Below are 288,358 nucleotides of genomic sequence, written 5' to 3'. Positions count from 1 at the left end.
AAGATCTGGCGTCAATTGTTGTACACATTAGTATTTAAAGTATTGTCAGCAAAGTGACACTAATTCTCAAATTGGCATGCAAATCCATATTGCCAATCATGACAGAGTTTGTATGAAACAGTGAGCGGCTGCATGAAACAAGTAGGCTGCAGATATGCTGAATGTTTTGTGTTGATGGTGAGGTATGAAAGTCTGGTGATGGTGATTGTCATCCAAGAATAAAACACCCTTCAGGAGGATTTGAGGTTTCATTTTCAAGGATAAATATTCTCCTCTGCAGAAACACCGTTTTGCCATGGCAAAGCATCTACCTTCCAATAAGCGGATTTTCCAAATTATGTCTTTACTACATGCCTATTGCATTAGAACAGTCACCTTGTCATTCATATCCCTGTAATGATCACTTCTGAAACATTTACACCCTGTGTTTGGCTGGCTGGCTGCTGCTTACTCAGTGGCAAGATTATTGATTGCAGACGCTTATTAAGAAAGTACAAAGCAATAAGCTGTGAGAGCTGTTGATAATTCAAAAGGTGAAGCTGGCAATTATATAGGGATCAGGGGGATTATTATATATAGGGCCTAGAAAAATATGAGTGATTGCTGTGGCACTGCTGTGATGACTGCTTGAAATAAAATGTATCATTATTGATTTCTTTTGTTGGTCTTTTTTATTGCATTTTAAATCTACATTTTTTAATGCAAACAGCCTGTTCTACACTAGAGCTAGAATATGCTACTGTAACTTACTGATTTATGAATATATCCCTCTGCTAGAGGATTTTCATCTCTGAGTAGAGAATTTTTTCCTATTTTTCACTCCACTGTCACTATTTGAATGAGATACAAGTTATACATCTGATTTAGAATTTTGCCACTTTCACTATTGCTGCTGTTGCATTGTTTTTAAGGATTGTTTTCTACTTAAGACAGTTATGAGTAAAGGCATAAATTAAAAAAAAAAAGAAAAAAAGAAATGTACTTTTGTTCCTTTCTTGTTTGACTTTTAGATATCCTATTAACTGAACCTCATTTGAAATTTAAAAGTAAAACAAATATACAACAGTAAAACTCATCAAAGTTATCTAACATTGACTCAATTTCTTTCAAGTTGCTTTCTGATAGTTGTTTGACCTCTTTCAGAGCTTACCTGCAAATATTAGATGTATGGCCTTATTTTAGACCCTTTTTTTCTGCTGTGAATAATGGGGTTCTCTAGTGACAACAGAAAATTATTGCAGTTAATTAAAAGGTCCCAAATGGGACAGTTTCTTGCTCTTAATTAGGAAGGTCCACGAAGACTAGGATTCAGTTTTGAAACTAATATTTATTTTTCATTAATTTGGTCCTTTCAGATCAGTTGCTTAGCAATGGTGGCAGAAAGAAAGCATCTAATGTACAGATTACTTGATATTTGATGGTTGTGATGTACTGATCACTAAGACTTTCAGTGCTCATACAAGTGCACTCAAAGAGTAGAGAAATATTAATTTGAGTGGATAATTGGTACTTTTTAAACTGGTAACTGTATAAAGAGGTGAAAATCTTGAGAAGGAAATGAAATTCATCTGTGGAATAACATTGTAGTAATGATAAGCTTCTTACTTCCTAAAGCACCCCTGTATTGTAATATGATATATGGATAGCTTGCATAAAGGCTATCTTTGTAGTACACAGGTAATTCTTTTATTCAATCCCTGCCACTATGCTATTACTGGGACAAGGTAAGCCCCAATTTTGCATGAATGAGTTAACAGAGGGGATGGACATGCTTCTGTTAGTGCATGCAGAAGTCTGGTTTAATTCTGTGTATGCAGCATCTCATTCAAAATCATTGTTAAAGTGCTTACATCCCAATATAGCTACAGTAGTCCTTTGCAGTTCCTCTCCGCCTGTCAGAAAACCACTGGCCTGGCAGGCTGTTTGCCCAAGATTAAGAAATTTATAAAGCACCCCTTAGTGCTCTTTGGAATCTTCTGATTAAGAGAGAAATCACCATGCAGGGCTGTTTCTCTCACATATTCTCACTCGGCAGCTGCAGTTGTTCTTGCACAGCAAATTTTTCTTGTCTTAAACACTATCCCAGAGGTGTTGCCACTGTCAATGATGGGCTTAGTCTTGCCCAGTGGTGGATACATATCACATTAAGAGTAAGGATAATCTTTTGCATTAAGTGAAGGGAGATTTGTCAGAAAATGAATGACCTTGCCTTCCAGCTGGCCCTCTGGTATCAGGGGGTCTGGGTGTGTGTTATGGGTTTAACCAAGTAGGCCAAGAAGTTAGGCTTTAAAGTTCAAATTAGGCCTGAAATTGTCAGCTGACTTGAGCTGGGCTGAGCTAGCTAACAGCTGACTTCTTCTAGCCAATAATATTGTATTCCACACCATATTGCATCAAAAGGGGTAAGAGCTGGTGTGTGGGTGTGACTTGGTCTGTTGCTTGACAGCTGTGGTGCCAGCAAGAGACTCTGCCGTCCCAGGAGGGATGGGGAGGCCCAAGTCCAGAGCACCGGCTTACCATCATGTTATCTTAGGGAAGTAAAATGTTTGTTCTTAGCTTTTCTCTCTGCTAAGTCTGTCTCTGAAGAATTGACTTCTCTAGAATGATTTGTAGTTAAAATGGTAGAATTTGTGTTTACTGGGAAGTGGGAAGTTATTTCTTGTTATACATAACTTGTGTAAGTGTGTGTTATATTCTAGTTTTCCCTTAATTTTCTCTTTTCTGTATAAATACTTGTAGTTAGTTTCAGCATAAACCTGGTTTGAAGTGGTTTTCTCCCTCTCTCCCTCTTCTTTTTTCCCTTGGCTGGTTGGGGAGAGGAGGAACCCTTTTCACTCCGTCCTGGACGGTTGGCGTTTTGCCAGCTCAACCCAAGACAGTGTGGCAAGGGCTAGATTCTGAGTGATTTGCCAATTCAGCACTAAGCAACAGAAATACAGGGCAGGGCTAATGAGTCTCTGTAAGTTCAACCACGTTCAATGAACATGACCACAGTTAGGAATTTCCAAATGACTCGAGTCACTAAGAGTCCAGTCTCTCCCGATGAACTCTCAAAGGTAGAAGAGAATTCTGGTCACATTCAATAACTCTTGTGACCAGATGCAAAATAGCGTCATTTCTCAAACAACAGAAAAGCAGCTGGTGATGAATATAGAAAACAGGAATATCACAGCCAGTGACAAATACATGAAATTGCCAGGTGATTATAGAGCACTAAAATATGATCACAAATGCAAATCTGCTTTCTGAATTTCCCAAAAAGGCAGTTGATATAGGCAAGTGTTTGAGTCTTGCCCAATGGTGCTAATAACCCCAAGGTCACATGTCCAACCCCCTGTATGGGCCATTCACTTAAGAGCTGGACCAGATAATCCTTTTGGGTCTCTTCCAGCTCAGAATATTCTGTGATTCTTACCTTTTCAGGATACTAAGAGGCCTCTGACCTCCTTCCCCACTTTTGCTATATTTATATTGTTTTCTTCACGGGAGGGGAAAAGGTAAAGTTATAGTTGATGTCATTTCATGTTTAGGTGGAGTTGGAGTGACTTTAGACATACATGTAAAACATGTACAAGTTTTTATTCCTTAGAGTATGCAGGATGTGAAAAGTAGTATGTTTTTTGAGTTAGTGAAGCAAAGATCAGGTCACACCTTGGGTCATTCCTTTGGCTTATTTTCCATGAAATGCATATTTTAAAATGCGATTGCAACACCCCCTTGCTGCTCCATCCTTAGTTTTGTATGTCTCTTGGAGGAGTACACCAAGCTACCTCAGTGTTCCTGCTCCCAAGGTGTGCAGACAGTTTGTTTCTAGTGAATGGTTGCAAAAAGAGGCATAAACAACATGAAGCCTTTTTTTTTTAAAAAAAAAAGCAGCAGAATTATCAGATACTCAGGTGTTCTCTCTGTCTGGGAAAATGTCATATACCTTTTATTCAGTTACTTTTTCTAGTAGTTTTCATTTTTAACATTTGCTTAATGAACAAGGTTTTCACCTCCAACGTGGCTCATATTGATGGTAGAAAGAGGCAGGGATAATAGCTGCATGACTTATTATTCTTCATAAAACTAATACTCTGGGAGACTGAGCTACATAAAACATTACAGCCACCCCACTGACTGTGTCCTTTTTTTGTATGCAGGGTCTGGTCCTCTTATCACAGCAAAAAATCTATTTAGTCGTTATTTGGGTAAGGTTGACTTTTAGCCAGATCCAGACTGAGCCCCACAAGCCAGAGGCCTAATCAATACCACACTAACTGCTCCATTAATCCTCTTTGGCTGCTATTTCCCTCTCATCTTTCCAGCAGACTGTTGTTACCTCAGAGCAGATAATTGATTTTTTTCTAGGTAATAAATGCAGCAGATTTTCAATATTTCCCTCACACGCCTGTGCTGCAGGTTCCTATCATGATCTGACTGATCAGACCCGCTTTATGATTATTCCAGAGTAGTATATGTTAACCAAAATGTATGTTCCAGAAACTGTATATTCAGCCTAATGCAAAAAGCCACTGTTGGTGTAACTGTAAAATAAGCCTAACTGGCTTATACTTAGATCTTTCCACCTCAGATACTAAAATAAGACAGGCAAACTAGCATGTTTCCTTATACAAGGAATTTTGCACAAATCATCTCCTGTATAAAGGGTCTAATAAAATAAAAGAAATTTTGGGGCTGAAAGAGTTCTTGGACTTCAGGATTTTAATTCAGGATCTCGTTGTATTCATTATGATTTGCAAACTCAGGCAGATGACAGGAAGCCCAAAGCATCACCAGTCTTTCTTTCACTATGCTTGACTATCGAGGGGAAAACAGGAACGTATAGAATGCTGTTCCCTCACAGAAAATAAAACTGCCTGCACATTAGAAATGCTGATGACATTCCAAAGTAATTATCTATCAATAATTTCATCTACCCATTTGGAAATTTGCATAATTTATTCCTTAATCTTGCACCCATTCCAGAAGTTTCCCAAGGGCTATGATGGAGCTTAGATATTTCAGCACTGTAGGAGGAATCCGTGATGCTAAATGTTGTGTGGTCTTTCCCATGCAGATAGAGAAATGCATGCAGTTCCTTTGTCCATGTGTCCTGTGTGTTCTCCTTGTACCCAGTGCCCTAGGGTTGCTCTTTATAGGTCTTTATTGGGTTGGCTCTTCAGTTATGGGCTTATTGGCTTGGAGATTTCTGTTTCCCCAGTTAGGGTTTGTCTGGATGCTAGATATCCCATAAAATTCATAGCTGCTCAGTCTCAAACAGTTTAATGTGTTCTGTGCATGAATTTCTATGTGAAATGAAGAAGCTTGGCATCTTTTTGAAATGCCTGATGAAGGAAGAAGCCCACCAACTCCAAGGGTTTTGCAGTCCCATAAAACATGTTAAACGACACAGACAGTATTGAGAAAAATGACAGTTAACATTTTAAGTTGGTAAGTCAGTTCCTGAATATGAAGAGAAACTAGAACTCCAATAGAGGACTGTTTGGGCAAAATATTTGCCATGGACTTTCACATGCAATCTTAATACAGGATTCTATTTATCGCATGTGGGTTTTTTAGGTGTTTCAATATTATGAAATAGTGAATTAAAAAATATTGCTAGATGCTAGATTGATAGATTACCTTGGCAGGCAGGAGGACAAACTGTATTCTGAGACGCACCAGGCACAATGTCATCAGCCTGTCTAGAGAAGTTACTGTCACACTCTAGTCTACACTGATGTGGCCCTACCTTGAACACTGTGTGCAGTCTTGGGTGCCACTGTAAAAGAAAGATAAAAGTCTAGATACCAGATTCTGCTTCTGTACAAAGTTCTTATGAATTATGTTCTTGTCACTGAGATTCATTGCATTTAATACATATATTTTACATAGGTACTCATGTACTTGGGGAACAAAAAATAATGTGTGCTTCAGTCAGTCTCAACATGGGAAAGAAATTAAACAAAGTGGGGAAAGGAGAAATTGCTTGTTTCTTCTGATCTAGCTGAAACCAGGGCAATATCCAATCTAAATATATCCTCCTTCCAGTTAGAACTATTGCCCCTTGTTCTGTCACTAAATGTCTTGGGTAAAGCTCTCTCCATCTTTTTGCAATAAGTTCTCTGCAGAGCTTTTTCTTCCCTAAGCTGAAAAATTCCAACTCTCTCAGCCTTCCTTCACAAGAGAGATGTTTCATCCCTTTGACCCTTTCTGTGGTCTTCCTCTGGACCAGCTTTAACTGGTCCATGTCTCTCTTGCACTGTGTACCTCAGAGCTGTGTGCAGTACAGTAGACAGTACAAATGTGGACTTGTGAGAGTGAAGTAGAGAGAGGAAGAGACATTGGGAGCTTCAGGGAAGATGAATGAAGACTGTGGAAAAAGGTACAAAAATTTTAAGGTCAGATTTCCTTATTCCAAATAGTAATTACTTGTAGAGTCTTTGTTCCTCCCTCCCCTTTTGGCTTTCTGTGACTTTGGGAATGACCTGTTGCCTTAGGTCAGTCAAATCCAGCTTCAGACTTCTACCTGAAGGAGGCAGAGAGTTCTGTTGGTTGAAATGGACCTACTGATGAAAAAAAGAATAACAAAGTTTTATTTTTGTCTTAGTTACAGATTGGGACAAGTCCTTAGTTTATCAAAACAATCAGTGCTAGAATAAAGTGAAGATTTTTCCAAGTAAGAGATCATTGGTTTGCTGAATACAAAGGCATGAACTGTTTGACCTGAAAGGAAAGTCCTTGTATAACTACCAATGCTGAGTAGAAAAATTCAAAGCCAAATTCTGTCTTCAAAAAGACTATATTCCTAAAATAATAATGCCACAGTAAGCCATCCCACTGATACAGAAAGCATAAACACTACTGAGTACTGTTAACAATCGGTGTTAATTTACCTCAGTTTTGGACTTGGCTGAGCCTTTTCTAAACTTTTACTGCTTTAGTGTAAGTAGTTTCTCTTTGATTTAAAAAAGTCTGTTTCTCTCCTTTTTGTGTATTGTTTGGGTACTTTCACAGTGAGTGGCAATTCCAGGAGAAATAACATGATTTTTCTATTGCTGATATTCTAAATCCTCGCTAACCAGGCAAAAATTTAGTTTGTATTTATTTATATGTTTAGTCTCTTTCTTCAAAAGACTTGAGTACTACTGGCCATTAATATTAAGACCGGGAAACATTTTATATGGTTTTGCTTAGTCTAAATAATTATTGTGTAAAATTTGAGAAGGCTGAAATTGCTGGATTGGATGAGACCCAAGAGCCATCTTATTCACTGTCCTCAACATGTCAGTGGCCTGCTCCAGATGCCTGGGGGAATGGCAAAACCCCAGAGAGCCTTACTCGATGTTTTTACCAGAGTAGGTCTCTCCTGTCTCTAGTTATTAGCTCTGTTACCCCCAAGGTGCTGAGGTGTTATACCCTTCCTAAAAGTCATAACTATAATGGCAAAATCTGGATGGGTTTGCTATCCATAGAAATATCCCACTCTGCTAAACTGGAGGTTTCACACTTATCCTATGGTAAAATTTCATCTCCTATTAACATGCTGATGTCTGCAGTTGTAAGACTTGGCTTTCATACAAGTTCTTTTGGTCTTTTTTTGAGATGTTAAGAAGTGTTGTCTTTAGAATACCTGTATTTTCATTTTTATGATGTTCAGTCATACTCATCCCCATTTTAAGGTAAAATATGCCAGTGTTCTCTGCCTGTGTCTTCCAACCCATTTTGGGACAGTTTTCTGACATGTGACATTCTGTGGACAGTTTTCAGGCATATTTACACCAAAACCTGAATTCTCTCATCACTCACAATGATTTTCTTAGGCAATGTCTCTAAGGTAAACTACACTTTGGATGTTTTTGTGTACAAATGCCTAAAATTACAGCATATAGTGGTGGTTGCTCATAAGTCCCATGTTTAAAGCATTAATTTCAATTTTGGCAAGTGTCTGATATGTTGTGGATAGCATCTTTCACTGTGTACTGTGAAGAGCATTTAAGTGCTTTCCAAAAGACAGCCATTTTTTCCTGTGGGATTGAATCTGATGTGAGGTCAAAGATCAAAAGATTCATTCTGCAGACTGGAAACATCCTCTCCCTCCTCAGCTGTTCAGTGTGGCTTTCACAGCTTGGGCTGCCTCTTGCTTACAATAACAAGGATGATATAGCAGTGCCAATGACAACCAAACCACAAATAGTAATGATGCTGCATTTCATATAAAGGATTCTTATTAGAGCACTGGAAATGGGACACTTTGATGGAGATGGTGTGCTATTGACTTTAAAACAAACTTGTTGCCAATGGGAAATATTAAATCCTGACCTGATATAACTGAAACAAGCAAAAGCAGATGAAAACCACAAAGAGTATGTTTTAAAATCACTAAAAATATTCCCACACTGCCCCTTGGAGAACCCATAAAGTAACGCAATTTTTGAGAACATGACCATTCTAAGTTCAAAACAATTTCTTAAAAGTAATAATTCTTGTTTTAACAACCTGCTTACATTAAAAAAATTAAAAAACAAAAGTAATTAAATGAATTCATAAAACAAAACTTTGGGCACTGGATCAAATGACAGAGTTGTGCCAGTATTTATGCTTTCAGACAGTATCACTAAGCCACAGTTCTGTATAATGGCAAAAAAATAAATATATAACTAAATGAGACTAAAGTTCAGATCAAGTGCTAATCTGAGGTCAGTGCTATGCTTAGAAGATAGAAAAAAAGGCATAAATGAGCACTATGATTGATACCAGCCTTGGACATGTGCTATTTGTTTGCAGTTAATGCTTACATTGTGTATTTCTCCCCAGCGATTAAAACTAATTATCAAAATGACTGTAATTGGTTTTGCTTAAATCAAAACTCAAACAGATCTCTTGCTTGGAAGGGATATCCTGATAGAGCAGGTCCTTGCTATAACGACTCATCAAAATCTAAGCACTATGCAGACAGCTTCATGTTTTTCACCAGGGTTTGTCAGTGTTTTTGTGGATATAGAGGGGCTTGGGGAAGTTTGCAAGTGTGAAGGGTGCATGGGGTAGTGCTCTGAGTACTTTAACATGAATAACTTGATATCTCCTTTTTCCACCTGGATATTAATATCCCTCAAGGGAAAAAAGTGTTTAATGCCTCAACTAAAGAAATCCCAAATATTTATATCACCAAAGTATTCAGTGTGGTGCAAGTACTTTCCTTCATATAGAATAAGATGCAGTACTTGCTATTAACACTGTTTATTTGAGTCAGAGTCTTCACAATCAGTATTAAAAGCTCTTGTAGCTTTTATCAATAGATTTTGACCCTATCCACATTCCTACATTCTAAGACTCATAGTACTATAATAAAATTAAAAGAAGAAAATTTTAATAACTTATGTAGGCAAGTGTTTTCATCTGAAGTGCTATAGACTGTCAGGCCTGCATTTGGTTACTTTCTGTATTATTGCATGCTTTGTTCAAATGAAAGGACAATTTGCCAATGGAAGGATTTGATATACAGATCTATCTGACCTAATTAGCATATTATCTTTGAATCTCAAGGCAGATTACCATGTTAAAGTAATTTATTGTGAAGTGGCTTTCATAACAAAATTTTCCATTTAAATTGACACTTAAAACTACCATTAAATTTTTTAAAAAGTTTCACTTTAAAATTTAAATTCTGTAAAGACCTACTTGTTTAATTGTTTCTTGTAAAATCTTTGCTTCAGGATACAGGGAGAAAGAGGGCTAAACCTCATTTGTCAGCATTTTTAGCAAGTTTGAATTAGTCACACAATGTTCTTTTCAAACACTTGAGTTAAAATATTTTACTCCAAATCACTTGCTTTGAAGTATCTTGTTAAATTCTACCCACTCATTTTTAAATAGAGCTTTGAACAGGTATGTTATATTTTACTCATGCATTTCATTTCGGACAACAGCAGTAACTCAGTAACAACCAACTGAATTTAATCAAACATGGCTTATTTTGCAAAATTTGAGGAGGTTTCTAGACTACACTTCAGTTCAATAATTATTTTGTCTCTTTTCCAAACATTTTTTTTCTTTTTTTATCATGTCTGTCATGAGTGTTGAGGATGCACAAGTCTTATGTCTTCCAGATAGAATCCCACTTCAGCTCTTCCACCAATTCAAAATTGGTCTCACTTCAGTTTACAAAGGTCAGGCATTGCTGGAAAAATATACCCTTCTGTGAAAACTCAGAAATTGGTAGCAATTCCTTAGGGAGCAATACTGCAGGATTTCAGAATATTTAATTATTAAGGCTTTTTTAATGTTTTGAAGCAACAGCTGACCACCAGCCAGATTATTGCAAATATTTCACTGTAGATTTTAGGACTGGACTTTCAACCTGCTACTGGTTAAATCTACCTTTTTTTTCTTTTTTTTTAGTGGAAAGTAGAAATTGCAGTACAATCAGCTGCAAGAAGAACGAGGCCAGCATGAGCCCTTCTGTGCAGCTGATCCTCAGTCTCATGCTGTTTACACAGCAGGTGTGAGATGAGTAGCCTGCCATTTCTCACCCTCATTTCATCTTCTTGGTATTTTTTTCATGTTTACATGCAGTAGAACTGAGAACAGACACTTTTACAACATAGGAAGATAAAACTGGACCATATTAGAATTAAATACTACAGTGACTTCTTTCTCCACCCCACCCCACCCCCCCGTACACACACACACACACACCCACACCCAGACCCACACCCACACACACACACACACACACACACATACACACCAGTTTGGTTCATATTCAGATCTTGTCAGCAGCAGGACCAAAGGTGTCAATCTGTTCAGAGGCAAATATATATAGCCTGATTATAAATCATAGGGTAGAGCTCAAGGTAGCCAACATTGTAACCAGGCTTATGATATTATATTTTAGAAGCAATTTAATTGCTTCTAAAATAAAAAGTATTGAGAACTTTAAACCTTTGAAGTAGAATTCTGCTAAGCATAAATTTACTCATTTCATAAAACAATTCTTATCAATATAATAAATTTATTTTTCATATTAAATGCTTGTGATGGTCTTTATTCTGTTTTTTCTTCAGTATATGCATTTTATATCCTTACATTAGTCTGAGATTTGTTTTTATTTGAGTGTTTTCACTGTGGAAAAACAGCAAAGGAACCCAAAATACTACTACAAAAATTTAGATTTTGGTTCAATGGATTTACCAGAAGAAACAAGATTATGGTTTGCTTCCTATTATGCTAGCCAGCAGAAAGCTTTTCATCAGGAGAGAAGTCTGAGATTTAACTGTAGAGGATGAGAAAAATATTAATTTTGCCTCAGGAAATAAATTATTTGAGTTTCAATTTGTTTTAGGTGTATCTTTATTCTTTATCTCCCTGTCTGGCTGCAGAAATAAACTCCGCATATACTTTGTCATATGATTTACAGGTTGTTGGTTTGAGACATAAGGACAGTAAGTCAATACTCTCTCTCTCTGAAAATCCTACTGAGAGTTAGGATTGTCTAATATTAGATGTGCAATCAGAGTCAATCCACTCTTGAGGAGTTGTATTCTCTACTTTGTATGGAAGCACCAACTGGAATAATTTCCCCAAGAGTGTTCTGAAGGCTTGTCACTGAAAGGTGCAAGGAAATTTGTATGGAGTTCTGGAAAATTCTGGATGACTTCACCAGGGGCCTAAGAGTATTACCTGGGTAAATCTTTGAAGCAGAGTAAAACTGGGAACTAAAGGGTTTGTAGAAAATACCTAACATTCAAGGGAATATCCAAGGAGATAAGGCTCAAGGTCCATCCAAAATAGGGCAAAATATGCATACCTAAAGAAATCAAAGAACAAGCTAATCCAGAGAAAGAAGATAAGAAACTCAAAGTACCATGTTTGGCAAGAATCATTCCCAGAATCAGCAAAAACCAAGCCAAGTTGAAAAGTTCACCGAGGAAGAGGAGCATAAAACGACCCCTGCCAGATGAAGTAACAGGATCTCCCACCATAATATTCCTCAAAAAGAGCAACTCCACCTACTCTCCACCTACTATGAATATTATAATCAAGTGTTGCAATATTATAATTTAGTACTGGAATGTAATGAATACTTATGTTAAAATGTTGTAATCTCTCACAGAAACTGTATAAATACTGTAGCCCTGCACGACTGACTTTGGAGCTCTTTGTCCGATGCTAATCGGAGAGTTCCCTAACGTTGCACCAATAAATACCTTGCTGTTTATGGACTAAAACTCTGTCTCTAAAACAGTTTATTCTGCCTTTTGGCATCATCTTCATTTCTAGTTTCATTACAAAGGCTATTTGAGTTGATCTTAAAAAGAAAAGCATTTAAAAAACCACCAGTATATTGTTGCATGTTCAATGTTTATATGACAATATTTGCTGTAATTACTTCTTAAAAAAAATATGCTGTTTGAATTGAAAAGAGAATTTGAATACCGGCTTCATGATTAAGGTTTTGGTCTGCTTTTAGTAAGAAGAGATGCAGAATCTCTTGCTCTACGTTCACTTAGTTAAATATTTTGTAACCTATAGCAAATTCTTTTCTTCCAAGTAAAACCCTACTGAGCAGTAGCTGTGCTGTATCTTTTATTTCCTGCTAAAGAGCATGAATATTTTTCAAAAAGCTATTTTTCATTCCAGTAGGAAAGTATCAATAACAAAGCCTAACAATGCAAGTTGCTGATGTGAGAGAAGTCTTGTGTTTGTAAGATTACAAATGGATCTCGGTGCTCAGAGCAGGTTGTAAGACACAGGCAATGTAAGTCTTTACTTCCGAGGAATTTGTTGAATTAAAAATAATAGGCCTCAAAATCAGCATGCAAAATTTCTTTTCTGAGAAGACCTGAAGTTATTAGCCAAATGTTTGTTGGCTGTAATTTTACACATCAGGGAACCTCGAAGACAGAATCAGTTATGTATTACTGATGGCCTTAACTCTCTTCCCCACTTGAAAATCTCTGCATGAGATACCTGGTCTAAAATTTCATCTGTAAGCTCTTCAGCTAACTTATTTTGAGGAAGTGCACTGTTAATAAATAATTAATAGATGTGATCCCTCTGGTTAAAATGGATAATCCTTTGGAAATCCTGGTTAAACCTTTGTCATGATGCTGTAGTGAAGATTTGGAAAGTTACCTCAACATGACAGAGTATTACAAGAGGACAATCATCAGTTGTTTCTATTTATTTTGCTTTACAACACACTGTGTAATGCTATTTTCAAGTCATCCCAGTAGCCCTGTGCCTAATCTGTAATTACAGGCATGATCCAATTGTACTCCACTGATTGACTGCCTCTCATAACAACTGAATTAGGATAAATAAAGATTAAAAAGTACTTTGTATTCCCAAAAAGGATTAAAAAGTTTTATGGAATTAGTAAGATTCTTAGAGGGGTTTTAGTAAAACTACAGCAGACATAGCTGAGTCCAACCTATTCTGTGAGCCTCATCACTGGGATCTGCCAAAGGTAAATCTAACCTTCATAGATCAAAAGCAGTGATGGGTCCTGCAACAAGTTTTCTCTGGGTTGCAGCCCATGATTAATCTCCCTGCTTTGATATTAGAGAGCTAGCAAAGAGTTTGATCCCTCAGAATCGATGATTCTTTGGCAGCTATTGAAGTGAGTTGTGCTGGCTTCAGCTCCTGAGCCAAATGGGAGTTCATGCTGTCATTTATTTACTGTTTGCTGAAGGGAACATTTTAATCAATGACTTCATCATATTTTTGATATTTCATTGTCTCACAATAGCTGTTCTGTTAGTTTATGGAATTAAAACTATTTATTTGCTTTAACCACTGTGTAATTTAAATGAATAAATAAGGTTTGAGTAAATTAAATAGTATAAATTGAGGGAAACAAAAGAACAGAGACGTTTTGTCTCTAGATGTTCAACAAAAGAGCAGTCAAGGTTCAGAGTTGTTTAGATGGGAGGAAAAAGGCAATTCTGAGCATTGCATGCAGAGTTGGGACTGAGATTGATATGATTAAACTACCTCTGGAAAGGCAATATGGTTGAGACATTTATCCATGACTCTTGGCCTTTCCAGCCTTGTCAATGAAACCAGAATTGATGGCTACTGGCAAAGCTGAATCACAGAGAAAATCTTACCAAAACTCCTGATTCAGGTCAGCTTCAGAGAGTTAATCAACCTTCTCCAAGTTCAGTGTTTTAAGAGGACATACCTCCTCTCATTCCTACTCCTGACCTCTGAGCTGTGAGTGAAGCCCAAAGCAAAGAGCTGTGTAATAAAGTCAGTTTTTCCACATCTCTAGAGATGTTTCACCTAACAGAGTCAACTGCATTGTGATAAAGCAGTGGCAGCTTATAATGTGCTTCCAGATGAGAAGTCTTCCCTCTGTTTTGTGATGCTCTCTGATGCTATAGTTTCGCAGAATAAATCCTTAATTCGTGACTGCTTTGTAGCTTTGCCTTTTAAATTAATTGCTTTGTGGAATTGTCTACATATTAATGCTGAGTAGGGCTTCTTGTCTTATGAAATATCAGAGTACTGATTTGAAGAAAATGAATTTTATCAAGCATGGAACAGTATTCAACAAATTGTCTTTATGGCACATTGAAATCTTGCTTTGTGTGTTTCATTTCAATCTGTTCATTGGTTTGTAACCTTTAGCCCCCACTGGGAGAGGCACACATAACCTTCCTGTGCTGTTCCCTTTGCATTCAGAACTCAGTTTTGTTGAAAGATGTGTAAAATCCCAGTAGTCAGGTAATTCCCTGGTGAACACACAGCTGATAATACTGAAAAGCTGAAGCTATTCAAGCAAATGTTGGCATTTATATATATTTGCAGCTTTCCCCCTGAATGGAGCTCTTTGTGATGTGGTAATTCTTTTAGGTTTGTGCTCATTCAGACTTGACTTGCTTTTCTTGAAAACATACAATTTACATAAAGGGAATTTTTCAAGCAGATACAATGGAAGAAGAAAATAAAATGGTTTTTGGATAGAGGTAACTTTATTACCAAATTATATAATTCAGGAGAGAAACCAATCAGATCATGGGAGAAATTAATCAGAAGACATGGCTTTTATTCTGGACCTGTTTGAAAAAAAGCAACTGCATTATATATTTGGTTTTCGTTACCTTCCTTGCATTCCTCATCTCTTGTATTTGTTTGGGTGAATTCCATTTACTACTAGAGAATAGCCAGTGGCACCAGAAACAGTTAGCTTTTAGCTCATTCTCTCTTCCCATATCTGAACACCCTTTTCCATAGTAGGGATACTTCAATTTTCTATTTCCCTAATCTCCTCCAGCACCCCTTACATATTCCCAAACAAGGAACTAAAATGTTGATCATTTCAGGCTCAGGTGCATTTTTGGACTATCTGATTTAGTTTAAAATCGTTTTTGTTATCTTTGAAAGACCTGTTCTAAAAAGACCAACAGTGTCAATTTTATTTATAAACAAAAACTGCATACCTTCCACAAAAGTTTGCTTTCTGTGGTCTCTTGGAGAAAAATGTGCAGTATTTTTCAGCAGAGTATCATGTTCCAAACCAAGTAAAAACATTCCCAGCTTGGAACACAGACCATTTCCTCTTCTACCAAGATAATTTTTTTCTTCCTGAATTACGTTATCTGAATCCTGCTGATGGTTTGGTCAATTTTTCCAGTTAATTTGGCTTCATCTTAACAATAATTATGAGAATAAATTAAAATAATAGAAGGAGAGAATTTCATTAAAACTGCAATCAGACCATTCCAGAAACCTGAGACCTGTTTTCAGGTTTCTGAACATTCCCCCTCAACCCCAGAAAAAACCAAAACACCCCACCATCACGAATCCATTCAAAACTGGAGTGGAGGGAAATTAAGGGTCAAAAGAATATAACTTTTTAAATTCAATAATATATATTTCTCTGAAAGAAAATAAATCTGTAATATGTTTTCTTCAGTGTGAATGAAAATAAGGAATATTACCTATTGAATATACTGCTCTTTAGAAAACTTCCAACTTTGGAGAATTTTATAAGCAATATATGTGCTATAATAATAATAACAATGTTGTGCTTTACCTAAGCCTGTACTTGAGGGTTTGAGCAGTTTTATAGCTGTGATTCATATATTATTCTTGTGCTTCAGTACTTGGTGTGGGAGAGGATATCACATATACTCAAGAGATAACAGCTTGCTTTACTTACCTAGACCACACTCAGTGAAAACACCTGTTTCTCCAAGGCTGCTCCTGACAGATCATGGAACAGATTTCCTTTTGCTATCTAACAAAAGCAGCTGTACTTAGAGAATCTTAACTTTTCTTTCCATTTCTGAAAATTTCAGCATACTGAGTCCTTTCATCTGGCACACCTAAAACCATTTATTATATTGTCTATTTTATATTGTAAAAGAGATTTCCTTGTAAAAAGAAGGGGAAATGGTCTGTTTATATGACTCTTCCTTATAGAATCATATTGCATTTTAGAGCACCCAGAACACTCATGACACCTGTGTGAAGATGCAAATTCCATGTTTGTAGGAAGATAGAGAGGGCTATTTATATGCTGAAATGTAAGTAACTTTTTTTTTTTTTGGTCAAGGAATTTTCTGGATCTGATTTAACTTTGTGGAGTTGCTGAAGCAGTGCCATGGGAATGCAGCAGTAAGTGCTGAGTGGTATTTAAAAGTGTGAATATACTTTGGAGCCTTCCACTGCAGTCTGTTCTTTGATTTATAAAGGTGAAATAATGATTGTGTAGATCAAAAGTTGACTTATTTTCAATAAGGATCTACCTTAGTCAATCAATAGGCTACCACCCTTTAGACTGCAGTCCCAAAAGCCTTTCGAAAAGCTTTTTCCTATTGCCATCTCAAATACCTTTTTGAGGACAGTTCAAAAACACGTCATAGTTCTTCATTCTCTGTAACAAAATAAGAAATATTTAGAAGTATTTCTATTCTAGAACACCAGATAGGTTAGATCAAATATCCAAATATGAAGGATATTTATATTAACTGACTTTTTCAGAATTATCTAGAACATCCTACAACTTAAAGCATGACTTAATATTTGCAGAAGTACAAACCGTGATCATAAACGAGTCATTGAACGCTTCTTTCCTCTGAAGTCTTATTCTAAGTAGTTTTTTCAGCTTGGTAACCTCAAAGTGCTCTTGTCCTTTGTTCCTGGTTTTAAAATTAAACAAAATAATTATCCAGTCACTCAATGTTATCTTTCATTTATGTGTTTGGAACAAAGACATAGGACTTCAGAAAATTAATAATTTCCATGATAGTAAAATAATTTTTTATTGAAACTTCTAAGGTTGGGTAAGATTTGATTCTCCTGAATGAAGTTAAATATTCAGAGTAGGAAACTATAGGTAAGTAATAATTTTTTCTTCATCCACTCTGTTATTCAGGCAAATAAGCTTGCCCACTTTGCAGTGGCCAATACTGAGATTCAGTCAGTAAAATATGAATTAGTTTTTGTGTCTTTTTAGGTCATGAACACATCTTCCCAATCTTCTTACTTTTTTCCTTACCTATATAATAGATCTTATTGGTAAAATTTTCCAAATTTGGTCACAAGCTATATTAAATTCAGAAAATAATGCTTGATTATTAGGAAGATAGTATAAGAAATCCCAGAGGAGATTATTATTTCATTGTGTTTGGTGTGACATATATAAATAACAGACACAAAACCTTTATATATTAATTTCTTTTTTTCTTTTTCTTATTTTGGAGACCAAATAATTTGACCATAAGAACAAATACTAATTATTTGGTGGACCTAGAAGAAGTTTCACCTATGTGAAATAAATTCCAGATCCAGCACTTCAGGAAAGATGATCTTCAAATCACTAGTCTATGAACTAGTTATGGAAGGGGAGCCAGAAGGCTGCTTACTGCAGCATGCATCTATTCTTCTCATGTATAGGAAGTGTTTAGTATAACTCCTGTGTTCTAGAGTTTTCCTGAGATTCAGTGCCATTGAAAACTTGCAGCCACCTTGATATCTTGTACTGACAAAGCCAGCTTGGGTTTTAGATTCTGAGTCCCTAAAAGAGAATTTTTTGAGTACCTGCTCTGTTAAACACAGAGATACCTGAAATCCAAATTTTAGGGCTGAAGTTTCTGTAGATGTTGGAATAGATGCTTTAGTATATCATCAAATGCATCTTGCTTTTTGCAAGAGCTAGGTACGTTCGCAGCTCTCTCTTGTTCTGTGCTGTTGAGATTCAGAAATTAGATGTCTACTCAGCCTACCTGTTTTGTCTCAGAGACTTGATACTGTCATCTTTTCTAATGTACAGTTTTGGACTCTGTGACAGAGATTTCTATAGGTACTTCAAATTGCAGAGGACTTTCATATGGCAGGACAATGGAAGGTCACAATGCCTCTTTTTCTACATGCTAAGAACTTTGCCTGCTAGTGTAGTAAATACTGAAAAGCTGTCTACAGCTGTCACACAAAATTACTTAGTTCTGACACATGGAATAAATGAGGTAATATGCAGCATGTGGTGTAGATATACCAGTTCACTTGGGATCTCTGAGATCTGGAAGTCTGTGTAGACAGACTTTTCTTGTATCATTGGCAGAGGGTGACAGAGTTCAAGTAGGCACTTGCATCCTGAGTTTTGACTTTGTGGAAAAGCTATCAAGCCACGGCTGTAAGTGGGGTGTGGGAATGACAGACCAAACACCTTACTGTCAAATTCTGTGGACTGAAATGGAGTGTACATGGAGTGAGGCACTTTAAAGAGAACTGAGATCTGAGACCTTCAGTATGATTTTAAATTGTGTTTTTGTTGCAAAGCTTTTGAAATTTCAAACTCTGTGATGGACTTTACAAGTGATAAAATTCAGTCCTCTAAATCTTAGAGGTGCTCTTTCTTTGACCCAGGTTTGTAGGTTTGTAGACCCCTGGTTATGAGTGGCACACTTTAACAAACACTGCTCAGCAGAGTTACACAGAATGCTGATCTGATTGGTATGGTGCTGGGGAAACAAGGATTCATGTGTAGGAATGCCATATGCTACATGGGAAGATAGGAGACCTGATATTTTTTTATTTCCTCTTTGTTTTTTCCTAGGAAATCCTTGGCTGATCATGATTTCATTTGCTTCAACTTCCATCTGAAATGTTCTGTTTATTAGTTGATTTTGCACTGACATGCCTTTGAATATTGGCTGCCAAGTAGCCTATATAATACTTATGAGTTAGAATTAATTTTTAACTATTGCTTTAGAAAGTGCATTTATTTTTTAAAAAACATAATATGCTATGGGAAGCAGATGGATTTTTAAACTGAATGAGTCTAATACTCATGAATGCACTATTTAACTCAACATTTTGGAAATGTCTGTCTTCTTTTCAAAACAATCCCATTCCCATAAGTTACTTAAAAGGTCATGTTTAATGTCACATCAAAACTCTTACAGAGAGATTTATTTTTGTTCTGATGGTGGTAATGCTAAGTAAATACCCAAGGCTTTGGTCACTGTCTTCAGTTTATTCTCTGTTTAAACATTGCATTCCAGCATATTAAGATATTTCAAAGGTGTTTGACAGTTTTATGTTTTAGGGGACCATACCAGTTCTCTTATCACTGAATAAACCACTGTAATGACACAAAGGTGCTTCTGTCATATGTTTGAAGTGTGCATTGCTTAGTAGAACTGTAGGAGTAATAACAAAAATTGAGGACAGATGGCAAGATTTCCACAGATGTGTTGTTAAATCCATCATTCAGTTACTTCTGACCTTCAGTAGGAAATAACTATCATATCTTTGAGATTTCTCTCAAAATCCTAGATGTGAGTGGCTTTGCCTTACTACTCCTTCCCTAGAAACCAGAGCTAACTTTGTTTTCAAATCTTTTTGCTTTGACTTTTTCATGTAACACAGTTGCTCTTTTTACTATTCCATTGATTATAAAGATAAGTAATTGATATGTTGAAATCTCTAATAAGTGAATTCACAAAGAATGACATTTATTCTTTTTCTAGATGGAGGTAGGAAGTCTTGCATAAATGAATAACCAAAGGAAATGAAATCACAGAAGAAAAAGAAACATATTGTAATACTGGTCTTCTAAGAAGTGAAATTGGACTAACAAAGGAAGTTTTTAAATATAGAAAATGAAAAAAACCAACCAAACAAACAAAAAAACTAGGGCAAAGAAGATGAACATAAGACAACTTTCCCAATGATCTTCATTTTAAATAATTTGGAAAAGAGTATGAAGTTTTTCAAGTTAAATGTAAACGGATCCTAACAGGTAGCATAAGGTAGATTGGGTAGGAGTTCATGAAACATCAAAATTTCTGGCACATATGGGGTTTTAACATGTTCAGCCCAGGGAAAAAAATCATTACTCTGTAGATTGGGTAGGTGAGTGATGAACAAAAGGAGAACTAAAAAGACATACAGCCACATTACAGCAGAAAAGATTCCTGTCAGTGTTTGTTATGAAGGATTCTATGACATTCTTTTTATAGGAACCTGAGACATTGTCTTGAGAGAAGCCTGAGTCAGAGACATTGACTCGAATTGAAGGGTCCAAGTAAAAGAAATTTGAAAAATTTGCTGAATTTCAAATATTCACATGTGTCTTGGTTTGAGGGGAAAAACCAAAATGTTTACCCACAAGCGGGGGAGGGGGCCTCCTCCACAATAATCACCCCACTCTTTATCAGATTTAAGAAAAGGAATTTTAATACAAGAAGGATAACTGTTCTTAACTGCTATATATAAACAGTTGTGCAAACCGCTTCCCCAGCACCACAAGAGAAAGAAAAAAACAACAACAAAACCCAACAGGTTTTCCTCCGGGAGGAAAGTTATACTTAAGCAGTGTCAATGTCACAGCCCGGCTGGCTGCAGGGTGAGTTTTCCAGTCCCTCTCCAGCGAGACAGACGAGTGGTGAGCTCACAGAGGAACTCTGTCTCTTCCCCCTGCGTTCCTTGTCCAAGAAGCAGGAAACATGAACAGCCAGAAGCAGTCCCGGGGCAGGCAGCAGCAGCGACGACCAGAAACAGTCCCGGGGCAGGCAGGAGCAGCGAGCTGGCTAGAAGCAGTCCTGGGGCAGGCAGGAGCGGCGAGTTGGCTAGAAGCAGTCTCGGGGCAGGCAGGAGCGGCGAGCTGGCTAGAAGCAGTCCTGGGACAGGCAGGAGCGGCGAGCTGGCTAGAAGCAGTCCCGGGGCAGGCAGGAGCGGCGAGCTGGCTAGAAGCAGTCTCGGGGCAGGCAGGAGCGGCGAGCTGGCTAGAAGCAGTCCCGGGGCAGGCAGGAGCGGCGAGCTGGCTAGAAGCAGTCCCGGGGCAGGCAGGAGCGGCGAGCTGGCTAGAAGCAGTCCTGGGACAGGCAGGAGCAGCGAGCTGGTTAGAAGCAGTCCTGGGGCAGGCAGGAGCTGCGAGCTGGCTAGAAGCAGTCCTGGGGCAGGCAAGAGCGGCGAGCTGGCTAGAAGCAGTCCTGGGGCAGGCAGAAGCGGCGAGCTGGCTAGAAGCAGTCCTGGGACAGGCAGGAGCAGCGAGCTGGTTAGAAGCAGTCCTGGGACAGGCAGGAGCGGCGAGCTGGCTAGAAGCAGTCCTGGGACAGGCAGGAGCGGCGAGCTGGCTAGAAGCAGTCCTGGGGCAGGCAGGAGCGGCGAGCTGGCTAGAAGCAGTCCTGGGACAGGCAGGAGCGGCGAGCTGGCTAGAAGCAGTCCTGGGATAGGCAGGAGCAGCGAGCGGCCAAAAGCAGTTCGGGCCAGGCAGTGGCAGCTTCCACATTCTGCCAAGCTAAGAAAGGAAAGATGTCCCCAAAAACAAAAGAGACAAACCTGCCCCCATTCAAGTGATCAGCAGTTAACTACTTCTTTTGTTAACTGCTGGCATGGGCAGTTAGTGGCAGGGGAGAGAATTTACATAATAATCCCAAACTACAACAACATGCTAGCCAAGTACCAAGTTCAGGCGGTATTTACTGAAAACAGGAAGGAGTATTTGTCAGAGTATTACTGGTGTTATGAAACTTATTGCTCTTATCAGCTTATGACCAGGAAAATAGAAAGCAGAAAATACACTGAAGTTTATGAGTGATCCAAGGAGACTTAGAATGCTGTAGACCAAGACTGACTTCTATCACTGGTGGCAGATAGGATGAACCAATGATAAGGGAGTGAATAAAAAAGTCATGTATAATATATATAGCAGCTGAGGAATCAGTGTGCCTTTCCAGAGGGAATGATGTCCCTCAAATCTAAAAAGCTTTTCTGAAAAGGAACCAGTAAACACTGGGGCAGAGCCATTGATATTATGTACTTAGGTTTCCAAGAATCTGAAATTAATGTCCCTCACTAAGCAATTTTGAAGACCAAGTATTCTTAGAGAATAGGCATTTTTTCTGGATTAATAATTACAGAAAATATATGAATTAAGGAGTTGATTATATATCAGATAGATCACATATTCATAGAAAGGTTGGAAGGGGCCCTAAGATCTTCTAGTTCCAACTCCAAAATACACAGTTGTATCTGTAGAGATTTTGTTGTTCATCATATTCATTAGTGATATGCAAAGCAAGGTAAGCAGTGTGATGACAGAGCTAATTCATAATCAAAGAAAGGATTTTGTAAGAAAGGTACAACAGAGTACAAAGAGCAGGACTGGTGTTAGGTATGGAGCTAACATTTAGAGTCATAGAATGGCCTGGGTTGAAAGGAATCTTAAACATCATCTAGTTCCAAATATTCTGCCATGGGCAGGGACATCTTTCACTCGACTAGGTTGCTCAGAGAACTGATTAAACAGACCTGTTCTCATCTACACAGAAGAATGGAATCTGAAGAGGGATATTACAAGACATATATAAAAACATGTGGTGTTTGAAAGGTGAATAGGGATTATTTTTATTCTTGTTCCATAAAAGGCAGCAGATTTCCAATACAAATAGTCAGTCCCTTTCTTACAGAATGCAAAACTAAACAATGGAATTTTATGCTGCAGGGAGGTTTTTAATCATTTTATCCCAAATGTAATAAAAACATGATTTTATATAATAGTGGGAAAAATAATAATGAGCAGCATTTCATAGTATTTTGAAATTAACTAAAAAGCAACCTCTGGAAATGAATAGCATCCAGCTCTCTACTGAGAGGATGTATATAGGTGAAGCACTATTATATATTTCCTGTGTTCCTTATATGCCATTCCTAGCAATGAGGTGTCTGCTGGCAGAGACAGCTCTGCATCTGCCCCAACACAGTCCTGTTTTTATTCAAAAAGATTAATTAAATTCATAGTAATTATAAAAATTTTGTGCTTTGATTCTCATGTCATTGGAAATGTCATGTCATTTACACAGGAAGAGTACAAACTTTACAATTGCTGATGATTTGTAAGTAAAAGCAGTTCTGTAACACATTGCTTTGTCTCAGGACCACCATGCCTATCTCCTGATATAATTGAAAAACCTCAGCTTCTGGGCAGACTTCCAAGACCTGGCATGCCTTTTTATTCATGGGAGCTTTCTTTACAGTATGGGGGAATAGTTGCAATGAGGATATTAGCAAGCACATGGGCAAAATACATTTGGATTTGCTAAGTCTTTGACAAGTTTCTATGCCAAAGCTCATTGAAGGAATAACATTGCCATGGGGCTGGAGGAAAGGTTCGTTTATAGGATAGGAAACCCCTATAGGATAGGGGTTTCAAGGTCATCGGCCACTGTGATTTTTGAATGTAATTTTGAGGGATTGCAGTCCTAGATTCAGATCAGTACTGCTCCTTCCAGTCCCTCTGGGATCTATAGGGATGAGGAGGGTAAGAACAGTGCAATGATACTACTTCACTTTTAAAATAAGAAGTGTTTGTATAATTTCTTCTTCACACCCTGAGGGGGCAAACAGATGATCCAAATATTTAAATAGCCTCTGTTCGGTTACCAATTAATAGCCCCATTCCATCATCTTTTTCAGAGGGAATAGCAGCAGCAGCAGGACATGTTGTCATTGTTTCTATTGTATACAATAAAAGAGGGCTTTTTGTAATTTGAGCTGCAGTGCAACATAAAACTCGGGCTTTTGATTTATCTTTTCCTCTTGGTTCGGCTTTTTATGGATTTTTGGTTGGTTGGGGTTTTTTTGTTGTTTGGTTGGTTTTTTGGTTGGTGTTGGTTGTATTGTTTTTAACACTAAGTGATGGCAAAGAATTCTCAGAATATTAAGAATATCATTCTTCCCTAAGATTTTCCAGTTTGCCAAGAAATTCTGGTTTGTTATCTGTCTTAGGTTGAGCTGGCAAAATGCCAACTGCCCAACACAGAAAGAAAGGTTCCCCCTCCAACCAAGTGAAAAGGAGGGACAGAAAAAAAACTCCAAAACCTAAAGTAACAAGCTTCTTATATTATACAAAAGAAATAAAATTAAAAACAAAATATGATATAATACATATATATACAAATGTGAGAAAAATAAAACCAGACTAACAATAACTACTGAGACACCCAAATAACACAGATTCCAACCACTCAAACCCATCAAAATCTCCAAAAAACTCTTCCAGAGAAACCTCCCAGAAAGAGAGGAGAAAATTAACAAGAAAATATTCACCTCCCTGGATAACACAGCATGGAGGGTGGCAAGGCCTAATCTCGGCAGGGCCGGGCAGTGTGTCCTCACCAACCTGAGGCAAAACCCAAAAGAGACAGAAGCTCCTCCTCTGTCTCTTTTTATACCTCTTGACACTCCTTGATGTCAGATGATATGAAATACCTCTTTGGTTACTTAAGTCAGGTGATGCTTGTCCCTTCTGATCTATGTCACATCCTTTAGGTATGCTAAATTTTGGCCTAACTGAGGCCGAAAGCCAAAACTACCACATCATGTTTGCACTTTGGTATGAAATAACTGAAATATTTAGGTAGGTATCAATTTAAACTCTACTGATTTGGTTTCAAATAAGTAGAAAGAGTTAGAAAGCTCCTTGTTAGACCTTATTTACAGCAGCGTTTGCTGAACTTGCTTGACTTTTTGAGACTCAACTTTCACTCACTTAAACCTGGAAAAGGTTTAACTCTGTGGTCAGAAATCTCCTTTACTGAGTATCTTCCTAAATCTTGGTTGTTTTGATTACTGGGAATATGGTAGAGACAAAATTAATTATATTACTCATGTTAAAAAGCATGCAAGGAATTTTGCAGATTTTCAGTGTGAAAATGTAGTTATAAAACACCAGTTTGCAATATTGTTTTCATGGAATTATTACCATGATGCTTCCTCATATATTTATTGTGGTATAAAAGAGCAGACCAGAAAAATTATGTAATTAGAGATGTATGAGGCACCTCAAGCAAAATTGCCTGAACTACCTTTTTTTTTCCTTTTCCACTTGTGAAGTTACTTGGCCACAGTACCTTCAAAAAACAGGACTTTCAAAAGAACAAGGGCTCACAACAAGCCTCTTCTGAGCAAAGGTGAAAAAAAGCAGTCTGTCCTATGCTTTTTGTTCAAAATACAGGGCAGAAAGTCTGCAAGTGAAGTACTAAGACTCTGTAGGCAGCTAAATTGCTGTGATCTGACCCCAGAGTCATTGCATCATTAAATGTGATTGAATATTAATCTTTTAAAATTGTTCTTTCTTTTTATGTAAAGTCAGTGTGAAAGGACTGTAGAAGCAGCAGCTGTCTTCTTTTTTTTTTTTCCTTTTTTTTTTTAACTAGAGGAACTGCATATACAGGACTATATTGATCTGTTTTCATGCACTTTAACGTGTATTCATAGTTTAAGAGCTTAGGTATGATGCCCCAAGAAAGAATCAAGAGCAAGAAATCAGGTCCCCAAATAACATGGGCTTGGTAAACCAGGCTTTAGAAAGTACACCATCAACACTATCCCATCAGACATGTTAGAATATCTTTTTTTTTCAGTCAGGGTAGTAAAGTGTCCAGAGAAAGCACATGCCAGTCCAGGAAAGCAGACTTTCAACTGAGAGGTAGTAAATATTTGTAATTGTCTGCATGGCAGGATTCCTGAGGGCAAAATATCAGGGTTATTCTAACAGCAAGTTGATACTGTCTCAGGAAAATAAGTTATTTCAGGAGGTTATGTGGTATATTTGAAACAGACCTCTTTATTCCTAAATTCTTTGTCTTTTCTCATTCTCAACAAAAGCTCCATTCAGCTACATCGTGCCTGACAGTTAAGTTACATATAATTCCCATTTTATTCAAATGAGTGGCAGTAACCTTTATTCTGAACAAATAGCTTGGCCAGCTGGGAAAATGCTGCATTATCTCTGCAGTTTCTCTGTGTTAACTCCTCATCAGTTATGGATGAGCAATAATCATATTTTTCCCTTTTTCATTCTGCCAACTCCAGTTCCAGTCTCTGTAATTGATCACTGTATGGTTCATTAAGTTTTTGTACATATAAACTGGTATTTTGAGAGTTGTTATTAAGATCTACAAGCAATGGGATCTGGCCAAATTTTTGTACTGTTTTACTCAAAGTATGTTTTCCCATGATAACATTGTGTGAAATAGCACTATTGGATGATAATTCTACTTTTAGAAACTCAACTTCTTTTTCTCAATTCTTGCAGTTATGCTGAATTTTTGAAGGAAGCATTGGAAATTGGGAAGGGCAGGATTTTCCAGGTTGTTTCATGCTGATTTATGACTGCCATCCCCAAACTGCATGAGCGTTTTATCACGTGTATACCATAGCATATAGGAATAGAATGGGATGGGAATGGTTTTATATTTTCTGCATGTTTTACCATTTCCAGTTGAAATATAGCCAAAATTCAGCAACTTCATAGGTAGAAATATAGGGCAACAGGGAATTTGTAACCTTTAAACATTTATACACCTTTAAACATTTCCAGGATGTGCTTAAGTTGAAACATACAAATAGACTGTCTTGATGGGTGAATTTCTCGGAAAATATTTATAGGATAAAACCACAAAATTACTTTGTTGAAAAACATTATTTTCCACGAGCACAAGGAAGTAGGGCAGGGGAAGGGTTTATTTCTGCATCTGCCAGATATGCTCACCAGCCCAGCTGGGGAAGGGCTTGAACTCACAACTTCCTCAACTTTTCAACTCTATCTAGCCATGTACTTACAGTTCCTTTCAAGGGTACACATATACTCATTACTAATACTCATTGCTCAAGGGAATAGCATGAAGCTGTGTTTGCAGAGTTTAAGGTGGGTATTAGAAAAACCTTCTTTACCCGGAGCATGGTTGAGCACTAGAACAGGGTCCCCAGGGAAGTGGTCACGGCACCAAGCCTGACAGAGTTCAAGAAGCGTTTGAACAATGCTCTCAGGCACATGGCGTGATCTTGGGGTGGTTCTGTGCAAGAACAAGTAGGACTTTGATGATCCTTCTGAGTTGCTTCCAACTCAAGATATTCTGTGATTTCTAGAGAGAGAAGATCTGTCTGTGAAAATTTGTCCTATTATTTCCATGTATACTTTGTATGGCACTGTGTGGTCATCCATGAGCAAGTGTCTGAGTTGGCCTGCAACTCCACACTAAGACTCACCATGTGCTTAAGTGTCTTGAAGCACAGTGCTGCAGCCACAGCCAAATGAGCTGCTTAATTAAGGACTAAAAATGCCATTAACACTAAGACCACTTCTTTGAAAGCAAGAGCCAGAATCTACTAAATGTTCTTTCATTTGAGCTATTCAAAGTCTATATCATTACAGGAAGACAAAAAACAAAACAACTTAAAATACAATACTAATACTTTTAAAAATTGTAACTAGTCTGATGAAAACTTTCATTGATGGTAATCAAGGCCCTGCCTGTGTGTATTCAGTAAATACATAAGCTAATACTTTTCTTGTTTTTTAATGTATTGTCTATGAAATGTTAATTCCTTCTCTCACACATTAGTATTTCAGGGGGTTATGCTACTAAAAATGCATCATCTTAATAGTTACTTGAAGTCTTTTGTTCAGAGTATGGGAAATGGACAGAGACAGCTAACACTCAATTTGGCAGATGGAGTTCATGATGCTAATTAACTGATGGTATTGGATTGAAATAGAGATTCATTTAGGATGAAGCTTTGCGCAGAAGGAATAACCTGAATTTCCATGGTCTAAGACCATGGACCTTATAATTATGTTTCATTTTTGATCAAAATTCAGTTAACAGGTAAGTAGCCAAAGTACTGCTTTTATAACTAAAACATGATGATAAATGAGTGATCCTGAGGTGAAAATAGGAATAACAATAATAAAATTAAATAAAGGAAATTAATCTTGCACAGAACTGTGAGTTGTTCCCTGTGTTTGAAGTCCTAATTTCTGGCAATATGTTTTCCATAGTATATTTGATTTCTTCCAAAAGTGGAGAGTTTTTTGAGTCTGTAGCCACCTCAGAGAGCTCTAGTAATACACTTTAGAGATGTAATACTCTTCATACAGCTTCAGTAAATGCACGAAGTGCATCTTGTGTCATGCCCCATTAGTTGACATGAACTGAGTGATTCTCTTTTCAGTTAATATCTCCCAAATCTGAATCAGGATACTGATCTGTTTCTGAGATTCCTGGGTAGGGGTCTCTAGAGAATAAGACAGTTTTGAAATATATCTATCACCTTTGTCCTGAAATTTGCAATACAGTGGCACTGACACAGATGGCACAGAGCAACACTCAGGCTGCTTAACCTAATGCCACCTTGATGACTTAGTTCTCAGACTGTAGAAGACATGTCTGGTAGAGGACTTCTATGACTGGGAGGAGTTCTCTGGTAACTTCTGATGGTGATCTCTCCTGGTATGTTCCCTTAATTCTTCTCTTCACTTGTTCTCCTGAAGGAATTCAAGCTTAATAAAATTTTAATATCTTTCTCCCACTCTTTTGCCCCGGGCTGCTTGGTCCATGTGGGAAGAGGATGGATCAGATTCTGAGCACTGCAGCTTTTTAGGACGTGGTTTAATAAGCTGAGACAATGTTTTCCAGCAGAAGCTGACTCTGGTTTTGTGGTGACAGGGGAAGGAGGTGTAGTGAACCAGCAGAAAGATTAACTTATAACTGGAGATGCTGCAGCCTCGAGCAGGGAAGAACTGGGATGCAGTTACGGCAAGAGATTGCTCCACCATGGGTTGAGGGTTTCCACATGGTGTATGTGAGCTGGCAGATGCTGAATTTGCTGTTGCTATTGGTTACATTTCCTGTACCACTGGTGCTGTGTCTGTAAGCAAGTGTCTATTGCTGTGTCAAAGGAGATAACCTGCAGTCAGGTGTTATATAGGATGGCAAAACCTATGGGGACTTAGGCACCTGTTGGAACAACCTCATGTCTATGACAGTTTCTCCTCCAGAAGCAACATGCTCTGGCAAACAGTATCTTTAGGCTCAGGTGGGGAAAACTTTTTAGCATTTTGAGTACAATGACGTGGTCTGGCATATATGTGGTTTTGATTATGGAGCGTATTTCCCAACAGAAACCTAAGTATGGAAGATTTGGTAATTCTTCACCTCCTTTAAACCACAAAGGACAGATCAGATGTAAAGCAGTGATTAACTGATTTTCTGGATTGAGGATGAAATTATCTACCTGACTATACCATATTTTCTTTGTCACGTTTAGTTAGGTAGCCTGTTTGAAAAACTTACATAAATCCATTGCTGTTTTGGTTTTTTGTTTGGTTGGGTTTTTTACTCTTTCCTTTTTGCCCTTTATTTGCCTTAGTCCAAAAGTTGAATAAACAAAGTGTCTTCAGGTAAAGAGGTGGCAGAAGACAATTGTCTGTAAGGGAGATGATGAAATATACATTTTTGAGTATTCATGTCCTATGAGTAGCTTTACTTCCTAAAAACCTGTTATGCTTTTGTATTCCTCATCAGCACTGTAAATACAGAGCATTTCTCTGCAGCTTAACCTGGGTCTGGGACTGAATTACAGCAACAACCCCTCATAAGGAGTTAGTAATGATTAAATGTGAGTCAGCTTTGTTCATAAAATATAAAGATTTGTGGGTTTCTGTTGTAAATTTTTGCAATTTTTTTTCTCTCTTCTGAATTAGAGATCTGCCAATTGCCATTAAACCATTTGGATAGTCTGCAAACAGAGCTGTTTTCTGAAAAGTGTAGTGAAATTTCAAATAATTGAGAGTCCTTCTGTCTACAGAAATTTTTGTGTGTTTGTTTATTTTAATAACATGGAGGCAGGAGATAAGAGCACAAATTGTCATTAGAATTCTGCAGATACTGAAATGGCCTCTAGCTGTTTGAAGACCAGCATAAAAAAGTACTTCCATAATGATCACAAAAATATTATATTGCTCTTACCAAGGCACTTCTCAACTGCAAAAGATTACATAGCATTAAACAATTTTCTGTATTTCCAATCAGCAGTTAGTGTCTCAGAAGTTATCTCAGCTACATATATAGTTGAAAGCAGGGATTAATTGTGTAAGTCAGGAAGTCACCCCATTGCTTTTCTTTTTTTTTTTTTTTTTTAATAAATAAGTGTGTCATCCACTATTGGAGGCTGATAGAAGTAGAGGTAGCCCTAACAGAGCTTTTGCTGAGAATTTGGCTGTGATATGAAGGGCTATATGTAGCTGTGTATGGTGGAGGTAAAAAGGGAACTAGAAGTTGTTTAACCTTGTGTGAGGGGGAGAACATGATGACATGATGCAAGAGACTGCATCAAGGGGATACTGAAACCCTCGAGCCTTCTTCCTAACTTTCTTTTCATTTATGGCTTTGAGATACATCAGCTGTGCTTGACCTTTGTTAAGGGACGTGGACCTTTGTTTTAAACACTGCTCAGAGTGTAAAAAGAAGTTCATGACTTACATAAAGCAGTGCCTTCCACATTTCTGTAGATGTGCTGCATACATGCAACCAGGAGACAAAAGGACAAGATGAAAGCATCAGTTTGTCTGGAGCAGTGCACCAGTGCAAATTCAAAATACAGAGTTCTAGAATGGACACAGCACAAGAAGGAAGAGTGCTGGTACCTGGTAGGGATTGGTTGAATGGTTAAGACAGAGAGTTGTGGTCAATGGCTCTGTGTCCAGGTGGAGGCCAATGAGGGGTGACATCACTCACTCAGGGCTCTGTCTTGGGATCTGTTCTCTTTAGTATCTCCTTCAATGACATATACAGAGAGACCAAGAGCACCCTCAGCAAGTTTGCAGATGCTTGTGTGTTTGTGCGGCTGGCACAAGGGAAGGATGGGATGCCATTCAGGGGGACCTAAGGGAGCAATCTAAGAAATGGACTCACAAGAAACTAATGAGGTTCAACTAGTCCAAGTGCAAGATGCTGCACCTGGTTTGGGGTAATCTCAGACATGAGTACAGGCTGGGAGAATAAGTCATCGAGAGCAGCCATGTGGAGAAGGACTTGGGGATTTTCGTGGATGAAAATTTTCACAGAAGCTGGCAATTTGCACTTGTAGCCCAGAAAGCCAATTGTATCCTGGGCTACTTCAAAGAGGAAAGGCCAGCAGGTAAAGGGAGAGGATTCTCCCCCCCACCTCCACTCTAGTGTGGCCCCACCTGGAGCACCACATTGAGGTCTGGAGCACTCATCACAAGAAAGATGCAGACCTGTCAGAACAGGCCAATGTTCAACTCAATATCACTGCATCCATTAAAGTATATTAGGCCCCTTGAAATGAATCACTATGCTCCAAACAGCAATTCAGAACTGATCTGTCCTGCAATTCTGGTAAAGTAAGTATGACCCCACCCAGGGAAATTGTGTCTACTTGAATATTACAGGACTTAACCCTAAAACAGCTTGTCAGAATAATTTTACAGGTAAGTCCCAAACTTACTTCATTATAGAAGAGGAATATTGAAATACATGGCATTTCAAGGTGGTGTATGAAAACTATTTGTTCCTCCAAAAAGCCTAATAGAGACTTTGATTGGTTTTCCTTTTATTAATTGACTGAAGTAATGCCCACAAACAGGCCTTTAGAAACCTCTGTTTGACACCAGTTGCAACAAGATTCGTCACATAATCTCAAATGCCTACAAAGCAGATGTCTGTCCCTTAGGCTCTTATCAAGTCATGCTTAATATTTACTGAAATATTAACAGGCAATCTAAAGAGCAGTTCAGCTGGTCAATTTTGGATGTCTTTCTGGGAATGGAGGAATTGAGAACTATTTTCCTCCATTGACTAAGAAGGTAGATAGTGCAGTACCAGGTGTATGTATTGTACAGCTCTGCTCTAAGTCAGGCAAACACTGTATTTGCAGGACCTCATAAAATTTTTCAGTTTGTTCTTTAGCCTTCAGTAAAGCCAAGGCTTCCTGAGATTTTCATATAGATATCTTTAACTGTTTCTAAAAAGGCTAATTATTCAATGCATTCCCAACATTAGTGATATTGTTCAGGAGCAATGTGGCTCATTGGATGAAGTACTAGAAGAGGTTTTGTTCCCGAATCTATGCCTGGCTCACTGGGGACCTCTATCTTCCAATGTTTACACTTTGTAAAGAAAGACCTAAATAATCATACTCACCTTCATTGAGACTAACTGACTATATAAATTGTTATTAGATTTTTTTTGTCATATTTTGAATCAGACTTCTCCACATCACAGTGTGATTCTTGGGATGGTCCTGTACAAAACAGTGTTGGATTCAATGATCCTTGTGGGTCCCTTCCAACTCAGGATATTCTATGATTCTGAATTGATTAAATTAAATTTTTATTGCAGAATTCTCTTTCCACATTGCTGTGTTGTCACTGCATTAGTCGTATTGGATCCTTGTGAAAGTACATGTTATTCTCCTATGTCTGCCCAATATAGCAAAGCCAAAATCTGCCTCTGCTCAGTGAATGTTTTCCATTTTAATTGTTGTATTCAACATCCAGAATGAGCCATCCAGGGGAGGTCAAATTGTAGCATCAGGAATGTTATTTTCATATGCATCACTAACATTGTCCTACCACTGTTCCTATTGACTTCAGAACTAAAACAAGAGCAAATCACTTTTTAAATACTGCTAGCATGTTTTCAATAGTGTAATTCATGAGCATTTCATTCATCCTCCTTGAAAGTGCATCTGTGAGTTACTTTGCTGACCTGTTATTTTTAGCTACCCCTCAGTTACTTTCAAATCACACACTAAATATGCAGCAATGGGGTTTTTTTGCTTCAGTCATTTTGTCTTCTTAGATCTTGTTTAATTACTATTTGTTTCCCTAACTCATACATGGTAGAAAATACACAGAAATAAAATTTTCATCTAATGCGTGGCATGTCTACTCTCAGAAAAAAATTTAAATAGGACAGTGTGGCTGGAAAAGCAATTGAGCAGATATATGACAGAGGTACCTAAAATTATAAGCACATGAGGTATGGGAATTGGTAACAAATATTCACTGTGTTCTGCAGCCCAAGAGCTATGGGAAACAAATGAAATTTTCAGGGAAACTGTTTCATACAGCTTATACTTTGAGCATGAAACTCCCTGTGATGAGAAGTCATGGAGACTCTACAGAACTCACGAAAAACTAATGAAAAATTATGTGGTACTGAGGGCTAATAGAGCACACAGGCTGGGGAAAAAAAAAGAGAGAGAGAGAGAGAGAAGCTGCATGGGTTTTCTAAGCCACAGACTGGGGGAAGATGGAGGATATAAAGAGAGAAGCCTAACCCCATTCAATATGTTCTTAATTCTGTCAAAGTCAGGTAGTGAGATGGTTTGAGTCGTCATAGCCATTCTTTTTACAGGTATTTTAAAATTTGAAGTAGTTAAATTTCTGATTCTTTTCACTAATTCACTACAAATGACACCTTTCTATTTAGAATATAGTAAACATACAGCATTTCTGGTGTGCCAACAAAGCATTAATTACCATAGAGGTGTGTGTCACCTAATACATACTGTGCTTGTCACATACTATACTGGAAGGCAGGAAGGTAAGTGACAAATATGTTCGAAGATATGAGTAAATTATGCAATAAATTCGAATCAAAAGTTCTCACTTGGAACTTAAGAGCCTTGGTGCCTTGCAAGTACAGCAATGAATATGATAGCAAAAGATTGGGATTCTGAATGAAGAAACAAAACAGGATGAAGTTTTGTGACTCAAGTCAAATTAATGTTCTCAAGGTGAACGTTAAGGTGAACTTGAATTAAGTTCTATTCTTCATTAGCCATTTTGTATGAAGCCTTAAAAATGCAATAGTCCACTTGTGATACTATTTTCTTGTCTGTTGTACGGATACGCTCATCTGAGGTATGGAATAGTTAAAAAAAAAAAACATTGACAAACCATCAAGTTTTCCCATTCTATCCTAAAGTTGTTCTGAGAGGAAAAAGAACCTTGTTTGATTGTTCTGAATCTGATTTTCACCTGAGTAAATCATACCTATTTGAGGACAGTTTAGAACAAGTCAGATATTGCAGAGCACACAATTGGATGTGGTCAGGAGGTGACTTCAACAGGAAGCAGAAATGTAAAGGAAAGTTGAGGTTACAGCATATGAAAAGAAATCCAAACACTAAAATATGAAATGAGTAATTTTGATTTAATTATTTTATATAATGGAAAGGTAGCAAATTTCTTTTCCCTTGATGATCTTGTTCATGTAATAGTTTGGGACTCTAAACTCAGTTTCTGATTTTGCCACAGACTGATTATGGTCTTGATAACTCTTCTACTCCTTCAGTCTCAATGTAAAAGTAGTTCCTTGATCTGTGCCCTTTTTCTGCCAGTAATTCACTCAGAGAAGAATTTGCTGCCCTCCACAACAGTAAACATAGCCCTGAGATGTTCAGCACTGTTAAGATCTGTGACTGCTATGCACAAAACTGGGTTTAAACTATACCATCTCTATTTGTTTTGGAGCACAGGTTGAATTACAATACCTGGTTGATGATCTGACAAGGAAGGAAGACCCATGAGTTGCCTCAGAGTTTTTTTCTCTTAGATTACAGGGTTATATGTTAGTCTGACAGATAATTGCTACTTTTTAAGAGGTGCAACTGTATTGCTTTCATAATGCCTAAGGGTATTAGGAAGAAGCTCCCTAACCTTATTCTTTGCTCAAGATGCTGTTGAGTGGAAATTAATGTAACATGGGAAATCTTTTAGTACTCTTCAGTGATGCTCAAATTATCTCTTTGTATCAAGACAGCAGCTGCTGTACTAATTGCCATGCTACATTTGACTTGTCTGTGACACCACTGCCACCAGAACAGAATTGTTTAATTGATCAAGGTCCTGAGCAATACTGGAAGGAGAAAAGATGCTACTGGAACAGGGCAGAACTTTATTTCAATCACAAGAAAAACCTAAACAATTAAAAATAAACTGCAAAATAAAACCTGTGGTGTATTTCCAGTTGGGACTAGCAAAAATTTAGTTTACACAATGTTGACCTCATTTGTTTTTAAAGTGTCAATATATTTCACTTTATTTAGTTATTAGGTTTGATTTTTTGCCTTGGCTATCTTAGATTTGAACTCATATTCAAATATTAAACAGAATTCATGAAATATATTGTGAAAATGAATTTTAGCATTACAGAAATGAAATTATTTGGAATTATAACATTTAAGCACCTTAACTTATCAAAATGACTTATGCTTCTCTTAGAAAACCAGCTGCTTGAAATTAGTAAAATAAAATGGGAACATCAGAGCAATTTGTTTCAAATTTTTTCTCATCAGAACTCCATTTCTGTGAAGCATCTTGATTTGATGAAACTGCACTTTTTGGTGGAGGTTCATTCCATTAATTGTCCTCTAGAGGCTTCAGACATTGCACTTCATCCTTCTTCTCTAATCTAGACAAAAGAAAAAGAAATTTTGCAACCTTCTCTATTTTTTTTCTGACCTTCTGCTGACTGAGACAGTTGTGAATGGGCTTAATGATGCTCTGGGTTTCCCAATGTCCAGGAAAATTTCCCTAAGTCTCTGTAAAACAATTACACAGAGTCCAATGAACTTGTACAAGGCCACCATTTGCAGGTCTTACCTTCTCAAAAGTATTATAAAGCACACACGGAGAAAGATTGTCTCTCTACTCCCCTGCTTCTTGTGAACCCTGATGATAATGGGGAAGAGATAGAACTTTCTTTTTGCACAATAGATCACTATAGATTTAGATGATTGAGCTCATTGTGAGAGGTCTGTGCTGATAGAAATCAGCTATATTCACATCTACACACATTTTATGCCACTGTCCTCTGCTTATTCAGGTGTCTGGGGGATCCCAGAGGGGAATGGTGAAGATAATGCAAAACACAAACGCTACATCAGGGAGTGGAACAAACACAATCAACAAATTTACTTATCCATTACCAATGATTCTGCTATGCTGACAAGCGTAAAGACCCAAAGTAAATATAATAATAATTCAAAAAATTAAGCATAAAAATACTTACACTTAATACCATCAGTCAAAGAGGGTGTACCATGTGCTTACATAAAGATCTTCAGCTAGCTTAATTCATACACCCAACAGCTGAATCACCTCCCAGCAGCCCTTGAGATGTTTAGACATACAGAATTTGTCAGTAACAAAAAAAATGTTTATGTTGTGTTTAGAGAAAGGTTCTAAAACTACAGCTGACTTAACTAAAAATCTGGGGATTTTTCTGTGTATTTGGCCATACCTCTTTCTCTTTCATGAGACGTTTCTCCATTTTGTCTCTTCCCCTTTCTCGCTTACCAGTAATGAAGGGGAGTGAAGGACAAATGAGAGAAAAAGGGTATTTCTGCATATTGCAGAATTGAAGTTGTGACTATTATAGTATTTTTTTAATATTTTGCTAAAAAGCCCCTCCTATAAACACAAATGACATTAAAGTGACACTTTCCTCCCAACAGTTTAGATATAATAGAAACCCTGGTGACAAGTCCTAACTTTGAGTGTCTCACTTTGAGTGCACAAAAATTACCATGGGCCAGGAGAGGCTGACACAAAAAGGTTAAATAAGGAGAAGGTGGTAAGAAGTAAATGACAGCTGCAGATGAAAAGGGACATAAAACTGTCTTTGTGATGGCATGACAAGAAAAAAACTAGATGGAGGAAAGATGGCTTTGGTAATAACTGAGAAATGATGTAGCTGTGGAAATTTTAGAGGTCTGAAAGGATTTTGTGGATGTAACTGCAACAGTAGCCTATACAAACAAATATTTCCAAAATAGAAACATAAACAAGTCTAACCTAACTAGGAGACCTACAGCTGGGTTTCTGATGGCAAAACTTGGTATGCAATGCCAGCTGGTCCTCTCAAGATGGACAGTGGGTGGTACTTGCACTTTTTCCCAGATTTGCTCTCAATCTGCCACCGGTTTGTTCCATGCTCTGACATTTATCCTTGGTGTAGGGAAGGAAAGAGTAGTCCTCAGGATAAGCTCCCCTCAGATACTTCCTGGGCTGGTGCTTAACGCTAATTGTCATTCAGTGAAGTGTCACCACGGGGGATGTAATAACAGAAACTTCTAAAAGGCGTTGATTAACTTTAAACCTGAGACAATAATATAGAAAAAACTAGTTGGTTTCAGTGTGATGAATATTAGACTCCTGAAAGCCCTAGAAATGACACCATAAAAATATACTTCAGGAAAGAATTCTTGTACTTCCTGAGAGGCTAGAAGTCAGTTTCTTGACTTGGGATTTTAAATTGGCTTTTGTAATGTAAGTAGAGATGTTTGTAATGCAAATAATCTACAAAGGAAAGGGAATGATCCACTTTCCTCAAGCAATAAATCCTGTCATAATCTTGCTAACACCATAAAACCCAGTTTACTCAAACATTTGATGCATTTTTGTCCCCATGTGTTAAGCTGACAAAGCAGGATTTACAAAACATTCCCGTTGGGATGGGACAAAAAGCAAACAAAAATTGTAAAAGCCTGCAAGACTTTAATTAGGCCTTTGTGTAGCACTTAGTAAAGAGGTCATTGCCTCATTTTCTACTGTCTAGTGCTAAGGACTTGCTTTCAATCTTTTTCTACTGTCCCTTTAGCTGTGGCTGGAATTACTGGGTAAACAGTGCTCTTACACACAAAATCAGCAACTCCTTTCCATACCATGCAGTCTATGGAAAAACTTGCTTAGGAATCTGGTGACCATTTATTTCTCAGGAGCCATTCCTAAGAGGAGAGTCTCCTTGTCTCCCTTCATCTTTCCCACTGCAGCCCTGTTTTTCCTTCCCTTAGGCAGCCCATCACCTCTCTCTGTTTATCTTCTTGATCTTAGGTGGGCCTGCTATAACCTGCAAGTAGATGCTGGCAAGGAAAGTTTTTTTGAATTCTTTGAAAAAGTTTGGCATTAAAAATAAAATCACATTGCAAATACAGATAGAAGGCAGAAATCTTGTAAACTTCTGTGACTCAAGCTGTTAAAGGGGATAAATCAGTTGAAAGACCAATTTTGCCTTAGTAGTTATGATAACTTCTTGTCACCTTAGTATGCATTCATTTTAATTTCTAAACAAAATGTTTACAGCTGAAAAATATTACTTATTTTCAGAAATTAAAATGTGATTTTTTTGCATAATTTTTCAAAATTGAACATTCATGGAAATTTCATGGAAATTTCAAAGAATAAGCAGCATCCAATATAAATATAAATATAAATATAAATATAAATATAAATATAAATATAAATATAAATATAAATAAAGACATGGTAGTGATAAAGGCTTTTTTTTTAATTCCAATTGAATGTGTGTGTAGGTATTTGAGAAAAGTAGTTATCTCTTATGGTCCTTGGCTGATGAAGCTTCTGCACTAGAGTTTCAATGAAATAACGATACATCACGGTTCTTTCAAAAACAACCACCTTGTTACCTCAAACTCAAAATAGAGCATTCCACATATCTCTTACGAAAAAAAGAAACTTACAATAAACAGAATAGCTAACTAAGGAATAAATAAACAGTCAGAGTTCTAATGAAAGAGCAAGATTTTACCCATTTTACAGAGTATTGATTATTTTACCTGATCTGTAAAGCAAAAATAACTTGTTTGGAAACCAGCTGCATACTTAGAAAAGAAGGGTTTGTTTCTAGCATGGGTGTACTAGTAACAGAAGGGACATGTAGCATCTTCCTGAGTATGTGGCTAATAATTGCCTAAGAACAGAGGACATGCCTAAAGGCAACAGAAGGATGATTAATTAATACTGAAGAAAGTCCAAAAGGTATCTAGGAATAAAAATTGTCATTTGTCACAAGCTGTGACTGGAAAACAATAAAATCTGGAACAAAGAGGAATACTCTATGCAATGCAGTGGATATGTGACATGCATCCTTTTTTTAATACATATTGATCTAGGCATGTAAAGGCTAGCACAGAGAGGAAGACAAGTAAAGCTTTATTATTTTGAGATCCTGGTATAAAATTGATAATTTCTCCTATAGCATTCAAGAATTATTTAAAAACCCAAACACTATTTTTAATAGCTTTGCTCTGAGGATTTTTAACAGTAAGTATAATCAGAAAAAATAACCATTTTTAATGAGGTATCCTGAATATAATAAAAGTGCTCTTATTTTGTTGCTTTCCTGTATGTGTTAGGAAAGGCAAAAAGTTTCAAATGTCTCCCACTCCAGTCATATTCTGTCTAGAAAAAGTATTTATATGAGATTAATTTATGCATTATTTGAAGTCTTTCTCATAAAGGTCAGCTCCAAGGAGAATTGATAGTAACAGTTTGTTCAGAAGCATAAGTAGCTCTTTGCATCATTGTTTTTACTAGTTGTACAAATTCTTGGACTAAATTAGCCTGAAATAGAAGTGTTTGAGTTGATCTCTCTATTCAAAATATTTTCTTTTAGAAAGGACCAGTGGACAACTATACCCACATTGCTCCCTTGACCGATCTAGAAAGTTTTGTGTGTGTGTGAAAGGGCTTCCAGTTTTCACATGAACTAAGAATTTTGCTTTAGTAGTTCAAGTTAAAATGAGTATTTTTAAAAGAGCTTGTTAGTTAGACCCCTCTGGCAGCTGCCATCTTCTATGCCTAGTTGCAGTTACTTTCACATCTGACAGTCTCTGTCAGTATGTGTTGGCTTGTGATACCTTACTACTAATTAATCACTTGAATGAGGATCATAATGCTTCATAGAACCTTATAAAAATTTGTGCCTAGTCATTGCATCTAGTGTGATGTGAAAACTGCAAAAAATGAGACAGGTGAATAATTGACTTTTTGAATGCAAGGCTATTAATTCCCTGCTAGAACTGTGTGGTTTGATTATCATAGGCAGGACTAAATCCAAGGAGGAATGCCAAGAAGGTTCAGATGTCCCTTGCAGAACCTTAAATTTGATACAGTTTTGACGGTCTTGCTACAGTTTTGTCTGATATTATGGGCTAGATGCAATGTGTTCCAGGGTCAGCTGCTCCAGCCTTTGCTATGCAGACAGGATGATTTGAAATCTGTGGACCTTCATGAGGGAAGAATACCATTCCAGGTCCTGGGGGCAGGAATGGACTGAATATGCTGTTAATTCGTTGCTATATATCTCCTTTCCCTGCCTTGTCCCATCTTCTGTGTTTAAATAGCAATGGATGTCAGGCATTTCTAGCCTCCTAGTTCATGCTGAGGAGAACAGCTTGTTCTGAGTTGAAACTTTCCTCGGGTGCTTATCCTGTCCAAGGGATCAAATAATCCAAAATATCCTGAAGGCAAGACAAAACAGTCCAGGCTGGATGGGGCTCTGTGCATGCTGGACTGGTGGAAGGTTCTGCCCGTGGAACAAGATGATCTTTAAGGTCCCTTCCAGTTCAAACCATTTCATGTTTCTATGAAAACCATGGAACTGGACTAGCACATGATGAGCAGTTAGTATCCTCCTGATAGAAAGTTTCAAATACATGTATAATTAGTGACTGTGAAACTTGCATCCTTATCATTATAGTTATTGAGCTGGTACTCGTATTGATTGTATTCTGCTTTAATCAGAATGCAAGAAACAGGCTATAAAAAGGACTGCATTACTAGTCCATTTTAAAATGGCTGATTCACAGGCACAGGAGGTTTTACTCTTCTCAAATGTTCTTTTTCTTGGTGAAAAATTCTATTGTTATGAAGGAGGGCTATTTATAGTTGTGTTTTGAAAAAAAAAAGATCTGATTGAACAAGTTATTGAAAAGAGTGTTAGCTGTGAATTCAGTTCTATTTTCTCTTCAAAAATAAGTCATGAAATGATCTGATTCTTTTTGTGAATGAAGAATGTCAGTCTATGGGTTATTCTTTTCAGCTATTTGCATGATTCCCTCTGGTTGTGAGAAATTTTCCATCTGTACATAGTTTCCTCCTGCATTCCTTGTTTTCCAGGGGATTTAATTGGCTATCAAAATCAACTTTATTCCTTTTACTTCAGTGGAAAACTAAACTTCAAAAATCACAAATAAATTTCTGCTATAACAGTAGAACTCCTCTCTATACAAAGGCTTACCTCTCTATAGAAAGGTCAAGCTGAAGAATAACCCTTCCACTGTCGACAGTGGGAAAAAAAACCCTACTATTTTTTGTCAAAAGTAAGTGACAGTACTTAGCAGAAATATTGAAACTATAGTCCTGATTTATTTATATTCTTAATCAATGCACTGCATCCATTTTTTTCATCTATGTCTAGCAAAAAGTTATTTGTCCTATGCAGGTGACAATAAATGAGGAATTGTCAAATACTGTTACAAAGAGTCTAGTCATGTCACTTACACTCATCTAAGAGTTATGAAAAACTCCTCTGTATAGGAGTAAAGGTTCAAAGCAATGGGAAGGAAGATTGAAAGTGCCAATTTCATCTGGGCACCAAAATCTCATTACTAGATGTAACACAGAATCATAGAATCATAGAATTGATTGGGTTGGAAAAGACCTCCAAGATCATCAAGTCCAACCCTTGGTCCAACTCTAGTCCATTTACCAGATCATGGCACTCAGCGCCACGTCCAATCTGCGTTTAAAAATCTCCAGGGATGGTGAATCCACCACCTCTCTGGGCAGCCCATTCCAATGCCTGATTACTCTCTCTGGAAAGAATTTTTTTCTGATATCCAACCCCTGGCAGAGCTTAAGCCCGTGCCCCTTGTCCTATTGCTGAGTGCCTGGGAGAAGAGACCAGCCCCCACCTGGCTAGAACTTCCCTTCAGGTAGTTCTAGACAATGATGAGGTCACCTCTGAGCCTCCTCTTCTCCAGGCTAAACAACCCCAGCTCCCTCAGCCTCTCCCCACAGGGCTTGTGCTCCAGTCCCTTCACCAGCCTTGTTGCTCTTCTCTGGACTCGCTCCAGCACCTCAATATCCTTTCTGAACTGAGGGGCCCAGAACTGAACACAGTACTCAAGGTGTGGCCTCACCAACGCAGAGTACAGGGGAAGGATCACTTCCCTGGTCCTGCTGGCCACGCTATTTTTGATCCAGGCCAGGATCCCATTGGCCTTCTTGGCCACCTGGGCACACTGGTGGCTCATGTTGAGCTTCCTGTCAATTAGTACTCCAAGGTCCCTTTCTGCCTGGCTGCTCTCCAGCCACTCTGTGCCCAGCCTGTAGTGCTGCAGGGGGTTGTTGTGGTCAAAGTGCAGGACCCGGCACTTGGCCTTATTGAACTTCATCGCATTGGAATCAGCCCATCTCTCAAGTCTATCCAGATCCCTCTGCAGAGCCCTCCTGCCTTCCAGCAGATCGACACTCCCTCCCAGCTTGGTGTCATCAGCAAATTTGCTGATGATGGACTCAATCCCCTCATCTAAATCATCAATAAAGATGTTAAACAGGACTGGACCCAACACAGACCCCTGGGGAACACCACTGGTGACTGGCCGCCAGCTGGATGCAGGTCCATTCACCACACTTCTATTCTTAAAGTTATTTTGGTGCTGACTTCAGAAGTAAGTAAAGACATAATGCCTCTAAGGATCTGAGTCTTAGCTAATCTAAGTCTCTATAAAAACAAAACATAATCAGATTCCTAATTATGACACCTCAGATGGTGTTTTATATATTATTATGAATTAGCTGAGAACCCAAAACAAAGGAAAAATACATGGAGGAAGGAATGTTTCACCTCTTTAAAAGTTTTCATGTAGGAAAAGTAATCCAGAAATAATCCTGTTTGAAGTGCTGTCTTCTCTGAGGATTGAGTGGTGACAATAGAGCATAGGATTTCCTCGTTTTCTTAAAATCCATGAAAAATTACTTGGTTTAATGTTTTGTCTGTGTTAATGTTATTTCTTAGAATCTGTTTTTTTGCAGCAGTGTTAACAGCAGGTTCAGTCCTCTCCAAACTATGCTGAGATGATTAAAACTGAAAAGCAGTATAAATAGTTCTGAGGATAATCTTAATGCTACATTGTGGTTTACTTGGTGCTCTATGTTCCCAAGCTCTGATTAAGATATCTTCAGATATTCTGCCCTAAATCAACTATAAGGCAAATATTTTCCTACTGGTAATTACGTTCTTTTCCATGGACTTAACATGGGTCCCAGAACTTGTATTTGCCTCTCTGAAATTACTCGTTAGAAAACTGCTAATAAACCCATAATGCATGGTGAATCTCAGTACTGTGCAATTAACATTGCAGTTTAAACCTTAATTAGATTTTGGCTTTGAAGGCAGCGTATTTCAATGCAATTTAATGGTTTGTTTGTTCAGTGACTCTCTGCTTCCATTTAATTATGCACTTTTAAAAATAATTTTCTTACTAAAACAACTAGAAGATATTTAAAAGGCATTGCTACTGCTTGATATGGAAGAAGGTAGGGGGAAATTTCTTAAAAAGGGCGTCAGCATGCTTGAGTGGAACTGCATGGATATACATGATCCTACAGTGCAGCAGTACCATTAAAACCATGAGGCATCCTTTGACTGCTGTGTCAAAAGACTGGAAAGCATCAGCTTTTGTAGTCTCTTAAACTCTTGTCAATTAAATAAGCTCTTGTTCCTCTCTAAGCAGATTTTAATGGATCCCATTATAATTGTATATTAGCCTTGCATGTGTTAGATAAGAAATACATTAACAGCATCATCTATTGAGGCCTTCCTTTTGTTAGTGGTGGTAATCATACTGTCCCTGACAAGAGGTTGCGCAACTGACCTGCTAATTAGGAACTCAGTAAGAGGTGGCATACTGCAGTAATACTTCCTCACTTAGCTTGTCACTGGCTCAGGCACACAAGAAAGTCATCATGGCTTGGCAAATTGCTCTTGGAGCAGTAAGAACTGTCGAAGAAACTGTCTGTGGTCTCGCCCACAGCAAACACAAATTAATTCAACTTAATGTGCTCTGCACTGGAAGAAGGACAAGCACAGCTGCACTAATTCATGTTTGTGCAAAGTAAAGAGTATGAACATGGCTGGTTACTGTTGTTCATCCAGTGTCCTGCAACTTGAAAGACAGTAATTGGCACAAGCCTGTCCTTCAGTTGACACTTTAAAGTTGCATTTTTAAACAGAAAGGTATTGCTCTTTTCTTCTCTTTGTATGTCTGTGTGCTGGACCTTATGGGCATTATTTTAGATACTCATAAGATGATTTCCAATTTGAAGCAACCACAATTTTCTATGTGATTAGCCTGACAGGTAAAAAGAAGACAGTGCGGATAAGCATTTAATGTGTAAATTTCATTCACTGACATTTTCACCATGAGGGATATTAAGTTGAAAAAATCATCAAATAGACCAGTGATTATGTACCAACTCAAACGTAGAAAACTTTCCTTTCTTTGAGAGTCCCAAATAGCCATGCATAGCTATTGCAATTCTGAGCAGAAATCTGAACATTAGTTTAGTTATAGCAGGCAGGCAAAATGATTAGAATAGGTACCGGTCACCTTCATAATTACTGCTTTGCTTCTTCCTGCTCCAATAAATGCCTTCTCACAGTGCAAAAATACTTGCAAGATGGATGTAAGCATTACACTCCCATATTTATGATACTGATCCTCAAAGCTGTCTCTCCCCAATGTGAAGACCACTGCATGCACCATATGAAAATGAGGCTTGTAGAAACCAACTGGTGCTGGTTTGGGAGAAAAGCAGAGATGTTTTTCATCTATGAACAGAGAATTTCAGAAGCCCAGCCAACTTATAACTACCTTGTGGACTGGAAGCAGAGTCACACAGACAGATGAGTGATGTGAAGACCACACCTCTGCTGCAATGTTTGTTTCCAAGTATTTTTAGCTATGATAGGATAAATTTTTTATAAATTTGAAAATTTCTCCTAACTAGAAGGTATGCACAGCTGAAATCATAGATCTGTTCTCCAAACTCAAGAAGACTTATAACCCAAGAATTAGTTTATGGGCTTGCTAAGTCATATAAAAAAATCATTAAGAGTGAAAATTAACACTCAAAACCAACAGAAACAGTCTTTGATGCTTGGGAGTGTGATGGTAGGATGACTGTGAGTATATGCCATCAAATAAACTTTAAAATTGAAAAAAGATGCAAGACAACCAGAAGTTGCAACTGCTTATCCAAAGTAGTAAAACCAGTCTTGCAGGAGGTATTCGATAGAGATTGGTTGACAATTTGCAAGATATCTCATTTTGCCTATTTGGAAGGTGAATTTAAGCTTCAGTGCAGCTCAGCAAAGTCACTTCAGAATACAGAACAGACCTCAAGGAATGGAGGAAGAGAAAAAATGACATTTCAGGCTAGAGATGGTACCTGTGACAAGCTTCTTGCCTAGGAAAAGAAATAGCCCACATGAAAGTCATGAAGTTCAACAAGGAAAAGAAGGTCTTGCACCTCTACTGGAGCAATCCCCAATACTACTACATTTTTGGGGAAGAATGCACTGAGAGCAGCCCAGCAGATAAGGGGATATTGATGAAAAGAAATTGGATGTGATCCAGCAATGTGCACTTGTAGCCCAGAAAGTCAATTGCATCCTAAGCAGCATCAAAAGATGGGAAGCCAGCAGGTAAAGGGAGAGTATTCTCCCCTTTTACTCCATTCTCATGAGCCTCTGCCTTATGCACTGCATTCAGCTGACAAAAGCTGTCAATATGAACAACAATAAGTCGTTGAGGTGAGATGATTGGAGCAGTATTTTTGTCTATGAGTGTGTTTGAAGGTGCATTATTTTCTCTATCCTAATTTAAATATTATCTCCTAGGAAAGGTATAATTTAGTAGGAATGGTGCTTCTGGAGGCAATGCAGCCTGACTGTAAAAAAATGCCCTATTTCTTGCATACTTATTTAGGAAAGCCAAGAGTAGAAGTTTAGTGTGTGTTGACCTTTTTGGTTTGCTGCTGTCCCTGTTGCTTGTTCTTTTGGCATTGAGGCAGAAATAAAGGTTGCTCTTTGATAGAGGTTGCTCTCTAAACTAGTCCTATTATAGCTGACTGTACAGATTCTGCAAAATCTCTACACTCAAGTCTATCCAAGATTTCTCACTGACAAAAGAAGAAATGCTGAGTTGAATATTTTCCTTTAAATGGGGGGAAATAAGGCACTTTACTTTGAGGTGTAGCTCAAGAACAGTCATAGAAGCACAGAAGCTTTAAACTGTTCTCTTTAATTCTCTTTCTTCCTACTAATAATTATATTGCAAAGATATCAGTGGAAAATTCTGTAATATTTGGTTTACAATCCTGGTGACTTGAGTTGTCAAGTTCCAGTCTCCACACTTTTGTGAAGGTATATGTAAGCAGAGACATGCGTTGTCCATAGCAATGGCATTAGAGACAAACATTAAAGAAATAAGTTGATCTGTCCATATGGCTTTCATCTAGACTAAACACATTTAATTTTCTGAAGTAATCCTTCAAAAATTAGTTCTGATTTTATACATTAACTTTCCAAAAAGATTACATATTAAAAAAAAAAAAAAAAAAGAGGAGGGAAAAAAAAAGAGGAATATATTTATTTAGGAGACCATAGCATACCACAGAAAAACCACTATAGGGATGAAATGAAATACGGCGAATAAAAATATTGACACAAGCAGATGGAACCTGTGCTGATCTGTTCTTTTGGCAATGTGCTTCCATCAGGACAACATTTTCTGTATCAATTTAAATGCATTGGAAGTCCACTGAACTTCAGACTCCAAGGCTTTCAGGAAATGAAAGATGAGGAATCTAGGCTTTCTGATTTTAATTGTAAAAGCCACCTGATTGAGGAAATAATTTTCTGAATATAGTCTAGAATATCTAGGATGTGGCAGTCATTCCAATGTTCTGAATAATCTTGGAATGTAATCTTAGGCTTCAGAGCAAAGTATAGTGGAAGTAGCTACCATGCTTTGCAGATTGCCTCCAGTAGAAAAATTTTTTGTGCTGAATGTGTTGGAATTGCATGATATGCAAAGTAGAAGAATACAGATGAAACAGTAGTTGGGGGAAAATGGAAAAGAAAGTGTTGGGCAAATGGAGAGGGAAAGCAACAAATGGTGGTGAACTGGAGGAAATTCTTACCATGGAACGAGTGGATCTAATCATCTGAGGAAAAGGTTTGCTGTGTTTTTTCATCAGCAGCATTTTGGTCCAAAGGCAGTGCATGAAAAAATTAAAAACAGCAACATACCAGAGATTTAGTTGCCATTTTGCTGTGCTACTTAGAAATAAATGAACAAGCATACAGGTAGCTCTACAACTGCTGCTCCTGAATACAAAGAATAAATAATTAAAGATAGGTTTCAACAGACATTTAATCTTCCACAAGTCTTCAGGCAGTTTCTCTGCCACACTAAGTTAGTATTTCCTACATGGCATGCGGAAAGTGGACAGCTCGAGTGCAAAACCAGATAGTTCTAGTGATTGATGTGAAGCACATACAATGGACTGTATATAACTCAAAGGTAAAAAGAAAAACAGATGAGACCACAGCTTTCATATTTATTACCTTATTCAGCTTAAAACACTCAACTGAAACAGCAGAAAAATAAATATGAAAAGTATCACAACAGTTTTTCAGGTAGTTACACTAGTGAGTCTAACTTATATTTTCATAGATTTTGGCTTTCATTTGTTTCCCTATCTGGTTAATTTCATAATGTAGTCCAGTACTTTGTGTTTACCTTAATTTTTACGGTTTAAAGTTTATGTGAAGCAGTTTGGAAGCATGGAAAAAATGAAAGGTTGCAAAGGTTTGTTTATCTGGTGCATATAGGTAGAAAAACTAACAAATCACCAAAGTGCAGATACATTATGGGAAGTTGATTGCTTCCTCCCAATTAAGTAAAAGTAAGTGGTGTCTTGGATCACTTGTATCCTGGCAATTATGGTGGTTTAGGTACTTGCCCTCCCTCGAGCACCCTTTCTTGTATAAGGAAGTCACTGATTACTTATTGTACATCTCTAAAATGTCCCAACACAATTTGTGAAAGTTAGTGTGCATTTGGAATAGCATTCATTTTGCAATCATAAAAAAATTTGTAATTGCCTTTTCTGGAAGTCACCAGTTTTGTGTTGCAGTGAGGAACAGGTGTTTCCATATTGTCACTCATCCTGCTGAAGCTGTTCATTTCCTTTCATCCTTGCCCCAATGCATTACAATTCTTCTTCATTATTGTGCCCTGCTTGAACAGTGCACCACTGCATCTAAACAATCTCTGCATCCTAATAGCATTCCAATGTTTATGTTGGCCATTATGTTCTAGAAATTGTTCCCTCTCTTTCCTTCATCTTTCTAGAAGCAAATGCTGACTTCTTAATACCTTACTGCAGACCAAAATACCACATATTGTCAAGAGTGCATCTTTATGCATTGCAGTCATAGGAAAAACACATGTTGCAAATATGGAACAGTTTCTGTCAGTTCATTCTGTTACTTCATTTTAAATCTGGTCAATGTAACTATTTCATCAAAACCCAACCTTTCTTCAAATATGACTTTCTGCATTCTCCAGACTTAGATGTCTCTTTTTGTTTCTACCCAATAAACCACCAAAAAGCTGGAAAAAGCTGTTTTGAAGGATGCCCTTAGAATGCACTTTAGATGGGCTGCAAAAGCCAGCATCAGTTTTGTCTTTGGCAGTAACAGGTACCAAGTGTTTGATAGCAAAGTCTATGTGAAAGGTAAAAAAAAAATAGCATGAAGTGCTTTCTCTCTGTCAAAGGAAGAGAAGAAATACAGCTGAATTTCTAATACATATGTATGTCCAAAGCCCAGTGTTTTTCTTCTGATGTTACTTTCTTTGCATCCTTTTCCAGCTTCAGTGGATGTGGTGATGAACATTTTTCAAAGGAACTCTTTTCACACCAGGATATCAGACAGAGTAGTCAGATTTTCAGTGTAACTTAAAATAAGAAGTTCCTTTTAAAAATATAGTGATGAGCATGTGCATTCTGCAGTGGAATATGTCTGTGTGAATAGGTGGTCAGTGCATACTCACAGCCTGATCCCAGGTGAATCCTGCATTAAGATAAACTCTTTCTGGCAATAAGGAAGTGAGATTTAAACTAACATTATATTCCATTTGTCAAAGAAATCATAGAATCATAGAATAGTTTCAGATGCAAGAGACCTTCCAGCTACAACTTCAAGAACAGTTTGGACTGAACAGAAGCGAACTGTTTTTTCTAGATGTGCCACAGAAAAGTGCAACTTACTCTGATAAGAAAAAATTAATAATCACTTTTGAAAACTTATGATATCTGTTGCTGTTCTACCAGGGAATGACATTCCCAGTTTGAAGTTTCGTTAGCGTTTACAACCAATACCAAGGAAACTTCAAAATAATAAAAGATGATCTCTCTTTACTTCTTTGTCTTGTGCTTTATTATGTGTTCAATACAGACCTTAACTTCATTGGACTGACAGTGACCTAAAACTTCCTCAGTTAACCACCAAATTTATCTGCCAGTTTGCTGAGACTGCCACACCGCATTTGGTAGGAAGATAGATTTATTATTAATTTTAAAACTGTCATCTGAACAGGCTTGAAAGATGACATATTGCAGATAACAGGAGAAACAACACAATGATAAATGAAAGATGTAAAAGATAAGAGAATGGCAATTCAAATGGTGAAAATATGCCTCAGTAAAGAGAAATCTTTTCAAAACAGGCATTGATTGCTGTAAAATTACAAATTAAATTGAGATGAAGTGATGCTCTTGTAACAAGCAGAAGATATGACAAAAAGATGTGACAGAAAACATAATAAAGGCAAGACAGCAGCACAATGCAGAAGAAGATTAAAATACTTCAGATATAACTGGTGATTAAGGCATTTTGATCCTACTTACAAGTATATGTGTATTTACCTTTGTGAATGGTCTCAGTGATGTTTTTTACATGTGTTCAGTGAGCACATACAAAAATTTTAGAAAATAAGAGGAGTTTGAAATGCTTGCCCTAAAAGAAATCCAGAGGGGCTGGTGAGAGCCTACACATAGAATTTTTTTCTTAGTCAGTTCTCTGAGAATAACAAATTAGTAATAACAGTACAGTGGACATTTGAAATCTGGAGTGTTGAGCACATTAAATGTCTTTAATGTTCAACTAAGGCTTTAGAGACAGAAATGAATATGTCAGTAAAATTCTTCGACTCATGTTTAATCCCTTGAACAAAAATAATTCTTCTAGAAGGTTACAAGTTCAAACAGAGGAGAATACTAAGTAACATTCAGGGCTTAAAACTAAGTAGAAACTTAGTTATGTGTTACACAAAGCTCATTGCACTCATTTTTTTTCTAACTGGCTGAGACCCCCACACATTGAAGGGAGCAGGAGTAAATTTTATGCGAGAGGAAGTTTTCAAAAGTCTGCTTCAAAATTTTTTACTTAGTATAGCAGAATCCTAATCCTGATTGCTATTTTCTAATATCAGTTTGGATATAGGTTCCACCCTCCTGAAAATGCTGGTGTAATGAGTCTTATGCTCAGCTTGAAGTCACTGAGTTTAGTCTCACTGAAACAAAACAACTTTTGTATGCTTTTGGGGAGACGGCAGCATTCGTGTACTTGGAAAAATTTATTTAATCTAATACAGGCCTGATCCTTTTTCTGTTAGGAAATTCCAAAAGCCCTTGCAGACCTACGTACCAATAGATCTGGGTTTAACTGTAAACATACTAACTGAAGATATCTAAAGAAATGTTTCATTTCATTGCAAACTTCAACTTCTATAATAAAGAAAATTACCTACATCTTAATTTCACCTAAAATGAGCAGAAAATGTTGTGAAATAATTTTGTGAAAGACCTTCCTAAGTATATATTGCTAATAGCAGGACTGTGTAGGGATCTTTGCTCTCTTCAATTGTTGGGCTGGTCAGCTAAGAACTTTGGATGCCAAGTCCCTGAAGGCAGGAGGTATCTTTTATGCTAGTGCATACTTATTATAATGTGTCTGCTTTTTCTCATCATCTGTCTTTCTATGTGTTACAATTTCAGGGCTTTCTGGAAGCATATTGAAATTTAGAGATTTAAAATGAAAAGGAGAAAAAGGAACATTTTCACTTCAGGATTTGTCATAACCAGCTTGTTTTCAAAATTAATGTCTTGGAGATTCTGTTTTCTCTGAAGATAATAAACCTAGCTTCAATTTTCTTGTAATTTCTTTTAGATTATATATCCAAGTCCCTCCTGACTTTCCCTGTTTTACCAGAAATAACTACAAATTAGTGTGGACAAAGTTGTCCTTTACCAATAAAGCTCAAATGTGACCTTAGATGGAAGAACCCACATACCTATTCCTGCTTTTTGAGGGAAGCCTTTACAAACCCCTATTAACTTGCATAAAGATCCAGAATTTGGCCACCTTGAAAATCAACTCGGTAGATTGCTGGGCCTGATCATACATCCTTTCCTAGAGTGTTAGGGTTCTTTTCCCTTGTGCATAGACAATGAGTGATTCAGAGCTTCTCAACCAGGCTTCTGTGACCCACCATGGTAGATCCACAGCTGTAGGCATGCTGGATATTGCAGGGATTGTTAGCAGAGTGCTTCTTCTAATTGAAGAAATCAAACTCTTGTGAAGTCCTGGAATGAATAGTGAGCAATGTGATTATTAAAATCCTGCCATTTTCTACCATAGATTCAAAACAATAAGAAAAGACAGATAGATGCTGGTTAGAGGGGCAGTTAATCACAAAAGACACATGTGGACACAACCTAAGTTGATGCTGCACATAAGTCGTACAGGAAAACAGATACATAGCTAATGTCAACCATCAACAGATGTTTTCCCCTAGGAACAGAAAAAAGCAGTGTAAGCAGTCATGGCAATCTGCAAGAAACCATGTGTCTTTACAGCTGTATGCCAGAAAAGGCAGTTAAACTGCAAGGAAGCACTGATGTTAAAAAAAATAATAATAATAAAATAAATGCTAACAGGAAGAAATGTACAGTACAGAGGATGACATCTTTCCTGCACTAAACATAGGAGCCAGGATAGGCACTAGAACAAAATATCTCATAACAGTCCCTTTGTAAATCAGAATCTGATATCTGTGAGGAATAAACTCATTTATTGCAGGAATAATGAGATCTTAAAAGATTTCATATCACTAATGCAAGAGCTTATTTCTTTTTGCAGCAAGGACTATTCAATCTGGCTCCTCCATGCCATGGTTAATACTTAATTAATATTTCACTTTTAAATGCAAGCAAAGAAAAGCAGCAGAGTTTTGCTTCTTAATTAGCTCCTTTGTTTCTATTTGCAAAGACTGTGTGTCATCTAATCTGCTGGCTTTTGTCTCACTAGAGGTATTAAACACTTATAAGTAGAATCAACTTGCAAGATGTTTGTAGCTGAAATAATTGATTCTAAGGAACTTTCACTGTAACAAAGAAAAATCTTCATTTAGAAAAACACAAACACAAAAACAAAAACAAAAGAAAAGAAAACCAAATCCCAAATAAACAAACAAAACCACAATCATAAAACTAGTTTGAAGCTATAGGAAAGAGTTATATTCACTACAAAGTAATTAACTGAAATATTGGACCTCATATATAAGCTTTAATATAGTCACATGAGGTGATGATTCCTGTGTCTCTTTCTATGCCTCACTGACAGGCCCAAATACAGGTTAATAGATCCATATTTTTCTGTACTGCTACTCAGTTCACCTTCAATTGTGAGTTCTCTAAAATAAAAGTTTGCACTTTTCACCCAACCCATCACTAGGTGTAGTAATCTATGCTTTCTATCTCATGCTGTTAGGTTTGTTGACCAAATGATTTCTGATAGATTCATCTGTGGGAGCAAGCTGTGGTAAGGCAAAAAATTCTGCTGCTGTCTACTTGAGATCTATGTTACTGAAGAAAATGATGTGCCAATTGATCCAGTAAAATCATCTTTCTGTGGGAAGATCAGACATTTAATGGAAAGTTAGAATGAGCATTTTGTGAAAGTCATAATATTTTGAAATCATATGTTTTAGCGTGAGTGATGGGGTCTGCATCAATAAAGATGGAACATTTGGATTTTCAGAGGCCTTGCAAAGAGATCTGTATAGGCCAGAGAACTGGACAATCACCAGCCAAATGAAATTTTACCAGAGCAAGTGCCAGATTCTCCAGATGGGATGGGATAATCCTGGCTATCAAAACAAAATGGGGAATGACAGGCTGGAGAGTAGCCCAGCAGAAAGGGACTGGGAGATTGGATGGATGGCAAGTTGACTATGAGTCAACAGTTGTACTCTGGCTGCTTGCATGATTTAAGTTAAAAATAAAAGAAAGAAAAGAATTAATTTCCTAAAAGTCCTGTACATGTTTGCATATAATTTCTAGTCCCAGATGCCTTCAAATGATGCTCAGAAATATTTGTCTTAAGGTCCTGAGGAGAATGAAAGTCTAACTGGAAATAATAATGTTCTGAGTTCCTTCTGCAGCACGTGCTATCCCTTGCCAAAAATGAAAATTTTAATCTTTACCGTAATCGCTTCTTAGAAAGAATTCTAGTGTATGCTGTGGGAAGGAGGAGTGAAAAAACAAGGAAAGATAAAACTTCCATTAAATATGTTGGTTTAAAGAAAAAATACATTAGCTTCATGATGAGTGAAAAGGTTTACCCTTAATTAGAACCCTCCACCAATAAACTCACTATCAAAGAAAAAGTCTGAAAAATTGTTTCATTCCTAAATAATTTTTTTTTAAAATATAATCCATTTGCTCAAGGTAGCAATATAAGGATACACTCCTGCCCTCATTAAATAGATTTCAAGATGTCTAGTATATAAACCATGTGTTTTATCCATCCACTATTTATAAAAATATAAGATTACTCAATTAAATAGGCAAGAATGAACACCAGTGAAAAATTCTACCAGCCAATTTGACTGTTACAAAGCTATTCCATTCCTTTGCACAAATAGTATACACGTTTCCTCTCTTGCATTTGTAAAAATCCCATCTTTAAAGTTAAGTTTTGGTACAATGAGTGAGTATATTACGTATTTCTAATTATTTATATAGATCTGTAATTTTCAAAAGTATAAATCCCATATGAGACAATGAAATATTCAGTCAAAGAAAGTTAGAGCAACAAATATCTTTGATGAGCTTTAACAGAGAATAAGTTCCCTAGTTGCATCAGTTTGTGTCAGAATAAAAATAAATAAATTAATAGCATGGGTTCTTTCCTTCAAAGACATTGTTGGGGATTTTTTAATTAATAGAAGAAAGAGGAAAGACCTGCTGATGGTTGGTCTAAGTCCTGAACTGAGGTTAAAGAAGGAATGTAGGAAGCTTCCTTGTGCTGTGTGCTGTGTGTTACTATGCTACCACTTCTGTGGCAATTTCTAGTCAGAGATCTTTTTCAATACTCTTAAATCCCAAAACTCTACAGAAATAAAATTATTTTAACTTGTTTATGCTTGTATATTTGGAGGATATTTCTCAGGTACTTTCTGCGAGAAGTCAGAAGGAGTGAGAAACATCAAATATAAGATCATTATAAATTATATATGAAAACACAGGGGTGCCTTCAGTGTGTCACTTGCCACAACTTGACTTACTGCCATGTACATGTGAAGGAAGATATTGGAGCTATGTAAGCACAACTCACAGCCTACTTACAAAAAAATGTGATTTTTTTTTCCTACATGGATACAAATAGGGTTGTGAAAACAAATATTTTTATTTCACTCTTATCATTATTATTTAAAAGGTATCAATACAATCAATGTCTGTTGTAGTAAGACAAAATCACTTTCATAAGATGAAATCTGTTAAATCCACAGTTTCTTGATCCTGCTCTGAGCTATATGTGAGGCAAGTTTTACCAGCCCAGATGGTCCACAATCTTTAGATTTGTTAATTACTGTTAATGATTGGTTCAGGTGTTTTTTCTCCGTGCTTGACATACTTACTGATTGGCAGCAGAACGAAAATATATTCAAGGACTGAAATACAGCCAGAATAAATAAATTTAGGAGGCAGTTTCTTGTTAGGGTACACCTGACAAAAGTCCTGTTTTCTACTCAGCAACATAAAATAGCAACCTCCACTTCAAAGCAGTTGGTTTTGGATGTAGTTGTCTGAGGAAAGAGAATGTTGCTATTTTCTTGTGTTATGATCTTATCTCAGTTTGGTCCTGTGCAGGGGCTGTTACATTCATTTACTTTTCATTTTAAGAGTGCTTTTTATCTTTCTAGGTTGAGGAGATTTAATTTTAAAAACCAAAACAAAAAAACCAAAACAAAAAAACTCATCATCAAATAAGATCCTTGGGAACCTGAAGTATTATTTCAAAGAATTCTTTTAGAGATTGAAATAATAAAATATGTTTTGTGTTAGCCTAAAAGAGAGATCACATTATAGAAGTATTTCTTTAGTCTCCTAATGAAAACATATGACTCAGTTTTCACATAGGTGTTTATCTTAAAATAATAACACTGGGAATATTGAAACTGCAACCCATCTGGCATGATGATGTTTCAGCAGTTCTTAACCCCATCTGAATTCCTGTTGTTTCTGAGGTCTTGCCTGTTGTTTCTGAGGTTTTTGTATTTATCAAGAAAATACCTTTAGACATCTGTCCAGAGCCTGGTGTTAAGAATCATGAGTAATGTATACATCAGTTTCTGCTGAACTTTTATAATGAAATTGGCTCCTCCAGCTCAGAGGTTAACTCGCTGTCCTCTGCAGGTTTGTCTAGGAAGGCTTTTTTCGCCCTGGTCCAATTGCCAAGGTTGAAGGAAAGCAGCATCTGAGCCCTCACTTATGGTCTGCAGGAGGCTTTCCTTCACACACTCTGCCCTTTCCTTTATCCCCTACAGTAAACTCTTCTTGCTATATGAAACTAATATTTTTGTGTTTAATACTTAGCACAAAACAGTCAGGAGCAATGTCTTTTAAAGCAGGACAGAGATGCATGTGCCTTTGTTCTCACCTAACTATATGCTATAATAACAAATCATTTTGATAGGCAGAACAGAATCTGTTTGCATTTCCCAGAATCTCGAGTTTTCAAAGCTTCTTGTTTTGTTTTTCTCTCTTTTCCATGTACCAGTCAGTAGGATTGCTCCACTAGGGAGCAAGTTTCAGTGATGGCATTCCTTAATGTGAACATTTTTATGGTTGTTGGAAAAGACTTCTGCCCTCCATTTTTGGCTGCTAGTCTTCTCCCATCCAAACAATTCCCCTCAGTTAAATACTGCCCTGTTTATGTGGGTAGTAGATCCTTGTGCTGTACTGATACTAAGCTAAGAGCTCAACCTGTGTTTTTCTCCACCAAAAAATTCCGAGATGAAAATGGATTTCTAAATTATAAAGGAAATTATGTAATTTGCAGCAGTTACAGTATACCATCCATCTGTCACACTGTTTATGATGGGTTATTATTTGTCAGAATACAGCCTGTCTTGCTCATGGTAAGACATGTTTTGACAGTACATAGACACTAAAATTTGGGTCCCTGTTCAAACTGTGATGTACTCTGGGATAGGAAACTTGATTCTACTTTATATGCAATAGTAAAACAAGACACAATGTAATAATAACTTTAATGTAAAGATCATTTTTAGTTGAGTTTATGCACATGGCTGGAGGGTGGAAAAAGTGTTTGAAGACATCTATTCAATAAATAGCCAGACACAAAATGGTATAGTAGACCAGGCATTCTATCTTGGGACATGTAAAAATAAAATGCATTAATTTCACTTAGCCTTAAGCACTCAGCATGGTTTTCCTTCATATTATTTGTAATATTAAGGAAGGTTCAGCCACTAATTTATCAGCAGTCCTGTCTAATTAGGAAGGCTCCTGTTGACTGAGGGTTAGTAAATGTGACACCCATCTACAAGAAGGGCCAGAAGGAGGATTCAGGAACTATAGGCCTGTCAGCCTGACCTTGGTGCTGGGGAAGGTCATCGACCAACTTGAGTACTGTCACATACAGGTTTAGAGGACATTCAGGGGATCAGGCCCAGCCAGTACGTGTTTATGAAAAGCAGATACTGCTTGACCAACCTGATTGGCTTCTATGACAAGGTGACCTGCTTAGTGGATGAGGGGAAAGCTCTGGATATTGTCTACCTGGACCTTAGACACAGAGTCTGACACTGTCTTCCACAGCACTCTCCTGGAGCAACTGGCTGCTCATGGCTTGGAAAGGCATGCTGTTAGCTGAGTGAGAAACTGGCTGGATAGCGAGGCCCAGGGAGTGCTAGTGAATGGAGTTAAATCCAGCTGGCAGCCAATCATGAGTGCTGTTCCCCAGGGCTCATTATTGGAGCCCAGCCTCTTAATGTCTTCATCCATGATCTGAACAACGGGATCAAGTGCACCCTCAGTAAGCATGCAGATGACACCAAGTCCATATGGCCATAAAGCTCCAACTCCAAGACAATATTCCATATTAGTAAGAGTTTCCTTCTGGTAGACTTGCATTTAGGGCCAGTGGTATAGAGAGGGCTCTTTTTTCTTGGAGAAAATAATTAATTTTCCAAATAATATTACATTATAGATTGTTTGTGTCAATTTTAGGTAAGCTGTTCTACATGAATTCTTTCTGTAATGACAGAATGGTTTTCATAAAGAATTGGGGTTTTTTTCCAATACTATTTTTGTGATGTGTACGAATTCCATTTAATAACAGTAGGATACATGCCTAGTATGTATTATTATGTATTTAATACTAAAACATACTGGGAAAGTCAAAGGCAAACAGGATAAATGAAAATTACCATTCTAAATTGATTTGAAAGATGAAGGAATTTAAAATATTATAGATAAACTCTATAAAAAAAAACCAAAAGCTATAAGAAAAGTTCAAAATGGCAATAGATAAAGTCAAACGCAGACTAAAGATAAGATGGTGTCTGTGATAGAGTGATAATGGATCACATATTGTGCAATGCTCAGGGCTAAGTTTGATATAGATCATCCTTCATCATTTTATTCCTGCCCCAATTTAGTAGAGCATAGTTATAGATTGATAGATAGGTAGGTTCATATGAGCAACATGAAAAAGTATGATTTTATTTATTTCATATATATAAAATACAAACGTATCACTTGTTGTATGTTGAACTCCAACAATATGACATGGAAGCGTATCTGTGGTCTACATTTAATTTATGATAGTTGGGAATCTGACTCTGTCTTGATGAAAATGGGAAGGAAAATACTTTTCATAAATACATTTTGAATTCAGGCACATACTTATTTTTCAACCAGACACACCTATTTTGGTGGAAGCCTTGCCTTGGATGAACATCTCATGGAGCAACATCCAAAGGTAGCAGTGTTACAGAAAGATGTACTTGTGTAATCACATGGGCCTTACTCCATAAATGAGCCAGGAGACATCTAACTAGGGCACCAAGATGCCATAAATGATATAATAGCTAGGAACCCACTCTCTTTTTAGTTTGGGCCAATTCACTCCTGCTCCTGGGGAGAGGAAAGAGCTGGGTGACGTAGTAGCTATATAGTTAGAATGATCACCAGTTCTTCCCCAAAGCAGCCACTACCAGCTGTACTTCTGCTGTCCTGCTAATAATGTCAGCAGTTGCATTTAGTCTGCCTTTCCAGGACTCCACTCCTTTTTCCACCGTTACACCTTTCCTAGCCAGAAGACTCAACTCTCAGCTGCTTAATCTTGAGGCTGGGAAGCAACATGTCTTCTGTACCAATCTGAAGGATCAAGAAGCATGCAGGTTCATGAAGATCATCATGGTTGACACAATGTGTGCAGCACTGCAGGTTAGAGCTGCATGCCAACCCCACTTGTCCTGGAGGAAGAGAGTGTGAAAGTCCCTGAAGCCAAAAGACATTGTAAATGCTGAAATCAGATACGTATTTTTACATTGGAATAACCAGGGAAAGAAAATGGAAGACAATTGTAGACTGTTAAGTGGAAAGGAGTTACATTTAAATTATATAAATATAAAAATATAAAAATGTATATATATTATATTTATGCAGATATAGTATAATTAAATATTAAATAAATATTTGCACATTACCATTGACCAGGCTGAGGAACAGCAGCGTGCTTCTCGAGAGAGGTACTGCAAACAGAAAGGAGCACAGATTGAACACTTCCCCCTTCCTTGCCACCACTTATACGCATTAGGAAATAGTACCAAAGCTCAGGAAAGAGTTGTGCTTTCCATCAAAGGAATGAAGAAATGAGCACTCTCCTCATTGTCCCGAAAAAGGAACAAAAAATTGTGGAGATTAAATTGCTCTGCACTTTGTACCTTTCTAGAACTTGGAGGAAGCCAATGGGAAATAATTGTGCTTGATTTCATTAGGCATATTCGTCTTCAGATGTAAACTAATATAAGTAATTGAAGTGAAAGTGATGTTTTCTACTAACGAATCTGGTGTGGAGTGATAATGCACTAGAAACACTTCAGACTAGTCTCTCTCACACTTGAAGACTACCAGGAGAAACACATGTATTAACTCAGCAGAAGAGGTTGTCAAACTCAGGAGTTTATGCTACCCTCAGTTTTTTCAAAACCTCTGTATCTCAAACAGTACCATAGAAATAATTTGAAGCATTGGAATATTTGACTATACTCTATCTGCATATTAAAGATATGGTTAGCCTTGTTGTTTAATTGTATTAATGAAGCTTCAAAGATGGAGGAAAAGGTAACAGTAACTGGTAAAGAGTGAGGATCAGGGATGACTCTTTTACTAGTAAAATATATTAAAAAAACCCAAAAGCCTGGAATGCACAGTGCATCACAAACTACACAGTGAGCAGAAGGTTATAAAGGCAAAAAGAAAATGAAAATCACTTTTAGAGATCTTAGTTAAGAACTTATTTGCATTTTATTCAGAATCCCTTGTAGGGAATAAACATTGTATTTGCTGTAAAAGAGAGCAGGAAGCATTTCCAAGAGTTTTATCCATAAAAGGTCTTCAGAGGGAGTATATGAAGTATTGACACAGGTAAATGCTAGTGTGCCTTTGGGCATGACAACTTAAACAGCCATGAAAATTGAATCTCTTAAAATCTTGGAAAAAATAACTTCTCTATGTTCAATGGTAGAAAGGATTAATTTCCAGCTCATAAGTAAGAACAGCAAGGCTCAGCTCCAGTTTTGTTAAAGTAACAAATCTACAAGTAACAAAACCCCAGATATCTCCAAAGCACCTATTCATCCTGGCTCATTAGGTGATTATGCTTTTCAATCACAAACTGGTGAGCCAGAAGAGCTTTTCCATGCTTGCTATAGTCATATGAAGAGCAAAGAATTCCTTCTGGAGCAATACCTTGAACTTGAAGCCAGACATATGAACATATAAAAGCCTTAAAATATCTCTTTTTCACATTAAATCAACCAAAATCTTAAAAGTCCACTTTGAATGGAGAACTTAAAGATGGATTTAGGAACTTTAAGACAGATGCCTGAAAGCTTGTCCAATTATTTAGGCATGAAATTAGCTGACAATTCCTATGTGATTCTCAAAGACCTCTGCTCTACTTAAATTTGCAGCCCTGAACTTTTTCCTAGTGGTCAGAGCAAGCACTCACAGGTTAAAATACAGAAGATCCTCTCCAGTTATTAACCCAAAGAAGGCATTGAATTACAGTGCTTTAAAATAGAAGCAAGCATCTGTGAACTGTCTCTCACAGTCACTGAATCATATTGAAATATCTCCTTTCTAGTTAGATCCTCACAAAACAAAATATTTCAGACTGTAGGCAGAGTCAGTTCATACTAGTTGATGTAGATTCAGATTACTGGAGGGCATCACGGGCATGTGGTGAGGTGCTTCCATCTCTCAACATCTTTAAAACTTGTCTTTTTTTTGCTGTATGATGTGTTCAGTACTTGACAAGGTTAGGATCCATTTCCACTTCCTAATTACATGTGAGTGTCAGCAAGGATCTCTGTGGAAAAGGAGGAAGCAGAGACTGATTTTCCACATGTACCTTTCCTCAAATGGGTAGCAAACAGAAGTGAATAGATTTTTTCAGTCCTTCCTCTTTTCCTTCTATATCTACTTTTTCTTATACATTCTGGGAAGACAGAGCCTGTGAAAGTGAATGAACTGAGCTCAGAACACAGCTAGCTCTTCATTTTGCCATAGTATTTTAAGTGATTGGGGGCTCATTCAAAAAAAACAAAAGAATATTTTCTCATTCAATTCATATTCAGTATGTTTTTAGTCAAGCAAGGAAAGAAACTGATGAGTTTTTAACATTGTTCCATCTTCCTGATGTCTCAAGAATGTGTGAAAAATTCTTTGTCTCTTCTTCTGAAAAAGCTGGACTTGGTTTCTTTTCAAATATCACAACACCAAATTAACTGTCTAAATATTTCAAAGAAATGTGGGGTTTTAATAATACCCTGAGACCTTGATATCTGATCACTGAAGCAGTGGGGAAGGGAAAGGATCCATTAATGACAGCTTCTAATGTACATTGAATTAGTCAAACTGAACCATTTAAGATGACAGTTGAATTGCTTGTACTTGGAGATCAGTGAAAAATCTGTGCTTGTAAAGACACAGAGAAGTTCAGCACAGGATATGGAAGAACTGAGTTTACCAGTGTACTTGCAAGTGTCCTGGATTTGACTATAGGAGGGAATCACATCCATTGTGGAAAATAGTCTTGGATGGTGTCATTTACAGTTATGTAGATATACTTTGAGAGAATACTAAAGGTTGATGTGCTAGAACTGAGAGACATACCTGTTCTGCCAGCTCTAAAAGGAAGTGGGATTTATTGTGGTATGGAAGCAAAGGGTAAGCTCCTTACTCCTTTTTTTCTTGGTTATCAAATAGCATAAGTGATAAAAGAGGGATTTGAGATCCAGCCAATATCATAACTGTATCCAGGCACACAGCTGACCTATGAGATTTTGAGAAGTGTCTTATTCTGTGTATACTACTATACCTGACTTGGATATGTGTTTCTTCCTTTTTTCTCTTATTATGCTCTTTTTTCAAAAATATTATAATATGCTTTTCGTTTTGCAACAGATTACATATCATCCTACAAACAAGCTGCTGAGCACTTCCAGCAATGCTCTTGCTTCCTCCATTTTGACTATATGATTGTGGCATCTGAGGGCTAGATACCTTGGAGAAATGAGTCCTGTTTGTTATCATGTTACCTTTTACAATTCTTCTTTGAGAATGCTGTACCTATCTGCCCACTCATTTTAATTAAGGAATATAGAAACCGTAATGAAAGGCCAGGAAAAAAAAACCAAACTAAACCCTGTAAAGGTGAGACTGAGCCATTTCTCAATGTAACTCTGTGGCAGCACAGTTCAGTGTTAGTTGTGAGCTTGTCCTAAATATAAAGCCATTGTGGAGTGCAGCAGACAAGTACCAGGCTACTAGATTGTACTTAATTAATTTATGAGATTGCTGTAATTCTGTGAAGTGCCAAGTAAAGTTTTCTGCTTGCACTGACTGTTGCCAGAGTCATGGTACCGAGCAGGGTTAGGCAACTGTTAAATAATTCATGGAGTGTACTGTGTTTAAAAAATGCCCTCTGATAAATTTCCATTTTTATAGACAGTCTAAGGAGTCAATATACTCATCTTACTTTGTACTGGTAACTGTGAGCTAATGTTATGCCTTCCTGAGCAGCCTTGAGTACAGGGAACATTGAACACACAGTACTGGGCTGTGTCCCAATCCTCCTCTATATCATGCAGGCAGTAAATTGGGTAGCAGGCTGCCTGTTGACTAAAAGTTTTTGTATGATGATAATTTTTTTTTAGCTTCCCCCTCACTCCCCACACATATGTTTTTTTTTTCCTTTGTGTAGTTTTCCACTATTAAACAAAAAAATACCCACTATGCTTGTGCATTTATGCTTTGTCTAGACAACATTTCTCTCTATCCTCTTTGGTCTTTTTGCAGAGGTGAATGCCACTGCTATGGAGTGCATTACAGCATTGGTGATACCAATGAAAACTGCATGCACTCATGGATTTTATAGGCATTATAGGATCCATCAGGAGCTGGGTGCTACCAGAAGAGACTCACATAGCATAAGCTGATGTCTGGGCTAATGGAAGACTTTGTTTTGCCACATGTACTCCTGGATGCTCTGAACTCATCTCTAGCTTGTTCTCTTGCCAACCTCTTGAGGCTGGCCAGTACATAAAATGCAATCAGTTGTGAATTTCCTTTGCCTAATGGATGCTCAAGTGAATTCTACAAACTCAGTGTAATTCGACTTATTACAGGGAGTCATTATGTATCTTTTAATGGGAGTTCTGCACAGATTTGGTACAGGAGTTGAGACTGAAACAAACAAGGGAATTTTTCTGTATTCTTCACTCTTCTAGTTATCTGTGAGTGCTTCTGCTATCTGTATTGGATTTCTAACAAAATTATCTCCAAAATCTAAATAACTAGCACAAAAAAATAGGGGTCACTTTTTACAGGGGCATTTCAATCTAGATTGCAGTGTCCCCAGTCTCAGATAAAGTACATTAAACAGGGACATGCATGCATAAGAGCAGAAGTTGTGTCCTGCATATTCAGCACAAGTGCTTGCTATTCTGAAGTCACAAAATAAAGCAAGGATATTTTTCAGATACAAATCATGCAAACCCTCTTGCCTACATAGTCTTCTAAACACCTCTCGAACATGCACTTTGGGTGACATTTGCCAAGACACAAAGCGTGCACTGAAAGATATTAAGAATTTGAAAAACAGGTACGTCCAAAAACTTTTAAAAGTCCTTCCATTTTTTCTTGTCATGCTTTAGTCACAAGAAACCACTGGTTTAGATGAATGCTTAATTCTGAAAAGGAACACAGGAATGTGGGATTTAGGTCCCTAGCAGCGGGAGTTTAAAAATCCAGACAAATTAAGCAGGTGCCTTGGTTGGTTAAGAAATTCAGTGTATATGGAAATAAGATGATGGCTATTTTGAGGAGGCAATGCTTTCTAACCGGCACTAGCGAGAAAAGGAAATCTGTTGTTTGCTGCCCTCAGAGGTCTTCTGTGCCTTTTTTTTAATATCAGACAATCAGGTAGAAGAAGGAAATAATACCTAGTTAAAAGTTTCAATTGAAAGATCCACAGTATATTTTTGTGACATACACTAAAATATGTAATATTAATAATGAGATAGATAAAAAGCTTTATTAGTCAGGCCCTACAGCAAAGTTTTATTTCTTTCCTTTGGGCTGTATTTTGTCTATGATGTATTACTTTCCTTCTAACACACAATATTTATACACCCTTAATTCATACAAAATGCAAGCCTTTATGACCTGTGGGGCTTTAACTGTTCCTGAATCCTTTTACATTTTGTAAAGTTTAGGGTGTAATACAGTGTATAATATATTTCTCATTAGGTGATAGTGCTTGTTAAACAGTATTGAGTGCAGTACTTGCTGGTCAAAGACTCCACACAGTCAGTCTGGATGACTTAAGAGTCACTGTTAATGAACTGCCTCATTTCAGGTGAAAAAAAAATTAAATATATTAAGGATAATTTGGGTTAAGTTCTTCAGACAGTGTTATATAGAATGTCAGGTTAAATAATTCACTGAAATTTAACATCTCTTCATCAAATAACTCCAGGTTGATGTAAAAAAGCAAACTAAGTGTTTCCTCTCAGTGTTTTATTGTGAGATTGAATAATTTTACAGATGGACATTTGAAAGACTTCAGCATGACTACTTATGCAGCTTAGAGCAAGTGGTCATCATTTTGAAGCTTATAATGAGCACAGAATCACATTAGTTAGAAACAAATGTTGCTGTTTGCAAGTGGGAAACTGAGGCACGGTAAAACAGTACATTATATATTATATATAATACTATAGTGCTGCAGTACCATATTGCAGAATAAAAATAGAACTATGAGCTGCAGCTCCTAGCTTAAAATGCAGTAATCCCAATTTCTGTTTCTCCAAACTTAGGAACACTGTCAAAAATTGCAGCAAAGTTTGTCTTGCAGTATTTGCTCTTATTAAGAACAAATTGTGCAGTTGTCAGTGTTGATGCGCTCCAGGTCTCCTGTGATTAGATTTCTTTAGTATAAGTGCCATTAACATAATAAAGACAGAGGGTAAGACAGAGGTAGTAATTGTTATGCTATTTCTTCTCTGGTCTTCTTTCTTGTTGTTTGTAAGTCTTAGAATATTTAGAGGACATAGAAAATACAAGCCATTACACTAATTGCAACTGTAATTTAAAAATTCAACTTGTTTGGTTGTGAATTCATGGATATATTAGCAATATATAAGAGAATGACAGACTTTGAACCTAAGTCGTAGGGATGAACACGTTATGATCCTTCTTTGATAGTCTTCTCCTTTTTTTTTTTTTAGAAATGCCTCATTTTCTACTATGTTTTTGAAACCTGCTCAATGCTTCATGAACTCTGTAAGGACTTGCATTTGAAAGGAAAGTTAATGACATGAAACAAAATGAAAAAATATACTGGTTACATTTTCACATTCTATGTATTGGCAGGGGAAAAAAGACGTTATTTCCTACGTTTACAATTAAAATTGATGAAGTGCTATAAACCAAAATATGTGCTTCAGGATGAGGAGTGGTAGATTATAATCTATTTTTATGTGTATATGTAGATTATAATGAAACCATTAGATTGCTTTTATATTCATATTATTAATGGTTTCTCTGCTTTGCTTGGCATTTTAAACTCATATAAGTAATTCAGTACCTTGAACAGTGCAAATATTAATTTCTGAGGAAGAAGAAATCAATATTTTACTTCCATTTAATTGAAATTAAAAGAAAAGCTTCTAGGTCATAATTTTGAGGGTACCCTTTTGAAATCTTGGAACAGATTTGTCTTCATTTAGGGTGTTTTTTGTCAAGGAAGCCATCATGCAAGGAATTCAGTGAATTTATGACATCTATGCTTCATCCTACTATCTTCTTCCGGAAACAGCCTTGGGCTACAGTAAATTGCTCACTATTTCCAAGACAAAGATGATTGCATGCACATGGTAAGGGCAAGACAGGTAGTGTGCTCTAATCCTCACTCCATTCCACTGTGAGCTCATTGATTACTATCTGTGAATATCTTCTATCAAAGTTTCTATAAATTAACATGCAGATTCATCCATGGATGATATTGGGTGCTTTAGCTTGGTTTTCAAAGAAAAAAAATGACAATAATTGAACTAATCTTTTAAGGGTCCCTAAATAATAAGCAAGGCTTGGCCTTCCCTCAGTTATAGGTCACTTATGGTATGTATTCAGTTTTTCTTGGACAATATGACAGATAATGGAGTTTTGAAGAGACATCTGGAGATCATCTTGAATTCAACGCTCCTACTCAAGCAGGGTCAGCTGGAATAGGTTTCCCAGGACCATATTCAGACAGTTTTTGAGTATGTCCAACTAGGGAGAGTCCACAACCTCTCTGGGACACCTGTGTCATTGTGTGTCAATCCTCACAGTAAGAAATATTTTCTTATATTTACATGAAATTTCATGTTGTTCAATATGTTTCCTGTCCTGTTGCCCTTGACAAGAGATTTGTTCCATTCTTTGCTCAACTATTTACTTGTATGTACTCCATATCCTTACACATATACTTCCATCAGCTTTATACTGCAGCGATCCTGAAGTTCAGATCCATTAGCTAAAACTTTGAAAGGTGATTGTTATCTCTCTATTAAAGGTCAGAATCAGACACTAGAGTAGAGAGCTCAAACTGTTCGTCCTCCAGCAGTATTCTACAGCCCTATAATCTGAGATCTTGCAGGGATCAGGTGCTTCTCAAAGCTCTAGGAAGGAAGTCCACTAGGAAGAAAATCTATCTCTTCTAAAGTCAGAGTGTGCAGAAGAGAACACTTCACTTCGTGTAAACTGCAAAACTTCATGATGTTTGTCATTGCTTACCTCCAGCTGGAGTATGAGCACCACACAGCTCCTCTTCAGTACCTCACCAGCAGGATGGGAGAAGAATTAGAAGAGCAAAAGTCTGAAAACTCACAGGTTCAGATATAGACAATTTAATAGCAAAAGCAAAAGTCATACACACAAGCAAAGCAAAACAAGGAATTCATTCACTACTTCCCATCAGAGGGCAGATGTTCAGCCATTCCTAGGAAAGCTGGGCTCCATCACATGTAACAGTTACTTGGGAAAACAAAATGCCATCATTCTGAACATCCCCACTTCATCCTTCTTCCACCAGCTTTATATCCTGGAATAATGTCATATGGACTGGGATATCCCCTGAGTCACTTGGAGTCAGCTGTGCCAGCTGTGTCCCCTCAAAAATTCTCAATCACCCCCAACCTTCTCACTGGATGTGCAGTACAAGAAGCAGAAAAGGCCTTGGCTCTGTGTAAGAACTGCTCAGCAATAATGAAAATATCTCTGTAGTATCAAACCTGTTTTCAGCACAAATCCAGAACAAAACCCCATACTTGCTACTATGAAGAAAATTGAGAGACAAAACCAGCACAATGCTCTTCATACAAAAAGCCAATATTGTGTCAGTGACCAAACCAGAGAGCAATGGATTGCTTGCTTTAAAGATGCTTAAGCACTTTTCTACTCCTTCCACCATCATCCTCATGTGCTCCTTGAATAAATTTGGTATCACTTTCTACCTCTGTGTTGTTCTGGTTTTCAGAACCTCAGCTGAGCTGAGGATAAAATCCAGTGTCTCACAGTCCTCAGGGCTGCAGAACTAGGAATTTATCAACTATCAGTAACTGCATCAGAGGTATTCTTATTGACTGTAGTTGGTACAAAGAACAATTCTTGAGCTCTATTCATCTGACTTATTTTAAGCATATGTTTTGAGATAGGATGGGTTTCACCCTGAAAGCACCTGTTTCACTCTGTTAAAGATAGGTGTAGTCAGTCTATTTCGGTTGTAGAAACAGGGAACAGGAAATTCACTTTAGGCAGGTGAATCCTGACCAAAGATTTCTGCTATGATATTGAAGTAATAACTCAAGTAAAGAAGGAACACTATGAATTCATTTGACTTTCATGGAGAATGAAGTCAATTGAGGTAACAGCTATCCAAACAATGAGCCAGGGAGAAACACCATGGGTGACACCATCTTTTTTTGGTTTAATGACAGAACAAGCACTGCAGAAAGTGGAATTAACAACTATAAAGCTGCTTCTACAGGTCTCTAAAGAGACAATAAAACACATAACATGATGTATATATACCTATATGTTTCTCCAGTTTCAGGTGAGCCACATGACTTTTGGATACTTTGAATGGCAGCAGCTGCAAAGAAAATGGTGCTGTAACAAAGTGACTTCTGCTCATAGACTACTGTAACATCATCTAGGTGGAAGTGATTGACAGAGGAAAACCTGTTACAACCACACCTGGCAGTTATATAGTTGACCTCAGTTCACACCCTGCTGCATGCTTACCTGTTTGCCTGGACGAGGCACTGTTGCTCAGTTGAAACATTTTGACAGTAAGCTGAATTTTGGTGAAGATGTTGGCTCTTGACTTAATTGTTTAGGCTGAACACTTGTCCTCTATCCCAATTCCATCCAACTGGAGCCCATACAAAGAAAATGTGTGCTTATGAGAGCTTTTCCATCACAGATGTCAAAACACTTCCTAAATGAAAGACTTGAATGAGTTTTCAATACCTTGGCACACAACGATGACATCCTGCTTTAATCCACACAGCTTGTCACTGAGTTTTTTGGATTTTTAAAAAAACTGTGCATTATCTACTTCCTCACTATGTTTCATCTCATTATAGTACCCCATAGAGCCTGAGCAACCATAGAAATCATACTAAATAATAAAAACTGGGGCATGATATATCCGTAATTCTCACTCTAAGCCTGTATAAGACAGATATCAGAAAATAATCATTTCTCATTTACAGTTCATCACTACAAAAGATTTAGTTTCTATTTCTTGAGTGGGATTAGGGCTGTTTTTCTGCAACAGGAACTCAAGTATTAAGTAAAGCAAAAAAAGACAGAACCACTTCAGGGGTAAAATAGTTTAAAATCAATGAAAATGGAGTAGTACAGTGTCATAGATGGCAAAGGGCAGGAAGTTCTGTTAGTAGCATCCTAAATTCTAACTACTCCCAAAATTGTATTACAGAGGGCTAACTGGTACTTCTATGTAATTGCCATACTAAATTATATCTAAAAGATAAATAGATCCTGCTAAAATTTTTAATACACATAGTGCTAGAGAGTTTAAGCATTATTATATGAGAATCAAAAACAATAGTAATTTTATTCTAATTAGTCTTCTTTTAAGTTCTATTATCTGTCTCCTGCTCTTGGTCATATGAGTAGAATGACATGGAAAAGCACATTGTCTTAATCAATCCTCTTTTTCCAATCTTCTGCACCTCTCTTCCTTTCAGTACATAACATTTATGTCTTCTACTAGCAGACACTGGAATTGTATTTACTTTCATAAAAGAAAAACTAGAGTTCTGATAAGATTTATAAATATCTGTGGTAACTGACTCAGAGTAAAATGATCAGTGATAACACAGCTCATACAATAGCTATGTGTACAAATTGTTCTTTTGTTTTCCACAGTGAAGGAAGAAAACAAGTTTAGTTTTTCAAACTTCTCTCAAATCTGTTACTGTGATGATTTTTGGCCTTTTAATATTGTGAGTCTTCTACTATTATAAGTTGTTGCCTCCAAACTTCTGTAAATTGTTTGTCCAGGTTCACTTTAATTTGTTTTCTCTTGATATCTGCTAAATGTTTAAATGGGGGTGGGGGGTGGGGGTGGAGGTGTTATTCTTTTCTGTAATAGGTAGACAGGATGTATAACAATGAGGAGGAACATTGTTACATCAGGTACATTGGATTAGATATTGATCATATTTACAAAGATATCAAAAATGAAATTATGCCTATCAGTGGATGAGGGATCACCATCTCACCTGTAAGTGTAGGCCAGCAGCAGAATATAAAAAATACTGATATTCAACACTGAGAAAAAGAACTGTAAGTATATGACCACTAGATTATGTTTCTACTATGTAGATAGCAAAATAAAAGTTCTTAGCTGAAAGTAAAACCTTGCAAAGCATTGGAAAATTAAGCTCAGTTCCCTGCAGTGCAATTAAAAAAATCACTTTGAAATAAAACATCAGATAATGCACTTTCTATATCACATATAAATGCCAAAATAAGTACAGAAACCCATCATAATTTTATTACTAATAATAATTTAATTCTTGATTATTCTACATGGGATTACTGGTTCTTTGAATGGAGAAGGAAATGTATAAAACAGTGCTGTGTACCAGCCATTTTCATAGCAAATTATGTTTTGTTCTGTTTTCACAAATTTCACCAGTCCTGCTCATCATCATTATGATGTTTCACTTGAGGTTGGCCCTAAATGTACTTCTCTTTAACTTTCTCATATTTGCTGCAAATACCTTCTTTAATCTTCAAGCTTAGCAATGCATGTAAGGTGAGATATTAAAAAAACGTCTCTCGGTGATATTTCTAAGAGTACTGAAGAATTTAAAGATTGGTTTAGGAACACTGAAGTTTTTCCAAAAGCACAGAGTCTCCCAACTCTTAGAAGTCTGATTCTTAAGGGATTTTGGGGCATGCATTCCCATAACCTTAACAAATTCTGTACTCTCAAGTAATTAAGAGTTTTGAAAATTGGACTCTTAGCTTTGCAATTAATTCACTAAAGGTTTTCTCATAGAAGTGAACTCTTCCAGAGCATGGAGGGATTCTCTGTGTGGATGCTGTTAGGCACACACAGCAGATGGAGTGCGGTTACCCCATTGCCTTAACTAGATGAATATCCCCCAGTGCCACTGAAAGCAGGATTTGCCTCTTTTCCTGGGCTGCTTAATCCCACCAGCTCCCTGTGGTGACTCTTATCTGTATCAGCTCCATTAAAGGAACTTACAGCCTTAGTGTAAGAGAAAGGGACATGGCTTGGCAGCACTGGTAGGGAGGAGAAGGCACCTCTACTTTTTTCAGCATTATGGTAGACTTCTGCCAGGTTAAAACAAGATTTTAACCATAGCCTAAAAAATGCAAAGAGCCTGAAGTAGATAAGTTTCAGTGCTCTTCATATTTAATACAGGCAACTTTCTGAGTCTTGCATCAGTTTTACATTATTTTACATTAATATTTAATTACATCTGCTCTCTAACCTCTGAGCATTGATAAGTGAACAGGGTTAGTAAGATGGAAAACAATAATTTCAGTCTGAAATTAATTTTGAAACTGTAAATTAAGCTTCAATTGAATATTCCCAGTCATCTGACCTGTAAACTAACTGCAAGAGTCAAGTTATAAAGCAAAAGAGACTTTTAAAGGCTATGTCAGCTGTTTCTTGACCTATGGTGCAAGAGAATTACTGTACAAGAATGTCAGCAGTACTCAAAAGGGTAATGGAATTGGGATTTGCTTAGGCATAACTGTTTCTTCTAGAACAGGTGAGAAAAAAAGAGGAATTGGACAAAGACTTTTAATGTCCTTTTGAATTTCCATCTTTCCATCTGAAGGGAAGGAAAGCACTAGTACCTCTTCTAATTTAAATCACTAATTCCTTGGAGGGATCCAAAACTTGTCAAAGAAAACAAATTCAGACTGAGATGTGAGAATGGGTGAAATAATCACAGATACAGGCTGGGAGGACATAGTAGCCCTATGGAGCAGGACATGGGGGTATTCATGTATGAAAAGCTTGATGCAACACAGCTGTGTGGACTTGCAGCCCAGGATACAGTTGGCTGCATCCAAAGCAGTGTGGCCAGCAAGTTGAAGGAGATGATTCTGCCCCTCTACTCCACACTTGTGAGATCCCACCTGGAGTACTGCATCCAGCTCTGAGGCTCCCAGCATAAGGACATGGACCTGTTCTCTGAGTCCAGATGAGGGCTACAAAGATGGTCAGAAGGCTGGACCACCTCTGCTAGGAAGACAGGCTGAGTTAGGGTTGTCCAGCCTGGAGAAGAGAAGGCTTCAGGGACACCTCATTGCAGCCTTCCAGTATGTAAAAGCAGCTTACAAGAAAACTGGAGAGAGCCTCTTTAAAATGGCACCTGGTAAGACCACAAGGCGTAAAGGCTTTAAAGTGAAACAGGCTAGGTTTAGATTAGATATTAGGAAGAAATTCTTTGCTGCAAGGCTTGGGAGACACTGAAACAAGTTGCCCTGAGAAGCTGGATATCCACTCTCTGCTAGAGTTCAAGGCCAAGTTGGATGGGGCTTGAATCAACCTGGTCTGGTGGGCAACAACCCTGCTCATGGCAGGAAGGTTGGAACTAGATGATTTTTATGGTCTGTTCCAACTCAAAGAATACTGTGACCTGTGATTCTATGAAATACTCAGTATGAAGCTTACAAAAGTGTATCAGCCATGGCATAGCAGATTTAGTTGAACTGTAGATATTTTTTTCTCTTTTTTTTTTTAAATTTATTAGGTTGGATTAAAATACCTTTACACAAGGAAAGCAACTCACAAAGAAGTATCATTCTGTTATCAGGCCACCTGTGATTTAAATTTCTCACTTAGATTTAAAGAAAAACAGCAAATAATGATCCTGTTATATGTTAAATATAAGACAATTACGCTTGCATTGCATGAATTCACACTCAGCCAACAATCAAACTAAAAAATAATAATACAATTGGTGTTTTTGCTGGCTGTCAGCAAGACTGGGGAATCTAGAAAGTAAACTTCTTCTCCTAGAAAATAACCTAAATCACAACCCTGTAGCAGTAACTGTATAAGCATTAGTCTTCTTACTCATTTTAATTCCCAAGATTTTCACCTAGACAATGATGCCCCAGCATCACTGAGCAGGTTGCAGTTATCTTTGCAGAGTAGTGCTGGCCAGAACTCTGCACACATGAAACACCACTTTGGTTTGGTGGGGGAGAACCAAACCCATTTAAAGACAGCTGATTGTTGACCAAAGTTGAAAACTGCTCTGAGATATTTAATTGACACTACCCAGCTTAGAAGATAACTTGCTTAATATTTCCAGTGTCTCAGCTTAGCAGAGTATGGGCCTGAGGGCATAACTTGGTTTGTGATTTTGGCTTTAACTGCTTCAATATGGCCTAGCTATAAAAGACAATGAATGTTAAGCTACAGGGAATAGAAATAAGCTTTCTTTTTAAAGAAGGTATCCCATAACTATTTCTTTTTTTATGTTCATGTCTTCCTGAACTATACCTGAAATCAGAAGATGGCAGGTCATTTACTCTGTACCTTGAACTCATTTGGCAGAGTCTACATAGACATTAGAATGGTGTATCTGGGACTGCAGGATTCTTTAGCAATGCTTTTGGTTTCAACAAAACTGGTTTGAATTTTCTGGGCCATAACAGGGGACAGAATAGACAACACCAGTTGTTTTTTCTAGCCCTTGCAATGCATAAATGCAACTTTGTTTTCTTGGTAGGCCGTGACTTTCTGTTGAAGAATATGACATCTTTTATCTCTTCGATCACCTCTATGATGTCACTTAGTGAATATAGCTCTTCTCTGAGCTAAAACATTCCTGGGATCTTTCTCCCATTTATGAACTGGTTTATGTAACATATGGAAAAATGGGAATTCTAGAACAGTTTCCTCTTCCTTCCGTCATTATTTAACCCCCATCTATATCAATATGTCTGTATTTAGTCCCTGTCTATATCTATGTCAATAACTTCTGTCATTGGTTGTGTCAGCAACCAAGCACTACACAGTCACTTGCTTCCTCTCTCACCAGCAGGATGGGGGAGAGAATCTGAAGGGTAAAGGCTCGAACACTCATGGGTTGAGACAAAGACAGTTTAATAGGGCAAGCAAAAGCCACACCTGCAAGCAAAGCAAAACAAGGAATTCATTCATGCTTCCTATGGGCAGGCAGGCATTCAGCCATCTCAAGGAGAGCAGAACCCTATCACACGTAATGGTTACTTGGGAAGACAAACTCCAAACATCTCCCCCTTCCTCCATCTTCCCCCACTTTATATACTGAGCTTGTTGTCATATGATGTGGAATATCCCTTGGGACATTTAGTGCCATCTGTCCCTGCTGTGTCTCCTCCCAGTCTCCCATGTACCCATAGCACTCTCACAAGTATGGCAGTACACAAAACAGAAAAGGCCTTGGCTCTGAGTAAGCCCTTCTCAGCAATAACATAACCATCTCTATATTATCAACCTCATGTTCAGCACAAATACAAAACACAGCCCTATACCAGCCACTGTGAAGAAAGTTAACTCTAAATCAGCCAAAAGCAGCATGCTTTTGTAGATGTAACATTATTCTCTTGCCTGTGACTTACCAGGGGTCAACACTTTAACACTGTCAACTTAGAAGTAGCTTGGTGTTTGTTCCTGTTATCCTCAACATTATCTGCCAAAGGAGGACACTATCACATAACCTGATTTGATGCCCAGCAAAATAATGCAATTGGACAGAATGCACCATTGAGGGGATTGATTGACTGATCTCTGTTGACATAGCTGTTGGGCAGGCAGCCTGAATTTTGATGGAATATTTGATGAGATAAAGGACTTACTAAAAGAGGAGAGATATAACTGCATGAGTCACATCCCTAGCTTATCCAGTAATCTCCCAGCCCTAAACGTGGACTGAAGGGTTCCTACAACTTCATGTCCCTTTCTGATTTTTTTTCTGGTTCTGAGTTTTAACACATTTTCTGCCTGCTTTGTCTGTTTGGTGTAGAACTGGGTAAACAGTTTCCAGTTTCTCCTACTTCTTCCCACTGCTGTAGCTACACACCAGACAGACAGAAGGCTGGGCTTCTGAAGGAGAAGACTATTTGCTTGGTGTAGGTAGAAGTGATATTGATGACACATACATACATGTATGCATTCCTGTCTAAAAGGAATACAACTTTCTCCTTCATGATACTTTTCTTCTCAACTGCTGGGCAAAATATTTCAGTTACGTTGATTTCACACCATTTTAATTTCTGCTCCTAATTCACACTGGCATACATTAGGAAAAAATGAACCCTTGTCCCCTTGAGGGGCTTTTCTTCCAGCTTTTTCTTGGCAGAATATGTCAGTTTATGCCTTTCTTAGGTTTTCCATCTCTATGTTCCTGATGCTGCTCCTTTGTACATTCTCTTTCAGGCCTAATTGAAACAATGCTATTTGGGATACTTCACAGTGTAGGTTGTGTGTTGCATGTAAAACTAAACTGTATTATTTAATAAATTGGGGGTTTGTTTTAATATGAGTCTTAGCTTTTCTTTTGAGGAACTTAACAATTCTTTGAAATACAGTATTCACAGTCTACTTACTAGCTGCTACTTATTAATTGCCTGCCTTCGTAACAGGGAATATGCATGTGTTTTTCTTCATTTTATCACTGCTGCAAGAAGATCCATTTATTTATTTTGAATCAAAGTATACCTTCCTATTGATTCCATAATCCCAAGTCTTTATTAGAATAGAGTAAGTGGGCCCCAATAATAGGTTGTTTTCTGCTAATGTCAGTAGTCAAATACTTTTCATAATAATTGAAATGGTTCAAAAAGCTAAAACAATCTTTACAGTGTAAAGTTTAGGAAGGTGCTGAGTTTCAAAATGAGCCTAAATTTTTGCAGGTATTTGCAGATGCTGGTGGATCAAGGAAACACAATAAAATGTTAAGAAATATAGTTAAGGATCACCATCATAAGGAATACTGAATATTGCATCCATAAGGTTCTTATATATTTTTATTTTAAAACTTCTATTTAAATGCAAATTCTGTCAATTAAATAGTATCTTCACTAATTTATTACACTACAGTTATTGCTTTCCATCTTGCCAGACATGGCATATAATAAGGATGGGTCATTTTGGTAGTTCCCTGAAAGTGCAATTGAAATCAAGCATCCATCTTCTGTTGTATTTGTGAGTGACACACATTTTAGGAAAGCTCTGCAGAGAGAATAAAGCAAATGCTCTAAAATATATTGTGTCATTGTTATAAGAACATTTCCATTGAAAAACCAAGACCGTTACAGAGGTCACCTCGTCTAAATGTAGCCCTCTAATAGTTTAACCTAGGGCAGCTATTAAGATTTCCTGCACTGTCCATGGAGGAAACTGTACTGGTTTGAGTCATCTTTCCACGACTGAGATAAGTGTCCAAGATCAGGGAACAAGTGTTTCTCTCTTCCCAATGGGTGTACCAGGAAGGGAGGTAATTAGCATAAATTAGAATATCTAATATTCAGATAACAGGTAACATGAATCCCACCTTTATTTTCTGTTCCTTCCTGCTGTCTCTGAGGGCCAGGCCTACCTTTTTTCTTGCCAAGATACAAGTGTAAAGCCACATTTAGTATATCTCAAGGACAGCAAGAGGCTCTCAGATCTATCATTGTGTGTCAAAGTTAGAAGTCATCAGAGGATACTTTTGTAAAGGAATATTTATAAGGAAATGCTTGAATATGTTTTCTTCTGTTGTGTGAGAGGTCATTCTCTGCCCAGTCCCTTGTCTGTGTTCATGCTTTACCCAGCCAGCTGTTAATGTGAAGCAAGGATATTATCATCCCTCTCCTGATTCTGTGCCCTTCCAAAGAAAACAACAGCCACAAGAGCCAACTCTCCAGGCTTCTATCAGCCACAGTGCTTGCAGCCCACACAGGAGAGGATGGAGTAACTTTATTCCTTTATAGGACCTTGTAGAGACTTTCATGACATGAGGATTTCTACATACTTATTTATGTATGATATAGCTTATTCCCTCTAGGAGTAGCTGCTCACAGTACTCTTTATTTTGTCTACTGCTCACCATCAGCAAGAAAAAAAGTTTCTTGGGCTAATCAGAAATATTTTTATCCGTGGTTAACTCAGAGAAGCTTTACCACTGTGACTTAAAAAGTTGGTCTAGGGCTATTTGTCTGACCCAGAAAACTGGCTGCATACATTACATACATGTTCCTAGCCCAGTGCAAAGACAAGTTACTGTGCTGAAGGCTAAACATAATGCCCATGTTTTTTCTGGTGACCAAGTGTGCACAAATAACTGGAATAATAACAATAATAATAACAATAACAACAACAACAACAATAATAGTAATGATAATGACGATAATGATAATAGCAACAACAACAATGATTGTGATATATCTATAATAGCAATTAGATAGATAGATAGATAGATAGATACATAGATAGATAGATAGATAGATAGATGATAGATAGATAAGAACAATGTTGAACAATGTTGGGAATTACTAGAAAAGAATTAGAGAACTAAAATGGAAGACCTCTTTATGCTGCTATAAATTACCAGCTTACATTGTAAATATGAGGCGTGGTTTCTTCCCCTGCTTTTTTTTCCCCACAACTGATATGGTAAAGCTGGAAAAAATACATTAAAAAGCAATCAGAAGTCTAGAAGTGTCACAGTAGTCTTCTGGATGAATAGACTTTGACTCTTCAGCTTTGAAAATATATGACTCTGGGTGACATGACTGGAGTCTCTAAAATCAGGCATACCAGATGAATAAAAAGTGACTGTGCATTGTTGCTTCTATTACAAGAACACAGTTGCATCAAGTTAAACTTGGGGAAGAGGCCATGGTGAGAAAAACCAGAAAAAGGTACTTTTTCACCCAACAGCTAGCTAAGTTTTGTACAGTAGCCACTGTAATGAGGATGTAAAAATTTTACAGTGTTACTGAAAGCAGTTCATGATTTTTGCAGAGGAAAATACATCAGGGGCTCTTAGGTGCAAAGTCAGCATGTTTATGTCTGGAAGTCATTGAATTACAAATCACTGAAGACTGGGAGGGTTTTCTGGGAAAATTTTGTTGTATACTTGCTTAGTTCTTACATTCTTCTCCATTAGTTGTTACCAGAAATTGATTATGGAACAAGAAGCTGTTTGACTTGACCCATTATATCTATCCTTTTTCATGACTTCCCACTGTCCAAAGAAATTTAATTTAGCTGTGACCACTGATTGTAGTCACAGTAGGATAACAAATACTGTGTTCTGGCCATCATAAAGTTAGGATAACTACCAACCCTGACAGCCTGCCCTAGCTGTTCTTTGCCATCCTTTCACCAGTGTTTATGATGCCCCTTACACTGGGATAGCTGAGCACTAATGCAAGTGTTGCCATTGCCTACTGCCTTTCTGCCAAAGGTTACGGATTTAAGGGAAGGCATTTTCTGGGTGCCTTGCATCACTTGCACTGAACTGAGGAGAGGGAGTAAAGGTACAGGTTTGCTGCCTGATTCAGAGTGAGCAGTAGGGTTGCTTAGCAGGATAATTATGCATACTGATGCAAATTGAACTCTCAAAGTTGAACAGTCTTTTGCTCCCAGCTGTCTGCGCTGCCCCAGTCTTGAAGATCAGGTCCCCTGTGGCAGGGCTGGCTAATGCACATGCAGAACAGCTCCTGGAGCACTACATTCTGTACATTAGAACTGACTGGAATCCACTATTGGTTGCCTCTGAGTTGAGTTTGAATTGACTTGGGATATGCTGCAGAAATAGATCCATAGACTAGTTCAAACCACAGGAACTGAGAAATTTTGCATGAATGTAGCAACAGTATGGAGCAACAGCCTTTGTTCAGTTAGCTTTGGGCAGAAAACCACACCATGTAAAAGACAGAGTAAAGATTGGAGGTATGGGACTTTAAGTAGTCTAGGATAGGAGTTGGAATCCCAAATTACTGTTATAGGGCAGGAAAAAAGATGCTTGAACTTGCATGGGGGAAATGCAAATAAACATTCATGGTATTGAAAGACATTTTCTTCCACACCAGACAACTTCTTTTAAAAAGTCAAAGGTTTAAAAACACGGGTCAGGTTGCTTTATAAAATGAAAAGTTAAAAATATCTTCTAGAAAAAAACTCTTCTTTTTGAAAATTGCTTCTAAATTAAAGCCTTGTTTCTTTTTTTGTCAAAGGTCCAGATTTAAGATATCCAGCCAGGAAATATGTCATTTCCAGTTTTATTAAGTCTTAGGGTTTTTTAAATCAACCCTCCCCCATCATTTCCACTAGAAATAATCTAGAAGTTTATCTCTTGAAATCAATTTTATGCTAATTTTATCTTTTGGTACTCGATTTTAATTGAATTTTCATACCAGTTTTACTGCTCAGTGTCAGAATCTGAGTGCCTTGGGAAAAAGCATTTTCACCCCCTAAGCTGTAATTTCTGATCAGATTTACTTTTCTGTTCCTATTTTGTTGTCTCTGTTGTGGTGTAACTATAATTTATATAGTAAGAGATATTGATCTTTATAGAATTTTCTGCATTTTATGTCTTGGCATAAAATGCAAGCATTTTCATTCTAATAAATGTATTTTAAAGAGTTGGCAGTACCATTAACAAACACTGGAATAAAACTTTAGAATTCCTGATTAAGAAAAATATGAAGCAGCCACTAATGAAATACAAAATCAGGCACTTGATGAGAGTGAAATTCATACCTGCTCAAGGAACTCATAGATGATATAACTTTGCCTTACTTAAATGTGCCCTGAGTGTCCTTTAGTTTTTTAAGTCAGCTTCACAGAGTGACTGGACCACATAGTGTTTGATTTATATGCTGTCAGCTTTCAATACCTCCTGGAATCTCTTAGGTCTATCAGGGTGCCTAGGAGTGATATCATGATTTTACATACAGAGATTTAAAGAACTCTGCAAAATCAGAGTTTATGTCACAGAGCAAACGGCAGTGCATTGTCTATACAAAAATCAGGATGGATTCAGGTTGTCATTTTGGAAAGGTTCTTCATGCAAAAGAAGACATCTTGTGAAGTAAGCTACAGTTCTGGAAAGAACAGTCTTAACTGTTAAGGGTTAGGGAATAGAGACATTGTATGTCCAAGTCCTTTTATCCTCTGTCATTTCTGACAAACAAATTTGGGTTCTGAGTACATACTGTGGAATGAGTTAAGGCAAAAGTAAAAATGCAAGACTGATTCTTTTGGTTACATCTATGTATTTTTATCTCATAGTTTAAAAAAAAAAAGTTGAATTAAAAAAGAAAAACTAGAGCATTGCCCCCTAAAAATGTGCAGCATCAGCAAATTGCAGTTGACCCTTTTATTCTCACCATGCTTAGAGTCCCATATGAAAGATGCCTAAGATGATGCTCAGTACTTTCTGCTACGAGATACAATATTCCTGTGCAAAAGAATTCTTTGGAGAAGATGTATTTACATTTTCTTATCCATACATCTGTAGAGAATCTAAACACATTACAGAAGGTATTTTATTAATGGTGCAGTCAGAAGCAGTCTTCATATGCAGCTTTTAGTTTCATATTCAAAATGCTGAGGAATACAGAAGTGCCTTAATCTCACTCTGACTCTTTGGCAGTAATTCTTTGTTCCTTTTAAATCTCTTAAGTATCAATCAGGTTTTAGAGAATTGTAGAACAGTCTAAGTTAAAAGGGACCTTGAAAGATCATCTGGTCCAACATTTTGTGGGAAAGGGAGTCTCCTTGAGATTATTTGGCATACTGTACAACGCACCCTGAAAAACTCCAAATTTCCCTTTACAAAAACACCCACCTCCAATTCGTACCTCCAATTGCTGCCAGGCCCAGCTGCAGAGGTTTGGGATAAGTCATGGACTGTCATGGATGTGTGCTAAGCATTTTAAAAGACAGAAAAGATAGACTGTTATGGTCTTTCCATTGCTTAGATTTAGTGATCAGATGAGAGGATATCCTGATGCTCTGACCCCTGAAAGCACCCCTTTTAAATTCATAACAAGGAAAGTAAGTAATGCTGACTTTGAGGTGGCTGATCACAATGGCATTTAAATAATTATTACACAACTAAAAAAACATGTAAAATTAAAATCAACAAAGGATTAGGTTTGTTTGTTGAAAAAAAAATCAAAAAGAGCTGTAAACATAGACCTTAAATCAAGAAACAGTTTCTCATTGCACAGCATGTAGAGAAGCCTGTTAGACTGGCTTCTGGAGGAATTAATTAGGTAATGTATTTAATGCATCTAGAGTGCTTTGAGAATATGAAGTGCTTTATAACTGCTAAGAATTTTATTTCTTAATTTCTTAATTGTGTATTTATTTATTTTTAAGTGATGCAAATTCCAAAGCAGATATAAAAAACATCAATAGCTTACTGCTCCAAGAAGTCATTTCAAAACTTCTTTTAAAATATCTGGAGGGGTTATTTTAATACTTTTAATTTTAATAGCTTTGTGCTACTTAAAGAAACTTAGTTCTATCCTTAAACGATTTCTGCTTGTGTTGTAATAAATTAGTTGGAGTCTTCAATGTAAAATATATGGAACACACTTAGGGACAGAACCCCAGAGAGACTTACAGACTAGCACCACCAAGTTCTCTCGCTTTTTACTTTTGTGTATCACTCAGTAAGGATACATACAGTCTTCACAGAAGTTATCTGGAGGAACACAAGAACGCAGGATCTCCTTCTTTCTGGAAAGCCATTGCCCTGTCTACTAGTCTGTAAACTCCTTAATTAAGTAATTTTCTCTCATTTTCTTTCTTTTATAAGCATTCCCCATGGGCAAAAGATGCTCAGAGAAAAGGAAGATTTTCAACTTGTAGATTAGTACAACTTTATCAGGCATACCTGCGCTATGCTGTTATTTTTTAGTAGCTGGTGTCATCTCTGAGATCACAGTGATGTCGACAGGTTACAGAAAATTGAACTCTTGTGGAATTTTATTGCCTCTTGGGCGATTTCAATTTAATTATCAAGGGACTAAACATAATTTGTATCCTCAAACTCTTGTTGTTTTGAGCCTCTGTTAATTTCACTAATTAGAGTGTCAGCTGTTCTAGTAAACTTTGAAAATTATTCCAAAATAATATGAATTGGAAAAGCTACTCCTAAATCTTGCCAGGAGATAGCAATGATCTCATAATTTGTGGTTTCTGAATTGTAATGATAAACTCCAATTTTTCAATTTAAAATGACTTTTTCAATGTACTTTGCCCCTGTAACATTGCTTTCCCATCCTTTGTTCTTCTTTCTCCCAGTTGCATATTAATTTCCTTCTTCTCCCATTACCCTACTGACTTCTCCCTTCCTCCTTATGTGTTTCAATGACTATGATAAAACCCAGCCCATTTTTTTGTGCACCAATGACAGATTTTGATAATAAGTTGCTCATGGCTGGACGTGTAGCCTGTGTGAATTAATAGATAAGCTGTTGTCTTTTCCCATAATTATGAGGTACAGAACATGAAAATTTTTTGTACATGTAACCTTGTTTTCCCCATGAGACATTTGTTTTTACCATCTCTTCTCTTGGCTGAGTCTTTCATCTCATTTGGGTGCATTTAGAGTATAGGAAGTTTTCCTTGGTCAAGTAGGATTGAGTTAGAGAACATGTAGGCAAGCTTGGCATTCAGAATTCCACATGCCGTGACAGGATGCATCCAGAAGTGCTGAGAGACCTGGTACACACCATAGTTAGGCTGTTCATGATCATCTTTAAAAGGTCATGGTGATCAGGAAGTGCCTGAGGACTGGAACAAAGCAAGTGTCACTGGATCTTCTAAAAGGGGAAGAAGGAGGACCCAGGGAACTCCCAGTCAAACAGCCTCACCTTATGCTGGAGGCCAACTCTATCTACATGAATGACAAGAAAATGATTAGTAGTCAGCACAAATTCATTAAAAGTAAATCACACTTGACCAACCCAAATGCCTACTACAATGAAACAACTACCTGGATGGATGAGGGGAAAGCAGTGGATGTTATCTACATCAACTTCTGCAAGGCATTTGACACTGTCTCTTCCTCATAAGCAAACTCAAGAAATGTGGACTGAGTGAGAGGACAGTAAGATGGATTGAGAACTGGCTGACTGGCACATCCCAGAGCTTCATTATCAGTTTCACAGGGTCCAGCTGGAGGCCTGTGACTACTGGTGTCACCAAAGGTTCAATAATGAGCCCAGTATTGTTTAACTTAAGCAAGTTAACTGATGACACAAAGTTGGGAGGAGCAGCCAATACCCCAGAGGGCTGTGTAGCCCTTCAGAAGGACCTTGGCAGCTTGGAGAGATGATTAGAGAACTGTCTGAAATTCAACAAAGGCAGATGCAGAGTTGTGTGTTGGAGATGGCGATGCAGGAATGGAGGAGGGCAAGAGACCGCCGGACAGAATTTGATGGATGGAAGGTCCAGGAGGACCATTCCTGAGCTGGACTGTGCCTTTTTATTACGGACTTTGCCTGTTACTACCCCCATTCCCCTTTTTCTTGGGTCCATGTTGTCTCTGCCTTTCCCTGTTCCAGAAGTTTCCCCAGGCAGGCAGGAGCTGTCAGCAAAGGGACAGCTGCCATTGGCCAGCTCCCTCCAGGGAGCGGTCCCAGTCCTGCCTGTCATCAGTTCACACCCCTGTTCACACCCCCTCAGTTCTTTTACCCTATAGCCTGTTGCGGATTTGCATGCTCCGCCTTAGTTCCACCCCTTTTCCAGAACCTTCCCTATCCCAAGTTATATAAACCCCTCTCCCCCTTAATAAAGTTGGATCAGCTCCGATCAGCTCTGGCGATCAGACTGGTCATCACAGACAGTCCTTGGCTCCTGGGTGTTTGTTCTCTCGTCGCGAGGCAAACCTTACCTAGGGCCTGGGAACCCGGTGAACGACAACTCAGTCGGCAGTCTGCGAACCCCCGTCGCTGGTCTAGTCCCTTCCCAAAGAGACCAAGACTGCGACAGTTGTGCACCTGAGGAAGAAAATCCCATGCACTGGGGATTAACCTGCAGCTCTGTAGAGAAGGACCTGGGGATCCTGGTGGACAACAAGTTGTCCTTGAGCCAGCTGTGTGTCCTGGTGGGCAAGGAGGCCAATGTTATCCTGGGGTGCATTAGGAATAGCATTTCCAGTAGGTTCAGGGAGGTGATCCTGCTCTTCTACTTAGCACTGGTAAGGCCTCACCTGGAGTGCTGTGTCCAGGGAGATTAGTCTGCTGTGGTCCCTTCCACTTTACATACTCTGTGATTCTGAGATTCTACATTAGTCTTGCAGTGCATACAGCAGCCAGCACAAAGAAACACCTATCCAGACCAGAAAGTGTGTGGCTATCACGATAATAAAAAGTTTCCTGTATATTTTCTGTGTTGTCTAAAGCTTTAAGGCTCAGATAACAGTGGTTAAGCAGAGTCTGGCTTGAAGAAGCAAGAGCTGTATTACTCAGGCATCCTGGGGAATTTGGGGGTGGGGATGTGGGCAGAGTGAAAGAGACTACCAGAGACTTTGGGGTCAATCTTCATAAGAGATGCCTACACTGTTATTTTTTCAGGAGCAAAGCTCATGAGCAGGTGGGCCTGAAATGTACTCATATCCCATTATCAACTCTGTATGAACCATTTATTACCATAGGGCTGTCAGCAGAGAAAATGTAACTCAGGTTATGCATTTAAATGATAGACTTCCACTGGCTAACATACTATCACAGGGAAATAAGATTGTAAATAAACATTCACATCAAAAATGGATACTTCCTTCCTCAATTTTGCCTTGTTTTGTGCTTGAAAATAGCACATCTGGCTCTGCGTAACCAACAGACAGAGACTGAGAAGAGGTGGCATTTTACAGTGACTCGCATGAGCCAATGCTGTTTTCATATAAGGCTGGGACTTTTCAATATTAGGACATAGAGTATATTATTCAACTAGTTGATAACATATACAGCACTAATATTTGAGAAAGCTTTCAGCCCTAGGTTTCAGAGCTGGCTCAGTCTCCTGTCCACTATATTACGTCACTATCAATAGATTTGGTCCAAACATCAGAGACTGTGTGATCTTTGCAGACTTGACCTGAATGAGTCTGGGAGCCATGGACCCAATAACCGTCTGTGATGTAGATAGGATCATAGTGGATGTAAGGTCAAGGAACAAATTGCCAACAGCATGCAAAAATCATCAGGTATATTGTTCCAGTATTTTCCTGAAAAAAATTCTGCCTTTTACTCTCCAGGTGTGCCCGCAGCCTGGTCTAAGGCAGAAACTAGAAGGTTGTTACTGTCATTTTAGAAAAAGACGAGAACAGATGCAACCAAAATATTCACCTTCTCAAATGTCAGAAGTGCACTTCAATCTTTCCTTATATTGTACAAGAGGATGTAGTTTATTTTGTGTCCCAGGATGATTGAAGACATTCTGGAATGCCCTTACTTTGCAAAGGATTTATGTCTTCTGTAGACATGTATTTAAATTATCTAAATTAATAGCTTGTAACTAACAGCGTTTTGTTTCATTTGGTATGTGTTCTATCTCTTCACTAAAGTAAGGGGCTGTCTCTGTTAGGACTTTGCTTGCTTTCCATTTTGGGAGGCTGTGGCAGTGAAAGCTGTGTATTATTCTGAATTATTTTGGTATTTATCTGGAATGCAGTTGGATCTTTGTCACTAGAGGGAGGAGCTCTTTACAGAACTGAGGTTAATACTGGGTGGAGAACTATAGGAAAAGTGACCTAAAGTCTGAAAACATAGCTTTTGAGTGTTGCATTACCTCTTCCTTTCCATTTATTTTCTTTAAAGACCAGATGTCTATGTATGACCTCCAGGGCTTCAACAATAGTGTAATCTTTGTTTTTAATATTACTTTTACAAGCTAAATTCACACTACTTTAGTCTTCTGTGTATTGTTCTTGAAAAGACCTACATTGTGACAAAGATATGAACTTTCCACTGGGACAAGATCTAAAGTGTTTCAGAGGAAAATATTTCTATACTGTAGTTTCAAATCCAAATGCTATCACAGAAATGCCTCTTATTTTTAATCTCTATCATCATGTATTTAAATAAATTCCTTCTTGTTGATATTTTATACATCAAACCAAAGCTATTTGTTTTGAAGGATCTGAATAAAACAAAAAGTGACCTGGAAAAGTATCAGTGAAACTTCAGTAGAAGAGACTCTAAGCTTTTCAAATTTTATTTGTTTTCCTTATTAACAGAAAAGTCTGCATATGTTTGTGTGTCTGCTTCCTGGCAGTAGATGAAAATGAAAGGATAAGGTGGAAAACACTGCACATTATGTTTATTGCATAACCAGCCCCAGGGTTTCCTGAAATCTTAAGAAGTAACCCTCTGTGGATTCATGTGTGCCATCATGAAAGCCTGAACCAGGAGGAATTTTACTTTTATCATGTAAAGCTTGTTTATAACAGGAAAGGTAGTGTGTAGGAGTGAAGATTTCCCCTCTGGGCTATGTGCTTGTTGGACCTGTTAATGCAATTTGCCTAGCAAGCCTAGCTGTGGGGATCTTTGATGTCTTTGTTCTCAAGTAAGATAGAGAGAATAATTTCTTTGTGACCATGACACAAACAGCAACCTGATGTGTCCTCTCAGCTCCCTGCAGTCACTGAGACGTGTTACCAAAAGGGCCAAAACCACCATGTCTTCCATGTCTCACTGGTGTCATGTGGACTAGAGATGTGTCATGGATGAGATGCCTAAACCCATGTGCCCATGCTCAGCTAACTGGGAGTTAACAAGGGCAACACAGCTGGGATAAAGCCAACAAAACCAGTTGGCATTATCATATTTGTTTGTGGGGTATTTTTGTAAGGAAAACACAGCTATGACCACATGACCTTATTTAAGGAAGATCACTTTCAAGCAAGATATTGGACAATACAGACAGGTTTCTTTCATTGATCTCCAGCTGGCTAGCAGTTGGTCAGCAAGGTAATTTTCATCCATATTGACCAGACAAAAAGAAGCACCTCCAGATGTGAATTCATTGCCCCTGTTGGTCTGTGTTAGGATGGAAAAACACACTGTGGAGCTGCCCAGGGCTGCAGAGGCAGCTTGGAAAGGTACATTACACTAGAGGCTTAACTTACAGATGCCTGGCTGTGGATGAAGTGATTCCTTCCCCTGTCACCAGTCCATTTGTCTCTCAGTATACTTATTTGCATAGGCCATTGAGGTTATGTCTGAAATTACCCAAGAGGCAATTATTCATCATCCATATCTCTCAGCTAGCCACTTGTCTTGGCTACCACCAAGAATTATCAGTTTGACCCCAATATGCCAAACCATAGAGTCTTCAGCTCTACAGGGAAGAATTCAGAGGCTTTGACTCCTCTGACATGCTCAGAGATAATCTGATGAGAACTGTGACCATACAGATCCATTAGTGTCATTGACATAAGCTCTATTAATACGCGGTTGAAAAGGAACAATTGCACAAGCTTTGGATCATATTATCATCCTGTATCACCTGGCTTAAGAGTTCTTTTCTTTAGAACCAGAAGTGCACCTTCGGCTCCTTTAGTTATTGTACATATATTTGTAAAACCTGAGCAATGAAAATAAAATTAATTCATTTGTAAACCAAATATTTACTGACAAGTGGCTGACCTCAACTGGTCCATTGCTTTATTTTATACTAAGACATAAATTTAGAGCTCATAGTCTCTGATTTATTATTTTTATAGCCTGCTTCATTTTCAACTGCTGACTGGGAATTTCATTATGTAATAAGCTTTTTTTCTTATTGAAAAATTGTGATGTGTAGCATGGGAATGGGTCAGGCTTTTTGAAAAAGCCATTTTATTTAGAAAAACTGGAAAGCATTTAGAAGTTGACTAAAGATCCTCTGATATTTTCAGAATGAAAACAGATTGGGTTTTTTTTGTTTGCACTTATTTTTCTCCTCTGATGCTCAGTCATTTTTGTTTCAAAGAATAATAAGGTCAAAGCAAAATGCAATGGTTTGAAAATAAATGTTTGAAATTTTGAAGTTGCAAATTAGCAAGGAGTTTATGAAATAAATTATAGTTTCTCCATGTCCTAGTTTAGCAGGCAGGACCCGTTTACCACTGTGTGGGCATGACCAAAGCTGTGTATTCTACACCCTCTATTCAATTCCCATTAATTGCTAACAATGTACCATTTGCAGCAGCTGCCCAGAGCACACCTGACTCCTCAGGCCAAAAGCTGGGTATTAAAGAAGCCTGTGAGATAGGCCTGTGATAACTCCCATCTGGGGAGTCATTAGCACCTTCACACTCAGCCTGAGGGGTCATGTCTGCTAATGGTCCAGCAACAATTCCAAAATTACCCCATGACTCACAGAGTTAGATCACCCATTGTGGAACTCCCAACCCGGGGGAGGTACTGGGAAGTCCCACCTGAACCTTAGGGTATATAATCTTAGGGTTTGGAGACCTCTGGTACCACTTATCAGGTTCCTTCCTTTTATTTTGGACTCAGAGGAGCCATGGGGTGTGTCTCAGCACAGGGGCTAACAAGCACCATTCTATTTGTGCCCCAGGGTGCTGGGTTATACTTCTGGGTTTTGTGGGTTAAAACCAATTTCTCTTTGTGTCATTGTATTTATTGTAATATTTTTATTAAATTGTATCTCTGACTTAGAAACTGTCTTGAGTTTGGTTCATTTCTCCTGTCAGTTTAGCGTTAAACCAGCACATTGTATTTTATCCCAATGAAAAAAAACCAAACCAAAACAAAACAAAAAAAACCCCACACCACAAAATCATAGCCTGACTAATGTTTCTCATTTGGGAAAATCCATTTTTTTACCAGGTTTGTTTAACTTCTATGTTCACTATTATCCGAATCTGTTATATCTCTGCCTTCTTTTCAAAGAAGAGAAAGAAAACTACTTAAAATTGCTTGGCAGCAAAAGGTATTCCATAACAAAATATAAATTTCCCTTTCCCCTCTTAACCATATAGTTACTAAACATCCTGCTCTGAAATATTAAAACAAATATCTACGTTTTGAGATACTTTCTCATGGAGACTGGAAAATGGCTACAGATCTCTGACTTTACTCAACCTCCTCTTTATTCTGATCATTTTTGATTAAGAAACTCTTCACTCCTAATAAATAACTAAAGTTAATATGCTCTAATGGTTTAGCTAACTAAATTTTATTGCATTCTAGTGGGAATACTGTACTCTGGGCTGTTGGTTTGTCTCTCACAGGAAGAGCAGATCATACAAGTGTTGTGATTATTGCACAATATATACAGGCCCAGTTCTGCTTTTGGCTGTTACAGTAGGTTGGAAAGGCTGAGTACCGAATGAAGCGATAGAGTACCAAGGGGAAATCAAATCAAGTGGTTTTACACTTCTAGTAACATGAGGAAAGTATTACTCTTGTTCTGTTCATACTGTCATACTGAAAAGCAATTATTTTGTAATGAGTATCACAATTTATCCTCATAATAATGAAGCTTCGCTATTGCTTTAAATATTTCTAATTTATTACACATACTTGGTATGTTATTGACAATCATTACCTTGGGTGGTATTATTGACCATCCCTGCAGTTTTGTGAAACAAGAAACTGATTCATAACCATTACAGTTAAAGGATCATGGACATTTCCACAGATTTATAGAACAAACAGATAAAACAAACAAAAAGAGATATTCCTAAAGCTTTTATGAGGGAATGGATGTCCTTGAGGACAGGTAAACCTGAGCTCCTTCTGGTGAAAAAGGGAAGATGAGTCAGCCTTATACTATCAAGGTTCATTTGGCAGCACAGCAAAGGATTGTGATGTATGGGGATCTTTTCCAGGGAAACCTCAGAGTAGTACTGAGACCTACCAGGAGCTGTCAGCTCACATGGGAGTGGCTGACAAGACATGGAGGCGACCAGCAGCAATGGCAGCTGCCTCCACTCCCACAAGGGTGGACCTCAGGGAGCTTGAGTGACCGGGACCTGGCATGGCACTTTGCACAGAAGGACACCTCTTTGAAGGAGGGTGTTGCAAGCAAGAATTTTAAGGTTGTTTAAAGAATCACCTGCCGGGAAACCTGGACTGCATCAAAACAACTGTGGCCAGCAGGTAGAACAAACTTATTCTGCTCCTTTATTCAGTTCTGGTGAAACCCCACTTGGAGTACTATATCCAGCTCTGAAGTACTCAGTACAACCCAGGAACATCTTGGAGCAAGTTCAGCTGAGGTCCACAAAAATTACTAGAGGGATGGAACACATCTTCCATGAAGAAAGACAGAAAGAGTTTGAGTTGTTCAGCCTGGAGAAGAGAGGACTCCAGTGAGACCTTATTGTAGCTTAAAAGGAGCTTTTAAGAAAGATCGGGACAGGTTTTTAATAGGGTCTGTAGGGACAGGACAAAGAAGAATGGTTTTAAACTAGAAGAGAGGAGATTCAGACTGTTTACAAGGAAGAATACATTCAAGGTTATGTTGGGCAGGGCTCTAAGTAATTGAACCTAGTTTACAATGTCCCTGCTTGTTGCAGGGAGGTTGGACTAGATGACCTTTAAACGTCCCTTCCAAACCATAACATTCTAGGATTATGTGATTGTATATGTTTTGCACCCATGTGTGGTTGTCCCATGCACTGAAGATGTCCCTGCTTCCATGCCTTACCACAAGATCATTAAGGTCAAATAAGGCTCTCAAGTGAATGGGTGACCCTGCACAGGCAATGAGGGCAGGGGCTGCAATGTGCTACCATCATCTGTGTGAGTTAAATGGACAGCATGGGATTTGCAAGAGTGGCCTCCTAAAGGAACTGCAGTCCAAAAAACTTATTCTCGTGGGATAGCTTTCCACAGAGTGATTTTGAACCCATATATAGGAGTGAACTTCATCTAAGAGACTGCACCAGATCCAGTCTGAAGTAAGACTTAGTCAAATGCCTACAGCATGGACGTTGGGTCCCCAGTGCCAGCTACCTCTTTTCTTGTACATGTGGACATGGCCTGAGTTTAGAGGACTGCTTTAATTCTTCCATAATTAGAAAGTTGCATATTCAGGAGAAAACAGTTGTGATCGGTTAAGTACAGGAGATGCTAGCGGTTCCCCTTCTCAGCACTCAGGAGACTAACTAAAAAGTAAACTGAAAACACCTTATTAAGAAGAATTCTTACTTCACTGCTGCAAGTATCTTGCTGTGTAGCAAGAGTGAGTCATCTGGGGAGATCATGACAGGCAGAGATAGGAACAGGACAACAACTGAGATGACAAACTATGCGCTGTGACACTCTGGAATGGCCTCTGAGTGGCTCTCGGGGAGCTGGCAGGCTTCTTGCTACTGTGAGATCCCTTTGCCCCCTGTTCACAGATGGCAAGTTGATGAGAAGGTAAAGAGCTGTACTTCTCAAGGCAGTAAAAGATTTATATCAGGAGATGGGATGCATCTATGGTGTGGGAAGTCATGGTGTAGAAGCACTAAGTGGTTTTAAGCAGCTGCAATTACATGATCTCAACTAATTATTGCTGTTATAAATAAAACAGCTGAACAGTAATGAAGTACAATGAGCTATGCTCATGTCAAACCCTGCATGAGTGAACACTGTGAGGAAAAGCCATTTTCACTGTCCTTCACAGAGCCTGGAAAGAATAATGTCCCCATATTGAGTGGGAATAATGAGTAGCATTCAGCTCACCATGGAGCAGGGACCCTGCTGCTGCCTCCTCATGTCTGGTAGAACCACCATAGGGACCAATGTCCCAGTCTTTTAGAGAATGCATGCCTGACAGGGAGCTTACTTCTTGCTGGAGACTCAGACCTGCATGTCTTGGCTGTTTTCAAGTTTTGCAATCAAAAGCAATCAATCCAGGCCCTATGTTTTCTGAGTTCTTATTTTTGATTTAATTCTATTTTATTGAGATAACTGCTGACTCCAAGGAAAACAGGGTGTCATTCTGCCTTTGAAATAATTTTTCTCCTGTTCTGAACATCACTATCCTGACCTCAGTTCTGTCATTGAATTCAGTCATTAAAAGGATTCAAACCCAGATACTTTTCATGCCTACAAGCATGTCCTTATAAATGAAAGCTATTCTTCAGAGACACAATGTAATAAAAATTTAGAAAAATAAATTAATAAAAATGCTTGTTCTTCAGACTCTGGCCTGAAGTGTCAAATTTTTGGTCTTTACCAAACATATCTCTAAATTATATTTTTTCCAAGCTCAATGTCATATGGGGTTTTGTGATGTACTCAGAATAGATATTTGATATATGTTTTAATATGAATAAATAATGGAAAATGTATCAGGAAGAACATATAGATAACAAAAGAAGGACATTTTACCTACTCCCTACACAACACTTGTAAGATATTACACTCTACCATATTGTCTCTGTAAGGTTCGAATGAGGGAGCCTTTTTCTTTTTTTCTTTTTTTTTTTTTTGATATTGTCGTCATCCTTGCTGCAAAAAGTAGCAACTACCTTGAGATATTTCTGTGGAAGCATTCACTCTTGCTAAGTTAAGAGTTTATAATAGAAGAGAATTCTGTTAGGAGATGCTGTTTTGAGTCAGTCCTGCATATCAAAAGTAATGCTGTCAGGATGCAGAAGTTGGCAAAGATTAGCTGTCATGTTATAACTGGGTTACTAGTCATATCTGATCCTTCTTCCTTTTACCTGCACTGAGTTTTTTCATCTGAAAAAGTCAATAAAGGAAAATATAAGATACAATAGATTTTGGCAATCTGAAGGTCTTAGAGCTCATAGACTGGCTTTGACTTTGGTAAACACTTAAATTGTATATGATAACATTGAGCCTATATTCATTGTGATGGTACAGTACAGGCTACTGTATTTTCTTTAGAAAGTACTAACATTATACATATGGATGTGCCTTGTACTTATTTGACAGTATATAAATGTGCACAAATATTCTGTCTTGAAGAGAAGCAATTATAATGATTCTTACTAACCCTAATTAATAGGGGTACATATAATTTGTCCTTCAGTCCTGGATGAATATTGGCTGGTTTTATGCTAATTCCATCTAAAAAATCCATGCCTTACACATAACAGACATGACAGCCCTGGCAATTTTTATTAGTCTACCAGGTGTCTGATTTCACCATCATTTCTGAAAATCAGCCGGCAGCAAAAAGCAAATAATCTAACATGGTACCAAAACAGAGACTAAAGCACTCATCTCTCTACAGCAGTCCCCTTTAAGGACCAACTCTGGAATGGTCGTGAAGACCTGTGTCTCCCATCAACTTAGCTAGGAGTCACAGGAGCAAAGCACTTTTCAGGATCAGCAAGCCTGGCCCATTTGCCTGTTATCTTCTGATGCTCTTTTGCTGATGTCAAGAATTTTTCTTCTCCGAATTATTTATAAATTGATTTGTGGAGTATTAGTTGTATTTTGTGATGCTATAGGAAGATGACGAGTTTCAATAAAAGGAAGGTCTAAGAACATATGTGGTCAGGTACAATGTAGTTTGTGTTGCACGGTGTCTTTCTAAACTTACTGCAATATATCTGATTATACGGGTTATGTATCCCAACCTTCCTTACTCATATTTTCTCAATTACTGGCTCTTATGCATGTGTCTCAACATTTATTCCAGAACAACCCCCTAAAAGGCATTTGAATCCTTAATTCAGTACATTAGTCAGTTGTCATCAGATGCAGCTAAAGTCACTGCTGTGATAATATGAATTGCTCAGTGCAGTGTCTGTCTGTCTTGATACACATTCAGGAATTGCATCATGAAAGGTTGGGGTCTCTCTCCTGGGGTCAAGAAATCACAAATCACCTCCTGGCCTTCAAAGCAAGAAAGACATAGGTTGTAAACTACGCATTATTGTAAAAAGTAAGAGAACAGTGTAACATTTTTGGGCAGTGTGCCCAAGAAAGTCAGAGAAAGGTCTATCATGTTGAATGTGCAGCTGATACATGCAACCTAGGTTTTGGCACCTTACAGCAGAAAAGGTTGTGTATGTCACTTCTTTGAAACACCAGCCATGGCACAAAGCCACCCACTGGCATTTCATCATGAGGCAGAAATCTGTATTGGCTGGGAATGCAATGTGCTTATCTATGGAGAGCTCAGTGGAAGGCTAAGCTGTCTGGTTGACACATAGTCTATTTCTTCAACCATGTTGGTCTTACCTCTCTGCTGTATTCTATACCTGGTAAAGAAGCCACTGCATGATGGAAAGACAACATGTTTTGTGTTGTAGTATAGTTCTAGGAATTGAAGGTGATTAATACCTGCTTGTTAGAGTAGGAGGTATGTAAATTTTCCTTTCAGCACAACTGCAAGTAGTACCTTCTATAACATTCTATAAATGTTCTGCATTAGCTGCTCTTTTCTTGAGCTGCACCAAGTTGTGCAGGCACCTGCTTGGAACAGTGACTTATATTGTCACTGTTGTCAAATCCACATCTAAATTATTTCACTGCCCATTAATCTATCATCATAAATTAGCAGCAAGATGTATTATCTCAATGTTTACTATTTCCTTCTGCTGTTAGCATCATATGCTGTTTCCTTTTAAAAGAGATTAAACTAATCCAGGAAAATTTCCACTGAAGCCAAGGCTTTATGTGACTAGAAAGAGTAGGAGAAGTGCCAGCATTTTCCCATGTCAGACTCCACTGTAAGAAAATGGAAAAGCAACTTACTTAAGTTCTGCAGAGAGAGGAGCTCCAAAAACACTCCAAACAAGGGAGAGAATAAATCCAGTGAGAATGAGAAAAGCTTGTCTGGTTGAAGTCTCTCATAGCTCTTTATCCAGAATGTAGAAATATGTTTTCTACCTTTATTCCTTCAGTTCTTTCTATTTGGACAATGCTGCCTTGATAACTCCTTAAATTATCATAAATTCCATGAGTAATTAAATAGGATATAAAAATTCTTCAGCTAACTCTTTTACTACTTATGTCCTTTTCCTAATTTATTGAAGACATACTTTGTGTTGCAAAATTCCTTGAGCACTAGGTCCTTTAAATGAAGTCTCCTGCTAATAAACACCCTTATTAAGACCTTCATCAGCATCTAACTAACACTATTTATTTCTCTTTCCCATTCCTGTTCCCTCATCTTCTCTCCAGTAACTGTTGTTTCATAAATTTAATCAACTTCACATCACAGATGAAGTGACAGACCAGTTTCACTCAAAAACACTCAAAGACTATAATGTCTAGCACTGGCCTCTGTGATTTAATAAATAAATCATCACAAAAAATGGGAATTTAATCAAAATACTTTCAAAATTCTTTCAATACAAGATTTCCATTACAAATAATAAGTGTGTTTGTATCTAAAATCTCTGTATAAAACTGGGGGGAGCAGTAAATGGCTTTTAACTGCCTTTATAGGAAATTTAGTACTTTTGCTAAGGAGAGTTTTCTCTATTGAAGTCTAGTCATACTTTTATGCTTTGTTGCTTTAACTTCTCTACAGTTGCTTAGATCAATGCAAGAGGAAGTACAAACAGCATGAAATTCAAGTAGAGTTGAAAGTTTTCTTGGAATTTATAGGAATTACTACACAAAGTGCTAGTCATTTCAAGAAGGTCTTTAATCCTGACAAAAAAAAAAGGTGTCAAAACAACCAAAATCCAACCTCAAAAACCTAGTCTAGTCTGTTCACCTTGTCACTCAAGGTGTGTCAGACTTTATCTACTGGATTCCTTTAACAAAATCATGACTTTGTTTACACTAATGGGAAAGTTCCATAAACTCATCAAAAGGTCAGATTTGCCCCTGGAACAATTTCACTGCACCTGACCTAAGTGCTGGTTTTAAAGTGTGTTAAACAAATTGCTGGTTTGTAATCACTTCAGGTGATTTATTGCCTAGACACCATTCTTCAACATTTGTCTAAACTCCATAGCCAAAGCCCCATAACTTCTTCCTGAAATCCTTTTAAATTTTGGAACTGGAACCTATTTTTAGGCTGCTTTTGCAAACTTCAGTGAATGCACCAGTTCATGGCTTTTTGCAACAATTAGCCAGTCATGTCTAACAAATAGCTGTCCAAAGGGAATGAAAACCTCTGGAGACACACATTCAGTTTAGTGGACTGGTGCTAAATAAAAAGGCTGATAGGTACATGGTGTTTCCCTGGTTCCAGTTTATTTCCAGAGCATTTGACTGGAGTAGTTAACTACAGCATAGTCAGAAGTGATAAGATCCTGGCAGCTTTGCAACTGCTAGTTAGTTGCATTCCAGCATCAATAGTGATTTTTGTTAAAGAGGACTTGAAGGCTTTGCCAAATGGCTTGCTTTGAATAACTAAAGCTTAGAAGCACCTTAATTTAAATAAAAGTGGGCATAATAAGTTAAGTAAAAAAATCAAATTAAATTACTTACTCAAGAAGATATATAAAAACAATGTGGCAGAAAATCAAACTATGTTTTCCTCCCTCTGCCTTTATATTGATTTCAAGGAAAAGCAGCAGTTTGTTTTCCTGGTTTTGTTGCTCATAAATTCTCAGTTTTCCTCCATGATTATAATCTTGCTCCATTACAAACAGAGCTGCTTTATATAAGGAAAATTTAAACACACAGAGATAAATGTAGAGTCCCTTCCAAAAATTAACTTTTATTTGAAAATCCACATATTTTGTCCTAATATATCCTAAGTATGTTTACCGATCACTTGCTCTGATGCATAAAAGAGCACACACACTTTACCTATAGGGTCTGTATCAAAAGAAATATTTGCATGACACGTAAAACCAAAATGACTCATCTGGAAATGTCTTAGCCCTGTGTCAATCTGCAATCAGTAGTTGCACTGATCCTAAATTAGGAGAGACAAGAGAATGCTTATTCCCTTGCTGGTAGGAAAAATGAGAGCATTCAAAGGACTCATGCGGAAAGGAACAAATGTTCAATCTGCCTTAGTTCTATAAAAAAACTAGAACTAAACTCAGAAATATATGCAAAATTACATCCCCTTCTCGTCTGTCTAGTTTCTTCATCTCTAAATGCTTTGTTGGTGCATTTACAATAGTGACAAGCAGCTTTAATTAAGATATTAAATTTACTTGTTCTAATTATTGGTTTCTAATCACTGGATTTTTTCCTCTGGTTCCGTTCTTTCTTGTACTTGATTGTTCTCTGCAATGTAGTCAAACAATAAGTCCCTGCTACAAAAGCAGCATTGGCTGGCTGAGTAAATTTTCTGTTATTCTGTATGGGTGGATGTCCTACAGGCTCAATCTTTCTTTAGCGATCACGTCAACTATTTGCTATGAATACACTAATTGTAACGGGAATGGGTTCTCCCTTACACAAATGGGAAAGTCCTTGGGATACCTCCTGGTAGTCCTTTTCACATAGTCCTTCTAACACTTCTATTTTTCTGCATTCACCACTAGTCTTACTTTAATCACTACTGTTTTTATTCCTCTGCAGCTACAGATAATAAGTATGATGAAGAAGAAGCATAAATTCCTCTTTTCCTCTACATCACAAAAGACAACAGAAAATAGTGTGGCTTTAGAATCAACTAGCATAGCATCAGGAATGTCTGTGCAGCAACACATTGGAAAATTAAAAGCAGTTCTTAACAGGACAACTCTCTTGCAGTCCATCCTGTGCTTGAAGGGCCTTTAGCTACCCATTATATGGTATTTGCTTCCTGTATATGTCCACACGACAGGTGTACATGGATCTCTGGGCCCACCTGGTGTAATTCTAGCAGCGAAGGCATCACTGGAAAGGTTTCAATGAAACTTACATGAGCCTCTACGGATTCCCCCACCTATCTTCAGCTGCTGAACTCCTGCTGCTGTGTTTAGTTCAAGCTAGTTAGACAAAGGTGCTTTAACCTGATTAGACTCTACCACAAGAGCACCACATTACTTCTCTAGTGTGCAGGGCTATGTCTTATTAGAAAAAGTTATGGTATGAAGATAGAACATGTTTTGGCTTAGGATTTATAATGAGGCACATTTCATTCCTGAAAGATCCAACCACACTCTGTTCAAGCAGGGTCACCGAGACCCAGCTGCCTAGGAACATGTCCAGAGAGCTTTTTAATATCTCAAATGATGGAGACTCCAAAACTTCCCAGGACAACGTGTCCTGGTCCTTGGTCACCCTTACAGAGAAAAAGTGTTTCCTGATGTTCAGGGGAACCTCCTGTGTTTCCACTTGTACCATTGACTCTGGTCCTGCATTGAGCACCACTGCAAAGAGCCGGGCCCTGACTTCTTTACAATTTTCTTTCAGGTATTGTTATACATCAGTAAGTTTCCCTCAAATCTTCTCTTCTCCAGGCTGAACAGTCCCAGCTTTCTCAGTCTTTCTTCATAGGAGAGAGAGATACTGCAGTCTCTTATCATTTTAGTGGCCATTTATTGGACTGTCTCCAGTATGTCCATGTCTCTCCTGTACTGGGAAGCCCAGACCTGGACATAGCACTCCCGTGCAGAGCAAAAGGGAAGGATCAGCCCATATGACATGTTAGCAGCATTCCTTGTAATGTAGCCCGAAGACTGTTGGTCTTCTTTGCTTGGAGGGGCATATTGCTGGTTCATATTCTACATGATGTCCAACAGAATCCCAAGGTCCTTTCCTGCCCACCTGCTTTGTAGCTGGTCACCCCCACAGACTTTGTGTATTTTCCTGTGACTGGAGATCCTTCTGACTCTAGTCAATCCATAACTGTTTAAATTAATCAATCCTCTTCCACTGGAAATAATCTCTTCCTGCAAAATTATCCAACCAACACACTCTCAGTTTCTGCATTACTGTTCTAGTTAAATAATAATAATTGTCTGGATAAATTTCTCCCTCCCCTGAAAGCATAACTGCTCAAGCACCTTTTTTTTAATTTCTGAAATTTCTCTTTGATTGATTGATTGATTGATTGATTGATTATCTTAAAATTATCTTTGATTTGTGTTGTTCAGTGAAGGATTGCTGGTGTGATGATGATGAGCAGTTGTATTTCTGAAGAGGCTGGGTGAACCCTTAAGATGCCTATGTCTTCATTATGTAATCATAAAAAGCAAATAAGCAAGTCAAAAACTGAAGAGTAGAGAATGAAAAAGCTTGTAGAAGTATTTTCTGTAAAGCAAGTTTTATGGAAATCTTCCAGGCACATAGTTAAATTTGTGAAAGGCCATTATTTAGTTGTTCACAAGTAAAATGTTATGTCCAGTTTAGTTTCACAGCTTCCTCTTTCTTTAAACGCCTTGTAAGTAGTGCTAAGATACACTTAACGCAAACAACTATGATGAAGACTTTAAAAAACAAGATCATACAAATGTGCATTTAATCACAAACCTGATGTTCAAAATTTTTGCGTTTAACATCTCCTTTCCTAGGAATTCTCATATTTGACCACTGAACAAGTACTTTGTCATTAATATTTTATCTAATACATGCACTAATTGACAGTTGAAGTGTTCTCTAAACTGTATAGATTTACTCCAACCATGACTGCTTGAAGTCTGGAGCAATGTGCATTTATGTCACATTGTTAACTTGAAACATTTTTACCTTAGCACCTGGGAAATGCATTTGGACATTCTTTATAAAAGACTGTGCTACAACTGAGGCATTTTTTATAGTTAATCCCTTATGAATCATAATGTGATTTTGAAAAAGAAGTTTAAGTTTAATCCATGCTAGTTCAGAATGGTCTGTCATGATCTTGTGATGGGTCTATATAACAGACCTCATAGCCAATGTGTAACTACTTGTCCCAGTCTTGAATATAGATGTTACCCCTTTATGACTGGTGCTCAGGCAGGATCCCAATACAATCTTAAGAAAACATTTCATTTTTAATTACTTGTGCTTCAAAATAAGTCTACAGAACCAGTACTGCACAAGTATTCAAGCCTTTAGAGATCACTGTCATCATCCTTGCACAGTGCTGATTTCCCCCATTCAGATGGAAGACTTTGTGGCTGTGCTGGTTTTGGCTGGGATAGCATTAATTTTCATCCCAGTGGCTGGTAGAGGGCCGTGTTTTGGATTTGTGCTGAACACGGGGTTGATAATATAGTGATGGGTTTTTGTTGCTGAGCAGGGCTTACACAGAACCAAAGCGTTTTCTGCTTTCTGTACTGCTGTGCTGGTGAGGATATTGGAGGTGCATGGGAGGCTGGGAGGAAACATAGCAGGGACAGGTGACCCAAACAGACAAAAGGGATATTCCAGTCCATATGACATCATGCTCAGTATATAAAGTGAGGAAAAGATGGAGGAAGGGGCAGACATTTGGAGCAATGGCGTTTATCTTCCCAGGTAACTGTTACATGGGATGGGGCCCTGCTCTCCTGGAGATGGCTGAACACCTACCTGCCCATGGGAAGGAGTGAATTAATTCCTTCTTTTGTTCTGCTTGTGTGGGAGGGTTTTGATGTTCCCTATTAAACTCTCTTTATCTCAACCCATGGGTTTTCCAGCTTTTTCCTTTCCATTCTCTCCCTGATCCCTCTGGTGAGGGAGTGAGTGAGCAGTTTTGTGGGACTCGGTTGCTGGCTGGGGTTAAACCACACAGTAGCAAATTTAAATTACAAACAAAGCAAAGTGTACATGAAAAGTGCAATAACTGCATAATCAAGAAATACTGAAATTGAATATGTGATTAATGCAAATTGTGGAACTGCAAGTGCTTTCCAAATTAAGCTATTAACTGTAAGTAAACATAGTAAAATGTTGCAAAAAACATTCTTTGAGTGCAGAATTAAAATGCTGTATAGCTACTGTATAAAAGGATTTATTTCTTCTTAAAAGGGGAATTAAAGTTGATGATCCTGGAGAACCTTCAGCAAGGAATCAAAAACCTGACTTTTTTTTTTTTGTGGCTTGTGATTTTTTCTCTCTTAGGGTTAGAACTATTAATCTTTGTATGAAAACCAAGAATTTCCATGCTGTACTTTATTCCATTTTGTTAACTTGGTAAACACCACAATATTTCCATGGGGTTTTTTAAGATTATTCTAAACAAATCTGTTCGTAACCTCTGAAGGATCTGTCCTCTAGAAGTGGTTGTGACCTCTTATTTGCTGACATGACTTGTATGTCATGTTGTCTTCATGGCTCCATTTTCTGCAGAAAAAAAATATTTTATTTAAGAGATTAGGTAGAAATTCCATTCACATCAATGGGTGGATTCTCTCTGGCTCATATGCATTTGAGCTCAGTTATGGGAGGGCCTGCCATATCCTTAGTGGGCTGGAGAACTGATTAACAGAGCAATGCTATGGAATGAACGAACAGAGCAAAACAGAATGATGCTTTACTTTCACATCTAGAACAATTATAGCTGTAGAAAGGCTACAGCAGGGGTTTATTTTTATTCCAATGCACTGAGAAGCCATAGGTCTGCAGCTCATCTTAGAAATATTTACTTTCTTCAAAGGTAATTCTTCTTAGCACTTGGAGTACCAGAGAATTACACTTAGAATTAAAATAATAAAATTCATGTAGTTGTAGTAGATGGATGGATGTAGTAGATGCAGTGTAACAGATAACACAGTGCAAGACCTTCCTTAATAAATTTTTAAACAGTCAGTTTTGTATCATAAATGGTATCTGACTGCTGCATACTTTGATCAGATGTAACTGTCAGCTCAAATTATCCATTTTGGGAAATCAAATGCTTCCCAAATGTTTTGGTAAATCACCTGGAGAATTGGCTTCTCTGTTGAAGACCTTGTACAAAATACCATTAATGCAGTGGTACTGCCTGAAGACCCCTAGCATAATGGGTAGTATAAGCTGCAAGATAGTCTGAATGGGTATTCTAGGTCACATCAAAGGGCCCTGTAACCCAATGTCCTGTTTCTGAAGGGGTCTGAGAGGAAATAACAAAGTAAGTATTTATGGTAGTTCCTCAAACTGATCTCAGTCATCAGCCTTAATAAACATTTCAGCTCCTATCCTTGCTAGAAAGAAAGACTTCTTTGTGATGGGTTCTTCTGTCTATATAAGAAAAGTTTTAAACTGCTCTCTATTGAAGTTCAGTCATAGTCTTAATTAATTAATTTCATATCAAAATGTTTGTCAAAAAAGTTTGGATAGCGTGGGGCTCCCTTGTACTGGCATGGTTAGAATGTGAAGATACCAGATATACACATGTATGAATAATGTACATTTTTGGAAGATCAGTCATCTACAGAAAATGTGTACCTGAGGAGAGAGATGATTACATATATAGGATGTGGCAACTAGGGCTATCTGTGAGTAAGGTTAGATGACAGACAGCACTCCTTCCAGCAAACAGGGCTAAGGGAGCATAATGCAAACTGTTACATTTCAATGAGACTTGCACGGCTGAATCATGAAAGATCGATATCTTTGCACAACTATAGAGAACTGCTTTTCAATATCTTTTCCCAACTTTTTCCAGAAAATTATAAAGCTTCTTGAATGTGAAGATTAAGTATGGTGATCATTTTATAGTAATCAATTTACTTTTAATATCTGAACAGGATTTACAGACTGAATGTAATCTGAACATTTTAAAGCTTTTCCCTTGGAACATGCTGCCATTACATTTATTAAAATATCTCCTGTGGAGTCATCTTTTAACAAGTAAATTACAGGGATTATCATCCATTTGGCATTTCACAACTTTTGATCAAACATTTCTTCATGTCAGAAAGAATTTATAAGTATTGTGTAAGACTGTGGTTCATCAATCTGTTGTTTCATAAAATAGATTGAGTGCATCATCAGGGGAAAATAAATTGTACCCAAGTTAAAGAAAAGAGAGATGTGGATCCTAGAAAACAGTTTTATGTCTGTTTTCTAATAGCCCAAGAGCAACAGAATAAAGGTTTATGAAGAGCTTGTGCAAGTGTGTGATGCGAAAAACTCTTCAAGATTTTGCTCAGCTTTGAAAGTTTTCATTGCATATGATGAATTCCTTTGTGTTGAAAACAAAGTGATCTCTACCCTTTTCTGAAAACTGGTGATATTACTGAAGCTGAGTTCAGAAATCTATATCAATAGTCTTTCACTCAATAAGTGTTGCCACTGAGATTTTTTCCATCCACTGGCTGAAATCTTTGGGGATATTGACCTTGTAGAAACACACATCAGAATTGCCTTTCCCTTGATACCTTGAAAGTTAGACAGGATTCAGAGTATGCCAATGTTAATTTTTCCATGGTCAAATTTAGCTCGCTTGACACTGCATCCTACTAAAGCCTGAGAACATACTATATGAAACAATATCATTTACACCTGTGTAGAGATTTGCATTTGTGGATGAATAAAATCTAAAATTTGGCCTCTGCACTGTAACAAAAGGACAAATACTTAGATTTGTGCATTTTGCTACCTGAGTGCATATGTTCAGTATTTATCAGTGTCAGGATTACACCAAGAATGATTTCCTGTTATGTGACCAAAACACATTGTGTACAGGTGAAGCATAAGCTCACTGAATCACATAACCTCTGGCAATTCTATTTCACAAATAAGCATTTAATAGGGAGTGATAGAAAATGAGATGTTACACTATAATGTGAAGTTTAACCTTGCAACCCTGACTTCTGGATACAGTGAAGCATGACTTGTAGTGTCATTTCATTTCTCACTATCAGATTGCCAAGAGATGGAGTATTGTCACTGAAACTTATCTGAAGTCAGCTGTTTTTATACGTGAAACTGAAAACCAGTCTACTCAGAGAATGCAGCATATAGCTGTTATTTTCTGTCTTCCTTCTCAACCTTTTTTTCAGGTGACATTGGAACAATTATAGGACTTCTATTTTCCCCTAGTCCATCTGCTCCCACTAAGAATGGGAAATCTTTTTATATTAACTCCCAATTCAAATACACAGCAGCAAGTGAAAAGTACAAAGGAGGTGAAGAGAAGGCAGCTGCAGGAGCAGCAAATTTACTCCAAAGAATATGGATCCTGTTTTCATGCAGATGTTTCCATTAATAAAGAATGAAGGAGAAAATAATAGTTTATATAAAAGATCTGTAAATAAAATATTTTTATTCCTTGAGATGTGAACGACTCTTCAGTGCTTTATGCCTCCATATATGTGTATGAGAATATTACATATATCCACATGTATTTGTAATACCCATAATACAGGAATTGATCTTTCAGACTACATCAATGTGTTTTAGTATAAATTGCTGAGACAGACACAAAAACATGCTTGATTGCAAACATTGCTTTGAAGACTCAATAATTGACTATTAAGTCTAGAATTAACCAAAAGGAGATGCTAAAACAGCATGATAACATACACTGTGATTGCAAATATATTTGAAGAGGGAAATTTTAAGCAACTTTGACATTCTTCTGGACCAATTCTGCCATTCTTAGTCATGATGAGTATTATTTCATTCCACTAATAGCCCTGATCCAATCAGTGGGGCTCTTTGCAAACTAACATACAGCTCAGTATGTGCCAACATGGCAAAAATGTGTTCATACTTTGCTGTATTTATATGTTTATATGCTTATCCATAGTTACTGGAGAGAATTATTTCCTCCTATTCAGTCCTTAATACAAAAATACAATGTAAACCTGAATGTATTTTTCAAGAACCTGTTTTTTCCACATGTATTTCTCTGCATCATGAGTTAAAGGATTGTATTCTGACTAGATATCTGTATGGTTTTTATCAGTCTGGTGTTTAGGGACTGAATATAAATTCTTTGGAAAGAAAGGAGTACGGTTCACACATGACAGCCAAGGAGCTGAGGCACACACTAGGTGAAAGATTTGAAGAATAAAAGAAGTAAAGGTTTAGGCTAGTGTCCTTGACTTCAAGAGAAGACCATTCTCTTTTCAGCTATTTTCAGTTTTTATTGTCTTTCCCTTTGTTAAGAAGGACTTCAATGCCTTTCTGGTAGTTACAGCTTTGCTGTAAAATCCATGAATTTCCAAACTACCTTGACTTCTCTTTTGTTTTTTAATCTAAAAATTAATGATGACAATCTAATACTTTCTCTGTTGAGCTTTCACTCTAGGCCATATAGTCAGGCAGATTTTCTTAATAAGAATGTTTATTCATAGCTGTTTGATCAAATAGTGCTTTTGAAGAGGCATGAAAGATTTTTAAGTGTGAGAGGAGACAAGAAAGTGAGAAAAGAAGTGTCACACTTGAGGAAGGTGCTAGTTTAGTGTGTCACTTAAGCAACAGACCCCTTTCACTCTGCCATTACAAGGTACACATTGATGCCTGTCTTGTCACATTGACCTCATGATAACTTTGCCAGCTGGATGTATCAATTTATTCATTCTTTCGGTCGTTTGTTGTTGATGATGATGATGATGATGATGATGATGATTATATTATTATTATTATTATTATTATTATTATTATTATTATTAATTTCTTTTTAATCCAGTAGCCTGTGTGGAAAGACAGAGGCAGCTCAGTTGTTCTTTGGGGCTACTGCTTGGGGCTCAGCTGCAACAATTCTAGTGCTGCAGACTTTCAGACCTCTCCTCTCTGGCACAAGCTGGAGAGCACAAGCACAGCAAGGATACATTAAAGGGTCATATCTACTCCTACAAAAGTTAAGTTTTATGTTTTTGTCATATTGCAGTTGATATTAAGATCACAGTGTGCTTCCAGGGGGAACAGTCAGCAAGTTCAGGACAAATGGGAGCTTTTCAGCCCATTCTATGTCTGAGATACGTCCCAGAAGTCTACTTTTGTATTCAGTTGAAGGGGTCAGGCAATTGGAGAGAAGCACTTATGGAGCTGATATAGAAAGAGACTGAGATTTGAAAAATCAGGGGATTTAAATGTAAGTCCACAGACATCTATATAGAACCTGAAAAATGGTCATGCTGGGTAAGACTGAGGTCCACCTGCACTGGTGAAAAACATCTTCCCACCTTGTCTTGTGCAGTGGTGAGCAGCCAACACGAACCCAAACGCCAGCTAACTGCAAGCAGCAATGGCTCTCAGTTTCTGGCTGTCAGCAAGTTAGAGGTCACCTGTTCTGGAGATCATATTAAGAACAGCGATGAAAAAGAGTTTACCCTTCTGTGCTGTTTCACTGCACAAGCATGTTACTTTGAGAGCTTTTTTTAGTGCTTGTGGGTTTTCAATTATAAGGTCACTTAAAATTAATACAGTGCCACATGTTTGAAAAAAAACGGCGCTTTGACAAATAGTCTGTGTATACCTGCAAGAAAATGTGAGGAAAAAATTTGAAAAAGATTGGATTACTTAGACAATCTGACGTTGTCTAAGTCAATTTTAATAAATGTGCTAAATACATGCTATGTAGCTTTGTTAAACACAACCAGATGATTATTCGTTCTGCCATTCACAGCCCCTTTAGAGTCTATAGGTCTTCTTTAAATATTTAAATCCATCTGCACACTTGTGAAGACATCTGGATACCTAAAAATGATCAAAATTGTGCTATGCAACAGTTTAGTCACTCAAAAAATATTCTAACTGTGCTGTGCATGCCTCAGCTATTTTTCCTTCATCAAATACCTCTCTCTCCTCAAAAGGTCATCCAAGTTCAAGCTGCTACTTTGACTCCTTATGAAAAACACTTGAGTCATCCTGTCAGAAGACAGGACCAACACAGCATGATTTTACATCATATGAGTAGGTCCACAGTTGGTAAGCCAACACCTTGTCAAAGAGGACAGTTTGCAGGTTGTTTACAAGCCAGTGTTTATCAGACAGATCAGATTAGTGCATGACTCCATGCAAGTCCTGATTTGTTTCTAAATAATTTACTCAGAGAATAGAAGCTAAGCTTTATGAATTAGAAAGAGAATGAATTCCATGCTAAGCATGATAACATGGCTAATTCACTTTCAGTGTTTTGACAGATGCTATTGCAAAGTATCACTGAGATTTTCTCTGGGCTAATACATACCCACTGGGGAAATGTCATGTAGATAATTCAAATTAACTCCTTTTATTACAGAATATCTTGAATGCTGTTTACTAATGGTGCCCTGCCAAACATTTTATCAACAGATGCTGACCAGAGTGAGATATTTAAAATGGTCAGTCTGAAAATGCACAATTAGCACACTAAGCTACAAGCATAACCCACCCCTTCTCTCTTCTGAGTAGAGAAAGGAGAACTAGAAAAGATCTTTAAGCATCATTAAGTCCAATTACATACTAAAAAGAACATTCTATTAAAAGACTTTCTTATTGAGCTTTTTCCCCCTTTACTCATCTACACAAGGATGGGTTATGTCCCAGTTCTTCAGGTCTAAAACAGGTTGTTTTCATACAGAAAGTATGGGCAGAGTAGTAAAGGCATCTTTTGCATAATTGCTGGTTATATCAGTATTATTAATACTTAAAATGACATTTACATTAGTAAACAAGCTGAATAATTTCTAAAAAGTAAATTTAGAGTTCTAAGGAGCAGTAACTTTGAATATAAGTTTTATTATATACTTTTTCATTCTTTATTTATAAAGTGGTGACAATTAAAATGAGCAAAATTTAGTGACAAGGTTTAAGAGATGGCATAGTCAGGGTTTTTTTCTACATAAATCTGAGTGTGATGACCTAGCACAGCTTTTATATAGCAGTAAACTTGCATTAGCTCTCTTTGTCATTAATAGCCAAGACAAATGTAGGTTGACTTATTATCCATGGCAGACTGAAATTTGAATTACTCCCATAACCACAGGGTGTAAATGATTATAGTACACTAAGCAGGCCCTTACTTTTATAAGATTTCTTCTGTATGGCACAGAGTAATATAGAAGTGGCACAGTTACCTTGATGTGAATTCAAAGCCAGGCTGAGCTGCTTTTGCAAACTTCACCTAGCTGCATTCTTGGGTTTCAGAGAACATCTAAGATGGAATGAATAAGTATAGGAAGAACAAGAAATGATGCAAGGGCCTGAGGAAAAGAGAGCATATTGCACTTTTTTTCTTTAGCAAAGGTACAGAAAATTCTGTAGGACACTTCTGACTGGAACATTTGGTGAGGTCAATGAAATTTGTATGAATACTTCTTTCTCACTCTTAGACAGTTCTCACTTTCATTTCCTAGTGCTTGGGAGTCAGAGGGATGGTGACCAGTACCATTGCTGTGACCTGGAGGGTGAAGATTTCCTGTGCTCTGTGCTTTTAAGAAGGGAGCTGATGTTGGTCTGAACATGATGGCTTTGAGTTGTGGATGTTTGCTGAGAACCTACTAGACTTCTGTGCTGGCTGTCTCTGTCACACTGCCTGTGTGCAGACAGAGTAGGATCAGGCCAACAACCTGCTAAGTACTTCAACTTTCGTATCAACTTCTGTATGTCAGCTTCAGTGGAATCTGTTCTAGAGATCCTCATGGTCTTGATATTTTTTCCCTACAGATGTCAGCTCAAACAGAAGCTGTAGCCATTTCTTATCCCACTGCCAAAGTAATTAAAATTAAAAGACCTTCAAGTAAAAAATAGGAGCAATTTCCTTGCTAGTCTGAGCTTCTCATAGCAGGTCTGACTGTCTCCCTCTGTAATCCTGGTAATATCTGATTTCAAGAGTTGGATATGCCTTTACATTTGAAATTTTGAAGAATCCTGAAGTTCAGCTAGTACAGCTTCCAACTGTACAGTCATATAATGTACACAATGCATGTATGCATGGCTATGTTCATGCACAGAATGCACAAATATTGTATGTATGAATACGGCTATCAATCTGATAATTGTAAGTCTTGAGGTATATGTGTCAGTGGAAAGAGAAGGAGTCCATTTTAGTGGCAGTGACAGGACCATGTCATCCAAAGCAGAGTGGCCAACAGGTCAAGGGAGGTGGTTCTGCCCCTCTACTCCTCTCTGGTTAGATCCCACCTGCAATGATGCATCCACCTCTGGAGTCCCCAGCATGGGAAGGACATCAACCTGTTGGAGCAAGTCTAAGGGAGAGCCACCCTACCACAAGGAAAGGCTAAGAGAATTGAGTTTGTCCATCCTGGAGAAGAGAAGGCTTTGGGATAACCTAATTGTGGCCTTTCGGTAGCTGAAGGGAGCCTACAAGAATGATGGAGAGAGTCTATTTACTGAGCACATAGTAGCAGGACAATGAGGAATGGCTTCAAACTGAAAGAGGATAGGTTTAGATTAGATTTTAGGAAAAAATGCTTTACTGTGAGGTTGGTGAGGCACTGGAAGAGGTTGCCCAGAGAAGCTGCAGATGCCCCATCAGTGTGTTTAATGCCAGGCTGGATGGAGGTCTAAGCAACCTGGTCTAGTGAAATGTGTCCATGACCATGGCAGGGACATTTGAACAAGATGATTTTTAAGGTTCTTTCCAACCCAGACCCTTCCATGATTCTATATTTAGATCCCACTGGGAACTCAGTTTGATGGGGACCTGAGGAAGGTTCTTCTCCTCCCGTGTTTTCAAAACCCCAAAAAATCAAACCCAACTAATTTCCACATGGAGTTGAGCTCCTCTGGGATAGGAAGACAGAGACACAGTCTAGCAGTGCAGCTCTGACAAAACTGGGCTTCTTTGTTGCTTTCAGCCTTCTGTTTGCAGGTTTTTTCTCTTGGGATGAATAATCATACAGAGCCTAACTCAATGTGAGATAGTCTGACATTTCTAGTAATTGAAGGCATTTCTAAATATGCAAGGCTTCCACATTACAAGGTGAGACAGCCTCTTGAAGTAGATTTAATTATTGTCACCATTCCTGCGGGGCAAGATACTCTAATAAGAGAGGGGGGGAATATGATATTCTCCCAGAAGAAGGAAAAGTAATCTCTATGTAGTTCTTAATGGCTTTGCCAAAGACTATACAGATGATGGATTACCTGGATGATCTTTCAATAATTATAAATGTGTATGTTCAGAATTGTGAGTTTTTAGGGTTTTTTGGCTTCACATTATCAAAGACACATCTATGGCATCATAGCCAAGTTGGAAATTATGACTTTATTCGTGCCTTTAGATCTCTGATCTTTTTCATGGGGACACTTGATCATTTGAAGCAAACTGTAAGCACTGCTGTGTTTGGAACATATGTTCCTTTACATGTGATAAAGACCAAAAGACCACACTGACTTTTTTTAGCTGTCCTTGTGTACATTTTAAAAGCTGAGAAATATCTCTGTTTATCAGAGGGACAGTTTTCTTATAGAATGTGTGCACTATAAGATGGAGGTGAATGATGCTCTGCATTGTCAGGACATTAACCTTTTCCAGATCAAAGAACGTTCTGTTTTCAGAGTCAAGTGAAAGTCCCACGTTGTTTCTGATGGGCTTAATACTGTATGTGAAACCATCTTCAATATCATCACATGATGATATTCCAGCTGATCTGTGCTGCTGTGGTAGGGTGTGGGCAGACCTAGAGGGAAAAGATTTTGCATATGGCTGCATGGATGTGCATCTCTGTGCAGCACTGTGCATAAGAGGGGCTGGATTGTGGAGGGGGGAACTCATTGAAGGTACTAGTCGGACACAAGGTACAATTAACAGAGCAAAAAAAGAGAGAGAATTATTAAAGTTGTTTAGGAAACATGTTTCTAGAGATGATCTGTCATGTAAATGCAAAATGAAAGGACAAACACTTGCATAAAGGGTAGGGTAACAGTCTCTATGTATTGGAAGAAGCAAAGCATGGAAACAAATGAAGGTGAGGGAAGAATGTTATTTCTGGGTGTGGATTTTGGCACTGTCCTTCTGAGTTCTCCAGTATAGTCATACCAATGCAGTCAAAGTAAGGCTCCTTCTCAATGTACCAGTATAGAAACTGAAACTAATTGAATTTTATATATTATTTTTTTTCTATTTTACTTGAGCTGGGATTAAAATACATGCTCTTTTCCAATGTTGCTATGGGTATGCTGCTGGTATTCTTGCTAGCTACTCTAAAGATACCTAGATTACAACTGAGTTACTTATCAAAAAGCAATGTAGGCATTTGTGAAATTCAAGACACCATCTGAAATCCTCATCACATTGTGAGACTGATGTCTTCATTTTGAGTCCTTTTATTTCATAGGCGTTGTCAAACCTATCCAAAGAGAACCAATTGGCAGGCAAAGCACCAGAAGGTGCTCACTTCAGAGTTGAACAAGACAGTAAATTTGAGGAAAACTTCAGACAAGTAAAGAATGCTTTGCACCTGGATACCTCAGCTTGTTGTCAGACCCAAATGTGAGCAGTATTTCAGAAAGGACTGTAGTGGCTGGTAGGGTGGTCACCATTGGGACTGAGTGAGGAATGGCTTTAGCAGTGGTCTGTAATTGAGTTTGTTGCTTTGGCATGTGCTTGCCACATTTTGAACTCAGGTAGCTTTGTGATTGGGGAAGAAACACCTGTTAAAGAGTTCTCAGAGAGTTATTTTGTATTTCTCATAGTGGAAATAAAATGGTTTCTCAATACAGCCTTGAGCTGTTCTTTGTGTCATTTTCCATGAAAGGACCCCCTAAACATTTTGAACTTAGTTTTGGTAACTACCTTCAAGACTCGCCTGAGGAGCTCTACCCAAAACAATACATTGTTACCTTACAGCAGGGTTGTGCAAAGTCGTGTTCATAAAATGCTTGCAGTGCTCCATATGGGGGAACTGGTGTGAGCCTGAAGTATTATTGATATTCTCTCTACAGAGGGCTTTGCGCTCTGACAATTATTGACGTCTGGTCTGGCTCCTCCAGTTTTGCATTTTTCGCTCTGTCTTCTTTTCATAGCTTCTTGTTTAGAATTCTATTAGCCTAGACCCTGAATGACTGATCATTTACATGAATTTTAAAGTACAGACTTTGTTCCATACCTGGGAACATGGTGCATATCATTGGATACCTTTTGTAACACAGCAGCACTATATCACACAGTCTTTCTTTTAATATATCAGCCCTCATATCATCCAGGAACAAACTTGACATTTGGAATTTATCTTCTGTGAGTCCTCTTAAGAATGAGAGGAAAATAGGAGGCTATCGGGGGCTAAGTGGGAGAATAAACTGTAGTAACAAGTGAATCCAACAACTTGGTCGCTTCTTCCTCTCATCAACAGTCCTGAATACACGTTTTCAAAAGATGTTTCACCTATGAAAAGAATCCTTTGTCCATTAGAAAGGTCTTCCCACTAACATATAATACCTGGGCATACATGTCACCTGTAGGTCCTTGATACTTATGTAATGGCCTTGCTGTTACTTATATAATGGCCACGTTTGCTGAAGTTTTAACATGTATCTCAACTGGCATCTTCAATAGTGGATGTTGTGGTCCAGTGAAGTCCTGCCAAAATCAGTAGGTACTGGTGGAGTTAAGATACCTTTGTTATACCTAAGCACACACGTAGTGAATGAAACCATTGATTTTAATGGGATCAAAAATGGAAGAGAATGTTTTCTAGCTGACAAGTAAGTTACAAAGCAGAGGCTAATTTCAGAATTAGTTTGGCAAAACAAGTAATTCTGTGGTATGGGCATGACAAATTCTAATTAGCATCTGTGAGGAATTAGAGGAGATTTGTAGAATAACAGTTCACACACTGTTCATACTTTAAATAACAATTTGGTCTGAGTGTAATTATAAATAAGCTTTTGCTTCTCATTAATTTTCTACTTGATTACTTAAGCTATTGTTCAAGTGCAGAGCAGAAAGAAAGCATTAGGAACTGTTTACACTCTGTAAATGATAGCAGAAATTATAAAGAAAATGTATATTAATGAATAAAAAGACATTGATCCATGTGTAAAAAATGTTCTGCCTGAATGAGATTAAACTGTGCTGATTATTTTAATGCATAATCAGGAATAAATAAGTAAACCACTGAGCAGGATGACAGAACTTCTTACTGATGTCTTTGCATGTGTTTGTTTCTGTCTGCCTTGTCTTTTTCATCTACAATACTTGCTAAAATGCCTCTTTTGCAAATCTCTCCTTTAGCCTTGGTAATTGCAAATTATGTAAAACTGCTAAATATGTAATTATTAAACTTCTTATATGAAAGTATTTAAACATTAAATCCAAATATATTTTTTCAGTCTTTTCTTGCAAACTTTGAAGATAAACCTTTTAAATAGCTCATGAATTACGAAATTTCTCATCCCCATGACTACATGCATGAACCCAGATGTAACTGGCTGTTCTCTCCATAAACATGTATATCTCTATATTATCTGATACACTGGTATTGTCGGGAATAGCTGGGAAAATAAAAAATTTCCTGTCCATTCTATTATAGACTACCAATTGTGATTTGCACCTTTGCAGGGGAGAGATATAGTTTTTGTATTCTTTGCAATGTCAGTATATTTTACTAAGACCCCACTAAGTGTTTTCTTCATAATCACATGTAGTAAATGGTCAGAGTTGTACAGTGTTGTTTTAAGACAGTGAAGAATTGATAAGGGTGGTTGAGAAAAATATGAGCTGGGCCTCTTGCTTATCTTGAACCTGACTGGAGTAAAGCCTAACAGCAGAATGATCTGGGGTGAAGCAGAGGTCTCATGGCCAGATGTTCTTTCAGTGAGGGACAGAAGAACATCAAAACTTTGTACCAGCCAACAGCCAGAGTCCCTTCACTGGGTGAAATAAGCCTTGTTATAAATCTTGAGGAGATAAGGATACACTCAAAGACCCTTTGATGAAGGTCAGACAGCCTTTACTGCTGCTTCAGTATGCGGAAGAGGAGCAAGGTGTTTATTCCACATCTTTAGTCTGCTATAAATTCTGACCCACCATAACAAAGATTCTCATGAAATCCTATTAACATATTAACTTACACACCCCTTGGGATGCAATTGAAAGAAAACTTGTGTCGTATAATGTATGTATGACCAAACTCACCAGACCCCACCTATAACATGTGATTGTTCCACTCTGGTTGGTTGGCCCAAAATTTATACCATGAAAGGGGGACTTTGGGGTGAAAAGGTTGATTGGCAGGCTGGGACTATCATCCTCTCCCTAAAGGACCTCTCTAGGTGAGCTTTGCACTTTCAACTGTGTTGAAGCACACCTGGAAATATTAATTTATATCTGCATAGCAGTAGCAGAGTCTTTCTTGCTATATTTGCTGTTGCAACACATTAACACACTGTACTTAATGCATTTATCACCAGGAATTCTGAACTTTATTTACTGTGGCTTAAATAAACCATGCTACTCATGTATCTGAACCATGCAAAGCAATACTGAATTGATAAACTGCACTATTTATGCACCTGTGCTCATGCAGATTCATCTTTGGAACTCAACCAGAATTACAGAGCTAAATTTGCTATAATCAGAATTTAGGCCCAGCCACACTCATCCCCTCTGATCAATGAAGACCAGATGGGATGCAAGGGAGTTTATTTTCTGCTAAACCTCCATACCCTTAATGCAACACCACAATAACTGGTTAATCCACATGTAAGTTCTTCTCTTTAGATACTGCAGTTATATTGTGAACTCATAGGCTACAATTTGCTCCCTCCTAATTGCTATACAGCTCCATACCTCTGATTATCTTAATCCCTGTTCTACCAAATTCCTCTGTAAAATATTCATCATCTCAGAAAGTCCTTTTAAACTTCTTTCCATGCCATTACATAGAAAAGCAATTTTCTAGAAGTGCCATGCATTTATGTGGTGTATGAAAGGTATTTGCTTTGTATTCTAGAACCACCTTTCTCCTTCTTTTGTTGTGAACTTAACTGTGAAGACTGAACTGTAAGTAGGACATGATACCACAGACTTTTGGTGAGAAAGATCTCAGATGAGTTTTCTCTATGCCACATCCTCTTCCACATCCTCCCATAAGAGAACTGAAAATTCTCATTTGTGATTAGCTTCTGGTTGAAGATTTAGATTTACAACAGAAGGAAAAACCCACAAAACACAACAAATAAAACCATTCTTTGTTTAGATGAAAAACCTTCTCCCCTCCTTCCTCTTCCTGCAGAAAAAAAAAATGAAACAAAAAACAACCAAAACCAGAAAACCAGCCAAATGTTCTAGATGGAAATTGAGCAGGGTACCATTTTCCAAATCTCTTCACTTAGGATGTTATTGGTGTAAACCAAAAAGTTTGAAGTAATTTTAGATGTTTACAGTGAAGAGGTGAACATGTTTGCTCAGTCAGGTCACATCTTTGACAAGCTCACAGAAGCCAAAATTCACCTAGATTTTAAAATGTATGACTCTCTTTAATCTCTGTTTTGGGCAGATGACTTTTTACTACAGAATTTAAGAAATGTCCAGCTAAGAGGGAGCTCGAATATGAGTCTAAAAACTTACCCCATTCTAAAAGTTAATTCCACAACTTAATGTTTTGCGAAGTCTGGGTTGAAAGGGTCATCCCTTCTGCCATGGCCAGGGACACGTTTCACTAGATCAGGTTGCTCAGAGCCCACTCCAACCTGAATTTAAATATTTCTGGTGATAGTGCATCCACAGATTCTCTACGCAACCTGTTCCAGTGTCTCACTACATTGTGAAGAATTTTGGTGTTATAGCCAATCTAAACCTGTGCTCTTTCAGTTTAAAAACCATTGCTCCTTGTTTTGGCACTACAGGTCCTGGTAAAAGTCTGAATTTCTTATAAGCCCCCTTTAAGAATTAAGCAATCACAATAAGAACAACCCATCTCTCTCAGACTTTCTTCATAGAAGAAGGGTTCCAGTCCACAGATGACTTTCATATCCCTGCTCTGTACCTATTCTAACATATCCTTGTCTTGTGCTTGGAACCCCAGAGCAAGTTGGGATCTCACAAGAACAGAATAGAAGGGGAGAATCACGTTCCTTGACCTACTGTGCACTGTTCTTTTGATGCACCCCAGGATATAAGAGGCTTTCTGGGCTGCTAGCACACATCCATTTCATCTATCAGTTATCCCCAAGCTCCTTCTGAAGGGCTGCTCTCAATCCATTCACCACCCAGAGTGTACTGATATTATTGATACTGCCCCAACCCATGTGCGGGACATTGTATTTGAATTCATTAAACTTCATCAAGTTCACTTGGGCCCTCTCTTTTTACAATTGGACAGTTAGTCCACTTGTGGAGTTTGGGTCTGATGCTTGAATGTCTTTATAAACACTAACTAGAAATGTTTTACCTTGCATATGTTTCTTTTAGCTTCAGGTCTGATGTCTTCAAGATATTTCTGAGTTGTGAAATTATTTTGATGTCCAGGTGGAGCTTTTGAAAATCTGAGATCTCTAAGGGAAGTAAAAGTAGTTTGTTGCCAAAATTATAAAGGCTTTCCATTTTTCTGAAACCTTGTGGCCCAGTTAACTCCCACGCAGGATATATAGACAGTATAAACTTCAAACACAACATACCCATCTCATTTTTGTCAAAAGCCATTGATAATGCCTGTGAAATGTGTCTAGAACATCTAGAAAATTAAGCCAGTAATGACTCATGATAGATGTTGGCACAATGGTTTTCAGGATTTAAATCATGTCACACCTAGAGTTTTTAAAATGGCTAAAACAATGATGGACTACAAAACCATATTCTGTTAGGGATAAAATGTATGAGTGCATTTCAGCATGTAAGACATTTTATGTAGTTATTTATTTTTAACTCAGCACAAATGCCTGACAGGCCACCTCTTTTGTGTAGCATATTTCCTGGTTTATCTCAGAGATAACTGCACTTCAGGAACAGCAACTGTCTGTAAAACTTGATAAGGAGGCTGTTGTCTTTCATGGCATTTTGAGGCTGAAAGAAGATATGTTAGCTGTTGCACTGATGTAGACTTGCATGAATGGAAATCGCTTCTTTCTCTTGGACCAAGAAGCAAGTGGGCAGTCACTTTAATCCAGTCTTGCAGTACTTTACAACTCAAAGGAAAATGAGAGAGGAGGAGAAGAGTATGATTTATATACTCTGTTTGCAGAGATGGGAACACAATCAAATGCCAAAAAGAAAAGGTGTCTATGCAGTCAGACCTGCACCATAACAGCATTTGCATAAGTCTGATTTGACTGGTTCCGCAGGAAAAGTGAAGGTTCTGGCAAACTGCTTCTAGCTATATACTACATATTAAAGTGACATATTCATTATATTATATAGTAAAATACTATACTCAATATATTTTATACACTTTGTTCTTTAAGAAGACTAGAGCAACAAGTTCTGAATATCTTAAAAATCTTTTATCCCTGCAGTGGGAAAAAAGGTTGCAAACTTACCCCTAATTAAAGTACTTCTAATTCAGCTTTCAAAGTTAAGACAGTGCAATTTTCTGCAGTTCCTGAAGTTTCAGAATTTGAAGTCAAACTAGTTTTGAGAGACATATTAATACCTAAATGCCAGTCTCATTTTTTGAAAAATAAATTATGCTCATAATGAGCATGTTATTGGCATTTTGGAAATTCACTCCTTGGACACATCAGATGTGTGGCATGTGAACATTTTCTCTCTCTGTGATTAGTGTGTTCTGCACAGTGTGTTATCTGGCAATATCAGTTTGAAGTATTACTCTTATGTTCGTTTTTGTCTGGTCATTTGTTCCCATGGATATTAAGCATGTGCAATATATAATTACAAACAGGAGAACGAATTGCTCAAAATGTGCTAAGTAGCTTTGAATTCTTCCTGCTCATAAAAGAAGCAGGTGAAATATCAAATTAATTGCGCTCCTCCTTCAGCAAAATGCTCTTGTCTATATGCACAAATTACCTAGGGGGAAAAGAAAACTTGAAGGGTTTAGATGCAGCAAAATTATAACAAACTGAAATGTCTTATCACTGCAAAAAGACTGTCTAAGGGCTATATTAGGAAACATCAATATTTAAAGATATTCTTCAGGACATTTCAAGCAGTTCAATGTGAAACATTTTTGTCTACTTAATGCATAAATATTTTAAGATGTTGATATTTTGCACACCCAGAGAAACACCTTAACTTACCGCAGGGAAATCAAGGGTAAATGTCTTTCCATGCTCCCCACACTGCCGAACTATTGGGTTTCTAGGAGATGTTTCTGGCATAGAAAACTCACAACAGTTGCATTTAATTTCATTTCAGGCTCCAATGTAGCAATGACTTCTAATGAAGTCACTCTTGAAAGTCAGTATTTGCAAGTCTATAGGAAAATTAACAAACCTAATAGGAGAAGGCCAAACATGAAACTATAAAGAAAATTAATTAGGAAAATGATCTTTTGAGCAATAGGATCCAACTGCTTTTTTTGTGCAGTTTATTCATTTATTTTCAGGTATAATGATTGACTTTGCTATGGCAGAAAGTTTGTGGCAACTTGGGGCACAAAGCATCAGTCATAAAGCTTCTTTGTATCTTTTTCTGACCTTCATCACTCTGTGTTATCCAGGAGAAAGGGAGAGGTGTGCCATGTATTTGACAGTCTGATCTTTGGGCTTACTATATGGATTTCTTCCTATCAGTTTCTTTGCAACATTCATTGCAATAGCTGAAACATTGACAAGACATGTCTATAAACCCATTGCTTCTGCAATTGTCATTCACTCTTATCCAGCTGTGGAGGTGATGCCACCTTCACTGGCATTGTAATTCGAACGGTCTTTTTATGTAGTTTGTTGTTAGAGAACCAATATTCATTATGTTTGGCTGTTGGATAAGACAATATTTGCTTTTACTTGCCTGTATTCTGCACACATAACTCCCTCTGGAAGAATAACCAACAAAGAAATACAGGAGGAAAGAAACAGGATGTCAGGAAAGGATCTGAGAGTAGGGTGAATCACAAATTGAATATAAATTCCCTGGATTTGAGTAGGAAAGAGTTGGGGGGGGGGGGGGGGAGGACGTTTCTTATTAGCTGGTACAGCGATGTGTTTTGAATTTCGTACAAGGATAAGGTTGATAACCAGCTGATGCTTTGGTTGCAGTTTAGTGAAAATATCAAGAACTTTTCTGTTTCCCGTGCTTGGTCAATGAGCAGTGTGAAACTCCTGAACACCTGCAATACATTGATGATATCACTGTTTGGGGCAATACAGCAAAAGGAGTTTTTGAGAAAGGGAAGAAATCAGTCCAAATCCTTTCAAAGGCAAATTTTGCCTTAAAACAAAGTAGGTCAAGGGACCTGCAAAGGAGATTCAGTATTTATGAATAAAAGGGCAAGATGAACATCATCAGATCCCAACAGATGTGATTAACGAAATAACAGCAATGTGTCTAACAACTAGTGGGAAAGAAACACAAGCTCATTTAGGCAACGTGGGCTTTTGGAGAATGCACATTCCAAATGACATTTTGATTCTAAGCTCAAGTGACCTGTAAGAAGAATGATTTCAAATGGGGCCCTGAGCAGTGACAAGCCTTTGAACAAATTAAACAGGAGTTCATGCAGTAACCCTTGGGCCAGTCAGGACAGGACAAGATGTGAAAAATGTGTTCTACACAGCAGATGGAGAGAATTGCTCTACCTGGAGTGTCTGTCAGAAAGCATCAAGGGGAGACTCAAGACTGACCCTTTGGTTCTAAGAGTAGAGGATACAGAGGATCTGAAACCTGAAAAAGACATATTGGTGGCTTATAAAGAGGCTTGAGCTGTTTTAGAAGGCAATGGTACAGGAAGTGCAGCTCCTCCTGGCACCCTGTTGCCCATTCTGGGATCAATAATCAAAGGGAGGGACTCCTCTACACCTCATGCAACTGAAGCTACATGGAGTAAGTGGGTTGCATCACACACTCAGTTCATATAGGGAACCCCAGTTGTCCAGGAGTCTTGGAAGCAATCATGGACTGGCCAGAAGACACTCTAGAATGACATCAGGGGAGGAGGTGACATGTGCTGAAGAGGCCCCACTTTACAATAATTTACCAGAAAGTGAGAAGCAATATGCCTTGTTTACTGACAGGTACTGCTATACTGTAGGAAAGCATCAAAAATAAGGTGCCGCTGTATGGAGTCCCTTACAACATTTGTGTAAACAGCTGAGAGAGAAGATGAACTAAGTCAGTTTGCAGAGGTGAAAGCCAGCCAGCTGACTTTAGGCATTGTTGAACAGGAAAAATGACCAATACTCTATCTCTTCACTGAATTATGGATGGTGGTAAATATCCTATGGGAGTTGATGCAGCAATGGAAGCAGAATAACTGGCAGAACACAGGTAAACATACCTGGGCTGCTGAATGGTGGCAAGCTATTGCTGCCTGAGCAGAAAACCCAGCTGTAAATGTACATCATGTAGATGCTCATGCACCCAAGAGCTGGACCACTGGAGAACATCAGAATAATCAAAAAGTGGATCACACTACTAAGGTTGGATTTGGGTTAGAAACATTATTACTAGCTCAGTGATTCATTGCTAGCTCAGTGTGCCCATGGAACCTTGGACCATCGACGGGGAGATGTAACAGACAGATGGGCTTGTGATCAAGAAATGGACTTAACCATGGACATTATTGCACAGGTTATCCATGGATGTGAAACATGCTGCAATTAAGCTACTCAAATTATTAAAACCTCTCTGATTTGAAGGATTGGGGTTAAACTGTAATATAAGTCAACAATATCTTGCCTTTGGATAATATGGGGGAAACTGTAAATGCCATATTGGCACGTAGAGATGGAATAAGAGGCCAGCAACATGGAGTAATTTCCTATAGTCTTACAGAGGCATTACTGCTACAGCTCTTCAGGGTTATGGTCATCACATAAGAAGAAAGAATTGGAATGGTTGGTGTGAGAACAGCAGTGAGAATGAACAGTGATCTAAAAAACATGAGCCAAGAGAAAAGGCTGGAAATATTGAAACTGTTTCGTCTATATCAGAGAGAAAATAGGAAGGGACATTTACCTTCAGGTGAAAAGAAAGTATAGTAAAGTGACCAAATTTAATCTTATTCTATGCTCATTCTGCAGAGGACAAGGGATAGCAAGCTCAAATTAGAGCATAAGAAAAGAAAGTAAGAATTAGGAAAACATTTTCAGCTCTGAAATGGATTGTGTGTAATGATTTCTCACTCCAATCATTGAGCAGTTTTAAAAATAGTGTGAGAAAAATGTCCTTCAATAATGATCAAGTTAGCCTAAAGCAAAAAGATGGTTTGGGTGACATCTGGACAGCTCATCCAGTCTTCTTTTGTGTGTGTGTGTGTGTGTGTGTGTGTGATTTTCGTGGTCTGGAAATTCAGAATTAAATCCATGGTCTGTTCTTTTTACTTGCCTGCAGTATTAATGCTCTGTGTGTGCTGTCTTTCATGGTTTGAAGTGACCTATGTTTGGCCAGAGGAAGCCCTTAATATTATACTTTACATTTGATCAGTATCAAGGAAATTTTTGCAAGTAGTGAGTTAGATTATCATCAATATTTAGTTCAGTGCAAAGCCTGGAGGATTTCCTCAGGACAAAAATAACATTTGGCAGATTTAGTGGAATTTCCCTGGGATACAGGTAGATATTTGACATCCCCCCACAGATAATGGAACTAATCTCGACAAGATGTTTACCACCAGTTCTCTAGATGATTGCTTCAGCTCAGGAAAGAAGTTTAGAAAAATAAATTGTATCCCTCTTCCAAAAAATTCCCCAAACCTCCTCCTTTATATTTATCTATTCTATTCTGAGCCTGCTTTCTCTGTTTTATCCCCTGAAAGACAAGAGGCTGCAACACTTTTATCCTATCCAAGCAGGTTATTATGGGATGTGCTACTGAAGGGCTCTGTAAATAATTAACCACAGCCATGCCACTGCAGGTTAGAGGCTCATACTTGTCAACTCAGGAGGAAAAGCAAAGCTATGGAAAATAATGTATGTGCCTGCTTGAAAATATTGTAGAAAGTGAGAGTTAGCTTGTATGTTAGTAGGAAAATTCACTTCAGGATAAAATCCTTTTAGATATCAAGTTCAGATATGTCAGTATCACTCTAAGAAAGGTAATTGTGGTCACTATGATATCTGATTGTTAGAATTCCATCTCAGAACAACAGAAATACAAAGAATTGCCAAGCTATCCACTGCAGTCAGTGAAGCTTCTCTGGTCAGTCTACCCAGAGAATCTTGCCCTATTTGAGGTCCTGCTTGTTAGCAACGGTAAAAAGAACTGAAATATCAAGACTTCACTATTTTATGGATGCCATTTCACCTCTTCCTCATGTATTTAACATAGTTTGAAAGATTTACCCTGAGGAGAGAAAAAGGACAAATGTTCTTGAGGTCAGGGATGTTACCAGATGTCTTCAGCAGCATGAATTATGCAAACTTTTTCTCTCACCCTTACTTGAATCTTCAAAATTTGAGTTTGATTGAGTTCAGCTCCTGTTAGGTATGGGAGATGGTGACTCTCCTAAGGGATGTTCTTATAAAACCTCATTCTTTTTAATGGTCAGAATTTAACTCACCAAAGATCCCTAAAGGATGTGCCTTTGAACACTTACATTTAGCTTTTTTCATTTGCTGTAAGGGAGTCAATGCTGTTGACATTGTATTATGCTGTGGACACTAATTTGGTTTAATACCACCAAATTCAATCAGAAGCAATTAATTCTCACTATTATTTGAGTAATGAAATTATAGGAATATAATGAGAATATACTAAGAAGCTCTGGAAACTCGGGTAGCCAATATCAGTTAATTGTATGTTAGTGTGGTAGCAACCATCAGCATTTCCCTACTTACCCCTGGATGGTTTGCCTAAGTGTTCTAAAACAACTAATATCCTTGACTAGTTTGGAAGTAGAGATAATTAATTACCTTCCAGAAGCCAGAAAGTGCTTTAGAGCTTTTAATAGCTCGCATTAAAAATAAATAAATAAACACATAAATAAATAAACACATAAATAAATAAACACATAAATAAACACATAAATAAATAAATGATAGATAGATAGATCGATCGATCGATAGATAGATAGATAGATAGATAGATAGATAGATAGATAGATAGAATTAGAGCCTAACATGAAAACACTGTATATATTATCAGCATACTATTAAAAGTGGAGTTTTCAGAAATATGTATTGACAGGGAATATTAACTGGAGTAAGTTTCCTTTTCATGGAGTGCATCCCTGAAAAGATGCCACTAACTGTGCTTGAATGTTGCAAGATGACGCTGTTTTCCACAAAAGAATGCCAAGAAATCCTCACAAATATGGAAAAATATTATCTAAAATATTATTTACATTTTGTTTACACAACATGATGAGTGGCTTCAATGTCTAATTTAGATAGGATATTTGGGTTTTTTTGTTCTACTTAAACTGAGATTTGATTGGTCTTTTCACTGTAGCTGTGCAGTTTCTCCTTAAGCCAGACTACATCTCCTTAAAGATAAAATATCTCATACAGCTACCTATTCCTCAGAATTTATGAATGTTCCTGGTAATGGGATGCAGAAAGAAAAAAATTGCTCCAGGTTTTGAGTGCTATGTGCAGGACAGATATGTGGTAATGTCAGGCAGCCTATGTGACCTTCCTTTATTTCCTATAAGAAGCATGAAGGGAAAAATCAAAGAGGAGTGTGAGATGTTGTATAGATAAAAAGCAGTTAGGACTGGTTGCCTGAATTAACCCATGTGTGAATGAGGAAGGATGCTGCTGGTTGGTCAGTCCATGAGAATCTGAAATAGCTTCTGACAAAAATTCTGGATTGGTGGGATCTCTGTTCAGAGATGGACATCTAGAGCTACACATTAAAATATGCTTTAATCATCAGCAGAGGGGAATTTTTAAAAACTGGACCTGTGATGATATTATATAATTTCTGTCAGCTTCCCTCTCTATGACTACCATCTCACTTTATTTTCCCTTTTTAATCCTTAATGCTTTTCTTGCAATGTATTGGGGAAGATGTGGACAGTGAAGAACAGGGAAAAGATGTTCTTGGGTAAAGGTACTTAAAAGTTGCACCACAGGTGAGATGGATAAGGAGACCAAAATGTCCTCACAGTTTTAGAGAGTTCTTTTCAGGTTTGGCATGCCCATTGAATAAGTGCAAGCCATTTCTTAGTTCTTCTCTATGTGTTGTCAAAGAAATCTTAACTGCTTCCAAAATAGATGTATCTCCACTAGCGGCTCATGTTGCTGTACAAAATAGCCAGCTGGCAGGAAACTGGAATGAAATGGCTCTAGACAACTTCAAAAGGAACCAAGATATTTCAGAACATGCGTGAAAGCAGGTCTTGGAAGTCTTGACTGAATTCAGAGTGCTCCTAAGGTACCACTGCGGAATTCTTTATTTCTGAGAAAAGTAAAACTTTATTTCCTTTATATGTGATGTCATATTTGCTCCTGCCTTCCTAAATGTAAACACATATCCTTGTCTATATTACTGAAATGGAAGAGACTGGGAGAATTCACTGCCTGCTCTTAAACATTGTGCAGTGTGCTGGATCTGCAGAATATCAAAGTTGTTTAAATAAATTACAACTTGAGGCTTACAAATGGATGAATAAGTTCCCTAGAATTTGCATTTGTGTATTTTGTGATGAGCTCACTATAGTTGTACCATTTTTTGAGACAAAAATATGGATGCATGATGAACTTGCATTGCAGCTAAAAGAAAAGAAAAATAAAAAGATGTATTGGTTGCTTGTAGTCTTGTAGTCCCCCAATAGTTCAACTTCTAGACTATACTGATGTTCAAGCTGCTATAGGGCACTGCCTACATAATGATGTCTTCTTACATGAAGGTCCATGTTCATGAGGCACAATTCATTTTTAACTGAAGAACTAGAATTCCTCCTGTTTGACTAAAATGGTGTTACCATACATGGGCCAAAAAGAAGAGTCCAGGAGTGAGTGATATCATGGAGGAGCTGGGAAGTAGGGAAAATGCCTAAGGTGTTTTCCCGTGAAACTAACTATAGCTAAAGGGGAAGGAAAGAGGAGGAGTTGCTGTCATGAATCCTGCTGATCAGGATGTGTTACAGATAGCAAATCAATTCCTAGAAAGAGCCCAAAGAGTTGCCATTTACCCTGCATAGTTAAGTAATGTGTATAAAACCTAACTCAGGACAGATATCCACTCCAGTAATTGGGAGTCTCACAACAATTTTTCAAAGAAAACAATATAACATCACAGATCTTTTTTTCCTGTCTTCTACTAGTGACTGCTATTCTGGGAATGGCAGGCAAGCAGTCTTTCAAAGTCGTTTATATGTCTGCTATGAACTGAATGAGGCAAAACTGAAATGAATTGAAACGTGTTTTGCAACTGATCAGTCTTTCATTCGTCATCCCCCCTTTTGGGATAAAAGGCAAAGAAAGGTGAAATAGCAAAGAAAGGAGAAAATTAAAAATGTCTTAACAGAGGGTCTGCCAAGGTGTGTGCCAGCTTTCAGCTCTCATTCATTGGCTTTTTTGGTGGAAGCATCACTGGGACCACTCATAATCCAGCAATGTTGTAGGAACAAAATTCTGGAAATGGGATGCTTTTAATTATTTTATATGTGAAGAAGGAGGGAAAAATGTCTCTGCAGCTTAAAGTAATGAAAATTAGTGTAGGGCTGACATTCTACAAATGAATTAGAATGTTCTTTTGCATCGTATTTTAGATGTGAAACTAAAGTGTACAGGACCTTGTGTGATACACTTAGGCCTGAGATTACCTGGTGTCATAAAACATGATGACACAAATATTGCTCATTTATGTCACTATAAAGTTAAGTTTATAGTGGTACAATCAGTACTACCATTTATGCTATCTAAGCTCAGCATTACTAATTGTATCACTATAAAGCTATTTTATAGTCATATAAACAATGCAGATAATACTGTCAGGCATCAGTATAAATGTTGCAAATAAGCTCACAAACACTTAATTCACATATCTTTTATGGGGCTAACATGCAAACATTAAGGGCAAGCTCACCATTGTAGTCTGTGATATTGTGGCCAGTTATGAGCCAAGAATGAGACAAAGGAGTGTCCTTGCACTTTCCTCTGCATTAAATATTTATTACCACATTTGCTTTACATAAATGTCTGACTATTGCATCTTCAACAGGGGCTGTGCAGCAAGAACATCTTTAAGTGCAGGTCACACTTTGAGGACCTGAAAGCAGAAGTTCAGTTTCTGGATGAGGAGCTGGTGTAATTCTGTAGCTCCTCTTTTTCCTGGAAGACATAGTGGAAGTCTAGGTGGGAAAGTAATCTTTTCTGCTAGAGAGTAGATTGTTATTGTTATTGCTTCCCGAGCATTGCAGAAAGGAAAAAAATACAAAACCTCTCTGAGAGAACTAGTATTGTGTCCTGTTGCCAATTCTTTTCTCATCTATTGCATCGAATAAGTTCCTTGGGTGGGACAATACCTCAGACCTGTAATAGAGGAATAAAAATAAAAATCTTGTCTCTCATACACTTTTACTTCTAATTTGAAACTCTTAGTAATAAAACTGAAAGTATCCAAAGACCATGATAATTTTATGTATCCAGCAGCAAAGGCAGTGAGAGAATGCAGGAGTGCACATGCTTTTTTTATGGCTTGAGGGCTATTAAGCTCAAAAAAAGGAAGATACAATTGCACTTACAATGTGATCTTGTATGACTTTTTTTCTGTAAAGCATCAGGATTAATGAGAATATAGGAAAAAAGCAAACAAAAAAGTAAGACTAATACAGGGGAGTCTGCTACAAATGTTGATCAACCTTGCAAGATATCCAAAGTTCAGGTGTATTAAGTTCTGGGACATGCTGAGGAGGAACACTAACTTTCTTCCATAGGATTCAGAGACAAACATCTGCCTTTTGAAAGCCTTTCCTCAGTTTCTCCCAGAGCTTTAACAGTGCTGCAAGGGCAAACCAAGGGGAACTGTGTTCTCAATGCTGTGTTGCAGATGGGCATTGATTTAGTGCAGTGAGGACAGACTGGCACCTGTATTATGATACTCCATAGCTGTTGGTTCTGATTAGCAGGAGAAAGAGCACATTGAAGCAGGGAAAGAAGTGCTCTGAGACCCCAAGACAGGTGAGGAGATTCAGCAGAGCTGATTATTTCTTGTCATGGACTGAGCTGAGAAGCTAAGAGTAGAAGCTTAGATGAGAAACTTTATCTTTCATATGGCTAAAATTAGGGAGAATAAATTTTCCCCATATCTGGATGGTTCAAAAATTGCACAAGTAGAACCCAGCAGGCACTTTCAGCTTTGGTTCTTCTTCAGCTCAACATCAGGATGCACACCAGCCTTAGGAAGAGGAGCTTTCCAGCACTCAGAGGACACTTGGATAGAACGGAGGAAGCTATTCCCACTCAAGCTTTTTCAAGTGACAGTACAACCTTTCTTCACTTGAGCAATGTAATAGAATTCTCAGACTTTGCTTTAGAAGACTCAGAAAATCAAGCATTCCTGCAGGTTTTCCTGTCTGCTGTTCTGTCCTGGACTGCCAGGTCCTTTTTCAAACTCTCTCTTATGAAAGACTGTAAAGGGTTTTTCAAATGGGTGACTAAGAGGCACTACAGAGGAAAAAGAGATCTCTACATTCAGTATCACTCCTGTTTGATATTTTTCATAAAATGTGAGATGATAAAATGAGGTTTTCTAACTCTCTCCAGTGTACTGGTTTTGATTTCTGCTTTATATCAGAAATGCTGTGTGGTGTTCAAATTAGGGAATTTAAAATTTTATAAAACATACCCTGCATAAAAGAGGAGCTCCTAGAGTCAAACTGCAAATGGTAAGGGCAAAAAGCTTAAGATCTCCAGACCCAGGATTCTCAAACAGTGAAATACAATGTACTAACTTCCTACCCCAGTTTTCACCAAAAGGAGAAATGTCTGTTGCTGCACAATGATTAAATCACTTGAAGAAACCAGATGTCTGAGACTGCTGTGGGAAACCTGTGGTCCAGGTGGTGAGGGAAACCTGTGTGACTGTGTGAATGTGGGGTGTGCAGGGAGTCAAGTGGGGCATCCATCACCTCAGTGGAGCCACATGCTGTGAAGGGCCTTTGGTTCCAGCAGTAAAAGTGTCTGGAGTAAGTGTGACTCCCAGAGTGGCCACCAGATGGTCAAACAGGAAAGTTTCCTTAACACATAAATACCTTAAGACATCAAAATAATGCTTTGAAGACCAAGAGATGAAAGCCAGAATGAAATAAGAAGGTTTGGTAGCATCAGGTGATTATAGGATGTCAGAGGGCACAAGGGAATTTGTGTTCTGTGAATTCAGATTTATCTCTACCATACTTTTTCAGTTGGATGTGTACACCCACTCTGCACTAATGATTTGTAGACCATTAAAAATCTTCCATTCTGGAAAATGGTTCTGATATTGGAGCTTTGGTGGAAACTGTCTTTGTATGGCTTGTAAAGGGGACATATATATTAGCAGAGTTAGCTCCTTTGTTTTCCAAATATTTTGTTGTGTTCTATTTACTTGTTTTACAAGTAATATCTCTAGCTGCCGTGATTGTAAACAAATGCTTGAAAATATGATCTGAAGGTAGTCAGTGCAGTTATATATGCTTGACTATGCCAAGAGCTTGAAGCACTACCTAACTGCAAGAATAGTACCTTTCAGCTTTAACTTAGACGTCACTGATGCCATCTACATGTCAACATTAACTGCTTATTTGTTCATTGAAGCATAGAAAGGAGACAGTGCAAGTAAAGATGTGTGATCCACTCCAGGTGAAAAATCTCACTGGAATGCAGCATGAGAGCAGTTCAATCCACAATTAATATTGTCCCTGTCAGAAGAAGGCAGGACTTAAATGCTCAGCAAGATGTGAGATATACTGAAGGAAAGGCAAAAACAAAAGAGCACCCAGAGACATTTTCTCACATCTTGAACATTCAAGCAGTCTATGCAGAACATCTTTGTTGGATTTCTTTGTGGACATCCCATTTACTAGTGGGCAAAGGTAAAGCTGCACATTATTTTGTAATTCATCCTCTTGTCATCTGTCACCGATACCTCAATTTATAACTTCCAGATATTGAGACATAAGAGATGGTACCAGGCAACCACATTGTCACTGAGGCCAATCAAATGGTTTCTCAGAAGTTGATATTTTTTCTCATTCTCTGTCAGATTCTTTTGAGTGTCAGAGACGTGACACAGGATGGGACTAATTCAGGTATTAGACAGAACTAGTGGACACAACTGTCTGCTAAGGTCATGCATCCATTTTGAGTGGAGTCTTCTGAGGGAGACTGATCAGGAGCTAAGGTACCACAAGACTGAGCAGTTGTGTAGAAGTTGAGCTGACCCACTATGCTGTTTGGTCTGTATTTATGAAACACACTTGGGTTTTGTATTAAAATATGCAAGTCTTTAATTTCTTCTTTGCTGAAGAGGGTGCATTTCAACTTTCAGACAAAAGATGCTGAACTTCATCTCTTGAAGACAGAGCCTATTTATCATGTTGTTTTTAATGTTGTATGCACTTCTCCTGAGAGAAACATTAAAAGAAAAAAAGCAAATTCCACAAACCAAAGCAACCTCTGCAAACAAAACCCTTGTTTTCCCTCAGCTCTGCAGTATATTTTCCTCAAAGCAAGGAACAAACTCCCCATCTCCAGCAAAGAAAGTGGAGCAGAAAATACTTTATCAGCTTGGCATTCCTTTCTCTGTTTCAATTGAATTATTTTCCAAATTGCCAGGAAGTACAAGGCAGGTGGCCTTGACCCCATGCTGTCACACTTAAAAGTCAGGTCTTTTCTCTTGCGTGGTCAGCTCCAGGCTGACAGTTACCTTTCTACCTTGGGAATCAGCCATGGCCCAGGCACTAGTGATGTTCAGCACAGCACATTTAATCCCTCGTGCTGACTCAACTACCTTGGTTGTCTCCTGCTGTTCCATTAGTCTCCTCCTCTATGTAGCTATTGATTAGAGTGATACTTGACCCACTTTCCAGTACTCTCTTACTCTCTACATCTTCATTTTTCTCTTGTTCACTTGCAGTCTCAGTTGTTTTACTCTGTCCTTGTTAGCAGTGTTTCTGGGGGATATTTTGCCAGTGCAGCTGCTCCCCAGAGCCAAGTATTGGGTTGTGTCTAATTACTCTTTTAATGCACTGTGGTGAATCAGTTGTACTTCCCAGGCACTCTGTGCAATAAGAAATAATTCATGACAGCAGCAGAGCTACTTCACAGAAAGCTGGAAAGGTGAAGTCAGGAGCCTGAGTTTACTCAACAAAATTGAAGAAACAAGCAAGGGCAAATACAGACATATGGGTCTGGAGCTCTGCAGCACGTGGTCTAAGACACATATTTTGTATGTAGAATTGACAAGTCTAGTTTAAAGGGGGTTCATATGTGATTGCTCCATCTCAGTTTTTCATTACAACTCTTTCATATTAGGATTGGTATTCACATTAACCCTGCAACTCCTACACTTCAGGAGTGAAAGAATTAGGCAAAAAAATGTAAAAAGCAATCAAAACATAAAATTCATGGATTCAGTTAGTGAAGTACCTGGACAAATGAGCCTATAATCTTTTCTTAAGAACAATGAGGTGCAGGGGTACTGAGCAGTTTACATATGAGACCTGAAACTTGCTGTGATAAGGTGAGGAAGAACATGGAGTTTTAAGGGAGATGCAGGGATTTAAGGAGCTTTATTCAAGCTTGATCAGTGTGACATTGCAGATAATTTTTTTTTATGACAGAGAAAGTGAACAAAATATTTCTTTTCTTTTATTTTTTCCTAGGTTTACATGAACTGTAAAAGACATACATTTTTTTCTCATTGATGTGAAGTTCATGGTGCATCAGTTTTGGTCACGGTAAATTCGGAGGACCTTTAAATTCCTCTAAGTCTTTTTGTACTAGCTGAGATGCATCTCAGTAAACTTTTCTGTCTACCAATACTGGATATGAATGGCTGTGATCACTCTCTGTTTCTAGCATGTCTGTCACTTGGTGATTGCTTAAGTATGGTTCCACAATCTGTCCTGACTAAGAAGGGATTGTATAGGTCTTGTTTGTCAGAAAGCAGTCACTGTGCATTTGAGGCATGACACTTCTAGCATGGTTGCCTTTTTCACCATCTAGAGAAAGTCGTATCACCTTTATATCAGTGAGTACATGAGCATTTCAGTCTTGTTTCTGTGCCAAACTAAGTAAGGACAGCTACGGAAATCTGCATGAATTGTTATCAACTGGCTCACAAACCATGTGAATATGTAACATGTACTATATGAATAATGTACAGAGTGTGACCCCAGTTTATTTTTAGAAATACTGTTTTGCAGGAATTTGGAACTGTAAGCAGACACAAAAATAAACCTTCTACTACTGATCAGAACATCAAGGGCTGGGGAAGGGACTAGAACATACAGCCCCAGAAACGGGTGGAAGACACTAACTCTGGGGGAAACTGGGGAAGTCATTCCAGCCACAGCAAATGGTTTTGTTGATGGAAATTTTCTAAAAATATGCTGTTGCACTCTCACTATAGTATCTGAGCACCTTCCAAATTAAACAAAGTATATAACTAAATTTGCAGGTTTTCAGAGTTGTCTGGCATTTCTTTCTATGAACTCTTCAGAGTATTTCAGAAAAACACAGGGTTATTTTTTCCTGTTATTTGTTCTGATTCAACTGGATAGCTCTACCAAGAGTCAGTGACATCCTAAATCACTGAATTAAACTAGATCACTGGAGCACATGGGCACTTTCACTGTGTCAAAATACATAATTTTCTTTGTCAATCTACTGTGTCTTTGGCTGTGACTGCTGGCCACTGATGGAATCAAAGGCAAAGTGCCAGTCTGAATGCATGTTTGCTCTGAACCAGTGCAGTTAGGCTTATGCAAGAAAGCAAAGAGTAAGAATATGAGAAAAGGACATCACTGAAGCAGACAACCTAAGGAGACTGTGTATTCTCTTCCAAAAGACCTTCATCGTCATTCAGGAACCATGCAGGTGTGGTTCCATCTGCCCAGGGAAAGATGAGTTGATTTTTGGAAATTCTTTCAAGCCCTCCAAAGAACAAAGAAACATATTTACAGCTCTGCAGAAATTTCCATTTGAGGGGAGCGGGGGGGGGGGGGGGGGGGGGGAAAGGGGGGGGGGGAGGATTTTCAGATACAAAGTCATCTAACTGTACCACTATCTTGTCTACTTGCATTACTTCCAAATCATTGTAACCCTTCCTTGTTTCAAATGCTGATGGTAACTTGTTGCATTGAAGAAATGGTTTCTGCTGAGCAGAAAAACTCTCCTAGGAAATTATTGTGTAGCTTAAACTGTAATTGATACAGCAGCAAGATTTTGTGTAACTTGATGAACTCTGGAGCTCCTGGCCAGCACACAAGACTGTGGCAGCAGAGTGGAGTCTGACAGATATGCTGGCCCCTGGCTGGATCCTGGAAAGGGTGTTTATAGCCCTGTGGGTAAGAATGGAGGAAACAAGAGCACATGTGCATGTCCACATGGAGAACAGCTTAAGCAGAGACATGTGACCTACACAACAAAGTCAGTGATGTTCTTCTGACTTTTGCATTTCTGGTTGAAACACAGCCAAGCAGCCAATGGAGAGCTAAAGATTAGTACAGGGGATACAATCATTCAAGCACCACTTAGCACAAATGAGAACCAATTATTCTTTCAGTACATCTGCAGAATACATATGAAAAATTAAATCTTTGCCTTGCAAAAATCATTTAGAGCTTTACCTCTGAGCTTTAGCAAATTACAGCTTAAAAATACAAATCTTTATCTCTGTTTTGTAGATGACTAATAAATACGTGCCAGAGGGTAGGCATGAGTATTGGATTCTGTCCTAGAGATGGCTAGACTTCTATAAATTTTACATGAAATTTAGGACTCTTACGTAGTTTTGTTCATTTGCCTATAAAGACAGTTCTTTGTTGCAACTTGCTTGTATTTTCTTTTGAAACATATTATAAGTCTACAGGTGAGATTTGAGGCTTATATATTCAGATATCAAGTAGATAGATTCAATTTTTTTTTTACTTTTTCCCTCAGATGTAGTGGCAAGATGCTGATAAGGGGAAAAGAATAGTACTTGTTCCAGTTGTGATATGCTGATTTTCAAATTGGAAATAGAAAATAATCAGACTTCCAGTAAGAGGGGAAGGAATGATCTATGAAAAAAGGAAGCATATGCACTAGGGAAAATGTCCTCTGGGATTTCTTCATGATCACTTGTTAACTTTATCAGGCTATTGGACTACCTCTTGCACAGATAAATATTTTCTAGTGCAAATTAGGACCTTTGATGGAATTTTGAAAATATTCTTTGTTTTATTGCCTTTTTGATTTTTCAGTTCAAAAATTGATTCTATAATTTTTATGAGGCATCCAGTTTCTAAACTTTTGATCATGACTCATCAGCTGACATTCAAAAGCACTTTAAAGAGACAGCTACAGCAATGTAGTATGTGTGAGGTTTTTAACCTGGATCTCAAATTCAAAACACTGAAGAAATTTCAACACGTAGTGAAATGTTAGTGGTGAAAAAAAGGCTGACATTTGCTTTCCCATCACTATACCTGACACTGTGCACTTTTATATATGCCTCTGTGTTTATTTAGTGCTCCCAAAGGCTTTCATATAGTACCACACTTCATATTTTTATATTCAGGAAGCTGTTTCTTTGATCTGGTACTTCTACAAAATAATTTTCTTCTGTCTAATACTGAAGTTATTTGTTTTTTACAGAATCATAGAACTAACTTGGTGGAAGGAAGCCTAAACATCATCTCGTTCCAACCCTCACCCCTCACCTCCCTACCTTCCAGTGGGCATGGATGCCATTCACTAGATCATAGCCCTATAACCTGATATTGAACTCTTCAGGGGTGGGGAATCCATAGCTTCTCTGGGCAAACTGTTCCAGTACCTCACTACCCTCACAGTAAATAATTTCTTCCTAATATCCATTCTAAACTTACCTTCTTTCAGTCTGAATCCATTTGCACTCATTCTTATAGAAAGTCCCTCTCCAGCTTCCTTGTAGGTCCTTTTTAAATATTTAAAATGCACAGTAAGGTCACACAGAGCCTTTTCATCTCCAGACTGAACAATCCTAATTCTCTCACCCTTTCTTCATCTGAGAGGTGCTCCATCCCTCTAAGTATCTTTGTGGCTCTCCTCTGGACTCACTCCAACAGGCATAGGTCCTTGTGCTGGGAACCCCAAAGCTGATTTCATTACTCCATGTTCTCACTCATAAGCTTTCAGTCTGCTCATGGCTGCTCTTCAGAGGGACCTCTCTTCACACTCCATCCATCTCTTGATATAGTCAGCCCCCTCATCTCTTCTTCCTCTCCAGTCCCTTCTGAATAGCCTGTAGCCATCGATAGCTGCACTCCAGTAATGGGAGTGTTCACTATCTTCAGACTGCAGATACCCTTTAAGCAGGATGAAATATCTATCCAAAAGCTACCTGCAACCTCAGGAAATCAGTTGGTCCACCTGGCCCGGTCTCCAGCAGCATTTTATGCCCTTTTGCAGAGGGAGGAAGGGTGTGGAGAGGAAGGACCCAGTGAAGACCCAAAGACTCTTTCCATGCTTGTCACAGTAAATAATCTACCTGAGACCTGGATGGCTGCATGTTTTTGTGGGGGCCCTGCTTGTGTCACCACATCCTTTCTGGTGAGTGCTGAGGACATAGCTGCCTGCTGAGTGAAAACAATAGCTGAGCTCCTTCTCAGAGGGGGGTGACCACCAACTGAGCTCACCTCTAGAGCTGGTGGGTGAGTGAACTTATAGGGAACCAGCAAGTTTTCTAGCTACTGTACATTCTAATAGTTAAATTTATACAAGGAAATTGTAGCCCAATTAAGCAAAGATTACAGAGATTTGTTTTATATGGATGGTTCTGACTCAGGTCTTCTCCATTCTTAGACAGCAGCTATTAATCTTGTTGCATCTCCATAAATTGTCATGGATGGCCTTTTTCTGCCCATTCTGTGGGTACACATTTGTAAATAGTTTTCAAGTTACTGATAATATGGGCTCTTAAAAAGGCAGTATATATTTGATCATGAGAACAGGGGACATGATAATATGAGCGACTCTGTGTGCAGAATAGGCATCATTCCCCAAGGAGCACTGTAACATGGACAGTATTGGTAGGAACGGGTTAAAAAGCAAAAGACTGGTGAGGAGCATTGTGAATTGCTCAGGTGGCCTTGCAGCTGGGAATAATTCATGATAAACCTGTGTGAACAGCAGGACAATGATCCTCTAGCTTGGACTGAGTTTAACTATGCCTGCGCCTCTGCTTTTGAATGCCTACCCGGGTGTTTCTTTGGGAATACCTCAGTTAGTGAAGTAATGGCAATAAATTTACTCTTTGCATTGTAGTAAAGAGCATGTGGTTGTTCTGACTGCCTGCCTGTGTCAATTCACACAGCCAGGGAGATTATTCAGGAGTGGGCATTCTTCACAAAATAGACACCAGAGCCATTCCACTATGTTATACATACCTGGCTGTCCAAATACTAACTGGCCACTGCAATACACGTAGTGTGTGAGCCAAATAAATCAATAGAAATGTTTTCCAAGCCTGGAAGTACAGATTTCACTTGTGAAATACAAGGCATTTCCTGGTCTGCTCAAGACAGGAGGGCTGCCTGTGTAAGATTATCTGAATTTTCCCCTTGCTGTATTTACCCCAATGCAGCAGCAACATGAGACAGTAAACTTTAGAAACCCTTTCACATTCTGGAACTGGAATCATTCCTTTCCATGCCAAATCCCCAAGGTCAGAGCGTTTGATCAAGGCTGAGAAGAGTTTTCTCAAACCCCAGTAGCATCAGTCATTGTGCTATTCTAGTTTTCTATTTCTGTGTTCCATTGATTTCCATTGATTTGAGTTACAGCCATGCAAAACTGGGCTAAAGCAGGAGGAAACAAAGCTGCTTGCAAGGATATTTCCTTAATTACAGAAAATAATATTTTTTTTCCTGTTCTTAAGGTAAACTTTCTGCTTTTTTATCAAATCTTCTATGCAAGATGTGTTGCTTCCTCACCTTTTACAGAATTTTATTTTTTTAATGTTATTTTTCTTCTGAAAGCTTAGAGGAGATGCCTTATTCTGTCTGCAACTACTTGAAAGGACATTGCAGCAAGGTGGGTGTCAGACTTCTTTCCCAGGTAATGTGATAGAATGGGGGGAAAAGGCCTCAAGTTGTGTCGGGGAGGTTTAGATTAGACAATATTAAACATTTCTTCACTGAAAGGGCTGTCAAGTACTGGAACAGGTCCCCCTGGAAGAGATCGAGTCATCAGTTCCAGAGATATTTAAAAGATGAAGACATGACATTTAGGGATATAGTTTTCAGTGGATTAAGCAGCATTCAGTTTGCAGTTTGATTCAATGATCTTAAGGGTCTTTTCCAACCTAAATTGTTCTATGTTTGTATGACAGTTGTATAAAAGTGACTTTTTGGACCTTTAGAGCAGCTGCACTTCCAGTTCCTCCTGGACAAACCAGGAAATGGGTAGTACTACCATTTCCATGGTAACCAGCATATTTCAGCCTGACTGGTTTGCAAGCACCTCCTAATTTAGTAGTTATGTCAATGACATCTGAGATAGAAAGTCATTTGCTGACAAGGTCATTAAAAATTTCAGTGTATTGGTTAAGAAACAATAGATGAGTATTTAGAGCAGCTTTCTGAGGTTGAATGTTCAGCAGGATTAAGAATGGAACTGCATCCTTAAATTTTTTTGAGATCAAGGCCCTTTCCTTCTCCTTGAATTAATCTATTCAATTCATTTATGAGATTTTGGTTTCTTTCTTCAGCACTTCCCTTTTAATAACAGTTTACCATAGAACTATTCAAGCAGTAACTAGCATCCTGTCTGCCCCCATCAAACAAATCTGTAGTGATTTATCCCATGAATACTAAGGAATAAACTGTAAGATCATGCATGTGATTTTTTTAAGAGCATTAACATAACTCTGTTTTCCACTGGGATTTTGCTTCCTCTGGCTTTACAATACACTGTCATGCTAACAAAGCTGAGCAGCATATGAAAAAATAGCTTTATCTTCTTCAAATACCAATCTCTTACAAATGTTCCTGCAAAAGAATGGCTTTTGCAACATCTCCAAATAATAGATTTCAACTCTGTCTGATTTTGATGGAAAGTAATTTTAAATTCCTTTCACTGCAAACAGCCCTTTGGTGTACCCCAAGACAGACTTAAGCACTATGGGAAGAGAGTCTCTGAAGATCATTAAAACCTCAAAAAAGTATTATCGACATAATTTTGTCCATGAGCCCACCTAGCTCAGGATTCAGGCTGATAGGACCTGGTGCGTTACAGGACTTTACAAAATGCAGAGAATCCAATTCATGGCCTCAAATCCTGACAATGTGGTAGTTTTTGCAGTCATACATTGGATCTCCAGTCAGGATAGGAGACCCATTCTTGCCTTGGTCCAGATAGAGAATGAGTTACAGATGAATGGTTGTTCCAAAGAAGAGAACCTATCTGAAGGATTATCATATGTGAAGAATGGGAAATTTTCACTCTAGTTTATCAGTAATTTAGTCTGCCCTTCTTCTACCATGTTATGCTGAATGATACTTTTCTGTGTCCCCCAAGTTACGCGAAATTAGTGGTTCACGTGCCACCCTAGGAGTGAGCTTGTGAAACCTGGGGCTGCAATCCAGCACATATAATTTCATTTATTAAAGGATGCTGTCTCTCACTTTGGCTTACTTTTTCCCTCATTTCTTTGTCATTTTCATCCACTGAGGGAAAGTTGTCCCATGTTTTATATTCTCAGAAGACAGGAAAACCAGCTCAATTGAAAAATGCTACTTCCTGTATATAAACATAACATTTTAGAGTATTGTAGGTGAATTTGACATGGCCACACAGCACATATGGGTGTAAATGACACTAAGCAGGTCAGAGTCAGTATTTTGTCAAAATAAGGGTGGAAGATCCTATTTTTCATACCCTGAAAGCCCTAGCTTCTTTATGGAAGTGGAGGGGTTAGTATTCACTGAGAAATAATGGAAGCAGAGCCTGTGTGAAAGTCTAGTTGAGAGGAGAAGGGAAAGAGCTAAACTGAGTGGATGAGCTCATACTTTCATTTGACACCAATTTCAGCAAAATGGAAATTTCATGCCTCAGAGATGGAAGGTCATGTTTTCTGTACTACATCCTGTGGCAGAATCAGCTCAATCTAAATGGCTTCATGGAAGGGTTCGTACCAAAATCATGCAGAGTGGCTGTCAATGTTGCAAAGGAATTTTTATCTAACAATATGTAAGTCAATGACTGCCCACACCTAAAATGGATTTAAATCAAAACTATGTGGATGTGTGTACATAAACCAGTTTGGGGAGGAAGGACATGTATATTCCTAAACCATCACAGCAGAATTACAGGAACAAATACTACTATAATTCAGTACCAATCTTGTATATTATTGAGACAAAGCAGGAAAAAAGCATCCTTTGGTTCAATAACTGTAGGTTATACATATATGAAGGCATTGTAGTGAAATGTTTACTCCTGAGCCTTTTCCTACCATTTACTTCTGCTGACTCAAATTTCCCTGTTGATCTGTCACTGCCATTCCCCTTTCCTGACTCTGTGGAACCTCTGAGGTGATTCTTGTACTTTAGAAAATATGAGTATGTTGGTGATTCTATAGCCACATGGCAGCCGTGTCCTCTTCTGATCATCTGCTGCAACAGATAGTTTTTGAAGTATTTAAAAAGCAAATTATAAATGTTACTTCCTTTTGAAGCTGTGTTGGTATTGACTTGGTATCTGGAAAACACACAGGTGAAAAAGTACTGGGAATGCAAATGGAATTTAAATATTTCAGTTGGAGATAAACTAGAAAAGATGTGTGAGAAATTCTAAAATACTCTCTTGAAGAAAGGGACAAGGCACTTGAACTTACCCTTTTTAAGCAACCAGAAAAAATAAATTGCAAACCCACATATTTAAAGCTTGTTGAAGGATTTGAACTTTAAAAAGGTAATTAGAGAACAAGAAACTATTGAACCAATAACATTAGGAATAGACATTTTGTAAGAGTTTAATACATTCACAATAACTGAAGATAGGGTACAAAAACAAGTAGACTTCTGTATACTAAAGAGTTTGAATCACCTCTAAGTAACCTGGAGACAGAAAACAACATCACCTTACAGGCAAGGCACTACAAGAATTTTTAGAGGACTTTTCCCATCTGTCTTTGTGGCAGCCAGCACTAACCATTTTAAGAGACATGGTGGTTCACTAAATGTTTCTCTGCACTGATCAAAAACTGCATTTCCTCTGTCCTTCACTTCTCAAACATTCATAGAGGGCCACATTGGCCATCTCCTGGACAGCTTCATGTAAAATTTGCAGCAGAAAGTCCACATTATTATAGAAACTGCCAGCAAGCTGCTCTATATGTTTCTTAAGATAAGTCATTTCCAAAAAGATACAAGAAAAGCCAGTGGCTTGTGGAACTAGATGAATTCCAGTGCTGTACTGTAGCCAAAATGTGAAAATTACCATTTAATCCGACAGGTGTTACTATATAGTCTTCTATTTTTAGAGACTTTTTATAAATTTTATTAATAGCATTATTAATTTAATTTAATTAACAGTGGTATTAACATTACAACTTGGATGGCTTCAGCACCACTTGTGCTTGGTATTGTGCAAAATTATTGTGAATAATAACATCTTTTCCAACCAATCTACAAGACGAGACCCACTAGACCTATTTCACATTTTACCAGTTTCCTTTTCTCTGTCCACATTTATGCAGTCATTTATCTATTGTGTCTCTCTTTTCTCACTTTTTCTCATTTCTAAAGCTGCATGTTCTTTGAGGTGAAAAGTCTTACACTGCTTTCCCTATAGGAAAGGGTCAATACTGCAACAGTTAAATTTTAGGGTTATTTTTCCTATGAAGTAGGACTGGAAGGTACTTCAAAGGTTGTCTGCTACTCAAATATCTCAGTGCCATCCCTCGTAGGACTTTTTTTATAATAGCAGAGGAGAGAAATGCAGTTCCAGAGAGGAATGCTTCTCTGTGTCAGAGGGAGGCCATTACTTGTATCTAATACCCACAGTTTCTCATTCCTCATTAGACTAATTACCTCTCTCTGTTGAAAATGATCAATTCCTGTTTTTCCTATTGTCTGAGTCTAGCAGCAGAGCACTGCAATTGCTTTCTGCTGTATTTAACTTTGTACCTCCAAGTCAAGAGGTAAAAGTCGTCTTTAAGACCTATTTACCACAGTGTTCTTATGACATGCAAACAGAAATTGAAAGGGAGTTTGTAACAGTGATTAACTTTTGTCTAATTGGAATCACCACCATTTCAACTAAGAACTTGGAAAGTTGTTCAACTTTTTTGTCCTTAAAGAACAGAGTTCAATAGTTTTATATCTTGAGAGGCTTTGTTGTCAAATGCAAGTTCATCAGTGAAACTGGAGCACAGTGGAGATCAAAGAACAATGAAATGTTAATGAATGGTTCTCTCTGTAAAAAATAGAATTGGTTTCCATTGTCTCAAACTGAAGGGACAAGTCTACATGAAGTCTATCAGCAGAAGCTTTTCAATTGGAGTTGCAACCCTAGGCTGGCAGATGCAGAAGCTGGATTTTCATCAGGTGGGAGCCAGCCAGGCTTCACTGAGACAGGTACAGTTTTACTGATGGAGAGCAGATTGGCCACTGCCACAGTCAGATGGCTCTGGAGTGTACCTACTTACTTTGCTCACTGCTCTTATTTTTTTTACATATCAGCTTAAACAGATTTTCAGAAACGTCAGTTTGATTGTATGCCACAGCAGCCTCCTCTTCTGCCAGCCATGTTCTCTTCCTCTGGCTCCTCTTCACCAGACCCAAACCTGTTCCTTGTCCTTTCTATCCATAACCTAAATGGAGAGTGTCATGAGCAGCTGGGCCTCCTCGGACAGTTACCACGTGTGACACTGCCTCGAATCAAATGGGTTTCATTACAGCGAGGTAATAATCATCACTTTGCACTACATTTTAGCCCCAGAGAGGGAACCTTTCATATCTTTAAGGCTAGAAAGAAAATAAGAAACTCTGAATGTTCCATGGAGGTGAACCTGATGAGAATAACTTGTAGCATGGATCCCCATGATGGAATCCCAAACAGCCTTCATTGAGTTCTTGATGAATACTTCCACTGTTTCCCTGTATTAGGCCCTATTTTATGCATTGTAACTCTTTCAACTTAGTTTTCTTCATGCTATAAGAGAAGCATTGAGAAATTCGTACAAGGAAGGAATGGAGGGAGGCTAGAACAATTCCACTATGAGTCTTTTAATTTCTAAGACTGAAATACAAAGAGCTGTGTTTTACATCTTCATCCCTGCTTACTCACAGCCCGAATCTACAGCAATTTTAATGTTTGCCACTTGCAGTTGCCTAAAGTCCAGAAAAAAGTCTGATGACTTCTTGAAATAACTGCATACAGGTACAATAGGCAGGTGCAAAATGAGATATATCAGACCTGCTATGCAGGGAAACCAGGCACATGGCTGCACTGCAGATCCCTTGCTGGTGTGGGAATAGCATTTGAAGGACTTTGTGGCTTATAAGACACTCCTGGTACATGCTTAAATCTCTCCAGAGAGACATCTCATGTGTTTATAAAGACAAATTTTTTCCCCCTCACATCAAATTAAGGATGGAGATCCTCTTTAACTCTCCGTTTGTTGCTGATGTATTTGTAAATACTCCTTTTATTATCTTTTACAACAGTAGCCTGATTCAGTTCTAGTTGGGCTTTGGCCTTTCTAAGTTTCTTCCTGCATAACCTCAAGATGTCCTTGCAGTCCTCTCAAGTTGCCTGTCCCTTCTTCCAAAGGTGGTACTCTCTTTTTTGATCCTGAATTCCAGTCTCTTTGTCTTGGCCAGTCTTCTTCCCTGTCATCTTTCAACACATGGGGACAGCCTGTTCATGTACTGTTAAGGTTTCTTTTTCTAAAGATTTCCTTCCTCCTTTTTTGCAAGAGGAAATTTTCTTTCAGATGGAAATGATTTTACCACATGCTTTTCCCTGTGCTGACTGACCAGAGCTTCTTTTCCGATCACATTGGCCAGAGGGAAAGCATCTTACTCTACATGAGCGTCACTGTATGCACTGGGAAAAATGGTCATGGATTTCAGCTGCACCTCGGCATCCTTGAACAAAGGCAGAGGGAACCTCAACCTGGCTATTTCTGAACACAGGGATGAAAGCAAAAGATGATGGAAATGAAATATTTTGTGACCTGAAAACAAGAAATCAAGAACACACAATCTTTTCTGTGCGTGGCTCTGTAGTATTTCCCATAACCTGGGGAAAAATAAATTTGAAAGCCAGATCAAAGGTATGCACTAATTATTTAAGAGGATAGCTGCATTCAACAGCTAGTAAGTCCCAAACAGCAGGGCCATTTTCCTTTCTTTACACCTTTTGCCTTACACCCATACAAACTGGGGTCAGGGAGGAAGATAGGAAAGGAATGAAAGAGGGGAAACTTGTTTACATACCAGACCTTTATGTACAGTTGTTTTGTTTCTTTCTGTGCATTCCAAATTTCTATCAAGTTAAACTATTCTTTATTGCCACTGATGTTTTGTTCCTTGGAGAGGAACATCTTTATTAGCCATAATTACACCTGGACATCCTGCAATTCTGCAGGGACTGGATGAGCAAAGGAGCGGGAGGTGGGTGCAGAACAGAGAGGGGAATTCTGTCCTAAGCAAAACATAAATCTCAGGCCAGATCTCCTTGGTTTTGAAAAGACATAAAAATCTCATTATTAAATCAGGGGAGTGAGCACAGCTGCTCCTGTCATCATAAAAGCCATAAGGTTAAAAAGGCTCTACATGTGAGCAGAGCATCTCATCAAAGGTAATCTCAGCTAGTATCTGCTTTGTTTCTCTTGGAGAAGAGTTGCAGCTCCACAAATAGACTGATCTGGGAATTTGGGGAGCTGCCAAGATGGGGCACAGTTGGAGATTCAGGAAGCCTGCCAGCCTTTTGTGCCCACCTCTGTACAAGCAGAGAGGAAACCTTAAAGAATTGGTTTTCTTTTCCTGTACCTCAGTATCCCTATTTGAAACTAGTAATATCAGTCTTCCTAACAGTAGTTGAGATGCAAAAAGAGCTGAATATCATTACACTTACTGGTTATTACAGCAGGACTTCACATAGAGGCAAACAGACACAAACCCCCATTAATTAAACTTCCAATACTGCCATCACATGCTTGACATGTGTTTTAAAATTCCAGCTCTCCTGAGTTCACACAGTGAAGAACATTTGAAATTTTTTCAGAGAAAACTCTCTAAAATCAAAATACCTAAGAGAAACAAAGACAGAGAGTATTATTGTTTTTTCAACAACCACATTTACATCCAAATATTTTATGCATGCAAAAATATGCATGCATGCCTATGTTTTTAAATTTGTCTAAAATGCAGATAGCTAGAGAAGCAGTTGCTTATTACAGTTTCTCATATACACTTTCAAGGGTGAGTTACAGTGACCCCATTTCTCTCAGATGGTAATTAATATTCTTTTTCTGTTTTGCTAATTTTTTAGTGTGTAACTTATGACCAGGATATAAATATCTGACTATCTATTATGCTGAAAGAACTTCTTCCTTATTGAATGTCTGTGTTTAATATTCATTTCCTCTATCAGTTAGATGTCAATATTGGATTCTGTGATGAAATTTATGGCTTACAACAATTGCTTTTAGCTGTCTGAAAAAATACTATTTTATATTTAATCTGGTTTTCTAGCCTACTTATTTTTTCTATTCAGTTTCCTGTTCCTCATTAAGTTATAGCAAATATAAACAAATATATTTCCTAATTGTTGTATAACTGGGGTAAAAGTAAATCCCTTAGGGGCTTTGATCTTTTATATTATGAGATCTATATTGCCATCAAGTGAAAAAGCCTGGGTAGCAGAGTGAGTTGGTGTTTAACAGGTAGATAAAATTCCAGCATTTCTAGTGCATTATTTTTTGTCTGAGTCCTTTTTATACTATATTGTGAATACAGACTTTTCATCCAGAAATTGCTTCTGTCAGTTTAGTATGCCCAAGAATGGCTGTTCTATCCCACCAACTCACCTAATTACCTGTGCTGGAGATATTGATGAGAGTTTGGTCACTTAGTTTCGGTGTCATGCCCAGTGCTGTCTCTGGAGTTAATTCTAAGGGGAATGCTCTTCATTTTTGTTATCGGTAATGAGAACTAGAAGAGAAGGCTCTGCATTTACTTAATGAGAATGTCATGGTTTAAGCAGAGCTGGAGAAGTGAATTTGAAGGGCTGATCTTTATAATGAACCAGAACATTATCAAATCACATCAGCCATGATACAGAATTGGGTTTAACAGCTCGGTGTCTTACATGAGGTCAAATAACTGTGTGCATGTGAATTTTGCATGCTTAAACTTATAACCAGTTGTCTCTCACAGAAAAATTGATTCATTATATACTTTTACACATGCTATTGATCAAGCAAAATATGTGGTGGTAGTAGGACTAGAGCAAATGCTGGTCAGTGGCAATGAGAAAAAGAAAAAAAAATTGCCACCAGCATAGGCTTTATGTTTTCACTAGGAGCTAACTCTTAGAGACAAAAGAGAGCAGGGACTGACATGCATTTGTAACTGGAATGTACTAAAGTAAGACAGATCATAAGACAGTTCAAGAACTACCAAAAGTACTTTCCAAAGACAGGTGACAGGTTCTCTTCCAAGACAACTAATCACACCACCTTTCTGGTCCTCTCCAGGAAGTTTGATCCTTAATGTGTCTAATCCATGTGGAAGAATGAATTAACATATCCAACCAGCATTTTCTTTGTTGTTTACATGATGGAGGATCTTCTCAAGAATTAAATGGGATTCTTCCAGCTCGGCTGGGATACAGAGTCTACTTAACTCTACTCAAAACAGATGTATTAACTAGGCCTGATCCTGCCTCTACTGAAATTGGTGGCTGCTCTTAAAGACAATAGTAATCTATCCCTTATTTGCTACTGCACAAAAAAATCTGTAGTAGGTAATAATATTGTTTCTCACTTTAATTACTTTGTCAGTTTTCCACCTGACAGATGAAGAGCATCCACAATCCCCTTGCTGCTTCAGTCCCTATTTTTGGTTTTACAGTTCACACAGAGCCCAAGGAAATTACTGAAATCATCCCCACTGGTTCAGCTAATACTGACACTGCTGGAACGCTGGTATAGACAATGCTCAGGCAGTGCAGACTGGGTTTAGCTGCATCACACATCCCTCTTGAGCATTCCAGCCTCCTTTCTGGTTCATTTAACCAAGTGAAAGCAGCTGAACTGATCAGCCCAGGTCTCCCTGGGAAGCTGGAATTGAGAGAAGAAAGCCTGGTATAGATCTCCAGCACTAAAACAACCATCGACTGCTAACAGAGCAGGGGGATATCACCTGTTAGTCTGTGAGCAGTCTTACTGTGTGTATATGGCATTCAGGTGAAACCACAGGTGACTTTTATCTTCTCAGTGCTGACCTGACTTATGCAGACCAGATTTATTCAGATACAGTGGCAGGCAATTTCTGACAGGGAAGCTAGACTTTCAGTAGCTGAGATTGTTTGACAAAAAAAAAAAAGATTTGTCGTACAATATATTTTAATTAAATGAGTTGGTGATGGTTTATCCAAGTTACAAAAATAGTAGCAACTGCTACTTATAGAGGCATCTCAAATTCAGCCCATGTACTTTACATACAGCACAGATTGTCACTCCAAACTCTCCTGAAAATACAGCTGGTGGCGGGGGCTTGATATCTTACCATGTTTTTCAAAAAAGTAACCTGTTAAAATGGATAGAGCAATTCCTATTAATTCTTCTTTTCCTTCCTGATTACGCAGATTTTCCAGAGCCAAAGATGTGGGTTGCTATTTTCACTCTACTTTTTTTATTGTCCACATCTCATCTTCCTTTAAGACTGGAATTTGAAATCCAAGTGCTTAACAGTAACATATTTGGACATATTTTCCAAAGTATTGTCATGTGTCTGAGGAATAAAAACATAAGCACATTTTTTTAGGTGCTTGGATCCAGCACACCAATGTGTAGGCAAGCTTGTTATTGTAGGGGCTGGATGTCTCACTGCTTTGGTGTTTAATCTGTGCAGTTTTTATCTAGTGTCAAAAATCCTTACAGGGTTTAATATATTTCACCACAAAAAATCCCCATGAATTTTGTGATCAAACTCAAGAGAAAGGTCTTGGCTTTACTGCTATGTCCACAAGAGCAGACCTGTGTGAACATGCAGCATATCATAGGAATTGGCAGCCAGGACAGTATCTTACATATCCAGGCTAAGAGCAGCCTTTTAAAATGGAATGGAATGAAATAGGACAGGGCAGGGCAGAATAGGATAGGATAGGATAGAATAGACTAGAACAGAATAGAATCATTGGAAGTGACCTACAACAATGTTCTAGTCCAACTGCCTGACCACTGATTTTATCCACTTCAGATTATTTGAAGAAACCCTGACTATGTTCTCAAAGGTGTCCCATCATTGCTGTACTGAGGGAATAGTTTCTACCTTAAGCCAGAATTTTATGTCCCTTCCCAAACTCTGAGCAGTACCAAAGGCTCTAACTCAGGTCCCCTTGACAGTTCTATCTACTCTTTAAATCTTGAACTCAGTGTGACCCTGTACCACAGACTCACCTGTCTCATTGTACAGTAAGATGCTTCTGCTCCACAACTGGACTTCAGGCAAATTTCTGTGAGCTCCAGGGACATGGGTGGAGTTAGACTGAGAAGCCAAGGCTGGGTTAGTGGGACCCACTGATAGACAAGCCCAAAGCAGAAGCAATCACAATCTGAGAACTAATCTCAGACATGTATGGAATGAGCTTGTGGTCTCACTCCAAGGCCTCTCAGGAATGGCAACCCATCACCCATTACCCATGTCTTTCTGCATTGCCTGTTCCTGTCTGGACATTGCTCAAGGGCTGAATTGGTGAAATTATGACCAAAACTCCACGTGCTCCCTGTCAGACCTTCTCTCCCTTTGAAAGAGCTTAAGCAATCACTACTCCATTTTGGTCCTATAAATATAAACTCTTAGGGGAATATGTGTGAGACACCACTACTGGCAGAGATGTCAAAATCTCAGTGCTCAGGTTTCTATGTCCCTGTCACCTTTTCCTTGTTTCCACATGCAAAGCTTCAAGAGACCTGGATTTTACTAGGAGCAGCTCTGAATCTTGATCCTCACTGCTTTCCTGGCATTGAGTATCCATTCTTGCTTTCTTCCATACAGGTCAGAAATCTCTAGTTCCTGGCCTCAGTGTGTCAAGAGAGAGCATGGGCAAGTCCCCTTGCTTCTCTCCATCTGAACATGACTCATGCTGCCTTTCAGACCAGCAATCTGCATATGTTTGCTCCTGCTGAGGGCAGAGAGGGAAGCACCCACACACACAAGAGGCTTGTCAAAGCAAGGCAGCTACTTTAGACTGCTCAGAGGGGACCAGCATTAGAAAGGCCTGTGAGGAAAGTGGGAATTTTGCCCCTGCACCTCAAAAAATACTCCATCCCATGGATCTTGCTTCTGTGTGTGCGTTGGTACAGAGCTGGTATAGAATAGCAGTGTGCATAAAACCCCATCCCTCCATGGATTTTAAATCCTGCTAGGCTGCCTGCATGATTTGGTGCCATATGCATATCAACAGGCTGGGTATTCAGTCCTGGCACTGAGTTCTTAGCTGAGCTTTTGCAGAGGCATTTGACATATTTGTTGCTGCAAAATACTGAGCCTGTTTCCTGCAGAAATACGTTTCTGACACAGTTAAATACAGTGGCATTGATAATAGTGAGGTATGATTGAAGGTTCTGCAGGAAAAGCCAGGTGGTTTTTGTCCAGCTGAAAAATACGTACATGATGGAGATGCCTTCAACACTCAGACCAAGAGCTAATTTTAGTGTATAGGAAGCATATTTGGCTCCACCTGCTGGTTTCCTCCTACCCTGAAGCCAAGATGCCGTTTTCTTGGGAGAATTCTGAAATACTCCATTTAAATTTAAATAAAAAATGTGAACAGATAAAAATTCTGTTCTCTGGAGTGAGATAGTAGACTGTCTGGACACAAAACAAAAAGAAAAAAAATTAAAATAATATCAAAAGTTTTTTAAAAAAAGTTACATAGCCAAAGCTAAATTAAACTCTTCCAGAGGCATTGCTAACTTCAGGGATTTTTAGAAGGAACTCAAGGTGAAATTTTCTCTGAATGAATATCTATTTTGAATGGCCTGTGTATCTGTAGTCAAACTCCCTGTTAAAGATTAAGTGACATTCTAGCTTTTGGGTTGATAAGCTAAATATATCCATTCTCAATTATATTGTAAAGTCAGCTGATCTCTGAAAGCTTATTGCAATTTGTAGGGCTTGTGAAAATTATTATTATGGCAATTGCTATCCAAATGCCTTTCAATCTAATAAAACAAGTATGCTGAGTCTCTTATGCTGTAGCCTTCTGTTCAACACTGAGATGTTTAACATTGACAATGAGTCTGAGAGTTTTGCTATTTTTTGATAATAACTTCAAACATCTGTGTGAATTCTGATGTATTTTCCATCTTTTTTTCCCAGATTCTGTGGAACAAAAGGGAGTGTGCAAAGAAACATCTTACATATGAAGAAGACTGGTTTGAGGATTGTGGATTCCGATCCTTAGTTTCTCAAAGACTTCCTGGGGGATTTTATTGAGGAATTAGGGACTGTCATATGTGCTGCTAGTAGTGATCCATGTTTGCTTTAGAATGAAGTTTCTGGGAAGCCTTGCCTACAATTGTGTGTATCTATACCCATTTTTAGCAGAGATATAAGTATTAGTAAATGCTCCAAGAGGCATGGTAGGGTTGACAACAGCAAGAGCACATGCTTATTCTCCTTTACATAATGATGAAGTCACCTGTCGTAGTTTTGGCTTAGGTCTCAGTTAGGCCTAAATTTAGCAGGCCCAAAGGATGGGACATAAATCAGAAGGGACAAGCATCACCTGACTTAAGCAACCAAAGAGGTATTTCATATCAGCTGACATCATCAAGAAGTGTCAAGAGGTATAAAAAGAGACAGAGGAGGGACTACTGTCTCTTTTGAGTTTTGTCTCATGTTGGTGAGGACACACTGCCCGGCCCTGCTGAGATTAGGCCTTGCCACCCTCCATGCTGTGTTATCCAGGGAGGTGAATATTTTCTTGTTAATCTCTCTCCTCTTTTTCTGAGAGTTTTCTTCGGAAGAGTTGTTGGAATATTTTGTGGAGTTTGGGTGGTTGGAATCCATATTATTTGAAGGGGTGGCTCGGTAGTTATTGTTGTTAGTCTGGTTTTATTTTTCTCACATTTGTATATATATGTATTATATTCTGTTAATTGTCTTTCTTTTGTATAATATAAGAAGCTTGCTACTTCAGATTTAGGGCTTTTTCCTCTCCCTCCTTTTCCCTTGGTTGGGGGGCCTTTCTCTCTGTGTTGGGCAGTTGGCATTTTGCCAGTTCAACCCAAGACAGACTTCAGGCAGTAACTGAAGAAAAAGAGCACCAGCTTTTCAGAAATGGACTCTTCTCCATTGGGAATCCAGGACATGAACTTGCTGCTGCTACCTGGAGGACAAGCTCTTTCCTTCTAAAGAGTCCTTTCCATTCACTTTTGCTTTTACACCTTTTAAATAAAGGCTGCCAAGTCATTCCTGCATAGTTCCTCAACATGACACCTGACTACGTCTTCAGTACTATTCATATTTTATTTGGATGAATTTAATTAAGTGCAATCTTTGTGAATGTATGAGATAGTAAAGTACTCAGCCTTATTTATTTTAAAGGCCTGCAATAGGAACTGTCAGTGGTAGTTGGATTATTTTATTCTCAAATTTGATATGCTGTCTTGCAATGAAAGATACAGTTTTACCAGTTAGCTATAAGGCCTCTCTCTCTCTTAGATGTGAAATGTTGTATATCCCCAAAATTCCTTCTTGACACCTTGTCAATGTCTGATGGGTATCCCGGAGAAGAAAATGTCTTTGCATTTAATGGCTGTAATGGGCTTTGCTTCCTTGAATATGTCTGATTGTTTATTGAATCCACATACAATTTTAGCTTCTGCAACATCCTTTGGCAAGCTGTGTTTCACAGCTTCACTCAGGCCATAGAACCATAGAATCATAGAATGGTTTGGGTTGGAAAGGACCATAAAAAACATCTAGTTTCAAACCCTCTGTCATGGGCAGGGGCATCTTCCACTAGGTTAGGTTTCATGGAGACCCATCCAACTTGGCCTTGAACACTTCCACAGTTTCTGTGGGAAATCTGTCCAAGGGTCTTACCACATTCAAAGTAAATACTTCATCCTAATATTCAATCTAAATCTACTTTTTTTACTTTAAATACATTTACCCCTCATCCTATCATTCTATTCACTGTTAAAACATCCCTCCCTGTCTTTCCTGTAAAGACCTCTTTAGGACTGAAACGCTGCTATAAGATCTCCCTACAGCCTTCTTTTTTCTAGGCTAAAAATCCATCTCTTTTATTTTTTCCTTTGCTATCTTCAAATGATGTCAATAGAATTGTTATTACTCATATAAAAGCACCACGTAATATTTATATACAGGGTATTTGTTTTTGATAACAATAGTAATTTTAGAGCACAGATTTGAGTATCATCTTGGCCTCTTACTTCATTTCCTGTATATAAAGACTTAATAAAAGAGTAAATTACGGTGGCAGGTGGAAGACAGGATTTGGAAGGCTTACTTACCATGACTTGGAGCTGCAGAACTCTGTGAATTCTGCAAATTTCCCCAGGCTATGTCAGTAAAATAACTTATACTGACTTTCCCCCTAACACATAACAGCACATTTTGAACAGCACCCACAAATTCTCTGTAGCACTCTCTGTGTTTTATTTTAATCACATGATATATACCAGACATTGAGTCATCATTTGCTAAAGCACATAAAAAGGTATTCAATCTTTATGCTTCTCTAGCTGTACAGCTTTACAGATTATTGTTTTACTGGTTCTTTGGTGATTATCTTACCCATACAATATTACACTGCATAAAACTGTTTCTCGTTATAGGAAATTGAGTTTGGATTGTGATTCATACTTGCAATTATTGTCTAAATCCTTTCAATGACTCAAAATGACATAGCTAGTAAAAAAAGCCAAACCAATCTTCGTGGATAACATATTTGCCCCTTGCCTTGAATTTTTGATAATCTGTACTAGTTTTGTGAGTAAAATCTCTCTGGAACTTATTCATACTTCTTTCTTCTCTGTGGTCATATAAATTGTAACTATAAATTCATCTGGGAAAGATCTCTACAACCCACTGACTCAGATTTGGCTGTGGCTTTCAACATACCTGGGATTCAATGCACTAACATTTCACCTTAAGGACTGATGTCACATCCGTTTAGTGTCTCAATCTAGTTTTTTTAGCAGAGACATCTGTCCATTCCGAAGAACAAAGACACTCCTCTGTCAGTTGGAGGCACAGTCTGAGGTGAGGGTTTCTCCCTATCTCAACAATGGGAAAGACAAACAAAATCATAGAATCATTAAGGTTGGAAAAGACCTCTCCAGGATTATTGGGTCTAACCTTTGAACGCCAACATGTCAACTAAAACATAGCACTAGGTGCTGTGTCTTTCCAGCTGTTAATGAAGTGTGAAAATGTCACTCGGTTACTCGGCATAGTAACCATATGCCTGTTCTATGTCTCTGCAGTTACGCATTGTCAGGAGTCCACTCATGTTAGGAGTTCGATCAAAACTGTTGTTTCCCAGACACCTTCAAGCCTTGTGTGGAAGCTACTACCTTTCTACAAAGACATCCTATCCAGAACAATGCAGTGCAGAGCCATCAGAGTAGGCATAGTTGTAGAGGTGGCATTGAGGTCCTAAGTTGTGCCTGCAGACCCTCAGTCATTAGCATGAGCAAGAAGGAAGAAAGCAGCTTGACAATCCAACACAGTCTCCTGAATGTTGGATCTCTAGCAAGAGGGGAGAAAAGATAATCTGCTGATATTCTGTAATGTAAAGGTCTTGTTCTATAGCTTTGCTGATCAGTCTGTCTCTCCTCCAGCTTTTTTATTAGCACAGAGATTTCAGAGAGTTTGAATAATGCTGATCAGAAAACTTTTATTCCAACCAGTCCTAACTGGAGCCTTGAAAGAGATTTTTTTCCCTTCAGGAAAAGAATAATGGTGTCACCTCTGCTGACCTTGTTGACCTCACAAGACAAGAACACCTTTTATCAGTAACTGCTTCTCCATGGGAAACCATCTCATTTCATCATAAAGAGAAAATTAAAAGCCTGAACACTGATTAGTTTTGGTCTGCTGTTCTTCTTCTCCCTTTCCATGAATCAGCATAGCACAGCTGGAAAGAGGCTCTAATAAGCTTCAAGCCGTGTATGTGAACTTGGTTTAGTGTTTAAAAGCATTTGGAGCTCTGTATTTGCAGTGAAAGAGGTGTAAATTCAGAAAGGTGTTTTCCTTTGGCAAGAGAGGATGACATGGGAGGACCGCACTAGATCCTGAGAACTTGACCAAACTGCTTTTATATGAAGTCTCCTGACTTATTTGAACATCTTCACAGAAGGGAGACCAGTCCTGAAGGGACTGAATGTTTCAGTGGTTTAAATAATCACCTCTTCTCTTCATAATCTGTTCCAGTGCTGTAAAATTGTTCCAGGGGAAAAAAATGGTGTCATAAATCTCATTGGAACAGAATGACCTTAGGGTTGTAATGGTGATCTTTTCAGTGTAAGGATTTGGAAGCAATTTTTCTAGATAGTGTGAATATATTAAAAATAAATTCTGTCTTATTGGGTATAAAATTTCTAATGACTGAGACTTGGGTGAAAAACTGTCTCAATTTCAAATGAAACTGTAGAGCTAAAATTGCCCATTCATTTATTTCTTATTTATTTCCATACATGCCCTTTCCTTACATCCCCCACAGCAAGGAGATGAGAAATTTCACTTGTTACAGATCAATGTCACTAAGCATTTCTCCAATGCTGTGACTACTTCTATGTAGAAATGGACTCTGACCACTGAAAAATATTCACTTTTAAGCTTGGAGGAACACACCACAGTTCTAGCAATAATGTGACTATTTAAATATTTGATTATTTTGTAGTACAGGTAGCATTGAATATACAAAGTCAATACTTTGAATGAGGCATAAAAATCAATACTTGAGGTCCGAAAGGGTTTATAAAATTAGTCGATATCACAGGTCTGTCTAAGAGGTTGTGATCTGGTTGTAGTGAATGCTACTTCTTAAGAAAAAAAAAAAAAAAGCACGGTTTAAAGTGCATAACAACTAATTGAAAAAGCAGCAAGCGTAATCAATTATTTAACAAAGTTCATTGACCTCAATACATATTTAGCATGATGTATTCAGTATAGATTTTATGCTTTCATAGCAGTTCTTCATAATGTGAAACAATGGCTCTACTGGATCATGCAGCATATGCATGACTTGGTGTATGGACTGTCTAAAGCATGTTGTCTTTTATATATGTCATTTAGCAGGACAAGTGGCAGCTTTCTTGAGTTCAACCTGCCTGAGTGACAGCTTTACTTCACAAGGTGACATTTACTTGATCTGATTTCTTTTGTAGCCATGTCCTTGTAGCTATTTTCCCATCTTTTCCTTTCACCTTCCCATAAAATTGCTTTTACACCTGCTGTCCAGGCATAATGGAGATGTGTGAATGGATAACAGTAGTGAAAGATGCCTCCATAATTCACTCCATGCTTTGAGCAGATGCAGGGTAACCAGCTGCATGAATCCACCCTAAGGCTATTGATTATGCTGTCACTGTTATACAATGTTTACACATTATCAAAAGTGGCTCTGTCCTCAGTTTCAGGTTGCTCCTGCTACCCAACCAAACAGATGACTCAAAGAAAGACTCTTCTGTAAACTTCTCTTTCATTCCTTTAGATCTGAAACCCGTTGACAGGTATAGCACCTGCTGCTTCTTGGGCTTGGCCTACTGCAAAGGGTTGTCATAGAAGTTTCATAAGTATAAATGTTTAGATCTCTAAAAATGTGCATGGCTTATAGTAAATAAGACAGAGCAAGCAATGTATTTTAGTGCTTAACAGCTGCTTTCACTGCCATGCATTGTCAAGATGACAAACTGAAAGTTATATTATCTATCATACAATCTCAGCTGTAAATCTGCTAGTCATCATTTTTATCATTATTGAATGCAACTCAAACACAAAGGGAAATACACTCAGGAATGGGGTAGCTCTCAGTGTTTGGTCTGATGACAGCTGTTGGGCTTATGTGTATTTTAGATCTCAGTACCTTTTCTGCAACACAAAAGTTTCCACAGAAAATACTGTAAGAATACAAAAATTCATATAGTGGGGTTTTGGAGAAAATATGGTGCAGTGGAGTCTTTTTTATTATTATTATGTTAAGATATAATATACTTAATTGAATAAAGTAGAAGGTCTCATTATGGGCTTTGTCTAATGTACCCAGAGCCTCATACCTACTCTGTATGGGTATCTTAGTGGTTATGCAGAAGTTCCCCTCTCTGCTTTGTGCTGTAACCTTCTTCCAAATCCTTGTAAAGCTGCCTTCCACCTGGCACAAAGCAGATCCTGGACCTATGTCCATAGTGGCTGCTCTAACCTGACTTCCATGCATCCTAGATGGCAGAGTACAGCTCCCCTGGTCAATGTTTCTCACGGACTCTGGAATTCTCCTCAGTCTGCCCACCTCCTCCTGTAGCTCAGGCACCAAACAGAGTAGTTCATCAGTCTGGTCACACATCCCACAGACTTGCTTGCAATCCTTTTCCACCTCTAGGAATATCCCTTCATACATCTCACAACCAGAAACCTGGCTGGTCACAGGCTCTAACAGCAGCTCTGTCTGCGTGGCTGCATTGGGTCTGCTGGTTGCTAAAAGCTCAGGAGAGCCTTTTCCTGGGTGGTCACAATGCTGCCAGCAGCTACTGTCCAGTGCTGGGTACCTGCCCATGGCAAAATAGATATGCTTGCCTGTTGCAGTCACCTGGCTGATAGTTTTAGACTGATTATATATCCTATGCTGCTGGTGCAGGCTCTGCCCCTTGCTATTTCTTCCAATCCGTGGGTCTCGGTTGCTCAGGGAATGTGCTCTGTTTTATCAAGCCTCTCCTTGTCTATGAATGTTCTTATGTCTCCTCCTGCTGCTGCTGCTTGCTATTTCTGCTGCTGGTGCTGCTCTCTCTGCTATGGTGTCTCTTGCAGTCAGCTGGGCTGATAGTTTTACAGATGTGTATTCTTTCATTATATAGGTTTATTCAGCTCCTCAATTCCATAGATTTTCTTTAGATTTGAGATCAGAAATTCAAAGCAAAATGGAACCAGGCCCACTGTTCTTGCTCCAATGACTTAAAGAAACCTCTGCAGCCATATGTGGCGCACACTGAATTCTCTTTAATGATACTTCTTTCTGAAAACTGTACCTAGATTAACTTCAGGAATATCAACAATTTTGTTTCAGCCTGCAGCTTGCTCAGAGTGTATCACTTCCCTAGGCAGAAAATGCCTAATGCCAAACACAATCTGTTTCACCCAGGTTAGCATATCCTAAATAGTCAAAGCAATGAAAATAGTATTTTATTTTGTAATCACTAAGTGTATATGCTAAGTGAGGATTGTAAAAGGCTCAAATTAATGTAATGCATTACTAAAATGAACAAAGAAAACAAAGTTGTCTTATTAGGATCATTGTATCTTTGTCATGGATGTGCGTTTGGTCTGATGAAACATGCACAAAAGTGATAATTCAGCAATAATGGCAAGTTAAATAAAGTATATAGTGGGAGGTGGGGGATAAACAGCTTGTGAATCAATAAACATTGAGGCTGAAGGCTGAGTTATTTATTGATTTATGAACCACAGCTCCAAGTTTACTTCACATCTAGATTACGTTGCATGTAAAAGAGAAGGAAAATACATGGTTTCATCTGAGGAAACATGCTGTCTGCATGTTAATAATACTTCTAAGTTTTAGAGACTGTTTTTTAGCTGGATACATTTTGGTGAGATGTGACATTCAAAATCTAATGTACTGTCTGCTTGACTTCATTTTAAAAGGTCCTAACAAGACACACTGCAAAAAAATTGCAGAGCAAACCCACTAAACTCCTTCAAATCATGTCACCAACCTTGACCTGTGCTGATTTAAAACATCATGGAACAACATTACTTGCTCTAATGGCAACCATGTAGCCTGCAAGACCCAGCAGCCTATTCAACCTGTGAGGGACACAAGAGACAAAAGGCAGGACTTCAATACCAGGCACTGTACAAGTACGTGGCAAGCATCCTGTTTCCTGGGATGCAACTGAAGCACATGTGCCCTTGAGCACTTCTCAGATGACTTGCAACAACTGTTTCAAGTTGAATCTTCAGGTCTGGCAAGACCATACTGGATGAGAAAATGGTTGTGTGTGAAGGGAAAACTTCCAACCGGCTCCACCAAGCAGTATATGTGTTGGGATTAATGGCTTGAGCTTTTTTCTTTTTACTCTGTTTTTCTCCAGGGTTGTTGCCCAAGATTGCACAGAGGACAGTTCTCTTGGGCATACAGGTGGGTTGCTTTGGGATTAACTGAGCTTCAGGAAGAATATGTCTCTGCTACAGGAGGGTGAAAAGAGTGGTGGTATACAAGCTCATCTCCCCCCAGGGTCAAAGTCTCATAGTAAAGCCTACTCACATTCCTTCTCTACTTTGCCCTGTGCACCTCTTGTGTTACAGTCATCTCATCTGGAGCCAGAGGCCAGGGAACACTTATTCTTAGTACTGTAAGAAAAGATCATTAGCAGAGTACTCAACTTCTTAGCTAAATCGCTCTGATTCTCATGACGGTAATTCATTTCAGGGAAAATGTTTCCTTGAAGCAATAAAAAAATTATTCTCCTTACTTCACAAGTATAACCCTTCAGTTGTGTCTCTATAAATCTTTCCATTGATTTGTGACCTGTCAAGAGTGTCATTTCCCTCACTGATAGCCTGAACCTACCAGGTGCTAAAAGTCTCCTTGCAAAATGATAAAGCCACACACAGTTTTATTGTGATTGCCTTCTCCTGACCATGTAGAGTCCCCAAGATGTCCCAAAGAAGGATAAACTCTTTAGAGTATATCAAGATGTGGACATTGTCCAGCAGAAATCATGACAGGATCGTCCAAATATCTACACAGCAAGGATACAGAAATTTATAGGCATTATCCTTCCTGTTTGTCTTCTACTTGGCCCCTTTGATTTGCTTGTTGAGAAGTGTGAAATCTTGCAAAACTCAGAAAATTTCTTTAACAACTATGAATTATAAATAAAACTTATTGTAGCCACATTCTCTCCAGCCTCTGGGAACATCAAGTCCCACAAATGGAAAAGGTCCATAGGACTCAGCTCCCAAGTGTGAGCATCTACAAGCCCCATGGTGATCATCTCATTGCCAAACCACAGACACATTTTGTTTCAAATAGGCAGGGGAGCAGCTGTTCTTTTATATCAAATAGCTGCTTTTTCAAAGTATATGGAATACTCAACTGCTGACAGTTCTTGTGGAGATGGAAAAGGAAAAGCAAATATTTAAGCCACTGTTATATGTGGGGCATCATGTGGGATGTAAGTTGATGTTGAGTTCTTTACCTCAATCTTCACTGACAGGCTTCCCATTATGAGTGAGGAGCATGTTCAGAATCACTTGAGGAAGTTGAATAGCCGCAAGGCCATGGAACCTGATGATGTGCATCGCAGGGTCCTGAAGGAACTGGAGCTTGACAAGCCACTCTACATCATATTTGAAAAGTCATGGCGGTCAGAGAAAGTCCCCAAGGACAGAAGAAAAGGAAACATTGTTCCTAGTTTTAAAAAGAAGAGAAAGGAAGATCCAGTGAACTACAGATGGGTAAAGTTCATTTTTGTGTCTAGGAAGTTATGCTAAGGCACCTAAAAGACAAGGAGGTGATGCAAGACAGACATCACAATTTTACCAAGGATAAATCATGCCTGACCAGTCTGGTGGCTTTCTATGATGGAGTGATGGCAAAAACTGACAGAGGAAGACTGACGGATTTCATCCATTTTGACTTCTGTAAGGCCTTTGATACAGTCCCACATGACATCCTTATCTTCAAATTAGAGAGACATGGATTTTATGGCTGGACTACTCAGCGGATAAGGAATTGGCTGGATGGACACAGACCTCTCTGCTTGGGTCAATGGCTTTATGACTAGGTGAAGGCTGAAGATTAATGCTGTCCCTCAGGGCTCTGTCTTGGGACCAGTGCTTTTCGATATCTCCATCAATGACATGGACAGAGAGATCAAATGCACCCTCGCCAAATTTGGTGGCGCAGTTGACATGACAGATGGAAGGGATGCCATCCAGAGGAACCTGGACAAACTTAAGAAGTGGGCCCTTGAGAACCTCATGAAATTCAACAAGTTCAAGTAAAAGATGCTGCACCTGGGTCAAGGCAATCCAGATAGGAGTACAAAATAGGAAAAAAGTTGTTGAGAACATCCCTGTGGAGAAGGACTTGGGGATTTTTGTGGATGACAAGCTGGATATGAGCACCAGTGTGTGCTTTGCAGCCAGGAAGGCCAATCACATCCTGGGTTGCATCAAAAGTGAAGTGGCCAGCAGATTGCAGGAGGGGATTCTGCTCCTCTACTCTGCCCTTATGAGATCCCACCTGGACTGCTGTGTTCAGGTCCTCTAACACAAGAAGGATGTGGACACATTAGAGCAGGTCCAGAGGAGGACCAGAAAGTTGGTAAGAGTGCGGGACCACCCCTGCTACAAAGACAGTCTGAGAGAGCTGGGGTTGTTCAGCATTGAGAAGAGAAGGCTTCAGGGAGACTTCATTGCAGCCTTCTAGTATCTTAAGGGGGCTTATAAAAAAGAGGGAAAGGGACTTTCTGTACGGGCAGATAGTGACAGAACAAGGGGCAATGGTTGTAAAGTAAAAGAGAGAAGGTTTACATTAGATATTAGGAAGAAATTCTTTTCTCAGAGGGTGATGAAGTACTGAAACAAGTTTCCCAAAGAAGATGTGGATGCCCCATCCCTGGAAGTGTTCAGGGCCAGACTGGATGGGCTTTGAATGGATGACCTAGTGAGTGGCATCCCTGCCTGTGGTAGAGGGGTTGGAACTAGATGATCTTTAAAGTCCCTTCCAACCCTTACCATTCTATGATTCTATGATTCTGTGTTGGGACACAAATTTAAGGCACTTATTCAGTGTTCAAGATGTCTTTAAGAGTAACTGTCTGTTTGGCCTGTTAAGGGTATACAATAGATACTGGTGAAACACCACCTTCCAGTATAGGGACATCTGTTTTAGTCATTCCTAGTCAGTTTGCCTGTAGGTCAATTCCCTTCCTTCTCAGAGTAATGCTAAGAAGATATGAAACAGGTCAAATGGATGGGGCAGACAAAACTTTACAATTCATCCCTCTCTGCAGAGCAGGAGCCCAGATCTTCCCAAGCACCCTGAGCCCCTCTGCAGCCCTCCTCAAGGCCTGGTGGCTGGTAGGATTTGGTGTGGGGAAAACATGAAAAGAGCTGTGCAGTGTTTTGGTCACATGAGATGAGACCGACCAAATAAGGTCTGTTTATTTATTCATAGAAGAGGGAAAGAAACTGTTACCAGTGGGTCCTGGAACCCAAGTATGGCCTGTATGAATTGGCATATCCTGGCACTAATGTTTCCTCTTATTTTGGCTCATGACACCAGTCAGTGCAACCTGGCTTCACCAAGGGAGTTTAAGGCCCTCCACACCTTGTTAGTATCTTTCAGCCTTGTATTTAGATTGAAGAGGATGTTTATGTTCCCTTTGTTTCAGAATTATTTAAATTGTGTTATAAACACAAAATAAGAACACAATAGATACACAGTAGTCACACTTCAAGCAAATACACAGATGTACCAGGATTTTCCTTCTATATCTTTTTTTACAAATTACATTACTTATAGCAAAGCATTATATTTGAAAAATAAATAAAATAGCTGCTGTCACCCTGTTGATGCCTAAGGATTTGAATATGTATTTTATAGATTTTCATAGTTATATAAGTTGAATGAGTTTTCCTGGGTTTCTCGCATTTTAAGTGACATTTAGAAGTTACAGAACATTTTCTCACACATTCCTGAAATTCTGTTAGACATACATTTACCAAGGACACACTGTTTTGAAGAACACCTGCAAGAATTCCAACTGACACAGTAAGATAGCTTGTAGTCAAAACAGAAGAGTAAGCTCAGGGCCCTTGGAGGGGTTCCCAGGGGCACTTCTGAGGAGTTCTGAGGGTGGGCATCAGAGGAAAATAGTATCACAGGTTGGGTAGAGTTATCAAATAATTAATTACTGACAGTTATAAAAACTGTAACCTTTGGCTGATGCACATGCACATACTTTACTGTGCCCCTTGGAAGCTTCTAATAAAGGGGCTACTTCATCTATCTATCTATCTATCTATCTATCTATCTATCTATCTATCTATCTATCTATCTATCTATCTCCACTAATGTTGTTTTGAATGCCCTTTGCAGGTTTAGGTATCACTGTACTGAGGAACGACAAGCATTTAGTTAATATTGAAGGCAGTTCTCCTGCCTCTCTCTGAATAATGTCACTGATGTTACCCTACAAGCCATGAGAAGGTTCTTTTCTTAAACATTTGAACTGCAAATATTGCAAAGGAAGAGGAAGGTGTTTAAAATTGATAGCTTCACTCTCACACCTGAGTTGTGTATTTTGTATGTCACTGGACTCCCAAGCAGGGAAGACAATTGGTGAGACTGGATTCATCTAGGTAATTTTTTATGCATCGGGTAGAAGGAATTTATCCTTGGGGCTGCATAGGAAGACACAAAACATTTTGTCCCTTGACATGTACTGTATGAGACTGCTTATGTTAACAGGTGATCTGTGCCACTGAAGCCACGTACTTCACTATTGCTGCCTTGTCTCTTGCAGCAATGTCTCTAGTCCTGCTGTGGGTTCTCATTTAAAATCTCATTTTGAAAGGATATAAAGTCAAAGTTGTTAGTGATATGCCCTTGGTGCTATGAAGAGTTTGTAAATTAATTTTTTTTATCTTTCTTTTGCTTTTACTATGTGCAGGGCAGAGGAATCCTTACAGAATGAATTACAATGCAATGACAGCAGACTATAACCCTGCATATTTAATATGGCATAATTATATTAAGTTTAGTGGTGCTATTATGGTTAAATTATTTAGTTCAATGCTTGAAGTCAACAGCATCTACTCATTGTCATTAAAAAGGAGAATAACTTAAGAACAGTTTCATGGTGCCACAAGTAAATAAAGTCATTTGCTACAGTTACTTTTCATTTTATCAGGGACAGTAGTCTGAAAGCAGAAAATTTTTAGGGGCAGAGTGCACTATGAAAAGCATGGAGATGAAAATAAATTTCATCAGGCTTAAAGAATGATTTGCTGAAAATAAGACACAGGTTTTTTCATCTGGTACATTCAACCTCCCTCATTCCAGCTCACTAGGTTCTAAGTAACTGTTTAAATGCAAGAAGTATTTACTTCACACAGCATAAGTCAGGGTGCCAGCTGTGGCATGTATTTGTTCCTCCTTTTGATCAGCATTTTGGAGATATGGAATTCACCGTGCTAAAGCTAAATCTGAAGAAGCCCACAACATTGTGATTTATATCACCTGGTGTGGAGTTGCATGCATCAGTTAAATGACTATCAATAGTATTTCAATAGCATCAAAGTACCTCAGAAATGAATTTTAGTTAGTGGATAGGATGCAAGTTCATAAGTTGTGTTGACATTTTAAACTATTTTATCCATTGTTTAATGGTTATTTGTAGCAGCGTTTCAAGCTGACTCAGTACCCTAACTGATCGATGAAATATATGGGGTCTATATTAATTAATTCCAATAACTTGGAATTAAAGCCAGCAGACCTGGAGATGATCAAATATAGTCTGGGAGTGGCGGCATCAAACACAGGCTGTTAGATATCTAGTGGAAATCAGGAAAAGGAAAGAAAAATTAAGGCAATCTTCAAAAATTGTGGAACCAAAAAAACAAACATAGTTGTTTTTCTGAGCAGATACCAGGATAAATGACTGCAGGGAAACATCTAATCTATGTGGGTTTTAATAAAGTCATGGAAGCCATTTCTACATAATTTACATTTCAAAATCAATTCCTGTAGTAAAACTCTAAGGTGGACTGCAAAGTGGCTGATTGATTGTAACATCAAGGTAAAATTAAGAAATTGTGATACATCCTCTGGTCAGGCACTTTGTGGTGAGAGATTTGCCTCAATGAGAAGCACAATCTTATCTCAGTTCTGGTTTTTATTCAGTTTTCTCTTATAATAAATTCGGAACTCATAGAACTGACCATGTTAGAAGAAGAGTTCTTTAAAAACAAACAAACAAAAACAAATAGAAAAGCAATAAAAAATTAATAGCAATCAAAGCAAAGTGTCAGCAAAAACTGAAAGAAAGTGTATATTTGTATTTGTGAAAATAAGCTGTGACATACAAATTCTGTCTGGGACAATTTCTGGATGAAATAGTCCATTTTTGGAAGGGAATGAGATTGTGGAACATTTCTCATGTCATGCATGACCCCTTCAGCGTTTACAGAGAAGATTTAACCTCAATTTACCGTATTAACAGGTGCATTGAAAATTATGTGATAAATACCTACTAATTTCCTCTGGGGGACAGTTCAGCTCTTCAGTAGACTAAATCACCCTCAAGAGATGTGTTTCCATTTCCAGCACATATATGAAAATCTCTGAATGACTGAGCTCCCGTTCAAGACTCTTTGGGATATGTCTAAAAATCACTGGACCAAGTATGGGCCTTCAGTTTTGCACTGTTGTGATTGATTTAATACATTACAAGATCAAAGATGATTGCAGAGGTCACACTACACCTCTTTGATAAATAAATGCATCTATATTGCAAAGATACAGCAAACATAGGAAGCTTTTATTAGTTTGATACCTAACGTTGATATTTGACACATTCGTGCACTAAATAAACCCATTGGTTAAGAGATGTTCTCTGCATAGGTGATGTATGTTGTCTTGATGGTCAAGTGTCTCTTTTCTAGTAGAGATTTTTAAAGACTACACTAGAATATCTTGAGTTGGAAGGGACCCACAAAGATCCAACTCCTGGCCCTGAGATACAGTCCAGAGATCTTGAACACTGAACTTTCTTCCTTCATGGGTCCTAGGAGCTTCTCCATGCTGTTTTTATGGAAGGATGAGCATCTGTGTCTAGTATAGGCATTATTTTGAATGTACTTGGCCAGAACCTGTAGTATTTACCACAAAGTTGTTATTTGGCAGTATCGGCCCAGATGGCTGTGTTCTAATCTTCATCAAATTCAAAGTAATTCAGCTCCAAATTCTTCCCACCTTCTTCCCAGGCATCTTGACTGCCAGAATTATACAAAACTTCCATTTCTGAGGGTTTTCTTCTGCACAATGCAGGTAGAGTCATCATGAGCCCTGGTGATGTTTATGTCCACAGTTACAAACCGTGGCATCACAGAGATAGTACCCAGAGACTAATGAATTCAGAGCACCAAAGTATGTGAGCTGGAAATATACAGGGAAAGTCACAGTCTTGCTCCAAAGTTCTTGCAGTTGGAAAGGCAACACACAACAGCAAGGTGAAGAATAACAAACATTTTGGAAAGGTTCAGTAGGAATGTGGCAAAATATCTGTAGGATTTAAGGAACAAGAGCAAACAGTCATACTTTTCCTCTTATGTAGCCGTTGTCACTATACCAATATATGTACAGGGCAGGGAGAGAAGTGACTGCTCTGTAATTTTTCCCTTGGTGTGGACAAGTTTCTGAAATGCTCATAGCCTGATTTATGAGTCTGTTCTCAACTGGGAACAATTAGATCATCAGATGTGCATCTGGCAACTTGCACAGTGAACTGGTTTTTCTGACCCATGTCTCTTAGTTGCAGGTAGTACTGCAGATATCTTGTGAGAAAGACATAATTGTGATATAAGATACTTAAAAAGATGGTTGTGAACCCAGATCTGAAAATTAAAAAAAAAAAAAACAACAAAACAAACAAACAAAAAAAAAACTAAAATCAAACAAACAACCTACTAAACAAAAACTCAATAAACCCAAAGCCATCCTAGATGTAAGGTGTACTTCATAGACTTTATTATCAATAATGAAACATACAGCCTTGCTAACACAGAGCATATGAAAACATTGCTCATATCATTTTGCCTCCAGAGACAAGGGAGAGACAGAGAACAAACAGCATAAATATGTAAAGTAGCAGGATCCTCTGAAGGCTTTAACATCCCTGCTCTGTGCCTGGGTCAACACACTTCACTCCTATTCTTTTCTGCTGTGGGTGTGATCCAATATCCTGTTTTCTGTCCATAGTCCAAGACACTACAAATACAAGCAGTATGTTTAATCTACTTCAGGTTAGCATTTTTTGCTGCTAGATTGTGTATTGCGTCCCTGATCTATTCTGATCATATTTTAGCTTTGGCAGGAAAACTACATCAGAGCCAGCCCTGCTGAAATCCCACCTGAGAATGGACCCCAATAGACCTAACTCACAGAATCATAGACTCATAGAATGGTTTGGGTTGGAAGGAAACTCAAAGGTCCTCTAGTTTCAAGTCCTGAAACATGGGTCCCAATACAGACCCCTGCAGGACACCACTTGTCACTCATGTTTGTTGGGACTCCGAGTCATTGACCAATACCTTGGGGATGCAACCATCCAACTAATTCCTAATCCATTTAACAGTCCACCCATCAAATCCATCTCTCTCCAGGCTGGAGAGAAAGGTGTTGTGGGGGGCCATGTCAAAAGTTTTACAGAAGTCCTCCAGATCAACAACATCTGTAACCCTTTCCTTGCCCACTGATGGAGTCATTCCATCATAGAAGGCCACTTGGTTGGTTAGGCAAGACTTGCCCTTGGTCAAGTTGTACTGGCTATCTGGAACCTCCCTGCTCTCTGTGTGCTTTAGCACAGCTTCCAGGAGGATCTGTTCCATGAGTCTAAGAGGTCAGTAGCTCCCAAGGTCCTCCTCTCTACCCTTTCTAAAGATAAGTACAACACTTCTTTTCTTCCAGTCACCTGGAACTTCACCTGACTGCCATGATTTTTAAGTATCATGGACAGTAATTTGGCAATAACATCAGCCAATTCCTTGTCAGGACTCTGAAGTGCATTTCATGGGGTCCCATAAACATACAAACCTTCAGGTTCCTCATGTAAAGGGCTTGAAGTCCTCCAGCAGTACAAGAGCCAGCAAGTGGGATGCCTCCTGTAGCTGGATCAAGAAGGCTTCTCACTTGGTCGGGTTGCCTGTAGTAGATACTGACCACTTGGTTCCCTTTGATGCCTCGGTCTCTGATTCTTACCCACAGGCTTTCGACTTGCACATGGCTGTTCTTCAGAGACACAACTCTTCACACTCAATGCACCTCTTGATGTAGAGAGCAGCTCCTCTGCCTCTCCTTCCTTCCTGTCTCTTCTGTACCCATCAACAGTCACACTCCATTCGTGAGGAAGAACATCTTTATTGTAAGGTAACATTGGGAATATAATTTGTGTGGCACTAGTTTTATCCTTGTATTCATCGTTATACCCATCCTCACATGTGTACCTGCCTCCTATATGCTTTCTCTTTGATATTCACATCATTGAAGATTTCCATTGCTGCCCTAATAATTAACATTTTTCTCTTTCTTATATGTTGAGGAACTTGTCTTTGCATCATTTAGTGATGTAGCCATCTCATTTATGCCTTTTTTTTAAATCCTGACAGACCCTAGTTATCAATTTCTTGATTATGAAATATGCTTTTTGCCAAGTCTTGTGTCTTACCCTTCTCAGATTTCTGAACTTTATCATTTCACAATCACTGTTGCCTCTTCCTTTAAGAGTCTTATTTTTCTTTCACATCATCCCACAAAAGAAACTATAGTAGGCCGGAATCAATTGAAAAACACTGCTCTATAACCTGCTGTATTGCTTTCCTAGAAACTGTCTGTGGACTTGATGTTATATGCTGTCCCTCAACTGGGGTTTAGGTCCATGACTGTTGTGAAGGAATCCATAAGCACAGAGAGCCAAGACCCCTCTTTTAGTCTTTAATGCTGTTCTGCACAAAGTGGGTGCTAGGTGATAGTCTGCAAAGCTAGCACTCCTCTTTGGAGAGTTTGTAGGCTTTTATACAATGTACAACAAAGTGGTGCAAAACTTGTTCATTAGTCAACTTAATTGTTGCCTTTCTGTGCATGCTGTGATTAGTGACCAGTTAATTTCATTAAGGTGGTCTGATGTTAACATGTAAGGTTCCCTTCCAGTGGTGTGATTTTTACTGCTGTAATTAGTCTTTTCTTCTTAGTCTTAAGTTTTTTCTTTGCCTCTTCTTCCCCATTTCCCTGGTCAGAAAGTGATTCATCTTAGTTGACATTAGCACATCCTTGTCATTCTTGTGTTATCTTGCAGTGATTCTCATACCAGTGTGAAGGGGATTGCACATGAGCATTCACAGAATAAAAAAAAAAAAAAAAAAAAAGAAAAAAAAAGGAAAGCACTCAGTGCCCAGAAGTTCTCCTCTACCTGGGAAGCTGCTTCTATCTGTTCTTCTGAGGACACCAGAATTTCTGCCTCCAGCACCATGTGAAGGAGTCCCCCTGACTCAGGACTAATGACCAAAGGTGTAACAGCTATAAAGAAGAAATGGGAATTGGTTCTTAGGTACCTCAGCTACCAGTTTATTTCACCCTGACATTCTATATTATAAATTAATTACAAGGGATGGCTAATTTGACAGATGCATGAACAGATAAGCCTGTGGCTTGAAAGAAAAAAAAGTTATTGGCTGTGGGAGCTTATGATGCTTTTGCTGTAATTTTCCAGCTCATCAGTTGAGATTCTCCAATACTTATTCCATGTGCTGAGTAAAATCCATCTCAGACTCCAGTAAGGGAGATGATAGTGTGACCTGAAAAGCATAACAAAATTACTAAATTCTGTGAAAGAAGAAACAAACAAAGACATAAACTGGCCATAAAGAAAATAAGGAAAAATAAAAAGAAATCTTAATTGCATTAACAGTTAAGTTAAAAAAGGAACCAAGCCAACAAACCCCCACAAACCCAAAAAACATGTAAAAAATTTTTCCCCACACTTCAAAATAAACAAAGCTGTCAGTTAAGCTGAGACACTTCCATCACAATGATGACTTTCTAAAAAGTCACCTTAGGAGTTTATTTGCCTCACTTCTCTTACTGCCTCTGCCGCAACTCAGTATATGCCTTTGTGAAGTTTACCAACCTCCAGGTGCTGTAACATGGCTCTATGTAAGACTGTTCTGAATACAGGGTTGCTGAGGTGCTCAGTTTCAGTGTTTTTCTCTTTTTGTATGTCTTTTCCTTTTTTTTTTTTTTTTTTGAGGGCATGGAAAGGATCATAATTCATGTAAAACATTTATTTTAAAATACAGCTCTAAGGAGGAAAACCCACTGCTTGGTCTAGAAAGTTAATGGATGATTGAACACCAAAAAATTAGTGACAATTGCTTTGAAAAAGTTTTAATTATGGGTTGGCTGGCAGCACCCAACACTAGCAAATAAATCCCCAACACTGCCATCCATGCAGTTTGGGTGAAAGTGCAAGCAGAAAAAACACATCCCTTCACAAGTGATCTGTAAAGGACGATTAATGAATATTCATTGTGTGCACATGTCCAATTTGATAGTGATACATTGCAGAATTAGTACTTCTGTCCTGAGGGGAGGACTTGGAAGCATTGCAGTAAATAAGAACTGGTATTCATTAAACCATGCCTCACCAGAAATGAAAAGGAAAGGGAAACAAAAAATGAAGAACCATTCAGTGAGCAAAACAGAGATCTAGGAGGAGCCAAATAGTATAGCACCATATTCATAGTTAGTGACCTACAAGTTGTGCAATGGGAGAGCAAACAAAGATATCACAGATAATTGTTAATTCTAGAATCTTCAAATTTTAATGTGCTGAGCTGTGTAATGAGACATCCTTTCCATTACAATACAATATTGCAAGATATTCCATGCCCTTTGGTATAAAAATTAAGCAGATTCAGCCTTGGAGTTAACATCTCTGGGGAAATTTATGTGATTAAAAAAAGGGTGCTTTAGCTGCTAATCACAGCCAGGAATTAACCTTCCCCCAGGAAACATGTTGAAGTATCACTGCTAAGATCTGTATGAAAAAAGATAGAGACAATTTTTGATGATTTTGAGAGTCATCAGGAGACTGACGTTACTAAAAGGCTCAGCTGAAGGATATGCTATTCACCTCGAAAGGGCTTTTGTGCTAGAAGGCTTGTTATCTGGAGGCCAGTTTCAGAGTCTTTTTCATCTTCTTTCTCGTATAAAAGACCAGAGAGAGCTGTTTTTCTCATCCATGCCTCAGACCTTTGTATAGTAAGGCCCTGAGTGTTTTACTAAGTATGGAGCTGTGCAAGGGCTGAACTGACCGATGCACAAAGTCCTCTGCCTCCAGGCAGGCTGCATGCCAAATGTCTGCAAAAAAATTGTTAGTTCTATGCTCTTATGACACACAAACACACCAATATAACTCTGTTATTCTGCAGTTTTGGGAGGGACACTCTCAGGGCTCTGTTAATTTTCAGGTTCATTTCCTTCCGCTTGGCACATGAAGAACATTTTCCAAAATTAAGGGGTTCTGTAGCAGAAGTAGGATTTAGTTGAACAGTTTTAGTTGGTGGTGCCTTGAGCCTTGTTCTGTTTCTCAGTAGTTTTACATTTCAACCACAATATTTCAGCTGGCAAGCATTTTAAGTATAAGTCTTTGAGGTTCTGCTTCAAAACTGCAACAGCTTCTGTCCCCATCTCAGCAGTTCATGACACTTGCTGGTTGTAAAGCTGTGACAACATGTTAGCAGCTTGGCTCTCTGAAAGAAACTCACTTTGCCTTTGAAAATTCACCCTTTGAGCACTTGACATGGAGGCTATTTCTTTTCAAAATGAAAATGACAGTGTTAATACTTGAAAAGGAGCACACCACTTCTGTATGTTTCTTGCTGTCAGAAATGAAAGGAAACATTTCTTCACAAACTAAGTGCTAGAGCATTATTCCTCCTGTGAAGCATTAAGTCATCTCTACTTCTACTGTGCAGTGAGACACTGTGAAGAGAAGAAAGGAGGATGTTATAGAATGATTGAAAAATTAGAAGATGTTGTATGCATAGGATGCAAAACAGCATTGTGGATGAAACTCATTTCACCAAAAACTCTGTCTCCTAGTGAGAAGGTTTTTACTTTGTCCTATCCCCTCACTTTCTTTAAAACAAATATCCAGTTAAGGGCAAGGAGACATTTCGTGCATTCAAGTTTGCTGAAAAAGATGTATTTATTTAGGGTCAGTAGGAGCAGACCTCTTTCTTAGCCACCTCAGATATCCCAAGGAAGATTCCCTGCATGGATTGATGTCACATTTGTTTTTACAGAGCTTGACTAGATTTGGCATTTCAAAATTAAATATTTATTTTCCCCTTCATTCCACCTTATAAGCAGTCAATTCTCTTTAAACATGGGAATTTCAAAAGCTTAATTGCTAACTATTAGGAATAAGGATATCTTAGATCAAAAAGTAAAAAACTTTTCTTAGCCACTTACCTGTTCTCTCATTTTCTTCTCCAGAATGTCTAAATAATTAAGACACTTCAATAATAAACTGGAAATTTACAGTACATATATTTGGAGAGAGCATGGCAGGAAGGACAACAGTAGTTTTTATAAGAAAAGCAGAAAGGAGAAGAACAAAAGAGAGAGAGTTGCAATCAGAAAGCTCAGAAGCAAACAAAAAATTTATATTGGGAATCAGTTGTATCTTTTCTTGATTTGCTGCTGTTTGAAACTGCACACAATCTTCAAAAGTTTCAATTTGTTCTTATTTAGAGCAGGGCAGGATAAAGAAGGGAGGAAAAGGAAACTGGGTTTGGATTCACCTCGGCAAATGCAAAGCAGCAAACTTTCCTGTGAATAAATTTCTCCCAATGTCCAACCTAAACCTCCCCTGGTGCAGCTGGAAGCTTTCTCCTCTTGTCCTGTCACTGCCTGGGAGAAGAGGCTGAACCCTACCTGGCTACAACATCTTTTCAGGTAGTTGTAGAGAGTGATAAGATCACCCCTAAGCCTCCTTTTCCCCAGGTTAAATAACTCCAGCTCTCTCAGCTGTTCCTCATAGGATTTACCCTCTAGACCCTTCAACAGCTTTGTTGTCCTTCTCTGGACATGCTCCAGCAGCTCAATGTCCTTCCTGAATTGAGGGGTCCAGAACTGGACATCGTATTCAAAGTGCTGCCTCACCACTACAAGGGGACAATCATTTTCCTAGTCCAGTTGGCCACACTATTTCTGATATAAGCCATTGGCTCCCTGAAAAGTCAAAGAAGGTGTTGGGGTTTTTCGGTTTTATGAGCACAGTAGTGAGGAGATAAAAATATTGGCTTAGTAAAAGCAAAATCAACCTCTCAATCTAGGCTAGAATCATTTCATCAAAGAATCATAAAGTGGTTTGGGTTGGAAGCAATCTTAAACATCATGAGACACTGGAATGGTGCTGGAATGGAGGCTGGAATTTCAGATACATTCAGGTGCCCAAAAATTCAGGTAAAAATCCAGTAATATTTCTTCAGAAATGCAGTTTTTTAATGGAATTTTGGCTCAGAGCCATTTGTGGCATGCACAACACATTGCACACTGCATGCATGTCTACTTGCAGGAAAGGGTAAGACACATTTGTAGAGTATGTTGCTGGCTACGTGAGCTCTTAAGGTTAAAAAAAAAAAAAAGAAGTACATTCCAAGTCTTATCCATTTTCAAGCAATTTCACAAAGGCCAAAACTAATCAAAAATCTACAATATCATTTTCTCCTGCTGTTTTTGAGAAGGTACCGTGACAAAGTTGGTCGTCTGTTATCTCCAGGCATATTTAGGTCTTACCTTACTAATAGCATTTTTGCTTCAGTTTATATCTGATAACCTGGACTCTTCCTAATATCAATGATACTTCTCTCTTAATAACTCTGAAGACTTCTACCCAAGTCCAAAGCTTACAGTACAGTAACAGGATCTCTTCTACTGCCCTTCTCTAGAAGTGATCTTGACCCAAATCACTTGTTTTATTCTCTTTATTTTAGCTCCCACATGCCTTTGTAATTTCTTTATTCACTGCTGTGCTTCAGCTGCTTACATTTTCTCTAGTTGTATTTTAAGACTAGACATGAAGAGTCTCTACTTAAAATCTCCCACATATCTGTTTAATGACTTTCTTACTGCTCTCAGCCTTGGTATCAAAAGACTGGAATCAGATGTCAAGATAGTCTGCTGAGCAGAGTACATGCAAGGTGACTTCTATATGTGAAAGTAATTAATAGTTATATGCTAGTACTTCACATTAGTTTGTGAGATGTACTTTTGGAGATAAATAGTCAAAAATTTCGTTCCTACATCTCCACAAGTCCCACGAACATGCACAAGTAAAACATTAGTTGGAAGTGTTTTGTTGTCTCTTAGGAATATTATTGTGCTTTAATTCCTCTTTATTGCATTGGTACTCATAGACTATTTGGGAAACTAGACCCCTACAGCGCAAAATGGGAGGATGGTTTATCCCTTGGAGAACCTTCACTGTGTCAAAGAAGCCATCCAGACTGACAGACTTTTTTGTAAAAAGAAATCATCACAATCTGTCGACATCTTTGTTTCCCTTGAACAGAATTTGTCAATTAACTGGCTGGCAGAAATGAGGTGGTAAATCGATTTGTAGCAAAGGTTTTCCTTCCCAACACTGACAGAGAAAATCTGAATCTATGCGGCATGTAAGGAGTGCAAAGGCTGGTTAATTGTGTCCCTGCACTGCCAGTTTGTGTGAGAACAGGACATGGACAAAGGAAGGCAAAGCAAGGATACTGCCTCTGCTGAAGATGCCCTGCCTGTCAAGATCAGCAGCTGAAATTTTCACCTAAGCTGTATGAACCCAACAGAATCCATCTGCTGAACCATCTGTGTGATGAATCACTAAAACTACAGTCCATCTGCTGTTTCACTGCCACAAAGTTTGCCAGCCTCACCCTCGCTTCATTATTTGAATATTTTTTCTTTCCCTCTGGGCCTCCTCTGTGCTCTTGTCTCTCTCCTTGCCTGTATCTTTTGTTTTGTTTTGCTAATACATTGCCTTTGCAATCTCTGAAATGTAAAGAAGGAGGATGTTATATTCCTACTACCCTCCAGTCAGCCAGGAACAGCTTTGCTCAGGGCAAAATATAGATCTGTTGTGGGTATATCATCATTGCCTGTCTCCAGCTGCTCTGTGCCAGCATAGCTCATTTCAGGCAAGAGATGAGGGCTATTTCACACTCCTTAAGACTCTCCCCCACTTTTGGGCTGTCACATGGAACTATCAGAAGTTTAGATTGTGGCTTGAATTTTGTTCACTCTTGAGGGAAGTAGTTTTCATGTATTATTTATTTCTCAGCTTGAAAATTCAACCTTGCCTTTAGTGTCTAAAAAAAAAGTTAGAGAGATGCCCAGTTATACCTTTACTCACATCTGTCTTATATTTGGGGAAGGCTCAGCTGGAGATTTTTCACCATAGGTCCAACTTTTTTTTATACCATCCATGGCACAGTGCTGAGAGAGTGGAGATGGGCAGGAAAGGTGGCTGTATGCAGAATAGCAGGCTGATTTCTGCACAGCCAAAAATAGGGAAGACATACTTTCTTTTATAGTCCTCACAGTTCAGCTGAACAGATATTCACTGTTTTCTTTTAGCTTAGATGTTTAAAAAGGAACAAGAGTATAATTTGGTCCTCTGTGGAAGCATAGAGGAAAGAGGAGAAGGAAACCTCCATCATGTGTCATAGATTTGAAAAGGGTGTGCAAGAAGACATAGGGACCACAATATTTAAGATGTAGGCTGCAGTCAGCAGGTTTCTGTGGTGTCAGCATTGACATGACTCAGCCCAAGTTGGGAAGTCAGAGTTGGGGGGGGGGGGGGGTGCATACTTAATTGAACCTTCCTCTACAGTGCATGTAGGATGATTAAAGATTGGGGGAAGCATAATTTTATAAAGGCCAAATCAAACTGAAATGCTTCTTTGTAGTATCTGTCCATCCAAAGATAGACTAACTGTCCAGTGTTAATCCATAATACAGCAAGGCTGCCTTCATAGGTGGTTGATGCATTCACTGAGCAGAGATGTTCAGATCAGCTGTTAGGCTCGGGCTCTGCATCCCCCTTGTCTTGAATTTCCCTTTTTCTCTAGACTTTAGAAGGACTAGAGGCACTGATCTCTTAATTTAGGCATGGTTAAAAAAACCTGGCTGAATCACTCCCCCACACACACCCTTGCTTTGCCTTGCTCTGGGTTTGAAGGGATGACAAATTCACTATCCACAACCACCAGGACATGTTGAAATTATTAACTATTCTATTAAAATAAAGAAAAAGGCAAAAACCTGTGTCTTTAATTTCAGATTAGCTACTATTTAGTGTCAACCTCCAGCTAGTGGATCTTGTTAGATTTTCATCTGCTAGATTAAAGGACTTCCTTCTGACAGTTATCTTTTTGTATAGGAATTTATGTTCCCAAACATCAGAGATTAAAATCAGAACATAAGTATCAGTGAATACTGTTGCACTTTGCTTAGGAGAAGATGGACATGCAAAATACACAAGCTGATGTGACTATTTTTCACAAAAAAAGAGCCAATAAGAGTGATGTCTTTTCTTGGGAAAAAAAAAAAAAAAAAAAGGAGAAATAGCAGCAGCAGTGTGAGCCTGGGGAACAGAAATTTCTTGGCATTTTTGGAAGGACTGTATCTCCGCCATTTCATATACCATTCCCTTTCAGACAATACTTGTACAGTAGTTCATCCGAGGCAAGAACCAGTACTTAAAGAGGGTAGTTAATAGAATTATATAGTATAAAAGGGATGTTAAATGTAAACAATGACTAGAGAAGTCTAGAAGTAGGATTGACTCACTGCATGGATGAAGAAAGTGAATAAAAATGCAGGAAGATTATGATATATTTGGGCCCATAGATCCAGTCCAATTTTCAGAGGTATTTTTCTAGAAGGGCTAAAGGTATTTTTATTGGGCATATATAGAACAGCACTTCAAGGGATACCTATTTTCAATAGAATGCATATATCTGCTTAAAGCATGGGCTAGTATAAACAAATTTCCTGTGTTTTATGGCTTTTTTATGTGCCCTACTGACTTGCACCCAGGTATTTGGTTGAATTGAAAAATTTTGAGCTCAAATAGATTGAACATCTCTGTGTTACAAGACTAGGTTATAATACTTTCTGTTGGAAGGGACCTACAAGGATAATCTGGTCTAACTGCTAGTTCAGGGCTGCCCAAAAGTGAAAGCAGGTTATTCGGGGCATCAAGCATATCTCCAGGAAGACTATTCCAGTGTTTGACCACCCCTCAGTAAATAAATGCTTCCTAATGTCACAACTAAGCTCCCTTGACATAGTTTTGAACTGTTCCAATTTGTCCTATCAGTGGATCCCAAGGAGATGAGCTCATCTCCCTCTCCACTTCCCCTCCCCAGAAATCTATAAAGATGGATAAAGTCACCCCTCAGCCTCCTTTTCTCCAAATTAAGGAAACCACAAGTCCTCAGCTACTCCTCAAATGATGTTTCTTCCAACCCTTTCAATGGTTTTGTTATACTCCTCTGAATGCATTTGGGTACTTTAGCATCCTTTTTTTCAATTGTGGGGCCTAGAATTGTACAGTCCTCAAGGTGGAGACTGCACCAATTCTTAGTACAGTGGAATAATCATCTTGGGTTTGGTGGGCTGGTTATACCATGTTTGGTGCACGCCAGGAAGCGGCTTGTCCTCAGGGCTGCCAAGGACACACACACTGCTGACTCAATTGATTTTGCTGTTAACCAGCACTCCAAAATTCCTTTCTGCAGGGCACCTCTTCAGATACTCCTCTTCCAGCTTGTACTTGCACCCTATGTTTCTTCACCTCACATTCATAATCCAGCATTTGGTCCTATTAAATTCCATGTCATTCATGATTGTCCAATGCTTCCTCTACAAGGCCTCTCCTCCCTCAGGAAAACCAAGACCACTTCCAGTTTAATATCATCATCAAACTTGCTGATGATATATTAAACTCCTGCAGGCAGATTGTTGACAAAAATAAGGAATGGAAATGACCCTGAAATTGAGCCATGAGGAACATCACTGGTGACTCATCACCTTGAATGCACTTATCCCATAGCTGGACAACTTCTCCAGAGGATGCTGTGAGAGACAGTATCAAAAGCCTTACTAAAATACAGAAAAAGTGCATCTACCACCTTTCCTTCATCTGTCAGGTTGGTGATCATATCATAGAAAGATATCAGATTATTAAAACTAGATTTTCCCTTTGTGAATCCACTTTGACTGTGTCTGACAACTGCATTTTCTTTAAAAGCCTTTCAAGGGGGTGAAGTGCTCACTCGTTGGGCAGTGAAGCACCCCTGACTGTGCCAGGTATTCTTCAATGATTTAGGTGGGAACAACACTGTCTATAACAGGAACTTCAACAGCTCAACTAAAGTGGGGCACTAAGGGTAATCTGTCATCCTCTAACAGCCTTGGAAGATTCCTTACCTGAATCCTAGCCCAAATAGCATAGCATTGTTTTTGCTGGAGGTTTGAAAGCAATCCATCAATGTTAATGCCAAGATGGAAACTTACTGATGACTAAAGCAAATCATGTTGCCATCCCATAAACAGCAGTCCTAAATGAGGCCCTCTTTGCTCCCCTGGACTGCAGTAGGCTGCACCAGAATCTCCATCTGAGTGGGATGCCTGTCAGAGCTCCAGAACCCTCAAGTTTGCAATACTCAGAGGGCTATCATTGATGAAGAGGCCTGGATTGGTACTATACACACACACACACACACACACACACACACACACACACACACACACACACACTTACCCAAGGTGCAACCCATGTCTGTAGAGGAATGTTAAAGGGATTTGACATGAGTATTTCACTGAACCTCAGGGGAATTTCTGATAGGTCCTTTTACCTAGATGTAGATGGATACATCTCTCCTCCTGTGTGCATGCATATGAATTGACTGTGTCCTTCTATATATATTTTTTGTGCCAGAGAGGGCTCTTATGATCATTCATTCTCAGCTGTCTCTAACTGCTGTATAGGAAAGAAGAATCAGGTAAAAGACATTACATGTCCAGGGGTGAGCTGATTCAAACTGCTCCTTAAGGACATAGAAGAGCACTTGTCTATGTTCTGTAAAACATAATTTTTAAAATTATATAGAAGATGTACTTGAGCAATTTTATTTGGAGGTACTGCAAGAGAAATGGGAAATAGAGATATTCCCTAGCCAGAGGACTGCTGACTTGGAGGGCAGAAGTGCACTGCTGCCTGAAGGAGCAAAAAGCAGTGGGGTTGTTGTTCATGTAACAAATATAATTGAGAGAGAAATGACGGAGTAGCAAGAATCGACCCATTGAAAGGTGAGACACCAATCAAGAAACTTTAGAAAGAGTAACTTTGATGCTTACTCTCTCCGATACAAAGAGGGATGATAGATAAGCAAATAGTGTCATGCAAAAAGATGTGGTGCAATGATTGTGGGGCAAGTGCTGAAATCACCAGCTCTGGAAGTAAAAGCAGTCACAGTGGTGACAGACCTTGCTGCTATCTGGCTTGCTGGTCACACATGCCTATTATGCTACATCCTGGAACTGGAGCTAGTATTTCTGCATGGCACTGCACTGCACAGAAACACTATTGTGCTTAGAGCTACCTCAGGTATCTCTAACACGCCGCTATGCAGACAAGCTGTATATTTAATACCCATTTGCTTTTCCTGGTTGGGTAATTTATAGTTAAGGATGTGGAACTGTCTCAGCAAATTAATCTATGTGGTAACTGCAACAATCCAGGAAGACCCTCTGGTAGCTGTTTGGTTTTGGTTTCTAGGTTTGCTCTAGGCTGTTCCTTTGACATGCTTGCAATGTGTCAGACCTGTCTGCATCTGTGTAGTTTTTGGTATTTCTGATTTGGGAAACAGGTTAGAAGGCAAATGGTACCTCTAATGAAATAATCTTTCTCTCCTAACAATAAAACCAACCAACAAAACTAAAACAAAAACCCCAAAACCCACTCAGTTAAAACCTGTGGCTTTATAGCCCAGAAACTCACCTGGAATGGTTAACACTCATGCACTAGGCTGTTTTTTCTTCAATTTCATATCAGATGAAAAATTCATCAACATGACTGTATTCTTGAGGAAATAAAATTGATTTGGAAAGCATAACCATTTCAGGGAATTTTGGAGAAGCTCTGCTTTGAACTGATGATTTTCTGAAAGTTACTTTAAGAACAGAAGTAAATAGCCTCATACAATATGCCAGCTAACTTTTTTGACAATGGATGAAGGACAAATAGGGAGGGAGAATGTGAAAAAAAAATGATTCCCCAGAGAATATTTGATTTCTGCAGAAGCAGTCAAGTAATGCTAGATCCCAGTCAGAAATAATGTAGTCATAAAAAAAGATGAATTGGATAATTTACTTGAAACAAATAATGTGACTAACTCTACTCCACTACCACAGAAAACAAATTTATCTAACAGCATTTGACAGCACTTTCTCAGGGAAAAGTATTGCTATACAGTCAGCATGTACATTTTCAAAGGAATTGGCATTGGGAAAGAGCACTCTTCGAGCACTTAATAAAGGTGATTTTTCTTTATGACTTTAATTTAAAATACATTATGAAAATCACTTGATTCTACTTGCCTGGTGCCAGATTTTGAATAACTGACTTTCAAAGCCACCACAGAGCTGTAACTAATTTAATGTATTAAGAGGAAACATTGTCAGAGCAGCATTTGGCATCAGTCACACTGGTTTGGAAGTTTACCACCATGTAAAAACTGTATCATAGGATTGTGGCATGAGGCATGGAGATCGACATGGGCTCATTGCCAGAAAAGGGGAAATCTTTGTCATCCTTACCAAAACTATACAAAAAAAAAAAAAAAAGCCAGAGAAAGGCTCTTGTTTTATGATTGCCATTTGTCAGAAGCACTTATCACAGAGCTCCCCAAAATTTAGGTCACCATTTGGATCCAACTGAGTTCTGACCTGAAGTAGAGACTGCCCTTCCAAATAGTCCATCATGTTTGTCAGTGGTAATCTGCTCTTCTCTTTACTGGAGAGATTGTAGGCATTTTCTTTTATAAATTCTGGTTGGTTATCTGTATCCTGTCTGGAGGGGATCCTCACAGCAAAATATTGAGTTTGTCGTGCATCTTGTCTGAAGCTTCTCCAACAGAGCAAAATAAATATTGCCTGTGATTTGTGGATTGAGGGTACTGTAATATTTAGACACTACTTTCTGCCATCCAAATGTTCCTGATAAGAACTGGAGTTGGTCAAAAGGAAAACATGTAAGTTCTCACAAACAAGGCCAGAGTGAACTTGTTCTAACTTTTCATCTAAACACTTCAAGTCACTAAATTCCTTCATCATTGGGAATGCATTGAGAAAGCAATTCTAAATTTTCTAAGTTTTAGGAAGTTTCTGAATTTTTAGGGTAAATGTTTTACAGATGACAAAGAAGATTTAACTGGAGGGTCTGCTCATTTCCTTCCTGGTTACTTTATGTACTGTGTCAGGAGAACAGTCGAAGGTGACAGATGGCACTACCCAAGAGTGTAAGCCAGTAAGGAAAGACTGTAGTCTGTAAGGCACTTTTCAGTTACTTGTATATTCATGGGTTCAGGTGTTGGTTTGTAGGTCTACATAAAGGACTCTGGAAAACGTTGCCAGTTCAAAGGGACTGTTTGCTGCCTGTTGTGTGTGTTTTAAAGCACCCCAGACTGCATGAAGGCAATTCCTTGATATAGTTTTGCTCTCTTGCCTACTTCTCCAGTCTCACATTAAGCTAACCTTAAAAAAAAAAAAAAGGCAAAAAAAAAGCAAAAAAGCATCTTTTTGTCAGTTCGTATTAGGTAACAGGAAAATTTTCTGTCTTTGAACTCTATGTATCTGCAGATGTGTTTACCTAACCCAAGCCAATTTACACTGGGGATAGAGTATCCCACCAGTCATTGGAGAATAGATTGGTACTTTACACAGTGATAACTGATCTTCAGATTTCTGTCAAAAAGTATAGGATGAAATTATGGCTGCAAAGGAATGATTTTTTTTTTCTGTAAACAAAGTGAAATTTATACAAGACATGAACTGACAGGCAGCTGGATCTGAGTAAAACTCATCCTCTCAAGGTCTGTTCCTGGTTCTGCTTCCAAACAGCTCAAACATTCTGCTTCAGCTGTTGCCCTTATAAATGTGTTTCTGTATCAATGAATACAATCCCTGACTTATCTGCATAGCAGGCTCTCTAAGCAAAATAAAATGAAGTACAAACCCTGCTTCAACCCACCACACAAAGTTAGAAATATTTTTATCTTCTAATACATTTTGCCCACAACTGTCTAGAAAGTTATCCTTGTGAACATAAGCCTTTCCCTCAGTCTTTGAAGGTTTCTTTAACTCTCCACTTCCCAAACTCTTTGGCACTTTCACAAAATGTCTGTGTATGTTTCAAACAGGTTTTGTTGCAGCCACCCCAGTCTTGAAACCCTCATCAACTACCCCAAACAGGCTTTTATTTTTGCAGGGATTAACCTAGCCCAGTGACTGTGAGGCTCTGTTAACTTACTGTTAAAAACCTGAGATGTTTTTCTCTAATGGAAATACAAACATCCTCTAGGCTTCATACTTTCAAGGCTGTTTTTTAAGCTAAAGTCTTTTGCATACCAGTATCTAACAGGGATGTAATGAGAAAGCCTTTAAAAAATCAGAAGTAATTTACACAACAGGTTTTTCACTATAACTCCTCAAATACGACATTTTTTGAGAGACTTCGGGTGAAAGTTCTTACTACTACAAATATTTATACAGTGTCAATATAACTATAAAGGCAGAAGTGTCATGTCAAAGATCAAATGGAAGGGTTTCTAAGCAAAAGTATTTAGACATTGGAAAATGTATCTGAGGCTTTTTAAAAACAAATTACATGAAAGAAATAGAAATGGCACAGAATCTCTGTTAGGTATCATCATTTTTTCCAAAATCACTGATCTCTTTGCCCACTGAGAGTGCTACTCTGCTGCCCTTTTCTGTGACTCAGTGCTGGAGTGAGAGCAGGGCAATGATATTCCTTGGTGATTGAGGAGTGGCGGTTCTGGTGAGATCATAAGTCTGGTCAGCAAGCTTTAGTGCAGGAAATCTGGAGCTGGCATTTCCCAAGACTGAGGGTTAAAATGAAGTTTCACAGTATGTGTTTCATGTGAAGTATAAGAGCTATTGAGTGCTCAGGTCTTTGCAATCAGAGCACTTATTTATTATATTTATGTATTTACTAAATCATGTGGGAGCTATTCAGAAACAGTCACTAGAAGTCCTTCCATTTCATCCTTGGCAGCATGACTGTAGTGTTTCTTCTCCAAAGAGAAGAATTTTGGTATTTTCATACTCAGAACGAAGAATATACTTATACTGTCCAGTATTCTGTACAGTTTGAAAGACTTGTAGTTAGGAGCCAAACAATCCAGTTGTTTCTAGATGCAGTATTTCTCACAATTCTATGGAAAGTTTTCATTAAATTTAACAGGAAATAGCAAAACAAATGGAACTGAAGGTTGTTTATAGAGATCCATCACCATTGTTAGTCAAACAGAGTAAGAGCTTCGAAGAGTATAATAGAGGATGCAATATTTTCTGTGAAGGTTTGAGGATTTTTTTCCCAGTGATGATGTATAATTCTGCAATTGGATTAGAGATAAAATCCTGAAGGATGGTGAGAAAAATTTACTTTGAGACAGTTACTTGCTAACACAACAAAGTGAATTTTTTACTCTCACTGAGTAGAAAGAAATGTTTAGCGCAAAGGTCAAAGCTGCTATACAAGGTAACACACCATGTCTCTGAGTCCCTTTAGCAGCTCTGCCCATGTACTGCTTCAGTTTCAGCTGAAATGCCCAAAATATCCTGTTTTGTCTCTGTGTCAGCAGCAGGTTTATGAAGTGGTTTTGGTGACTATTCGGGAGCTGCAAGCCAGCATTATCAGCTCTGCTCTGCTCATCTCAACCATGACTGCACCCTTTAGTTCCTCCAGGAGTCTGTTATACAAACTTGGCAGAAAAACAAAGTGAAAAACACACTGAAAAATTTTCTCTACATCTGTGATTTTCTGAATTTGTTTGCCATTTTATCTTTCAGTATGTTCCTTAGTAACGCTCTTTCTACAGCAAATGTCAACTTGATAGCTTAATCTCTCTTCTCTGCAAGGTTGTTTGGGAGGAAAAAAAAGCAAAAGGAAATAAGAAGGGACAAAAAAATATTTAACTGTGGTGAAGGGGAGGGGGCAGGCAGAATGCACTTTTCCTTCTTTCCTTTCTTAATTAAAATGGCCATTCTCATTGTCTGTTCTCTGAGTCACTGGATAAAAGGTAAGGTAGTTATGAAACCTTATCCCTTTCATGAGAACCACATTAAATCTCTATAGGCTATGTAAAGCAAAATACATTTTAAAACTAAAAGAAGCTAAAGCATTGTTTGATAGGAAATAGGCAAGACTTTAAAACAAAACCAAAGAACAAAAAAGGTAAGGAATTAGGCAGAATGGTTTCTGCAAAGGGATTTGCTCTTCTTTGGTTATTAGAGAAACAGGATAGCAGAGTAAGGAGGTGTGACTCAGGGCACTTAAAAGCCTGCTTACACCCCCAGTCTTGACTTACTGTGTGACATATCCAGTCAGTTTACCACCTGGGTGTTCTTTTTCCTCCCATTTATTTGGGCTTCTTTCCTATTTAAACTATAAACTCTTTAGTCCAGGAACTATGGTTTGCTGTATGTGTTATGCAGACAGATTTCACAAGTTTGTTTGCTTGGAAAACACTGGTGGAACCACCTACTTTTATTTTTTCATTTGGTTTGTTAATTTTTTTTCAACATGGGAGAATTAAAAATAAGTGCAGCAGTTTTACTGCCACATCAAAATAGCCAACTGGTGACAACTTAATAAGGGGGGGGGGAGGGGAGCGGAGTGGAAGGGGGAGAGTGTGGGGAGAATCTGCATAGAAAAGTTATAAGAAAGCATTTTGACTCAAAATACATAGTTTTAGCTAATTCAGCTGCTCGTATATGTATGGTCTGTAATTACCTGGCACTGTTGCAAACATAGGTCAAATTCTTCCTACCATAATCGTTTTGACCTTTTGAATTTCACTCACACTAAAGTGGTTACAATTACATCTAAGTTTTCTTCTTGAGATTTTTTTTAATACTGAGGCAAATGGTAGGCATCAGATAACACTTTTTTTCTCTGTCTTGTTATTACTAAATTACAAGTCTGACTCACAAGAGAAGAATTTAAATTTGTTTTCCAATTTCATAACAAATAACAAAAGTACAATGAGATGTTAGGCCCCAAACTAGTTAAAAAAATTTTTCAGCTTTAAGAGATTTCAAAACATCATGCTGGTCTTGTTCATAAGAGATACCTTAAATTTCCTACTTGCTTATCATCCACACTCTTAGCAGAAAGCTCTTCACTGATGTCCCTTGTAGGTCAACAGTACAAAACCGAAATACTTTTCCTTATTAGTCCTGTAAGATACCCATTTATCTTTCCTGAAAACTTCTTTTTCATCTGATCTTTTTTTCCTGTTGATTGCCTTCACAACATTTAAGGCTGAATATTCTTTCCCCATGATCTCCTATAGGAGATATCCTATGGATATTAAATTTTCACAATTATGCCTTGTTTCTCATGGGCAGGAGAGAATATAAGAACGAACAGCAGCAACATTTAAACTGTTAGCTTCTAAAATTCTTACTGGACTGTATGAAATAGTAAATATTATAAGAAAAACTATCTAATAAGCAAGGTTCCGAGACCATGTGCCATCAATCAGTACATAGTTCTCACAGCTTCAGCCATGAACCATTCCTAGGATAATTCAGTATAACTCTTACCTTCCTCTTCAATGGAGTTGCAAGAAATTTTCTAAACCACTGAAAGGTCACTATTTCATAGTGTGTATTCTTAGCTTTGTTAGTAGAAGGAAGGAAATAACTTGTCTCTCAGGCATGTGGTGTGACTCTTGGGGATGGTTCCATGCAGGGCAAGGAGTTGGATACGATGATCCTTGCAGCTTCCTTCCAACTCAGAATACTCGAGGATTCTATTATTTAAATGGGACACATTGTTTCACCACACTGGAGAAGAGCAAATTTAAAGCCAAGACTGCCAGAAATGAAGAATTTTATTTGGTACACATCAGCCTAGGTTTCTAAGGCCGGCTCCAGGCCTTTGCTGATTTAGCTGGGTACTGAACTCTGGTTTTGTGTGGTGGAGGGGGCTGGGAGAATATTCTTAGCCTTCTGAAGAGTGAATATTTTATTCAAAACCCTTGGTGAAAATTTGTCAAATGATTGAATCAATTCTATGAAGTTTTAGGTTAATTCTGTTGATTGGGTTTCTAATAGGAAGAGCATGTTTTATTCCAAAAATAACACTTAATAAATTATTCATCAAATAGCATTTGGCCAGCTCTTGCAGTAATTGAAAGGAACCTGTAGCAAAGCAAGTGAAATTAAACTAACCCTTCAATGAACCTGATTATTGCAGACTATTCCAGCAACAAAAGTTCTTTCCATTATTCTCTTTTTCTAGTTTACAGATAAATTGAGAGAGGCACTTGGAGATAATACTGAAATCAGAAGCAGCTAATGTTCAGTATGTTCTTTGCTTTTTTATACTTTCTTCCTTCCCTCTTTGCACTTTCTCTTATGATTGCTACCTTCTAGAAAAGGGGTAGCAAAAAAAAAATCTGTAGCTGTCTTAGAGCATAATATGACTGCCTTGCTGTTTGTCCTGGCCTTGAACTATCCAAAACAAAATCAAACATTTTTGCTTATTACACCCGTTTGAAGCTTTAGTGGAATCACAAGAACACATTGTAACCACTGACTATGACAGGGATAAGACTCTGCTGAAGGTGTAACTTAGGGAGTACAGTTTGTAAACGTATCTATCCAGTCCTTTTGAGTTTGGTTTGGTTTTTTTTCCTCAGCTCAGAGCAAAAGAAATCTGCGAAGCATAAAACCCTGAATCCCTTGAGAGTTATTTTTCCAAACAATTTCACCTTCTCACGGACGGGTCCTGCCTCAGCTTATTCAACAAACCCACTTAAACTCTTAGCCCATTAGGAGATTTTTAACACTGGCTGCCATTCCAAAGAGGTCACGTTTAGCTCACACTTGGTAGCAGATTGTTGTCGCCTCCAGCAAATGTAGGGGGGAATGGTGTAGACTTACAGACAATTTTCTTCACTGAAACTTCTCCCTTCTGTTTTATGTAGACCACACAGCCAGGTGAGCATGACATCTTTACACTTTATTTCCCTGGTCTCCTGACACACCAGCTAGATTTTGTTTAAAGAGAGCAGATAGCCCTCACCCATTTCTCCTGGCATCTAGCAAGTATATGGCACTACAGCCAAGTTTTTGCATCCAGACACAGGCCAGCACCTGCACATGCAACTTGTTTCCTTTCCACATCTGCATTAAAGTATATCTTGAGGTCTGCAGCTCAACGTGACAATAATCAAAGTGAAGTTGTCAGTTAGCATGGGTTAAAATTTGGGTCATCTCCCTTCATATTAAGAGATATTTCATCTGGACCCACACAGATTTTTGTCCCCCTCAATTCTTTTGCAGATGCCCTCACAAGTGGACCAGAATACGAAATCATCTAAATATGGTGCTACAAAGCAATATTCTCCTCTGCAGAGACCAGCTGGTAAAAACACAGCTTTTTTTCCCATATGCTGCAGTGATCTAAACCATGTCTCACACTTAAATTGGTTTAATATGGACCTTACAGACCATTTCCTCCACTCCTATAAGAATGTAAAACTATGCTGGTGTCTGTACTGTGGAAATTTGAATAGTGAATACCTTTTCCACATGATAAACAACAAGAACCTGTTTTCCAGGCTAGTTACAGAAATAGGTTTTACATTTGTAAGCTAACCAGAGACATTTACTTCACTCTGAAATTGGCAGTCATGAGTGAGGTGAAAAAAGATTACCCCTCTAATAGATGCATCTTTTCCCAGGTGATTTTTCTTCTGAATGAGTAATTGTTTGGCAGAATTCATCACGGGAGAGGCAAAACATCCTCTCCACATATAAAGTTCAAAAAAAAGAAAAAAGGGAGGGAGGGGGGAAATAGTCTCTTCTAACAGAGTTTTTTACTATTTCGAACCTGGGAGATGAGGAGGTGTGTAATTTATTATACCCTTTAACAATATCATAGAAATATGCAAAATAATAATCTGTCTATATTCCTCAAGGAAAAATACTGCTGATTTTTAGCCCAGAGAATTGTTATTCCATATGAGTGAAAACAACACATTTCACATTCATACACTAGACAAAAGATTACTTAGAAATTGTAATGGTTTATTGCATATGTGGTGTATGAATTTCTAGAGCTATTGAGTTTGTCATTATTTCAGTTTCTTTCAGAACAAGAATCAATACCCAGAAATAGAAAATGATGTAAATATTTTTTCAGTGAGTGAAGGTTTTTTTACATGCTTGAAAAAATGTTGTTGTGGTTTAGAAATAAAAAGCACTCAGCTCTTCGTTTGGTTGGGGATTTTTCAGAGTAGTTTAGAACATACAACTTCACAATTGGAATTAACCCACCCTCCAACACCTGAATTTCTAGGAAAAATAGGTGGAAAACTTCCTTAAAAATGTTTGAAGGAAGCATTCTTACTGGCTACAGAGCTAGGCAATTAGCTGCTTAATTTAAAGCATTAATTAAAAAATTAAGATTGGATTTGGAGGGTGGTGTTAGGTTTTGTGTGTATGGGAATATCATCTTAAATTTCAGTAAGTTCTCACACCAAAAAAGTAAAGTATTTACTTGCAAGTATCATAACATTGCAGCTAGGATCGCTGCTCTAAGTGATCTCTTAATCTGGGACTGGGAAAAATGTTTAATTGCCTCATCTTCTAGTCAAAGCACAGAGGATCCTTGCAGAGCTTCACTTTGTTTTCCTACTTCACTGTATGGGTGTGTTGCTTTTGAGTGGGTAGAGTAAATTTTTTTCATGGTAGCTCTTTTGGGGCTGTCTTTTGGATTTGTGCTGAAAACAGTGTTAGTAACACAGGAATGTTTTTGTTATTGCTGAGCAGTTCTTTCACAGTGCCAAGGCCTTTTCTGCTTCTCTCACCTCACAACACTGCTGAGGAGGTTGGGCATGCACAAGAAGCTGGGATGGAACACAGCCAGGACAGCTGACCCAAACTGACCAGTGTGATGTTCCATACCATATAGTGTTTTGCTCGGCATATAAAGCTGGGGGAAGAAGCAAAGAGGGTTCATATACAGTGATGGCATTTGTCTTCCCAAGTAACCATTTTGTGTGGTGGAGCTCTGCTTTCCTGAAGATTGTTGAACACCTGCCTGCCAGTGGGAAGTAGGGAATTAATTCCTTGTTTTGCTCTGATAAAATTTATGGCTTTTGCTTTACCTATAAGGCTGTCTCTGTCTCAGCACATGAGTTTTCTCACTTTTACTCTTCCAAATCTCTCCCTGATCCCACCGGGTGGGAGAGAGCAGGGACAGGGGGTTGTGAGTCAGGCTGTTTGATGCTCAGTTGTCAGCTGGGGTTAAAACTTGACACTGGTGTAGAACATGAGATTTTGCTCTGTTGCTTTTGTGCTCCTGATAACCACACTTTCAGAGAAGAAATTTTTTCTAATAACCAACCTGAGCCTCCCCTGGTACAATTTGAGGCCATTCCCTCTTGTCCTACTGCTGGTGGCCTGTGAGAAGAGGCCGATCCCCACCTCGCCACAATTCAGGTAGTTATGGAGAGCAATAAGATCTCCCCTCTGCCTTATTTTCCAAATATGCTCACTTACTTCACAAAACCAACCTAGAGCACCACTCCAGAAACCAGCCTGATCTGGGAACTATAAGCGTGCATGTAGTGCATGCATGGATCAGGACTGTCCTGAATCTTCTGGGCTGATCAGTTTGTACTTGTGCCTAATTATGCATTTTCAGGTTTAGGCTGAAGTCCTATTTTGATGGCATTTCTGACCCATTGCAATGTAGACTTCTGCAAATGGTAACATTGTAAGGCCTTTCTTCTGATGAGTAATGAGGTCTTTATCTTTTCCAAGGGAAAAAATAATTAAAAAATAATTCCACTACTTGTCAATTATATAGTGCCATGTTGGTCATAAAATAAATCATTATAAATTCATTAGAAGAAAAGGGAATTGCACTGCAAATTTCAGAGCTAAAATAGGCTTTCTTCTGCCTTACAATGTTCATAAATCAGTCTATTATAACTAATTATAAAAACAACGTGTCACCACAATTGGTAGAGCCAAGTCAGAACATATTTATGAATAGAAATGAAAATAGTATTTTCAGATGAAAGGAATCTACAAGTATAATCTAGTTCAACTGTCTGACCAGCTCAGGACTGACCAAAAGTGAAAGCAGGTTATTTGGGGCATTGTCCGAATGCCTCCTAAACACGGTCAGACTTGCGGCATCAAACATGTCTCCAGGAAGACTCTTCCAATGTCTGACCACTCCTCAGTAAAGAAATGCTTCTTAATGTCAAGGCTAAACATCCCCTGACAGAGCTTGAACCATTCCAATGTACCCTATAACTGGATTCCAAGGAGATGAGCTCAACATCTTCTCCACTTCAACTTCCCCTCCCCAGGAATCTGTAAAGAGGAAAGAGGTCACCCCTCAGCCTCCTTTTCTCCAAGCTAGACAAAGTAAATCTCCTCAGACACTCCTCATGGGATTTTCCTTCCAGCCTTTCCAACTGCTTTGCTACCTTCCTCTGAATGCATTTGGGTACTTTAACATCCTTTCTTCAATTGTGGGCCCCAGAACTGGCTCCACAATTAAAATACTATGGGGCACAGTACTCTAGGTGCGGCTGCACCAAATAGCATGGCAGCATCAAGTGCCACATAGAGCCAGCAGCTTGTCCTAGAGCAGCTGGCTCAGTGTAGGTGGAGTCAGCAGTGAGAATGGCTGTTTGCACTTGTCTCATAAGGGGCCCACAAGGAGTGCAAGCAACCAGGAGTGCTGCAACCAGGACATGGCACAGTCTACACAGGAATACATTGAAGCAGTGTGCAGCCACTCTGCTGGCTCCAATTGGTGTCACTGCCCCCTTGGGAGGAGGTCACGTATGGTATCAGCTTGATGGGGAGCCAAGTCCTTTATGTTCACCAAAAAGGATGTAGTGACCCATACAGAGCTCCCCAAAAATCCTGTGGCCCTCCAGGTTTAAGGCTGTAGAAAGTGCCTAAGTCTTTCACTGAGCTGTAGCAGAAATTACAGTTACATCACGTGTGGCCACATTGGACAACCTGCTCAGCGTGATAGCAGGGATGATGGAGAAAGGTTAAGGAGTATTAGAGAATTAGAAAAAGAAGACAGACTGATAGAACTAAGCTCTGGCCTGCTTGAGATAGGACTAGCAGTTATGAAGAAAGGAACAAATGGAGGAACTGAAGGCAGTAAAGACTATTTTCAGCAGTAAATATGTACAACCAACATATAGTCAGCTGCACCACACCTTTTTTATTATGAGTCAGGAATTTAAGTCAGTTTTCAGCTTGTCTTTTTGCTGTTTACCTTACAAGTTATCTCCCTGCAAATTGTCTTTTCTGCTCCATTAACATTTTTGACAGCAGATGAACTTCAAAGATCTTGGCATATCTTACCACCTAGAGATATTATTCAGAACTACAGCACTGCTGGCTGCTTGGCACTTCCCATTATGATTTCAACAGACTTTGTTTTGGTCTGTTATAGCGGAACAAGACTCAGTGTGGCAGTGTTCTGTCAGTAGGACATGGCTTGTTATAGTTGCAGCCAGCCTTTGGCTTGGGTGACAGAAATATATCACAGCTCAGTGCCTGATGCTCAAAATCGTGTTTTTCCATCAGAAGCTACAATTCTAGAACTTGTTATGAAGTACGGATGATATGAGTGGTTTGCTACCTCTCCTAGCAAACATGGTCATTCTGCCATGAACACTAGCTGAAAATGCCAACAATATTGCAGCCAGGAGAAACCTAACAGGGAGATCTGGCCTAAAGTGTTATGTCTCTTTATGGCAGTAGGTATCAATCCAAAGTTCCTCTTAGTAAGGAACCATCTTTGTTGGTTTGTCTAAGTTTAGTATTCAGTTGCCAAGCCTCTCTCTGTGATGTTTAAAAGTCATGGCAGTCAGGTAAAATCCCAAGTGACTGAAAAAACAGAACCATTATACCCATCTTTAGAAACGGAAGAAAGGAGGAGGCCAGGAACCACTGACCAGTCAGTCTCCCCTCTGTGCCTGGAAAGATCATAAAACAGATCCTCCTAGGAGCAATGCTAAGGCATATAGAGAACAGGGAGGTGATTTGGGACAGCCATTATGGCTTCACCAAGGGCAAGTCCTGCCTGACCAACTTATAGTGGCCTTCTATGATGGAGTGAGTCTACCAGTGGACAAGGGTTGGGCTAGAGATGTCATTGATTTGGACTTTTGTAAAGTCTTTGACACAGTCCCACACAATATCCTTCATTCCAAATTGGAGAGAGATTGATTTGATAGCTGCATGGTCACATCCAGAGGGTAGTAGTGGTCAATGGCTTAGAGTCCCAAAGGACATGAGTGAAAAGAAGTGTCCCTCAGAGGTCTAGGTATTGGGGCCAATGTTATTTAATATCACCATTAATTACAGATTAACAGATCAAGTGCACCCTCAGCAAATTTTCAGGTTTATGAAGTTTAACAAGAACAAGGGCAAGATGCTGCACCTGGTTCAGGACAACCTCCAGTACCATCCAGGCTGGGGGATGAACAGATTGAGAGCAGCCCTACCAAGGGGACTTGGGATTGCTGGTGGATGAGAGGCTGGACTTGGGCCAGCAACTTGCATTTGCAGCCCAGAAAGCCAGTTGTATCACAGGCTGCATCAAAAGCAGCGTGGCCATCAGGGCAAGGGAGGTGATTCTGCCCCACTACTTCTCTCTGGTAAGACCCTACCTGGAATGCTGTATCCAGGTCTGGGGTCCCCAGTACAGGAAGGACATGGACCTGTTGGAGTTTGTCCAAGGACAGACATCAAGTTGATTAGAGGGATGGAGCACCTCTCCTGTGAGGAAAGAGTGAATTGGGATTGTTCAGCCTGGAGAACTGAATGCTTCAGGGTGACCTAATTGCAGCCTTTCAGTACCTGAAGGGAACTTTCAAGAAACATGGAGAGGGACTTTTCACAAGAGCACATGATGACAGGACAAGGGGAATGACTTCAAACTGAAAGAGAGTAGGTTTAGATTAGATATCAGGAAGATACTCTTTACTGTGAGAGTGGTGAGGCGCTAGAATAGATTGCCCAGAGAAGCTGTGGATGCTCCAGCCTTGGAAGTGCTTAAGGCCAGGTCGGACAGGGTTTTGAGCAACCTGTCTAATGAAAAGTGTTCCTGTCCTTGTTAGGGGAGTTGGAATGAGATGATATTTAAGGTCCCTTCCAACCCAAGCCATTCTATGATTCTATGATATTCACTGATTTTACTGTTATGGAGGGTAGAATCCAGTTTTCCATCTTCTGATAGAGAAAGCTGCTCTCTATCTTTCATTATCTCCTCTTTTGTTCTTTCTTTCTTTGTGTGCCTTCTGGTTAGTTACCTGTTGTTAACAGTACAAATTATCAAAATATGTCCTTGCTAAAGTCAGCCAACAAGCTCTTCATGACTCAGAAAAGAAGCCTTCTGGTTATTTGGCTCAAGTGGAGCCATATGGACAATCTACCTCCAAATGGCAATGAATCAGATAAAGAGACTCTCCCCCAACACTAAGTGGGAAGAGTTGACCTATTTGACAGATGCAGGATCTGACGGGTTAAATGGAAAAAAAAACTGGTATAGCCATGGCTTAAAATGTTTTCTTTTACTCTCTTAAGCAAGTAATAGGAAGTTCCAATAAAAAATGGAATTGTTTTAATCTCTTTTATGAAAATGACAGAGATGTTGCAATTACCTGTATTGTGCCATCTGTTGTGCAAAGGTATATGCTAGTATACTTTTTGTGGAATAGTGCAAACAATTGCAAGGAAAAAACCCAATCAAACCAAACCAAAAAAACAAACCCAACACAAGCAAGACTCAGGAGCTACATTAGACCAAGCTGTAACCCACAAACCTACAGCCATTGCAGAAGAACTTTACACAAAATTAAGCCTTTTGTCTAAAGACTTGTACTGTAGATATTCCATGTGCTGTCACACTTATCAAGGTCAGCTCAGTATGAATTGCACGAGAACCTATCCATTATAGACATAGCTGCTCAGGTACTTCTCTTAATAGTAACTCAACTGTTCAGCTTTGGTTTGAGTCAAAACTTCCTTTCTGGCATTGGCTTGCAGATTTGAGGGATTCATGCTTCATATACTTGCATTGATTTTTATTTCTCAGGCTAAAAAGTTTTTCCTTTCCTTCTCTGAGCCATTGTCAAAGTCTTATAGATGATATAATACTCATGCCTTAGCTACTGAAGATGCTGCTGAAACAAACTGGTATTTACAACTCCAATCTTCTTGATGTTTCCCTATGCTCTGTATTTGATTCAGACAACATAATTATGGCAGATGCCTGAAGAAGAGAAGACTGAGAGGAGACCTCACTGCAGTCTAGAACTGCCTCACAAGGGAAGCAGAGGGCAGGCACTGATCTCTGCTCTCTGGAAACCAGTGATAGGACCAGAGGGAATGGCATGAAATCAAGTCAGGAGAGGCTGAGGTTGAGTATTAGAAAAAAGTTCTTCACCCAGAGGGTGGTTGGGACTGGAACAGGCTCCCCAGAGAAATGGTCACAGCACCAAGGCTAAGAGAGTTCAGGAAGTTTTTGGACAATGCTTTCAGGTACATATGATTTTCAGGACTGTCCTCTTCAGGGCCAGGATTTGGACTTTGATGAATCTTTGGGTCCCTTCCAACTCTATGATTCTATGATAAGTTCATATTGCAGCCTGTTTCCTTTCTGACTCAGCATTAGAGTAGTTTCTTTTTACAGCATTTTGAAAACTTCTCGAACAAATTATGACATGCATATTTTATAAAGAAAATTGATATGCTAAAATATGCACAAATAGGTCTGATTTAGCCTGAAGGCATTGTCCAAGTGGGAAAAAACTTTCAGAAGTTCATTATTGCAGTCTAACAAATGCTGTTCTTCACACAGATATGGATGCAGAAACCATGGCACAAAGAGGCAGAAGAAGGCTTCAGGAGTTTTTTGTTTGGTTTGCTTTTTTTAACCAAAAACTGAATTGGGAAGCTATAAAATCCAAACATGTTTTGAAAAAGGATAACATCATGTCCAAACTTAAACTTTGAGTTAATTTAAGCAGAGACTGATCCTCAAAGAATTGCAGTGTTCAAGACGTTATTCCCAGGAAATACTGGGATACTGTTAGGTACACAGTCCATATTTGAACCTATAACTGTTATTTATACATTTCAGAGTTGAGTTGGGTGTTCTGCTCTCTATAAGACAATCAAAGAGAGAAGTGAGGAGCTGCAGTGGATATGTGAACTACTACTGGAAACATAAATATGTAAATGGGTGCTGGATGAAGGGTAAAAGCAACTGCCTCTGACTGCTTCCCTTTCTCTTGTACTGAGCACCAGGAAGAGACTGTTCTGTCCAGTACATGCTTCCTTAATCCCAACAGGACTGGAGTCCACTGGAAGAACATTGCCACAAGGGTAGTTCCCTCACAGCAGCAGTCCTTACAATGTATGTGTGGCCAAACTTCACGAACTAAGATTTGGGAAGGGCTGTCCCCACGTGGGTGTGCCCTTCCAGCCTGCGCAGTGGATTTTAGGTGAGGCTCAGCGTGCGCAGAACTGGCCCCACCGTTTAAGTCCTGAGGTTCATCTGCCACGGCCGAGCGAGCTTGGACAGTGACAGTGAAGTCCTCAGGACTAGAACTTACAGCACCCGGCATTTCCCAGGTCTCCCATCCAAGTACTAGTCCGGGGCTGACCCTGCTGAGCTTCCGAGATCTGACAGGATCAGATGTCAGGGAGGCATTTAACTGCCCCCTTACAATAGAGTCTTACAGTATAAGGTACAAGAATATTGTTCTTCTTACTTGATTTACAATTTGATCAGTAAAAGAACAGCCCTGGATACAAAAACTATACAAATCAGAGGGCATTTTAACCAGGATTTGATTTCTCCTCACTACCATCTAGACAACTAGCTTACTGCAAAAATGCCCAAAGGTGATCCACAAAGAGGGAGGCACATGCTTCATCTATTTCACAGAATCATAGAATCATAGAATCGATTGGGTTGGAAAAGACCTCCGAGACCATAAAGTCCAACCCTTGGTCCAACTCTAGTCCATTTACTAGATCATGACACTCAGTGCCCCATCCAATCTCAATTTAAAAACCTCCAGGGATGGTGAATCCACCACCTCTCTGGGCAGCCCATTCCAATGCCTGATTACTCTCTCTGGAAAGAATTTTTTTCTGATATCCAACTTAAATTTCCCCTGGCAGAGCTTGAGCCCATGTCCCCTTGTCCTATTGCTGAGTGCCTGGGAGAAGAGACCAACCCCCACCTGGCCAGAACTTCCCTTCAGGTAGTTATAGACAGTGATGAGGTCACCTCTGAGCCTACTCTTCTCCAGGCTAAACAACCCCAGCTCCCTCAGCCTCTCCCCATAGAACCAGCCTTGTTGCTCTTCTCTGGACCCGCTTCTTATGTAAGGATAGTAAAGTACAGGCAGTGAAAAACAGTGCCATATTCAGGGAGGCCACAACAGTGCTCAAGACCAGTGAAATGAATGTTCCTGGATTGTTCTGTGAAAAATTTTGGCTGCATTATTTTAATATGAAAAACTGCCTGACTTTTTCTTTTTGTGTCTTTTCTTTTTCCTTTGAAAAGGGAGGGAAACCACACAGGAAAAGCAGAAACATGAAAACTAGAAATCAAAACCAGAAAATTACTGAAATAGAGACAGGGGATTGTGGTAGAATTATACTTCAAAAATACTAATATGATGTTCCACATCATTGTTTAAAGTAGTGCCCAAGAAAGGTTCTTCCCCAAAATATCTTCTACCATGTTTGCATTGATGATTTCTTGTCAAAATAAGCTGGAGAGAAAATCATACAGTGAAAAGGGGGAATATTAGAGGTTAAGAATAAAATCACTGTGATGGCCAGCTACACACATAAACTTGCCATCAGTGCCACTTGATGTGCTTTTCTTGCTGAGAAGCTGTTGAACTCCAACTCTTTCAGTCTTTACAGTACATGGAACAACAAGCTGCCTCTCAAAATTGCAACCAGGTTGCAGCACTGATGCACTTCGCCTCATGGTTTCCATATGCTTTGACGAGAGCAAGGAACACCATGAGGAGGCAGCAGCTTGTAAAAAGTAGGGTCTGTAAGACTTGTAAAAGGTTGGAGTCCACAACCCTCAGAGCCAAGCAGCTGTGTGTCTCCTAGTACTTCACTGGGAACCATATTGTCCCATCTGTAACAACAGACACCTTCCCTGTTCAAGTTTTGAAATATTCATGTTGAATTCCATGCTGCTCAGGCGCAGTCCAGGATTCCAACCCTGTCACTTAGTCTTTCTGGGCTATGATCTGCATGTGGCAAGGGAGGTTAATAAACACTCTTTTGCTTGGCACAACATGACATACAGTTTCATTTTTAAAAGATGTTCTTACGCATTGCAAAACAGTTGTACTGAATGACCTTTATAGATACTTTCCTATGGTTGTGGCAGGGCTCAGACACGAGGCAGTGGGGGCTGTTATGTGCATCTGGAAAAGGCAGTGTAAGATGACTGCAACTTGTCTGGATTTCTGCTGTTACACCACTATCTGTGAAGAAGAGGAGATGTAGAATTGACACATCTGCTCACTGAATCCTGACAGCATTAATGACAACAGTGTGGATGTCTTCATTTTCAGTAAAGGAGATTCATGGCTAAACCTTTGCCATTCTTTTGTAGCTCATGTCATAAGCCAAGCAATTGAAGATCCTTATCCAGGATTGTGTTGCTGCCTGAAGTTGGAGCATTATATTATTGGGTGGCTTAACTCTGTACAGACTATTAAGTGAAATGAGAGGGTGAAAATCAGCCATGTGCCACCCATTCATTTATTCTTCAGTAGTTTTGTTCTGTGGAAGGTGATGTGCCAGTCCCAGCCACTGATCACCTGTACAGTTTGGGCTGGGTCCACTTTTAGTTCTTGAAATACAAAGTTCTGCTTCTGTTTTTGCAGACGAATATTACAGCAGATGTTAAAACAGATGTGTATAATTTTTGAGTTCAAAATCCAGGGAAAGTGGAACATTATCCCTAAATGAAGACTGGCTATTTCACAAAAAAGCTGTAATCACTGGATTATTGCATTCAAGTGCTTGTCTTTGGTCCACATTTTTAACCACTGAGAGCAGTCTAATAAAAATCTACTAAATTAAGGGCAGGATCCAAGATGTGTACTTTTTAATATTTCCATCACAGAAGTGCCTTTCATTATAGACTGACCCTCAGAATCCCTTAGACTGTTTCAGGGCTCTCTTCATCCTCCTGTACTGTTACTGGTTAGGGAAGCTCATCTATAATGTTTGATTATGTCTCCTGATACATGCCCCAGTGTCCTGGGTTGAGCTGGCAAAACGCCAACTGTCCAGGACAGAGTGAAAAGGGTTCTTCCCTCCCCCCAACCAGCTAAGGGAAAAAGAAGAGGGAGAGGAAAAAAAACCCTCAAAGCAGGTTTATGCTGAAACTAACTACATGTATTTATACAGAGAAGAGAATATTGAGGAAACTACAATATAACACACACTTACACAAGTTACTTATATATAACAAGGAATAACTCCCCACTCCCCAAATTATACAAAGCCCATTACTCTAAATTCATAAGCACTCCAAAAGACACTCAGCAAGAAAGTATAACAAAATATCTCTACTTCCCTGAATGCAAACAAAATGCAAGCAGAGGCAACAGGAGCAGGGCTTAGCATAGTAGAGGAGCTGCTAGATGTCTTCCTCTTAGTGCAGCCACGATGGAACTAACCAAGCCACTCCCACACACTGGGTTTTACACCCTTTGAGATGATGTAGTATGGTATGGAATACAATATTATTGGCTGGAAGAAGTCAGCTGTTAGCTAGATCAGCCCAGCTTAAATCAGCTGACAATCCTAGGCCTAGCTGAACTTTAAAACCTAAGTTTAGGCCCACCTGGCTAAACCCATAACACCCAGTCCAGAACTGTAGTGACTGTGGGCAGTTACCACTTTGAGTTTGTACATCTTTATGTGTACTGCATGTTTAGATTTCTATGCACAACCACTTTGCTTCTGCTTCATCTTTCTTGACCATAAGCAAGTATGGTGGCAGTATTTACAGTAGTCAGGTTTTAATGCGATCTTCTAGAGCCAACAGGATTCCAATTATCAGGATCCTGATATCATAGCTGGTATAATATTGAAAGAAAAATTTTGTAGACAGTTTTCACTCAAGAATGCCAAACACCTCTTTTTTGACTGCTAGGCCGGACAGCAGTAGGCTTGAGAATTGAACCAGACAAATATACAATGTGAGGCCTCCCAGGTCTTAATATAATAGAGGTGATATAGAGCCTAATATAGAGAGCTTCTGGAGATTGTAAAGAGCTGGACGCAATTGCCTGTGAAAGCAGTGAATTCAGGATTTTTATGAACAAAAACCATGAGTATCTGTCATAATTGAATTGTCAAGTTCTTCTTGCCTTTGGGCAACAGGGAGGATCAAAAACATTTTGTGGATCTTTCCACCCTCATTTTTTAAAGACTGAATTATTTCTTTTATTTAAAGAATAATACAGGTCATTCGGTGCTCTATGTGCTGACTTCTTTCCTCTCTTTGAGTGGAATTTTACCCATATGTTAAGTAAGCACATCAGCAGTGCTCGCCTGGTAGATAATTGTTCAGATGTTGGATGTCTACTTAGAAACGCAAGTAAGATTAATTTCACTGAGCTTTAGACATCTCACTTATAGTTATCTAACCATCTGATAATTGTGCAGACTCTCTATAGGGAGGCACAGATATCTCCAGGTTCATCCAGTTGTAAGCCAAGTATCTAAAATGGTTGAGACACATCACCCAGGAGGTGCCTGTGTCTCCCAATTGAATATATAAAAGGAGGAGAGACAGCTCGCTTAGACCTAGACAATTCATTTTTACATTTTGGAAGTTTGATGGAGTGGAAATGCCTCTTCAGTAAAGACTGCTTTTCAGCAGTAAACACACACAACTGATACTTTGTCAGCTGCATGATACTTTTTTTATGAGTCAGGAGTTTAAGTCAGTTTTCAGCTCAACCTTTTGCTGTTTACCTTACAAGTAATCTCCCTGCAAATTGTCTTTTCTGCTCCATTAACATTTTTTGACAGCAGATAAACTTCAAAGATCTTGGCATATCTTACCACCTAGAGATATCATTCAGAACTACAGCACTGCTGGCTGCTTGGCACTTCCCATTACGACTTCAACAGACTTTGTTTCAGTCTGTCATAGCAGAGCAAGACTCAGTGTTGGCAGTGTTCTATCAGCAGGACATGGCTTGTTATAGTTGCAGCCAGCCTTTGGCTTGGGTGACAGAAATATATCACAGCTCAGTGTTTGATGCTCAAAACTGTGTTTTACCATCAGAAGCTACAACTGGAGACAGATGGACTTTTAGATGAATAAGAAAGCAGTAGGACAGTCACATACAGAGGGCAGTGGTCAACAACTCTGAGTCACATGGACATCAGTGACAAGTGGTGTCCTTCAGGGGTCTGTATTGGAACCACTGTTATTTAATAACTTCATTAAGGACATAGACAAAGGAATCGAGTGCACCTTCAGCAAATTTGTAGATGACACCAAGCTGAGTGGTGCAATTGACACACCAGAGGGACCTGGACTTGCTTGAGAAGTGGGTCCATGGGAATGTCATGATGTTTAACAACACCAAGTGCACGGTGCTGCACCTGGGTCAGGCAACCCCTAGGTATCAAGCCAAGCTGAGGGATGAACAGGTCAAGAGCAGCGTTGCCAAGGGGACTTTGGGGTGCTAGTGGATGAGAGGTTGGACCTGAGCTGTCAACAGGCACTTGCAGGCAAGAAAGCCAGTTGTGCCCTGGGCTGCAACAAAAGCAGAGCAGCTAGCAGAGTGAGGAAGTTGATTCTGTCTGCTCCTCCTTAGTGAGACTGCACCTGGAGTGCTGCATCCAGCTCTGGGGTCCCCAGCACAGGAAGGACATCAGCCTGTTGGTGTGAGTCCAGAGGAGGCCATCAAGATGATCAGAGGGATGGAGAACCTTTCCTGTGAGGAATGGCTGAGAGAACTGAGATTGTTCAGCCTGTAGAAGAGAAGGCTTTGGGGTAACCTAATTGCAGCATTCCAGTGCCTGAAGGGAGCCTACATGGTAGATAGAGAGGGACTTTTTACAAGAGCGTGTAGTGACAGAACAAGGGAGACTTTCTTGAAATGGAAAGAGTGTGTATAGACTAGATGTTTGGAAGAAATTCTTTACTGTGAAGGTGGTCAGCACTGGCACAGGTTGCCCAGAGATGTTGTGGATGCCCCATGCCTGGAAGTGTTCAAGCCCAAGTTGGATGGGGCTCTAAGCCACCTGCCCATCGCAGGCAGTTGGAACGAGAGGATCTTTAAGGTTTCTTCTAACCCAAACCATTCTATGATTCCCCCAATGAAATCTGAAAGTCAATGCATGCATCATCTGCTGGGGACAGAGGGCTGTTAACCCTGCATTAATGTATCCTTCTTGTTCGAGTCCTTCAATTCCGTGTATCCAAGACTTGGATTAAAATTCATCATAGTAAATTTTAGTCCTTTGTAATTTATGCATACAGTCTCAAATGGTTGTCTAGGCTGCCTCTATGTTAAGCAGAGAAATACAGGGAGCAGTAAATTCTTTGTTCCTATCTAATTTTCATTATTAGTGAGGTCCCGATCTATGTGATCTGTATATTTGAGAAACCTTAAAGTTGGTGACTTAAATCCTACCCTAAACATGCAAAGATATAAATGGTCTTTAAATTTTAAATTGTTGTACTTTAGAGAAGTTTGGTTTAATGCTATGAACTTGGTAAAATACTGCAGAAGTTTCGGATGAATGTAGGAAGTGTGATATTTATGTTTATTACCTATCCCTTCACTACCCACCCCAGCTCCATTTTTGACACATTCATGCTTTTTGGGTTTAGATCTTTGCCAAAAAAGAGGGGAAGAGTGATAGAAAAGAAACTTGCAGTGGCATTTCAGGGTATTTTATTGATGGGTTAATTCTTTTTTTTCTTGTGACTTGTCATTTGTTAGATACACAATGATAACATACCTTCTGCTTATGTCAAATTCTTAATAGTGAGAGAACTAGCGATGCAGTTCCATTATTCAATTCAGCTGTAGATTTGGAATACCTCAAACTTCAACATGCCTTGCATCTAGGCACCAGGGCTGACCTGCTTTTAAGACAAAGATTTTTTTCATATAGATGTTTTTGGAGATGAAGCAGATGTCTTTCTTTGTCATGGTACTATTAGGAATTCAAATTTGGTTCCAGTTGTCTGCAAAAGCCCAAAATAGAACTCATAATAACTGTTGTAGACACAAGTACACCTGCTTTGTAAATACAGTTCCATGTAACATTTATGGAAATATTTTGTGGCAATCAACCCTTTCATCTTCCTGTAAAAGTGCAATGAATTTACAATCCCTCACGCATGAAAATCTTATCTAGGACCTCCCTTTATAGTGATTTTGTAAGAAAATAATCTATGCTCTCAATAGGCCTCTTTATCACTAAAAAGGTGGCAGTAAAATATCAGATGATTCTAAGAGACACCCAAAAGGATTCTTCCAAGCTTTGTTAAAAATACAGAAACAGTTCCTTGACTGCTTGGAAAAACAGAAAAAACTGTGAATGCAGATAGAACAAATAGATCCCTGGCAGCTCCTTCCCCTAAAAGTGCCAATTTGTCTTCTTTATTAAAAGAAGTTAAAAGCAAAAGGGCTGATTCTTATCTACAGATATTGAGCAGAATACTGGTGGAAAAGCAACAAGTGCAGCAGGAAGACATTACCCCTCTCTGCAAAGTCTGTACTTCATGTTGACAGAGCAGGTAAAGGAAATATTTTCACTGCAGTTCAGATATGGGCCTAGGAGAAGATGGAACCTGACTTGTTAAACCTGAGCATTGCTATTCTGGGTTCAAAGTGTCCACAGCAAATGGAGAAAAGTTAAGTCATTAGAGTGGAGGGCTGTGGCCACTGCATCCAAGGCACTACTGTGGGCAAGAGTTCTCTTAGATTTCCAAATCCAGTGTGAGCACTTGCATATATTAAGCACGGCCTGGGTTGAACATGAGTTCATGTCGCTTGCTTGACCTGTTTTGGCACCTACTATGAAAGGAACAACCAATGCCCTTCTTAAACAGGGAAGCAATAGCTGCTGCTCATTTTGATATCCTCGTGTATCACCTTCAGTATTTCTGTGACCGGAGCCCAGAATTTGGGGAATTCATCCAACATCAGAGCAGAGACACACAGCAGTCTATCATTATCATCCCCAGAACTGTCTTGCCTCTAGACATGTCAAATTTAAGTATGTGAGACAATAAGAAAATACCAGCTGCAGACCCCCTTATTAAAGATCCACAACTATAAGGTTTTACTATTTTGGCTTGGAAGTAGGTGCTTACTGGAAATGTAGGCTATAACTCAATGGAGGAAATTAAAATAATCCTCTTCTCTTCCCACCCCTTTCCCTTCACTCCCCCTCAAAAAAGGTCTTTTGAAATATTGCCAGGGTTCTGCTCAAAAGGCCTCCATAGTGCTATGAATTTGAATGTCACCAAATACTTAGTAGATTTATTTATATGCAGAGAACAAATGTGGCACATAAGCAGAGTGAGATTCTCTGTTCCAGGCATGCAATACTGCCTGTGAACATTATATTAGGAGGTGGATACTGAGTCAGAAAGGCTTGCACCAGAAAGATGAGGACAATGGAGAAAGCAGTGTGTTGTAATACTACCCAGGGAGGAAGGAGAAAGGAGTTCAGCTTTCACTGACAAGAAACCAAAATGATAGGAAAGTCAGGTTACAAAAGGAGGACAAGGAATCTATACTCCCTTAGGAGCCTTAAATTGCTGAAGTTTTTTAGAAGTGTAAGGTATGATGGGGTCACTCAAGGCAGACAGGGTTGGGGAAGAAAGTCCAGAACTCTCTCATATACTGGGTCTTCAAAAGCAGTGAAGGCCTCCTTGTTCTCCCCTTTTTTTTCTGCTTCATCTGCAACTAAGACTTTGTGGTGGGAAGGATGGGTGGTGTACATCTCTGTATGTGCAAGTGGGCCACAGACCTGGGGAACTTTTCTGTTGAAAGCAATGTATGTCTTGACAATCAGCACAATGGCCTGTGGGAAGCAGGATCAACCTCAGGATCCAGATACTGCTGATCCAAAAGAATTTGTCTGGATACCAGGACTGTTTGTCAAGTAGCACAATGATGCACATTGCATCATACTGGAAATGAATAGGACACAGTACATCACACTGGAAATCAGCTGAAAGCAGATGTCTGATTTGACATCAGATCTAACTACTGGAATACAGAGTTCTGTTTCCTTCCTATTCACACTGTCAAAACTTCTCAGTATCCCTAACCTAAATGTTACCTGCTGCAAGGGTTAGGCAAGCAAAGCAGATTATTACTACCCACGGCACTAAACCAGTAGGAGCTGGTGGAAGCACTGATTTTACTTCTTTCTTTTGCTGTTTCAAAGTCCAGTGGAGCCATCTCCAGCATGTGTGAGTTACTGCTGGGACTCTCTTTTCCGTGCCTTTTTCACTCCGACAATGTGCTTCTGCCAGTGGCCAGGAAGACTTCATGAGTGGAAATTAGAGGGGTGAACTGAAGGAAAGACCACATGAATGGAGTGTGTTGGAAGAGGTAAATTAATCATGGTATAGTCCTACTGTTCAGGAAAGATGGAGTCAAACTGTTGTGAAGTTTGGCTGTGTGTGGTATTAGCTTGGCAGACCTAATTGGGCACAAGATACCAGAAGGCATAAGCCTGTTTATTTCCTCTGTTGCAGTAGCAGAAGTCCTTTGCTATAATGATAGTGAGATTACTGGTAGCATACAGAGCACCTTTAGATGAAATAATATATCCCAGAGTCATTAAATCCCATGCAAAATAGCGTCAAGACTAAGAATGTGAATAAGATGCATATTGTAATTAACTTTATGGCCATATAAAAGAAAAAATACATCAAATTACAGAAGTTGGAGGGAGAATAGAGAAGTGTACAGGTTACAGAATATTTTTCTGTTCTATTATTGACAATATAAGAAGTTCTTAAAAAAACCCTCATTAAAAGCTGTTTTAGCACTGAATTTTCACAGGATTACTTTTATGGAAAATTACTTATACAGAGAAGACAAATGATCAGCACCTACAGTCTACAGTAAATAAACATTTGTTAGTGATGTCAGAGCACACTAGATTTACTTTTTTCAAAGTAGATCTGTGGAAGACACTTTAGCTGTTAAGCCAGAGGATCAAAAATGTAAGCAGTTTAAAGTACTGAGAAAAACAGCTGTCAAACTCTTTATAGCAGAATTTTTATGGTAGATATAATTAAATGAATTTTTATTGGGGTGGGGGGGATGCCTTAAACAATTACCCTGCTATAATCAATGGATATTGATACTGCAAATAACTAATTCTGCTTTCAATTTAACTCTTGGTATAGTGTCCTGTAAACATGAGCAGATGTACTCTGTTTGGGAAAATGTGTGTGAATTGTCTAACCACTGAGGCTTTTCAAGTTTTGCTCATGCCGTGCCTCATCTAAAAAAATCCACTGCACAGGCTCGAAGGATTAGCCCACATGGGTAGAGCTCTTCCCAAAAAATCTTCATTCACGAAGCCGAGCCATGAAGATGATTCCCAAACACCTGACAGGCTTCCACCACAAATCTTTAAGTCAGTGACATTTCAGCAGTCAGAAAACGTTATACATTATCAAAAATCATTCCCTGTTTTTAAGGAGGTTTCAACTAGTGAAGTCCAAGAATAAGTCATTATGGCTCACTTGCTTTTCAGGTTTTGCTAAATGTTTTTTCTTTCTCTTGTAAATTGTTGATTGCCCAGATATCAGTTTGGAAATGCACATATTGTATTATCTTAAAAACTTACAAAGATGTGTGTATACTTGTGGTTATACCTGTTACAAATATTAAAAAAATCTCAAGATTGACTTAATTCATATATATATATGTATGTATGTATGTATGTGTGTGTGTATACACATGTTTATACACATATATACATGCAAATACTGAGTTTGAGGGTATTTTTGATTTTTTGGATGAAGAGGCAAAATTTTTAACATAAATACCCATTCTCCAGTTAAAACACAACTTCTAAGGCAATAGGTTAGAAACTGATTTCTCTTCAGGTAAATGTCACTAAATGACAGGACTCAAAGGTCCTAGTCTATGAGAAAACATCAGATACTGTCCATTCTGACAAAAGGTGTGAGTTGACAGAATTCAGGCATGTCAAATGAAAAATAATGTCCCATATTAGTGTAAAATGAAAACTAGGGAGGGGAAAGTAAATTTAAAATCAATGTAAAGGGAAGAAAGAGAATGCCTCCCTGACATCCAATCCTGTCAGATCTTGGAAGCTCAGCAGGGTCAGGCCTGGTTAGTACTTGGATGGGAGACCTCCTGGGAATACCAGGGGCTGTAGGTTCTAGTCATGAGGACTTCACTGTCACTGTCCGAGCTCGCTTGGCCATGGCAGATGAACCTCAGGACTTAAACAGTGGGGCCAGTTCTGCGCACACTGGGCCTCACCTGAAAAATCCGCTGCGCAGGCTGGAAGGGCACACCCATGTGGGGAGAGCCCTTCCCAAATCTTTGTTCACAATTAATTAATTAATATAATGCAGCAAAGAGACACAAAGGCAGAACACAATAGCTTAGTATCTCACTTTACATAAAATTTAGCACTACCCTGAAGAGAGAAATGAGCCCTTCTACACATACAGAAAATGACTGCACAGATGCAATTAGCATACCCTAAATGTTCACACACAATTTACACTGTAATATAGAAAAGGAAACCTGTCCAGGGGAAATAATGAAAGAAAGAAAACTCATTTTAAGGAACAGTATTCTGGTTACTTCGGATAAAATAATCACTCGGGCTAAGATAGCAAGAATCATGGATTAAAGACAGTCAAACAAGACCACTTTAAAGGCAATTTTGACAATCTACCACTAGAAATCATTAGAGAGGGTTAGTTGTTTCTCCACTGTTCTAAAGGCTCCTCTGAAATAAATATTTTGACTGCCAGAAAGTTGGGCTACTTCCACTTTTAACTCATGTTGAATGACAAGTCCCAACAGAAACAACTGTTGTCACTGAGGTACAAGCTCTCATTGCTAAATGACAGCAAGTTTCAGAGCCCTGGCTGGTGCTTCTTTTAGCATGTAATTCGAATTTCCTGCAACTTGTATGACAACTGTTTTGTTAGCTAGGAAGACTACTGACACTTCCTATGCATTAACACCATTATCTACTGTGCTTAAAACACTGTCACTGGCCCACCTAGTTAGAGAGCAGATGTTGCAAAGGAAGGTTTGGTAACAGTAGCAAATAACACCCCATTATACTTGCAAAAACAATTCCAAAAGGAAGGTGTAAGAAGATGCAATACATGACAGCTCTCAGAGTGTGTGATGTAGCCAAAAAATCTCACTGAGCTTTAGGAGGAGATAATTTGAGGGTTTGTGGTCAAAATATTAAACAACTGTACTGTCTTACTTGGACCAATATGTGTTGTGCTACAATACAGCCTTTATAGAGGAAGATTTCACCAGAAGTCTGTGAAAATTTGGATGGGAGGTAGAGAGGACTTGATTTAGCAGGCACAGTAAGCACAGGTGTGTGTTTCTGAACTGTCAAGCTGTCAGGCTGGCATTTGCATTTTGCCTAGGTGCTTTATGCAAACTCAACAGAAGTCTTTTAGTCTCTTCAGATATTTGAGATCCTAGTTTGGGATAAACAACTGTTGTTCTATTCCTCTTCTTTTATGCTGATGTCATTTCAGTGACAAATAAGTTGTTATCAGCTCCAGTGTTAATAAATCAGCTTTAGATCAGGCAGGAGTAGGAAATGCAGGTTTAGCAAAGAGAAACAGAGCAACAGGACATTATTTCTGTCTGCTCTAGATCAAGTGTCCTATATGGTAAGAGAAAAGCAGCAATCTTGATTTAGTAATGTGGGTTGATTGGCAGTGTGGAAGTCCACCCCAGGATTTGTCAGATCGGAGCCTGTTAAATCATATTGCATGTAATTCTTAGCTTTATCATTGAAAACACAGCCTAAAACTAGGTGGGTTTGTTGTTTCACACACTACAAACTGTTTCTGTCAGTTCAGAGTGCTGAACTAGAAAGTATTTTCTCTTTTCCATAAGTTTAGTTTCCAGAGTTTTCTCTTGATCTCTATGCACATTCCTGGGGCTATGCCCTATCTCTCCCCAGTAATGACACACTATGTGCAATGATGGGCATACTCCTAAGGTGCAAGAAGTTTTCAGCACAGAATTCAAAGGGAAGAAAGTAGATCTGCTGTTCACTCTCCTCCCACTCCACTCTCTAGCAATGTTTAATTCAAGCAGCTCAGTAAAGAATGCAACATCAATTGCTTCAATGGTGTTACAGGTCTCAGGGGCAAATCCCCTATCTCAGCTCCAGCAGTTTCATACCCACATACCCAAATATATTCTGAAAAAAAGGTTTTGGAGGTTGGTGATAATAGTAAAATAACTTTGGTAAAATTTCATAAAATACTACTCAGTGTTAGTTTCCATGTAATATTTAAACACAAGTTTTCATTGCAAGTAACAGGAGAACTTCTCTTTTTTTTAAAAAAAAAGCTATTAGCCACAGTCACTGTCTTTACAAAATTAAAACAAATAAAAACAACAACAACAACACCAAACAAACAAGACCAAACAATCTGTTGACTGCAATCTATCGAAGACCTAGAAAAATCTTCAACCAGAGAATGTAATTTATTTGAAAAGCAATCAAGCCACACACGTGTGAAAGTTTCAATAACAATTTCAGCAGGAAAGACAAAGCACATCATTTCAACTTTCATGTACCATTTTGATAAAGCTAAAACATTTTCTTTGAATGATTTCATGTGATGATTATATGAAAGGATAATTAGGCAAATAGTTTGACATTCTTGAAAACATTTTAGTCATCCTAATCCAAGATTAGACATTCTAACTTTGAGGGAAAAAAATGTCATTTTGGCTTTCTCTGGTTTGGGATAACAATAACATTTGGGTGCTGGAATTCCTTGTAGAATGAAAATGTCACTTTCTAATGAGGTCTGTTTCTCAAAAGCAAAATAAATGGTAATTAACTAAATTTAGAGTACACAAAATGAGGCTAGATATTTGGAAAATCTTCCTCCTGATAAAGATGGCTGATAGGCAGAGATGTGGTGGAGTACCTGGTGACAAGACTTTCTAAAATGGATTTTAAAAAAACATTAGTGAATTCAGATACCGTTAATTCTGTCACCGATTCAAGAGGACAGTCTTTGTGACTTCCCAAAGTCCTTGCTTTTCTTCATTTTTGTGGCTAACTGTTGCCACTGCTGCAATTGTATGACAAAATCAGGTTAGATGGGAAGGAGTATTTTTATGTGAAGCCAGAAGTAATGTCAAAGATTCAAGGAAGTGTTCTCCAATAACCTCTTTGGGCATATTTTTCCTCTATACTAATCAAGTCCATTGTGTGGTTTTTGGCAGGGGTTTTGTGTGTGCGTGTGGTTTGGATTGTTTTCTGTTCATTTATTTGTTTGTTTGGGGCTTGTTGGGGGGGGGGGTGTTTGGTTGATTTGTTGGTTAGCTTGTTGGGTTTTTCTTCCTTGCCATCAGTTAAACAGGAAAGAAAAAGAAAACAATCAGACATACAGAGCTGCTTTCTTGATTAGGCACTTTTACATTCAGGATATTGATATTGGTAAAATTAATAATGAATTATGCACCTCAAGGCTGCGGCTAATTAAATTGGCTACCCTTTGTCTTCAGCATAGGCAGGTGGGGATTTTGAGATCTTAAATTGTTGAGTCCTACTTTGGGAAAATTCTGCTGTCAGGCAATCATGCAACTCATATAACAAAGATCCTGCATTATTTCTAGCAAGTTCACCATTCTTCAGAAGAGGCAATTCTGGGAGAAGAAAAATTTAAACCATTTCTTAAATACATTCTCTCTGTGGGACACAGAAAGTCACAAAAGAAAATCAGTAGATCTTTTTCAACCTGTGTTTCTGGTGAAATAGTGCTACAAAGGACATATTGGCTCCTCTTATCTGGCAGTCAGGAAGTTCTCAGATCTTTAGGTGCTATTGCAAAGCAGTCAGGAAAGCATGAAATGTATTCATATTCTCCCATTTCGTTTGGATTAATATGATAAAAATTCCAGAGGAGTATGGTGAAAGGCTGCCAACACTGGAGCACATTCAGAGCTAAGGCTGTCTGTCTGAAGACCATTCCTGTTGAAAGATTTTTCCTTCCTCATTCCTGTGAGATGGTGTGTTTCCCACAGCAAGAGCCATAGCATCACTCTGAAGGAAAAAAAGCTCCTGCACACATATGAGAACAAGTAATAGTTGGTGCCCTTCTATGTCCACTGCCTTTCAAAAAGTGACTGATTGACCACTATAAAAAACCAAGGCAAGTGTAGCTAAGTTGCAGGAGAGCTGTAGAAAACTTTGTGGGAGTTACACTGTCTCAAGCTCACTGTACTTCTTGTTTTAAGAGTTATCTGGTTACCAGCGGTCTGACAGGACAGCAGTCAGCTAAAAAGATTATCACCAATGTGAACCTAATTTTCCAGGGCTGGTGAACACTGCTGACAGTGGAGATACAGGCTCATTTGCAGGGTTATATTCCTGGGAACAAGAGTATCTCTGATTCAATTGTCTTGGTTGTGATTGTAAAAGCTTCACTTAGCATAGCCTCACATGAGCAAGCTGCCAGTGTGGCACTGGTGTCGCAATGCTGCTGAACGGCACAGAACACATTTGAAGGTGTCTCAGGATGTGAAATGCAGGTATGGCCATAACTCCTACCTGTCAGTCCTACTTTTGCTTACACTGAGAATTGCAGATGCCGAAGCCTAGCACTGACTTCACAGTGGTGACCCCCACGTCACATCTCTGCACTGTCAAAGCAGCAGCATCGGCAGATCACTAGTTTCATACTGGACAGTCATCAGAGTCAAAGCAGACAGGATCACAACATCTTGCTGTTCAAGATGGACTTTGTTACACAAATAAGGCCCATGTCAAGCATGTTGGTAAAAACAAGGTGGCTGCTTGCTACCCAGAGACATAGTGCTGACCTTCTCGGAATACACCTCTTTATACAACTACTTAAATTAATTTTTCCTCTCTTCACATCATATTCAGAATAGTACATCAAATATTGTGTTACACCTTGCTATGGAACAGTACAAGATCTGACAGCCTTTGATTTCTCAATGGCATATGGTAACCCCTTAATGACCTGGAGTAACCCCCAATGACCTAGAGTAACACCAGATGACCTGGAGTAACCCCAGATCATCTAGAGTGACCTAGAGTAACCCCACAATGACCTACATGAACCCTCAAATGACCCAGAGAAACCCCCCAGTGACCCAGAGTAAACCCCCAATGACCTGGAGTAACATCCAAAATGACCTGGATTACGGCCAACAATATAAAGTAACCCTCAGAATGACCTAGAGGAACCCTTCCAAATGACCCAGAGTAACCCTTCCAAATGACCTAAAGTAAACCCCAAATGACCTAGAGGTACCCAATTACCTAGAGCAACCCCAAAATGACCTAGAGTAACCCCTAAATGCTCATTGGTTGACCTAGAGTAGCACCAAAGTTCTCTGCAGAGAGTGAGTTTGACCTGCAGTGACCCCAATGACCTTAAAGTAACCCCAAAAATAAACAGGTAATAAAATGTAGAACAATAGGAAACAACAGGAGAGCAGTGAGCCAGCATTACAGGCTGTAATCAAACCACACCTTTAAACTAGAATTTTTTTGGTTGATTGGTTGGTTGGTTGGTTGGGGGTTTTCCTACTGTGGTTACACAGCATCAAGGCCTTTGCTGCTCCTCCCACTTCCCCACCACAGAGCAGGCTGGAGGTGAACAGGGAGTTGGGAGGCAGCACAGGTGGGACAGTGGACCCTGACTGACCAAAGGGATAATTCCATACCATATGGCATCATGTTCAGCAATAAAAGCTCATATATTTCACACTTTGCAGTGACATTTAAGTCAGAACTGATTGCTATACATCTAGAAAGTGATATGAAGGCCAATGTTTATACCAATTTATCTTAGAGTTGCTGCTTATAAAATAGGAATTTCTTTCTGGCCCTGATTTGGGCATTGGTCAGACAAGGAATAGGACAGTTTTCATCATTAGTTCAGTAAAATTCAATTAAAATAACATTTTGCAAACCAATTCTTATTTTATACTAAGCAAAGAGATCATTGCTCAAAATAAAAGCAGTAATTATTTTCCACCAAAACATAAGTACTACTCTACTAAAAGAAGAATTAAAAACATTGTCAACTTTTAAAGTAATCTTGTGTAATAATCATGGCTGCAACATTCTGTTATGGTGTTTCAATTCTCATAGGGATTTTTATTTGACTAGGAAAAACTTAGCTAGATCTATTTTGTTATTTCTGCCTATTCTGACATAATTAAATTGCTGGACTCTCTGCTTTGCAAAATTGACAATCTTTACAGTTCCACTTGTCTTGGGAAAAGCATATATGTTTTTCAGAAGTTTTGTCCAATTTCATCTCCCATTGACAATATTTCTAAGGCAGCTGGTTAAGAGTGGGTGTAGGGTGGGGATTCACCATCCCTGGGTCAGGATGTCTAAGAGTAAGCTGTAACCCAAGTGACTGATTTATTTTCTCCTTACAGACAGAACTTATATTCTGATTCTAAACTGTAAGTTTAGCTTATGTGGAGACAGCATTATAAGACAGCAAAATGTGACATCTGCATCTCCTGTGGAAAAAACGTCACATAGAGTAGCATTTGTACTGGACCTGTACATTACATGTCACTAGCCAATTCTAAAATGGCAGCAGAGGAGTACAGAGGAAGAAGGTGTAAACTAGAATGTACTCCCTTTTCTATATTTTGTGCATACACAGTGATGGAGACAAGATGCCTCTGTTTGCATCCTGCTCATTCATATGGCAGTATGTCAGCTCTGCACAGGCTTTGCCCAGCTCCCTTCTCTTCTAGCTGTATGTGATGCTGGAATCCTTCATCTGTTATGCTTTATATCTATATCTATACACACATTATCTTTTAAAATTGGAAACCTTTCCAAAAGGCTCTCAGAATAACTTCACTGGTTGGTCAAATCAGCTGTGTTATCTACTTACTAAAGAATATATTTTAAAAATGGCAGAATAAACTATTCTTTTTTACTTCACAGGTTTTGCTAGTAATAGTTTTCTGTTAATAAAATTCAATGATAAAATAAAATAAAAACTGGTTCACTGTCTTTAGTATGAGTGGAAACTTGAACAGAATTTCGGTATTGAATCAGGGTTACTTAACAAAAACTCAATGTACTTGCATATCAAAGTTTATCTTAAAATGTATTTTCACTATCTTGTCTATAGAGGAAGGGACTATCAAATGTGAATCATTTTCAGGGAGAAGCTTCAGGTTTTCATGCTAAAATTGAGCTTGCATTAATGTTGGTTTACGATTCTCACCTAACCTGTTAGTGCTTGAAGTCTAACATTTTTTGAATTTGCTTTTTAATGTATAGGCTTCTTTACAGAGAGATGTTGGGACATGTTAATGGCCATACTAGACCAGCTCTATCTCCCACAGCGTATTGTCTCCAACATTTGCTAGAAGCAGATACCTGAGGAAGTATAAGAGCAAAATGATGCTATAGTGGTGCTTCCTGTGAAACTCTCCATTCCGGGAAACTTCTAAGCCCAGTGCAGTGTTTCTGAAATTTATAGGCTTGTTGGGTGCCACTAGCATGTATTTGTTCATTTATCCTTCAACCTGCATAGACACCCAGCCCAACCACCCATTCACCCTTGCAGAGGAAGATGTCAGGGCCTTTCCAGAGAGGATTCCAAGTAGCTTGCCTGTCATAGTCATGGGCACCGCAGCACTACACTCCTCCCTTTCAGAGTGCATGTTTTGGGGTGAGCTCCAAAGTGCAGAAGGAACACAAGATTTTCCTCTACATGTTTCACCTGTCCTAAGCCTGCCCCTCTGAGTGAAAAGAATATGAATAATTAATCACCTGTCAAAACGCTACAGCCAGAGCACAACATTCTGCACAGACCTTAATGGGCGACTGATGAGTTTAAGCTTCCTGCTGCGAAAAAATTAAGACCTGAACACCTCTGAGTGTATAGTTTGAGTAATTTTAAGGAGAAGAATGTGCAGGGAAGTTTTATTTTTGAGTGACAGCAAACCTCCCTTTAACTTGTCCATTGTAAAACCTTCCTGAATTCTTTCTTTATCAGTGTTAGCTCCTAGAACCTTTAAGCTTATTTCTGTATGGCTCTGAATATGCAACAGATGTAAATGCAAAATGGAAATCTTTAAAAAACTATCCCCCAAAACCTGCTCCAAGTTTCTTAGCTCATTCCTGAAATCTCATTGCTAACTTCTTCATTTCAGCAGTTTTCAAGTATATTTTTGCAAATTTCAAATAAGAGAACCTGAAAGGCTTCTTGACATGAACAATACTGATCCTTAATGCTCCCCGGTTGCTGTAAAAGTCTGTAAAAAAGACTCCGAGCCAAGTTTTGTAGGAGATAAGATAATGGGCAGGCACTTTAATGAGCAATCCCGCTCATCCAGGAATACACAGACACGCGCACATGCAAGCTCTAAGTTCTATAGCTTTTATAATATAACCTATCCAATCACTACTGTCCACATGTCCAGTTCCACCTCTGTCCCCTCCCAGTTCCCACCCCTGTTGAATTGGGGCTGGGGTCGTTTGGACCCTCTGTCTTCATCCACCGCCTCTTCTTCAGCACACAGAGCTTCTTTGGACTCTCCAGGGCTTTGGGTCACGCTGCTCCATGTTTATGTTCTCTCTGATATTCTTTAATCTGGTACCTTGAGAAAGAGACTAAATAGCTGGCAGATCTCAGCTGCCTGTTCTGGAGCAGGGGGAGAGATAGGAGGACTTTATACTATAAGCTGCTAAATATTAATTCACTAAAATTTACAGCATTACATCTACTGTTTTCCTAAAATCTACAAAATATGAAAATTGAAAAATCAAAAAAAAACCTTCGGCATCACCCCTATGGATTAACATTATTTTCATATGTCCAATAAGTTTATTGACTGGGCAGAAACAAATTGTTCATTGCTTCATAGTATAAATTTTTCATTAAAAAGGAAACACATTTAGGCACCTCAAAATTCATTAAATAATTAATGTGTTTCAACTGCAGAAAAAATCAGATCTAATTACCAATATCTGCCTAGTGACCCTTGTATAGTTAGGTTTATTCTACAAGGACTAATAACTACTTTACAGAAGCCTAGCACCTCCCTTCTAGTAAGAACCTAAGATGTAGCTGTGAATAGTTTGAAAGCTTAACTCTTATGTTAAACCAGTGATGGCTCCTACATTCTCAGGACTCTTGCATCCAGCAATATAAGTCTGGGTTTTACAATTGCCTTGCACTGTCACCATCCCTTTTGGTTTTTTGGTCTCTGGAACAGAAGAAAATCATATCCTCTGTCCCCAAAACAATGTAATTGAGCTCATTCTGACACAGTAGCAACTGAAAGTGACCACCACAACCTATAATTCATCCATCTGTGCAGAACAAGAGCATTTGCAAGTAAAGTTTAGGAGTGATTAGAAAGTTGGAGAAAATTCTGCAGGAAGGGCAGAGAAATCTTCACAGGTGATTATTCTCATAAAGTGTTTCTTATTGCTAGCACTAAGCAAGGATTTATTGAGCTTTTGGTACCATTCTCATATTTCTTGCCAATATCAGAGTTTGTATCTATAAGGCCCAGGGAAAATCAGCAGGGAATTCTCACTGCAAAGAGATATGACAGAATAGTTTTGAGTTTTTAAATCTGGAAATGAATGTTGAGATGCATGCAATGAGTGATTGCTTATAGATGTGTCTGTACATAAATCCTCCACAATGGCAAGCACAGGCACTGTGCACTTTAATACAGTGTTGATCTTAGTGACCTTTGCTGAGCTCCTGTCCTTTTCCAGGCACTGATGAAACTTTTCCACTGGTTTGTGGTTTTTTGTGGTTTTTTCTCTACTGACCCTGTTGTCTTGCATAAATTGTGGAAAAATTAAAGAGATACCTTATTTCATATGTATAAAAAGATTGGTTTAAAGATGATGCTTAATGCAATTCAGTTAGCAAACTTGTCAGTCAAGAATCCAAGACAGGAGTTCAATACAGACAGCTTGGACCTGTCTAGAAAGCCTTGCGTCTACAACTGCATCCCAAGACATGGTGTGGCATTTTTCATCACCTGGTGCTAAAAAGTTTAATGCCCTCTCCTAAAACAACCCCACTGGTGTGAAATGAAGGGTTGGTAGAAGGAGAGGAAAGATCCTGAATTGTAGATATCAGTGAAAACGAGTTAGTGATGGTCGAAGTGTTTCAGGCAGACACAAGAGCAGGACAGGCGTGTCCACAGCACGTTGGTCCATCAGCTTTTCCCTTCCAGCAGAGAAGACATACAGACATGGCTATGGCAGAACTGTAGGCTACAATGCTTTCTGTAGGGGAACATTATCATTACATGCTTCAAGCAGTATGATAGGGCATTTTCTGGCTGAGGATGTCAGGTTTGTTTGACACTGTTTGCATTACAGGCCCAAATGACTTGCTGTTTTTCTTTCAGTGTATCCACACAACCTTAAACTTTGTTGGAAAGATGTCAACCTGATTCAAGGCCCAGTTTAATTAACATACCCTAATTAGTGTCTAATCTAGAAGTGTACTAATAGGCTGCAAGAGTTTCTGTGGGAACAGTAGGTTATCAGGCAAAGAACAATACAAAGAACTATTGCTTGTACTAGAGTCTAGGTAGCTTGGGACAGTAGAATGGGAAATGCATATATGTAGACAAAGCCAACTTCTACCAGGGAACCTTTTTCTTATTGAGGCACATAAGAGCTCCAGTTATGAACAGGGTTTCTGTTCTGCTAGTTAGTGTGAAGTTTGGTAACAAAAAGACAACACATTTGAAATAGACTAATCACAGTGTGCCCAGCTGCCTTCATGGAAGTCATTCAACTAATTCATAGTTTTGTTTAAGTGATGGTGGTAACCATTTATTGTAATTTCTGAGCTATATCAGGACAGATAAAAATCACCTAACTTGCAAAGCAAGCAATTAGAGGAATGTTTATAGTTGGTGAGAAAGAATTTTTGCGCCAGTCAACCTTGCCACAATCAATAAAAGCCAGGTCATAATTAATCTGCTGCACCAGAGTTCCTTGGTCTTGGATTTCTTGTTTGCAAAGAAGTGATGGGAACACTACCTAGTGCTCTGTAAGAGCATGAATGTTTGAAGTCATGGGCTCCTACTTTCCACTTTCTCCTTACCCTGCATAGTCATTTCTATCAGCGTAATGTCCATGGAGATTAACGTTTCAGATATAATTTCCCATGGGGTGTTTACAATGAGCTAACTGACTATCCAACCCCTTATCTAAATAAAAAAATCTGTTGTGAGACAGAGTAGATACATGAGCAGTGTGTTGAACAGGGTGCTACAAACATGTTGACTATCTCAAAGCAATTAAAAGTCAAGGGACCATCAGGAAAATATCACCTAAAATGCCATCAGGGAAAAGCTATTGCATTTCTGTTTCTTCCACAAAGTAAATTTGCTTTTTCTTTTGCTGGTCCAGATAAACAAGAGACCTGCAGTGACAAGCACAGTAATTGTCACTGCAGTAACAATCATGGCACAAGTCTGTAAGCTCCTCCAGGGAATCTCTGCACACCACCACACATGGGATAAATGGCCTTGGTTTCTCTCTTAGAAGAGCAAGGAGACAGAAGAGACTTTTCTCAGGAACTGTACCTATCATCATAGTCCCTTTTCAAATAAAGCTGGACTGCAGCAGGATTGATAGTGTCTCTGAGAGCTCAGGGAATCAATACAGTCAGCAGGAAAAGGCAAAGGCAAACTGCTGTATCTTCTTAAATGAGAATTGATTTTTATCCATTGTCCATTCCCATGGCAAAGGAACAAGCTTATCACTTCAAACCAAGAATAGAAGGGAGACTAATTCTCTGTCTTGGAAAGGACAGGAGCTCAGCAAAGGTCACTAAGATCAACACTGTATTAAAGAAATCCTTTTGTACTTGACTTCCTGACAAAGAAAGTGGACTTGGACTACTCAGCTGTCTGTCTTTCCTCCAACATTGCTGTCTGAGGCTCCAATGAAACCAAGGCGCACTACCAAGTGGAAAAAAACATGTTCATGCATTCCTCAGGATGCAACATTTGCAGGCAGAGAACTCTGCCTCTCCTGGGAGAAGCCCTGAAAGCCTCAACAGCTCCGTGTTTGGCACCAGCCAACACCATGGGTGACAGAGCTCTGTGGGGCTCCCAGATGCCTGACCAGGGCACTGCCTCAACAGCTCTTCTGAAAGATGTATCTCCAGCCAGCTCCTTCTGGCATTCTCGTTCTCCCATATGATAGACAGCCTAGATGGGGTGAAAAACCAGGATTTACTTTTTCAGGGCAGACAGATGAAGCACAAACAGAAAACACACCTTTTTAGTTTTGCCTTTGAGTAAGCTTCACATAGCCCTAAAACTTGATGCGTTTTCCCATAATTGCCACCCAACTAACGTGATTAAAACAAATAACATCAGTCCAGCTTTGCTTGCCTACAACTAAAAAGGCTTAGTTTCCCTAATGCCTTATGCACTAGGAACAATAACTATATTAAATATACATATATTTACATATAAATTTATTCACAAGGGTGCTTTACAAGCATGGAAGGGTGCTGATTTCACTACAGCAGAAGGTAATAGGACTGAAATATCTTGTTTAGCTCCACAGCACTTGATCTGTGGTGTGGTGTGTACAGAAAGGCAGGTGCTCCAAGCAGTGCTGATATAGACCTGAGCTAGGCAGAATCTTAATGACATTCATGAGCTTGCTAAGTTTGTGTCAGTTCAAAACCCAGTAGAGAAGTTCTCTGAAGCTCAGAAGTGAAGTGGTGTTCATTTGCAGCCCATGTACTGGAATATTGTCATAAATCTTTATGCGTGGTGAAATTGCTCATCTCATTCATTATGAGACGATGAAAAAGAAGGCACTTTGCCTATACAGGAATGTACTAAAAACTTTTAGAGCTGTATGTGTTGTCTGTGGCTTTCAGATTGGCTGCAGAAAATGCTTGTTGAGAAGAGAGAAGACACTGTTCTACTAAAGGGGACTGAGGATTCTAAAAATTTTGAGTGATGGCAGTGTGATTTGTAACCAGATCAGAACACACTCTCAGACCCACTTTATTTCTTCATGGCTCCCAAATCCTTGATCTGCCCGCTGGGAGCAACCACTACATTCAGTCTAACTCTGAGTACTTTCAAATGTTCTCTTGGAGTTCCCAAATCCCTTTTGTTTAGCCTTCCGAGTCTGTTAAATTTTAAAGAAAAGAAAAAATGCCAGTATAAACTGTTCCTTCTCTTATAATCCTTACTAAAAGTGATGGCTAGGCTTATATTAAAAATCCCATATCTTTTATGATCAATTCCATTTGGCAAAAGAATGTGTAGATACCACTCTTAATTTTGGTGAGAAGAGTGGTTTTTTGGGAAGGAATCCTCCAAGAAAGCAAGTTTTTCCAGTATCTCTGACCAGGAGAAAAATATTTTGGGCAAGAGATAAATCTGTCACAATGTTGTCACATTTGACAGACTTTTTTGTTCATGTTATTCTGCCTAGTTTGGTGTGTTTTTGTGACAGGAATGTGTTATTTACAAAAAGGACTTCTGTGCTATAAAATAATTAGAAGCAATCACAGTCTAGCTTTAGGACTGGAGGTAAGGAGGCGAATCCAAGACACCTCTTTTTGTGACAGAGAGAAGATAATTTAAAGGAACTATAGAATCTCTGGATGAACTCTATAAAGCGGTCATTCTTCCCTTATCAAGGAAATAGTATGGACCCAGCAGTTTTGATTGCAGCCTTTTCTTTACATTTGCTCAATGAGCTAACACCATGTCATGCTATTGGCAGATTTGATTACATGGTAGGGATAATTGATATGTTCAGCAAAAACAGTTCATAAAATGCCAGAAAAATAAGCAATTTATTACAAATCAGCATGTCTGCCACCAGAGATCAAGACACTATGTTCTGTTGACTAAATTAAATACAACTAGTAATTTGATTAGACAACCTATTACATAGAATTTTTTTAAAAATTTTAAAAAGTGGCTTCAAATGAGCATACAGTTTTAAAGCCAAGAAGAAGAATTTTCATCAGTTAAGCTTAACTGAAATAAAAATGATAGTGCTTTGAAGTATATGGTCACAACAAGGCATTGCAACTCAGAGGAACAATTTAAAGGTTTGATGGGCCTGGTACCACACAGTCCCTGATCGGAGATTTATTTATTAGCAACAAAAAGTAGGTCTATTAATTCCAATAATTTCTAGTGGATAATGAAATGTCACCATATTGTTGTGTAACCTCTGCAGAGTATGAATGCTCAGATGTCACCCCTGGTAACCAGAGCTGAAGCTGGAGGATGAATCAAACATGAGGTTAAAATGCCCTGTGCTGATCATGGGATTGCTGCTGGTGCCAATGTATGTAAGGAATCATCTTGTGACACATCTTGGCACATCTTGGCAGAACTGCTTGGGGCACTAGGATCTTGCCCAATGCATTGCTCATTAAATCTCTTTATGTTTATGCACAATCATGTGTTTAATATTATCAAAGGGTAGAATAAAAGTTCCCTAGAATATAAACTAAAAACCTGAAACTTTGGGATCAATGAAAATCTATTTTTCAGGGTCCTTAGTATGCACAGGAACTTGCAAAAGAATCATCTTAATACACATCTGACTACCAAACACTATAACATGAAAGACACATTATGGGTATGGATGGATATAAACTTTCTTTTCATACTTTGACTATATTGTTGACCTGACAGTATGCCAGCACTCCATGAACAGCATTTTTCTTCTGGAGTTGTTCTAGACTATTGTGTAAATTGGAAAATGCATCCATTACTCAGAGGGAGGGAAAGAGGTTGTGCTCTGTACCAAGGGATGACAGTGTTGAATAGTAATAATTTGTTCACCCAAAGCCTCCTTAGAATTTAAAACATGTTTTGAACACACTTTTATTTTGGGTTATATATCTAGTTACAAGGGTTAAAGATTTTACACACAATTGTATATTAGTTTGTCCTGTTCCTCCTTTTGCAATAGATGTATTCCTAATTAAAACATTGTATCACTTGTTTCATGCACGAGCTGAGAATGTTGATCTAATATGCACTGAAAGCCTTCAACTGTCCTATAAATTAATTACCACTGAAATACTGATGACAGAGAAGGCACTCCCTGAGACTACAAGGGTAATGATCATTACCTTGAAAATCCAAAGGTGCCAGGAACAATGTATGAGTGGGGATTGCTTATTCATTATGTTAATTCTGTATTTCCTTGTCTAAGAACAAACTGCTTGGGACTACCAGGAGTTAATCAAGCAGCTGTGTTCTATCAGCTCTATTTTACAATATGCAAAAGCATATTAACAGTCTTATGAGGTTATTAAACTGCTACTCCTGAAAATACTTCTGGAGTGCTAGTCTCACATTTACAGTTATCTAATTTTATCTTTTTCAGCCATCATGCCTAACCCTAGCAGCATCGCTTTATTCTGGATTTGTACCTTCAAAAATAGCAGAATACACTCAAATGAAGGACAACTCTACAGAGTGCATCTCTTTCACCTGACAAGGGACTGAGGTTTGCAGAGAAAGTCCTTTGGGGACATAATGCTACAATTAGGGTTTTAAAGCGCAGGGTTGTATGTGGGGATACAGGAGAAATCACTACAGGCTGTGGTCTGACCTAATCAAACTGAGAAGTAATTGAACTTAGCAATTGCTTATTCAGTCAGCATTATTGTAAAAAGAACTTATATAAGATCAAGTAATTACTGTCCTGTCCTTGAAAATAACTTGCTAAGATAAACCCATGGATGACAATCACAATATTTTTTTTAATAAAAGGAGAATTAACACAGCTGCATTATCACATAAGCAAGAACCATTGTGTTCAGGATGGTGCACAGATACTTCAAGAGATGGGATTTACTTCAAAACACAATTGTATTAAGATTAAAGGCAAAAAGCACAGGAGAGGGAAGCATGCACAGCATTTATAATCTAGCCAACATGTAGTTCAATTGAACCTTTTAAAATGGAAATCATATGAGAACTCTTACATTATGATACAGAAAGAATTAGAAGTCAGATTTTGAAAAACTTAATTCAGAAAGACTAAGATTCTTGCAGACCAGGGTCTTCCAGAGAAGTTGAGGGAAGATTTTATGGAACATAATCTTCTTCAGTGTTCAGGAGGGCAACTAGGTTTAGCAGCCTGGTGGCTACTTGAGACATCAGTCTGTGAGCTTTGGTCTCCCACTCAAATGCAAATTGATGGGTGGGAAGCACAGCTTGTATCTCAACAAGTCCTTCGAGACAGTTGGCAGAGCAGGTGGGAAAATGCTTCCGTTTCAAACAGCAGCACTTCTGACCAACTAATGAGTATGCATTCCCTGCTTCTGTCCCTTACTAGTAAGCTTCTAAACTTCATGCTCTGTCACCTCTGTGTGGAGCATGGCTGTTGTGCCTGTGCTGATGGCTGTATGGCAAGTTCTACTGCAAATAACTGCGCACTTCCTTAAGAGCATGGGTTCTTATCTACCTGTGCAAAAGCAGCAGATATGGGAATTGTGGTCAGGAGTGCAGTTATTAAGTGATACTTCTCTTCAGGAGGGGCTGAGTGAAGAGCAGTATAGGATGTATTTTGGTAAAAGGAGCAGGAGTGTATATCGATCCTGAAAAGGGTAAATATGACATCTTATAAGAAAGCCATTTAAAAATTTAAAACATGTATATGTTCCTTGGATGTGTTTATACCTTTCTAGTGGCAAGATTTTATTTGCACTTTCTGGTGTATGTTGATTTCAGAGGCATAAAAATAGAAAAACACATGTATGAATGAAACCCTTAAGGCTCTACAACATGAGTATCCTTGAAGTTTCCTTATATACATTTAATTTGAAAAGATCTTATTGATATTTTTAAGTATTCCATGTACTTAGATTCATACATACATGTCTCTGCAGTACTTCACCTTTGAGCAACAAAAAAAAAAATGTTAACAATTCCAATTCAGTATGTTGTTATAATAAATAATGACAAACTTGACTTCAGCAACTTGTAGCACAGGAAATGCAAAGGAACTTATGCTGAAAGTTTGGGTCATTCCTTGTAGTTAGCAGAGATAACCTGAAATTCTGGGTTCAACAGCTTTTCTGCTTCTCTGTCAGTACTCCCATGTAGGATACTGAAGGAGCCTAGGGACAGATTTGTAAACCTAACACTGTCAACATGATAAGGATACAAATAAATACTTAAAAGTTCCTGGTACCACCAATCATATCAGTGCTAAGGGGAGGTTTTTATGGGGGGAGGGGGAGAATGATGCCACTGAGATTTCATGAAGTCTTCAGGCATACAGATCCCATTTTCCTCCCATGATTATGATCTTGATTGGCAGGAGAGAGGAAGAATCATTCAGCTGGGAAGAGTAAAGAGCCTTTCACATCCATCTCCTGGATGCTGGAGCAGAGAAGCTGAGCAGTTGACAGCCTTCATGCTCTTGGATGATGACAGAGGGAAAGGGAATGGGAGACAAAGAGTCTAGGCAGACTTTGACAGAACATGAGAATAGTATTGTAGACTTTTGAGTCTGTTGATGCTTAGTAATTTTGTTGCTGCTCACAGTTAAAATGAAAACACAGATGTCAAATCTGTGTACTGACCATTACACTTGTGAAGTTTTTAAAATGTATTTTTCCTCACTGACTTTTCATTCAGGTTTCAAATAACTCAAAACTCTATAAAAAACAAGCCCTCTGCCTGCTCACAACACTGTATATCATACATCAAATCAATGCCAAGGGAGATTCTGGACAAAAGACTTATGGACTTCACCACTATCACCAGAAGCCCAATGGCTGATCCAGGGGGTTTAGTATTTTTTTGTAGATACTGCAACACAGAGATTATTCTTATACAAGCAGTTCCACAGCAATCTGCTTCTGCTGACTTGTACTTAAATTTACATGTTTTTTTTTCCCTTTCTTATTTTCTTCTACTTTCATTAATACTTCCTACCTTGATGCATAATCTTGTCCTCTAAATTCAGAGGTGATTTCTGTAGGTACGGCTGCCTGTAAACAAATGATTCAGCCCCACATAATAATAAGAGTACAATTGATGTTGCATCACATTAAGGTAGCTGAAAATTTTCTAAGGTGACCTGTAGAAAAATGCTGATATTGCAGAATGAATATATCTTGCAGATAAACATTACTTTCATTCAGATTCTCAGTGTATAATTATTATTAAGTCTCACTGTCAGAAAGTTGAAATGTTTCATTTTTAAAAAATTCCAAATGCCTTTGCCCTGTTTTCTGACTAAATGACAGAATAAGACTATCACATAACCAGCTCTGGGCTTATTGAAATGAGATGCTGTGTATGGTGAGAAGAAAACATTTCTGCATATTTTGTTTGCACGATATTTTGATATTTTCATCCCAATTTAAGACAATGTAGAATTTTGAAATTTAATCAGCTCAGATGGCAATTCCTTTTTCCAGCCTCGTATAGCCATTGTAGAATAAGAACAAAGCAGCAGAGACTCCAAAGCAAAGAAACAAAGAGAGAATACAGTGGTAAAAACACAGGTGACTGAGGAAAAACTAGTAGCTTTCCTGAAGCATTGTGACCATTAGCAAATGAGAAATTCTGTGACAGTGATTTTATTAAATGCAAATTTTTATTTCTTGTCTGGGTTGGTAGGCATTTCTGTGAGATTCTCAATGTAGTTAATGAATTTCTATGTTAATTCACTTTTTATCCTCTTAATGCACTGGATATTTCTATTTTAAACCCCGCACATTCTCATCATGGAATTGTTTTAATCTCCCACTGACTTTGCTTTCACTGAATTGTCTTTCCCAAGTGCAAGTGTGGTCTCGCTGCTCAAATAGTTGCCCAAATCCATCCACAGCAGAGGAATCCAGCAGCTTTCATCGACTTGTCTCCTTGCACTGCAGTAATACTTCAGCATGTGTGGTGCTTATATAGATGGAAAGGCCTCAGAGTAGCAACCTGTGGCCTCAGAGTGGCCCCGGGTTATGTGTAAAATGTCACTATGCAGTTGCGCTGCTCTCCTTCCTTCCTCTCTTAAATCCCAGAGATGGGAATAGGGGAAAAGAAGAGAGAGCTTTTCCTTCTTGACTCAAAAAATCTGACAAAGGCATAGGGATCTAAGTGTGTCAGACTCTCAGCATATCTGGGTGCTGTCTTATTTTCATGGTAAGCTTTGCATTTCGTTAAATACAGAATTATGGAGCTGGCACTACCAGCAACTGTTGCAGACACATCATAAATCTCACTAACAAACCTCTGCTTACAACTTTTTCCAAACAAGAAAGGTGGGAGTAGTTTACTCCCATATCTGAAAGCAGAAGGTCTGGTTAGGATCTTAAGTCTCGGTGGCCTTCAAGATGCAAAAGATCTTTCTACTAGAGCTGCAACTGTGGTTGTTTATCCATATAACCAGTCAGTGAACCAAAGAGATCTGATAATCAGTTATTCAGTGAAGAATTCCCTGATGAATGAAGAACTATTCTATGCTCTCATGTCTTCTATTTCATACTTCCATTTCTGACACAACATCCCTCTTCCTGAGCTAAATATAAGGAACCAGAGAAATTACTGGGAATGAAGGGCCTGAATCTGTTCAAGAAAAGTACTGGTAGTAGATATAGACTGAGGGCAGAAACTCTCTTCCAGATTTTTTCTTTTCATTGCCTACAAAACTGTAAATAGAATTCTAAGAATATATTCCAATTGTACTCCAAACCAGAATATTTAGTGATTAAACTCTGGGGTTAATTGGGTTATTTAATCTCCAATGTAGAACATTTCTTTCCAGTTTCAACTCATAGAGTTGAGTAACTATTTTTAGAGACAATAAATGAAAGAAAAGACAAATAAGTTGTCTTGCTAGATTTCTGTAAAATCATGTTACTGAAAGAAGAGTACTTTGAGATTTACTGCTGTATCATTTTTTGGTTTATTATAGACGAAAAAATTGTCTTTTCAGCACTGAGTGCTTTCAGGGAAAACATATTTGGTACTTTTTTCCTCTGAATAAAATGTATTGCTCTTTCTTTCTGTTACAGACATGCCTTAAGGCCTCAGCAGAGATGGTGTCACCATTGTAAAAATCTCTTACTCAGACAGTGAAAGATATTTTCTGCCTTAGAAAGCTGAATGTAAGGGGATAAGGCAGGGATAAGGGGAAAAAAGGGTCCCCTTTTACAAGTCAGTTAACTGACACACAAAACTGTAATTGAGTTTTGTGTGTCTGGCAATATGCATCAAGTTGGAATTTGAATCCAGGTTTCCTGAATCCAAACTTCACAGCTTTGGGAAACTGCTCCCTTACCTGGCCCCTCAAACTTCCATTGATTTCAGAAAATATGTGCTGATTTCGGCTGAGGTAGAGTTAATTTTCTAAACAATACTTGGGATGGAGTTATATTTTGGATTTGTGTTGAAAACAGTGCTGATAACAGAGTTATTTTGGTTATTGCTGGGCCACCTGTGAGGAGAGGACACAAGAAGCTAGGAGGGGACACAGCCAGAAGAACTGACCCCAGATGACCCAAGTGATATTCCAGACCGTTATGTCTCCATGCCCAGTGTATACAGCTGGGGGAAGAAGAAGGGAGGTACAGGGTGTTTGGAGGGATGGCATTTGTCTTTCCAGGTAGCCATTATGTGTGATGGAGTCCTGTTCACCTGGAGAAGGCTGTACACCTGCCTGCTGATGGGAAGTATTGAATGAATTCTTTGTTTTCTTGGCTTGCATGTATGGCTTTTGCTTTGCCTGTTTAAATGCCTTTTCTTCAACCCATGAGTTTTCTAGCCTTTATTCTTTCAATTCTTTCCCTCACCCAGTTGTGGGGACAGTGAGTGTGTGGTGCTTAGTTACCATCTGGGGTTAAATCACGATGCTCATCAGTGGTTTTCTGTGAATTGATTTCAAACTTTAGACATCAGAACCCGTTATAGTGATCTAGAGTTAAAAAGAAGTGAATTTAAAAACCCAAAGAGTGACCATTAGGTGTTCTCCACATTTCAGTGCTGTTAAGCAATACTGAAATTACCCTTGGATACAAAACAATAGGATCATAGTGGCATAAGACTGTTGCAGGGCACTGAGTCCCACAGTTGCAATGATACTGCCAGGACCCAAGAATGCAGTGAAAAGGAAAAAGTTATCCATGAAAAAATGCCTTTGGTCGTAGGTGAGTTCAGTTTTGTTTCTTCTCTAACGTAATTGTGAGACTCACTGAACCCCAGACTTTACACACCTATTGGCTTCTCTTATTACCTTGTACGTCGTAAAAATAAGGCTTAAGAAATGTCTAAGTGTACCTTGTTTGTTTTCATTTCCCTTCACAAGAAAGGTGTGGGGAGTTAATGAGACCACTAACATGAAGATACTGTCATCATGATAGCAGCATGAGGCTCATGTCTATCAGAAGGTCTGGCCATGGGGCTGTGAGATGCAGCTGAGGTCAGTGAATAACAACTTTCTAGGTTGTAACTACGAACTTGAGACCTGGGCATGGACCCCCTTGTGCATAGCTAGACCAAAATTATGTCCCCTGCCTTTAACTGCTCAGCAATATAAATACTAGAAAGGCACAAAGAGGGAGAGGGTAGCCCAGAGACTGTTGAGGAGCACTAATTGTGAACATCACACCATGAAATCTGTCTGGCATGGCTCACCCTTCTCTCCCCAGTCCTTGCCAATAGAAATCAAGCTGTACTGGTGCTGAATGAGAAATACACTGCCACAGCTCTCTCCTTTAATAAATAAACACACCTGTGCAATGTCACAATAAATTAGGAACTACTTATTTCTGTTCATTCAGCTTGATGGAATCAATAATCAGTGAGAAGCTGGCACTGGATTCACTAAGGCAGCTCTAAAGGCCTCAGTAATAGGAGTGAGAAGTCATCCACCAGCTGCATTTCCTTGTCGACAGGAAAGTGGGCTAAAATAAACCTTGACTCCAGTGAAAATAACAGATAATATTCACTTTCCATTGCACTATTTTGCCATCTAAAACAGATGAGCTTTTTACTAAATAATACATGAAAGGCTGCTCAGTGCCTGATACCTGATAACTGTACTGTGCAGTCTTGTGAAAAGAAACTGAAATAAAGCCAGAGAAACAGTCCATAGAATTTCATGCTTATTTTTTGCCTGTGTGAAGCACATCAATCCATTCAAGGAGATTTGCTTTTGATTGCAACCTGTATGTTCCATTTGGCCAACAGCACATTAGAAATTCACACCTCTGCAAAGCAGGTGTTTGTCCTTTCTCTAGATGTGCAAGTATAAACACTAGAACTCAATATTTATTTGAAAAGTCCAATCAATCTTCTGAGTTTGCAATTCTATAGATATACCACATATTAACAGGGCCGGGAATAAAAGTCAAACACAGTACCAAATGTGAAATATGACAGTGCTGTAAAATGATAAAGAATAGATAGAACTTCTCACTTTATTACTATTATAACAAACTTTTTCACTGAGGAAGCCACAAACAAGTAGAAGAATCTATTGTGCTGGGCACCATTCAGGTTCTTAACTGGGGAATAAATCTCATCCCAAATATTTTTCAATCCATGGCCCTGTAGGAATGCACTCTCTGACCTTATTCTTGGAGCAGCTCCACTGACAGAAGTGCTGTCACAATGATAAAGTTGTGCTTGTATGCGCTGCAGAATTGGAGCTTTAAAGATGAAACAAGAAAAGGACTCACAGCCTGCAGTGATCTGTATTCCCCATCATATTTAATAGCTGGGAAACCAAGGCAGAGGTTACTTTGGGCTGTCATGGTCAGAAGTCATCATTAGTCCTGGCAGAAACTGGTAGACATTTTTTGGTATTTTTAGCAGGGAGTCCAAAGATCCAAATGAGCTCTGTAGAAAGCATCCCCCTTCGGTTATCCCATAAACTTAAAAATTATTATAAAATTAATTATATTTTATATTACTATCTCATTAACTTTTAGTAATAAAAGGAAATTAAGACAGGTTCTCAGAAGGAACAGGAGTACTTTTCTGGGAAGGTAATAATCTAAATGCTTCTCTCAATAACTAACCATCACTTGGAGTTGCTATTCTCACACCAACAGACTTCAGGATAATAAAAAATAATCTAAATATAATAATTCTAACTTTTAAGTGTCACTCACTCTCCAAATTGTCCAAGGCTCTTTTCAACAGTTTAGTCATAAAAGTAGAATTTAAACTACATTAAAGAAGCCCAGCAAATTACAAGTTTTGGTGTAAGTGTGTAAATTCAGATTTGTGCACATTAAAAAGTAACCAGAGGAGGCAATGCAGAAAACTGGATGGAGCTTTTGAAGGGGTTAAAATACTTGAGTTCTGGTCACAGCTCATTGACTTCTTTAATCTTCCTGTAGCACCTGAGTGAACAGCTCTTGACTTCAGAAGGTATTTCCTGAAGCTTCCACATCAGTGTTGTTTGAAGGAGTCAGAAACAAACAGGAGTGCCTAGGAAAACCCAGAACCATTATCAAATACGTGTGCCACCTTATTTTTTTTTTTAATAGTGACAACTGATAACTAAGGACCTCACTACTTGAGGTCTCAAAAATGAGGAGAATTTAGTGAGAAATGCACCAGGGCATCACTGAAATGTCATGACAAAAAGGTCGTACCCCTGGGAAAAGCAGGAAAAATTGTTTGATTAGGTACCATGAAAAGCATTATTTATCCATTGGTCTGGCCATCTTTGTTGCTTGAATGCATCTACCAGACTCCATAGAAAAGGTTCTCAAAGGGGCCCATCCTAAAAGACTAGTTGAGACACTTGATATGTCAAAATGTCACATGGCAGTATGCAGGTCAGAGGAGGATATCTTCCCTCTTGTCTTCCTCCTTTTAAGGATTCCTATGTCTTGCAGTGGGAAGGTGCTTGCTCCCCTCCGGTCCCAAATTGCCCTTTCTCTATTAATTGCGGCCATCATGTGAGAGAGAAAAAAAATTCAGAAAGGATGAATACTTATGCTTTGTAGCAGCTTTCACAGCCCGAATAAACTACCTTCCCTTGGCAGCTTGTGTTTGCATCTTGTGATTAGACTGATTGAAATTATCTCCATTAAAATACATGCAAATGGCACCAAGATAGGATGGCAACAGAATAGAGTACTTTCCATTCCATCTGAAGATGAGGCTGAATGGCAGTGACAGATAATTCCAGAGGTGGGGGGGTTTCAATTAAATGAAAAGTGAAAATGAACAATCAAGTCAGAGCAGCAACACTAGTGTTACATAATTTCATATGCAAATTTCACTTGTCCTAAACTGTCCCTAGATTGCAAAGGCCCACTGAAACTGAATCTAAAGACCTGTCCCCACACTGTGAATTTATGGGGACACAAGAAAAACATGACCATCTGAAGATTAAAAATTATCTGGTGAAGAGTGTGCACTATCTGTAAGCAGCTTTAATGTGCCCTCTGCAATGACCTGCTGGGAAAGCAAAGTCTCTGTGCTGGGGTACCCAGCACCAACAACCTTCATTCTTCTGCCTTTTCAAGGCAGGTCTCATGAGGCAGGGATGTGGCTGGCCCTCAGGTCCTGGCCTCTTGGATACTTTAGGCAGGGTGCACATACTGGGAAGTGACTGCTTCTTGCTATTGCTTGGCCCTTGGATCAACCCAGGGTTTGTCCAAAGAAGACTCCTTCACATCAGCTGCCTCAGTCTCCACAGATTTGGAAGTCAGCATTTCTCAGTGGGAAACAGGATGAACAGAGCTGCGTTTTTTCTTTCACCTGCAAAAACTTTCTTTGTTGTCCCCATTTTTCACTGCTGTCTGCGTGGTTTAATGTCTTACATGTGGAAATACACAAGGTAGTAAGAATTATGGATTAGGTGTCAGTACATGGGGTAAAAATTGTTTTGAATTGAACATTCCTTTTATAAATGTGATTTCAGATGAAGGTATATTGCAAGATGCCAAACAATGCATTCAGCAAGTACTGCTTTGCTATCATAAGACATTATTCTCCCTCCAAATTCAATTTGTGTAAGGAGGGAATCAGAAGAGTCCCTCATAAATTACATTGTTGACTAATTTTGCCATTGAATTCTGCTATACCAAAGTTGCATCACTAAACAATGTTTACCTGCATAACTTTTAAAAGGTTATACCACCATTATGTCTCCTTTCATTGTCTTCGAAAACTGTCTCTTCCACAAGAGTTTCTCTTTATGTGATTTCAGTATTTTGGCTTCTAAGAAAAATGTTCACAGTATGTTCTCAGACTTCCTATTTCACATTTCATATTAAGTTATGCTGTTTTAAGAGTAGTTATGTTGAGCATTTTCATTTTTATGATTTTTTATCAAATACTTGGTATTGCATTACAGCCTACCTTGGAAAACTAACAAAAACATTTTGTCTTCTTAAACTGATTTACTGTACTTAGACTCTTCATAACCTGCTCTGCAGAATACTGGAGTTAAACCTGTTACAAACAGAAAGGAGAGATACTGAACTCACCTTTATATACTTTGTGTGTGTGTGTTATATTACTTATTGTAATGCAAACCAGTGCACAGAATCAAAACACAGTATAACATAGAACCATAGAATGGCCTGGAGTGAAATGCACCTTTAAGATCATCTAGTTCCAACCCCCTGTCATGGGTAGGGACACCTTCCAGTAGACCAGGTTGCTCAAAGCCTTATCCAGCCTGGCCTTGAACACTTCCAGGAATGGGGCATCTACAATTTCTGTGGGTAAACTGTTTGCACGTCTCACCACTCTCACAGTTAAAGACTTTCATGCTAATAACTAATCTAAACCTGCTGTCTTTCAATTTGAAGCCATTCCCCCTTGTCCTGTCACTCCATGCCCTTGTAAAAAGTTTCTCTTCATCCTTCTTGTAGCCCCTTCAGGTACTGAAAGGCTGCAACCACATCACCCTGAAGCCTTCTCTTTTCCAGGCTGAACAATTCCAAATCTTTTAGTCTTTCTTTTTCATCCCTCTGATCACCTCCACATCCCCCCTCTGGACTCACACCAACAGGTGGGTGCCCTTCCTGTGCTGGGACCCCAGAGCTGGATGCAGGACTCCGGGTGGGGTCTTACCAGAGCAGAGTAAAGGAACAAAATCATCTCCTTTGACCTGCTGGCCACACTGCTTTTGATGCAGCCCAGGATATGATTGGCTTTTGGGGCTATATATATCTTTGTCGACAATTTTTCTGTAGTTCTGGAACTATTTTTTAATCTAAATATGTTTGTGGTCAGATGTACATAATATTAATCAATTAAAAGGTGCAGCCAGTGGGCTAGTAAGGAAAAAGCTTGTACTCCCTGTCACTGCATCTATAAAGGAAATAATGTCTTCCTTATGAGAACCATAGCATTTAGGTAGGACCCCACAGCTGAAGTTGAAATGGATTAAATGAGCTGTGGCTCATCGTTTTGTTTTGTGTTTCTTAATGTTTGCAGCACCTCAAACTGCTTGCAGGTATTCTCTTTTCTTCTACATCAGATCTACAAAGAGAAGGAAGTATTATTCATTCATGTATATTTTATGGTGTACTTTTTGGGGAAAAAGGCATGGGGTTGCTTGGACTGAAGCTAGTTAATGTTGTATAACTGAAAAATATAGGATATCTGAGATTCTTTAGTCAAAAAAGCATACAGCAATGCCAGACACCATTTTCAAATGATTTTCAAACAATTTTCAAACAATTCCTTTGGTAATTTGTCCTAGTGTTATTCCTTAATACTTGGAAGGCATTGCCTGTATATATTATGAAATGTCATCTTTGTTGCCTTCCTACTGTGACACCCACAAAAAAAGTGAAATTACCTGAAACAATCAGAACAAAACAAAATCTGAAACAGTCAAGTAGCTGGTATTTTGACCTCATCACTTGCACTGCCACTGTCTCACCACTTCCTTGTACTCATACATGAATCTGTGTTTGCCTTCTACTGTAAACCAATGGATGGAGGTAACATTTTCTGATGTTTTGTCCAACTGGTGTCCTCTAGGCATCCTATTCATGACCAGGGTATTGAAATATTATTGTATGTATTTTTTCAGGTCTACCACAAAATATATATATGGTTGTAAGGGACAGACAAAAAGTGATGAGAAAAACTGTTTCTTCAGTACTAGTATCTCATGGCATCTAGCAAACACTAAGTTGAGATTAGGAGAAAATCCCATAAATTTCTCTTTGCTTTACATTTTTTATGTTGAAATTGAAACCTGCTGGGCTACATGGATCTTTTCTGAGCTTTGCAGCTGGATGCCCAAGTAGCTTGTGATATAGTCTCATAGTCGAGGGGGCTTTCACCTGTGTTGTCTTGTCTCTTCACATTATGCATTTCTCCTTTCTGTCCAAAATGTTGTTAATGCTTTAGTCTAGCCCTGATTTGGCAGGGATTGTGGGAGGGTTGTAGATCTTGAAAGCAAATTACCTGCTCAGGACTTCCATTGATGAAATCTTGATCATGCCCCACAAATAGATTTCGCATATCTTTTAGACCCAGGCCCAGGAAGCACACTTGAGCCCCATTCCTGCAGGTTTTTCTGTGAATGTCAGCCTGTTTTTATTTCTGGAAGCTGATCAATGTGACCTGGTCGTGCTGGACATGACTTAGACACTGGTTTTGAAGTCTGGATTGTCAAAGCATGAATTTCACTACACATCCCATGCAGTTAAACTGCACACACTCCATGCCTATTTGTTCTAGACTTCCAACATTCCTAATGCATCTGGGCTGCCAGATAGCTGTAAATCCTCCAGACCAGTCCAATGCATGAATCAGAAGAGGATTATTATTAAAGCCCTGTAGTCCTCCTTGGCAAAGTTTTGCTGTCCAATATGCTTTGGATAATGTGTGGAAGTGGCAAAAATCATGCACTGCATGTCTCTCTGTTACACAAATAAATTCTAAGTCTGACACTTTGTTTATTCTCTCAGGGGAAAATTGACAAAGCAGATCAAACAAGGGGATGCATGAACTTGTTCTGCTAATGCAGAGACATGGCACTCAGCTAACATTTTCCTTTCTTGTTGTTTAAAAGTATTTGTGAAAGAAGAGAAAAATAAGTTTGCATAGACTGAAAAAGGTAAGGGTTTAAGTCAGATATAAGGTCAGACTCAATTCCAATGGTAAAATTTATGTTGATAGAAACAGAGAAGCTCGTCCAAGGAAAGAAATGTTGATTTTCCCTTCCTACTTCTTTATAAGGTACAATTTTGTTGAAGCTAAGAATGCTCTTGACTTCATAAAAAAATTAAAGGGCAAATTCTTTTTAAAATAGTTTTTTAAAATGTTTTTAAGTTCTTTCTAAATTCTCTAATTAATTTAAAGTCACATTTCAATTTGCATGTATTAAGAAATACATATTATTAACTCTTGCATATTATCAAATGTATTGGGTCTTACTAGGATGGAGTTAATTTTCCTCATAGTGTCTTCATATTGCTGTGTTTTGTATCTGCAGCTAGAAAAGTGCTGACAGCGCACCAGTGTTTTGGCTACTGCTGAATTTTTCTTGCACATCATCAAGGTTGTCTCTACAAAACACTACCACCTGGCCCCATGCCTCAAAACCTAGGGGTGGCCAAGAGGTTGGGAAGGGACCCAGCTAAGACAGCTGACCTAACTGACCAAAGGGATATTGGATCCCATATAACACTATGACTCATCAATAAGAGTAAGAGAAGGCGGAAGAAGGGGTGAGTGCATTAATTACCAAGGCATTTGTCTTCTGGCCCAACCGCTACTGAAGCACCTACTTCGCAGGTAGTGGCAGGTCATCACCTACTGATGGGGTGTAGAGAATAAAATCTTTGTTTTCCTTTGTATCACCATGTGGACCTTGCTTTTCTGTATTAAACTGCTTTTATCTTGATCCATCTGTTTTTAATTTTCTTCCCCCTGTCCTGTTGAGGAGTGATATAGCTGCTTGGTGGGCATCTGACAGACTTCCTATGGGCTCCAGGATCTTCTAGAGCTGCTCCAGCATGGGTTCTGTCCATGAGGTGCGATCCTTCATAAATGGACTTCTGCATTCCTGTCTACCACAGGGACACAGAAAACCTGCTCGAGCAATGAGCTCCTCTCCCCAGGGCCACAAGTCCCAGTAGGAGCCTGCTCCAGTGTGGGGCCTCAACAGGCTGCATCTTCTTTCAGGGCACATCTATTTGCTGTTGCACAGGGTTCTAAATTTGATGAAGTGTGGATAACTGCTCCTTCATGGATCTCCATGGACTGCAGGGGGACAACCTGCATGTGGTAGTTTTAGCTAAGCCTCAATTTAGTAAGCTCATACAATCCACATAGATTAGGAGAGACAGGTATCACCTGACTTAAGCACCCAAAGAAATATTTCATACCAGATGACACAAGCCTAAGATATGAGTACAGGAGTGGGAGGTGTTCACTCAGTTCCATCATGGCCAAAGTAGAGGCAGAACATGCTGCAGCCACTCTGCTGTCTGGACCCTGCTGCTGCTACCCCTACTTGCATTTTGTCTGAATTCAGGGAAGTAAAAACATTTTGTTATTATGATTTCTCTTTCTTGCTGGGTGTCTTTTAGGGTGCTTATAGATCTAGAGTGACAGAATTTGTATTCACTGGGGAGTGGGGAGTTATTTCTTGTTATATCCAACTTATGTGTGTGTTATATTGTAGTTTACTCTTAATTTTCTTTTTTTTTATAAATATATATAGTTCGTTTAAGCATAAACCTAGTTTGAGAGGGTTTTTTTCCTTTTCTCCCTTTTCTCAGCTGGGAAGGGGAGGGAGACTGACTGTATTGGACAGTTGGCATTTTGCCAGCTCAACCCAAGACACTGCATCGCCTTGTTCTACATCACAGACTGCAGGGGAATCTCAGCTCTGGCACCTGGAGCACCCCCTGCCCCTTCTCCTTCAATGACTTTGGCATTTCTTGCACACATTCTAACTTTTCTCTCCAAACAGCTGTTGTCCCCCTTTTTAAATACATTATCTCAGAATCTCTACCAACATTTCTCATGCACTCTGCTTTGGCCAATGCCCGTTATGTCTTGGGGCTGGTGGAACTGTCTCTGTTACACACAGGAGCAGCCACTCATGTCCCTCACAGACGACACCTCCTTAACTGTCCCACTACCAAAATCTTACCATTTAAATACAATAAACGTACATTTCACTCTGTGAGAGCACAACTTATGAGAAACTTCAAAATACTTGAACTTCTTTTAATTCTTTGATATGAACAGAAATCGATGCCTACAGAACCAAAAGGACTCTTAACATTCAATCATTCCCTCACGTTTCCTGCTCTGCCAGAAAAAAAAATTGCACTCCATCTCAATTATGTATTTCTAATAGCTGGTACTGATTCTTAGCCAGCTGTAGTAAAGGCAGTTAATAGTTTATTGGTTCAAACTCTCATCATTCCAGCTTTGCTAGAGGCATCATGGTTGCTGACTCATTCATATTTCTCAATCAGATTTTTTTTCAGATACTATTCACCAAACTGAAATACTGCAGTTAAACATGAAAGCTTACATGAAACACATTTAAAATTTTGAAAGAAAATTTATGAAAGCTATCTTTGTTTTAAGAAGCTTTCTTTGACTTTCAGGCTTGGAAAAACAATAACTGTATCTGCAATTCCTCTGAAAAATGAATGTGCTGTTGGTTAAGTCAACTCCTGCATGAATAGATATTCACCTTCAAGCATCTTAAATTTGTCTTCATTTCGGGGATATGGTGTGTGTCTCCTGGATGCAGATGGGACAGTGGTTTTGTAGCTTCTATTCCCAAACTGGAAAAGTGAAATAAAATACAGATAACACCATTTGTGTCTTTTAATTAACATTTCTTTCTTCATTTTTCCCATTTTTCTCTGCAGCCAGGAGGAATCAGAAAGGAATATATTTTGCAAGACAAAGGTTGAGATACTAACATAATTATGTGGTACAAAAAGCCTGTAATAACACCTAAACAAAATGATATTTGTAGGAATGTCTAAATAGCAGAAAACATTGGCACTGACAGATTTCACAGGACAAATTATTCCAAAGTTTTGTGCTTAAGGTTAGAGTCTCAGCTCCCATCAGCTTCCCTGGGGCCTAAACAGCTTCTGACAATCAGGTCCCTTTTATAGCAACCTCTGGCTACTGCATGTTGTGATGATGCACATCAGGATGTATGAAAAGACAGACAGAGGCATATAGACATAAGTCTAGGAAAACAAAGCTCGAATCTAAGAAGGAAATTTTGAGAAAAGGGACATAAAAACATCACTGATGGAAGATAAGAGGGTTTTTTAAAAGAGCAAACAAAAAGAACATGAAAGTAGCCACTGAAGCCAGCAGAGGGAGAAGTTGTTTGTGAAGAGGCACAGGCTGAGGTGCTGGGCATGAGTTCTAAACAGATGTGGACTGTGTGTTTTTGTATGTGTTCCTTGTCAATAAGACCACCCATCTCTTTCCTTGTGGTGCTGCCAGGATTAACTAATTTTTTTGCTGCTGTTGCTCTTTGAGTGTGATAAGCATGTGATGAGCGTGTTTGAGTGTGATGTTTTGTGTACTCAAAACAATCCAAATCTCCAGGACAAAACCAGTGAAAAAGAAGCCTACCAGCTATCAAAGAAATTAACTTTTTAGTTTCTTACTTTTGAAAATTCAGTTTGAGGCGTATTCAGCAACAAAGCTTGGTCTGTGCCTGCTCAGAAGGTTTGCAACAGAATTTTTCATGCAATTCCTCTTACTCCACACAGTATTCATCTCTAGCTTGGAGATTGCATTTTTACCTTTTTTCCATATTGTTTGAAAATCTGTTGCATTCTGTGAAAGCAGTAGCTTTTAAAGCTGCAGAGCTTCTTTATCAAAGAGGATCTTTTCTGCAGAAGCTCTATATTTAACACTCTTTCCTTTTGCCTGGAATGGTATTGGTGTTATGCCCTGTTTTATCCCAGCTGCATAGGAAATAAATACTTATTACTAACTCCATTTTAATGAAACACAAGTAGGAACTCTCCTTTGTGCCAGGGTTCAGTGTTTTAAAAAGCTCATTTATCATGGTTTATCCTGCCAGGTAGAAAGTAGTGCTTCTGCTCAGAAAGCCCAACTATAACTTGAGTTATGGTGCTAGACAAGTAAGGAAATGTCTTTGAAAGGCACCATTTTCAGTAGACAGTATCAAGCATGTCTCTCTGGACTGTAGCTCTACTTCAAGGCTGTTTCAACCTGACAGCTGGGCCTTTCGTGTTTGGGGGTTTTTCTGCTTTTTTTGCCCCTCTGTGAAATTCCAACAGACTGGTTTCAAAGAAATGCATCTGTTACCTTCAGTGCAGAGCTGTTGAGAAGCAAAGTAACTGCCATTCTGTGCCTTTGGAATAGTTTTTTCTTTGGCTTACCTGAGACTTTTATGAGTCAAGATATGGGACTTGTCACATCCCAGCTGTTCGTGGGGCTTCTGTTTCTTCTGATGTGAGATTAGTTGAAATAAAATAAACTTAAAACAGACTCAGTTTGAATGCAAAGGAATATACACAATAGAATTAAGAGCTGCAGTGTCATATAATGCCTGATGGTTCACAGCATCATTTCTTATTGTGGAATTAATTAACTGAGAAGATGCTGAAACGTCGGCAGGGCTGGACTAAGTGAGGTCATTAAAACATTTCCAATTACCAAAGAAAGTTAACATACCATCGTTGGGATATATGTATAATTCTTTTCACTCAGATTGAACTTAGAATATTAATTTTCTTTGCAGTTTTCAATGCAGAAACCGAAATCTATTTTTCATTAGATTTTTTTCTTTCTTACTTAGATATATGTAATTGCTGACTGTGGTCCATGCATCACCTAGCCAGTCTCTGGAGAATGCTGAGTCCATCTGTTGGGGCTTAGGGTTCTAAGTGTAACTTTTCTGAGGCAAAGAAATATAATTTGTACAGCATCTTGCTTAATAGAGGCTGTTCTCTATGTCTGGAGTCATCAGTTGTGAGAGTAAAATAAATGTATAAATGTTCAAGTTATTCCTAGGAAATGTGAGTAGTGCAGAACATTATAAGGAGGATATTCCACCCTGGGTCTGCTCTGTTCAGTCTTTCTTCCACCCTCTGCAGGTTTTGACACTTCCCCATTATTCCAGTCACTGAATAAAAACCTGCAACCTCACCTGTCATTCAGGGAAAGACTTCAAAGGAAGTCAGCACCTTCATGGGACAGCTGAGAAAAGTAATTTCTCTCCTGAACACTGTTGTCCTTCACATTGCAAAGGTAGAGAAAGATTGCTGTAGGTGTTATCCTACTTGTCATAGCTACTACTCTTTTGCCCACTTCTTAGGGTAAATTGAAGACTGAATTGGAAACACTGAGACCTAAAAGAAGGAGCAATAGCTGAGTGAAAGCTTCTTCAGGTCTGGCATGAGTGTTGAAGGAGGTCTGATTGTGGTGTTGCTCTTTGTTCATCAGGTTCCTAGAGAAATAGTACTGGATATTGTCCAAAGGATCTTTTGCAAATTTTAGTCTCCAAAATATCTGTCTGTGTAGAGTACACTGAGGTATCTTTATCTGTTCATTCAATCTCATGCAGTTCACAAGTGTTTGATAAAAGCAGTGTCTCAGTACACTTTAGCAATGGGAGTCTACACCAGAACAGAGAGGAACAATCTATATTTCTGAACTCTTTTCTTTCATAATGAATGGAGAAGGAAGGGCAACCCAATACTACCACTCTATCCCAATATGACTGTGCCTACATTCCCTCCAGTCTTCAAGTCACAGCCAGGAAAACATCCCAGGCCTATTCACTGTATTTATTCTGCCCCCTAAGGAGGAATATAAGGGAAAATTTGCTTACTGAGTTTCATTTCATCCTTTTGTTTCATATTTCAGTTCCTTCTCATGGGAAGATCCTACTGTCTGGTGCTAGAGGGAGCTCAAAACCACTGTGAAATCTTATCTGGGTTAGTGGATAAAAATCTGAATGGATGGACAGAGCAAAGTTACTAAATTTTATGTAGGAAAACTGTTCCTTTCTGCTGTGATGTTAAAAGTAGTTCTAGATTTTCAGATAAGACATCAGGAAAAAAGAAGGCTAACCTTGATGGTATTAATTTTTTTTTTCCCCCACTTATTAACTTTCCCTCAAACTGATGTGCCCTACAACAGTCTTTTGTGAAATGTTTGGATCTAAGGTTCTGGACTATTTCACAGTGAATAATTTCCAGCTCAAGCTCTAATCTTTCTTCACTAGTAAAGGCAGTCTTAAACTTACCATAAAGGTATAAATGAGCAAACATTTCATTAAAAATGAAGAGACTTATGACAATACCTATTCTCCCAAAATGGAACCACTTGAGCTTTTCTAATAGCTGGTGACACATCCATTAGCAGTTCTCTCAGAAATTGAAAACATTTTCCATCTGTTCATACACACTCATTACAAAGTAGTTAAGAGCCTATGGGATCACAGACACATTCTTGCAAATTAAAAAATATCAAAATGAGTTATTGAAGAATCAGGGATGACTTTGTAATAGGCATCTAAGCCTTAAACTTTCTCTTTCCTCAGATACTGAAGACACACCATTAGCTCAAATCTGTTTAGTCTGTAACCTTCCAGAATGCAACATTTTGAAACTCTATGCTGTATGTACTCTGAGAAGGCAAGCCAGCCCTGCCAGGTTACACTACTCTAAGAGCAGAAATCAGCCTTTTTCTTTGGCAGGCATCACTGAGGTTGAGTGATTAAGAGAACTCAAATAAAAATGGAGCATTTATATAAACAATTACATCAGCCAGTATTATACTAATACAAAATAAACTTTATTAATAATGCACTTGCATATTTTCAAGCCTGAAATGATCTCTAAGCAGTAAGTTTGGATTTATCTACCCGGTAGGAAAAGTTATTGGGAATGGACATTTCTAATAACTTCCTCCAGGCTGCAAGATGATGGAAGATTAGTGAAAGCCTGCTTCAGTCAGGGCTTCTAGAATGACAAAGGCTTGATTGAAGACAATCATGTCAAATCAAACAAACACAATATCCTGTTGAACTTCATGTTTTTTTATGTGTCCCTCAAAAATCAGTCTTTTGGGGAGTGATTCCTGTAACCTCTTGGTCAGATCTCCAGCTCATATATGTGTCTGATTGAATGCAAACTGAGAGTTACCATGCTTTACATTGTAGGATTTTAAGCCCCATTCAGAGCTCCAAAACACTATGATTTTTTCAGTAAAATGACTGCCACATGTCTTGGTCTTATGTCACTGGTACAGAAATATTACTTGTTTTGTTGCCCTGTCATTTCTCACAGCTTGAGAGACCTGCATATCATGTGTTTTTGTGCTGAAAACAGACTACCTTGCAAGTAATCTTTAACAGGGAATTTTTTCTTTCTTTCATCTAGTTAGTTATTTAGTCCAATATTCTTATAGAATTTTAGAATCATAGAATGGTTTGAGTTGGCATGGACATGAACAGACAATTCAGTTCCAGCTACCCTGCCATGGGCAGTGATGCCAGTCACTAGATCAGGTTGTTCAGGACTCCATCCAACCTGGCTTTGGCAGGATAGGGCACCCACATCTCTTGGAAACCTGTTTCAGTACTTCATCACCCTCTTAGTAAAGAATTTCTTCCTAATATCTAGTCTAAACCTGCCCTCTTTCACTTTAAAACCATCGGCCCTTGTTCTGTCACTGTCTGCCTGTATAAAAAGTTCCTTTCCCTCCTTACTATAAGCCCCCTCAAGGTACCAGAAGGCCACACTGAAGTCTTCCTGAATCCTTTTCTTCTCCATGCTGAACAACACCAACTCTCTCAGACTGTCTTTATAGGAGAGATGCTCAATCCCTCTGATCATCTTTGTGGCCTTCTCTGGACCCCCTCTAACAAATCCACATCTTTCTTGTGTTAAGGACCCCAAACCTGGACAAAGCACTCCAGATGGGGTCTCTTGATGCCAGAGTAGAGGGGCAGAATCACCTTCCTCAACCTGCTGGCCACTCCGCTTTTGATGAACCACAGGATGCAGATGACCTTCTGTACTATGAACATGCATTGCCATCTCATGTCCAGCTTTTCATCCAAAGCCAAATCCTTCTCTACAGGGATGGTCTCAATGACAACTTCTCCCATTCTGTACTCATATCTGGAATTGCCCTGACCCAGGTGAAGCATCTTGCACTTGGACTTGTTGACCCTCATGAGATTGTCATGGGCCCATCTAAGTTTGTTTAGGTCCTTCTGGATGGCATCCTGTCCTTCTGTTTTGTCAATTGCACTGCTCAACTTCATGTCATCACCAAACTTGCTGAGAGTGCACTCAATCTCACTTTCCATGTCACTGATGCAGATACTAAAGAGTACAGGTCCATAGACAGAGCCCTGAGGGACAGCACTCATTACTGGTCTCCATCCAGTCATAAAAGCCATTGACTGCAGTTTTGACTGCATCCATCCAGCTAATCCTTATCCCCTGAACAGTCCATCCAACAAACCCCTGTCACTCCAAGCTGGAGATACAGATGTATGGGATTGCAGTGAAATCCTTAGAGAATAATATATTTTATATTTTTATATATTTTACGTATTTATGTAATTTACAATATAAATGTAGTTCTTTCCATTTCAAAGATTCTCACAACTTTTAACAAATCACACTGTCATATTATGGCTTCCAACTTCACAGAATTACAAAATGCTTGAATTTGGAAGAGAACTCTGGAGATCAGCTGGTCTAACACTCTGCTCAAACAGGGCTAGCTGCTGAAGACCATACATACATATGTTTTTAATATCTCTAAGGAGGGAGACTCCACAATCTCTCTGGGCAACCTGTGTCAATGCTCAGTCACACTTGCAGTTTAAAAGTGTTTCCTGAGGTTCAGGACCCTACTGTGTTTCAGTTATGATCTTGTCACTGGGCACCACTGAGAAGAGTGTAGTTCCATTCTCTTTGTACAATCCCTTCAGGTGTGATATAATCCCCCCCTGAAGTTTTTCTTATTTGGACTGAATAGTCTTCACTGTCTCAGTCTTTACTTATCAGCAAGATTATGGAATCATAGTCAGTCAGTCTCCCTTCAGTGACTGGGAAAGTTATGGAGAGCTACTCTGGGATGTATTGAAAAACACCTGAAGAAGAACACAGTCATTGGTCATAAAAAACATATGTTCTTGAGGGGAAAGTCCTGCTTGTCAAACTCAGTTTGCTTGTATGGTTCACAGATCAGACACAAAGGGTAACAGTATATGGGTTTACATCAGAATAGTGACTGGTCAATAGTGGGGTTCCTCAGGACTCTATTTTAGGCTCAGTGTTCTTCAACATCTTCATAAGCGACTTGTATGCAGGACTCAAAGGTATGCTAAGTTTGCTGAGGACACTAAATTGGGAGAAGCTGTTGATTCCTTTGAAGGCAGAGAGGTCCTGCAGAGAGACCTCGACAAATTAGAGGACTGGGCAATCACCAACACATGATGTTAATTAAAGACAAGTACCAGATTCTGCACCTGGAAAGGGACAAACCTGGATGTACACACAAATTGAGGAGCAAGTGGCTAAAAAGCTTGGTCAACAAGCACAATATTTTCTGGGAAGATGTAAAAATATAATGTTGTCTGGGAAGATATAAAAGTAACTAGGAAGGAAATACAGCAAGGAAGAAGAAAGCTGCTAGTGGGAGAACCTTAGACAAGCCATTAGGAGTGCACATTTTATGCCCATGTTTCAGTCCAAAGTTCATGTGAGACAAACTTCAGGCTGTAGGAAAAAGGTCAGTATGAGCTCACTCAATGAGACAAATGTCTTTGGATGTCATACAAATATACACGAGCATGAACAAAGAAATCGGCATAGAACAGAGCGATGGGTCACCTGCAAAATGAGAAGAAATAGGGTCCAGATGTTCTTAGGATTCATAAAACAAGACGCTGACTAACGTCTTTCCCTGCACTTTCCCAATAGAGTGTGATGAAGACATAACCTTCCAGTTCCAGGATTTTCTGTATTACCATACCATGTGCTGTTTGGAAACTGATTGGCTTATTGTACTATATGAACACTGAGAAGAAAATGTTAACTTGAGCCAGTGTCTGAGAAGCGAATTTTCTACCTTCCATTATAAGTATCTAATTTTCTCAGTCCCTTTTACAAATGAGGAGTTAGTATTGCCAGGAAACTCCTTTTCATAAAGTCACTTAGAACATTTCTTCTCAGGGGTCCACAGAGAATACAAGGAATCATGTTTTACATAAAAATTCATGGAAAGTGGATATGCCAAAAGACTAAATCCTTGTTAGATGTTGATACATTGCCAGTAGCCTACAGTAACAATGGAGACAGTCAGAACTAAGGGCACAACATGACATTTTGTGGAGAGTAACAGCAATTACAGTTCTTGGAAGATATTATCTTTCAATTGATTGACTCCATGTGGAGGGAATGAAGACTGAATGATGGAGGGGAATGAGAGCTCTCCTGTCAGGTTTGATACATGAGGGTACCTCCTATAGCTTAACAATTAAATCCTATTCAAGCATTACTGACACATCAAGTAAGATGAGTCAAAAAGAGGTGATGTCATCCATTATAGAAATGATAATGTAATAAATCACTTTGTGGGATTGTGGCCAACATTTTCCAAAAACTATTCCCTCTGCTCTGTATTTAATCATCTGAATGATCTTAGCCAAGATTTTTAAATACAAACACATAAAGTGATCTTTTGGTGGTGAAGTTTTAAAAAAGCTCAAGTCACCTGAATGTCTCTGTTTCATTAAAAAAAGAATTGTACTTTCATTGCCTTTTGAAGAAAGTCTTGTGTACATAATGGGATGGACACATTTGAAAATTTCACTTCTACATTTGTGATTAGGCTTCCAAATATGTATGATATCAGTTTCAAAATTGCTAAATATCCTCATGCCCAAATTGATTGTTTGGCAACAGAAAGTTCCTTCAAGCACTTTGGATGCAGAGTGCTTTTGAAAATGGAATAATTCATTTTGTATATATTTTCATTGCCATTATGACTCAAGTTTTTAAAATTAAGTTTCCAGTTTCACATTCCCATGCTACTCAGTCATCTCACTGTGACCTTAATGGTGTGGATCTTTTTAAGAAGGAATTTCTCCAGTATCTGGACTAGACTACACTGAGGATGATTTAATTTTTGTTTTAGAAAGAACAAAATTATTTTTTCCCTGTAGGTACTCTATTGGTGGGGAAAGCTTAAAATGAGAAAAAGAAAATTTAGAATTATGAGTGAAAGACAGGTTTACTAATTAGGGGCTAATTATGTCACTTCCAGAGTTATAGCACAAAGGAAGAGGTAAGTGAACATTTGAATTTGAAAGAAAGAATTCCAGTGAGGGACAGGGAGAGACAGTATAATTTTTCTGGTTTACTTTTTTGTCTTTGTTTCAGACTATTTCACTCAAGCTTCATTCCTTTAAAAATAGGTTATGGCAAAATGCAGAATGGACTAATTGCTTTTATCAAGGTTCTAGAAACTGGTTTTAAAGAGACTGCTTTACCCTGATAATGATCTTGGACTCAGAGGTGGAGGCAGGGTGCTGTCAGAAGGGCTTTTTAAGTTCTGTTGTCAATCTGGGATATCTGGACATTGTTTAGTTGTCAGACATTCTTAAAATAAGAAATATTGCTACTAAGGTTGGATTTATTTGGCATAACTATTTATCACCTTTTAAATGGACACCTTGCTGCACAGTTTGTTGAGAGGGAATAGATGACTGTTCAGTAAAGTCCGATGCCTTGAGGAAGATACTGTTGTGCAATGTGCTGACTTTGCAAAACCTTGTGAACGGTGATACTAACAAATGAGTGGCTCAGTACTGGAGTGCTAACTCAAAGAGTTGTTGTTTCCAGCAGGGAACAAAAATAAAAGGCACCTCACCTTTCACATCCTACATAGAGTTGGTGTTTCTAAGAAAACCACCTGCATATATCAAACACTCCTGGGAGAGAATGGAAGTTCCGATCTTGACCTGCTGCTGTGCTGAGTAACACCTGTGCCCTGCAACATCCATGCATATCTCTTTGATCTCATTCCATGCCAGAAATCATAGAATCATTAAGGCTGGAAAAAACTTCTAAGATTACCAAGTCCAACCATTAACCCAGCACCCCCGTGTTCATCCCCCAATGCCACAACCACAGACCTTTTTAACACTTTCAGGAACGGTGATTCCAATACTTTCCTAGAAAGCCTATTTTAATGCCTGACCACACTTTCAGTAAGAAATTTTTCCTAATATCCATTATTAGATACCTTCTCCCCTGGTGCAACTTGGTCATTTCCTCTCTCTCATCCCTTGTCACCAGGGAGCAGTTGTAGAAAGTAAAAAGATCCTCCTGAGCCTCCTTTTCTCCAGGCTAAACAACCTCAGTTTCCTTGGCTGCTACCCATAAAACTTGTGCTCTTGACGCTTTACCAGCATTGTTGCCCTTCTTTGGACATGCTCTAGCACCTCATTGTCTTTCTTATGGTGAAGGGCCCCAAACTGAACAAAGCATTTGTGGTATCTCTTTACCAGTGCTGAGCAAAAGGGGATGATGATTTGCCTAGTCCTACTGGCCACACTGGCCACACTATTTCTGATACACTCCTGGCTTACCTTAATGTGGATGTCAACCAATGTCCCCAGGTCCTTTTCCACCAGGCAGCTTTCCAACCACTCTTTCCCAAGCCTGTAATGTTGCATGGGATTGCTGCACTTTATTGAAACTTATACAACTAGCCTTGGCCTGTCCAGATCCCTCTGCAGAGCCACAGATCCAATCTAGAATATCATAGCGCAGTTGACTGCCTGTAGTGAGAACAGAGGATGTGCTGTGGCTGCACCTGTACTGGTGATGTACCTCCTCTGGACCTCCAGTCCTTTGCTTGTGCTTCTAATTCTGATTCCCTCCTTGTCCTCTGCAGTAGCCCCGATGAACTTTGACTTGCTTGACCAAGAGAAGGGAAAGAATAGTACTTTACCAGGCTGTGCTACCTGCAACAGGTGCTCCTGAACTCAGTCCCAGCAGTGACAGTTGGATGAGGGAACAACTCCCTTCAAGCTTCATGCAGTACATCTCAGGCAGGGTGATAAAACCCCAGGCTTTCCCCCATGAAATCCTCCCTGGTCAGAAGCTGTGGTATGGTTCACTCAGGGATGACTCAGCAGGCAGGGTCTGACCTCATCTCCTGACTGAAGCACAGATTAGAGCTGCCAGGGGTGTGTAATTCAGAAAAGGGCTTGTGTATCTTTCCTTCACCCAAGGAGAAAGAAGAAAGAGAGGCTTCAGACTGTTGGCTCATTGAAAGCCTTCAGGCCTAACTTTATGTCTAGGGTGAATCTGAAAAGACAGGATCTTTCTTCCTGAATGCAAATCCCAAATTCAGTTGACATTCAGCTCACTTTTATTTTTACCTGAAGCACTTCACCCACTTCAAATTGCACATCTTGATTGTTTTCAAAAGTTATACATTGCATCACTGTCAGAGAAAGACCAAATGGGAGCTTGGAGGGATCCCAGTCAGTTTTCCTACATATCCAAGGTATGTAAAGGGCATTATTAGAGAGTGGATCATATCATAGAATTATAGACTTATATAGATCAGAAACTATATCAGTTGTACTTCTCTCTTCTGGGTCACCATGAATTGCAAGCACATAGAAGTCTGGAGTGAAAATCCTGATAGTACTTTGGTTTAAAGATTCAGAAAGGTCAACATAGATTGTGGTGAAAAGATTTAGATTTTCTTGTACTTCCTTTCACATTCTCAGCCAGTTTTGTACACTCCATAACATCTGCTTTCTGAGCTACTAGGTTCTCAAATTCCCCTGGTTTAAAGACTTCTTAGCAGACAAGATGAGCAAGGCAAGATCTTGCCAATGTAGGTAGTTAAGGAAAGTAATTACATCTTCCAAGGGGAGAAAGAGAAATATACACCAGCAGAAAAGTGAGGTGCACTGCTTTGGACAATAAGACAGAATGTATGAGCAGGTAGGGAAGGAAAATGGAGTATGAAGCATGAAACTGGCAATCGTAAACCAGGCATGATGTTTTTAAAAGGCCCATTGGGTCCTGGTGTTTTGATAACACTACTGTAGCCAGTAGAATGGAAAGGCTATGTGCTGTGGGTCCTGGGAGCAGGCAGAGTGAGCACATAGTTTGGGAGTATTCTGCATGAGGATTTCCACCAGAACCTATCTGTCCTGGGGTTGCAACCTCAGCTTTCACAGCTGTTTACCACTGTCAACATTTCTTGGTTAAAAGATTCCATGTTTCACACCAACTACTGAGCAACCCCATTTTTCAATTCCACCTAACTTTCAGTTTCCTGGATCAATAACTGGGTGTAGCCTAAGAAACCTGCAAGTCGTGTCCTCATTTATTATGAATTGATTTATTTACACTGACTTTATTTAATCTGTATTAATTTCTATCATCTGATGATAGATCTTCCTGTTTAAGCTGAATCACATTTCTATTCTGTCAGCAAAATCCAGAGCATGTATTTTATTCAATTTATGAAGTGACATGGGACCTTCAGGGAAACTGCATTTCTTTTTATCTGATTTTGTATTTAAAGTGAAAAAATGAAAAAATAAGTCAGCTACTTTGGAGCAAATAGTGCTGTGGACTTAGTGTGACCACCCTGCCAAATTTACTTCAGGATGACACATTTGTTTGTTAGATATCATGTTTTAGGTAAATGTCATATTTGCCTTTACCTGCACACTTTACAACACTTCAACCTTTTCAGCAGATTTTCCATTGAATTTTTCCTTGCATAAAAGTATTAGAACCATGATTCCCCTCTCCTTAGAAATACCTCTGCAGTTCTTCTGACCCTACCACCAGCTGGGAGAATAGATTAAAACTCCTGACCTGTGAGCTATGTTAGTGAAAACTATGGTTATCTGTGATAAAGCAAAGTGTTGTCATGTCACATGAGGAACAGACTTTCTACATTAAACAACCTTCTCTAACAGGTGATGAAAAAGCCCTGACAGAATCACAGGAAGATTTGTGTGGGAAGGGTCCTCTGGAGGCCCGTAGTTCACACTGTTACAACAGGCTTCCGAGGGTTTCGTCCAGGCAAGTGCTGAAGATATCAAAGGCTCTGGATTTCATTGCAAAATAGTATCCATTGTAGAATTATTGTACAGGTGAATCATATAACAAGCAAATGCACAGCAGGGCTACCATTAATTGAAAGTGAAAGCAGCATCCAAATGAACCTTACTCCTTCCCAAATGAAGCCAAAGATTTGCAATATACTTGCAGTGCACCAAAGCTTTCATCAACTTTTTTCTATCCAGTATCCAAGCCATTCCTTTATTGGCTTAAAAGTAAGAGCACAGGGATAAGAGGCAAACAGGGAGGGCCCTTAGTCCTGAGTGAGAGTCCTGAGTGAGAGTCCTGAGTGAGACCTGTGCTAATGTGCTGATCCTGCTGGACCATGGAAGAAGCCTTCATTTGATAGCCATGAGACTAATTTCAGATCTGCAACACTTACTTTACAGGGAATTGTGGAATAGTTTGGGTTGGAAGGGACCATTACAACCTAGTACAATCCCCAAATAGAAGAATGTAAGGAATTCATATTAATTAATGTACAACAAAGCCAGTGTTTTTTTAAAAAGGTAGAGTGGTTATGTAGGAACTAGTAGACTGTAAATGTAATATTGGAGTCCTGAGCAGAAACTGCAGTCAAGAGTCAAAATTGCACAATGCTAAGAGCTGTACACATAAAACACAGGGAGACATTTCCAGGCTTGTAGAAAACTCAGGTATTCAATATGACTTGATTTTAAGTCCTTGTTTTCTGTCCTGCCTTTGCAAGCCATGTTTTCCCCAAACCTTTGCACCCAGCAGCACCCCACGCAGTGAGGAAATCAGCAGGCATGAATCAGTTTTATTCATGCCTGGATAAAACACGAAGACTTTTGACTCAAGTGTGGAGAGAGAACACTCTGTCTGAGAAACAATTAATTTTTATTGTTGTCCTTTTTAAATCCTGAAAATCACTGATTGCTTTTGCAAGGAGTATTTAGGAAAAGAAAAAAACAAATCAGAAGGTTGGATGAGCTTATATAGATACATATTCATGGCTTTGCTAGGAACAGACTTTAAAGATGTGTTCTTTTACTTTCTAAATGTCAGCTTTTACTGAGCAATCCATTCTGCTGTTCAAAGACTTATTAAAAAGAGAGGTACAGTGAAATGCTAAGCAAGCCCAAGATCCCAGAAAGCTGCTCATATCTGTTTACTTATACATTTACCTACAATTTTTCCTCCCCTAGACAGCTTAACTCCTGCCTAAGAGACCAAATGAATTACAGATGCATAGCTGATGACATTCAGCCTAACAGAGCCCTCAAAATAAAGGCATAAACTGTTTCTTTGCATTCCCAAGGTATCAGAACTTTCCAAGTTTGAGCTCAGAATAGCTCCTAAAGTCAGTCTTAGTCCAGTGTGTCCTGAGGCCATGAGGCTTCGGTTCCTCAAGTATTTTTTTATTTCTTTTCCTGTTAAAGACACCTGAATTCGTTCCCCATCTACAGCTTTTTCTCTATCAATACAAAGTAAGACATTACTAGAGCTGATGCTCCATCTCATCTTTTCTTTTGTAGATACCATTTATATGAAAGAGTACAATCAATATTTTAAAATAAAAGCAAAAACAAAAGCTCTCATGTTGTCTTGTAAATTTGAGAGCCATTTCTGAACTGCCTATTCTGTTACACAAAGTTCTTTTACCAAAACTACTAATTCATTTTATCCTCTAACAGTGTCTCCCATTTCCTTTTGTCCATAATACAACCAGTAACACCTTTTTAAAAATCTTTTGGGGTTTCGGCTAGAAGTTTTATTTAATTATATTGGAAATTACTACCAATGTCAGGTTGTTACTTGCACTGCACAATGAAATGATTTGCCAAGAGTACTCTTATATCTATAGATGTATTAATGACAAGCACTAGTTAACTTTTTGACCTATGGATTAGGAGCACTGGAATGAAAGCTGTCTTTCACAGTAGTCTTTAATTCAGCTGTTGACCTAACAATGGAAAGAGTTAGATTATTGTAAATGGAATCAGTTAGCCAGGGGCAGAAGGAAACTCATTCGTAATATGTTGCATGAAAAAAGTCATCATGTAAGGCCTTTATACACACAATTTTGTATTAATTTAGTCTGGAGTTAGTGTGGAGGCTAAAATCCATGGGAGTTGTTAGTGATGGCATGGAGAAAGAACCAGATTGGAGAGGTTCAGTTTGGACTTTGCCTTGTCTAACCCAACCCTCTTTTCCTCAGGCAGCACCCTGGCTTTCCTTACCGTGTGTACCAGACTATGTATCTCACCATTCTCAATACTATTTATACTTTCTCCACCCTCACTGTGGACAAGAGTGAGGCTGGTATGCATCTTTTAGAAGCAAGACATAAATCCCGAAAGTCTTCCCTACTATCCTCCTTTCTACCAGTGATCGAAACCAGTTCCACAGAGGAATGTAATAGCAGTAAAAGTGCAGAGGGGAATCCCCACAGTACCTTCTGAGTCTACAACCCAGTATGACATCAGGTCTTGGTGGGCATGGAGCATTATCCTGGTGTTAGCACTGTCAGCCCAGTCCTCCCATGCCTCTGAATGACTTTGGGACACAAAGCTGGTGAGACGTGCGCTTCAGTCAGACTGTCAGCCATTTCACCTTAGAGAAACACCCCTTAATTCCACTAAGATATTTCCCTGGTCTTTCCCTGTTGGTTTCTATTACCTCAGAGGCCCCTGACTCCCCTCCATAAGACCTCAAGCATGCATGGATGTGGTTAGCACATCTCTGAGTCACTAGCGAAGGGCCCTTGCTAACATTCACTAGGACAAGTTGACTAAAGAAATTGATAAAAGAAAATCCATCAGAATTATTTAACCCTAAAATACTACTACGTGCTCAGCTGCACATTGCTGATAGCTAGGAAGGTGTAACTAGGAAAGTACTGCTACATAGCTTGCCATAATATTTTTCCCTCAGGCATTCACTACAGTACATTATTGGATGCATAATGCTATGGCTGAGATACACAGATTATGAGTATACAAAATGGATATATGGGTTATTCATTTTATTCTGTTGCTCACATGCCAAAGTTAAGTAGACTTTCTCTAAAGGAAATGGAATGGAAATTCATTCAGGACAGACTCCAAATTCAAAAAAGTCTCAAAAAGGTGGGAGTAAAGTCAGTGCAGTACTTCAACCTTGACTTTAATCTCTGCTCTGTCTGCAACTGTAATCATTCACTCCCAAGTCTTGGATGTTGGCACTAGACTGACCAGAGTATAAGAACTCCCACTGAGCCCATGAGGGTCACTAAGATGAATGGTGATACATTAACGTTTTGCTTCCACCAGCTGCAATGGAATAACTGTACTGAACATTGCAGTATTAAAATCGCATTTGCCAACAGGGAAAGAATGGAAAGAGACTGGGGACTCAAAGCATAAAAGGCTTGTGTTTAAGTCATATTTTTTTGTATGTAGCTTATTTTCTTTTTTAAAAAAGATAACTCCTTTACATTGGAGAGAATGAAAAAAGACAGGTGGAAGAACAACCAGAACCAACTCCAGTTTGTTGTATTATTTGGTCTCTCCTAGTCCCAGTAGTTAATTCTCATCCTGGAGCATGCTACGAGAACAGCTGAAAATGGCTCAAAGTAGATAATGCCTATTATGTTGTTTGCAGCTCCCTCCACTCGGCATGGCTTGTTTATCTGTTTGCATATAGTGTCCTTGGGCATCGGGTTTTGCAAGTGATTAAACACCCAGGTGACTTGCTTATGAGCAGAGTCCAAGCTGTGTCCACGGGGTATATTCTAATTTTCTCTGATGGTGATGAAACCTGAGCTGAATAAATTGTGCACACTCAAGTGTAGGCTGGTTTGCATACAACCATACCAATAATATTCTTAAATAGGACTAAGGTGCAAAAAAGGTAGGAGATATTGTCTGTATTTGTAACACAAAGCAGCCTTCACACTGCTGAGAATTAATCCAAGGACTGAAAAGAATGGAAAGGTAAAGTGGGTGTATATAGTATAGGGTTAAATAATTCATGGTGGGAGCTGATAGGATGAAAATATAACTTAGAGTTAACTACACAGGAAGGGAAGGGACCACAGTGGAGTAATCTGGTCCAACCTCCTCACTCAAGCAGGGTCCACCATTATCTTAGATTACTATTATCTAAAAAACTCACCCTCAATAAATTACAGTATAATGAGCTGGACCAAGACCACCACATACATATTTTGAATTTTCTTACAAAAGCATGAGTAACCAATCACCAGTTTCTGTATCATTCCTTCTTTGTTGCCTTTCTATGTAAGAAATTGTGCCTGTTTTCTAGAAGTTGTGCCAGCTGTGTTAGATGCCTGGAACCCTATTCTGCAGGACTGCAATCAAATCAAATATCTTGACACAGTGTATGGATTGTCTCTTGCACCATGGGTGAAAGAATTCTGTTTTAGGAACAACAAACTCATCTAAGACACCCCAGGGCAATTGGGTTCTGCCACCGCATCCCTTTCTGTGCTTTCTTCCCCAACAATCTGTACCAGAGAGCTCCAAATCAAGACAACAAGGGCATAATGTATAGAAAGCAGAGAGGTTTCCTGTCTGCCAGTGTGGGTAGGAAATGCTGAGAGCTTTTCCAAATCAAGTTAATCAGGTTAGATACTTTAACATAGATTTGTGATCTGGTTTTAAATGAGTTTAAAATACAATGGTTCTAATTTTCTCACAAATTAAATGTAGAAATGCTGATGAGACTTTTCTTTGAGAATAATGGCTATTTTAGAAGATACATAATAAAGAATGTCACATGCACATTATGTGAAGGGCAGATTCTTTTGACTGTTCATGAGTATGCAGAATTCGATGTCTGCACCTGAAATACTTCCTTCAGCCAGTGGAGTGCTGGCCAATGCAGCCAGTGGAGCTAAGGAGGTGCTTCCTCCCTATTTATGGGAGAAGCTGATCAAAGAAATCACACTTTAGACCTTACTCTGCTGGTAACTAGTTCACATGTGAGAGTTTGCTCTTCAAGTCAGAGAAAGAGCTCCCACCAGAGGTGTCTATATGCATGTGTTTCAGTGGTTTTTGCTCAGACTGTCTTTTTATCCACCTAAGTCAGCAGAGCATGCTTACTCAGAAAAAGAACCAAAGAGAAGGTACACAGCATTCCATGACATCCCTGTGAGCTGGGGTTTGAGCCTTACAGTGTTACTGGTGGATGTTAAGTTGCTTCAAAAGCATCTGCACAGCATGTGTATTCTTAGCTGCACTTGAGCAAAGAAGCTTAAACTTCATTTCTCACTCAAGCCAGGCACTAAGAGACAGGGCAGACACAGATCTCCTTGCCATGGATTCAGTGCCACTGGGAAGAAATGATGATAATCGGACCATATGTCTCTCACAACACTAAGATGAGAACATTGTTCTCTTTCACTTAGGGCCTCTTGCACTGTCATTATTCATAATCAAAAACCATGCCACCTGATGTCAATGCAAATACAACCTTAGATACTCCCTCATGCAGCTCACCAAACGAAGACTGAAGAACAGAGGAGTTTGAGATGTTTTGTTCACAATCAGGGCCATAAATTCAGTAGGAAAACGTGACCTGTTGGCTTAGTTTAGGTTGATAAAAGTGGACATTTTTTTGCATCAGATAACTTCTTCACCTTGTGCTTCTTTTGTTAAGTGTATAAAACCACATTTTCATGCCTCTTCTTCTGTTCTGTTGACAATATTTTCATAAAAGAAAAATAGGTCTTTCTTACCATACCCAGACAGGCACAAAGTTTGTATAAGCACAAAGACATTAAACTTACTGTGGAGTCTTTTTGCCTTTTTTCTCAGGTCTGATTCTATAAAACTCAGCCAAATCTCTTGGACTGAATTCTGGGGAGAGCAGGGGGTGATGTGCTGTATATCAAGTGGAATATCAAAATATGAAACTCTCTAAATTACTTGTAAAATGTCAGGGTTTCAGCAGTGGGTGAGCACCTGGCAGTTCCTCCTTTATTCACACACTAAAGGCCTTGGTACCTTGGTCATAGTGGGCAGTCTGGGTGTAAAGTTGGTTGAAGAAATTGGTTCACACAGCTTTGATGTCCCCAGCCATATAAGCAGGGTCTGCCCTCGTGTTGCAGCAAATGGCTTTCCCCACAGCAGTAAATGTTGTATAGTCTATTCAAGTATCTACAGCACTGTTTAGGATTATTATGGAAATGGTGAAACAAGAAAAGGATTTTGAGAACTGTGTTAAATACTATGACTGTCTAATTTTCTTTGAAATCAAGGGAAACTGAGGGCTTCATTAACTTTGAAATGAGGCCACTAAGTCTTTCTGTCATGAAGCACTTACAGTCTGTATGTGTGATCACCAAAGAATTAGAGGGTCCTGAAGGCTGGGATTACATTTAGACTGCATAGAAGCTGTAAACATTAAAAAGAGCCAAAGGACTCAAAATTCAAGCCCTGATGATCCTTGGATTTGTTTCTTGACTCCTATTTCCCCAAATGATCCATCAGCTTGAAGGGAAAGAGAATTTTAGCGCATCCTGAAGGGGAAAAAGTTTGACAGGGAGCTGGCTAGAGGAATGGAGTCATAACAAAACCTTAATCTGGGCAATGGTGAGTGGTGATGTAAATTCAATAAAGTGCTTTAGGGAAAAAAGTGTTGATGTAGCCAATACATGCATCTAAGTTAAAAATAAAGAAGTGTGGAAAACATCACTTATATATGCATGTGCATAGGTACATACATGTTTTAATCCCCTTTCTTGTGCAGTTTTTCCCTGAGTTTTAGTTCCTTCTGCTTTGCATCTGCCTCTTTTCCCGTTGGTCTTTTATTTTGCTGCTGACCTTTTCCTCATTGAAGAGGTAAAACATGACCCCTGAAATTGTATTGAAGTCAATAGTCAGATTTCCAAATTCTAGGCTCAGTAGACTGGTTCAGGGAACACAAAGCTCCATTATTTTCAGAGGTTTTAAGGTTGGAAAAACCTTCATGAACTCTTAAGAAAGGTCAGCATGGAAGATCTGTCTGTTTTGTATTTTCAGCCAGGCACTAGCTCTGTTTGCTAATCAGCTCTTTCTGAATCAGACAGTACATATGCATGTTACTGGAGTGCTGACCACAAATATAAGATCTATAGAAGTGTAGCTCAATGGCTTGGTAAAGGACTGAACAAAGACATCCTTCCTAAGAAGATAGTAATTTGGCAGGTAAGACAGAGATCTGGAGCAAAAAACCAGCAAAGCCTATATTGCAATTTTTTTGCCATCTGGGCTGTCACAGCAATACCTCTGTTTCAGAGAAAGTGAACAGTGTATTAATAATGTGTTTTGTGAGTCAGCATGGACTCACTAAAGGTAAATCATGCTTGACCAATCTGACTGCCTTCGAAAATGAAACAACTACCTGGATGGATGGGAGAGCAGTGGATATTGTCTGCCTCAACTTTAGCAAGGCTGTCAACACTGCCTCTTACAGCATCCTCATAAGCAAACTCAGGAAGTGTGGAGTGAACAAATGGACAGTGAGGTGGACTGAGAACTGGCTGACTGGCAGATCTCAGAGGATTGTAATCAGTGGCACTGGGTCCAATTGGAGGCCTGTCACTAGTGGTGTCCCCCAAGGTTCAATACTAGGTCCGGTATTGTTTAACTTATTCAACAATGACTTGTATGAAGGGGCAGGTTCCTCCACAGCAAGTTCACTGATGACACAAAGCTGGGAGGAGCGGCAAATATCTCAGAGGGCTGTGCAGCCCTTCAGGGAGACCTCAGGAGGTTGGAGATGGGCAGAGAACTGTCTGAAATTCCGCAAAGGCAAATATAGGGTCTTGCACCTGGGAAAGACTAACCCCACACACCAGGACAGGCTGGGGACTGATCTGCTGGAAAGCAGCTCTGCAGAGTAGGATCTGGGAGTCCTGGTGGACAACCAGCTGTCCATGAGCCAGCTGTGTGTCCTGGTGGCCAAGAAGGCCAGTGGTATCCTGGGGTGCATTAGGAACAGCATTGCCAGCAAGTCAAGGGAGTGATCCTGCCCCTCTACTCAGTCCTAGCGAGGCCTCACCTGGACTACTGTGTCTAGTTCTGGGCTCCTCAGGACAAGAGAGACATGGAGCTCCTGAAACTGGTCCAGCGAAGGGCAATAAGGATGATTAAGGTACTGAAGCATCTTTGTTATAAGGCCAGGCTGAGAGAGTTGTTCAGCCTTAAGAAGAGATGACTGTTAAGGCACCTCATCAATGTCTATCAGTATCTGAAGGGAAGGTGTCAAGAGTATGGAACCAAGCCCTGTTTGGTGGTGCTGAGCAATAGGACAAGAGGTGATGGGCAGAAACTGATGTACAGGAAGTCAAACCTGAACATGAGAAAGAATGTCTTTACCGTGAAGGTGACTGAGCACTGGAAGAGATTGCCCAGAAAGGTTCTGGAGTCTCACTCACTGGACATATTCAAGAACTGTCTGGATGAAATCCTGTTCCATGTGCTCTGGGATGACCCTGATTGAGCAGGGAGGTTGAACCAGATGGCCCATTGTGGTCCCTTTCAACCTTACCTAGTTTGTAATTCTGTAAATACCATTGCTGTGCTTTTGGGCAGGGCTGTGATTCCTCACAAGCGCATCTGATATTACTGCATTGCAATCCTGAGAAGTATTATATCAAACCAAAAAAAGCCCTTGCTAGTTCAGAAACATACTTGACCACCAGTTACTTCTAACTTCCTTCTCTTTAATCTTCTGTTTCTCTCAGTCCTCATTGCCTCTCTAAATGCCTCAGTGAAGAAGCACCTCCAAATACGTCACTGAAGCAGAATGAGCAGTCTGGGATAGTTGATAGCATTGTTCTGACACCACTCCTCCTGAAAGTGGTAAACCTTAAACTGCTTTTCTTTGAAGAAAACAAGGTTTAAGCAGAGGATAATCCTGGGGTTTAGGTGCCTAGAAACACTAGTCCATTGTGCAAATGGTAGGCTTGTTTTGAGAGTCTAGCAAGTTTGCTTTGCTGAGTAAGGCAGTGCAGATTTCATGCCAGGTTAGTAGCACTGAGGTCTGGTTCCAGGTAGTTGTATCCATAAGAGAAGCCAGCCCCAAAACTCCTCTGTAGGCAGATGTCTTAGGAAAAAGGGATAACTAAGGATGCGATTTCTGTAACTGAAATGAGTAGCACCAGATGAAAGGTAGGCAACTGCCTGCTCAGGAGCTGTAATGAATCAATAAGTCAAGAGACACCCCAAAAGTGTCATTCACACCTCAGGGATGTCTCCTATTGTTTTGTAATAGTGAGAGAGCAGGAATCATTACAATCTCAGCCCTTTCCATTATTCAGTTGTGCCCACTGGATACAGGGCTGCCTAAAGCAAGAAATATATGTGCTGCTGCTGCATGTGTCCCTTTGGAGCTTATAGTCCCATCCCAGTGCAGCCTGCAGGTTCAATGTGAGGCACTTCCTCAAATTAGAATTTAATTGCCTTAGAGAACAGCTGAGAATTTCAATCTTCTTTTTTTTTTTCTTAAGTCCATCAATCTTGTTTCTTGAAGTAATTTGATTTCCCCTTCTCAAAGAAAGTTAAGTCTTTGCAGGAGCACAAGGAAACACATGAAGAGGGAGAAATTAATTTTCAGTGGAAATGTAAATACAATGCTGATTCTTTGCTGTGAGCACTCCAGTGTACCTGCAGCTGAATTCCTCAACTAGATGCAGAAGGACTGCTGACCTTAGTAGAGGTCGGTTAGCAGCTGGGAAGCAATAGTTTGAAATACTGCAGTAATCCGGGCCAAAATTGTGCTCTGACCCTGCTTCAGTATTTTAAAACTTACATACTTTGAAACCTTTAGGGATCTTCAAGACTGCCAAAGGTAGCTGCAATTTTTCTAGATTCTTCACAGATTTGAGATTTTTTCATTCAAATAAAAACTTCTAAAGAATGGGAAAAGGGCTATCAATGGCTATCACTAGAAAAATTACAGGAAAGGATGTGTGGTACTATATTTTCTTGAAAATACCTGACTTTCAAGAGCACTGGCAGCTATGATCACAGGAATCCATTCAGAGCTGCACACACTGCATGTTTTAGGCACTGGATCACTGCCTTTTTTCTGGAGATTAACAGGCAGAGCACGGACACCAACATCCCACAAAATCCTAGAAAACAAGAAAGATGTTAGCATTTTCAAGTAACACAAACATAGGCAACATGCTGACATAGTGAATTACATAACTGATATCCCAAATATATGCCTGTTCATATGAAAAGCCCACCTATTTCTACTCTGCCTCTGTGAAACATTACAGATCACCAATGTGGTTTGTTACCATCACCCAATGCAAACAATAAAGATTGTCCCACAGAAATAAACTGGACAATTCACCAAAAGTTACTACTCTATCTGTTTAGCTAAGGACCTGGGCCTGCACAGCTAAATGACACCCAAGTATTTCCTAGTAGCTATATCTCAGTATATCAAATCCGAGTAACTGTATCAACCATATCTGGCACTGCACATGGGTCTGACTCTTGCATGACAGCCTGACAGTGGAAGCAGATTTTCCTGCACCTCTCCAGTCATTTTCCTAATGCATCATGTTATTCACTATGGACATCTGTAGCAAGAGACAATAGCCACCAGCACGAAGGATTCTTTTATCCCATTTTCCATTTATCCTTTCCTTGAAGAAACAGGGCCTCTGAGACTTCACTCTGTCAAGGTTCCCTCTCTTGTAACTGTGGAATCAGCTGCCCAAAATTAAACAAATTTGATAGAAAAGTCAAATATAAAGTTTTTATAAATTCTGTGGAAAACAGACAGCCAGGCAGACAAAAATTTGTTCACCTGGAAGAAAAGAGATATGAAATCAACTGTTTATCAGAAGCAGGAAACTCGGATAGGCTAGACCAAGAACATAAATCTGCAGAAAGGCAGACTGGGCCCAAACCCCCTGGAATTATCTGCTTTTTTCTCAGTTAAATATGCTGGTGGTTTCATCTATGTAGTTACACTTAAGCAGGCGATTGCATTCCTGCCTTGGTCAGGCTCATCAGTTATTTGTGCCAAGACACTAAGCAACAAGCAAGAAATTACTTCAAGCCCACCATTTCTTGGTTTGTCCATCTGTGTGAGGGGATTTTAAAGCTTCTTGTTTTCACCAGAGCACATTTCTCAGGACCACTGGTGTCCTAGTTCAGCAGGAGGGACCAGCTAACCCTGTGTGGGGGTGATCAAAGCTGTGTATTCTACCCCCTCTATTCATTCCCCAAGGTCAATGGGCCATTAGCAGCAGCTGCCCAGGGAGCCATTATCACCTTCACACCCAGCCTGAGGGGGGCGGAGCTGCTAATGGGCCATCAACAGCTCAACACTCCCTGGCTCCCAGACTTAATCACCCATTGTGTGAGTCCCCGCCCAGGGGGAGGGACTGAGTGCTCCCTGAGGGTACATAAGGGGTGGGTAAGAAGACCTCGGGAACCTTTTGTCAGATCCAGAGCAGCAGCAGGACCTTGACAGGAGGAGATCCCTGCTCTCGCCCAGACCACAGCCCTCGCCTGCACCAACAGGTTTTTCTTTTCCTTTTGCTCTGGACTTGGGGGAACCACAGGGGTCTCAGCACAAGGGCAAACAAACCCCCTTGGGTTTGTGCCCCAGCACACTGGGTTATACTGCTGGGGTTTTGTGAGTTGAAAGCAATTTCCCTTGTGTGTCAGTGTTGTTATTGTAATATTATTATTAAATTTTAGGTCTGACTTATAATCTCTCTCGTGGTGAGTTCATTTCCCCTGCTGGTTCACCTTTAAACCAGCACAATTGGTTTATCCAGTCCCTTCAGACGTAGCACACCAGACAGCTTGGAAGAAAATCAAACATTCTCCTCAAAAGCCTCAGTCATAGGACACCAGAGGAAAGGGTCACAAGGAGCTTAGATGTTGCCACTGGACTGCCAATGGACAACTGGTGTTCCCTAAGAACACCATCTGCTTTCTGTCACAGCTGCAATCAGACTACAGGGCTTCAGGAGGAGGTAAAAGAACAAAAATTCTCTTCAGTAGAAGTCCTGTTCATAGGGAGCAAAACCTTTCTTCTTCACTTCCACAACTACTAAGTTTCAAAGACTAATATTTGTACCATATTCAGACTCAATTCTGCATTCAGGCATTAGATGCAGGTTTGGACATACCATTATGGCTGACTCCCAAGGACTCATATCACAACCTATGTGCCCCATTTCTGACTAATATGGTCCTTTTACATCAATTTGGCCTAAAAGTCCACATTGAAACGTGGGAATTTCTCAAAGGATAAAAATTCTGAACTTCACTCTTCTCTAATGAATAATTTGCTGATCCAATTAAACATTAAAATCCATAATGAGCTGAAAGAGACTGGCATGTGTAACTAGCATAAAATGTGCTATGATTGTTGCTGCCTGTCACTATCAACGGCAACAGCTGTTTGCAAACCTTATGCACATAAAAGTCACAGTGTCTTTTTTTGCCTTATTTCCTCTGACCTTTTCCTACTGTGTTTGCAGTCTTAGAAGTTATTGAGAAGTTGTTGTTCTAGTTTAAGCGTTTCATAATAATATGAGTTGAAATTTGTGAAAAAGTGATAGAACACTTGGTCAATATCTTTCTGAAATCTATAATCAATATCCACTTTAACATTAGCAACCTTTGAGTGAAACCTCAATTACAGCAACATGAACTCTGTCCAATGAGCAATGAAGAACAAGCACCCTTTGGACAAGTCTATTTGGAGTGAATGCTATTTTTCAGAACCCTCAGCCCACCAGAAACCAACAAACACAGTTTTAAAGGCTTCGCAGAGGCTGAGATAAAACAGCTGTGAGTAAAATGAAGCCTCCAGCTGCAATTCAAACAGTAAAGACTTTTGATGGATAATTGTTGAACTTCCAATTGGAGAGTTCAGCTGCATCTGCTACCAATGAGCAACTGAAAAGCCAGCATGCGAAAAGTCTTGTCTCTTAAAAGTTGCCTGGGCAAATGCATCTGGTAGTTATGACTACTCATATGTGATTTTGGTAGAGAAAAGTAGAATGGATGTAGTATGTCTGATACACAGTTCACTTCAAAAATAAATGCAGATTGTGCCTTTTGTTGTACAACTGTCCATAGAAAAAAGGGTGGTGTTCACTGCCAGTTTTTGACAGATCTTAACCTCCAGGATACTATTTTGAGCTGAAGGATACTATTTTGGTGAAGTTGTAATAGCAAGAATTCTAGATGAAGTAGCAATTGAAGTCAGAGGCATTTGGGAGAGCTTATTAAAAAGTAAGAAATTAACTAGTTGGTAATGGGAGCCACAGCATGAGATTCTGATGGGAGAAGAATCTGGCAGGCTCTAGAAGAAGAGCTACAAGCAGGAACTCATGACACTGGTGCAGGCTTAGCAGAACAGTAGTTGGGAATTTAGTTTATAAAATTTATTCCAGAGGATCACAAATGTTCAAAGAATCTGAAGTAATGGTCTACAAGATAAAGCATGTAAACTCATATGGTTCAAAGCACAAATCGACACTGATTGTGAGGATAGAAATGAACTGTACCCAGTGTAGAAAAAAGGTCTGCTTGGACACCCCTATCAACCTGCTCCCATGGAGATTTTACTATGAAGGTATTCTTGCCAACCCCTTAGCTGGACCAAAACTCAGTTTTGTTACTGCCACAGGGAATAAACCACTGTGTTTCTGACATGTAAAAATGGGCATTCCTTTCAGCTTTGCAGAATTTATTTCCTGAGGACAGAATTATTTTTCTGAGAATTTCCAATTCAACATGCTAATTAGATTCTAAAGTAAAACACATAAACAATCTTTTAAGGTATTCTTTACCTTTCCTGTGATTCAAATTACCTTAACAATATAAAACACTTCAATTTTCCCACACTTAAAAACCACAATGAAACACAATACATAAGCTCCACTGGGGAATAAAACAGCCTGTAATGAAATGAAAACAGCAATTTTCATGAAGTGAATTGAAGAATTAGATCAAGAACTAAGTCCATTCTTAGACTTCTCCACTTTAGTATCAAAGATTATAAAACGTTGAGTAAAATGAATGTGTGTCAGAATGCCAGCAGGTCTGAATATGTACATGCACATTTAAATAACTACATATCTCAGATAATTAAGATGATATGATGATTGCAGCTGTTTTGGACTTCTCCATTTATGTAAATCAGCTCAAGATGCAAGTATACCTGGCTAGAATATTTTCACAGTTTTTTTCTGCTGTAGAATGACTTTACATACTCAAAGCACTTCAGCCCCAGAATTGAAATACTTAAAAGATTCTGCACTGATAGATGATATTCCAGATTACATATTCCATTAGCCGATCCCCCAATAAATAATTTAGTCTGATCTTGTTGTTTTAAACAGGTTTAATTGTTTAACATTTTTGGGCTCAGAGATTTTAATCAAAAAGTATTTAAATGCTGATTTTTTTTTTAATTATCAAGGCCAAAAACTGGCAGTCAGCTTTCTTGAAAACAAAAAAAAAGACAAATTCTATAGTTCAAATTCATTAAGAAAGTTACTCCTACTTGATAACAAAGCTTTGAGAGTGAGAGCTTGCTGCTGCGTTCTTACTGTAGGAAGAGGGGAATGATGAGCAACAACCAAGGGGTATCCAGGGGGATATTGCAGCAGAATCAAAACTGCCTTACAGAGTTATCTCTTGGTGGGATGTTACTGATTGTCTTGTCTTGGTAAAAATGATATTATGTAGACTAGAATTAGTGCTAGAGATTGTTTGAACATGAGTCTGCAAAGAGAAATCCCCAGCTGGAGCCTACATGGGGGAAAGATCCAAAGTCAAACTCACATTTTGTTAAGAAACTCTAGTGCTATGACTATTTAGAAATGAAAATCTTGCTCCTTTGATTATGCGATTAGACATATTTAAGCATGTAGCCTCAAAAGCATCCAAGAAGACAGGAAAGATGCTTCTTCAAAGGAGGAAAATGAGCACAGAGAGGAAGGCTAATAGAGACATAATTTAATATGATATAGATGACTGAAAACTGGCAAAACACATGAAAGGCAAGCCAGTGTCTATTTGCCTTCCTCATTGACTGGGAAAAGTTATTTGTTAAAGGATGTAATAGAAAAGATCAAGTGCTGAGCAATGTGTGCAGCAGCATAAAATATAACTCAGTGATCTCAGCAGGAGGAACTCAAGGTGTGGAGAACACAATTTCTGGTACTGTGAATTCAAGCTGAGCACAATCAGGAATTTGTATGCCCATTTGAAAATGTATTTCCTTTTGGAAATGGGTGTCAGCTAGTTGTCACACTACTGCTGACAATCAGCAACAGGTATTAATTTGCACTCGCGTCTGACTTGGTCGGTATTTTCTGTTCAAAACTATGAATCCTGTCCTCCCTCAAAAAATAAGTCTTTTACTGGACATGCTGATTTATGCTTTCAGAAATTTGCTATTCAGTAACAGAATGTTCTCTTCAGAATCAAATAGATATTATTAAGTCATTAAATACTTAATTTGTAAAAAGTATGATGATTAATTACTGCAGCTTTGTGATTTAATTACAAAAATCCTCATTCAACACATAGATCAGAGAGAGGCAAACTGTAAAGGAAGTTGCAAGGACCAAGTTCAATCCTTTTTTGAGGCAAGGTGGAGGACTCTTAGTCTGGTTTTAATGATTCAAATAGTTCCTGAAAACCTTAGAAGTTTTCCTGCCCATGATTGAGTTTGCATTTATCTCATTTCCAGTGTGCCTGTATAACCTTTCCCCTTTCCTTTAGTGGCCATTGCTAATACAAACTTAGATTCTGTGTGACACTTCTCTGCTGTGACACCTTCATACTTGAATTCTTCTCACAGTCTGCTAGTGTCCATTCATTTTTTTCGCACTCTTTCCAATTCCTTCTTCATTTTTAAGGTACAGAAAACTTCATGTTGTAGTCACAATCATCTCTAAATATACTTACCCATTCTGATCATATTGTCATTGACTTCTTTAGAATAAATGGCTTTTCCTATCTCCTTAAGCTTAACTTTAAGTATCTTGCATTTTCTTCTCTTTAAAGAAATAAAATAAATTCCCATCATCACTTTCATCCTGCTTATTTGTCCTTTTCGGATTCACAGTAAATTCCTCCCTGTAAATTAATATCAAAATCTAAAGCAGGCATTGCATTTGGAACTTTCAACCTTACAAAACCAAAAGTTCTCTCCAGAACCCTCCAAGGACTCACAGTCATCCGTGATGGCACAAGTTCCCTAGAAAGTCTACGAATAACAAGGAAGTCTTTGCTATAAAATATCAAGATCTAATTTTCCTGCCGAGCAAAGAACACCTTGTCTTAGTGCCATTAATTACCATTTTCATCTACACAAAAGCCTTCCTGCAGTAAGATTCTCGCTCTTCTATTTTTTATATTGGCATTTGTGTATTAATGTTTCATAATTTCCTGCAGTTGCCCGCATCTTCCCTGCTATCTCTAGAAAGGGAGAGAAGCGTCTCAAGCAATTTTGTTGTAGTTTGTCCTGTTTTCCTGAAATCAAGCAAATTGCCCATTATCTAGACTACCACATTCAGATGGAATCATCACATCCCATTGATTCACAATTGGAGCTGGTTCTCAAAAGCCTTCAGCAATCTGAAAACACAAGGCAAGGCTCAATAGTATTTGCTCTGAACAATAGAGATAAGATGGTCATTGACCTTATTGCTTTCTGCCCGCTTGTTCTATTGAGCGTTGTAACAGTTTGTTTTAGATATATGTCCAGAATAAAGGTAATCACAGTCATAAAATACCACAAACAGTATTTATTGCAATACCAACTAGCAAAAGAGAATAAAAAGGATAAAATGCTTAATACTCAATACAAAAGAGAATAAAAATAATAAAATACTTAAAATGTGATAAAAGGATACAAAATAGTTGATGTTTCAGTGGTTACTTCCTATCACTGATGCTCAGTAGAGCAGACAGGCCAGGACTACCAGGATCAGCAGAAGCTGCTTCCATGCTTAGTGGGCGTCACTGAGGAGCTATCATGGGCTCAGTGGAAGGATGGGTGTTGCTCAGCTCCCCCACTCATGGTGTCCCTATTTATCAGCTATCCATTATGCTACATAGGGCCAGTACACAGTATAAGGTGATGCCTCAGAGGCAGCCAAACAGTGCCTATTAATTACAGAAGTGGCAACAGTCTGTGCATGCTCACCTGTTGGGTAGTGGTTGTATGACCCCTGCCCCCATTATCTTCCTCATCCCCCTGTACAACCTTCACTATTGTGTTTCCGGGGTATTTATATCTGTCTTGAGGTGTGCAGTGAAGTCAGAGAGGAACACAGCCTTGATAATAGAGAACATCTAGTGTTATACAGTTACTTTATACAATACTCTGCCTGGTTTTTCAGTATGTTATAACTACTTTCTCACCCTTCTATGCTCCATTGATCCTGTAAATTAAAAGTACTTTCGTTACATTTGTGTTTTTCTATAACTTAGCAAGGGGAAAAGCCAGACACAGACCAAAATAATAATATTTTATTACACTCTAATACTACAAGCATCTTCTTCTTTGTTGACCCAGACAACTGACATCACTACAAATAAATATTTTATTGGTATTTTCTGCATTCAGACCAAAACCCAGCATGTTTTGTTGTCTTGATAACTTCCCAGAAAGCTAAAATTCCTTTAAAAATCTGAGGCCACCTTCATAAAGCTTTAATGATTCTTCATATCACAGCATGACACATGAAAACTCCATGATTTCACATATGTAAAACCTGAAGAATGAAAAGCGGAAGGATTTGCCTTTTGCAAGATAAGATTTTGTAGGACAGCATGGCAGTGCCTGATCAGATGAAAATCCTTCCCAGATATCCCATCACTATCATGGAAGCCTGAAAATCCCCTCCTTTTCACACCTTATCTTTGCAGTATGGTTCCTATGGTAAAAGCTTAATGTAGCAAAGATTTACTGGAGACTCTCATGGGGCTTCTGATTTGGTCTTTTCTGCCACCTATTTCATGAGGTGTCTTATATTCTGGAGATAAATATGGCATTCAGCACAGTGCCAGTGATGACCTTGTCACCATTTTTAGACATGTGGTCTATACCTCACTGATTCAGTTAAGCTGGATTTGCAGAATTAGTGGGAATAAGCCACCTAATGATCACAGCTTTTTGTATTTATTTGAACATAGAAAGCTAACAGGGGCAAGTGGCCTAAACTGAAATGGAACTTATGATCATTCCCACATACACTTGCCAAAGCAGGGGCTCTGTATTATGCCAACAGCTTTAATCTAGACAAAAGGTGCATTGTTTGCTATTAACAGGTACAAATTCTCTTGTTACTGTAATTGTAGGTTGATCAAAATTGATGCATCAGAAGTGTGGATTGTAAGGCAATTATGTGTATCCCTGTATCATCCTTCCAGTCATACAATGGTAGGCACAGTTATTTTAAGCTCCTGAAAGCATAGGGAAAGTAACTGGCCTATCTGTGCATTTTGTCAGAGCCTTAAAGTGCATACAAGCAACTGACATTACTGAATTTCTTGATTTATCTTCAGTTACATCCTCCATTAAGCACTGGGTTGACCTCTCTAAATGTTGCATGGGTAAAAGAAGACACATCAATTACTACATATAGACCCAGAAAGATAAAAATTCTCACAATTTTCTAGTCTACTGTGTTGTGGCAGAAATACATCAACTTTTTTGAGTGTCATTTATCATCTTCTGTAGTTGTGTGTTCTTGAAGAATATCTAGATTTCCTGGGCTTCTTGGTCCTTCATATCTGCCTCTGAAGGGACTCTGCCAACCAAGCTCCTAAACAGGCCAAAGTCTGCCATCCAGAAGAACAAGGCAGCAGTTCTGCTAACCCCCTCCTTCTCAGAGAACCAAAAACTCCATCATTTCCTGATGGCTTAGCACACAATGACCTTCATATATCATATCAGTGACAAGTCCATCAGGTTACCTTCCCTGGTAAGGCAACGCAGCTATGTGGGTAACCTCACAGTCTGTTTCCTCTGCTGTACTGTATTTCCAACAGACATCTTGTAAGTTGAATTCCCCCAGGGAAAAAAGCCCTAGAAATTGTGACACTTTATCCAGCTGCTTACAGAATATTTTGTCTGCCTCTTTGTCCTGGTTGGGTGGTCTATAAGAGATTCCCGCCATGATGCCTTGTTGGTTTTTCTCCTCATTCTTACCCCTAAACACTCAACCCTATCATCACCATCATCAAGCTCTGGAGAGTCAAAACTGCCTAACTTACAGGGCTACCCCACCTTCTTTACTTCCTTGCATATCCCTTCTGAAGGGTTTCTAGGCACCCATTGCAGCCCTCTGGTTGTGTGAGTCAACCCACTGTGTTTCCATGGTTGCATATAATCATAGCTTTCCTGCTGCATGATGGCTTTGAACTCCTGCTTGTTGCCAGTGCTGCATACATTGCTGTAAATGCACTTCAGTTGGGCTACTGATGCTGCCACCCTTTGGAGGGGAGAAACATGAGTTCCATGTGACTGTCCTCAGGTGCTTCTGTGGTTTCTAACACATGACTAACACTTGCATCTTTGCTGCTGCATCTATCTCCATCCCTTTCTTCCACTGAGAGGGCAGACCAAAGGACCTCACTAGTGCACCGTGCCTCAAATCAAGGTTGCTCTGCATTTCCTTTTTCAGATTACTCCTTCTATCGATGTATATTGAATGAAAAGAGGTCAGCTTCTTATTTGTACCTCAGAGAAGTACTTACTAATAATTTTTAACATTTTCTCACTCTGGCACTCATTTAGGATCTCAGAAACTCAAGTCATTTATCAGAGCAAGAAGCTACAAGTGCAATTTCAGTCCCCCTTAAAAGGTACAAATCTCAGAGCAAAGTGCAAGTGTTAGAGATAAAACATTTCTCAGTCTATTACAGTTGAGGATACGTCAGAACATAAATATAACTCACTCCTTTTAAGCTGCAAATTTCTAACTCTACTGCAGCTTATGGAGCAAATCTCTGATCAAATCTGTGAGAGCCAGAGGTAAATTATTCGTTAATAGACCATAATTTAAAATGTCTCATAACTCACTGTACAAAGTACAAGGTTCAGAGTGCCTTTAGTTTCTGTGGGAAAAGCAAAAATGGTAATTTAGAATGGAGGAGTGGAGAGATCTATAAGGATTAAATAGACCCATGTCAATTTCAATGGCAATTATGACAGTGACAGAAGGCTTTCATTTTTAGCAAGTGATGTGGTCCCTTCACTGGCTGTATCATTCCTGGCTGTTGTCCATGACTTGGATATTTCAGAGGTCCTCTCTGTGATAGCAGCATGGTTGAAACACACAGCACATCTTGTTTCCAGCCCTGCTCATTGCTAAGCTCCTCTTCCACAATCATGATGCTGAGAAAACATTGATCGTTTCAGCGAATTTTCATATAGATCTTTCTGAAGTACTGTGAGGAGCTTCATAGGAGTTTTTATTCCAAAGGTTAGATTTTGACTCACATGACATCCTCATATTCTAATTTCTCTCTTTCCATCAACTATGTATGTCATAATGAGAATAATTGTGGCAGAGTCTGGCTTAAAAGGACAATTGTGCATGTATATAATGTGTAGTAACTCCCAGTATGTCTCTTCAAAGGTTTTTTTCTGCCACTTTTTAGCATAAAATGCAGAGAATATTTATGGTCCAACAGGTCCTTCCTGTGCTGGGGACCCCAGGGCTGGATGCGGCACTCCAGGTGGGATCTCACCAGAAGAAACTAAAAGAGCAGAAGCGACTCCCTCAACCTGCTGGAAGATGAATTCTCTTCCCCAGAAGATTGTTCCTAGTCCTCTGTTTCAATTTTTAAAAACTTCCACTTTGACAAGTTGGTAGAAATCTCCAACCCCCAGGAGAATAGTGGTTGATTTTAGCTGCTGAGCATGTCCCAGAGGTTTTGTAACTGCCTGTCTTTTCCCAGAGCACAATCTTCCTACAACAGGCAACCAAACTGAAGTGTTTGCTGTTTCATGGAAACCTCAGATTTTGGTTAAGTTTTGAGGTTTTGCAACAAAAGTTTTGCACTGCTCTATTTCAGACCAATGCTGAATAGGCTTTGTAAAAGATACAGGTTTTGTTCTGGACTTGAGGACTTGTCATACAACAACAGATCATAGTGAAATATGATACATGTTGCTGCACTGGCATCTCACTTGCTTTATATCTTAAGTTGCAGAGGATTATCCTTTGTGTAGCAAGAGAAGAATTAGGAAATGGCCTGTGGTCTTGGATAACTTTATAATGGTATTGACTGATTCTCCCATGCTGGGACACTATGCAAGTTTCAAAAAATTAATTGGTTTTGGATAATAATGAAAAAAATTAGTTTTTTATACAAATCACCACTTGTTACAACAACAGAAGATTTCCTGATTTTTTTATGTTTTTAGTATCTTCTGGTCATGGCTTAAAGTCATTTGCAAAAACAATACAGTGTGCTTTTATTACCAGAAGTTTTTATCATAAAGCTACAAAAGGCTTTGTGCATTCAAGACAGTAGTGTATTGTGGGAAAACTTCTGTGCTATTTAATTTTATTTTTGAAAAAAAAGTGGGAGATTTTCTGCTTTATTTCAATTCCCTTTTGTATAGTAATAACACCACTTCAACCTTGAGGTTCATGCTCTGCTTGTGTGATTTAAAATCATACAAAAGTTTTCCATGTACAGCTTCTGTAACTTTCATGAGTAAAAAATTGGTTAGAAAAAACATAAGGTGAATCTATAGATAATAATGTTGAATTCTTTTTAAGATTAGTTGTAACTAGGAGGTGTGTTGTGATGATAGCTTTACAGAAAAGAAGAATGAAGTGGGATGGAACAATTCTAGCTAGCAAGCAAAAGTCTTTTGCAAACAGTAAATGTGCTCTTTACTGTATTGTTCAAGGAAATACATACTTTTCCACTTTCTTATACAAAAAGAGAATGTGAACAAATTATAACCAGTTTCTCAGAAATTTTTTACATTTTTGGAGATAGAACAGGATAAAAAGAAAAATATGGAGAACAGTGGCAGGAACAGTTAAATTGCCTTCATGAACAAGGTTAGGATTGTTCAGAAGGCAGGCAGTATATCTCTGTGGACCTAGGAGGGCTAGGTAGGAAAGGGGATTTTCCTAACAATTTCCTAAAGGGTTCAGGAGGCACATGCTAGTATCACCATGTTTTTTTTCAAAGCAAAGCTTAAAATTCAGAGGACAAACAACAGCAACAACAACAAAATACCACTGTCAGCGGCATTCGAAATTAGACACTTGGATTTTATTATTAGCATCCTTCTAACTACCCTCACATATCATGTGTGCCACAGAAGTTCAGAAAAATTTGTGAAAGGACCAACAGGGACATGGTTTAAGAGGTATTTAGGTACTTAATGGGATTCTTAAGGTTCCCAGTTTCTTACTAAGGCTGATGTATAATGGAGCTCTTCATCTTGGAAGAATGTGGGCAGTAATCTGAAAGACACTTCTGAAGTCTTAGGTGAAATAAAACTGGTATTAATGTCTATCATTTGAGTCTGACCCTAAGAGGCCCACAGCAGTATTTTCTCTCCTGACCTGAAATGCATTTTTTAATTCCAAGGAGATCAGTCTACAACTTTCTAGTCAACAGAAGGCCTCAATAAATGACAGATGCTAGAGATAGAAAGAAACACACATTGAGTGGCCTCCAAGGAAAGTTATTGCCCCCATGTGATGTTCAGTGTTCATAAACAAGTGAATCTGCTAATTACACCATTGCTTAGAAACAAATCTGCTTTTGGAGATCAGAATACATGGAGAAACAACATTTGGCCCCTTTTTGTCTTTCGAGGAGTTACAATTGTACTATTTTGCATCAGATCAACTTTTTGTGTTCATGTTCCTCTCTGTAGTTACTGAAGGAAGAGGTCTCTCTTCCAGAAATCTGTACTTCATATGCAGGACAGGCAGACAATTTATAGTGGCAGACCTAAAAAAACGAGGAGATGGATGAATATAAAGAAGTCTTTTAAAGCAGGTATTTCGTGCAACTGTAATTCACTGATGTTCTCAAGGCCTTCACTGACACATTTACAATTTGTCCCCAAGGAAGCGGCCATTCATGCATCGTATTGAAAGGGAACAAGCATGAAAATTACATTGTATATCTTGCATCAAATGCAACCTTCAACAGTTGTTTTTGTTTCCCTAAAATGAAAGAAAGGTGTTGATTTCATGTAGAAGACATTCTCTCAAGTGTATTTTTATTTAACTCTTCGCTCAACTGTATCTCCATTTTGAAAAAAAAATACTTTTCTGTCACCTCAACACCAAGATGCCAAACCAGTGAGCAGCTATGTCCTTTTGAAAGCCAAATGGGTTTACTTATTTTTACTTTAAAAAAAATTAGCCAAAGCATTACCAAAAGTGAGATTACCTTGCAGAGAATTTCCATTCCAATGCAGATTTTTTTATACTAGATTGCATCTTTCTGCTTCTAAACATATCCATAAATTGGAGGCCACTAGGAGAAAACTAACAAAAATTGGAGTAAAAAGGGCTATGGCAGTAAACAGGGCTTGATGCATTGATTAGACCCTGAGATTAGCTCAGTTGGTAAAAACTTGGTTGTAATAAAGCCAAGGTCATGGGTTCAATCCCCTGTGTGGGCCATTGACTTAAGAGTTGGACTCGATGATCCTTGTGGGTCCCTTCCAACTCAGAATAGTCTGTGATTACAAACTCTGGAACGTGTTAAGCCTTCTAGTTTATTGCATTTTGTTTCATGGTCTTAAACCAGAACTGTTCCCTGTGCTTTGTAATGTTGATATACAGGTTTTCTGCTATATGTTTTTTAATAGCAAACTCTACTGAGAACTGTGGGCAGTTCGCATCTTATTGCCTGCTGTGTCACGTTAAATACAAATCTATGCAGCATGAAGTATGCAACCAGGTGATGGGAAAATATCAGCATGCTCTGAATTAAACAGGAAGGTCAGGTACAGTATTTTGTCTGTGGGAAATACTGCTGAATTTGAGATTTCTAAGCAGTTACCAGACATACACCAGCCATGAGCAAAAAAACAATGTGGAAAAAATTTGACAATATCTCCTTAGAAGTGAGATACAGCCTGAGATGTACACCCAAGTGGAAATCAAGTTATCAGTCCCAAGAGAGTTGCTTAAATACTTACAGTAAAGATTTCGCCTCTTATGAAAGAGAACCTTATGAAAGTTTTCCTTCCCAATAAATACATGTTTACATTTATTATACAGCCACTCATACATGTTAATACCATGGGGTGAATGATGATTTGTTTGTAAAGAAAAACCTAGTTGTAGGTATCGGTGGGAATCTGGCAGCAAAAGCTATTTTGAGTTGGGGACGTAGGGTAAAATAGGATCTGTGGGAAAGAAAGGTAGATAAAATACAAAATCATCCAAAATATAATTTTTTTTTTAAAAATGGAAAAATTTAAGGATGAAAAAAAGCCTGGCACATGAGATCCTCAAGATTGTTTTGTAAGAAGGAAATGGAAACTGAACTGAACTAAACTGAACTAAACTAAATTAAACTAAACTCAACTAAACTAAATTAAGCTAAACTAAACTAAACAAATTAAAATAAAAAATTAAAAATAAATTAAATTAAATTAAATTAATAAAATAAATAATAAAAATAAAATAAAATAATAAAATAAAATAATAAAATAAAATAAATAATAAATAATAATAAAATAAAAGTCTGAGAAACCATAGTCCTTGGAATTTTGCTCCTTGACATTCATGAGACACAGGAAGATGTTGCAGTCAGTCAGAATGTTGAATGAGTCAAGGTGGAAGACAAAAGCTTTTAAGCCATGGCCATAAACGATAAAACTTGCTTATCCATTTTTTGAGCTAAATATGACTTCCTGCTGCTAAAGGCAAGAAGGTTCAAGAACTGAGACTTTTACTATTCGAATAATGAGGGCTTGTAATAGTTGTGCAAGTCTACAGTGCAGTCATTTATCAAAAGGTCTTTGCTTCTGGAGGACATTTATGTGCACTCCATCATATATCCATATAACACAAAAATCAGCGGTTGGCTAAAATTTGCTTCCAAATGTCATGATCTTTACTTCCATAATGTGTTCCTTTGGCATTGCACAGGATATGAAATATAGGCAAGACTCACCGGAAGGTGCTTTTACAAAAAGAAACACTTCTTTCTCTTTTATCAATTATCTTTAAAATAACAAGGTTGCTAACTCAAACAATTTAATAGTTGTGGGTTTTACCTTGAAAGGAAGGGGGAAATAGGGAAACTTTTGTTTGAGACTACCACTTCACTGAAAGTAAACTGTTCTTCTTACAGGGAATTAAGTTTTCAGGCAGATTAGCTAGCCAATAGCAGCTGTCCCCAAGCATAGCATCTGGGAGGTTTTCTATTATTCCCAAATTCAAACATTGACCAGAAGATCCAACAGAGCTAATTACTAGTACCTATGTTGAAGATTACTACTTTGCATCACAGGGGTAAATAGCCTAAAAATGAGATGTCCAATTGATTCAATCAGTGCTACTGATTGTTTACATTTTCCCTTCATCCTATTTAAGCTTTGTCACTTTAAGTTGCATTTCCAACTTGTAAGCTGTAGGTATCAAGCACAGCTGGGCAGGCAAAAAGCTTTGTGACTTCAAAGTAACATCCTTATTCCCAAGTCTGACAGTCAGATTTCCATGTGTAAACATATCAATACCATCAAGAAATTCAATATTTCTTCTTTTTTTTTTGCTGTTGTAGTTTGGGATTATTATGTAAATTCTCTCCCCTGCCACTAACTGCCCATGCCAGCAGTTAACAAAAGAAGTAGCTAACTGCTGATCACTTGGATGGGGGCAGGTTTGTCTCTTTTGTTTTGGGGGACATCTTTCCCTTTTTAGCTCGGCAGAACGGAAAACGGTGGCTGTGGAGGAGGGAAGCTGCTCTGCTGACTACTGCTAGGGCTTCTGGCTGAGACGCTGTATTTTCTTCTCGCCACGGCTGTTTCTCCTGGATCCTGCATCTGGGATCCCGGCCTCTGTTGCAGCCACCACCGCCTGCACCGTCATGGCCTGCCCGCCCCGGCTGGGGTAGTGACCCAGGAGAGAGGTGTACAGCTGCTTTTGCAGGACACATGGTGGTTTCCCACTTTTCAGCTTTCTTTTTCCTTCATCTGGGACAAGAGACACAGAGTTCATCTGGGAGCTCACCACTCGTCTGTCTTGCTGGAGAGGGACTGGAAACTACTGGGAACTCACTCCACAGCCAGCCGGACTGTGACATTTGGCACTGCTTAAGTATAACTTTCCTCCTGGAGGAAAACCTGCTGGGTTTTGTTGTTTTTTTTTTCTTTCTCTTGTGGTGTTGGGGAAGCGGTTTGCACTAGTCTGTTTATATATAGCAGTTAAGAACAGTTATCCTTCTTGTATTAAATTCTTTTTTCCTTAAATTTTATAAAGAGTGGCGTGATTATTGTGGAGAAGGCCCCCTCTCCCGCTTGTGGGTAAACATTTTGGGTTTTTTCCCCTCAAACCAAGACATTTTTTTCCCAAAAACACAGAGCATCAGACTGCCTCTTGTGACTTCTATGGGAGGCCTGCCAAGGACAGCTTTACACAAATTTCATCTGTCCCATTTAGGCAATCCACAGGGTCAGGTCTCTGAGGTGAAATTAATAACTGCAAGATGCTTTTCTATGCAATAGCAAGAGAGGGTTACCACTCATGGTGACTAAAATAAATAAACACAGGGAACAGGGTGAGGTCACTGTAGATTTGAGCTGTGCTACTGGTTTTAGATGGTTCCTTTCTGTTTAAAACTATTGCAACTCAGTGAAATAAAGAATGAAAAACATATATCCCTATATCCCTTCTGTACAAAACAGACTTTCACTGATGTTGATTTTCTCTGAAAAATACTTCTCAAAAATCTCTACATCTTCAACCTGTTCACTGAGTGTCAAATAGCCAGCATGAAACCAGAAAGGTAGGAGTGAGCATGCCAGTCCTGCTTACCCTCTGCATGGCAGACTGTGCCAGGATGCTGTGTCCTTCTTGGACAGTTTAGCAGGGCTATGATTCAATTTTTGACAGTCAATCATTTCATGTAGAAAAGTTATAGAGCTGTGTAAAATTAGGGCATATCTAACTCAAGGTCTATGAGGACTGGCCTGGGTGAAAGGAAGAGTGAGAGAAGGAGACACAGAGAATGACTTGTCTGATTTTGAAGAATTTTATGGCTGAAAGGAGGAGGGTGTGATCACATTCCCTTGGATAAAGGGCAGAGGGTAACACTCATATCCATGTGCATGAATTCTATGCTCTAGAGTACTGGCAATATCCTCTCTTCCGCAAAGGTGATTTCTGCCTTCACACACTGACATTTGAGAGGGATTAAGTGGAATTCCAAAATTATATTCTTTAATCTCCTTTCAGAAAGCTGTAATGTATAGCCAAACTCTTCAAAAGTGTTGTAGTTGCACTATGGAAATCTATCCTGATATTCATTTCACTAACATAAAGCTGACAAACCTGTATCTTTACAGGTTTCTTCTTATGCTCCTTCTGAGAAACAGACTGAATTTTTGAAGGTTTACTATGAATGCCAGATATCAAAAGGCAAAGAGAAATCTGCTAACATTGCACGGGCATTGACCTGCCTGCATGGGAATCTTTGAAGTCATTAAAAAATCACTACTTGTATTAAAAGAAGATAATGACTTGAAAGACTTATCTTCAGAACTCTTCCTGCTGATTTGTAAATGTCCCTAACCTTACCAAATTCCTCACTATAGGAAATACTCGCACAGAACAGGAATGGCAAACTGAAGAAATCAAAGAGTAAAAGCAACCATTGGCAAAGCAGATCCATTGCCCCTAAAATCAATACTCCATCCCCATGGAGTCATCAAAATCCATGAAACCAGCCACACTTGTTCTGAAGAATTCTTTCACTGACTAAATGCCCTTCTGGAAACTATTTGAACAAAGGTAAAAAACCACTACCCAGCAATGGGTTGCCCCAAATTATCTACATAGGAACTCTGTCTCTAACCTGCCAATCCTCAGCCTCAAGGGACACATACAGAGATGGGGTTTGTGCCTCATTATGTTTTTCCTGCTACGCTCTTGGCAATGCCTACTACAAAGACAACTAATAATAACTAGCAATGCCTACTACTACTGTCATGGTACCTACCACCTCTTGCCTTTTTAATATTATTTCAAGTTCATCAGACCCAACTATCCTGTTATTCCCAGCAGTCTAATCTATTCATATAGTTACATTATACCAAGATCTAATATGCTTTTTACCTGGCTTAAGCTCCTTCTTGAAAAAGGAATTCAGAATCTTGAAAGTTGTTGGCTCCATTTCTATCAGCTGATCCAGAAAGATCAACATACAAATCTACTTCTGTGGAGAACGGAATCATCAGACAGCATTTTAGCAGATATTTCTGTTTATACTACTTATAACAATTCATACACATTTCTGTATAAACTTATTCATTCTGGTTGTGCCTCTATGCTCCCTTGGAGAAAGGCAGGCATAATCTGAGACTCTCTTGGTTGCTGTCAGAGGCTGGAGATTTAGCTAGAAGGGTGTTTTCTCAGACCTCATAGAGTCACTCTCACTATTTTCCTCAAACTTCATATGCCAACACTTGACTAAGAGAAGAGAATAACTTTCAGAACCTTTGGCCTCCCTTGCCCTGCAGTGAGCTCCTCCTGTCTCTTTTCAAAAGAAGATGAGAGGGCATGGTATAGCAGCTCACAGACATGGCATTCTTGCTTGGAGAAGAGCACATATGTCAGGAAGACAGACATAATGAAAACAGAACACAAATTTCTTGATCTTGTTCATCAATATGCTGAATCATGAGCTGTTATTATTTGGTTGTTGTCATCTTTAATTAAATTTTCCTCAAAATGTACCTTGTGACTAATCTGTATGCCAATGTTTTTCATCTATTTCTAATGGCCGAATAGATCTTTTTAAAACTCTGACTCAAAGTGGAGGTACTGAAAGATTTTTTTAAATGTAGTTTAGCTTAATTGATGTTTTTTACAATGTTCCTCTAATATCACCTACTAATCAAACCACTGAATAGTTTCAGTGTTTTAAAATGTGAGGTCATAGATGTGCCAAGATTTTCTTGTCTGGAAGCTTTAAAAATCAAGCTTTTAGCTTTCTTTTAAATGACATTTGGAATAGTTAGTCATATTCTACTTTTGTTCAGTGGTAGCACGAGTTGGCTACCTAGACATCAGCCCCAAGTACTTTGGTATCAGTCCAAAATCATTGTGCAACTACCAAGGTAATAGAAAAATATCTTGTAGTAGCTGCCTATCAAAATTTGCTTTCCGTGTTGTTTTTAGCTGTTTTGTTGAAAAACTCCAGCTTGACTAATCCTGCCTGTATCATTGGCATATTCCATATATTCCTATCTTAGGTGACTCTCTGGTCCTGCTGAGCTCTATGACAGTATCATCAAGGAGGATAAGGACTTTGGAAGTGATGGACAGGAATTTAGTGGGGCATTCTGAGAAGTACCTACATCTCCTGAAACTACTTAGGGACAGCAGTGGAAACCTGGTAGTGTCCTGCAGTGAACAAGACTGAAAAGTGATGCCAGTTTTCAAGCAAGCTCTTACTAGTCATACATTCTCTGACATTCCTTCTCACCTGTACTAACTAAACACTATGCCATGAATTTTTGGCTATTTCAGACAGACAGGCAAGTTTTCAGCTATTGTAGTGAAATCTCTATAAGTGCTGAATAAGTCACCTCCCAAATAAAATCCAATATAAATCTTTCCTCACGCTCTGTCATTCTGAAGGAGGAAAACTTTCTACTTATTTTAGTAATGTTCATGTGTAGATGACTTTTGCATTTCTTTTCAGAAATAACAAATCTTAGGGCCAAGTTTTCAGTTTGTGCAAAACATCCTAATCTTGTGAATTTCAATATCATGGAGGGAGAGTCTATAAGGTGAGAAATTATCTCTATTGGCCGTATTGGATTTGTTTCCCCAGACCAAGATACCTTGTCTGTACTGGGGCAGCTCTGTCATTTTGGGGATGGAGTACCATGTTCTAGAAAGGCAGGACTTAGCAATTCCCACTAAGTATAGTCAGTAGTCAAACCTGTTCATTAAGGAGTTGCATCCAGGTTGAATGAACCTTTCATTAAGGTCCAAATTGGAGAAAGTTAGTAATTTCTTGTATCACCACCACAATTCCTTTGGTCTTCAATTATTCACCTATGTTCAACTATCTATCTATCTATCTATCTATCTATCTATCTATCTATCTATCTATCTATATCTATCTATCTTTTTCTCAAGTAACAACATGAGAGTCACATTCTCAACTTATATTTGATTCATGAGTTTAATGTTTCTACTTGCTTCTCTTGGAGATAACCTTGGATGCACCCCAAAGCTTACTGTTCTTTCCAACTACATTAATTAGCACTGTGAAGATCACTCTCTCTCTGTCAAACCTTATCTTTCTTACATCGTCATAGCCACAACATCACTACATCACTAATGGTCCAGAGCTTTTTTTGCCACACTCTAGTTATCTTAATGTTTACCTAGTCCTGAATGAGTCACTAAAACTGAGCTCAGCTTAGTGAAGAGAAGCAGATAGAAACTTCATTTTATCCCAGGACTTTATTACACCTTTGAATTATGTGCTGGAGGAATAGAAAGCCTAGCTCTGCTACATAATTTGGTGCCAATATGTGCATGGCTTATAAAGAAAGCAGTGAGTGTCCTCAGTGTGACTGAGGACAAGATACAGCCTTAACTCCATGACTGACTACTTCAGTTCTAGCAAAATGCATCATAATCAGAATATGGTTTTTTAAATGGTTTTGGCAAATAACACAAGTAAGCTTCTTGAGTGATTTGTTTTCTAAAAGAGTTAGATTTTTAAAAAGAGGAAAGGAATGTTTATCTTGTTGTTCAGCTCACAATTAGGATTCTAAGAGTGCAGACCCACTTTAGCTGCAAATTATTAATACCAGTTTTGTTTATTCATGTTAAAGGAATGTTAACAGATCTGTTTCATGCATCTATTTAATAATTTAATCATTCAGGACCTCTTTACTTATATTTGGTTTAGGTTGTAAAGTATTATCTCTAAATTTCTTCCATTAAACTTATGGAAGTGATAAATAAATATTTGGTCTTGTGAGCAAACTAATTCCATCTAAAAGTAAAGGCATCTGGATATACTGCTTTGTTTTGTAAATGATGTTTTCCCAGATCTTTTCAAACTAGGGCGACCCCTCAGTAATTAAACTAGAGATCATGAAATAATTAAGCCATGATTAACATAAAGTGGCATTCCAAATGAAGAATTACTGAGCTGCTTGATATGCTGCCAAAAATTACAACAAAATGCATCTCTAAAATATACAGCAGTGTAAGTCAAGTTTCAAGGAAAAACAAAGATCTAAGCATTTAAGGATTATATACATAGGTGTGAGAGAGGAAAAAAAAAGGACAGACTGTTCCACATGGAAAGCTCACAACCCAGAGTCAGGACAAAACAAACAAAAATAAATAAACAGTCCTGGGACGGAGGCAGAAGGGGCATAAGGGGTGATCATTTGTGACTGAGAGCTACATCTAAACAAATAGCCTTATTACTAGTGCTATGGATCAGATTCCTTTCCTAATCAGTCACTTAAGGACACAGAGCTTTCATCTCTGGAATCATAAAACTAATTATAGAATCATAGAATACCCTGAGTTGAAAGAGATCCACAAAGATCATCAAAGTCCAACTCCTGGCCCTGCACAGGACAGCACGAAGAATAACATTGTGTGCCTGAGAGCTTTGTCCAAATGCTTCTTGAACTCTGGCAGGCTTGGTGTCCTGGCCACTTCCCTAGGAAACCTGTTACAATGCTCAATCACCCTTTGTGTGAAAAGCTTTTTGCTAGTATCTGACTTAAACCTACCCTGACACAGCTTCATGGCTCTCCCTTGGGTCCTGTCATTGGTCACCAGAGAAGAAATCAGTGCCTGCCCTTCCTCTTCCCCTCACGAGGAAGCTGCAACTGCAGTGAGGTCTCCCCTCAGTCTCCTCTTCTCCAGGCTTAACAGACCAAGTGTTCTCAGCCGGTCCTTGAATGGCTTCCTTCTAGACCCTTCACTATCTTCACTGCCCTCCTTTGGACAATTTTAAGGGCTTAATATCTTTCTTATTTTGTAGCACCCAAACTGCACACAATATTCCAGGATGAGACTGCCTCAGTGCAGAGCAGAGCTGGACAATCTTCTCCTTGGGCTTTGCCTGATGCCCCCCAGGACACGGTTGGCCCTCCTGGCTGCCAGGGCACTGCTGACTCATTCAACTTGCCATCAGCCGGGACCCCCAGCTCCCTTTCCATGGCACTGCTTTCCAGCATCTCATTCCCCAAACTGTTGCCCCATCCCAGGAGCAGAATCTGGCTCTTGACTTTGTTAAATCACCAATCACAGTAGGTGATTGCCCAGCTCTCTATTTTGTCAAAGTCTATCTCAGCATCTCTCTGCCTTCTAGGCAGTCAATATCTCCTCCCAGTTTGGCGTCATCTGCAAATCTACTTAGTGTTCCTTTGAGTCCTGCACCCAAGCAGTAATGAAGATGTTGAAGAGCACAGGGCCTAAGATGGAGTCCTGCAGAGCCCCACTAGTAACTTGTCACCAGCCTGATGTTACCCCATTTACTATTACTACAGTAGTGCCTTCAGCAGCTGACTGATTGCAATCATATCTGTTCCCAGATATCATTGATAGCTCACCCCATGTACATGCTCTGAGACTGCCTCTGTACCTCTGCATGGAAATCTTGTCTGCTCGCAATCTGTCCCCTTTCCCTTCCCCTTCCTCTTCCACTTCCCCTTCCCCTTCTGCTTCCCCCTCCCCTTCATTTTTCCTTTTCCCTTTCCCTTTCCCTTACCCTTACACCTACCCTTCCCATTTCCCCTTCTCACTGCAGCACCCCTCTGTATGTGAAAGGGAGCAACTATATAGCCAAAAGAAAACTCTCTCGTACATGTTTCAGGTCTAAGAGAGACAGCTTTGCTACTGAAGTAAGTGGGTTTTGAACTAGAGAATCCTATCCAACATAAGTGATTTGCATTGTTCCCAGTGCTATCTGCCTCGGTAGGAAAATCTGACTATGTAGGGACCATGTCTCCTGCACACTGAGGTCCTCAGTTACTCTCCATATAACACATGGGCTTGCAGGCTTGACAAACAGGTCTGTCCAATGACTGTGCTACATGGAAGCCAATGGGAATCAGGCCAACCCTGAAACCACAAGGACCTGAAGGCTTTAAGAGTTTTACCTTCTCCCGACCAAATAAAAATGAGATTGCAGGGTATGTGATATGAGACTGCAGGGTATGTGGTATGAGATTGCAGCGTATGTGATATGCAGCAGCCATGATAGTGAATGTGTTGTAGTGCAACACAGCACTAACAAAGCAAAAATACGGAGACTCAGCAGTATGAAGAAACTAAACAAATACCCAATACACTTGACATTATGTCTCAGGGTCCTGAAATTACATAGATTGTTCTGGAGGCAGGATTACAGAACAGGAGAGTACAGAAACTAAATAAAGAGTGTGATAGAGTAATCCTAGCCATAATACTGGCTTAGCTGTTTTCCTAGCTGAAAGACCTTTCTGAAGGTGACATGGGAGCTACTTAATGAACTCACAAGAGGTATTTTTGCCTTTCAATACTTTGTGAAAACCTTAGAAAGTATGCTCAATCTTCAGAAGAAAATCTTTGTCTCCAAGGTGGTTTCACAACAAACCCATACAAATAAACAGACACACCACAAAAAAAAACCAAAAACCAAACCACCACACCCACCCTCTAGGCATCTAAAAGCCTATGGGGTATGAGGGGAACCCATAGATCTCTGCTGTTGCTTTCAACTCTCATTTTTTATCTTTTCAAGGCATCAACACATTTTCAGAAGTAGTCTCTTTTCAGAGACAACTTGTATGGAGAACAGCACAACAGTGCTGCCAGTGGTTGCCAGCCAAGAATGTTGCTGGTCTGCTCCCACTATGCCAATCGTTTTCTCACAGTGTTATCTCCACACTGAAACACTGAGACCATCTGTGTACACATGACACTGACAGCTATTATGTGGCACTTGCAGCTGCGTCCCAGACACCAATTACTGTACTGCTGGGTGGCTAGAAGAGATTAATTCTTCCCATCAGTCATGCAAATCCTTCCTCCCATAATCTCTTCTCATTTATTTAGGTGAATGACAATTGTATGGACACATGGTCAGCCAGCTAAACTCTGCCTAGAAAAGGGAAGAACTGCTTGCAACCTTTAAAAAACACATCAACATCTTTTCATCAGCTGATTGAAAACTTTTGGCAAAATTATGATGTTTAAAATTACTATGATAAAATGGAAATTTCCACAAAGTGTATTGATTGCAGGAGGTGAAATATGTACCTTCCTCTGTACAATCATTGTCATGACTCTGTCCATGGCACTATGTATTTAACCTCCCAGTTGGAGTAGATGATTGTTGTAGGTTTGTTCCACCAGGACTATTCTATTCTATTCTATTCTATTCTATTCTATTCTATTCTATTCTATTCTATTCTATTCTACTCTACTCTATTCTGTTTTACCTGTCCATGTAGATAAAAACCAAACAAGTCTGATTAACGGAGTTCAAATCACCATTAGCAATTAAAAGTGGTGACCTTACAAAGATTGAGAAGGTCATATGAGCAGCAAGAGGAGGACCCTCAGCTAGCTTCAGTTTAACCTAAAACTGTGTGGTGATAGGTATCCACTGAAAGATCTAGATCTGTCCCTGAAATGCCTATAACTTACATAGGCTAGAAGAAGATCTCTGACCCCACATTTTGAAACAGGAAATAGAGGTGAAGTGCTTTAAACACATTAATCATGATTATATCAATTTGTGTTGGACAAGAAAATTGAGTCTAGCCCAGGTCAGTCATTACTAAAGTAAAATTCACTGCTTTCCTGGAAATGCTATTCTAAATTATTATATGGATAAGCTCCACTTGCCAGTATTTTCACTTTCACTGAAGATAATAAGTACATCTCTCTTTCCTCTCAGTTTTTGGAGGCCATGTGAGAGAGTGATGGTCCACAGAATTCAAGTGACTATCTGTCCTAAAAGCCTGCGTGCTTTCTTATCTCTCCAAAGTGTCCCAGAGTATTTCAATAGCTCTGTGTACATCTAAAAACCCGCTGAGGAAAAGACATGAGTGCTCCCATGGCAGCAAGATATGTTTCATTGGCCTAATGGGCCTTGGGACCAGTAATCTCACAGACACCTGTGTGCCCTTATGTGACTCCAAACTGGAAATAAAAAGGCTATAGCCACCTCAGGGAGTGGGGTTTGTTGTCTCAACTATGTCTCAATGCTGAAAACGGCTTGCTTGTTGTTATAGTGTTTTTGGTAAACTCCAACATCTGTGGAGTCAAGGACACAATAAACCATGGTCTGGCTTGAGGTCTGAAATCACTAAGGTGACATGAAAGTTGCTGTCTATTTAACATGGTTAAACAGAGGGTTTTAAGAAATGCTGCTCTGCAAGTCTTGTCATTAAGCTTCTCTTAAAGGAATGCTTTTCATTCCTGTAACACTACAAAGCTGGGTCAGTGATGTCCAGAGCAGAGAAACAATTTCTTCAGAAATTAGAGTCTTCCCCAAAGGGACAGATTTTTGATAACCCTTCTGCCTAGAATGACATCTTCAATCTTCACCTCTTGCCCTTCTGCAGACAGCACTTTCCTTTCCAATGGGATGACCAGGACATCTTTTGAGGTACTGTCATCATGACTATGGCCCATATATTTCTGTCCTGCCAAGCTGAAGAAAAAAACTACTGCTTGCAGCCTTTCCAAGGAAGATTCAAGGCTGAGGCTCATGAAAATAAATGCAAAGACACATACAAGAAATTATCTGCACAATGAGAAACAATTACTTATGATTGTTTATGTCTAATTTGTCTCCTACAGGGAAAAATAGATGACTTTTTTATCTCTGAGCCCAATGTATAGCACCTTAGACACAGAGCACACAAATAGCACTTCATATACTGCTGCTGCTTCAATAGTATGTTCAATTCTGCTTCTGACTTATTTGAGCTACCTGGCTGAGATAAGCATCACTAATGTAATGGCTTCTGAGGATGCTTCCCTTTAGCCTCCTTAGCTGTTGTTACTTTCCTCTTCTAGGCTGCACTGTGAGGGAAATCACTTGATCTGCTGCAGTTAAGGATGTCTCACCTTTTCCATTATAAACTTCTTCAAAAACACAGTGCAAGCTCCAATCTAATGTCAAAGTCAGAGAAATAAAGCTAAAGTTTCACCATGTTTTAAAAAGACTCTCTTTTATGATTCCTGTAAGCAAGAGTCCAAATAAAATACATTTGCTCTTTGGAGAACTTTGCTGCATTTGTATTACACTGTCCTAGTTCAGCAGCCAGGACCAGTTTATCACTGTGTGGGTGTGATCAAAGCTGTGTATTCTACACACTCTATATCATTTCTCATGAACTGTTAACAATGGACCATTTGCAGCAGCTGCCCAGGGCACACCCTACTCCTCAGGCTGCAAGCTGGTATTAAAGAAGCCTGTGAGATAGAAGCTGTGATAACTCCCCTCCGCGGAGTTGTTAGCACCTTCACACCCAGCCTGAAGGGGTGAGTCTGCTCATGGGCCAGCAACAATTTCAAAACTATCCCATGACTCACAGAGTTAGATCACCCATTGTGGAACTCCCCACCCTGGGGGAAGTACAAGGCATTCCCACCTGAACGAGCGGGTATATTATCTTGGGATTTGGAGACTTCTAGGACTGCTTGTCAGACCCAGAGGAGGACCAGAACCCCGACAGGACTGCGACCACCACTCTCAACCAGTCTGGGACCATCATCTGCACCAACAGGTTTTTCCTTTCCTTTTGCTTTGGACTCAGGGGAACCATGTGGGGCTCAGCACAGGGGCTAATGAACACCATTCTGTTTATGCTCCAGGGTGCTGGGTTATACTTCTGGGTTTTGTGGGTTAAAACCAATTTCTCTTTGTATCATTGCATTCATTGTAATATTTTTACTAAATTGTAACTCTGACTTACAATCTCTTTTGGTTTGAGTTCATTTCTTCTGCCAGTTTACCTTTAAACTAGCACATACACAAAACAGCTATTAATTTCTCTGCATGTTTGTAGACCTCTGTGAAAAAAAAAGAGCTAGGTCCTCTGTAGAGACAAAAAAAGAAGTTAAAATAGTGATAGTCATATTGGAATTTAAATGCTTCTACTTGTCCCTGAGAAACCTTTTTCTCTGTATATTAATACATGGTTGAAATACTGGAGTGTGAGGATGCTGAGTTGTTATATCCACATAAACAGATGGTTCCAATTAAGGAGAAAAAATGAGGATTTATTCAAAGGAAAGCAGGCTGGAAGGAGTTTCACTTTCTCTGTCAGCGGCTTGCTCTTCTGCTGCTGCTGCTGTTCACACCTCTCTCAGCTCTGCCAGTGTAGTTGCTTGTGGGACTGTACTAAAGAATGTCTGGGAAGTGATTAAGGTTAAAAACACAAAATACTTCGGATATGTTCTGACTACAGAGTAACATGAACAGAAATACTAACTCCAGAGTAAGAAACCTTCCTTATGTACTGCATTGGTTTTGGCTGGGGTAGAGTTAATTTTCTTCATAGGGGCAGGTATGGGGCCGTGTTTAGGATTTGTGCTGAACACAGTGATGATAATCTAGAGATGTTTTCGTTATTGCTGAGCAGGGCTTACACAGAGCCAAGGCCTTTTCTGCTTTTCATACTGCCATGCTGGTGAGGAGGCTGAGGGTGCATGGGACATTGGGAGGAGACACAGCCAAGACAGGTGACCCAAACTGACCAAAGAGATATTCCAGACCAAATGTCATCATGCTCAGTCTGTTTTTCCAACTCCAGAAACCTAGAGGTTCACCTCAAGTCTCCCCTGGTGCTTTCTAACAGAGGCTTCAAGTAGGACCATACTGTACTGTGCCACTTCAATATATAAAGTGAGGGAAAGAAGGAGGAAGTGGAGGATGTTAGGAATTATGGTATTTGGCTTCCTGAGTAGCCATTACAAATGAAAGGGCCAATCTCTCCTGGAGATGGTTGAATAACCTACCTGCCCATGGGAAACAGTGAATTAATTCCTTGTTTTTCTTTGCGAGTGTGGCTTTTGCCTTACCTATTAAACTCTCTATCTCAACCCATGAGTTTTCCAGCTTTTACCCTTCTGATTCTCTCCCTGATCCTGCTGATGGGAAAGTGAGAGAGCAGTCATGTGGTGCTTGGTTGCTGGCTGGGGTTAAACTGTGACAACTGGTCAGTACAGCAAAGCTACTGCAGGCTTTGGAAATCCAGGCCATGGGATGGACAGTAAAAACCAGGCACTGCAATGCACTGCTGCAGCATTCATTGACCTGCCTGGAACTAGACTCTCCTACTTGCAAATAGGTACTACATCCCATACTCTGCTACTGTGGGACAGATAGAAAATTACTGTAACTGTGATTCCATGGTTGCCTAAAATTTTCTTTGCTCAGAAATATTTTTATTTCCCAAGCATAGATACTTGAGATTAGCTCTCTTGATGCTTTTCATAGTCTCTTCCATATTTTAGAAAAGGCCAAATCTCACCAGTAATCTCTGCAAGTATTAAAGTAGGAGCTACAGCATAAGATTGCGATCTTGCAGGAGGGAAGCAAGGAAAAGAAGACTGATGTTCATACAAGCAGTTGTCGCTGTATTAATATCGGGTGATATGAAATTGAACTTCGTGCCTTCTAATAATTTCTTTCTATTTCACATTCCAGAGACTTAAAATGCTATCCTTCACTGAAGCTTTCTCTCATTTTTCCCCTCTCAGCCACAAAATACTAAACTATATAAGCCTTAGATAATTTTCTTCTTCTGTTTCCATTATTTAGATTATTCCAGGGCAAACTCTTAAAAGTATGACATGAGCAGCAAGAGATTGGCTATTTGGTCTCCTTCACCAGCCTGAGGATATGAGACTGGCAGGTAGCAGTGCAGAGGTGTGTTGTTCTAGGACCACAGGACAGCATGATGTCTGGCTTTCAGATAGACCTTCATTGCATGTTTGGCCCATGTTCTATCCAGAAACACATACAATGGTGATTTCATTGTCATGAGCACTGTCTCTAAGTCATTCCTTGCAGAGATGAAAGATCTACTAACAAGAAAAACAACTTTGGCACAGGGTTTAGCCAAAAAGCTTGATTTTGCACTGAAACTTATTTTGAGTGATCATCAAGACATTCATGGCTGAAATATGTCTTTTACTGTCTTCCACTGGACAGTTCAAGTGTGTTGCCCCCTAAGCTGCATAATGGACAGGAATGGACCCATTCCTGGGGTGACACATTCCCTGTCTGCTTCTGCTCACCCCTTCCCTGCTTCAGTCTTACAAGCACAGACAGGTTGGAGCTGTAGTACTAGAAAAGGTTGTTTTACAACACAGTAAATTAATCCAAAGAGGCAGTTAAATGGCTCCCTGTCATCCAATTCCATCATATCTCGGAAGTTAAGCAGGGTCAGGCCCAGTTAGTACTTGGACGGGAGACCTCCTGGGAATAATGGGGGCCGTAGGTTCTAGTCCTGAGGACTTCACTGTCACTGTCCAAGCTTACTCGGCCATGGCAGATGAACCTCAGGAGTTAAAGGGTCGGGGCAGTTTCTGTGCATGCTGTGCCTCACCTAAAAATTCCACTGTGCAGGCTGGAAGGCACACCCACGTGGGTGGAGCCCTTCCCAAATCTTCGTTTGCGAAGCAGAGCCATACATAAATTAATTCACTCAGACAAAAAGACAGGCTGTTCAGCAGCATATGTAAACCCTATGAGCCATGGTATGATTTCAGCTATGAGAAGATCAAATCTGCACCAAATCTGAACCCCGAGAGGTGGCTCAGCAATGTTGCTATCACCACAGCAGAGGAAGTACTGCTAATTTTCCACTGTAAACTGTCTGAAAATACCATGTGAATATGGCATTGGTGGCTCTCTATTGCTAACATAATTACAAGAATAGTGTTCAAAAAATGTTCAAAATTCAGCTTTGTAAACATCTCAAGAATAGAGCAAGCAATGGATGAAATTCCACTTCTGGGAGGCAAAGCTGGTAGTGTCAAGGATAAAGAAAGTTGATTGCATCTATCAAAACTACTTTTTAGGATAATTCAAGACAATAATTCTAGTATTTTAAAGGGTTTCCAAGGTAAGTTGACCCTCTGTCTTGGTTTGAGATAAGCAACTGCCAACCCCCCCAAGCACAGAGAGAAAAGCCTCCCTCCTAACACCAGGGAAAGGGAGGAAAAGAGAGGGGAAAGAAAAAAACACTTCAAACTGCATTTATACTAAATCTACATATATTTTTCACAGAAAGAAAGAGACAATTAGAAGAGAGTACAAATATACACTCACACAAGTCTGCGACAACAAGTTCCCCACCTCAGCTTCTTAACGAACACACAAATTCTACTGTCCTAACTACACATTACTTAAGAAGAAGCTTATTCCCCAGGGAGACAAACCCAAGCAGAAAGGAGAGACCCAGAAGAACACATTTTACTTTCCTGAGGTACCCTGTGAGCCAGTGGTGGGCCTGGTCCTCTCCATCCCCCCTGGGACAGCATCGTGCGTCCTCCCAAGAGGAGGGCTGAGAAGCGACTGCCTTAACCACTCCCACACTGGTTCCTACTTCCCTGGAGATGATGTCATAATGTGGTATGGAATACAAAATTACTGGCTAGAAGAGGTCAGCTGTTAACTCAGCCCAGCTCAAGTCAGCTGACAGCTTCGGCCTAGTCCAGACTTCAGAGCCCAAATTTAGGCCCACCTAGGTGAACCCATAACACCCTCATCCCACACATAAGCAGGACATGTTCTGCACCTGGATGTGCAGCAACAGAAAGAGAACTTAAGATAATATTATGCATTTTATTATGCTTTCACACATCCTAGCAAAACTCTTCTAATGCAAAGATTTTTTGATCTACTGGATCTTTCAGAACTCTGCAAAGTATTGATAAATACTTTTCCAGTCACTACTCAGCTGCCAACATGTAACATAAAGGGGATACTGTACATGATATTTTTAATATCTTGAATAATTTTAAGCATAACTTGCTGAAAAATAAGTCATTGGTGTTCTTCATACAACCCCCTGTTTCTTGCTGTTACATATATTTAAAGGGGAAAGTAGGGGTCCTAGATGAAATTTATACCATAGCTTTAAATCTTGACTGACACAGTCCCTTTTATCTTTTTTTAAACACTGTGTGTAAGCTAGACACAGCTAGACACACAGATAGATTCCTGAGAAGAATAGGACCGTCTCTATTCTTTCAAATACTTAATGATCTCTCAGGTGTAAATCTATTCCAAAGCCTCCAACACTGGTAGTATCACAGTCCTAGGAAGTAGGTTAGGAAGTAGGTTTCCTAA

The 288,358-nt window shown here is 38.9% G+C and overlaps 1 long non-coding RNA gene across 1 annotated transcript; it reads right to left on the bottom strand.

Moving 5' to 3' along the window:
• Window positions 1–269,022: 269,022 nt before the first annotated feature.
• LOC139671830 (uncharacterized) lies at window positions 269,023–284,089 on the bottom strand. Its single transcript, XR_011697795.1, has 3 exons — window positions 283,971–284,089; window positions 275,122–275,221; window positions 269,023–269,773 (listed from the first exon to the last, which is right to left on the bottom strand). It is a non-coding gene; the product is annotated as an uncharacterized lncRNA (long non-coding RNA).
• Between the last annotated feature and the right edge of the window lie 4,269 nt (window positions 284,090–288,358).

The sequence above is a fragment of the Pithys albifrons genome, chromosome 5 (assembly GCF_047495875.1).
Source record: "Pithys albifrons albifrons isolate INPA30051 chromosome 5, PitAlb_v1, whole genome shotgun sequence".
Taxonomy (NCBI): domain Eukaryota; kingdom Metazoa; phylum Chordata; class Aves; order Passeriformes; family Thamnophilidae; genus Pithys; species Pithys albifrons.
This window is presented reverse-complemented; position numbering and strand designations above follow the sequence as displayed.